The 288,358-nt window shown below is 42.7% G+C and overlaps 2 protein-coding genes across 3 annotated transcripts; both read right to left on the bottom strand.

Moving 5' to 3' along the window:
* Positions 1-24,487: 24,487 nt before the first annotated feature.
* TLR2 (toll like receptor 2) lies at positions 24,488-45,707 on the bottom strand. The gene is made up of 2 exons (XM_077477068.1): positions 45,501-45,707; positions 24,488-30,630 (listed from the first exon to the last, which is right to left on the bottom strand). Exons 1-2 carry the CDS (start codon positions 45,605-45,607, stop codon positions 28,254-28,256), a joined length of 2,484 nt encoding a protein of 827 aa, XP_077333194.1. The 5' UTR covers positions 45,608-45,707; the 3' UTR covers positions 24,488-28,253.
* An 86,346-nt stretch (positions 45,708-132,053) lies between these two features.
* TMEM131L (transmembrane 131 like) lies at positions 132,054-287,658 on the bottom strand. 2 transcript variants are annotated; one of them, XM_077477067.1, is made up of 35 exons: positions 287,449-287,658; positions 286,399-286,469; positions 258,634-258,677; positions 242,358-242,420; positions 241,508-241,631; positions 231,921-232,037; positions 230,930-231,040; positions 229,380-229,460; positions 229,145-229,286; positions 226,875-226,930; positions 224,528-224,633; positions 221,546-221,651; positions 212,001-212,154; positions 208,899-209,066; positions 207,728-207,797; positions 205,536-205,656; positions 204,764-204,884; positions 202,867-202,976; positions 202,645-202,717; positions 200,572-200,696; positions 197,269-197,411; positions 197,002-197,188; positions 194,444-194,629; positions 193,704-193,853; positions 184,641-185,269; positions 172,876-173,024; positions 169,407-169,531; positions 167,019-167,176; positions 163,069-163,251; positions 162,478-162,556; positions 155,599-155,681; positions 148,726-148,846; positions 147,439-147,527; positions 133,323-133,492; positions 132,054-132,480 (listed from the first exon to the last, which is right to left on the bottom strand). In XM_077477067.1, exons 1-35 carry the CDS (start codon positions 287,564-287,566, stop codon positions 132,205-132,207), a joined length of 4,809 nt encoding a protein of 1,602 aa, XP_077333193.1. In that variant the 5' UTR covers positions 287,567-287,658; the 3' UTR covers positions 132,054-132,204. The 2 variants fall into 2 exon arrangements, with proteins under 2 accessions (XP_077333193.1, XP_077333192.1); XM_077477066.1 differs by having other exon boundaries at positions 169,407-169,534; positions 287,449-287,657.
* Positions 287,659-288,358: the final 700 nt, after the last annotated feature.

Here is a 288,358-nt window from a genome sequence, read left to right as displayed (position 1 = left end):
AGACACAGTGCAATGTAGTCTATTCACAGACACCCCCAAAGCACACCTGTTTTGAAGCCTTGAAGGCACTGGCAGCCTCATGATTGGATCTGCTTGCTATTCCTGCTGCTAGACATCATCAGCTGAGCTCAGCTGCCTCTCTCTGCCCATTGCCTCCGCCGACCTCACACCCTCTCAGGTCTCACTCTCTGGGCCCTGGCTACTACTGGGTGGGGATCGGAGGAAAATGACTTTCCTGGGGAAAGCAAGAAGATAAGCAGGCAGGCGGCTGGCCGGGATTTGAGCCAAGGCAGAAGAACATGTGAGAAGTGCTGAATGGGCATGTGACCAGTACATCATCATCAGAAAGGGACACAAATAATGGAAAAAATACACCCTCTAAGCTAGTAGGGGCGGGGTGTGTAATTCAGATTATTTTTTTTATTATTCTGCACTGACTGTCTTTGAAAATTGCCCCAGCTCCTGTTGAAGACAAATCCGGGGACAGACTTGGTCCGGGGACAGTGTCCTCATTTCGGGGACTGTCCCCTGAAACCGAGGACATCTGGTCACCCTAATCTAAAAGAAAGGACAGCAGGTCAGTCATTGTGTTTTATTTAGGGCCAGGCTATACAGTATATCAATACATGTCAGACATCAAGTATATGCAAAATCAGACCACTTCTACCAATATAATCATTTATAAATGATTACTTGTGTTCAGGGAAAAGGGTATCAATGTCTCTGGATGACTTTTGTGTCCTGAAGCTCTAGTTATTTCTTATTACTATCATGTGATGGCAATTACCTTTCTTACTGGTACTTGTTTCTTCCCAGCCTTCTTTAAGTTTCAAATGTAGGTTCAGGAAGTCATGGTTGACAATTTTCTTTTAAAATATTTATGATTGTGAAGATTTTTTAGTGCCTCTTTCCACAATCTTTTTTTTTTTTTTCCAATGCTTTTTTTCCAATGCCTGCTATCATAATAAATGCCACAAGAGGGAAGCATAGCCCTTTGTATTTTGTATTTATACAATCATGTAACTCTTTTATTAAAAACTCTATAACAAGTAATTATATCTCATGTGCAGTCCAGATTGAAAAAAAATGTGAATTCTTCTAAACAGTATGGGAAATAGGCTTCCTGTTATGCTACGTACACACGATCGGACTTTCTGGCAGACTAGGTCCTACAGTCTTCCCGATGGACTTTCGGCAGAGTTCCGACAGACTTCCGAACGAACGGACTTGGCCACACACGAACGAAAGTCCGTTAGTTTTGAACGTGATGACGTAGGATGGGATTAAAAAAGGAAGTTCAATAGTAGCCAATAGCTTCCCTTGCGTTGTATTTGGTCCGTCGGACTAGCATACAGACAAACGGTTTTCCCGATAGGAATTGAGTCCTTTTACAGATTTGAAACATGTTCTATTTCTAGGTCTGTCTGATTTTTTAAATGAAAAACGATCGGATTAGCCCATACACGATCGTAATGTCTGACAGACTGATTGCATTGGACCTAGTCTGCCAGAAAGTCTGGTCGTGTGTACCCGGCATTACTTCTGTATTTATGTAAATATAAACTTTACTCAGAAATGACAATTAAGTCCTGAAATGCATTGGCTCCCACCATCCCCTGCTGAGTGCACTTTTGTTGCTTTGTTGACCTGAAACTCTGAAAAACACATTTTGTCTATTTAAACACTACTCAAGGTTGAACTTACCTCTCACGTCACGCCCATCCACTATGGCTGGTTGCTGCTACGGTTTGTTTTGCCAGCAAATAAATACCAAATTTATAAAGAATTTATCACACATTTAACACACTGCGTTCACCTCTAACGTGCAGATCTACATATGATCTGATTAATAGCAGCATAAAATTACTAAAATATAACAGATTTATGCTATCACCCACCTACCTACCTGAAGTACTCTCACTGAGGAGATGGCAGTGGTCAGGAGTATGTAAATTCATTGTTTAATACATACTCCTGAATGCTATATTTTATATACTGTGCTTTATGTAACATACCCCTGCCTGTAATACTCCATAGCACTCTGCTGTATGGTAAACATTTCTGCTGCACTCTACACATTACATAGTCCTGACTCCTGCACACCTGTTCCTGATCAATGCACTCCTATATGGTACTTGACATACTCCTGATTATGTGTTTGTTGTCTTACCAGGTACTAGTTGCTAAATTGTAATAGTATTTTTTTCAACTTTCCATCGATTAAATCCTCTGCCCTTGTTGTTTTAACTTTAGATAGTAAAACATTTTTTTTTTCTGCCAGTAAATACCTTATACAGCCCACTTCCTGTTTCTTGTCTGGTAAAAAGTCTAGGCTTATGACATTATGAACTGCTCTCTCTCTCTCTAACTTTCATAAGAGTTAGCCAGGAAGGGAGGGGGGTGAGTCATACGAGGGTCAATGAGAGCTGCAGAGCTGGAGGTGTGTGTCTATGTAAATCCAGTAAGTGAACAGGCAGCAGCTTCAGCTGCCCACAGTTAAAATGGATGCAGCCAGACTTAGTGGAGGGAGATTTCTACAGCATATTTGGCAAGTACAGAATCACAAAAAAGATCTGAACAAATCACAAAAAGATCTGAACGAATTAATGGGGTGGGCAACTACATGGCAAATGGGGTTCAATGTAGAAAAATGTAAAATAATGCATTTGGGTGGCAAAAAATATGAATGCAATCTATACAGTGGGGGGTAGAACCTCTGGGGGAATCTAGGACGGAAAAGGACCTGGGGGTCCTAGTAGATGATTGGCTCAGCAATGGCATGCAATGCCAAGCTGCTGCTAACAAAGCAACAGAATATTGGCATGCATTAAAAAGGGGATCAACTCCAGAGATGGGGGATACCTGCGATCGTCTCACAGGGAGGGAGAATGGGGAGATGCCGATGTAAACAGCATCCCCCCGTTCTGCCTAGCAACAAGTGACACTGATCTCTGCTCCCTGTGATTGGAGCAGAGATCAGTGATCTGTAAATCACAGCCATGCCCCCCACAGTTAGAAACACGCCCCTAGGACACACTTAACCCCTACACTGCCACCTCCTGGTTAACCCCTTCACTGCCAGTGTCATTTACACAGGAATCAGTGCATTTGTATAGCACTGATTGCTGTATAATGACAATGGTCCCAAAAATGTGTCAAAAATGTCTGATGTGTCTGCCATAATGTCGCAGTCACAAAAAAAATCGCTGATCGCCGCCATTACTAGTAAAAAAAAAAAATCATAAAAATGCCATAAATCTATCCCCTATTTTGTAAACGCTATAACTTTTGCAGCAACCAATCAATAATCGCTTATTGTGATTTTTTTTTACCAAAAATAGTTAGAAGAATACGTATTGGCCTAAACTGAGGAAAAAAATGTTTTTATATATTTTTTGGGGATATTTATTATAGCAAAAAGTAAAAAATAATGTGTTTTTTTCAAAATTGGTGCTCTTTTTTTGTTTATGGCGCAAAAAAAAAAAAACGCAGAGGTGATCAAATACCACCAAAAGAAAGCTCTATTTGTGGGGAAAAAAGGATGTTAATTTTGTTTGGGAGCCACAGCATATGACCGTGCAATTGTCAGTTAAAGCAGTGTAGTGCCGAATCACAAAAAAATGCTCTGGTCTTAAGCCAGCAAAATGGTCCGGGGCTTAAGTGGTTAATGAAGTTCTGCTTCAACACTTGACCTCTGGAAGATTTACCCTACTTCATGACCGGGCCATTTTTTTTATACGGCATCTTTTTATTTTAACTGACAATTACACAGTCATACAGCGCTGTACCTGAATGAAATGTATGTCATTTTATTCCTCACAAATAGTGCTTTCTTTTGGTGGTATATGATGACCTCTGGGTTTTTTATTTTTTTAAACTTAAAAAAAAAGATTGAAAATTTTGAAAACATTTTTTTTTACTTTCTGCTATAAAACATATCCAATAAAAAAAAAAAAATAATCATTAATTTCTTCATAAATTTAGGTCAGTATGTATTCATATTTTAGGTAATAAAAAAAAATTCCTAAAAAGCATATATTGATTGGTTTGTGCAAAGGTTATAGGGTCTACAAACTCTGGTATATATACTGGAATTTTTATTCATGTCATTTTTTTTTTATTATTAATAATGGCAACGATCAGTGACTTAAAGGGGGACTGCGATATTGTGGCAGACAATCTAACACTGACACTTTGTGGAAACCAGTGACACTAATACAGTGATCAGTGCTAAAAATATGCACTGGTACTGTTCTAATAACTGGTTAGGAAGGGATTAAACATCTAGGGCGATCAAAGGGTTAACTGTGTGCCTAACCAGTGTTTTGTGTTTACTTTCAGGTGCTTTTACTAAGGGATCTGCTGCGTTTTATTGGCTGCTTTGCAGGGAAACAAAATCCAGCACATCCCACTGACAGGACAGGGCTCTGCATTGTTTATGTTTTCATATACAGAGCACCGTCCAGTGTGTCTCCTCACCAATCAACAGGTGCCAGCGGTCAGCCATTGGCCAGCACCCGCTGATCGGCTTCAGCTGTGACTAATCACAGCAGAAAAGGCGCGCCGCGCGCACACCCTATTTGGAACTGCAGAATCACATATATATATTTGTGATTCTGCACAGAGCTGCTGCCCTGTAGTAGTAAAGCCATTATAGGCTGGTTGGCAACTGGTTAATGTATGCTCTGACATGATGTTAGTGTTATATATTTTTTTTTAATGTGTGCTGAGGTTTGTGTGTCTGTGAGTGTCACTTGTGGCACTGTAAGAAATGTATATTTTAGGAGCCAAAAGACCGTGGCATATAAGTGCCATGTCCACATCGAGTAGGCTCAGATTTGTTTAAATAATGCCCCATTAAGCCCCACACACTGTTAGCACAATGTAGCCACTGCCACTATTGACATCATTCACACCATTATGCTCAAATATTTCCAGCCTTTGTGTGTGTCTAAATGCAGTCATGGACTAACAATACCTTACTCTACATGCTCTGAAGGTTAGTGATATATTAACCTAGCACATATTTGTTTAGGGTTTATCCAAAAGGGAACACTGTTGCAATGAATCCAGTGAAAGATTTATCCTCAGCTTTCCACACATTTTCAGTAAAAAGGTGAAAGGAAAGTGTTGTATAATAGCCACATAAACATGTAATGTTTCTGTAGGCCCTCGAATGCCAGATCATCAAGAATGATGCCAATTTAGCTATGATTTTATATTGTATTTATGACTAGCTAACCTTGCACAGGAGCATGGTAAAATATTGTGGTTTGCAGTGAAATAAAGAAGCAGTCAGTGTAACAGTGGCGGCTGGTAGGTTTTTGTTTGCCCCCCCATCTGCTGGTCCACCAGCATTTACCCCATCGGTGGTGGGGATCAGCAGGCACCTCGGGGATCGGCGGGCACATCAGGCAGGGGGACAGCCTGCGGCAGGCATCTGCCAGCGTCTTCTGTGTCCTCTTCCCTTCTAAGTTCACGCGGCTTCTGTCGTGCGTCTCCTCCCCTCCTCCTAGGCATCCAATAGGATCGCTTTACCTTTCAGCCAATCGGGAAAAAAGGGGTAAGAGACCCGCGCTTCCTGATTAGCAGAAAGGCGATTCAGTGTTAGAAAAGCAAATATTAATTTGCTTTTCTAAAAACATCTGGGTGGGCTCCAAGCGCAATGCTCTGTGCTCCGAGTCCAGCCTATTTTGAAGCCTATTAGAGCCTGTGGCTCTAATCAGGTGCTTCTAAAAAACACCCCTGCCCCTGTAATTCATGCACCTAGCATTCTGCAAGGGGCCAGAAGCATGAATAGGGTATGGTCGCGGCAGTTTGCATGAATCTATCCATTAACCATATGGGGGGGTGGAGTGATGGAGGGAGCGGCACCCATGCGCCCTTAATGGACGGGCAGCATAAGACTGTAATCCTAACAGTACAAGGGGGGGGGGGGGGTTTACTGAAACTGGAGCACCCAGAATCTGCTGCAGCTCTGCATGATCAATCAGCTTCTAACTTTAGCTTGTTCAATTAAGCTTTGACAATAAAACCTGGAAGCTGATTGGTTTCTATGCAGAGCTGCACCAGATTTTGCACCAGTTTTAGTAAATCAACCCTAAATTGTTCTGCATTGTCCTATACTGTGTTTAAGAGCTAGGCCATTCACAAATCATGACTGGAACATGCCTCCTTCGCCGCATCATTATTTGTACATTTAAAGGAATTTCTCACAATTATATGCACTGTGCCACAGATTTTAACACCTCTAATTGCTTTCCAGGTACAGATAAAAACTTAAGTGGGTATACACTAATAAAAATGTGTCTGGTTCAGCAAGGACTGGCTGTATTTCCATCTGAGTGTAGCCCTCCCAGTTTGACAGAAGGCAATGGTTAGATTGGCTTCTGTTGAACAGGACTGCTGGTCCCCGTCTCCGTTGTCATATGGGTGGGTGCAGCGTGGTGTGATAGCAATAGCACACACTCAAGTCAAGATGCAATTGAGATAACTTGTATTGAAATAAAGACAAAACAGTTCACAAGAAGCCCGGCAGAAGGGAGCCCAACCGGGAACACTCAAAGATAACAACAGCATGTAGCGGAGCAGGTCTTAGCCGAGCTGACAGCATCTGCCTGGAGGGGAGGAATGTGGCCTGGCCAATCCGAGCCCAAGTGAGGAGGTTTCCAGGAATAGAAGCAGATCCACTTACTTTACCTACTCGTCTGGAACCTTTCCCTGACGCTGACACTGTTCCTGACAGATGGGTGATCTGCCCCTACACTGTCCACACACTAAAAGCGCACCAAGCCCAGGAGCCAGGGTCTTAAGAAGACTCTGCCTGACCCAAGATGGCCGCTAGAGTCACATGGGTTGCCAGCATCCAGCTGGATCGCTGCCCCAGTGAGACAGAAAATCAGGTTTTTCTTGACTTCCTATCCCACTGCACTTCCACTGCAGTTGAGCACCACCTAGAGTGTAGAAAGCAAACTGCACCTGCCTATAGTCAGAATACAATGTTCCAGCAGGGGAGGGAGGGGATTCCTGAATCCACATTGTTTGTGTGGACGCAGGAATCTGTCAGGTTTTTCTTCGTTCAGCCCGCTGGCAAACCAAAAAAAGAACTGACAGTGTGTACCCAGCTTTACTGGTGTTATATACAGTACAGAACATTATAGATGTTATAATTATTTTTAATTAATCTTAACAAATAGAGGTAGAAACCAAAAATTCATAAAAGAGTTAGACCCCTTTCACACCGCCGAGCCTATAGTGTCAGGGCTTTCACACTGGAATGAATGGTGCAGCAATTTGAGGGAGGATTGCAGGCGCTATTTCTAACGCTATAGCACCTGCAAAACGCCCTCGGTGTGAAAGGGCTCTTATAGGGAAGATATCATTAGTTTTACTTACATATCAGGGTCTGTGCAACCATAAACATTATTTATTGCTACATATATTACATGTGAAAGTGCGAAGCAGGGCACTGACATGCATAGAAAACAGCCACCTGCTAATTTTTCTAGATCTTTCGAGCCATAACATATTTTAGCTGCCTCACACACCCTCCTGCATGCCTGTAAAAGAGCCACACCTGTATCAGATCTTTGTGAATTGTGGAAATACCAGTCTGTCAATGATATTATGATCTAATCACAGCACGGATCTTAGGACTCATGTCTATAATTCATATTTTACTTATATACTCAAAGGTCTGGTATTAGGTATAAAAAGCTAACAGCACTTTTACTAAAGATCTACCGATAAAGCAAAAACATCTTGCTCTCATTATTGCATTTCCTGCTACTTCCACTAAGTAGATGATCTTATTTAATAGACAAAACCCATGTGTAACACCAGAGTGGCATCATGGCAGTGATTTGACAAACAATACTGTGTATCATAAAAGGAGGAGGACAATCCAAAAAATGTGCATGGAACATTTTTTGTATTTGACTGCTCGCCCCAGAAAGGAAAGAGTAATACCCACTCAAATGCATGCAATTCTAATTCAAGTAAGCACCGATCAGCAAAAATATTATGACCATTGACCACTGACAGGTAAAGCGAATCTAGCCAAGCTCTGTACTACCACAGTATGGAGATAGAGTTTTGCTTATATTCTGCCCCCCTTTTGCAGAGATACTGAAATTATGCTGCACCATTCTTCCCCGATCAGTAGAGGGAGAACTAAAGCTAAGCAAACCAATAGACGTCCATGCAGGACACTGGGGATCTTGAGAGGTGTAGTCCAAAGCAACAGTCATGTAAAGGTGCGCGTGTGCCAGTCGGGACCCCCATGAGTCCAATCACCGCGGGGATACCCGCAATCGTCTCACTGGGAGGCTGAACGGGGAGATGCTGTTTACATCGGCATCTCCCCGTTCAGCCTCCCTGTGAGACGATCGCCTAGCAACAAGTGACACTGATCTCTGCTCCCTGTGATTGGAGCAGAGATCAGTGTTCACTAACACACAGCCCAGCCCCCCACAGTTAGTAACACGACCCTAGGGCACACTTAAAGCAGGGTTCCACCCTAAAGTAGAACTTCCGCTCATCGGAACCCTCTCCCCCTCCGGTGTCACATTTGACACCTTTCAGGGGGGAGGGGGGTGCAGATACCTGTCTAAGACAGGTATTTGCACCCACTTCCGGGCATAGACTCCCACAGGAGTCTATGCCTCTTCCTGTCCCTGCGCGCTGTCTGCTGGGACACACACGGATCCCAGAGACAGCGCAGACAATTCCTATTGTCCTGCCTGGGAGTGCTCCTGCAACTCTACCATTTCAACTTAGGGCCTCGAGAAGTTCCACTGATCGTCCAGACATCTAAGCTGAATTGACCCTTACAGTGCTGGTGGCAGCAGGTGGAATGCGATGATCATCTGAGGAACTGGTTGCAGGGTATGTGATCAAGGGAGCCCAGCAAGTTCCTGCAGTATCCCCAGTCTTTGGAGCTGGTTGGAGTGTGTGTATGTGTGCAAGCTGTCAAATCTGTTTTCAGTTTCAGTAAGCGCAACAACGAATTTTGCTGGTTGGAGAGAGGCTTAATTGGAGGCTTATGGCTGAGAATATCCAGGAGCTATTTAATATTTGATGTGCCTACATTTAACCATAGTTTTGGTAAGTGCATTACCATTGGGAGCATCACTGTGCACGGAGTTTTCACATTGGCAGTTTAGTGGATGGCTTGGAAATGGACTCCTTTCTCTTCCTCTGAATATTAATTGAAGCACTCTATCCACAATTTAAGACTCAGCACATCGGTCAAATTTATGAACTTTTTGACCTTCACTTTCTGATAGTCTCATTTTTATATTTTTATCTTCTTAGCACTGTCAATATAGTACACTCTGTGCTGCAATTTTCTTTGGAATAAGTGATACTATATATTTGTGTGTTATGCGATTTTCTGTTATGATAGCAGCTTAAAATTTAATTTAATATTTTCTTTAACATCTTCTTTAGAGCGCTGGGATCAGTGATATTTATTAGAAAATATTTATCAGTGATACTTGTACTTAAAAAAAAATTATTAATAAAAATGCCATAAAACCCCTATTTTGTAAACGCTATAAATTTTGCGCAAACCAATTAATAATCGCTTATTGAGTTTTTTTTTACCAAAAATATGTAGAAGAATACGTATTGGCCTAAACTGAGGAAAAAAAAATGTTTTTTTTATATATTTTTGGGGGATATTTATTATAGCAAAAAGTAAAAAATAATGCGTTTTTTTCAAAATTGTTGCTCTATTTTTGTTTATAGTGCAAAAAATAAAAACCGCAGGGGTGATAAAATACCACCAAAAAAAAAATTTCTATTTGTGGGAAAAAAAGGATGTCAATTTTGTTTGGGAGCCACGTCACATGACTGCACAATTGTTAATTAAAGCAACGCAGTGCCGAATCGCAAAAAGTGGACTGGTCTTAAGCCAGCAAAATGGTCCGGTCTGAAAGTGGTTAAAATTCATACCAGACCTGAAGGGCCTGGTATGGATTTTGGGGGGGGGCATGCCATTTTCTTCATATAGGCATGCGGTTGGCGTAGGGACCCTACGCCATTTAAAAAAAAAAAATTGGTGTGTTTTTTTTCGCTGTTTTTTTCAATTATTTTTTATGTATATTGCCGGGATCCGAGCAATTCTAAATGACATTTTTTTCCTTTAGAAATTTCATTTTTCGGACTGTTATGAACATGGGAAAGACTAATTTTAGCAGGATATTTAAAGGAATATTTCATTTTTATTGTTTCACTATAAGCATTATTAAAATCACTGCTCCTGAAAAAACTTCAATTTTTAAAACTTTTTTTTTGCATTGATACATGTCCCCTGGTGCAGTACCCGGGGCAATAATGTGCATATAAGTCTTTAAAATTAACACTTTTGATTTTTCACATTTTTAACCCATTCCTGACCTGGCCAATTTTCAGCTTTCAGCGCTGTCGCACGTTGAATGACAATTGCTTCGTCATGCAACACTGTACCCAAATTAAAATTTTATCACTTTTTTCCACACAAATAGAGCTAAATAAACGAAAAAATAACGAAAATTTTGAAAAAAATCAAAACGTTTTCTCCTTCACTGATGTGCGCTGATGAGGCTGCACTGACGAGCACTAATGGGCATTTATGGGAACTGAGAGGCTGCACTGATGGGCACTGGTGGGCACTGATAAGGCTGCACTGGTAGGCGGCACTGATGAGCACTGGTAGGTGGCACTGATAGGTGACACTGATGAGGAGGCATTGGTGGCCACTGATGGGCACACATTGGCAGCACTAGTGGGCACTGTTTGGACTGCACTGAAAATCAGGACACCGATTATCAGTGTTCATGATCCTTTTAGAGAAGCCGGTTATCTGCTCTTTTCTCCTCTCCTCATGCTGTCAGCATGAGGAAAGGAGTGCCAATAACTGCCTTCTATTTACTTCTGTGAACACCTGTGATTGGACACAGCTGATCACATGGTAAAGAGCTTCTGATTGGCTCTTTACCTCAATCTGTGATCAACAGTGTCATCTGGAAACTGTGTTTACAGAGCATGCCGCCCGCACCCATCATATGACAGCCTCCCAGAACCAATTGTCTACGCTGTAGCTGTCATTCGGCTATAGCGCGGTCAGAAAGTGTTTAACCACTTACGGACCGCCCGCTGCAGTTTTTACGTCAGCTGTTTGAAGTAGGATATCGTTGCTAGCTTCTGCCATAACCCCGGTATCCTCCTTTTCAGTGGGCGGTCCGCTACAAGATAAGAGTGGTCTCTGTGGCGGAGGGCACGGGATCACGTCCTCTCGCTGGCTTAGTATGGAGACGAGTGAGGGGAAGATGGCCCCCACCCATCTCCATACAATTGTTGGGTGGAAGCGATTTGTCAAAACGTCACTTCCGCCCACAACTCTTAAAGGGCCATTTTTTTTTTATATATTTTTTTTTTATATTACATTTTAGTCTAAATATGCGGTCTTGTTGACCCCAGATCTCATATTTAAGAGGTCCTATCATGCTTTTTTCTATTACAAGGGATGTTTACATTCCTTGTAATAGGAATAAAAGTGAAATTTTTTTTTTTTTTTAAACTGTGTAAAAATAAAAAAATAAAAGGTAAAATAAATAAGAAAAAAAATACACTCTTTTCAATCAAAAAATAAAACAACGGTAAAGTTTACAATTTTTTTTTATATTGTGAAAGTTAATGTTACGCCGAGTAAATTGATATCTAACATTTCACGTTTCAAAATTGCGTCTGCTCATGGAATGGCGACAAACTTCCCTTAAAAATCTCCATAGGCGATATTTAAAATTCTACAGGTCTAGTGCTATCGTTATTGCTCTCACTCTACCGATCGTGGCGATACCTCACATGTGTGGTTTGAACACTGTTTTCATATGCCGGCTCTACGCACATAGCATGGCTGCCATAAGTGCATGTTAGCATTAAATCCTCATTCACTTGCAGTTCAACTCTATTCGCTGCTCACTCCTGCAGTACGGGTGGTGTTGTTACTGTTTATGCTGATCTGGGGGTAAAATCCAAATGCTGCTTTATATTCTGCCAGTGATTACTCTGTATATCAGTCAATATCAATACTGTGTTCAATTTATTTTGTGTTTACCTAGTTTCCCTTTGACTTAATTCACAATACATTGAGTTACCTTTTACTATGTAATTTGGTGTTTATCTCTCTGATGAAACATCATTGCTATGTGTCAGGCACTGCCCCAGAGGGTTTTATGGCACTATACAGGCCTTCAGCCAACAGGTGAGTCAGATAGGCTGAGGTTCTGAGGAGGTCAAGGCCATAAATAAGAGGACCCGTGCTATTCAGTGGCTCTTAGCCCTTGTACACGCGGTCGAAGAATCCGTCGGAATGTGTCCTATCGGACCGTGTCGTCGGATAATCCGACTGTGTGTGGTATGCATCGGACTGATTCCGTCCGAATATCCATCGGACCCAATTTTCCAACATGTTGGAAATATTTCCCGACCAAGTGGTTCGATCTGACATACTCCGATCATGTGTATAGAATTTTGATCGGACCATGTGCCACGCATGCTCAGATCAAATTCCTACATCAAAGCTATTGGCTACTAGCCTGAATGTAGTCCCATCGTAACGAAATTACGTCATCACGTTCTGAAAGATCGGATTTTCCGCCAACTTTGTCTGACCGTGTGTATGCAACAGTTTCGGACAAGATCCGACGGACAAAAACCGATGGGCAAAATCCGACACATTTGGTTGTGGAAATCTCCGACCGTGTGTACAGGGGCTTACAGGGGTAGCTCTACATGACTAAAATGTATTATCTCATTATAAAAGCATCTGAAAGTGGGTAGAATATATTGGGCAAGAAGTGAACATATTTTCCCTGAAGTTGATGTGTTGAAAGCAGAAAAAATGGATAAACGTAAGGATTTGAGTGGCTTTCACAAGAGCCAACTTGTAACAGTTAGACAACTGAGTCAGACCATCTCCAAAACTGCAGCTATAGTGGGATGTTCCAGGTCTGCAGTGGTCAGGACCTACCAAAAATGGTCCAAGGAAGGAAAATATGCAAACTGGCAACAGGGTCATGGGCGACCAAGGCTCATTGATGCACGTAGGGAGCAAAGGTCTGGCTCGTGTAGTCCTATCCAATAAAAGAGCTATTAGAGCTCAAATTACTGAAAAAGGTAATGCTGGTTTCAATTGAAAGGTGCCAGAACACACAGTGCATTGCAGTTTGTTGCGTATTGGGCTGCCTAGCAGACCAGTTAGGGTGCCCATGCTGACCTGTGTCCACAGCCAAAAGCACCTACAAAGGGCACAAATCATCAGACCACAGGAGCAATGGTAGAAGGTGGCCTGGTCTGATGAATTCAAGAATGGTTTGAGGAACACAACAACAGATTTGAGGTGTTACTTTGGCCTCAAAATTCCCCAGATCCAAACAAGCATCTATGGGAGGTACTAGAAAATCTAGTTTGTAGCCATGCTGGAGTGATCCCTCACCCTCCTTACGTTTTTCTTTTTGTGGTATTCTTTCTTTTCCCTAAATACCCTCCTTGAATCTAATATCCAAGCTTCTGAGTATGGTCCCTTATGAAGTTTGGTTCCATGAACTTGCTCTATATCTTAAAGTGGAGGGCCACCCTAAAAATAAAAATAGCATTAATATTCTTAAAAAAAAATAAAAAATTAACTTACCAGAACCCCCCGTTGCTAGGCAGTCTTCCTAATCTGCCTCTTCCTATTCGCTGTGATTCCTCCTCTTCGGAGAGTGGCCCCTTTGCCTTCGGGGACATGTGTGTGTCCCAGAACACAACGGGGCCATTCACAAAGCTCTGCGCGGCTCGCGCATGCTCAGTAGGAAACGGGCAGTGAAGCTGCAAGGCCCCTCTGCCTGTTTCCCTTAGTGAGGATTGTGGCACTGGGACACGATACGAGGGACGTATTGGCCTCGGGGGGACCGACATCGCGGGTGCCCTGGACAGGTAAGTGTCCTTATTAAAAGTCAGCAGCTACAGTGTTTGTAGCTGTTGACTTTAAAAAATAAAAAATAAATTAAGGCGGGAACACACCTTTAAGATACCGAGAGATCCCTACAGCAATCTATTCCTTTTGGATAAATACTTGTTACACCACTTTATATTATATCTCTTCTCATAGTTGGAGCTAGACTCGAGAGAATTTACTAATTCACTCGTATGTGTGTTAAGTTACTATATGTTTCATTATTACTCCATCAGAACTAAAAACACAAAGTTTCAGTTTGAATACACTTTGGGGTTGATTTACTAAAGGCAAACAGACTGTGCACATTTCGCAGTTGCCCTCTGCAAGTGCAGTTGCTCCAGAGCTTAGTAAATAAGGTAAAGCTTAATCGTGAAAAGAATACCCAATCACGTGCAAAGGAAATTAAAAAAAACAGCATTTTTGCTAGCACACGATTGGAGGATGGAAGTCAACAGAGTTACTGCTTATTTACTAAGCATCGCAGCAACTGCAACTGCTTTGCAAAGTGCACAGCTTATTTACCTTTAGTAAATCAACTCCTTTGTATATATATATATATATATATATATGCAAAATAATTGATTTATAAAAATATAAATCTTAACAGTATCCACATGTATTCCAATAACCAATCAAAAGGTATGTGCAAAATATTGTGATAACCAATCAAAGGTATGTGCTATCACACCATATAAAATATAGACAAAATTGCATAGCATACAGAAACTGCATTCATTTAAACCCTACCACTGAATAAGTAAATGCACCAGCCCTCCTATAGTACCACAAAATAAAATAGTTATGCCTGTGAACTGGCAAATTGCATATAATAAATACCAATAAAGTGCTTACACCGTGAATTCCTATCTAGGTGTATCAATCAAAATCAGTGTACAAATCTTAAATTAAATAACATTTACAAGTGAACCAAAAAAGTCCATATATATGTGATTCTTGTGACCGTTTTTTTTCCCCAAACAATCAATGGAAAACCTTCACCACATTATGGATATCACCCGGAAAGTGCTAAAAAAAACTGGGTGTCAGGTTACCAGATGAAGTTGACCTAATTAGTGAAAAAAAGGTCAAACAGTCTTTTGCAAGACAATCCTTGCTGTGTTGGAGAAATCTGTGGATCAGATACCCAGTACCCAGCATATGGAGCTCACAGATGGAATATGAAACAAAATGCAGAGGAACCAAAAATAGTGTAATCCCATTTATTTTAAAAGGTTAAAAACAAGAAAAATGCCAAATTCCGGGCCTTTGGATTGGTTATTGGAATACATGTGGATACTGTTAAGATTTATATTTTTATAAGTCAATTATTTTGCACACACATATATATATATATATATATATATATATATATATATATATATGATTAGTTTTAACAATTTATGTGGGTACTGTTAAGAATCACATCTATATGCATTTCATAAGTCAATTATAGTTTACCAGATATCCAACTTACCGTAGTTATAAAACCAGGCAGGCTGGTTGTCATAATATTTTTTGGTTTTAGCAATATATGTGGGTACTGTTAAAGCGGGAGTCCGCCGGGAGTCCGCGTTTTTTTTTTTTTTTAAAGCCAGCAGCTACAAATACTGCAGCTGCTGACTTTTAAAATAGTGACACTTACCTGTCCAGCGCTCCCACGATGTCGGCACCCGAAGCCGATCTCTCGATCGTTTCTCGGGTGCTGCCGCCGCCATCTTGGGTATGGGAATCAGGAAGTGGAGCCTTTCGGCTTCATTTCCCGGTTCCCTACTGCGCATGCGCGAGTTGTGCTGCGCAATAAGGATGGACCCGCTGCCTCTGGGATCTGTGTGTTTCCCAGCAGGCAGCGGGGGACTTTCGGAATGGGGCGTAATCTACGCCCCTTTCCGCAGAGAGCTATCCCGGAAGTGGGTGCAGATACCTGTACTGTACAGGTACCTGCACCCCCCTCCCCCCCTGAAAGGTGCCAATTGTGGCGCCGGAGGGGGGGAGGATTCCAATGAGAGGAAGGTCCACTTTAGGGTGGACCTCCGCTTTAAGATTCACATCTATATGCACTTTATAAGCCAATTATAGTTTACCAGATATCTAATTTAGTTGTAAAACCAGGCAGGCTGGTTGCCATAAAAAAAAAAAACATTTATAATTTTTTTTAGGTTTGTAAGGCACTGATGGTTATTGATGGGCAGCAGTGATGAGCATTAGTGATGGGCAGCACAGACTTGCACCGATTGCTGGCACTTGTGGGCACAGATTGGTGCCAGTTGTGGGCACTGGTTGGCATTGATTGCTGGCAGTGGCATTGCTGGTACTGGTGGGCATTTAATTAATCAAGGCACCGATGATCACTGATGAGCAGCCGCGGCTCTTTACACGTGAGGTCGGTCATTCTGGGAGGCCTGTCATATGACGTCCATCTAGAACAAGAGCCGCACCGCTCAGCCATCATTTTACGGTGGGTGGGCAGCAAGTGGTTACAGAACTAAAAATGTCGTTGAGGATCCACGCATTCTCCAGGGCATCTACAGTAAAACAAATTAATATTTACGTTAACTAGACCAAAACATTTTTTCCAAGAAAAAATCTACTCAATTTACTTCATGTTAAAAACAACTTATTAGCAAAGGAAGTAGGTAAACTGTCTCTTTCAGCCTCTCTGCCCTCAGCCCTTTTATTATTTAAACTACTAGTCCCATTAATGAATCATGTAATGGAGGCAAACAAAAGCAGACATGTTTGAGGTTCAGCCTGAGTGACAACTGCCCCTCCCTCGTTAGATACAGTGGTGGGAGTAGCCATCCAGGGACAGGAAGTGTATAATTCCAATGATGATTACCAGGTGAAAATGAAGTGGGGAAGGTTGAAAAAATGGAATGCAGCCACCGCATCAAAGGACTGATAAGCTGCAATATATTATATTTTATTTTTGGGTTTAGATATTAAACTCAAAGTCAGATATTTTTCTCCTCATTACTTATTTAGAAATCAATTGGATACCCCAACACACAGGCTTTGCTGTTCCCCACAATGTACAGATAAAAAGCATCCTTGTATTGTGGTGTGTTTTAAAAGAAGGCACATGTTTTTTTTTTTTTTGTGTGCATTATAGTACATTGCAATGCACCTAAAAGTGGTATTAAACACAAAGGCAAACATTTAGTAAATTGCAGATTACCAATTCTTAGATGTGATGGCTGCATTCGTTTTCTTTTTTAGGCTTTCTTTCATCTATTTTCATCTTTCATCAGCTCAGTAAGACCCCCTTCACATTTTATCACAGAAACAAAGAAAACTGCATTTTTTTTTCAAAATGTTCGGTCTTTTTTCATTTATAGTGCACAAAATAAAAAACCCAGAGGTGATCAAATACCACCAAAAGAAAGCGCTATTTGTGGGAAAAAAAGGACAAAAAATTCATTTGGGTACAGTGTTACGTGACTGTGTAATTGTCATTCAAAGTGTGAGAGCACTGAAAGCTGAAAATTGGTCCGGGCAGGAGAGGGGTTTAAGTGCCCAGTAGGCAAGTGGTTAAAGCGAGTAAGAAGCTTGTTATACAAGAAGATAACTGCACCATGGCAAACGCCAACTATATAGATCACTCAACTTTTTTTGAAACCACTTTTATTCTTTTTTTATTGAAAAAGAGTTTTTATTACTATTGAAAAGGGCATAAAGTAAAAACATCAATATTGAAAAAGACAAACATATGTTGTACATATTCAAAGGAATAGATCAGACAAGGTCTCTGCAATTTAGCACACACAGAAGGAATGTATTACATAAATAATTGGCAGGTAACCAAATTACTGAAGACAAATCAAATAATAATCACAGACGCTGGACTAAGCACAAAATGATACAACAAAGCTCATATAATTACAGTATTATACCCGAGAAACTAAAAAAAAAAAAAACAACAATGTTGTGTGCCATCTCAAATATAGGGATGTTTGTAACATAGTAATACCTTTATACATAACATATCACAAATGAATACCATTGTATTTGGCAATGCATCCCAAGTACATCGTGCCTAAGGGCACATTCACACTTTTTAGCCGTGAAATCGCAGAGAAGCCGCAGTGATTCAGCGCTCTAGCTTCTCTGTTTTTCCAGCTACCTAGGGGGCAGTATGGTGAGCAAATCAGTGCGTTACATTGTCCTTTTTTATTTATTTATTTTCTATTTTTTGCTTGTTTTATACTAGCTTTATTTGAAGTGTACAAAACGTACACTTAACCACTTAAGGACCGAGCCTCTTTCTAAAATTTGTTCTTTACAAGTTAGAAACAGGTTTTTTTTTGGTAGAAAATCACTTAGAACCCCCAAAAATGATACACATTTTTAACAAATAACAAAGTTGCAATACTTTCTGTCACACCGTATTTGTGCAGCGGTCTTATTTTGGGAAAAAATACACTTTTTTGAATTAGAAAATAAGACAACAGTAAAGTTAGCCCCATTTTTTTTTTTTATTGTGAAAGATAATGTTACACCGAGTAAGTTGATACCAAACATTTCACACTTCAAAATTGTGCCCGCTCGTGGAATGGCGACAAACTTTTACCCTTAAAAATCTCCATAGGCGACGTTTAAAAAAATTCTACAGGTTGCATGTTTTGAGTTGCAGAGGAGATCTAGAGCTAGAATTATTGCTATCGCTCTACCGACCGCAACAGGGAGCATTTAAAAAAATACACCGGAGAGTGGCAGGAGGGGGCTCTCTCCCGCCACTGATAAAAGTGATCTCGCAACAAATCTGAAGCAGAGACCACTTTTATCGGAAACCAGACCGCTCACTGAAGAAGAGGATGACGTATATGATCATGAGCGGTCCGGAGGTGGTTAAGTCACTGCAAGGTCGGGGGGTGCACTGTGCTGCCTGACATTGTCGTGTGATTTGGGCCGGTGCACTGCGATAAAATGTCTGCATTTTATCACAGCATGCTGCAGCGTAGTGCTAGGTTGTGTTGCAGTGTGAAAGGGACAGTTAGATGTTTTGAGTGTGTCCCTGCAATTAGACGTTTTGTGAGGTGCCGAGCTGCCTGACATTGCTGTGTAATTCGGGCTGGTGTGCTGCATTTTAGCGCATATCTGGGTTGTGCTGCAGTGTAAATGGGACACATAGGAACATTTTTTACATTTTTACCGCATATAGTGTGACTTGGCTTTTAACACATAATACCTACTGTTCAAAATCAAGTAGGAGCTGCACGCAATGGATAGAAATTAGAATATTTTGCTTGCCACATACCCCAATTTTTTTTACTTTCTATTGGGCAACCTCTGTGGTCATAGATCCATTGTATTGATCTCTGTTTTCCATTGTTGTAAGGTAGGCAACCCAGCTTGAAGTCACAACTTAAAGTGTTTGTAAAGGCAGAAGGTTTTTATCTTAATGCATTCAATGCATTAAGATAAAAAGCCTTCTGTGTGCAGCAGCCCCCCTCAGCCCCCCTAATACTTACCTGAGCCCCATCTCTGTCTAGCAACGTCCATGAGTGCCTCGGCTATCTGGTTGGCTGAGACACAGCAATGGCACCATTGGCTCTCGCTTCTGTCAAAGTCAGTCAGCCAATGAGGAGAGAGGAGCAGGGCCCAACTGCAACTCCGTGTCCAAATTGGCTTGGGTGCCCCCACAGCAAGCAGCTTGGGGTAGGGAGTTGACAGTAGGGAGTGGCCAGGAGCACCAAAGAGGAACCCGAGAAGAGGAGGATCTGTGCAAAAAACACTGTAAAGAGCAGGTAAGTATAAGCGAGACCTTACAATCAGTTTAAGCCTTGTACACAATACTCTTTTTTTTTACCGTTCAACTCAGCGGGTTGAAAAGCTGACATCTCTGGTCTGCGTCACTGTACTAACAATCTGATGTTAGTACAGTGATCTTCCCTGCTGAGTTATTGTGTTCTGACAGGGGGACATCCCCCTAACCAGAACACTCTGGTCAGCACTCTCAGCCATTGGCTGAAATTGCTGATCTGGAGTCGCTTGGCAGACCTTTTTCAGTCATGACCCTTCGACAGTAGCCTCCCGAACGGCCGGCATGATGCTGCCCAACATTTGGTCCGTGTGTACTAGGCTTTAGCTTTCAACTTCTTGTCAGTACAAACAATTTAATTCTTAGTTTTGAAAATATTACACAAAGAGCATTGATTCAGGTCATGTGGAGTAAAGATCTACTGTTTATATAAAATAAATGTAAAAATCGATATTTTTCCCATGAATTTACTTATACCAAATAAAATTCTATGCACTGGGATAAATGGGTCAAAACAGCTTATGGAGATATACCACAAGTCACACTCAACTGTAATGTTGAATATTTTTCTTAGCTTATTTAAGCCACTTTTTTGGTTCTAATGAATGGAAATACTTAAGCATTTACGGTATATCTACACAGGTAGCACAGATCCCTAGGCCAATTACCATAGACAGGTAGATGTTATTGTCAATTACAGGATGGGAGGTGTGAATTGTGGGGACCACTCTGTTCTAATGGTTAATTGGTTTCTGTCCAAAATGTTCCCTAGTATAAGAATGGGGACTTTGGATTGTGGGCTCCTTGAGGGTAGGGACTGATGTGAGTGTGCAACGTACAGGGATAGGGACAATTGTAGACACTCACTCTGGATGGACTGGTGTCTTTATTCAACCTTACTAACTATGTAAGTAAAGCACATCCTTTCTGAATTCCAGTTCTATTGTTCTACTCCAAATTATTAAAGGTTCAATTTAGCTTGAAACCAACTATGAATATTATATTTTTGCATTATATCATTTACAATTTGAGAAAATGAAACGTTACCAATAAGCATAATTTACTTCCATCTCTATGTAAATGTACTAACCTCTGCCTTTAAATAAAAAATAAAAAAAACTTTTGCTGTATCCTCAATATTTCTGTGTAGTTACATTTAACAAAATACTGCAGCATTGTCTTTTCTCCAGCATTTCTTCCACAGCACAGGCCATAGGCATGGCAGCACTTCGCCTCAACTCTTTGTATTGTTGCAATGGTGAGGCCGTGCAATACCTTCATCCTAGCAGAGAATGGGGCCTGGGATTTTATGTCTGTGACACAATTATGTCACCGGAAATGTTGTGACTTCACCCTGCCCACTGTACTAGCAATAGGAGAGGAAACTGTATTTTTTTTAGAGTTAGAGCAGAAGCTGCCAGCACAGTGGTGCAGTGCAATTTTTACAATACACCTTTATACTTGCCTTATCTAGTCTTACTGTGCACAAAGTACAGCTAAAGGCTCCTGTATGACAGTCTAAATTTCAGTTAGTATGGAATGCCTTAAGCCAACAACAAACCTAATTTGCCTTCCCTAACTGAGCCAAATCCTTTTTTTTTTATCTGTGTCTCAAATGCTTCCCTCCAAGACACTGCAGCTCACAGTGGGAGGGTTTCCTGAAAAAGAAGGAAATGCCGTTAATCCAGAAAGCAGTGGACAGGACTAGGTGTGGCCAGCTGCTGATTGACAAGCTACATCTTTATCAGTAATAATGCTGATGGCCATACCCCTGCAAAATTTTCTCATACTGTAGTGCGTGTAGGCACTATAAGGGGGGCCGCTCTGTTCTGAATTTAGGAGCAGTGCAGGATTGTTGTTACACCATTACAGGAAGCTGTACTGGGTGGACTCCACTGGCAGAATCATTATTGCACAGATCCCAACTGTTCCAGATTTCGAGGGACTGTCCCTGATTTGGAGCAATGTCCGTCTGTCCCTCATTCCTGCTCATTTGTACCTCATTTTGTCCCTCTATATCCTTATATAAAATGTGCTTTTTATCTATCAAAAAGTGTTCTCCAGCACTAAACCTTTCATCTGAAATTGGGAGGTATGTTATTGATATGCTGCGCATGTCAGCAATATAAAGTAGCTACTACCTCATACCTCACTTTGAATACTAGTCACCCCAAGCAATTATGACTCAGGGGTTAAGGATACAAATTCAAGAGTCAAGAGTACCACTCACCTCAATTAATTTAAGAGGAAGTAAACTTCCATCTTTAAATTCTACCTATAGGTAAGCCTTTAATAAGGCTTACCTATGGGTTGTGTAAATATCTCCTAAACATGCACCGTTTAGATGGACATTCAGCCAAATGCCGCGTACACACGATCGGAATTCTTGTCGGAAGAAGCACTGATGGTTTTCCCGACAGAATTCCTGACAGAATTCCGCTCAAGCTGTCTTGCCTACACACGGTCACACCAAATTCCGATCGTTTAGAACGCGGTGACGTACAACACGTACAACGGGACTAGAAAAAGGAAGTTCAATAGCCAGAAGCCAATAGCTTCTGTCTCATAGTTGAATCTGAGCATGTGTGATTTTTGGCATGTCGGAATTGCATACACACGATCGGAGTTTCCGATAGAAAGTTTTTCCGTCTGGAAAATTGAGAACATGCTATCAATTTTTGGCTGGCGGAAATTCAGACAGCTAAATTCCGATGGAGCATACACACGGTCGCATTTTCCGATAAAAAGCTCTCATCGGTCCTTTCCTGGCCAGAATTCCGATCGTGTGTACATGGCAAGAGAAATCACTGGTGCATGCACTCTGAAGGAACGGCTGCCCGTGCAATTTCATCAGAGCCCTGTGCCATGACTGGCACGTTATTGCAGCTCTGGCCAGTTACAGAGCCGGAGTCCGAGAACCCGGAAGCAAGACGGGTGAAGATGGAAGCTGTCTCCAGCGATGACATTGCATCACTGGAAGGCTTTGTTATGAGATAAAGCCTCGTACACACGATCAGATTTTCGGACGACCGTTTGTCCATTTTTTGTTGCATGCTACTCATGTCGAAAGTGAAGAGGTCACTCACCATATGAAAATTCTTCTATGACAGTATTCAACTTTGGAAGTGATGTCATGTGTTTTATATATTTTTTTTCATTGCTGAGCATGAGTAGTCTTGCTCTTATGATTTTTTTTGGACGAAAAGCGTACTAGAAAATCGGATGTTGTGTTCACGTACAAATAACATTTTATAATCTGCACATCCAGCTTTTGTCGTACAAAAAATCCGAATCAGCTGTCGAAAGCTCCATACTAACGATCCGAAAATCGGCAGATCGTTCGTCTGAGAAAATTTTACTTTCGATTTTCGTATTGTGTGTACAGGGCTTAAATTTCACATAATGTGCTAGTATTAATGCATACGATGCATACTAGCACATTATGCCTTTGCCTTGCAGGTAAAAAAAAAAAAAAAACGCTTTAAGTGAGAGTAAAAAGTAGTAATCACGAGCTGAGCAACTGTTTTGTTAGATTATGCTATGTAATCTTATGTTTTATTTTCTTATTGTTGTTTTGTTTGCCAGGTATGCCCAGAGGCTGTGACTTGTATCTTAGCAAAACTAATAAAAAAAAATTTTAAAAAGAAGAAAAGTCGTTATCACAAAGTGTGTTCAATTTTTTTTTTAAAGTGGCGGTGTAGATATGGTATAACTTTTTTTCTACTGGGCAAAAAAGAAAACATGGACTTTGCCTCAATAGCCATTTAATAGTTTAAGTGTAAAGCAGACATCATAAGACGAGTGAATCTAATCCTCTGCCATACCAGTCTGCCAATGAAATCCTAGGTAATAGCTGGTACTTCTGGGTATGAGATTCCCTGCCTCTCCAAAATGCTGTGTTCAGGGCTTAAACAGCCACCAGGCCCGAGCATTGCCATTTGAGGCAGGGAGGAACTTTCAGAACCCTCAACACTTGCAAGACTTCTCCCATTGCTCTGGTAGTAGATCATATGGAAAGGGAAGTACAGAGAAGGTAAGTACTGTCACCATATGGCCCTTGTAATGAAGCAAACCTGTTACTTTATGGGGAAAATACAGGTTGTATGTAAGGCCATAGATGTAATGTGGCCCCTTACTGCCTTATGCCATTCATTTTGGATCCTGAGGTTTATCTGTTTTAGTTCCTCCTGCGTTCTGTGCTGTATTTCATACTACAAACACAAGCCTTTGTTACAAAAAATGAAAGCTCTATATACAAATAGTAGTTGTAAAAATGTCAAGACTATACAATGGTAACATCACCATCATCAAAATACTACATCCTGTTAACATTTTCAATGCCACTAGCAAAACTGATTTTAGTGCATCTGGTTACCACATCGGTTCACATTTTAGAGCTGTCCTCAATATAATTCAGGAAAAATTTGCAATCATAAATAATATTAGCATAATGTAGAAATCAGTATTATTGGATTTCACATGCTCATTGCTTACATAAGAAAGTAAATCTGGCAGTGCTTTGTATTTTCATTACCCCATATCTCCCAACTTTTTGAGATGGGAATGAAAGACACCTATCAGCAAAAGTATGGAGGCATAGGACACACTTCTGGCCACGCTACCCCTTAAAGGAGAAATGTATAAAAAAACAAGATTGGTTAAACCCACAAGTGCTTTTTTTACCACTACTATTCCTTTATATTGACTTTTGGAATCTACAAATGCAGCAATTTAGAAATCAGATGAAAGGTTTAAACTTTTTAATAGATACAAAGTGCATTTTATATACATATATAGATCAGACCAGAATGAGGGACAAATTGGGGCGTAATGAGGGACAGAGGGACATTGCTCCAAATCAGGGACAGTCCCCCAAAATGAGGGACAGTTGGGAGCTATGCTTACCCTGGTCCGTGTATGTGAGGAGTTAACAATATATTGTTTATAGCACAGACTTGAAGGAATTGTGGCAAGAAACCATTAACCTACAATATTCTGAATGTTAAATTACTGTATATTGTGTATAAACTTTTATTTGAGATTTAAACAATTCACTGTATGTTACATTTGTTTCTCCTCTCACCATGACATCCGATAATATACATTTCCTTTGAGATTTAGATAAAATAATAAAACCAGTATATTTTGGGTTGCGGGAGGAAAGTGTAAGCCAAGTGAACACCATGAAAACATAGAAACTCTACATAGATAATGGGGTTGATTTACTAAAACTGGAGCACTCAGAATCTGGTGCATCTGTGCATGGTAGCCAATCAGCTTCTAACTTCAGCTTGGTCAATTAAGCTTTGACAAAAAACCTGGAAGCTAATTGGTTTCTATGCAGAGCTGCACCAGATTTTACACTCTGGTTTTAGTAAATCCCAGAAAATGTTTATGGTGGGAATTTAATCCAGGACCTTGGTGCTACAAACTTAATCTTAGGGGAAAGGGGCAGATTAGAACAGGGTGGGAGCAGTTTGGCTCTATTAACTCTTCTGCTTTAGTGCCTAAAAGGCAAGGTCCAAGGCAAGTATAACTTCTTGTACCATTCAGTAAAGTGGTTGTAAACCCTCACATATACCCAGTGAAGTGAATAGCCTCAGATGACATAAGTTTTACTTGTTTAACTGCAGTCTTCTCTAGAACCCTTCAAAGTGATCAAATCCTTATGCATCTGTGAATAGTATAGAGAAGGAAGTAGAGACCTGCAGTTGCAGCTCTGAGACTCTGTGTGAGAGCTGATTGAAGGAAAGGGACACCCCCACCCTTCACATAGGCAGAGGAACAAAGGAACATGCAGAGCTGTATTCTGAATAGACACGCTGTGTGCTTATCCCCCCCCCATCACAAATTTTAGCTCATGTTATCTCATGTGTCGGAAAAACTTCTCAGAAGTGACTCATGCTGATAACAGAGGAAAGAAGCAGCAGAGTGAAACGACACTTAGAGCTTTGGAGAAAGACAAGTAAACACTACAGATATACAGTATGTGCTTAGTTCAGATTTCATGACCGGGGTTTACAACCACTTTAAAGAAGATCTCATGAAAAAGTAAATGCCAGCTTATACATTTATGTTTAAATAAGTTTCTATGTCCTATCCTGTGTTAATGGCAATGTATTTTAAACACATGTTTGGTGGATATATAGCCCTTAACAATGTAATAACGTCAATGTAATTGACGGTGCCACGTTCAGTGCGCCTGCGCGCTGCTGTCTACGGCGCATGCGCCGTAGACAGCGGTGCCTGTCTTCGGGCAAATATCTCCTAAACCGTATAGGTTTAGGAGATATTTCTTGGACCTACAGGTAAGCCTTAATCTAGGCTTACCTGTAGGTCAAAGTGTGTTGTAAGGGTTTACAACCACTTTAAGGCTGTTGTATGAAGAAATAAATATTCAGTTCCTGATGAGACAAAAGTACATAAATTACTTTGTCTGATCTTACTAGATGTCTTGTAACCCTAGCTGCGATGTTGGGCAGGGCGCCCCCCACCTTGGTGCACAACCACCCCACACCTTACCTAGCAAGAAGGCTGATTCTCTGGCGGGGGCCTATCTCTGACTTCCAACACTTGCTTGAGGAAAGTAATGGCAAGAGAAATGCAGAGGTAGGTGAAATGTGACATCTTCCCACCCTTCTGCATTCCTCTTTTTAGCACTTGCCTTCTGGCCATACACCAAGGGGGGTGCCCTGTCCAACATTGCAATTTGTGTTACAGGGAACCTAGGAAAATGGAACAAAGTACTGCATGCACTTTGTTCCATCTGGAACTGGATATTGTGAAAAAATGTGTGATAATTCTTCTTTACGGGAAAAATGCCACTAAATATTATCTAGAACAGCCACAGACTATAGAAACATAATGTTGTAATAAGCTGTGTCCCCTCTATCTGCTGAGTGCATTTGTATAAATTTGAATATCTTCTACTAAGCGTGTGCACACCATCTCCTCATTATGCGAAGGCTCAGTAGTAGTACAAAATAAAAAAAAAACACAGAGAAAAATAAATAAATTCCACTACCATTATGGAATGGTAACTATACAGTTTTTGCTCTTTGTAAGCTGAGTCAGTAAGTAGCATGAGTGGAATAGCCATATTTAACAGAAATATTCTTCAGGGTCATTTTTCAGACGTTGCCAACCAAACCAAAGATTTCAAATGGCACCCCAGTTTTGATTTGAGCTAAACATACATACTAAACACAGTTATAGCATTTCCCATTTTCTTCTTTTTTTTTTGCAAAATTTTTATTTTCATCTTCAAGTTTTAAAACAAAATAACATCACAATAAGACAACATAAATGGGGGGTATATAGGAAGGTGGAGGGAGGGTAGTGGGGGAGGGGGGCAAGGAGAGAGGTATACATTCAACTTAGTTTGAGTGCAAACGGACAACCATGTCAACAGGGAGGCATTTCTACTCATGTTGTCCAGACTAACACCCCTCCTGTTCCAGACATTCGGTCCACATGGACAGGCCCTTCCTCCATATTGGAGGGGGGTGGAGTGTTCTTCGTCATAGTTTAAAATTTCTTGTACAAATGTCTCCCTCCTTATATATAGCAAAGGTGAACTCGGAGTACCTGGGTTGGTCTAAAATCTGGTGACCAACCGGGTGGCACAAAAAGCGGATATTGGGTATCCTCAAGCTATATCATGAAAAATAAAACAGAAACAAAACAAAACATGTAACCAATAGAATAGAAAGAGTGGTGAAAGGGGAACAAAAGAAGGAAAAGGTTAGGAAGGGAGGAGGAAACATATGCAGTGTGTCTCACCGGATTCACTGATGTCTACTTTTGAGCAGAGCCTGTAGTTGTTGACAGAAGTTTCGCCTGGACCAGTCTCCCAAATGATGGATCCGCTAAAGCAAGAAGTACAACGTCTAGACTAGACAATGCCATAGTTGTGTCCTGTACGTGGGTTTTCCCAGCTGTCCATGTGAGCTCGAATTTTCCCCGGGTATCTCTACAGGTGGCTAGCCAACTCTCTGCCCCATTTTCTTTTTTAAATAAAAAAAAATGCATATGGCAAGAATTGAACTCTACCAGAAGTGTGTAATAGTTTCTGCACTTTCCACAGTGAAATGATTAAGGCAATCACTGTCAATTATTATATTACAACTTTCAGCTCTAAAATTTTAATATATTGACTTACTGTATATACTCATTAATTATGTTCACAAGTACAGTGTGATATTACGTTGTACATAGCACAGTGAAGTATACACAAGTCCATTTTAGTTGCTGCATGCAAAAAATGTATTGACCTACAGACAGAGAATCAGTGATCTGTAAACCATAATCTGTTTTTTTTTTGGTTTATCATAACTGCCATTCTTTTTAGCAATGGCAGCCAATGAGAGCTGAAGATTGCAACTGTAAGAGCAAATAACACGTGTGCTTAATTAATTAAACCTAGTGTCTTCAATTGGTGTTTAATGCCAGATACTGGTTTAACAGCATGCTTTTGTTGTTGTTTTTTTCAGTTGTCCAGTTGTCACAACATTATGGCTGATAGTGGTCCTCTGGCTGGAGAGCTTCCCTCAGGTTGGTCCAGAAGACTTCTTGTTCCTCTTCCTCTGTTGGCCACTTGAGGTAGGTTTTTGTGTTCATGAGTTTGCGCAGTTTGGCAAATCTTTTTGGGACAGTTGACCTTTCAATAGGTTCCAGGATAACCAAAATGGCTGTATCATTATTTTCATCAAAAAGACGAAAGTGTGAGAATTCTAGCTCATATTTGCACCATTCGCTTTGAACAAAGTGCTCAGACAAGATAAACAGGGTTTTGTAGCTTGTTTCCATGGCATCAATTATGTTATCGATGATCGTTTTGCCAGGCACAAAGTCTCGCTTATGAAAGCATATCCTGAATGGAGGATCACCATTTTCCAATAATGGCAACATCATATTTTCCACCCATTCCGAATCTCTTTCGCTATATGATACATATGCATCATAACAGATTTCTCTGTCCAGTACTTTCAATGGTCTTCTCTTTGCTTTCAGCCAGGCACAGGTCATCTTCACATACCATACAATGTGAAAATAATAGCAGAGCAACAAAATTAAGGTTATGCCTAATATCAAGATGATGCATGTTAGTGTCACAACTAATGTTTTGTGGCACATTAAGAGAGGAAGGTTTGCTTTGTCGATTTGATTGTCTCTGACAGATGATGGAGAGTCACAAACGTAATCTTGTGGCCAACCAATGAGTAGATTATGATTTTTGATAACAAAATCCACAAACTGACAGGAGCAGAAGTAACTATTATTTCTTCCATCTAGTCCTGTTAAATTTGGAAAGAAGTTCAAGTCAGACTGAAAAAAGTCAATGAACCGGTTTTCTCGGATTATAAGCAGATTTAAACTAGGCAGGTAGGCATCCGCTGGCAGTTTAGTTAATCTGTTTTCTGATATGTAAAGCTCTTTTAAATCTGGCAAAGAAAATCCAAATTTTTCAATATTATTGAAACTCACATCCAAATGCTCCAAAGTTACAGGAATGCAGTCACTGATATATCTGATCTGGCAATTTGAGATATTTAAGGATTTGAGGTTTACAGGCCATGTACATGAAGAGGAACTTGAACCACCAAAATTGTTTTGACTGAGATCAATGCTAGTTAAAGAGGATACATGTGATAATGTTTCAGCAACTTTTGGTAATGAAAGCAATCGATTTCTGCTCACATTTAAAGTTTTCAGTGAAGGCCAAGCACCAAATCCATCATAAAAACAAGATGCACCTTGCAAAAGCAGGTCCGTCAGGAGATTGCCACTCAAGTCAAGGTACTCCATCATCATAAAGGATCTGGAAAAATTGCAAGGCATCAAAAACACTTTGCTATCAACACAGGTAACGCTTTTAATTCTCCGCACTACCTTATATACAAAGCTTAAGTCTGAAAAAACATAAAAATTGGGTATGTACAGATTCTTGATCACTACTGTGGTAAGAGATGAGTTTTCATCCTTCAGAAATGGAGCACCATGCCCTGTCCCTTTTAGTGTACAATCAAGCAGATCAAAGTCTGTAACATTTTTGTAAGTGTGAATAATTTCTATAAGTCGTGCTGCACTGTTGTCAGTTAGCAGACATTCCCTATACATTAAAACTTTCACCGTTGTGTCAGTCAGAGCTGTGAAGGATTCTACATCTTCATGCATTGTGAAGGACATGTTTCTGATTTCTAATACAATAGCAGACAGTGAAAGATCTGTCAATATGTATGGTAATAGGGTTATATTTGTAGTAATGGTAACATGCCTGATAGATGTTATTGTCTTTAGGGTACCATTTGCATATTGCCTGAGATTTGAAATATTTAAGTATAGGTTATCTAAGCTCAACACTCCATCAAAGTCATGCCTATGAAAAGCTTCAAAGTTACCATTTCCAATCTTCAAATCCTTCAGTGAGGACAGAGCAGAAAAAAGGGAGCTTTCACCAAGTGATGTATATTGGTTACCAAGTAGGTTTAACCGTTTCAAGCTTTGAAGGTGTCTAAACCAAGCAGGCAACATGCTGGTAAGTTTATTATAAGATATATCCAGCTCTTCAAGATTCACCAGTGACTGAAAAGCATTTTGGCTAATGGAATGGATGTCATTGTTGTTCACGAGCAGCACTTCCAGCTCCTTGTATGGCTGTAGATCTGTGTCTGTAATCTCTTGAATTAAGTTATTAGATATGTCCAGCCGCTGCAGTTGTTTTGGCAGGTTGGGAGGGATAGCAGGCAAATGTCTAGAGGAGCAATTACAGAAATTCATGCCATCACAAAAACAGGCATCAGCTTCATATAAAGAATGTGTTAAAGCCACCAATGAACAGATCAAGTAACAACTGCACATGTATGCAACCATCCTGATGTTGAGGGACCTAAAAAAACAAAAATAAGTACAGATTAGATAGGTTAGTAGACAGATTCACAGTCGACTAAAGGCTGACATCAATCGATTTCCCAAACCATGCTAACAACCTGAATGAAGGGATTTCCACTTCTGGCTAATGTATTCAGGTAGCTGCAGTACCCATAGGGGCCTGATTACAATGGTGGTGCTTCACAGTTACTGCATCTGATAGGATTTTGACCAATAATTTTCTTGCTGGCTCAGTTCATTTTTAAATTGACTGTTTTCAAATTGGACATTAAGGAAGCAATGCAAAGAGAACAGGATACATTCTCATACAAGTACATGCTGCAGCAGGCACATATCAGGAATATGAAGTGTTGGGGTAACAAACGCTTTAAATTCCTATCAAGGGCACACTCTGACTGCAAACATTCAATGGCATCTTACAGATGTTTACCTATTATTAAAAGGATAGATATATGCAGTGCTAAAAGCATGAAATTATAAAGTAAGAGTCCATTGTGTTGAAACAAAGTCCTTGTTCAGGTTAAAAAACTGCAACCACCCACGGTGTACACAGGGACACAATAAGGTGAATATGAGGTATATATCCTCCACCAAACACCAACACACCAGGCCTCTTACCAAAGAGAATGGACCACTGAATTACAGGTGGTCAGACAGTCAGCTACCCTATCACTCTTATACATATCAAATAGAACTAATTAGTGTAAGTAGCACATACAAAATGCTTAACAGAGACAGCTTGTGGATAATTAGAAGATGACAATAATGTTAATAATGAATTGAACACCATCAAATTGAAAAATATATATAAAAAATACACACACACACACACATATATATATAAATACATATATAAATTGCCTGATTCAAGAAACCCAAAGTGACTTAAAAACTCAATAAAATTACCATTAAAGCTCAATACAATTACAATAGTTTACCTTGAATAGATAGTATCTGGCTTTGGGCTTGTATGCAAAAAAGTTTTTTTTTTTTTTTTTGTTTTTTTTTACAATAAATCATTATAAAAATAAAAAATAATATAAAAAATTATTTATAAATAAATTTAGCTATTACAGTAAAACCTTGGTTTGAGAGTAACTCACTAGAGTTTAAGCCCCTGTACACACGGTCGGAGATTTTGACAACCAAATCCGTCGGATCTTGTCCGTCGGATTTTGCCTGTCGGATCTTGTCCGAAACTGTTGCATACACACGGTCGGACTAAGTTGTCGAAAAATCCGATCATTCAGAAAGTGATGACGTAATTTTGTTACGATGGGACTACGTTCAGGCTAGTAGCCAATAGCTTTGATGTAGGAATTTGATCTGAGCATGCGTGGCACTTGGTCCGATCAAAATTCTCTACACATGATCGGAGTATGTCCGATCGAACCAGTTGGTCGGAAAATATTTCCAACAAGTTGGAAAATTGGGTCCAACGGATATTCCGATGGAATCAGTCCGATGCATACCACACACAGTCGGATTATCCGACAACACGGTCCGATAGGACACATTCCGACGGATTCTCTGACCGTGTGTACAAGAGCTAAGCCCTTGTACACACGGTCGGACATTTCGACAACCAAATCCGTCGGATTCTGTCCGTCGGATCTTGTCCGAAACTGTTGCATACACACGGTCGGACTAAGTTGTCGAAAAATTCGATCATTCAGAACGTGATGACGTAATTTTATTACGATGGGACTACGTTCAGGCTAGGAGCCAATAGCTTTGATGTAGGAATTTGATCTGAGCATGCGTGGCACTTGGTCCGATCAAAATTCTCTACACATGATCGGAGTATGTCCGATCGAACCAGTTGGTGGGAAAATATTTCCAACAAGTTGGAAAATTGGGTCCGACGGATATTCCGACGGAATCAGTCTGATGCATACCACACACAGTCGGATTATCCGACAACGCGGTCCGATAGGACACATTCCGACGGATTCTCCGACCGTGTGTACAAGGGCTAAGGGTGTTTTGCAAGACAAGCAAAATCTTTAATAAATTTTGACTTGATCAGCGATGTCTTGATATACAAGTAGCGTCAGGTCACAATTGAGTATAAAAGAGAAGAGAGGTACCTCTAAGTGTAGCAATGCAGCTACATTTAATGAAGGTACAACATTTACAAACAAACATGGTTGATGATTAAAACAGGCACATCCAAGTATGCAGGCATCCGGGGTAAAGCTGTCCACATAGACCGTCCTCCGCACTGATATTGACGTTGTCCCTTCGGCGCTGCACCTCAAGTCTCGCTTTCAGATTGCTCTACTGCAGAGTAGTCTTCCCGGTAGTCTTCCCAGTCATGATTGTAGTCTGACAGCAGTGAGAGCCAGCTGTGCGGGGATGGTCTACGTTGACAGCTTTACCCCAGATGCCTGCATACTTAGATGTGCCTCTTTTAATCATTAGTGAGTTGCTAATTTTATACTCTAGCTCCTGCTGGATTTTGCTTCTAATCCCTTTGTGGAGGCTTCAATTTGTGAATGGACATTTGAGTTTCCATTATTTCTTATGGGGATATTCGCTTTGTTATACAAGTGTTTTGGATTACAGGCATGTTTCTGGAACAAATTATGCTCGCAATCCAAGGTTTTACTGTATTAATAAAACAATTGATGTCCCAATCGTTTAAGCTGAATGGGACATAAGTTTTGAGCTGATAAATCCATCTGGTTTCAAGTCGAGAGATCTCCCTCTAATGTTACTACCCCTCCAGTGGTGAGAATATTTATCAATGGCCATGAAAAGTGTGCCTGCAGGGTTCTTACGGTGGCACCTGGTGAAATGTTTAGGTACACTGTGATTAGAAAACCCAGACCTAATATTGGTGATGAATTGGTGATGTGCTCCTCTGGTCTCCAATATCCTCACTGCATGCCCTACATATTGATACCCACAAGATCATAGTATCAAATACACCACATTCTTAGTCGTGCATGTGAAAAATGAATTAATGTTGTATGTTAAACCCATTTCATAGGACTGAAAGCTAGTAAGTTTTCTCCCCTGAAAAGAATCCATTTGGCAAACAGCACACATCCTACAAGGAAAAAAACCCTTCAAGTCATGAAAGAAGAGTTCTTACAGCAGGGGGAAGTAACATTTCTCAAGGACGCTACTCCTCTATACCACCAAGGGACATTGAGGTAAGCAAGGGTCCAATATGACATCATTCTCTTAATATACTTAATCGCTCAATGTTGTTCCGAGTATGAGGTAATGAAAAAATAATTAAAGAGATCAGGTTCCTATTCCTAGATAGCAATAGTTCTCTATTATTACCCGACACTTCCACAATATTGTCATCCACAGCTCGGTTTCAAGACATGTGCCTGTAAGTAGTAATCATCCACCATGGTACAGTTCAGTCTAAACCTCAACAATTGGTTTTTAGAAACCCCTTTTAGCCATGATGGGTGATAACAACTGGTGTTTTCTCTATATGAATTTTTATTACTCATTGAAATAGGCGATGTTAGAAAGAGAGCCATTGGTTACCCTAATGTCTAAATCCTGAAAGTGCACCCCCTTGGTGTTAGCCTCAGACTGTAATGTAATGATACCCCTATCATTATTATTGAGATGGGTGATACATTTTAGTAGCCTATCCATACTACCATTTCATAGGAGGAGGATGTCATCAATGAGCCTACCACAAAAAAAAACAATTTAGAGCATCTGCTGTCATGGATGAAATCTTCTTCCCACTTGCCCAAATAAACAGGCCATACTTGGTGCCAATTTGGCACCTATTGCCACGCCACAACCTTGTAGGTAATATTTCCCCCAAACCAGAAATAATTATGGAAAAATTAAAGTGATTGTAAGGGTTAATTTAAAAAACAATAACAAACATATCATACTTACCTCCACTGTGCAGCTCGTTTTGCACAGAGTTGCCCCGAACCTCGTCTTCTGGGGTCCCCCGGTGGCTTTCGCGGCTCCTCCCCATATCAGATAATCCCCTAGGAGAAGCGCTTTCCCGGGGGGGTTACCTTGTTGGCGCGCTCCCTTCCGAGTCCGACATTCAGCGTCCATAGCTGACAAATTTATGTCTCAATAGCTGACGAATGTATGACTCAGCCCCGCCCCCCGACACCTGCATCATTGAATTTGATTGACAGCAGCGGGAGCCAATGGCTGTGCTGCTGTAAATCTATCCAGTCAAGAGCCAAGAACCTGGGCAGAGAGACAGCTCATCCCCGCCGGGTCAAGTTCCAGGGCTCAGGTAAGCAAAACAGAGGGGCTGAGGGGGGGGGGGGGGCAGTCACTGCCAGGTGTTTTTTCATCTTAATGTATAAGATGCATTAAGGTGAAAAAGCACAAAGGTTTACAACCCCTTTAAGCAAGTCCAGAATGAACTGAGTGTAGGTCACCACTAGATCATTAGCCCTTTCCAGAAAGTGTCTCATCGCTTACAAACCATGCCTATGTGAGATGACAGTATACAAAGATGTGGCATCAGCTGTTGCCAAACTGTACCCACTCAATTGTTCTAAGTAAATTGATAACATAAGTAGAATCCCTCAAGTAAGAAGGGTCTAAATGCACAGCATTATATATTCAGGGACACTGGTATCACAGTGGTGTTATATTGTAATATATTGTTTTTGTTTTATAGTGTCAAACACATTCCTTCATAGTTGATTCTGTACACATAGTAAGTAGAGCAGGGGATCTTAGAATAAAGATCACGATTCTCGGCTTAACATCATCTTTCACATTATACAAAAAATTGGGCTAACTTTGCAGTTTTTTATTTATTTATTTATTTTTTAAATAAAGTGTATTTTTTACCAAACAATTGCGTTTGAAAGACCGCTAGGCAAATATTGTGTGAAATAAAATATTGCAACTACCACCATTTTATTCTCTAGGGTCTCTGCTAAAAAAATATATATATATATATATATATATATATATATATATATAATGTTTGGGGTTCTAAGTAATTTTCTAGCAAAAAATACAGATTTTTAACTTGTAAGCAAAAAGTGTCAGAAAAAGTCTTATGCCCCGTACACACGATCAGACTTTCCGACAACAAAACCTTGGATTATTGTTTGAAGGGTGTTGGCTCCAACTTGTCTTGCATACACACGTCACCCAAATGTTGGCCAACAATTACGAACATAGTGACGTACAAGACTTACGTGATATCTCCATTACAAATTCCAGTTTTACAAGACCGAGCGCTTCCGGCTGGTACTTGATTATGAGCATGAATGGGCTTTTGTGCGTCTGACTTGTGTACACACCATCAGAAAGTCCAAAAATTTGAGAACCTGCTAGCCAACATTTATTGGCAGGAAGTCCGACAACAAAATGTTCGATGGAGCATACATACGGTCTGACTTTCCGCCAACAAGCTCACATGCAACATTTGTTGTCAGAAAATCCGATCATGTGTATGCAGCATTAGTCTTTAAGTAGTTAAATTTACCTAATTTGCAGAACAAAGTTCATCCCTTTGGACTCAATCACACTGCAGTTGCTGATTTTACAGGCATTTGAGCTTTTATTTCAGCTTGAAGAAGCTTGTTCTTTTTTGTGCTCTTGTGCACGTTTTTATTCAGCTTCTTCAAGCTGCATTTTCTTTTTTTCTTTGAGCTCTTTGGAGCTCAAAGAAAAAAACATTTCCTGTTAACATTCTCTTTTTGTTATTATTTATACAAAACATATTTATTACCCCATTTCTCCCCCGCCCCTTTAATCTGTTGATCCTTTCAAATCCACATTATATTGTTTCCACCATTACCTGAAAGTAAGTTTCAGTCCTTTTAAACATTCTCCACTTTTCCCATATTGCCCAATACCTATGCATTCAATCTTTCTCCATGTTGCTTAAATATTCCATATTATTAATATACTCAACTCTCAATAGCCATTCTCTAATACTAGGTTTTTTGGTATCTAACCATTTTTTAGGGATGAGGACTTTTGCTGCGTTAAGCAAAAATGGTATTAAGGTTTGTTTATATTGATTCTTTGTTTTCTTTGTACCATGGAATAAGCAGGCCCAGGGGCAGTATGGTATCCTATCTCCTGTTATTATCTCTATATAGTCTAATATATTTGTTTTATCAGTATTGTTTTATCTCTGGACATTCCCACCATATGTGAAATGTTGTTCCCGGTAATTTACAATTTCTCCAACACTGAGGAGATTTCAAGGGATATATTCTATGTATCTTTTCCGGGGTCAAATGCCACCTTATCAGACACTTATAGTTTACTTCTATGGACATTATATCCGATGCATAGTTGTGAACAGCATTTATAATTTGTGTCTCATCAAGCTTAATACCCATATCCTGTTTCCTATTTTACTATAGCAGGTATCGCCCCCTGCCCCTCTATTTCTGTGAGAATCCCATATATCCGAGATATACCATCTTTTACAGTATTGTTTGAGTTACAAAGCTTCTCTAATGGGGCCTGGAATTGAGTTTATGAAATGTTGAATCTGTAAGTATTCCCAGTCCTTCAAGTTTTGCCACCCATATTTCTTTATTATATCTTGTTTTGTCATTATTTCTTCCCGTGAAGTGATATCTTTTACTTGTATATCTAACATTTGTTTCCCTAGCTGTGTACCGTTACCTTACTCTAGAACTGAGTAGGGATGGTCCTGATGTTCGAATCGAACATAAGTTTGACTCGAACATCGGGTGTTTGCAAACTAACCGAACATATGGGGGGTTTGCGGCACATTCGAGGGCCGCGGAGTGCCCCATAATGCACTGCGAGATCCCAGAGCATTGAGGGCTCCTGAGTGGCCAAAGCATGCACCTGACCTGCATGCTTTGGCCAATCACAGCGCGATCTGCTGTGAGAGCCATGATTGGTCAAAGACAGGGTGCCTTTGGCCAATCATGGCTCAGGAAGCCAAGTCCACGCCCCACACGGCCATATGTAGTGTGATACGTGGAGGAGACTGTATACACAGTGCATTCAGTGTAGACTATATATACAGTGCATTCATTGTAAACTATATATACAGTGCAGGCAGTCTAGTTTGTGTGTGTGTGTGTGTATATATAGTGCAGTCAGTTTAGAGTATATAATACAGTGCATTGAAGTGGTTAAGGGGAACCCTATGACAAAATTAAGAAAAAAAATGTCTGGTCCGGGTCTGGTATAGATTATTAAGGGAAACTCCACATCAAAATTTATTTAAAAAACAGCGTGAGGTCCCCCAAAATCCTTTAGGTCTGGTATAGATTTTAAGGGGAACTCTACGCTGAATTTTTTTAATAAATTGGTGTGGGGTCCCCCCAAAATCCATACCATACCCTTATCTGAGCAAGCAGCCTGGCAGGCATGTAAAGGGGGGGTGAGTGAGAAGCCCCCCCCCCCCAAACCAAATCAGGCCACTTACGAAATCACCCAGACCCCCACATCGCAGCCATTTCAATGCAGGTATGGAAACCTGCATTGAGAATATCTAATCCAATATCAGATAAGTGGACCCCGTCAGGCCTATATAGCCCAGGGAGACCACCCTCCAATTCGGTGTGGCGGCATGAAAACCTTGAAAATGGACAAAAATATTTTCCACTGATCTATTTAACCTCCTTCTAACCTTTCTGAGTGGGCGTAGAGAAGCATAGTTCAACCACTTCAGTCTAGGAATTATTACTGAGAAGACTAAAATTGTATTATGGAAGGACAAATGAAATCTCACAATATCATTATGCATAGAAAAAATGAACTCAAGAGATTTGACCTTGCCCAAATCATTACCACCTAAGTGTAAAAGCAAAATGTCTGGTGGAGGCCAACTCTGGTATAATTTACCCAAAACTACAAATAGATCTGCCCAAATCATACCCTGCTTCCCATGCAAAAATACTCTAAATTTATCATGCTCTAAACCCAGGTTCTCAGTGTAGATTCAGTGACCTGCTCTCTGCTTGGCCCAATGGATGAAGGAGTGTCTGACAATCTGCACTATTTTCTGTAAACCTGCAATAATTTAGATAAGTGTTAGGGCAAACATATAAGCAGAAACTGTCTGACTTCCATCTACCTATATTTTTTTATTAAACCTTTGGAAAGACTTACTCTAGCTGCTTCTGTGGGAAGCCCCTATTCTGATTGAGTGTGAGGTAATGTGTGAATTACTTAAATTTAACCTCCCTATGCATTTGTTGAGAACACCAATGAATTTAAATTTACTCAGAGGTGTTCCATCAGAATGCAGAAAGAGATGTCCTGTACTATCCGGCCTCACCTTAATATAAGATCGTAACAATGCCACTGGGCATATTGACTTCTGTTTACATGCTTTTAAGACAATCCAAGCTCCTTCCCCTCTCTGTTCTGCTTTTGACTGTTTCAATAAAATATTTACTTCCCCATCACTAACAGTACATTCAACATCTGAATGCTATCAAGTTGCTTTTTTGTGAGCAAAACTAGTTCAGAGGACAGTGAAAAAAAAAGCCACTGAAAATGTTGCCTTGAACAACCTTGCCTCAAAATCTAACCAGCAGACAGATTCTGTAACCTTGCAAAGATTATTTATTTATTTTTATCCAGAATTTCTGGAGTGATTGGAGTCTTTAACCTTTCTAATTTTCCAATACCCTTTTAATGCTTGTTTTACAGTGAAAAAACTCAGTAGAGATAGGAAATGGAACTAGACAGGGATGTCCCCTGTCCCCCTCCTCTTTGCCTTATCCTTAGAGCCATTTCTCTGCACAATAAGGCTAAATCCAGATATAACAGGAATTCAAATGGGTAACTCACAGTGTAAGATATTAGCATATGCTGATGACTTACTATTTACTTTAACAAACCCTAAAATCTGTCTGCCAAACCTCTTCAGAGAATTCAAAATATTCAGGAAAATCTCACATCTAAAGATAAACTTTTCCAAGTCAGAAGCGATGGACGTTGCTATCCCTCCCCATACTTTACTCGACTTACAAACTAACTTTAACCTCACATGGACTACCACGGCTTTAAAATACCTTGGTACAAACATCCCACCGGATATCACAAGCACATTCAACTTAAATTTTCCCCATTACTTTCTAAGACCGGCACCTTGCTAGAGAAATGGCACACAGGCTTCCACTTGTGGTTTGGGAGATGCAACCTTATTAAAATGAGTATACTGCCCAAATTCATATACCTCCTCCAAGCCCTACTGATACAGATCCCACCATCCTACTTTAAACAGATACAGGCCCTCTTCACCCGAATTTGCTTGGTCCCAAAAAAAAAAAAACAAGTGCAAATGATGCTATCCAAGCGCTATGGAGGACTAGCACTGCCTGACATAAGACAGTACTACCTAGCTGCCCACTTAGGGCGCATACTTGACTGGAGACACAACAGGATATCCAAACTCTGGGTACAAATTGAACAGTCCCAGACTCGCATACCTTTGAAAGGTGCTCTCTGGTGCTACGGTGTTCTGCTCCCAGGCCTGAAATTATACCTGCTTGTGGGCACAACACTGGGATATGGCCACTTGGCCACCAACCAAACGCCCCTTACATCCAAAACCTCCTCACTACTCCCAATTAGAGATGGATGAACTTCCGACGGGACGTTTTGCGAACGTGAACCGCGAACAAGGCCAAAAGTTCACGAACCGCAAAGTTCACAGTGGGCCCCATTGACTTTAATGGCAGACGAACCTTAAAAACCTACAGGTCCTATTTTTAGCCACAAAATACTTAATAGCTGTGCACACATAGTCCCACCACATGGACACTGACATAACAAAAGTATTAAGTGAATCTGGGATCGACAACGACAAGCATTCTTTTTTTATCTGTGAAATTTTGACAATTCAGGAGCGCATGAAGGCAATGGAGGAGAGGAAAGGTCAGGGCAGGCTATGAAGAGGGTGCAGGAGATGATCCCCAGCACCGTGATAGAGAGCACTGACACCAGCACCGAGTTAGAGAGCACTGACACCACACCAGCATCGTGATAGAGAGCACTGAGACCACACCAGCACCGAGATAGAGAGCACTGACACCAGCACCGAGATAGAGAGCACTGACACCATTACCAAGATAGAGAGCACTGACACTAGCACCGTGATAGAGAGCGCTGACACCAGCACCGAGATAGAGAGCACTGACACCAGAACCGAGATCTTGTGGGCACCCACGTGACATCACTAGACACGTCATCATCTACGTCACCTTCCCCACCACTATAATTAGAGATCGCGGAGTAGGCAGCAACACCGGGGACCAACCTCCTCCTTGGGTGATCTGGGTACTGTCGTCAGACTGCTGAGTGGCGGTTGTTGCTACCTCCTCTTCCTGATCCAATGCCAAGAGTGGCTGCGCATCGGCAATGTCTTGTGATGGATCGGAAAATAATTCCTGTGACTCAAGCGGAAGGTATATGGTGGTGGTGGTGTTGGTGGTAGTGGCTTTTGGGGGTGCACACAGCAGAGAGTGAAGAAGAGGGTGCAGTTCGAGAGGATGAGGAGGGTGCAGAAGAGTAAGGCTGAGTGAGCCACTCAACCAAGTCTGATGCGTCCTTTGACGTAATCGCACGCACCTTCTGCAATTTGCCACTTTGGCTCAAGTCTGTTGATCCTGCCCTACCCCTACCACCCCTGCGGAAGGGCCTGCCTCATCCTCTGCCTGTCATTTTTTAAATGACCCTGTGACAAAAGTCTCTAGAGAAGTGCAGCATGTATGTGGAAGAAGGTATATAACACCCCGCTTCAATCTGTCGTTTTTGGGGGCCACTGGTCTATCACACCAGTTATAATAATGTTTTTTGATTGCGTTTGTCACTCTTTGTAGTATCGCTGCAGAACCACTCAGCAGTCACAATACTGCAAAGTGGAAATGCACTATACTATGCTTTCTATATGTGCAAGTATTTAATACGTGTATTACACCCCTATATACTGCACACCAAATAGTACACCTATACCAGTCCTTAAAAGGACCTTTGTGGACCTAATAGTAGCTAGTGATTTGCAGACTGTCCCCCAGTCCCTACACTGATAAAAGACAGCAGTCAAGTATAATATTCTTTCTATATTTGAAAGAAAGTAGATTATACGTGTACAACCCTATATATTGTACACCTATACCAGTCCTTGAAAGAACCTTTGTTGGACCTAATAGTAATAGCTAGTGCTTAAACTGACTGTCCCTGCTCCACACAGCATCCTGTCCCTACACTGACAAAAGACAGCTGCAGAATCAGTCAGCAGTGCACTCAGCAATCACCAGCACAGCAGTGCACTGAACCCTATATACTGTACTACACCTATACCAGTCCTTAAAAGGACTTTTGTGGACCTAATAGCTAGCGATTTGTGTCACTACAGTCTCTCCCTGCTCCACACAGCGTCCTGTCCCTACACTGACATAAGACAGAATGTAAAATGGCCGCCAGATCCGGTCTATTTATAAGGTAGGGGGAATGTCCAATAGTCCATGTGCTGAAATGTCTCAATTGGCTGTCCTGTACCCCATGATGGATGTGTCATCATGGGTCAAAGTTCTTTCACAATGTAAACGCATATGCCCACCGGGCGAACAGCGCCAGAAGTCCGCCAGTTTGGCGAATCGCGGACACGCAAAATTCGCCACAAACCAACCACCGGGCGAACCACAAGGCCATCTCTACTCCCAATCCTTGGACACCCGAAATTCGAGCCGGGCCTACACTCCGCGCAATATGCCAGTCTCAGAGACTCCAATCACGACCACGCCGCTAAATTTGTTACCCATGGGAAATGGCCAACTATATAACAACTGTCTGATCCTACAGCAATTTTCCATATCCCCTTTTGGAAAGCTGCACAACTACATCCCTTCCTGCATTCCATCCCCAACCCCCAGGACTTTGTGCGACAGCTGATGCCATTCGAAGACCTATGCTCAGGTGTGGACTCAATTTCCCACACCCTCTCCCAAATGTATGCCCAATGAATACACCAAATGATCAGCCAGAGAGAGGAGGAAGGTACACTGATTCACATTTTCTGGTCATGCCCTGAGTTGAAAGACTTCTGGAGTAATGTTAGCTGCATTGCCCAGGAATTTACTGATTATCCTGTCCCAGACGAGACAGCGTTCTTTTTATTACACCATTCAAATATCCCTACCAAAATATAGAAAATGTCTCTAATACGACACTGAATGCAGCAAAGGCGTGCATACCCCTCTGCTGGAAGCAATGCTTGCCCCGTACATTTCACACTGGTTGCGGAAAGTAGAGGAGGTGAGGAAAATGGAGGATTTCATTCTCACGGCAGCACAAGATAGGCAAGAGACCTATAAGAAGACCTGGGACAAATGGCTTGTTTTCCTCTATTCTGCTGAGGGATAATGACTTCTAGGGACACAGAACACCTCGCCAGCCGTACCAAATCCATGACCTGGAATCTCCATCAAGATTTCTCCCCCCCCCCCCCCCCATCCTTACTTTAGCATCCATAAGGGAATGCAAGGTGGAGGATATAGTTCCAAATAAGAACTGATACCTGGATTGCTATCTCATGTGATTATGTGAATATGCATCCCGCAGCATATTCTATCAGTAATAGCCATAAATGTTATATTTGGATTGTATAACCACGATATTGGACCCTCCTTTATCTGTATTGTGGGGTCCTTTTCCCCTTCCTCCTTGGTGTTGAATAAAGTTTATATTTCAAAAAACTCAGTAGAGATGGGAGATAGTTTCATTTCATGAAGAATGAAATGCCCAAAACTATTTTATTAATGTGTGCCCATGAATGACCTTTGCTAAACAATGAGTCTAGAAATAACACCAAGCCAGAAACCAAACTGCAGTCAAAACCATACATATTTAGAAAAGAAGTCCATAATCACTAGGCTGACTTATACTCCACCATGGTGGAGGAGGCAATTGCATTTTTTACATTTATCAACACCTGTGTCAAATGAGCTTCCATAAACTTTCCAGACAGGCAATCTGCATTTGGAAAAAGGCAGTTGAAATGCTCCATCTGAAAACAAGACATTTGCTTTGCCAGGGATATACCTAGCCTTAACCCAAATCAAGTATCTTAGCAAAGCAATAACTAGCGGAGACCTTGAAGTTAGACAGTTTAAAGCATACATTACACCTTTATTATCCATGCTGAACAGAATACGTTCATTTTTAAAATTACCCCTCACATTTCAATAGCAACCACTATTGGGAATAATTATAAAATAACACTATTCTTTAAATAACCTTTATATTTTCATGCCAGGTCCCAGCGTTCCACACACCAATGTGTTTTCCATATGGCAGCGAAACCTAGGGACCCTGCCGCATCTATTTTAAGGCAAAAATCCTGATCATATATGAAGTCTTGCTGCCAAACCGTACTGCCATTAAAGTATTCTAGAAATCTCAGCCAAACCAATAAACCAGATGGGGACTGGGGTACTTTACACTTGGTCCATCTCACCAAATCCAGACGGACCCCCTTTGGAGGATCTGCTGAAACAGACCCACCCAAGTACTTGGTGGGACTCCTCCGAAGGGAGACCCCATGAGAGAGGGCGAGCTAAGCCAAAAGGCCATGTCCACCCCCTTCCAAGACTTTCAGGGCAGGCCCGAGGACCTACACCCTAATAGTCACACGTGCAAAAACGTGTACAAACATAAAAATACAAAGTGACAAAGGGCTTAAATAAAAGAAAGTGGGGGAGAAGGAAGTGGAGAGGAGAGTGAAAAGTGGTCATTGTGTATAACAATGGCCAGACCCTCTGGCCAGGAATCAAAAATTCCTCCAGTCCCAGTCAAAAGGGCTGGCCCAGGAGGCAGATGGACAAAAAAAGTGTGATATGGCACAATGACTGTGGTGCCACAGTTATATTACGGCACCCCTGGACTGCCACTCCAGGGGCACATACACCATGGGCTTCTTTACAGGCCCAACTCTCAGCCGGACCAGTGGAGCCCTCCACCCCTGTCAGATAGAGAGCCCTTCCAGGTTTTCTTGGGGAGAACTGCCGACAGCAAAACAGCCTCCATGAGGACTAGCCCTTCCAGGCCCCCATCAACCTGGCGGGTTTGCATAGCACCGGAAACCCTTTTTATTTCAAATTCTTCCTGCTCTTTTTCCAAACTGCCTGGATACTAGATCACCTGACCTACCTAGGAAAAGGTGACCAATAGAGAACCTTCCCTCTCTTTTCTCAAACTGCCTGGATACTAGGTGACCTGACCTATTCAAGGGAGGTGACCAATAGCACACCTTCCCGCAATTTCTAAGTTAAGGGGACACTTGAAACTCCACTGCCGCAATCCCATGAGGGAAGGGGGGTTAGAATTTTTTTTCCCTTCATTCTGACAGCAGGACTCGGTGCTTCCAAAATACACTTTTGTGAAGCTGTAACTGCTGATCGACAAAAGTTTTCTAATTTGTCTGTTTGACGGTCTAATTCTGTTGAGCGGAAACGGCCACAGCAGATCCAAATTAATTTGCTCACTGCCGACCCTGCCAAATTTCAGTCCATACATGGCCAGTAATACCAGTCCTCAGAAATATAAGTAAGGTTTACTTTGTTAATTTATTTATCAATCTGTTTATCAGTCTATAACTCTACGATCTTGGCTCGCATGTGACTGGTTGATATGGACTATATACATATTTTTTCTTTGATCTGGATTTCTCAGATAAGCCCAAAATTGAATAAGATCTTGTTGTCAAAATGAAAGTGATAGTATCAGAACTAGGATCTCCCAGAGAGGGCGGCATTACTCAGCTGTCTTATCCCTTCCATCAAATAAGTTAATGTTTATAGAACAGACATTCTTTGTGTTAGCTGAGCCCGGATAGCGCAGACACTTCTGTTTCAGGTACAAAAAGAGTGTAAAACATAGAAAACCAACCTGCAGACTCGTGTTTTCTGTATACGTGTCTCCCTTGGCGACTGTGCATCGAAGTAAGATGACGGAAAGAAGTTAGGCCTGGCAGCAATACAAGTTGCTGGTGACATACAGGATCTGGTTGCACGGCTGAGAAGCAATTCTCAGTTGTGGGCGGAGAGACAGGCAGTGTGGATTTGTTTTGATGAGGAAATTCCAAGCTTGTACAAAAGCCCCAGTCTTCTAGAAGAGGATGTTATGTTAGTTCTGTGTACGGTAATGCATAGTTTCACTGCTAGGCATGTGAAGGTGAAATCATGATAACAGCTAGAAAATCTTTTACTGTTTATGGTATGAGCTGATTGACTTTCTCCTTGTAAGTTCAGAAACAGAACGATTTGCATGCTGGTAATGCTTGTGACTGTGTGAGTTGGCCAGCAAAGTATGTATTGTAGTCATTGAAATTGAGACTGCCTGTCCGAACAATCTCCTACCTCTCAAATTTCTGAGATGAGAAAGGGGGACGCCTTCCAGTATAAAAGATTAGGTCAAAGGTGGCATCCCTTTCAGAGACCATGAAGGGCAAAAAAGAAAGGAAAAAAATATCAGTTAAACCCACTTATATTTCCACGCTACATTTCCTTAAAATGACACTAAACTGTTTTTAAAAAAATTCTACTCAAGTATATTTTCTTAAAGTGTTAGTTCACCTTTAATGGGAAAATATTCAGTGCAGTCCATGAACACTATCCCATCATTCTAAACCAATCTGTTGGCAGGTGCAGTATACTTTCTCCAATGTAGGTGGCACTAGCCCATAGCGGCGCTGCAGTTGAAGAGGAAGTCAATATCTTTGTATTAACCGCTTCAGCCCCATACCATTTGGCTGGCCAAAGACCAGAGCGCTTTTTGCGATTCGCCACTGTCGCTTGGCTCCCAAACAAAATTGACGTCCTTTTTTTCCCACAAATAGAGCTTTCTTTTGGTGGTATTTGATCATCTCCGCAGGTTTATTTTTTGCGCTATAAACAAATAATGAGTGACAATTTTGAAAAAAAACACAATAGCAAATTTTTTTCTCACTTTATGCCGATATGTATTCTTCTACATATTTTTGGTAATAAAAATTGCAATAAGCGTATATTAATTTGTTTGCGCAAAAGCTATAGCATCTACAAAATAGGGCAAAGATTTATGGCATTTTTATTATAATTTTTTTTCCTAGTAATGGCAGCGATCTGCAATTTTTATCATGACTGCGACTTTATGGTGGACACATTGGACACTTTTGACACATTTTTGGCACAATTGATAATTATACAGCGATCAGTGCTAAAAAAAAGTGGACTGATTACTGTATAAAGGAAGGGGTTAACACTAGGGGGCGATCAAGGGGTTAACTGTGTTCCCTGACTGTGTTCTAACTGTAGGGGGAGGGGACTGACTATAGGAGATAGGAGATTAGGAACTCACAATCTCCATCTCCTTCCCTCACAGAACAGGGATTTGTGTGTTTACACACACACGTCCCTGTTCTGCCTCTCGTGCCCGCGAGCGCTTGTGGCCGGCGGTCATCACGACCACCGGTCACGAGCATCGGTACCCCCGCAGTGCAACGGTCGCACCCCGCACGGCATGCACACGCCTGATATACCACTTAAAGTAGCCGACGTACAGCTACGATGGTTCGCGGGATCGTGCCGACCTGCCGCAGTATAATGACGCCGGCTGCTTGGCAAGTGGTCAAGGTAATTTACTATACTTTCAAAAACTGTACTCAAGCAAGTGGCTTAATAGACAAATTACTGAAGTTTGAATTTATAACTTCCAACCAGTAATTTCACAGTAAATAGATAAATAATAAATTATTATCTTATAACATATAGCATAATAATATATGATTTAGCTGGTACCTTTTCAGCAGCAGCAGATTCTCATTCTCCCTCTTAAAACAGAGATCTGCTGATTTTTTTTTTTTAAGTCAGCAGCTACAAATACTTCAGCTGCTGACTTTTAAAATAAGGACACTTACCTGTCCAGGGCGCCCGCGATGTCGGCACCCTAGCCGATCTGTCCCTCGGCTGTCAAGTGCTGCCGCTGCCATCTTCGGTAAGGGAATCAGGAAGTGAAGCGACTTCACTCCCTGGTTCCCTACTGCGCATGCGCGACTCACGCTGTGCTATCCCACTGGTCCCTGCTGTCTTCTGGGACCTGTGTGTCTCCCAGAAGGCAGCGGGGGTGGAGAAAGCGCCGGAAGTGGCGTAGATACCTGCAGGTGGCTCCGGTATCTATGCCCGCAAGTGGGAGCAAAATACCTGTATTAGACAGGTATCTGCTCCCCCCTCCCCCCTGAAAGGTGCCAAATGTGACACCGGAGGAGGGGAGGAACCAGAAAAGTGGAAGTTCCATTTTTTGGGTGGAACTCCTCTTTAACCGTGTGAGAAAAACATGGGATTGTGGATAAATCTTATACCCATAAACACATGTTTTTTCCTTGTAGTTAAGAGGGCTGGGGTGGAAGGGAGCATTTGTCTTTTAGACACATACCCCCTTGTATGACACTGCAGTGAGAGGCGGGCTTCCACTGCAGCATTTTTAGTGGACAGCTTGGGCTAATGGTACTTTACCATTGGTTCAAGTCTCCAAGCAGTCCATTGAGTTCAGTGCCTCTGACAAGAAGTGAGAGGCACTGTGAGCTCATCCTCTCAGTCTGCAGCAAATAGAGTGTGTCAGCTTGTATTTAAACTGGCCGCTCTGTATGTAGCTTCTGACAGGCTGCACAAGGAGCTTCGTATCTCTGGAACAATAGGTCATAGGAGCCCCAGTGGTGGGGTAGGACTTCAGCTACCTACCCCCAGATTTGGAGTCTCTGTGACCCCAGATTGCCAAGAATTGGCCCTCAAAGTTTTATGTATGTAGCACCCTGATGTTTAGGCAGGGTTGCTATCAAATTTAGTTGCCGGGCTATAGTTGCCTTGGCCAATTGTTAGGTGATCAATTGATTCCTCTCTAAATCTGGGCTTGTTGCACCAGGGGCTTTGCAAGCTCAGACATGAATGGATGGGGTGTCTCAGTCAATGGGCAGGGATGTTCTTTGGTCCCTTGGCCTGCTGGGAGAGCCCATTTATTTGGGTGGAGTCAGGTGATCGGGGCTCTGCGCCACCTGGATGGCTGTCTGGGTGGACGCATGTTGTACTGCCCCGGGATGCTAGGCCTGAGGCCTATCCCAGGGACATCTGGCTGCTAGGCTGTCTGAGGCCTATCCAGAAGCAGGAGAGCAGCATAGGGTTGGGACTGCTGGCTTGCAGTTCAACCAGAAGTTCAGCTGGACAGGGAACCAGCTGTGGTCGGAAGTGGAAGGGAAAGCTATCGCCACTAAGGGACCATCCACCTTGTTACCAGAGACCACCGTGAGAAAACTGAAGTCAGTACCAGAGCAGTCTTCTCACCAGCCGGGGACGTGAAGGAATGGGAAAGCTTCAGTGACTGCCAAGCCAGGGACCCAGCGGGAAAGCAGAAGTGACACTTGCGGAGCTTCAGTGCCAAGCCAGGGGACCCAGTGGGTCAGCAGGAGTGACACTTGAAGAGTATCTGTGAGTGCCAAGCCAGAGACCCAGCAGGGAATCGGGGGCTGACGCTTGAGGAAGGTACTGAGTGCTAAAAGTGGAAGAGCTTAAGGGATCCAGTGGCTATTGGATCCGAGGTCTAGTGAAAGACTGGGAGTTCGTGGAGTGGAGATCCAGAGTGAGCGATTGTGGAGTAAACAGAGAACTGTTTGTGATGCCAATAGTTGACTATACTACCATTAGTAACTACTACAAGACTGTTGCCGTAGGAGACAGCGATCCTACCTATACAGAAGTAGTATCCGACTGGATGCCTTCCACTGTATAGCTGTCTACCTATAGAAGTCTCGGAGTCTGCCAGTTATCATTGCATTCACTTAACAACTTAAGCCCCGGACCATTTGGCTGGCCAAAGACCAGATCACTTTTTGCGATTCGGCACTGCGTCGCTTTAACTGACAATTGCGCGGTCATGCGACGTGACTCCCAAACAAAATTTATGTCTTTTTTTCCCACAAATAGAGCTTTCTTTTGGTGGTATTTGATCACTTCTGCATTTTTTTTTTTTCGCGCTTTAAACAAAAAAAGCGACAATTTTGAAAAAAAACGCATTATTTTTAACTTTTTACTATAATAAATATCCCCCAAAAATATATATATAAAAAAAAAAATTTCCTCAGTTTAAGCTGATACGTATTCTTCTACATATTTTTGGTAAAAAAAATCGCAATAAGTGTATATTGAAAGTTATAGCGTCTACAAAATAGGGGATAGTTTTATGGCATTTTTATTCATATTTTTTTTTTTTACTAGTAATGGAGGCGATCAGCGATTTTTATCATGACTGCGACATTATGGCGGACACGTCGGACAATTTTGACACATTTTTGGGACCATTCATACTCTGTATAACCAGACAATCTGTCAGTTCACTGCTCAGAGAACTGGAAACTGTGTGTTTACACACACAGCTCCCGGTTCTCCGTGTGCTCCGAGCGAGAGTGGGAGCGCGGCGGAGATAGAGACCGCCGGGCACTCGCATCAGCTCGGGGAGCAAGCCTGGGGAGAGCGCGCGCGCCCCCTAGTGGCGTTTATGCTAGCGACATAGCATAACGGCAATTTGCACAGCCGAGCCATGCTGCCGCAGAACAACTGCAGCGGCTGGTCGGCATGCTGTTAAGTATGTCCTGGCCCTAACCCACTCTCCCACCGTTCTGTTAAGAGACAATAAATCACTTTTGAATTCAAAAAGTGTCTTGCGCCCATCACTCCATCTTGCATCACACCCACCATACCTTGTAACTCACTCTACAAATACGGATGTCAGCTATCCCTGACTCTGGAGGTCACCATTAAGCTTTTGTAGGTCCAGGACCTTGCTACATGTTCGTGGCAGGTGAGGCTCTACCTCACCTGCCTCCCCTCACTGCAGGTCCCTGGTGTTTATGCAGTATAAACAGATTTTTTAATGAGTTTTTACCAAGTGTATGAGAGTACCACAGCAACAATATCTGTCAAATTTTACCTTGCAGTGGGTCCTCCATTCACTCTGTCAAGAATGCTAATGTAGACTCATCCACACTACTAACCACTCATTGTCCGCCATCCCTCTGAGCCAATCTTTTCACTGGCTTCTGCTTGCCCAATTAATAAAATGCAAAATACAACATACAAATTCATCCACAACTTTATCCTGATCTACATCACTAACCTGGTCTCTAAAGATCAGCCAGACTGTAACTCTGTTCCTCCTATCATGCTCACCTTCAGGATTTCTCCAGCCTCTGAAGCTCCCTACACCAAACTGCCCAGCTATGCTCTGTCTTGAGGTGAGACCTGAAATTTATCTTTTCAGGAAAGCCTATGAGAATAGTCCAAGTCAAGTCGGCAATAAATAGATGGTTGTATGTTCAGTTCCTAAAGGGCTCAGTCTTTCTAGCAGCAACTAGTAAATCCCCACAGCAGCAGCTCACCAATCCCAGCAATACTGCAGCTCACCATCCAGTCACACACAGCAATTAGTTCAATCTCCGCTCTTCACCCAGGTGACTCTGTCCCTTGGCACCCCCCATGCTGCTCAGGCTACCAATATGCAGGAGTGGTTGTGCACCATGGACAGAAATCTGCACTCTCTAGTGCCCCTCAAAGCAAAAAAAAGCTGTGTCCTGTACAGCTGGGGAAAATGACGCTCTTTCCCCTCCTCGCCCTCCCCCCAGCAATAATCTTTCTTGGGAATGTAGTTCAAAATCTTGTAATCACCATAGCATAGTCTCTTCTCCAGACTACAGTTCTCACAATGTCTTGCTGCCTGATTCAGTCTATTGAACCCCCAGTGCTGCTGACAGGACGCCCAATTTTTTACTGACATGTCAAAAAAGTACATAAAATGGCTGTTTTAAAGTGGTTGTATACTTGATTTTTAAACTTTTACCTACAGGAAAGCCTATAATAAGGCTTACCTGTAGGTAAAAAAAATATCTCCTAAACCTGTACGGTTTAGGAGATATCCCCCTCGGTATGCGCCGCTGATTGCAGCGGCGCATGCGCACAAGGGGATTCTCGGCCTGAAAATCCGGCAGTGGAATGAAATCTCCCGCGCGCATGCGGCCGGAGCCGCGATACACGGAAGAAACGCAGAGGGAGCATGTCAGCTCCCTCGGCGTGGATCGAGCCAGATGTCGGGGCCTCGTTCTAAGGTAAGTATTTCATAATGAGCTAGTATGTGGTGCATACTAGCTCATTATGCCTTTTGCTTTGCAGGTTTAAAAAAAGAATAAAAAATGTGCGGGTTTACTACCGCTTTAAGTGTTTTAATCTAAAAACATGTAGCCAGTGCTTTAACAATATGTTTAAGTTATAAGAAAAGTCCAAAAAACATATTTCTCCATTTAGGTTAATATAAGCCAGCCAACACAGAGTTCTACCTTACAGTGCAAGTGGAACTCTGATGTAAAGGGGAATGCTGCAGACTTTGGTGTAAAGGAAAACTCTGATATACGGTGGTCAATGGTCACCCCTTTATATCAAGAGTCCCCCCTTTACATCAGATTTTGTACTTACATCAGGCTCTGCAGCACTGCCCTTTACATCAGAGTTCCCCTTTACATCAGGGTCTGCAGAGTCCCCCCTGGCACTGTAAGGGGGAATCTTGAAGACACTGATGTAAGGGGGGACACTGGGAACTCTAGTGAGGGGGGGGGATAATTCTGGTGACCACAGACCCAGGGCTCAATCCTGTGGGAACGCATGGGAACGGAGTTCCTGTACTTTTTCCACAACAGGACCTCAGTTCCCATTAGCAGCCGCGTCCTGCATGTGCCTGAGTAACTGTTTGCTAGGCAGAGCAGCGCCTCCGAGAGAGAGCAGCCAGCCACAGACACCACACCAGACAGAGCCACACTTACTGCTGCTGTCCCCCACTCCCCCTCTGTTCTGCTGCTGTCCCCCACTCCTCCTCCGTTCTGCTGCTGTCCCCCACTCCCCCTCCATTCTGTTGCTGTCCCCCACTCCCCCTCTGTTCTGCTGCTGCCCCCCACTCCTCCTCCGTTCTGCTGCTGTCCCCCACTCCCCCTCCATTCTGTTGCTGTCCCCCACTCCCCCTCCGTTCTGCTGCTGCCCCCCACTCCCCCTCCATTCCGCTGCTGTCCCCCACTCCCCCTCAGTTCTGCTGCTGTCCCCCACTCCTCCTCCGTTCTGCTGCTGTCCCCCTACTCCCCCTCCGTTCTGCTGCTGTCCCCCACTCCCCCTCAGTTCTGCTGCTGTCTCCCACTCCTTCTCCGTTCTGCTGCTGTCCCCCACTCCCCCTCAGTTCTGCTGCTGTCCTCCACTCCTCCTCCGTTCTGCTGCTGTCCCCCTACTCCCCCTCCGTTCTGCTGCTGTCCCCCACTCCCCCTCAGTTCTGCTGCTGTCCCCCACTCCTTCTCCGTTCTGCTGCTGTCCCCCACTCCCCCTCAGTTCTGCTGCTGTCCTCCACTCCTCCTCCGTTCTGCTGCTGTCCCCCACTCCCCCTCCGTTCTTTTTTTTTTTTTTTTTTTGCTACATCAGCGAATTTATCTGCGAGGGCAAATCAACTTAACGTTCATTTTGTTTTCCTCGTCTTCACATCATTGTAGCTCATCTTTTAAATGAACATTACCAACAATAGTCTTTATTCGTTTATATATATAAAAAATAGAGCCCAATTATCCTATACTATCCCTAGTATTTAGCCCATACCCACCCTCGCTCTGCTTCTTCCCATTATTTTACCCCCCCCCCCGATCCCCCCCCCACCCTCTTTTATTTCCTATGCGAATAGAAGAAAGGAAAAGGAAGCCCAGAGCACGCAACAAGACACTAAACGTCAAGCCTCAATCAGGCCTCCTCCCTTTATCCCTTTATATTCTAACCTGCTCAACGTAGCTCCAGGTTTTTTTTAAACTTTTTCCACTTCTGCCAACTATCTATTGCCAGGTCTTTATCCTCATATCCATCCCTACGTCTGACCATTTGGTAAGTTTCTTCTACCGCATCAATCCATTCCCAAATTGGTGGACTTTCCTCTTTTTGCCAGTTCTTAGGGATCACTCTTTTAGCAGCGTTCAAAAGATGCGGTACTAATGACTCTTGATATTTTTTTATTTCCCCTTTAGTGCCGTGGAATAAAACGATCCATGGATCCTCCGGGATTATGATATTCGTAATTTCTTTTACATAGTTTAAAATCTTCTTCCAATATGTGTTAATTTTTGGACAACTCCACCACAAGTGAGTCATCGTCCCTGCCTCTTTACACCCTCGCCAACAGTCCCCTGACCTGCTCGGTTGGAATTTATGGATTTTATCTGGTGTAACATACCATCTTGAAATGCATTTATAATTCATTTCTGCAGTATAGCTATCTGCTGCTGATCTATGGACCAGTTTAAATTTTTTTCCCAATGTGCCTTTATCACATAGTGAACCTAGTTCCCTTTCCCATTTTTGTATATACGGGGGGCTCTCCAGCCCCTCCCCCTCGGTCAGGAGCTCGTACAGCCTGGAGACGATCCTCTTTGGGTTATCTGTTAAACACAGCCTCTCCAGTGGAGAGAGCTCGTTTTCCCTTTTCAATGGCTGCGGTAAGCTCCCCACAAAGTGGGCCAGCTGGAGATACCTCCACTCATCTACTTTCCCTATTTCCCCTTTATATTTTAACTCATAAAGTGACCTCATCCTTCCATTTTTTGTGATATCTTTTACACACACCTTCCCCTTATTTAACCAATTCCCACTATTAATTTTTAATCCAGGAGGAAAATATTCATTCTCAGTCAACTCAATAAGTGGCGAGTTATACTGACCATTTAATTTCTTGTATGCCCCATTCCAAACCTTCAGTGCATTTAGTGTTAAAACATTAATATTTACATCTAGTGTCCTGTACTTTGGTGGATTCCACACTATTTTATTCAACTGTGCCCTACTGAAAGTGTTCTCTATATCTATCCATCTTTTCTCCTTATTATTCCCCCTAACCCACTCCACGACTCTTGACAGCACGATAGCTTTGTAGTATTTCTGAATATCTGGAACCGCTAAACCCCCTTTTCCTTTACTTCGTTTTAATGTAGTGAAGGGTATTCTTGGTTTCTTATTATTCCAGATAAAATCCATTATTAAGGATTTCATCTTAGTGAAATAATACTTTGGGATTGCTAAGGGGATCATCTGTAGTTTATATAATATTTTTGGCGCAATATACATCTTCAATGCGCAGATACGTCCTAACCAGGATAGTGATCTGTTAGCTAATCTTTTACTTTCTTTCTTAATTTCTTCTAATAAGGGAAGATAGTTTAATTTATACATCTTCTCTATAGTGGTCGCTAATTTTATTCCGAGATAGTTCAATTCCTTCCGCCAGGGGGACTCGAACTTTTTTTTGGAGCTTCTCTTTATCTAATTTACCCATGTTTAAATTCAAGATCTCTGATTTTGCCTGATTGATTTTAAAATTCGAGAGTTGACCATATTGTACTATTACTTCCATTAGTTTAGGCATGGAGACACCAGGGTTGTTGATGTAAAATAAAATATCGTCTGCGAAAGCAGCCAATTTGTGTTCTTCCTTCCCTATTTTGATTCCCCTAATCTGTGGGTCGTTACGGATCGTGGAAAGCAGTGGTTCCAGGGATAATACAAATAACATAGGTGACAACGGGCATCCCTGCCTCGTTCCGTTTTTTAACTCAAAAGGTAAGGACATCATACCATTAACCCTGACCCTCGCGGTAGGGTGTCTATATAGTGTCCCTATTCTCTTGATCATTTTGGGGCCTGCCCCCATCATACTCAACGTCTGGAGCATAAAGCCCCAGCTCACCCTGTCGAAAGCCTTCTGGGCATCAATCGACCAGAGTAGACTCCCCCCCCAATTCCCTGGGAGAGAAGGAGCACCGTTCGCACCCCATTGTCCTTTCCTTCCCGCCCTGGTATAAAGCCCACCTGGTCTGGGTGAATCAATGTGCCCATCATGGCCTTCATTCTTCCCGCCAGCACCTTAGCAAAAAGCTTAATATCAGCGTTAAGTAACGAAATAGGCCTATAATTAGGGCACCTTGTCTCATCCTTCCCCTCCTTCCGAATTATAGTTATATTAGCAGAAGCTGCCTCTTTACTCAACTCATAATCCATACCCAGTCCATTCATATAACTACATAAATGCAGAATTAATATTTCTTTATATTTTTTATAGTAGTATACCGTAAACCCATCCGGGCCTGGGCTTTTCCCCGAGACTGATTCCATAAGTGCCCTTTTTAATTCCTCCTCTGTTATGGGTTTATCCAAATCTTCCTTGTCTATTTCCGTAATTTTTGTTAACTGGGCCTTTTCCAGGAACTCTTCTCTTTGTGCCTCCCTATCCTCCCCCGCAAGTCCCTCTAGCTGCTCTACTGAGTATACGTTCTCGTAATAGTTTTTAAATGTTTCTGCTATCTCAGATGATCTAAAAACCATTTCACCCTTTCCTGAATGAATCTTTTCTATGAAGTTCCTAGATTTTTCCTTTTGTAACTTTCTTGCAAGGTATTTGGTGGGTTTATTCCCGCCATAATACCTGTCCCTGGTTCTCTGACTGAGGGTTTTTTGAGTTTCTTGTTCCATTAAAATTTTCAGTTCTTCCCTCTTGGCTATTAATTTTGGGAGGATCCTTTTGTCTTGAATCCCTTTTTGTTTATGTTGTTTTTCTATTATATGTATTTCCTCCATTATGGTTCTTATTTTACCTAGTCGCTCTTTTTTCTTCCTAGCTCCCTGGGATATCAGGATACCCCTGATATAGACTTTGTGGGCCTCCCATAAATTTTGCCTTGATATCTCTTCCGTATTATTTATAGCAAAATACTGTTTTATTTCTTTCTCAATCTCTTTTCCTACCTCCTCATCTTGGAGTAAACCCTCATTCAGACGCCATGAGAAAGGTATCCTTTCCTCTCCCCTTACTACCATCTTCATTCCCACCGGGGCATGGTCTGAAATAGTAGTTGTCTCGATCCTGGTCTCTATAATCCTTTCCAGAATTCTATGTTCAACATATATATAATCGATCCGGGAGTACGTCCCATGCACAGGGGAGTAAAACGTATAGTCTTTTTCATTTTGGTGTTGTACCCGCCATGCATCCACTAATTGGGATGCATGTAGTTTTTGTTTAGTTCTTTTAAGTTGAATCCTACTAGTCCCCTGTGCACAGGACGTACTATCCAAACTTGGTTCCATGCTAAAATTCATATCTCCCATCAAGATCACAGGGCCTTTCTTAAATTCCATCAATTTACCCAGAAAGTTGACCAAATATTTTGCGGAGTCGCGATTAGGTGCATATAGATTAGCTAAGGTACACTCCATTTCTCCCAGTTTCCCCTTTAATACTAAGTACCTTCCCTCGGGATCAACTAGTCTATCCTCCAACTTGAACTGCACCTTCCCTGCAAACCCTATAGCCACTCCCCTACTCTTATTTGTTATAGCATCGCCATAGTACCAAACTGGGAATTCTTTGGAATATAGTTTAGTGTTCGCTTCATGGGAAAAATGGGTTTCCTGTAGACTAATCACATCTACTTTATAGTAATTGAGCTCTTTTAGGATCTTATGCCTCTTACTTGGGGTGTTCAGCCCTTTGACGTTATACGTCATAAAATTTATGACCGACATCTAGTGTCTCCCTTTTGATCCTGTCGCTTCTCCCTCCTCCTCTGAACCTCCGTCCCCCCCTTCCCCCGCATAGGTTTTTTTCCCCCTCCCCCCCTCCCATCCCATCCTCCCCCTCCCCCATCCCCCTTCCCCCCTCCCTCCCCCCATCCCCGGCCCAATGTCGGCCTTAACTCGCCGATGGCTCTATGGTACTTAACCATCCTTGAGTCTCCTCTCCAGGGTAACCCTGCATGCCTGCCCCGTCCTCCCTTCCGGCCCCCAACATACGAGGGGGGGACCGGGAGGGAGGACCGTAGCCCCCTAACTTTCCTACAATCCACTCCATCCCCCCCCTCCCCTTCCCCCCATCCGGGAAGGTCTGGGACCCGCAAATCCAATTTTTTACAGAAGTCCTCTAATTCCTCCGGGAATCTCAGTCTAGCTGACACCCCGTCCCCAAAGCCAATTAAACATGAGGGGAAACCCCAGTTATATTTAATATTTTTCTTCTTCATTTCTTCCAACAATGGTTTTAATAATCTTCTCCTGGTCAACGTCTCGGGGGCCAAGTCCATGAATATTTGTAACTCTGTGTCCATATATAAGGGGGCCACCCCTCTCCTCAACTTCACCCCGATATCTTCTTTGTCCTTATAGAACCTGAATCTCACAATAATATCCCGGGGTCTACTAGCCCCGTTATTTCTCCATTGACCAATCCGGTGTACTCTCTCAATTGCTGGAAATTCCTCCTTCTCTTCTTCCAGGAATGGGCCGAATATTATTTTGATGATTTTATTTAAATCTTCCCCTCTAGATTCTGGCACTGATCGGATTCGCATATTTTTCCTTCTGTTGCGGTTTTCCTGGTCTTCTAATCTATATAGAAGTCCCCTCTGATTTTGCTGGGAGAGTTTAACCTTTTCCTTCAACTTTATGACCTCCTGGGCCAGATTCTCTACCCTTTCCTCCGTCACCTCCACTCTTTTTAACAGATGACCCAAGTCAACACGCAACAGGTTTATATCTGCTTTAATTGACTTTTCCATTCGTGTAAACATTTCCATCAGATCGTCTTTTGTTAGTATTTGGTCCTCCGTTCTTCCTTCCTCCAGTTTACTTATTTCTGTGTCACTCCCATTTCCTAATTCTTCTAAGGACTGATCTGGGGTCTCCCCGAGTTTATCTTCCCGCCCCTTTCTCTTCACCGTCTTAGGGTGTTGGTGTCTGGTACTTTCCTGGCCTCTGGGGCTCGAACCCTGTGTCATGAACTGTCTTATTGAACTCTCGTTCCCTCTATCTTTTGGAGTTTTCAAGGGACCTCCCTTTGTTTTGCTTGTCAACTTACTCATTGTTGCTTCCTTTCCTTTTCTTATTCGCTTCCCCAGTTTCCTCTCAAGTGGGCTTCTATCCCCTTCTAGGACCAGTTTATTATTGTTGGGGAGATATTATCCAAGATCTTCCAATTTCCCCTCTAGTCACCAGTTACTGGGCCTCCAGGTTTGTTTGCTACCAGGTAATCTGCTTATAAATTCACCTTCTATGATCCGTGAACTTCTTGTTGAACAGAATATTTAGGCTTTTATTACCTGGTTCTTTAATTATAAGTCCATACGCAGTTATTTTTAAATGTTTAGCTCGTATAGAAATCTTGGAAGTCTGGTTCTTTAAAGCCCTTCCAATATAGCAAACTCATATAAATGAAAAAAGATACTAATTCCATATTATTCCATACCTCTATTGAGGGGTCCAGGGAGGTGGGCTTAATCACCAACCTTTAGGATTTTATCCAGTTATTAGCACCAACTTCCAGTGGACCTCTTTAGAGTTCTCCCGTTTTCACAACAATTCTCCCTGTCGCCCCTGTTTCCTTCTCCTCCTCAAGTCGCATTCTATGTGAAAGGGGTTTTATGTAAACCACATAAGCTCTCAGTTCGCCCAATAGGGGGTAAAATTGCCACTGCACACCTCCACCATTTAATTAGTAATTATCGCTTAATATTTCTCCAAGTTCATATTTCTTTCATGCTTCCCTGCCATTATGCACATAGGGGAAAGCGCACAGCCCAAATGGTATAAGACAGCGCTTGTATACCTCTAACTTCTCCTTTAAGGGAGCTACTCCACTCGCCCTCTTATACTGATTTGAGGATATCAAAAAGAAAAAAAAAGGAACATTTGTTTGTTTTATATCGAAGAAGGAAAAAAAGAGTCTTACCAGTCTTTCCAATTTTAAGCAATAGCCAACAAGTCTCTCAGGTCCCCCTGACATTTACTCATACCTTGGTGTACTGCTTTTCATCCAGGAGGAAAACTTTATCTTGACCCGGTTTATTTCCCTCTCCAGTCGCCTGATCCCCAGGCGTACATTTGTCCTCAGCCTCTGTAACATAAGGGCAGACCGGCAGATGGAGAGAGGGGGGGGGGGAGGGAGGAGAGAGACACACGGGTCAGCAGCCACCTCACCGCTCCGATGGTGAACCTCCGCTCTTTTCCTTCTCCAGAGCGCGGGGTCCGTCCCCGCGTCTCTTCCGACGGTGCTAGCGGTGACTTCGCCGTCCGGTCCGTGTCCCGCTCGGAGCCTCTCATGCTCCGATGTCCACAGACCTCCGTGTTCCTTCCCTCTCGGGCTTCCGCGCACGCATGCCGGCTCCTCCCCCCTGGTCAGAGGTCACGGCGTCAGCTCGTCATGACGCTCTCCCCCATGAATGATCTCCCCCTCCGTTCTGCTGCTGTCCCCCTTCAGTTTTCCTCCATGTCCCCCTCCGTTCTGCTGCCCCCCTTCATTCTGCTACTGTCCCCCTCCAGTTTTCCTCCATGTCCCCCTCCGTTCTGCTGTCCCCCTCCATTCTTGTGGTGATTATTCTGTTAGTTTGACAAGTTAACTTATTTTGTTTTTGTAAACTGGCACTTTACAATAAATGTTGCACAGTACTTTCTGTGAAATATATATGCATGTGAGCGTATCATTTATTTATTTATTTTTGGTGGGGGAGTAGATCTTGGGTGGGAGTTCCCACACTTTTTTCCCCAGGACTTGACCCCTGCACAGACCACCCTTCACAGAGTAAATACACTAATGTAAGGGGGGAGGTTATACTAATATAAGGGGGAACCTTTATATCAGTGCCCTCCTTACTTTTCTGTATTCACTCCCCCTTTAAATCAGTGACCCCCTCAGACTGGCCTGGTGGCGCTGTCACTGATCCCCTCTCTGTGCAGGGCTCAGTCAGATAATCCTCTCCAGGCTCCAGCTAGGTGGCTCTGGTTTCATCCTATATTCTCCTCTCCACACACAACTGACTCCTCCCATAACCCCAGTCCAGGCAGCGCTCCTGCTCTTCTCCTCTCCAGGCTCCCTCTCGGAGACTGCAGACATGATACAAGAGATGGTGAGAGACTACAGACATGATACAAGAGAGAGTCAGAGACTGAAGACCTGATACAGGAGATGGTCAGAGACTGCAGACATGATACAAGAGATAATCAGAGACTGTGAATATGATACAAAAGACAGTCAGAGATTGTGGACATAATATAAGAGATGGTCAGAGACTACTGACATAATACAGGAGATGGTCAGAGACTGCACACATACTTCAGGAGATAATTACAGACTGCAGACATACTACAGGAGATGGTCAGAGACTGCGGACATGATACAGGAGATGGTCAGAGACTGCAGACATGTTACAGGAGATGGTCAGAGACTGTGTACAGGATACAAGAGATGGTCAGAAACTGTGGACAGGATAAAAGAGATGGTCAGAGACTGTGGACAGGATACAAGAGATGGTCAGAGACTATGCACATGACACAAGAGATGGTCAGAGACTGTGGACAGGATACAAGAAAGGGTCAGAGACTACGGACAGGATACAAGAGATGGTCAGTGACTGCGGACGGGATACAAGAGATGCTCAGCGACTGTGGACATGATACAGGAGACAGTCAGAGACTGCGGACATACTACAGGAGATAGTTAGAGACTGCGGACATGATACACGAGATGGTCAGAGACTGTAGACAGGATACAGGGGATGGTCAGAGACTGCGGACAGGAAATGGTGAGAGACTGCAGACATGATACAGGAGATGGTCAGAGACGGCAAACATACTACAGGAGATAGTCAGAGATTGCGGGCATAATACAGGGGATTGCCAGCGATTTCAGACATGATACAAAAAATGATCAGAGACTGCAGACATGATAAGAGATGATCCGAGTCCAGATTACAGACAGACATGATACAGGAGATTGTCAGAGACTGCCAGGTGGGATCCTGTATGGCATCCACAGCTGCTAGGCAGAGGGAGAGTAGGGGCCAGAAAAGTGCTCCTTGATGGTACTAGGGGGTTTGGGCTTAGTAAAGGAAGATCTTTTCGGGGTGACAATGGACTCACCCTAAGATGTCTTCTTCTGCTGGCGGTTTGGGTGCAGTGTGCCCAATTTTCATTATGGCAGGTAAGAGGGGATGGCCTCAGGATGCTGCGATTGGTAGCAGGAAGTAGATCAGGTATGTTGTGTCAGCAGAATCAGAGAAAAGGATCAACTGTCAGGTCACCGGAGGCCAGGTGACATATGCACATCGTTGGGGTCAGTAGTGCACTGATAAGGCAGTGGACCCTATGGCTGACTGCTGCAGATGGAGCTCTGGGTGGTTCAGAAATGCAGATCCTCTGGAGCACCAACACGGAACACACTGGGAGCTAAAGCATTCGATTCCCGAGGGTGAGGAGTCTTGGAGCCAGGGCCCCTAATGGTGCGAAGAGGTCATGGTAAATGTAAGCGCAGATACACAAGTGAATGCAATACTTGGGGGTGTTAGATAGCTAGGCATTTAGTCCAGAGCATTAAATATAGCAGTTCAAGGGTTAAGCAGGTATCTGACAGTTCTTTATTTATTTTTTTTATTTTTTTTATTGTTTATTTCTTTATTTGACATATTACAAGTTATAACAGACCAAGTTACAATATCAGTATATATTTTACAGTTTTGTTTCCTTATACCGCTAATACATCATATTCTCGTTTTACTATTTATTTCAATTGATCCGTGCAAAACAACTTTTTATATTTTTATCTTATTCTTACTTGCCACTATCATATATACTACCTAACCATCCTTTAGACACAAGTATTTACAAACATACACACAGACATAAACACAAAAAAAACTAAAAAAATAAATAAATAAAAAAATATAAAAAACACACGCACTCTCCGGGCGAAAAATCCATAGCGTAGTTTCCATAGTGAGTTATATATCACAAGCTAACAAAGGAGGAGAATGTTTATAGCCACATCTTCCTTTGAATACTGCTTTTACTGTCCCACTCAAACAGAAAAAGAAAAACGATACTAACCACTCAATACAGACTCCCCCATTACTAATGAGGGTGGAGCTACCCGTGGATCCGATATCCATCGTTTCCATATTTTAATCCAGTTATTGGATTCTCCCCTATTGCAACCAATTTGTTGTTCTTTCAAGATGTTTTCATTTACCTGAAGACGCCAGTCCTCAAGTGAATGAATGAATGAATGAATGAAATACTTATATAGCGCACAATGCGAACTGAATCGCCTCTAGGCGCTGTGGCGAGCTTTGATCATCTGCTAAAAGAGGAAGGTCTTGAGTTTTTTCCTAAAAGCCAGGTGATTTTCTTCCAGGCGGATGTTGATTGGTAGAGCATTCCATAGCCGAGGCCCTTGGACAGCGAATCTCCGATCCCCCTTGGATTTATACCGGGCTTTGGGCACGAGGAGGAGGTTTTTGTTGGCTGATCGAAGACTGCGGTTTGGTGTGTAATGATTTATTTTCTCCATTAGGTATTGCGGAGCTTCTCTATGCACGCATTTGTGGGTGAGGCAAAGGGTCTTGAACGTGATCCGATTTTTCACGGTTAGCCAATGTAAGCTCCTCAGTGAAGGAGAAATGGATTCCCAGGGTTTTTTTCCTGTTATCAGCCTTGCCGCCGTGTTTTGGATCAGTTGTAATCGCGCAAGTTGATATTGTGGTAATCCTATGTAAAGCGAGTTTGCGTAGTCCAGTCGTGAATTAATGATTGTTCCAACTACCACTGCTTTGTCATTCTTTGGGATAAAAGGGATGAGTCTGCGAAGCATGCGCAGCAGATGGTGAGATCGACTGACTACTGCAAGTAAAGGTGCATTCGAAGATATCCACCTTAGAGCAATTAACTTACGTGCAATAAACAATAGTCTGGTAACTAATATCATCACCTCCCTGGGAAAGAAACCTTCCTCGTCCAAATATCCCAGTAGACATGTCATAGGGGTCCTGTCGATATGCGTATTACATGTAGCATTGATTGTATTAACCACCTCTCGCCAATATCTAGCCACTTTTGGACAATTCCACATCATGTGTATTAAATCCGCTGGAGACTTTTGACATCTAGGACACTCTGGAGAATCGCGTCTGCCCCACTTAAATAATTTAACTGGTGTTCTATATACCCTATATATTATAAATAGTTGCGTCAGGCAATGAGCCGGTGATAATGATACTAGGGGTACCCTTCTCAAAATAATTTGCCAGTTTTCATCTGAGATGTCCCCTATGTCTCTCTCCCAGCCTGTTCTACCAGGGCTGACAACTTTATCCTGATATAGTCTCATCAATTGACCATATAAAGACGAGATCAAGCCCTTTTTTTCCTCCCCCCTTGCTAATGATGTTATAAGTGGGGTAGGTTTTATCACTATCTTTTCCCTTCTAAACTGAGTTTGAATCGCATGCCGTAATTGTAAATATTTATAGAAGTGACTAGAAGGCAGTTGAAAGGATTCTTGCAGGTCCTGAAAGGAGCGCAGAACGTTATGTGTAAACATCTGTTCTATATATTGAAGCCCCTTAGAGTGCCAGCTTTCGAATCCCTCCAATTTATATAATTCTTTATATTGCTTATTCCCCCAAAGCGGGGAGTATTTTGAGACTCCTTCAAATTTCATTATACTCCTCATTTCCTTCCAGACTCTATTCATACTGTAAGTGTCGTTGTTAGACCCCTACCGGTGTTACCCAGGGCTCCGGATTCCAACTGAGCCACAAGATTATATCGAAAACTGTTATTTAACAGTAAAACCTGTATGGGGTCTTCCCAATTACTTTCCCCCCAGCCTGCAAAATGCTGAAGCTGGGAGGCTATGAAGTAGAGTCTTGGCTGTGGTACCGCTAATCCACCCCAATCCCTTGCCCTCTGGAGAATTGATAACTTAATTCTCGGGGTTTTTCCTTTCCACAATAGCCTACGAAATATTGATTCTGTTTTTTTGAACCATTTTAAAGTTATCCATATCGGTGAATTATGGAGTATATATAACAATTGAGGGGTCCAGATCATTTTTATGAGATTTGCACGGCCTACCACCGATAATGGCAATTTGGTCCATGCCATGCTCTTAAGTTGAAATTTGTTAAGAATAGGTGACAAGTTATCCATTAAATAGTTTTCTATTCTAGAGTTTATAATTATTCCCAAGTATTTAAATGAGGACACTATTTTAACTTGAGGGGCCTCTTTTAACCTGGACAGACTAGGATTGTCTAAGGGAAGTAGTACGGATTTATCCCAATTAATAATGTAACCAGAAAACGATCCAAATTGTTTTATTAGTGACATTAAGGAGCTTAAAGAAGCTTCTATATCCCCAAGAAACAGTAATGCATCATCAGCATACAAGGAGATTTTTTCAATCCTCGTTCCTCTAATAAATCTGCAAATAGATTCTGCCTGTCGGACGGCCTCCGCCAGTGGCACAAGGGCCAGTGCGAATAGTAAAGGAGACAGGGGACACCCCTGTCTTGTTCCTCTGTATAATGGGAAAAATTCTGAAACCGTGCCATTTATTTGCATACATGCCCTCGGAGTGGCATACAGCATCCTGATCCACCTTATAAACTTGTCCCCCAGGCCAAACAAACCCAACACCTCCCACAGATATGTCCACTCGACACTGTCGAAAGCTTTCGCAGCGTCGAGTGACAAAATCGCTCTTGTCCCAATATTATCAGTTGGTATTTGCATATTCAAATAAAGCCTCCTTATAATAATATCTGTAGACCTTGTTGGGATAAAGCCACATTGGTCACGATGAATCAATCCCTGCATATGTCTACTTAGTCTTTTAGCCAGGACCCTGGCTAAAATCTTAGCGTCCGAGTTCAACAATGATATCGGGCAGGTAGGATTCCGGAGCCAAAGGGTCCTTTCCCGGCTTTGCTAATACAATAATACAAGCATCCCTCATAGATTCAGGAAGCCTGAATGATTCCAAAGCCTGGTTAAGGACCTTCAATAATTCTGGAAGCAAAACCTCACCATATTGTTTATATACTTCTGAGGGTAACCCATCAATACCCGGGGCTTTATCATTTGTACTTTCTTCCACTGCCTTAATCAATTCCTCCAATGTCAGAGGAGCACCCAGTTCTTGTTTATCATTTTCAGAAAGAGAGGGGAGTTTTAAAGGTTCTAAAAATTCTCTAAGTCTTGTCTCGGAACAATTAACTTTATTTTGATATAAATTACTATAAAAATGAACAAAGGATCGCATTATTTCCTTCTGGTCATAAGTAATATCTCCCTCCACTGTACGAATAGCAGAAATAATTTTACTATCTTCTTGGGATTTAGCTATTACTGATAGCATTCTGCCTGATTTTTCCCCTTCTTCAAATCTGCGACATCTAGACAAAAAGTCAGACCGCGCAGCCTTTTTCATAGAAGTTTGTTTATATAATAATTGTGCATCCTTCCACACCCTACGATTAGAGGTAGTAGGACTCTGAATATACTGAACTTCTTTCTGCTGCGCCTCTGCTGCTAACAGCGATTCCCGTTCTCTACATGCTTTTTTGTAGACGCTTATGGCCTTAACCAATAATCCTCTCAAAAATGCCTTCATGGTGTCCCATACTACCTGAGGTGATGTTGAGTTATTATTAATTTGAAAAAATTCAACTAAGGCCAACCTCATTTCATCCCCCTGATGGGGAACTTTAAACCAGAAAGCAGGAACTCTCCAGTTAGACCTAATTTTAGGCTTTATTTTATCTACTGTTACTACTAACGGTGAATGATCTGATAAATCTCTCGTTAAATAATAAACATCAGAAACCCAAACAATAGCTGAGTCTGTTCCCAAGAACATATCTAACCTTGATAGGGTCTGAAAAGTACCAGAGCAACAAGAATATTCTTTAGAAGATGGATTCCTAAGCCGCCATATGTCATACAGTCCAAGCTCCTGAATATAATTGTAGAATGTAGTATTCACATTAGGGCCTGCTGGATATCTGTCCATGCTGGGATTACATACATTATTGAAATCCCCCATAATAAACATGGGGGTCCCTGGATTATCAGCCAATATCATCCCTATCTGTCGCATTACTTCACTGTTATATGGAAGAGGGATATAAATAGACCCCAAAATACATTGCGTAGAAAACAGTGTACATACCAGCAAAACAAACCTACCCTGTGGATCTATCCTTGCTTGCTTGCAGGCAGGGGCGGACTGACAACTAATGGGGCCCCCGGGCAATAGAAGCTCATGGGGCCCCCTTGGGCGCCACACCTTGCCAGGGAGACAAGGGGGGAGCACACAGGGGGAAACTGGAGGGAGAACGCACACGCACTCACACAAACACAGGGAGACACACACACACACACAGGTGGACACTCACACACCACACACAGGGGGACACACTCTCACACAGGGAGACACACACACACACACCACACACGGGGGGGGGACACACACGAGGATACACTCACGCACACACACAGGGGGACACGCACACTCACACAGGGGGGGGGAGGACACACTCTCACACACACACAGGGGGACACACTCTCACACACACACAAGGGGATACACTCTCTCACACACACACACACACACACACACACAGGGGGGAGACACACTCACACACCACACACAAGCGGACACACTCTCTCAAACACACACACAGACACACACAGGGGGATACACACACACACACACACAAACACACAGGGGGATACACACACACACACAAACACACAGGGGGATACACACACACGGGGATACACACACACACACACACACACTCACACACATATACGGGGACACTCACACACACACACATATACGGGGATACACACACACACACATATACGGGGACACACACACACACACACACACAGGGACACACACACATATACGGGGACACACACACACACAGGGACACACACACGGACACACACACACACGGGGACACTCACACACACATACGGGGACACACACACGGACACTCACACACACACATACGGGGACACACACGGACACTCACACACACACACACATACGGGGACACTCACACACATATGGGGACACTCACACACACACACACATACGGGGACACTCACTCATACACATATGGGGACACTCTCACACTCACTCACACACATACGGGGACACTCACACACTCACTCACACACATACGGGGACACTCACACACATACGGGGACACACACACAGGGGAGGACACACAGGGGAGGACACACACACACGGGACACACACACATATGCGGGGACACACACACACACACACGGGGACACTCACACACACACACAAACGGGGACACACACACACACGGACACTCACACACACACAAACGGGGACACACACACACACACATACACGGACACTCACACACACACATACGGGGACACTCACTCATACACATATGGGGACACTCTCACATTCACTCACACACATACGGGGACACACACACACAGGGGAGGACACACAGGGGAGGACACACACACGGGACACACACACATATACGGGGACACTCACACACACACATACACATATACGGGGACACTCACACACACACACATACGGGGACACTCTCATACACACACATACGGGGACACACACACACACAGGGACACACACACACAGGGACACACACACACAGGGACACTCACACACACACATACGGGGACACACGGACACTCACACACATACGGGGACACACACACACACACACTCACACACATACGGGGACACACACACACATACACATATGGGGACACTCTCACACTCACTCACACACATACGGGGACACTCACACATACGGGGACACACACACACAGGGGAGGACACACACACGGGGAGGACACACACACGGGGAGGACACACACAGGGGGGACACTGGGTTGGGGGGATGCAGGGCCCCATGCATCTGTACCGCCACCCCCCCCAGAACTTGTAGCAGACCCAGGCTTTACTTACCGGCGGATGCCGATAATACTTTTAACGGCGCAGCTCCCCGCCGGCCCCGGCACTCTTCTGCTGTGCCCGTATCTCATGCCGATTACAATACGGCTAACTCCGCGCTGCTCCCCGCCGGCCCCTCCTTCCCTCCCCTCCGTCCCAGGTGCTTGTACTGTATGCGTTGTGACATCACCTGGGACGGAGGGGAGGGAAGGAGGGGCCGGCGGGGAGCAGCGCGCCGTATTGTAATCGGCATGATCGCGGCATGTGATACGGGCACAGCCGCTTCAAGTGGCCTCTCATGTGGCCGAGACCGGGCCCCCAATGACCTCGGGCCCTCGGGCGGCGCCCGAGTGACCGACTGGTCAGTCCGCCCCTGCTTGCAGGAAAACTGGACCTTTGAGGAAATTAATATACTTGTTCCTCTTGCGTAAGCTGAATATACTGAATGGTATTGAGTGGTGTACTTTTTGTTCTGTAATAAGCTAACAGTATCTTTAGTTAAATGTGTTTCCTGCAAGCAAACAATCAACGGGTCATGCTGGACCAGTTTATTGAACATAGCACGCTTTTTAATAGGGTTCTTAATCCCTCTAATATTCCATGACCATATTCTGATCTTATTATCCATTAATAATTATATATACACACACATGACATGGTGCCCATATTGTCCACATGATCCCCAAAATACGGTAAACCATACAACAGTAAGTCATTATACGGTCTTCCTCCATTTGAAGAGTTACAGACCTGACCAGCCCAACATTCAGTTGATCTCTTAAGCGTATCGTACTGTAATAGACATAAACAAAATAATACAACAGCATCAAGCAGTAACATGTAAATTGTCGCCCATACACACACACATACACCCATACACACACAAAAAACAAAAAAAAAAATCTGACAGTTCTAGAGTTAAACAGGTAAGTATTGTGGCTGGGTAAAAAGACGGCTGCTGTCCTCAGAGAGCTGGCTCTGTAGTAGGCAAGAGAAGGTAGAAAAAGGAAGTACCACCTAAGTGCAGTATTAGAGGATACTTTAATGACACAATAAAAGGTCACACTTACAGGTAACAAAGGGTTAAAAAGGTTCATCTGCATTAAGAAGGTGGTCCATGGTGTGGTCCTCAGTTCAAGGTCCGGTGGTACTCTGTCTGATGGCGCTGCAGAGATGTTTCTTGGCCCTAGAAACGTCCTGTGGCCATCAGGAAGAGCTTTTCCTGATGGCCACAGGACATTTACGGAAGGTCTATAAATCGGTTGAAATTTACAAATTGTCTGTAAATTTACAGACAGTTGGAAACCCTGCTCCCTCTTGCTGAAACAGCTGTTAACCAATTCAGCGCTGCAGCCAGTGTTTCTCTCTTTCTCTCTCCATTTTTAGCCAAGCATCTGGCTACACACACAACTTCTCCAAAATTCTTGGAGTGAAATCAGACTTGTAAGACAAGCACAATAGCTTGGAAACTATTCCAAAGGCAAACCTGAAGCAGTTATCTTCACTCTGCTGTAATTTTCTTGAATTATTCTGAGAGGGGTATGTTATGGAAGAGCCCTGGGGCCATCAAAAAAAATTAAATACAGAATGATGTCTTTGAAAAAAAAATTCAAAATTTTGAGTTTGAAAGTCAGAATTCTGAGATTAAAAGACAGAATTCTGAGCTTCAAAGTCATAATTGTAAGTTTAAAAAAAAACATTTTTTTTTACAGAATTCTGAGATTCAAAGTCAGAATTCTGAGATTCAAAGTCAGAATTCTGAGTTTCAAAGTCACAATTCTGAGTTTCAAAGTCACAATTCTGAGATTAAAAATCAGAATTCTGAGTTTGAAAGTCAGAATTCTGAGATTAAAAGTCAGAATTCTGAGTTTCAAAGTCAGAATTCTGAGATTCAAAGTCAGAATTCTGAGTTTATAAATATAGTAGTCTCTATTAAGAAGATTTTAGGACCAATGAGCCATAAAGAAGTAACACCCACAGACCATCATTCTGCAGACATACATGTCTTCTGCTCTATATATGGATATCCAAATCTATCTTAGTTACAGCACACAGTATAGAGAAGCAGGCAGTGCTGGGTTCTATGGTTCCTCTACTGTATTAATAGTTTCCTCTTTTTGATGTCTTATCCTTCTTCTCTGTCATCTGCTCCAACAAGAAGAGCCATGCTGAAAACGTGTGTATTGTGTGTGAGTGGGGGGACACAGCTTCCATAGATAACAAAACACAATGGCCAGTACAGCTCTGCACCCCAACTTGTAGGAAACATTGCACTATTGTCCCTACATGAGGGAATTGTGAATGGCTAGAAGGCAGCAGGACAATGTGTTTTATTGTCATAACGGATTGATAATGGCAATTACTTGTCTGAACTAACGGAGTTGCTTCACAAACAATTAACCTGATAATGGCAATTACTTGTCTGAACTAACGGAGTGGTTCACAAACAATTAACTTCATATTAAACATAAAAGCACACTTGACCACCTGTGAGTTAGTATAGTTGTTAGAGTAGCAGGCTTATGTAGGTGAAGCTAAGGGTTCTAATCCAGGTGATAGGGCTTAAATTGTATTTTATTAATATATCCAAATTGATTTCAAGGTATATTAACAAAGACACACTGATATATTGAGCACACAAAGTTGTAGTATATGCTGGCTACTATAAATTAGAGAGTAGAGATTTAGGAGAAAAAACGGTGTATATATTAGGGTGATCAGATAGGAGCATTAGGGTGTCATCTTCAGTTTCCCTGGGGGAGGTTCACAATTTCAGGAGACTGGTCATAACAGATCGATCATAGCAATTGTTTATATAGACTAGTACAGTCCTTTCACTAAGAATTAATCTCATATTAAACATAAAAAGCACTACATAAGAGTCTTTAAGTGATAGCATAGTGGTTGGAATGCAAGGCTTATAGTGTTTAAGTTGTGGGTTCTAGTCCAGTTCAGAACATATAATATATATTGATTTTATATTAAACTTATTTTAAAGTATAAGTTAGTGAGGGCTTAAATTGTATTTTATTGATATATCCAAATTGATTTCAAGGTATATTAACAAATACATATTGATAAAATTGTTGTATATGCTGACTATTATAAGACCCCTTTCACACTGGGGCACTTTGCAGGCGCTACAGCGCTAAAAATAGCGACTGCAAAGCACCCTGAAAGAGCCGCTGCTGTGTCTCTAATATGAAAGCCCCGAGGGCTTTCACACTGGAGTGGTGCGCTGGCAGTCCACTACAAAAAGTTCTGATAGCAGCATCTTTGGAGCGGTGTATACATAATAGCGCCACAAAATTGGCAGTAAAGTGCCGCTAAAAATAGCAGTGCTTTACCGCCAACACACCCACCGCCCCAGTGTGAAAGGGGCTTAAATTAGAGAGTAGGGATTTTTTTACAAATCTGTGTATATATTAGGATGATTTTTATTGACATGGGGCCAGTTCTCAATTTCAGGAGACTGGAAGCTGCATGATAACCATCATGTCTCACAACTCACCCCTGGGCTCTGCACTATAAGGTAATCTGTATGTGTGTACTACAATGTACATGCACGCGCCAATATCTCCCCTTCACTGATTGGCTGTAGTTTATCCCCACTGACACTGAGGCAGCGCCAGTGACACCACCGATGCAGGGTAATTTTTTCCATCCAGTGACACCGCCGATGCAGGCTCATTATCACACAGCTGCTGCTCACCTTCCACTGGCTTCCCTGGCTTCCTAAATTTCTCTGAGCTGGACTGGCAGAGGGCGGGCGCTCAGTGATTGGGGGAGCTGGGAGGTTACGAGAGGAGGGCAGAGTAACAGTCTGGGACACATGGGAAGTCACCGTGCTGCACCTGCTTTCATACAATCAATCCCAATAGTGATGCCGCTGCCACCCCTGGCACGGAGGAGGGGGTGGCTTGGGCTGCTGCAGTTGGCAGCCGGGATATCATGCTGCACTCGCGAGTATTCGTCAGCCTGCTGTCAAATGCGGGAGACTTGGGATGTCTGCATTTCCATCATATAATGCTGATTGAACAGAAATGCTATAACACACTGCTCACTGCCCTGTCCCTACATTGTGTTTAATGACTGCCCTCACACTGCCAGTACATACAGCTCATGGCCTGCTCTGCACTGCCACTGCCATGGCTGTCTCTACTATTCATTGGACCCTGGGCAAACATTTTCTTCGGCCCCCCACCTAAGAAATACAATGGATAGCAGCTAGACCACTGATTAAATGGTTTCTAGAGGTTACTGCACATCATTCCTGCTTGCTGTGTGGTTGCTAGAGGTTACTGCACATCCTTAATGCACACTGATTGGTTGCTAGAGATTACTGCACATCATTATTGCTCACTGACGGGTTGCTAGAGATTACAGCAGATCATTACTAAATAAACACAAATGTATAAAAACAGATTCAAGCAGCGCTAATTACAAATAACTGCCACAATAAAGCAATTATTTTAACATCAGTCCCTTTTTTGTAATCCATGCTCTGTGTAGCTAAACATATAGTCCATATATCAGATCATGGGAATCACTATCAGACGCTGTATAAAAAAGTCTATTGCAGATTCATAAAGCGGAATGAATGCAGAATGCTGACACCAACAGACACCACCTTCACACGTGCACAGGTAGAAACAGGGGGGGCGTGTGGAAGAGACCCCCCTTGATACAACCCTTACCAGAAAAACGTTCAGTCTGGCGTATAAATATACAATCAAAAAGTGGCAGCAATCTTCGTTTTCTTATTCACCTCTGCGCTCATCCCCCTCAAAATTCAGTGAAAGAGAAGAACAGCGGACATAGTAATCCCATTTAAAACACAGATCACGTTAAAGGGCCAATCGCAGCGGCCCTTTACCGTGTGATCAGCTGATCACATATAAACAGACTTGCTGGTTATCGGCAGTACTTTCCTCCCACGCTGTGTCTGTGTGAGGAAAGGAGAGCCGTTAAGTGGCAAGACTGTCAGTAGCTTATTTACACAAAAAATCAGGGCACTGATCATCAATGCTCTGATTATCAGTGCATCCCCATTAGTGTTCCTCGCCTATCAATGCTGCCTATCAGTGCCCATCAATGCCACAATTCAGCGTCCATCAGTGCAGCCTATCAGTGCCACCTTTCACTGCTCATCAATGCCACCTATCAGTGCTCCTCAATGCCGCCTATCAGTGCCGCCTATCAGTGCTTATCAATGCTGCCTATCAGTGCTCATCAACACCCCTTATCAGTGCCCATCAGTGACACTTATCAGTGCTCATCAATGCCACCTATCAGTGTTCCTCAATGCCGCCTATCAGTGCCACCTGTCAGTGCTCATCAATGCCATCTATCAGTGCCACCTATCGGTGCTTCTCAATGCTGCCTAACTACATACACTAGTTACTGTGCATGGCCCTGTACATCTTTACTACTAAAACTCACTGCATGTCACTAATTGCCTCCCCAGTTGCACAATCTCTGCATACTGTTCTGCATGGAGACTAAATATCGTGGCTGCATAACACACACATTAGCACCTACAGTAACACTGAGCGGGGAAGGGTGGTTGTTAGGTACATGACATGGGAACCTATGATTTTGAAAGACAGCTCTGTCTCTAGCAATGACCAATATAGTTCTCAGTGACTCTGGCAGTGATCATTGTAATGGCAATGTATCCGTGAGGATGACTATAGCCTACTGTCACCTCATTCTCCCCAGCCGAGATAGGACAAGGTCATCCAGTACCCAACTGTGCCTGCTCCCCCCTCTCAGGTGGGGATTTTGGGAAAATAGTGGCATGCAAAGCAAAATACTGTACCTGTATATGCATATACTGTATATTTGCAATATGTAAGAGTTTAAAACTGGTGTACACATAAGGGGCTAACAGTAGTAAAGAAGAAAAATAACCCTGCATTGGTGGTGTCACAGGATGAAAAAAATGACCCTGTATCAGTGGTGTCATTAGCTGGAAAAAGTTTCCCCGTGTCAACGGTGTAGCTAAGAGGAAAATGGCGCTGCATCAGTGTCAGTGGGGATAAACTACAGCCAATCAGTGAAAGGGAGATATCGGTGCGTGCATGTACATTGTAGTACACACATACAGATTACCTTATAGTGCAGAGCCCAGGGCTGAGTTGTGAGACATGGTGGTTATCATGCAGCTTCCAGGGACAGCCTCCTGAAATTGAGAACTGGCCCCATGTCACCAAAATCATCCTAATATATACACAGATTTGTAAAAAAATCCCTACTCTCTAATTTAGGCCCCTTTCACACTGGGGCGGTGGGTGTGTCGGCAGTAAAACCCTGCTATTCTTAGCGGCGCTTTACCGCCAATTTCGTGATGCTATTCGGCCGCTAGCAATGCGCTTTTACCCCCTAGAGGCCGAGGAAGGGTTAAAACCACCACAAAGTGCTGCAGCGCTTTGCCGGCAGTATAGCTGTGCTGCCCCATTGAATTCAATGGGCAGGAGCAGTGTATACACCACTCCAAAGATGCTGCTAGCAGGACTTTTTGTAGCGTCCTGCCAGCGCACCACTATATTTAATATGAGATTAATTCTCAGTGAAAGGACTGTACTAGTCCAGATAAGCAATTGCTATGATCGATCTGTTATGACCAGTCTCCTGAAATTGTGAACCGCCCCCGGGGAAACTGAAGATGACACCCTAATGCTCCTATCTGATCACCCTAATATATACACCGTTTTTTCTCCTAAATCTCTACTCTCTAATTTATAGTAGCCAGCATATACTACAACTTTGTGTGCGCAATATATCAGTGTGTCTTTGTTAATATACCTTGAAATCAATTTGGATATATTGATTAAATACAATTTAAGCCCTATCACCTGGATTAGAACCCCCTAACTTCACCTATATAAGCCTGCTGCTCTAACAGCTATACTAACTCACAGTTGGCTGAGTGTGCTTTTATGTTTAATAAGAGGTTAATTGTTTGTGAAGCAACTCCGTTAGCTCAGACAAGTAATTGCCATTATCAATCCGTTATGACAATAAAACACATTGTCCTGCTGCCTTCTAGCCATTCACAATTCCCTAATGTAGGGACAATGGTGCAATGTTTATTACAAGTTGGGGTGCAGAGCTGTACTGGCCATTGTGTTTTGTTATCTATAGAAGCTGTGTCCCCCCCACTCACACACAATACACACGTTTTCAGCATGGCTCTTCTTGTTGGAGCAGATGACAGACTCAAACTCAGAATTCTGACTTTCAAACTCAGAATTCTGACTTTCAAACTCAGAATTCTGACTTTCAAACTCAGAATTCTGACTTTCAAACTCAGAATTATGAATTTTAATCTCAGAATTCTGACTTTCAAACTCAGAATTCTGACTTTGAATCTCAGAATTCTGACTTTAAATCTCAGAATTCTGACTTTGAATCTCAGAATTCTGACTTTCAAACTCAGAATTCTGTACATTTTTTTTCACAAACATAATTCTGTATTTTTTTTATGGCCCCAGGGCTCTTCCAATTTATCAGAAGCATGGATAATCTCCTGTTTTTTTTTTCCTTTGACAGCTCCCTGTGCACATGTCCTGAAAGGGAGCAGTAGGCAAATACAATATCATTTAAGGCTGATGGGGATTTCCTTTTGATTCTTCCTTGTACCCCAAAAAATCTGTAGTAATCAGTGACAAACACGTATGCGGTAGAGACTACATTATCTCTTTAGGCCACAAAGCACATTAGGAGACATTGCTTTAACTTCAGAGTCAAGACATTTAACATCACAAGGAACCAACAGGGCTACACGTCTCAGTGTGCTCAAGTTGACATGCAGCACTCAAGGGCTCTCTGAGCCAAGGATTTAACCTAAATGCCACCTACATGATGGACCAGCATTCACTCTTCAGTTTCTAGACTCAGTCTGGGAGGTCACCCGCATACTTCTTAAGATCCATTACCTTCAGAATCCTGTAACTACATGGCAGCACCTAGAGTCAGGAAGACACATCAACCTTTCTGGTGCAACCACCGTTATGTGGTTGTTGCACACCTCACCCTTTTCTGTCAATACACATAATCCCCAAACTCCCCTCTCCCCAGCTTTCACTACTAAGCTTCCTTGCTGGAGTAACTGGACACACTCCTTGTCTGGATTTAATAAAGCTTATACTGAAACACTAGGAATGCATCAACATAACAGGACTTGATCAACAGGTTATGTATGTTCTAAGACTCACAAAACTTGGCATGCACAACCAGCACTCTGCCACCACATCCAGCAGCCAGGTGCTCTCCCACTTGGTCTCAGTAAGCTGGTTATAGCCTCGCTCTCCCTTTCTGTATTTGAAAAAGCTAAGCTGTCCCCGGAGGGAACATCAGTGCCATCTCTGGGGACCAGCACACAACATCACTCTTTCTCTCACATGGTTTGATTTTGTGGGACCCAGACAAGACAGTACTGGTAGAAGCAGCAGGCTGATCTTCCAGTTTTAGGTAGTGATGCTCTGCATCAATATGAAAGCCCTTTGATCCCATTGGGAAAGAGAGCCTTGACTGCAGGGAGCATGGCTCTGTTACAGGGCATGGACAGGATTATGAACATGAGCGTTCTGAGATGATTGACTATTTGGCTATTTGGACACGGGGTGAGGGGGTGGAGTCTGAACTCTATAAAGGTCTACTCTGAAGTAAATTCCTCACTCACCAGTTAAAGAGCAAGGAAGAAGAGTTGCCTGCCCACCCAACCCTTTCAATTCAGGTTGGTTGTCCCAGCTTCCTTTGGCGGTTTGGACCTTGCCAGCTTTAAATGTTTCCTTTAATGGGCTATGCCCTTGAGTGAAATTCAGTCAGTCCAATGTCTATCCAGAACTTTTGGTAAGGACAGGCCTTTTAGACTAAGTCAAATGAAGGTTCAAGCGTGCTCACAGTACAGCTGTGGCTCGCACTTGCTCAAATGTTTATGTTGGAATATTGATATGCTGAAAATCAAATAAAGCTGTGGCATTGCCCTTTCCAACTTAACCTATCTTGTGTCATTTATTGGGCAAGGTTTTTGGTCGATATGGTTGATTTATGCCTTCAAACCTATGTTCCTCAGCAGTTAAGGCTGCAACAGTCTGTTTTAATTTTGGAGTGACTGGCAAGCTCACTCCAGCAACTTGAATTTAGTATCAGACAAGAGTTTCCACAGCTGAATGCAAGAAGCAGCCAAGCCCACTGGCAGATCTGGCACTGAATTTGCAAGGGAAGGCACGGTATCACAGTTGTGGCCTCTGTAGTCAGGGTCAGAGACAACCTCTGCAGTCTGTGACAAAAAGTCATGCATTATTGTACTACAAACCTCCTCAGAGGGCAGCAACATTCAATGGTGCCTGAGAAGACTCCAAGGACTAACACTACTACAGGCAACACACTGCATGTGTGCAGACAGACCCCAACCTGCTAGTGGACAGTGTGCCAGGGACATCCAGAACAGTGAGACTGACGGGGGATTGCAGCTGTAAGTGCAGTAAGCAATGTACAGGCTTAAGGTAGGAGGTTCGTTTTGAGTACTCATGGGAAACTGGAGGGTCGAGCAGCGTGAGGTGACAAACTGTGACTGTAGGCAGGAAGTACGAATGAATTTGGGTTCACATTTTCTCAATACTCTCGTAGCAAAAGTAGCAATAAGAATATGCTTTTTCAACACTGTCTGGTATTGCTAGCCTCATTACCAGTGGAGTTCCCACAGTATGCCAGGAAGCTGCAAGAAAGTGAAGAGACCTCCTGCAGCTACATGGAGCTAATTCTTGATTGAAGAGAAAAAAGTTGCTAAAAAATAGGTTAAAGTAGGCACGTTAAAAAGCATACCTCCGCTCCCTCGTCACAGGATTTCATTTACAGCACCAGGAGCCAATGGCTGCCACTGCTATCAGTCTGCCTTCTAATGAGGATTAGAGGATTAGAGCAGAAAGAGCCTCTGCTCTTTGGCACAGCGCTGGATTGAGATCGGGCTCAGGTAAGTTTCAGATAGGGTTGGGGGTACCCTGGACACAGAAGGCTTAAGGCCTTTTGCCAAAGAAATTGAGAGTACCGATTCTTTAACAAAAAAATGTCAACTTCACACTCTCTATCACGAAAATGATTTTTTATAAAGCAAATGCTGTAAACTACTTGAATAGTAGTGAGAAATGAACATCCTGCACTCACTTCTCAGATCAGCCTCGATTCCTGCAACTCCACATTTCAGATCAGCCCCAGTTCATGCACCTTCACACCTCAGATCACTGTCCCCCCTGCAAATGCGTTTCACCACTCTACCCCCCTGCTCATCTGTCCCACCACTGTAACCCACTGGACATTAGCCCCACCACTGTAACCCTCAGCACATCTGCCCCACCACTGTACCACCCTGTGCATCTGCCCCACTTCTGTACCCCCTGCTCTTCTGTCCCACCACTGTAACCCCCTGTACATCTGCCCCACCAGTGTTCCTCCTTTCTCATCTGCCCCACCACTGTACCTCCCTGCACATCTGCTCCACTGCTATACCCGCATGCTCTTCTGTCTCACCACTGAACCATCTTCTCATCTGTCCTAGCTCTGAACTTATCGGCTCATCTGAAATCCAAAAATAAGAATGAAAATCCAAAAATTCAAAAAAATTAAAATAAGAACGAAAATTCAAAAACTTGAAAACTCAAAAATCTGAAATAAAAACTAACTAATAATAACTTAACTTTCTGGATTTTCGTTCTTTCTAATTTTCAGAATTTATGGGACACATAGACACATTACATTTCAGGAGAATAATAAATAACACTGTAATACCCACGGAATGGATGAAGAGAGGGGACACACAATGCTTAATACCTTCTTTCTTCTCTTCCTTCTTTTCTCCTATGTTTTTTTCATTTCACATGCATTAATTTATATATGTATTAAAGTACTATCAATGTTTGTTTAAATTGTATTCAGGTTTCCCTGTTACAAAGACATAAAGAATGGTCTCACAATACTGAAATAAACCGAGGAATGGGTGTATGCTTATGGTCAGGAAACCTTTTCTCACACTTCTTTACAACATGCAACATGCAAAAGCATATATGTCATATTTTGTACATGAACCTTTGTTTTCAAATCAATAAAAAATTATTGAAAAAGAAAAAAATTGCATTCTAAGGCAACATAATGCAAGTGCCATGTTAGCAACTGTCTACATCACTAATCAAAAATAGTTATACTGTAATTATAGGAAAAAAAGTTCTCTGCTCCAAGGCTGTCTTCACTTCCTTCAATCAACTGACCACTCTACTGCACTTCCTCCAAAATACTCTGTGGTTGCAGTTTGCATCCACTGTAGACTTTAGGACTATGGTGTAATGTGGTGCTGTTTGTTGTCATCAGCGAGGCACTTCCTCTTCTAAATTGAGCAGCCATTACCTCCGTGATCCCAGCCTGCATACAACTATCAGAAATGCTCGACTTGCACAAAATGACGAGAAATGTGGTTTCCCTAATTATTCATACAACCAATTTATTTGTCCTGGAACTTTAGATGAGGCACAACACATACGACCAATGAATAACTAGTTTCCAACATTGTTGTTTAATAAATAAATAAATAAATAAATATTGCATAAAAAAAAGGATAAAATGCAGTGGTATTGCACATATTGGTCCCTTAACTCCGCTCCCTTCTCACAGGTTGTGACTGACAGCAGCTTGAGCCTTTATGTGGATTGCTGACAGGGATAGCAAGTGCTTCTCTGCCCACAGGAGGATTTCCATTGCCAGAGCTTGTAAGGATCTGCTCCTTGTGCCCCCCTGTCTGTTTAGATAAGCCACAGCTGTGGCGCTGTCCGTTCGTTAACACTTGAACGTGATGAAACTGGAGATCCTGCATGAATACTACCAGAGATAAAGCAATCGCCTTCAGTTCTTTCCAATTTAAGCACCTTGTTGCTTCCTCCTTGGACCAATTTCCTTTAGTGAAGTCCTTCACTAGGTGGGCCCCCATCCCCAGGAGCTGGCATCTGTCGTTAGTCTTCTTTCGACTGGAAAGGCCCAATCTAGACCCCTTGATAGGATTTCCTGACCCTTCCACGAACATAGTGACCTCTTCACCCTGGTTGGAATCTTCACCTCCGTGTCCAGAGATCTTAAGCTGTCGTCACATGACCTCAGGAGAAAAGATTGTAGACACCTGAAGTGCAGTCTTGCCCACTGAATAGCTGGCATTGTTGAGGTCAGTACCCCTAGTGCTGACATAACTTGTCTTATTGTTATTGGCTGGTTGGTCTGCAGCATTGACACAGTGCGCTAGACCTTGTCCTTTTTCTCTGGGGGGGGGGGATCTTCTGTTCTATTGAGTTGATTTGATAGCCTGAAAAGCAAATCTCTTGTAATGGATTTAGGGAGGATTTCTGAAGATTTAAAATCCATCCTAGAGATTCCAGATGGTTGCGTGATTTGGTTAAGTTGTGCTGCGACCTCTCCTCTGAATAGGGAATCACTGTGATTCCCCGAAGATGAAGGGAGCTAGAGCTTCTGCCAGCACCTTGGTAAAGATCCGAGGTGAGGATGACAGCCGGAATGGCAAGGCCCTGAACTGCAGATGATGAATCACATCTTCCCTCTTTACCGCCAACCTGAGATACTTCTGGGACTGGAGTGAGATTGGGATATGTGGGTATGCATCCCTTAAAGCTATTAACGTCATGTAACATTCTTGGGACAGCAGATTTCTAACTGAAAAAATTAAGTCCGTCTTGAACTTTCTGTACTTGACGGATTTGTTCAGAGGTTTTAGATTGAGAATCAATCAGATTTTCCTGTTGGCTTTCTTACCAAACAAATTTGAGAACAAAAACCCTGTTGCAGCTCTTCTGGTGGCACTTGGATCACTGCACCCTGCTACATTAGTTTTCTTAATGAGGACTTCATGCCCAGGGCTTTTACTGGATCCTTTGGGGTATTTGTCACAAGAAATCTTTTTTTTTTTGGGGGGGGGGGGGGGTTGTGTAAACTCTATTGTGTAGCCCTGAGAAAGAGTGTTCAGTATAAACTGATTTGATGTTATGCCTGACCACTATGGAAGTAAAATTTTGCAGCCTTCCACCCACTCACAGGGTCGAGTCATTGGGATTTTTGTTGGCTTTGTAGGAGGATAGAAAAGGATTCCGCCTTTGCCTTTAGTTTTTTGTGCAGACCAATTCTTCCTCCTCCCCTGGGACTTGCTGTCCTGCTCCTGAACTCTGAGATTGAAAAAAGTGCTTTGGGGGTTGTTTCTTCTTCTTTAACGGGAAGGACTTCTTCCTATCGGCAGTCCTGTCTAGCATGGTATCTAAATCAGGACCAAAGAGGAGGTCACCTGAAAAAAGAATCCCACAGAGCTTGCTCTTCGATGTCGCATCATCTGGCCAAGTCTTCAGGCATAATGCTCTTCTTGCCGAATTTGTTAGGGCTAGCCAACATTTTAATTGCTTAAATCTCCTGTTTGGTGAATCTGCTACTATATGAGATTTTATCTGGTTAACCCAATACTCCAGGTTCCTGGCTACGTATGTCATGGCCATAGCTGGCTTTAACTTGCTCATGACCGATTGCCAAGATCTCTTGAGCAAAAGATCCATACACTTATCGCAATGGATCCCTTAGGACACCCATGTCTTTAAAGGTCAGGTCGGGGGATCTAGAGACCTGGGAGAAGACATTATTTTTTTATGGAGTCTGAAATTACAAAATGAACTGGAAATATCATAACCTTAGGCTCACCTAGACCCGCATACATGCGGTCGTGTAGCGTCAGTTCCTTTTTTTCTTCATTTAGGCAGAGGGTAACATGTATGGCTCTAAGAAGCCCATCAACTTCTTCCAGGAATAGTTTAAACTTGGAGGGGGCCACTACCCCTTCACCCTCCTCCTCCACATCATCAATGGATGGTGCAGGGGATTGTTTTTCCCTGGTAGAAGAACCTTCTGACAGAGGCAGTGAACCCTGAGAAGACTCTAAAGTGGAGGGCCGACTAGCAGCTGGACTAATGAGTTACAGAATGTCTGAATCAGAGCATATAGTTCCTTCTTAACTGAGGCAACCAAATCATCACAAATGGAAGCAGATTCCTCTTTAACTAAAGAAGTGATGCAAGTACTGCATAGGGCTTTTTTCCGATTTTCACTCATCTTGGCCTTGCATGAGGGACATCTCTTTTTCACTGGATCAGAGCTTTTGGTCTAAGAGAGAAAAAGACAAAAAGGGGAAAAAAAACAGGGAACCTTAGTGAGACCCAGTCTCTGCTTGAACAACAAGGTGCACTAGGGGAAAAATATAGCCTCCAGTGCCCAGACAGGCCCTCCCCACCAGGGGGAAAAGAAAAGAGAGACTAGAAACCCCTGGTAAAGGAAATGGGCAGACTTAATCCACTGCCCCCTACCTGAGCCTTGCTGGTGCCTGTGCCTGTCCCCAGCACTGCAGACGTTGCGTCCTCCATAGCGGGTGTTTAGTGCTCCGCTTCCCGACTCCCATAGTGCCACTGCACCGAACTGGAAGCCGAAATGGGCGCCAGCTTCTGACCTGCCTACACCCCCTGCATCTGCCACCAGAAATTAGGTCAGGCACTGACCGCCTGACCTGCCATTAGGAAATGTCACTTTTGGCGCGGCAGAGAATTCCTCTTGGCCAATGCAAAATGGTGGCGGTGCACGTGCAGCCGCAGCTCCCAGGACACTGGATCGGGCCACTGGATCTACTGCGGCTGTTCCCGAGCACCTAGGGGTAAGAGGAGCCTTAACCTACCGCTGCCAAAGCCCTGGAAAGACAGGAGGGCTGAAGGTCTCTTAAAAAGGAGGAAAAAAAATAAGATAGGAGACCTTGTCTCTCAGGAGCACTCAAGATATCCTGCCTCCCCTCCAAAAGATGTTCCCTCCCGGCAGGAGGAAAAACTGAGGTGTGGTAGGGCGGTGCCTCCCTTTAAAGTTCTGGAGGATGAAGGTGTTTCCTGTGGTCTGGTGGGAGGAGTCCCTATCTCTCAGGTGCTGTCCTGAAAGACGCCTTGGGAAATTTCAATGTTTTGTTCCCCAAGCCACTTAGTTCTCACTTTTGCCTTATGGCAAGGTGCTCCATCATGCTGGAAAAGGCATTGTTCATCACCAAATTGTTCTTGGATGGATGGGAGAAGTTGCTCTTGGATGATGGTTATGTACCATTCTTTATTTATGGCTGTGTTCTTAGGCAAAATTGTGAGTGAGCCCACTCCCTTAGCTGACAAGCAACCCCATACATGAATTGTCTCAGGATGCTTTATGGTCTCATGGTAGCACTTTTCTTTTCTTCTTCTTCTACAAGGCTTTTTCTGGATGCGCCAAACAATCGGAAACAGGGCCGTCTTTAAGGCAGGGCAAAAGGGGCAGCTGTCCTGGGCCCTGTCATTGTTATGGGGCCCAATGCAGCTGCCTCATACTTTCCAACTATCCCAGTTTAAATTCCCTTGTCCCTTGAAGTTTTAGTCCTGTGCTGTGTCCCGATATCTCAGTGTGAAATGCTGCCCATCTCTGCCCTATTGTTGTGTATAGATGACTCATCTGCAGGCCCTGTGTTTACATGTAAATAACCGGCATTCATATGTAAATAGCGGCAGCATTAATAATAAATAGCTGCGGCCGGTGGCATTGATATGTAAATAAAGGTGGCAGTCATATGTGTATCATGCTCCCCTGCAGTGAGGAGATGATGTACTGTAACCTCTAGCAACCAACCAGTGAGCATTATTACTATACAGTAATTTCTAGATACCAATTAACAAGCAGAAATCATTTGCTGCAACCTCTAGCAACTAATCAGTGAGCCGTAATGTGTGCTGTAGCCTCTAGCAAGCAGTCATTGAGCAGTAATGATATGCTGTAACCACTGGCAACCAATCACAATTGCTGCCTGATCTGATACAGTAAACTGATTTTAAGTCTAGCTGCTATTGTATGTCTCAGAGCAGGTAGAAATTGCATGGGAGGGGGGCCCCAAGAAAATTTTTGCCCAGGGTCCAATCAATATTAAAGATGGCCCTGATCGGAAAGGAGATCATCAGAGAAAATGACTTAACCCCAGTCCTCAGCAGTCCAATCCCTGTACCTTTTGCAGAATATCAATCTGTCCCTGACGAGAAGTGGCTTCTTTGCTTCCCTTCTTGACACCAGGCCATCCTCCAAAAGTCTTCACCTCACTGTGCGTGCAGATGCCATCACACCTGCCTGCTGCTAAATCAGCTGTAGGTGACAGTCCTGGCACTTGCTGGACTTTCTTGGACACACTGAAGCCTTTTTTTATTTATTTTTTATTTTATTTTTTTACAAATGTAGTGGAAATTTTTTTTTTATGGGATTCATTCATTTATGGGATTCATTTCATTGTCACGGCAAAGAGGGACTTTGCAATTAATTTCAATTCATCTGATCACTTCCTCATAACATACTGGAGTATATGCAAATTGCCATAATAAAAACCAAGGCAGTAGACTTTGTGAAAATGTATATTTGTGTCATTCTCAAAACTTTTGGCCATGGCTGTACAGTTAAGTCTTTTTTGTCTAACATAAGCAGTGACACACAGTGCAGCCACCTAACAAGTAACAGGAAACTAGCTAGTTTCTGTGCATCTGGTTCCTCCTGTGCCATGTTTGTTGTTAATTATAGCTTAGTGTGCTTTATGAAAAATTCAGCACCAATATGTATTTCAGCTTATGCTGCGTACACACGACCAGACTTTCTGGCAGACTAGGTCCGACGGTATCAGTCCGTCAGACAATCCGTGGGCTAGTCCGATCATTTTTCGGGGAAAAAATCAGACGGACCTAGAAATAAAACATGTTTCAAATCTTTCCGATGGACTCGAGTCTGGTCGAAAAATCTGTTTTTCTGTATGCTAGTCCGATGGACCAAATACAATGCAAGGACAGCTATTGGCTACTGTCTATTGAACTTCCTTGTTTAGTCCCGTCTTACGTCATCATGTTCACACTGAACGGACTTTCGAACGGACTTAGTCCGTTCGTGTGTGGCCAAGCCTGTTCATTCGGAAAGTCCGTCGGACCTCCACTGAAAGTCCAGCGGGAGACCATCGGACCTAGTCCGTCGAAAAGTCCGGTCGTGTGTACACGGCATTAGTCAAAAATGTGTCCCTTGCAGATGCTAGGATAGACTTCTTTTTAGGAAGAAAATCATCAAATCAAGTAATCTGACTAGGAGCAGTAAGGCATCATCTAAATTATGTATACACAATGATGCTACAGTTGGTAAGATCGAATATACATAGATAGAATACATGACGAACATTCCCTAGTTAGGGTTGCAGCAGTTACTACCTCCAACAACCTAGGAAAATTTAGAAAATAGTTAAGTGAACCACTTTCACTTTGAAACTTATCTTGGGTTTTTTCCTTGCAAACAGCACATAATTTAACTTTGTATTTCATAATCAAGGAATGATTACAATAGCAGTAATTCAGGCTGCATTGGATCCAGGTTTAAGAGCTTTAGGACCCCCCAACTGTTGGAAGTGCAACAGCATGTACTATGCACTCTGAACTGTAGATGGAGGTTTAGTGATGTATTTTTGTCTCTGAGTTTTCATGATAAAAGCCTGTATTTGTTGATATTCCCTGGTGTGTAGAGATATTTGTCCTAATTATTTTTGTAAATCTGATTGAGACTTGATTTTGTTGTTCTTTAAGCAGTGTACGACTAGAAGCGGTATGTTTCTGTTGCTAAGGGATTGGATATAGCCATCCATTCCCAGGGGGGAAATCAGGATTTGTTGTCAGTGGGGTTAGTGGCCCTAGTGAGGAGGGGAGTGAGTGTCTCTGAGTAATTGTTTGTAGGTTTTTTAGTGTTGCCCCTATGAGGGGATGTTGTTTCAATTGTTTCGGGCACAGATTCCAAGGTATCCATGGAGTATGAGAAAAGTAGTTTTCCAATCCCACCCAATCCTTGTTTTCTTTGTGGTAAGTCCAGTCTATGATTCTAGTTAGGTGTGTAGCTAGATAATAGTTTTTAAAATTAAGGAAACCCATGACTCCGTTTTGTTTATTCATGGTAAGTAGGTTAGGCTGATTCTAGGTTTTTTGGAGGCCCAAAGAAATGTTCTTAACATAGTGTGTAGGGATCTAAAGAAGCTTGAGGGTAGTAGTATGGGTACTGTTTGGAAGACGTATAATATTCTGGGCAAAATTTACATTTTAATTATAGCTGCGATGCCAAACCATGAGAAATACTTCAGTGTCCACTTCTCTAGGTCTTTGGTAATATTTTATAAAAGTGGTTGAAAGTTGGCTTGATACATTGACTCTAACTTTGGTGTTAATTGTACTCCCAAGTATGTGAGGGATGTTGTTTCCCGTTTGAATTTACAGTTGTTTCTTGTATTGTTTAATGTGGTTTCTCGAAGTGTCAGATTCAGTGCTTCGGATTTTTTGTAATTCATTTTGAAGTTTGATATATAGCTATATTGAGAAAATATGTTACATAGATTGGGCATGGTGATGTGTGGTTGGGAAATGAAAAATAGTAAATTGTCAGCGTATACTGCGCATTTTTATTTTATGTTTTTGACATTGAAACCATGAATGTCAGGTAGTTTATTTACAATGTGAATTAGTGGTTCCAGGGTAAGAATGAATAGTAGGGGTGACAATCGGCATCCCTGTCTTGTCCCATTTTGAATCCTTACTTTGTCAGATAATGTTCCATTTATTTTAATTTGGGCTGTCGGGTTGTAATAAAAGGCCTTTATCCAAGTTAGCATGTGTGTTTTTAGTCCGATATGGGAGCATGTGGCAAATAAAAAGTCCCACGACATGCGCTCGAAGGCCTTCTCCACATCGGTTCATAATAGCATGCCTTTGTGTTTATCTATGTGTGTCTTATGTATGAGATTCATGGCTTTTATCACATTGTCTTTGGCCTCTCTGCCAGGCATGAATCCCACCTGTTCTGGTCCTATTATTTGATTCAGTAATGGTCTTAGTCGATTTGCTAGTATTTTTGCATGTTATTTGAATGCCTCAAGGGAGCAACGGTTTTCACAAAGCTTGATTTGAGAGGGGCATACAATCTCATCAGGATTAAGGAGGGCGACGAGTGGAAAACTGCGTTTAATACCAGATCAGGTCATTATGAGTATCTTGTAATGCTTTTTGAGCTTTGTAACACTCCGGCAGTTTTACAGGAGTTCATTAACAATTTCCTCTGAGATTTGTTGCAGTTATGTGTGGTGGTTTATCTCGACAATATCCTTATATTTTCCAAGTCCCTGGAGAGCCACCACACAGATGTGTGTCATGTGCTTCAGAGACTACGAGAGAACAATCTCTATTGTAAATTGGAAATGTGCGAATTCCATTGAGAACAGGTGAAATTCCTGGGCTATGTCGTTTCCACTGCTGTTTTTCGATGGACCCAGAGAAACTTTCAGCGGCCCTACAGTGGCCTCGATCCATAGGTTTACATCCTCTGCAGGGCTTTCTTGGCTTTGTCAACTAATATCTGAAGTTTATTCGTAACTTCTCATCTCTGGTCAAGCCCCTGACTGATATGACCAGGAAAGTCAGCAACCCACAGAGTTGGTCTCCGGAGTCCATTAAGGCCTTTGAGAGTCTCAAAGTTGCCTTTGTTTCTGCTCCTGTGTTGGCACACCCTGATCCTATGTTGCCTTTTATACTAGAAGTTGATGCTTCCGAGACTGGAGTTGGCGACCCTTCTGTATCAACGAATTAACTCTAAATGCACTATGCATCAGTGTGGCTACTTTTCCAAGAAATTGTCACCGGTGGAGTGCAATTACGACACCAATTGTTGGGCCATTTCCCAACAATTCTGGTGGCCTAGTCTATGTCCTGATGTAACTGCCTTCGTAGCTGCCTGTTCCATGTGTGCTCAGAGTAAGACTCCACGACACCTTCCAGTGGGCCTACTACAACCCCTGGCCCTGATGGCATCCACCCACGGATCCTAAAAGAATTGAGCTCTGTAATTTCAGAGCCATTGTATCTAATTTTTAGGGACTCATTAATGACGGGAATAGTCCCACTGGATTGGCGCAGGGCGAACGTGGTGCCTATATTTAAAAAGGGATCAAAGTCTTTACCAAGTAACTATAGACCTGTTAGCTTAACTTCTATAGCTGGGAAGATACTGGAGCGTTTAATAAAAGACCACATCGACGAGTTCTTGCTGAACAAAAACACTTTAAGCAATAGACAGCATGGATTCATGAAAGACAGAAGTTGACAGACAAATCTGATTTATTTTTATGAGGAGGTAAGTAAAACCTTGGACAGAGGGGTGGCGGTGGACGTGGTATACTTGGATTTTGCAAAAGCGTTCGATACAGTTCCGCACACACGGCTCATGTGTAAGGTAAAGTCTACAGGTTTGGAAATATCAGTTTGTAAATGGATAGAAAATTGGCTAAAAGACAGAATTCAGAGAGTAGTGGTTAATGATTCTTACTCTGAATGGTCTAAGGTTATCAGTGGTGTACCCCAAGGTTCAGTGCTGGGACCCTTACTTTTTAACATCTTTATAAATGATATTGGGTCTGGGATCAAAAGTAACATTTCTGTCTTTGCAGATGACACCAAGATATGCAGTGGAATAACGTCCTTACAGGATGTCTCCAATTTACAAGCCGACCTTAATACACTGTCTAATTGGGCGACTATGTGGCAGATGAGGTTTAATGTTGATGAATGTAAAGTTATGCACTTGGGGGCTAAGAATATGCATGTATCATACATACTAGGGGGAGTACAACTGGGGGAATCCATAGTGGAGAAGGATCTGGGGGTTTTGGTAGACCATAAGCTCAATAACAACATGCAATGCCAAGCTGCTGTTTCCAAAGCGAGCAAAGTCCTTTCTTGTATTAAGAGAGGTATGGACTCCAGAGAGAGAGATATAATTTTGCCCCTGTTCAAATCATTAGTAAGACCTCACCTGGAATATGCAGTTCAGTTTTGGGCACCAGTTCTCAAAAAGGATATCGGGGAACTGGAGAAAGTGCAGAGAAGGGCAACCAAACTGATAAGAGGCATGGAGGAGCTCAGCTATGAGGAGAGATTAGAGGAACTAAATTGATTCACTCTTGAGAACAGGAGAATAAGGGGGGATATGATCAACATGTTCAAATATATTAGGGGTCCATATAGTGAACTTGGTGTTGAGTTGTTCTCTGTACGGTCAACCCAGAGGACACGGGGGCACTCTTTACGTCTAGAGGAAAAGAGATTTCATCTTCAAGTACGGAAAGGTTTCTTCACAGTTAGAGCTGTGAAAATGTAGAATAGACTCCCGCCAGAGGTGGTTCTGGCCAGCTCAGTAGATTGCTTTAAGAAAGGCCTGGACACTTTCCTGATGGTACATAATATAACTAGGTACTAACATAGGTAAAGTTGATCCAGGGAAAATCTGATCGCCTCTTGGGGGATCAGGAAGGAATTTTTTTCCCCTGCTGTAGCAAATTGGAGCATGCTCTGCTGGGGGTTTTTTTCGCCTTCCTCTGGATCAATTGTGGGCATAAAATTGGGTATTTGGATTGTACGATTATTTTTTTATTTTATTTATTTGTTTTTAAGGTTGAACTGGATGGACTTGTGTCTTTTTTCAACCTGACTAACTATGTAACTATGTAACCAATACCAAATGAAGAGAGGCCCTGGACTCACCTGTCTATGGATTTCATTGTGGAGTTACCCAACTCCCAGGTCAACACTGTTATCCTTATGGTGGTTGACTGGTTCTCAAAATTGTTGCATTGTATTCCACTCAAGAAGTTGCTTACTTCTAAGGAACTGGCTTCTATTTTTTGCTCAGGAGATGTTCCGCTTACATGGGCTACCCACCGTGATTGTCTCAGACAGGGGTAGTCAGTTTGTGTCCCGGTTCTGGCGAGCCTTTTGTGCACAGTTGGGTATTCAGCTTGCTTTCTCCTCTGCGTAGCACCCATAGTCTAATGGGGCTGCAGAACGATCCAATCAGTCTTGGAGCAATTCCTACATTGCTATATTTCTGACTATCATAACAACTGGTCAGACCTCTTACCGAGGGCGGAGTTTGCTCACAATAGTGCCTTGAATTCAGCTTCCCATTTGTCCCCGTTTATGGTGAACTATGGTTTATAACCTTCCATGTTGCCTGCCTTGTTTGTTCCGCAGAGTATTCTTAGAGGAGCATCTCCGTGGTCTTATTTCCACTTGGGCACAAGTCCAGGAGGCTTTGCGATATGCTAACGATAGGTACAGACTCCATACTGACCGCAGACGCCTGCCTGCGCCTTCCTACCAGGTTGGGGACAGAGTCTGGCTGTCGTCTCGCAACGTCCGACTTCGTGTTCCTTCTTTGAAGTTCGCACCTTGGCTTATTGGACCTTTCTGTATCCTTCGCAGGATTAACCCAGTGGCTTACGCGTTGGACCTTCCTCCTAGTATGCGCATCTCTGATGTGTTTCATGTCTCCTTATTGAAACCTTGGGTCTGCAACCGCTTTACCACCTCGGTGCCATGTCCTCATCCTATACAGGTTGAGAACCATGAGGAGTATGAAGTACAATCCATTGTTGACTCCCGTAGGTTCCGTGGACACATACAGTACCTGGTGCATTGGAAGTGGTACGGTCCGGAGAAAAGCTTTGGGTCTTATCCTCGGACATACATGCCCCTGTCCTCCTCCATGATTTCCATAGACATTTTCCCCTCAAGCCCGGTGGTCCTCTGAGGGGGAGGGGTCGTTGAAGAGGGGGTATTGTCTGGGCTGGACTCAGCCCTTCCTTCTCTGAGCTGGCCACTCAGCTGTCGGCTAATTGCCAGTTCCTTTTTCTCCAAAGTGACTCAGCTGTTGTTGATCTGCTCGTCAGTCCTGCCTACTTAAAGCCGTCGAGCTCACTTCATCTCTCCCTTTGCCTTTGGTCACATCTCAGAGACTTTTCTCCTGCGCTCCTGTTGAAGACTTGCTTGGCTGACGTCCCTTCTGGCGCCTGATCCTGCTTGCTGTACTACTACGTTAATCTCTGGCTCTCTGACATTGGCATTGGCTGACTACCTGATCTGGTTACTGAACTCTGGCTATGTATTGACTATGCGACTATGCTTACTCTGTTTAACTTTTTATTATTATTAAACAAGTGTGATTAACTGTACTTCTGTCTCGGTCTGGTTCATGGTTTCTGACATCTAGGCCAATTCAGCAGGAACCAACCAAGATTCGAACCATGTATGAGAAGACTGAATGTACCCAAGTAACCAGCCTGCCGGATTTTGCATGTGATTATAGCAAATGGCTGCTAGAGGCTGGAAAACACAATGGCTCTTCAGGCAGGAAATCTCTCCGTCTATGGCTGGCTTTACTCTACTCCACTCTTTTGGGGCTTTACTCTATACATTATTACAAGAAAAAAAAGTGTGTTTTGCGCTCTGCCCCAATAAAGAGATTTTTTAACACCCAGTATAGCCACATACAGCAATTAAAACATTTGTTAGTGGAGTAAGGGATGGCTAAGACTCATGTCTGCTTCTATTGCTGTCTGTGTCTCCAGTGGATATTTTCTCTTATTATATCCTGAAGTCGGAGAGGAGGGGCTGATGATGATGAAGACCAAGCAAGGCTCTTTAAAGGGACCTGCAGCACAAGGATTAAGTGCGGCCTTATGTGTGGGCATTAAACACAAACATTCTATGAGAGTATTGGTCTATAATGAAGGTAAGCGGTCACTCTGCACAAAGGTGAAGCTCAATTGCACGGTGTGATTAACACAATAAGGTGAACTGGCACACTGCATCACTTATATTGTTTGCATCTATGACTAATATGGATCATGGAACATCTTCCATATCGATTTGTGGACAAATTTTATATTCACATTATATTTGCATCAAATGAATTATATGTTTCTTTACTTAAAGCAGTGGCACTTTATTTAATGGGATATTAATGGGGCTGCGAAACTTTGTAGCTAGTTATCTATTCAGATGTTGGCAGCAGCTCACATTTTTCTCCAAGGTATTAAAGAGTTGGCAGCGCAAAAGTATTGTTTGCTTTGTATACATAAAGTCACACACCTCTCCCTACCTGGAAGTACTGGGTATTTATACTGCCAAAAGTTAAGAGAGCGTCTATAAAACAAAGGAAAGCCAAGCTGCTTGCTCTACAAAGTTTTGCTTTCCGCATACTAAATACTAAACAAGTCAGTCATGGGCGTCCGTAGAACTTTTTTCAGGGGGGGGGGGGGCATCATCTCAGGGCTACCCATGAGCCGTCCCTTTTTGACAGTGTCATTATCACATTATCATGGTCAGAGACTACAGACGTAGTCCAGTCCCTAGGATAAGTAATGGATAATGGCCGACCGGCCCTCTTACCAGACCCAGTGAGACTAGAGCAGTGATCCCTCTGGCTGGATGATCACTCACTCTGGGTTTCCCTGGGGCGACTCTGGTCAGTAGTGTAGCATGTCTGTACCCTGCCAGTGTCTTTGCCTTTCTCTCTCTGGTGGCACTAGGCAGCATGTCTCCCTCTCTGGTGGCACTTGGTAGTGTGGCACTCTCTCTGGTGGAGCTGGGCAGCGTGGCTCACTCTCTGGTGGAGCTGGGCAGCGTAGCTCACTCTCTGGTGGAGCTGGGCAGCGTGGCTCACTCTCTGGTGGAGCTGGGCAGCGTGGCTCACTCTCTGGTGGAGCTGGGCAGCGTGGCTCACTCTCTGGTGGAGCTGGGCAGCGTGGCTCACTCTCTGGTGGAGCTGGGCAGCGTGGCTCACCCTCTGGTGGAGCTGGGCAGCGTGGCTCACCCTCTGGTGGAGCTGGGCAGCGTGGCTCACCCTCTGGTGGAGCTGGGCAGCGTGGCTCACCCTCTGGTGGAGTTGGGCAGCGTGGCTCACTCACTGGTGGAGCTGGGCAGCGTGGCTCACTCACTGGTGGAGCTGGGCAGCGTGGCTCACTCACTGGTGGCACTGAACAGTGTGTTTCTCTGGTGGCGTGGGCAGGGTGACTCTCTCTCTCTGGCTTCTGCCAAGCACACTCCTCATTCTTTGTCCTGTAGCACTCTCTCCCTCAGCTTTTTTCCAGACAATCTCTCTCTTGATCAAGTGGTAGCCTCCGCCCTGTGGAAAATGGGGCAACAAATCTTTGGGATTACATGTCCCATGATGCTGTCCTCTCCTCGTCTCCTTTGATTGGCCCTCAGTTATGGCCAGTGGGGAAGGAACGGAGGGGGCAGGAAGCTGGGTGGGGAACCTAGTGAGAGCCACTGTCTCTTCTCCTTAACTGGAGAAAGGGGGTGAGCGGGGGAAACCTGACAGCCCGCAGCTCGCCTTTCTCCTGTCACAGCACCGCTGAGTTCTCTGCTGGACTGAGCAGGGAAAAGAGACTGCAGTCACACTACACTGATCGGGGGCTTGACAGCACCTTGATGGTGTCACCTGACTGGCAGGTGGGACCCGGGTGTGGGCTGCCCAGACCCATATAGCGACGCCACTGTGCTGAATTAAACAGTGCTGATCCGATCCCTGATTCCAGGGGGCAGAGTTGCCAACCCTCCGAGGCAAAATTTACTGGCAAGATGCCAACAATTTACAAACGGCACCAATTTTTTACTGGCACTGCAAAAAGGTACCTAAAATTACAGTTTTCAGTGCCAAACAGTGCAAATATCAATATTTAAACAATAAACATATATCTAGTTCTATTAGCAATATGTTTAAGTTTAACAAAAGTAAAACAACGTATATTTCTGCATTGACATGAAGGTCAGGTTACTATAACCCAGCTAGCACAGAGTTCCCCCATATATCAGAGTCTGCACGAAACTTATGTAAAGGGGAACGCTGAAAATCATGATCTAAGGGGGAACTCTGATGTAGAGGGGGGCTCTGGTGACCAGAGACCACCTTATATCAGAGTCCACTGTGTTCTCTTTACATCAGAGATCCCAACTGCATCAGAGTCCGCAGATTGAGTTACCTCTTGCACTGTAAGGGGGAATCCTGCAAACTCTGATGTAAAGGGGAATGCCAGGAACTCTGATGTGGGGGCTGGGGGGACTCTGGTAACTAGAGACCACCTTCCGTACAGTAAATACACTAAAGTAAGGGGGGTTACTAATATAGGGGGGAAACCTTTATATCAGTACCCCCTTACATCAGTGGCTCCCCCTCAGTTTGGCCTGGCGGCACTGTCACTGACCTCCTCTCAGGTGCACTGTGCAAAGCTCAATCAAATGGCTCCAGCTTGGTGGCTCTGGGTTTTATCCTACAGGAGACGGTCAGAGGCTGCGGATATGCTACAGGAGACGGTCAGAGGCTGCGGATATGCTACAGGAGACGGTCAGAGGCTGCGGATATGCTACAGGAGACGGTCAGAGGCTGCGGATATGCTACAGGAGACGGTCAGAGGCTGCGGATATGCTACAGGAGACGGTCAGAGGCTGCGGATATGCTACAGGAGACGGTCAGAGGCTGCGGATATGCTACAGGAGACGGTCAGAGGCTGCGGATATGCTACAGGAGACGGTCAGAGGCTGCGGATATGCTACAGGAGACGGTCAGGGGCTGCGGATATGCTACAGGAGACGGTCAGGGGCTGCGGATATGCTACAGGAGACGATCAGGGGCTGCGGATATGCTACAGGAGACGGTCAAGGGCTGCGTATATGCTACAGGAGACGGTCAGGGGCTGCGTATATGCTACAGGAGACGGTCAGGGGCTGCGGCTATGCTACAGGAGACGGTCAAGGGCTGCGGATATGCTACAGGAGATGGTCAGGGGCTGCGTATATGCTACAGGAGACGATCAGGGGCTGCGGATATGCTACAGGAGACGGTCAAGGGCTGCGGATATGCTACAGGAGACGGTCAGAGGCTGGGGATATGCTACAGGAGACGGTCAGAGGCTGGGGATATGCTACAGGAGACGGTCAGAGGCTGTGGATATGCTACAGGAGACGGTCAGAGGCTGCGGATATGCTACAGGAGACGGTCAGAGGCTGCGGATATGCTACAGGGGACGGTCAGAGGCTGCGGATATGCTACAGGAGACGGTCAGAGGCTGCGGATATGCTACAGGAGACGGTCAGAGGCTGCGGATATGCTACAGGAGACGGTCAGAGGCTGCGGATATGCTACAGGAGACGGTCAGAGGCTGCGGATATGCTACAGGAGACGGTCAGGGGCTGCGGATATGCTACAGGAGACGGTCAGAGGCTGCGGATATGCTACAGGAGACGATCAGGGGCTGCGTATATGCTACAGGAGACGGTCAGGGGCTGCGGATATGCTACAGGAGACGATCAGGGGCTGCGGATATGCTACAGGAGACGGTCAAGGGCTGCGGATATGCTACAGGAGACGGTCAGAGGCTGCGGATATGCTACAGGAGACGATCAGGGGCTGCGTATATGCTACAGGAGACGATCAGGGGCTGCGGATATGCTACAGGAGACGATCAGGGGCTGCGGATATGCTACAGGAGACGGTCAAGGGCTGCGGATATGCTACAGGAGACGGTCAGGGGCTGCGGATATGCTACAGGAGACGGTCAGGGGCTGCGGATATGCTACAGGAGACGGTCAGAGGCTGCGGATATGCTACAGGAGACGGTCAGAGGCTGCGGATATGCTACAGGAGACAGTCAAGGGCTGCGGATATGCTACAGGAGACGGTCAGAGGCTGCGGATATGCTACAGGAGACGATCAGGGGCTGCGTATATGCTACAGGAGACGGTCAGGGGCTGCGTATATGCTACAGGAGACGGTCAGAGGCTGCGGATATGCTACAGGAGACAGTCAGGGGCTGCGGATATGCTACAGGAGACGGTCAGAGGCTGCGGATATGCTACAGGAGACGATCAGGGGCTGCGTATATGCTACAGGAGACGGTCAGGGGCTGCGTATATGCTACAGGAGACGATCAGGGGCTGCGAATATGCTACAGGAGACAGTCAAGGGCTGCGGATATGCTACAGGAGACGGTCAGAGGCTGCGGATATGCTACAGGAGACGATCAGGGGCTGCGTATATGCTACAGGAGACGATCAGGGGCTGCGGATATGCTACAGGAGACGATCAGGGGCTGCGGATATGCTACAGGAGACGGTCAAGGGCTGCGGATATGCTACAGGAGACGGTCAGGGGCTGCGGATATGCTACAGGAGACGGTCAGGGGCTGCGGATATGCTACAGGAGACGGTCAAGGGCTGCGGATATGCTACAGGAGACGGTCAGGGGCTGCATATATGCTACAGGAGACGATCAGGGGCTGCGGATATGCTACAGGAGACGATCAGGGGCTGCGGATATGCTACAGGAGACGGTCAAGGGCTGCGGATATGCTACAGGAGACGGTCAGGGGCTGCGGATATGCTACAGGAGACGGTCAGGGGCTGCGGATATGCTACAGGAGACGATCAGGGGCTGCGGATATGCTACAGGAGACGGTCAAGGGCTGCGGATATGCTACAGGAGACGGTCAAGGGCTGCGGATATGCTACAGGAGACGGTCAGGGGCTGCGGATATGCTACAGGAGACGGTCAAGGGCTGCGGATATGCTACAGGAGACGGTCAGGGGCTGCGGATATGCTACAGGAGACGGTCAGGGGCTGCGGATATGCTACAGGAGACGGTCAGGGGCTGCGGATATGCTACAGGAGACGGTCAGGGGCTGCGGATATGCTACAGGAGACGATCAGGGGCTGCGGATATGCTACAGGAGACGGTCAAGGGCTGCGGATATGCTACAGGAGACGGTCAGGGGCTGCGGATATGCTACAGGAGACGGTCAGGGGCTGCGGATATGCTACAGGAGACGGTCAGGGGCTGCGGATATGCTACAGGAGACGATCAGGGGCTGCGGATATGCTACAGGAGACGGTCAAGGGCTGCGGATATGCTACAGGAGACGGTCAGGGGCTGCGGATATGCTACAGGAGACGATCAGGGGCTGCGGATATGCTACAGGAGACGGTCAAGGGCTGCGGATATGCTACAGGAGACGGTCAGGGGCTGCGGATATGCTACAGGAGACGGTCAGAGGCTGCGGATATGCTACAGGAGACAGTCAGGGGCTGCGGATATGCTACAGGAGACGGTAGGAGAGTGCGGACATTATACAGGAGACCAAAATGTGCTCACTACTACTTATTCAGATAAAAATATATGAATAAACACCTCAAGACCATCAAGCACAATACATAATCAATTATATTATGAGCAAACAGTACACACAAACTATACAGACACAATATACAGCAGCACTTTTCATCAGAAAATCAGCCAAATCATATTGCTGCTGCCTCCCCTCTCATGACATGCTGGGACTTGGAGTGCCCCAGACACATGAGGTGGTAACTCTGGAGAGGACTCAGGAGGCTGTGCCTGGACTGGACTGGTGAGCACTGCAGGCAATGGTTAGATGGGAGATCTCAGAAAACTTCCTTCCTAGTCAGTTTAGAAGCAAATAGCAATGCAGATCTGACACAAAAAAAACGATGTACTGACTGTACACAACAAGCCTGCTACACAGCCCATTCTCTGCCCCCCTCCTCCTGCCTACTAAGACAAGGCAATGAGAGACATTTAACTAATCATTGCTTACCCTCCTCTGCTAGGCTGAAGACAGTCCGTCTGGCTCCACTGCAGGCTGACTCCTCCCCTCCTCCTTCCAGCATCTCCTGTGCACAAATCGAATAAGGCGCGCTGTGGAAGGAAGGGGGGGGGAACAAGACTAGTAGCAGGCGCAGCAGTGTCAGAAAGATCATCGGGATGCATCGGAGACTCTCTGCATGCTTCGGAACTGCACATGCGCAGTTCCGAGCCGGGACCGTCAGATTTTTTTATTCACTGATTTTAGGCTGCCCCTAAGTACACGGATGGTTGGGAACACTGCCAGGGGGGGGGGGGGGCAGTTGACCCCCCTTGCCCCTATCTGCGGACGCCCATGAAGTCAGTATTAAACTAAAAATAATTTACCGCATGTAAACCTATTTTGTGGTAAAATCAGTTTTACATGCTTATAGATGATATGTTTCAGTATCTGTGCTTCTTACTGCTTATACAACCAAATGTTCTGCATAAGATGGTGAAATTATAGCACTTATAAAATGACAAGGCTATGACACACAAAGTGTGTTTTTCCTTCAGCAAATTGAACGGGTACAGGAACAGTTCCTTCCTGTACATCTGTTTTATTGTGGTCTTATGAACCATGAAAACACTTCCTCATCTGAAATCTCAGTAGAAAACCAAACTCTTATTTGCATTAATTGTATAATTTGTATGTACACTCCAGGTAAACCTATTACAAAGAGGTTATGTGTGGGAATTTCTCTTCACATGGAGGGTATTGCTAGGGCGTGGGGGTGTCAGGCTGAGTTATGGCCTTAATGAGGTCATAGGACTGCTTTATTAGAAAAATGGAAATGTATAAAGCACAGTTATTATTCACAAAAGTGCTTTGGGAGGAAGTAGGCAAATCTCTCAGTTTGGGGGAGAAAAAAAAAACTAGGAGCCCTGTCATGTGACCAGCTCTTCCCCCAATCATTGAGTTCTTGCTGCTTCAAGCAGAGAAAACTCCATAGGCTACGGTCAGCTCAATACCATTGCCTGTGTTCTGTCAGAATTGGCAAACCGTCAAATTAGGCAATGCATGCGTCCACTGCTACCAGCTTGGCTAATCTGACAGAACACCTGCAGTCAGAAGAAGCAGCAGCAGACATCTTACTACACCCAGCTACATCTTGAATTTCACAGTAATTTTAGCAATAAAGTGAGCGTATATATATATATATATATATATATATATATATATATATATATATATATATATATATACATGCAGTGGGGCAAAAAAGTATTTAGTCAGCCACCAATGGTGCAAGTTCTTCCACTTAAAAAGAATAGAGAGGCCTGTAATTGTCATCATAGGTATACCTCAACTATGAGAGACAAAATGTAGAAACAAATCCAGACAATCACATTGTCTGATTTTTGAAAGAATTTATTTGCAAATTATGAAGGAAAATACGTATTTGGTCAATATCAAAAGTTCATCTCAATACATTGTTATATATCCTTTGTTGGCAATGACAGAGGTCAAACGTTTTCTGTAGGGCTTCACAAGGTTGTCACACACTGTTGCTGGTATGTTGGGCCATTCCTCCATGCAGATCTCCTCTAGACCAGTGATGTTTTGGAGCCTTTGCTGGGCAACACGGACTTTCAACTCCCTCCAAAGGTTTTCCATGGGGTTGAGATCTGGAGACTGGCTAGGCCACTCCAGGACCATGAAATGCTTCTTACGAAGCCACTCCTTCATTGCCCGGGCAGTGTGTTTGGGATCATTGTCATGCTGAAAGACCCAGCCACGTTTCATCTTCAATGCCCTTGCTGATGGGAGGAGGTTTGCACTCAAAATGTCACGATTCTCACGATCTGAGTCCCTGATGGCGTAGTGTGTTACTGATGATAGCCTTTGTTAAGTTGGTCCCAGTTCTCTGCAGGTCATTCACTAGGTCCCCCGTGTGGTTCTGGGATTTTTGCTCACCGTTCTTGTGATTATTTTGACCCCCGGGAAGAGATCTTGCATGGAGATCCAGATTGAGGGAGATTATCAGTGGTCTTGTATGTCTTCCATTTTCTAATTATTGCTCCCATAGTTGATTTCTTCACACCAAGCTGCTTGCCTATTGCAGTCTTCCCAGCCTGGTGCAGGTCTACACTTTTGTTTCTGGTGTCCTTCGACAGCTCTTTGGTCTTCGCCATAGTGGAGTTTGAAGTGTGACTGTTTGAGATTGTGGACAGGTGTCTTTTATACTGATAACAAGTTCAAACTGGTGCCATTAATACAGGTAATGAGTGGAGGACAGAGGAGCCTCTTAAAGAAGATGATACAGGTCTGTGAGAGCCAGAAATCTTGCTTATTTGTAGGTGACCAAATACTTATTTTCCACCATAATTTTCAAATAACTTCTTTCAAAAATCGGACAATGTGATTGTCTGGATTTGTTTCCACATTTTGTCTCTCATAGTTGAGGTATACCTATGATGACAATTACAGGCCTCTCTCATCTTTTTAAGTGGGAGAACTTTCACAATTGGTAGCTGACTAAATACTTTTTTGCCCCACTGTATTTTTATATATAGGAAGGTGGCGGAGGCCATGCTGCTACACCCCACATTGCTCAGTGTTAAATCTTTAGGTTTACAAAATGAAACATCTAAACAGCATCACAGATATTAATATACTGTATCAATTTATATACACTCACTTTATTGTTAAAATTACTCTGCAATTCAAGATGTAGATGGGTGTAGTAAGATGTCCGCTGGCTTCTTCTGAGTGCAGGTGTTCTATCAGATTAGCAAACCTGGAAAAGGTCGAACGCACACACAGCTGACAGAACGTCACTTCCGCTACCTAAACTGATGGGTTGCCAATTGTGACCGAACACCTGCCTTTTATGAAAGGGGTGCAAAATGTAGGCTGTGGTATGGAAGAGTACTGCAGAGTTTAAAAGAGAGTGCCCCTCCTGCATGTCTTGGACATCCATGGCAGATAGTTACATAGTTAGTCAGGTTGAAAAAAGAAACAAGTCTATTAAGTTCAACCAAAAAAAATCCCATATACACAAACCTACACCCACAGTTGATCCAGAGGAAGGCAAAAAAAAAAAAAAAACAACAAAGCATGACCAGTTTGCTACAGCAGTAGAAAAAATTCATTCCTGATCCCCCGAGAGGCGATTGGATTTTCCCTGGATCAACTTTACCTATAAATGTACATTTTCACAGCTCCTACTGTGAAGAAACCTTTCCGTATTTGGAGATGAAATCTTTTTTTTCCTCTAGACGTAAAGAGTGCCCCCTAGTCCTCTGTAATGACCTTAAAGTTCATGATATGGACCACCTATGTATTTGTACATGTTGATCATATACCCCCTTAATCTCCTCTTCTCAAGAGGGAATAGATTCAGTTCCTCCATGCTTCTTATCAGTTTGGTTGCCCATCTCTGCACTTTCTCTAGTTCCCCCGATATCCTTTTTGAGAACTAGTGCCCAAAACTGAACTGCATATTCCAGATGAGGTCTTACTAATGATTTGTACAAGGGCAAAATTATATCTTTCTCTCTGGAGTCCATACCTCTCTTAATACAAGAAAGACTTCGGAAACTGCAGCTTGGCATTGCATGCTATTATATGATCTACCAAAAACCCCAGATCCTTCTCCACTATTGATTCCCTCAGCTGTGCTCCCCCAGTATGTATGATGAATGCATATTCTTAGCATAAATTTACATTTATCAACATTAAACCTCATTGGCCACTTATTTGCCCAATATTTGCATTATAAATTGGAGACATCCTGTAAGGACATTATTACATTGCATAGCCTTGTGTCATCTGCAATGACAAAATATATTACAAAGTAAGGGTCCCATTACTGAACCTTGGGGTACACCACTGATATCCTTAGACCAGAGTACAAGTCATTAACCACTACACGCTGAATTCTGTCAGTTAGCCAGTTTTCTATCCATTTACAAATTGATCTTTCCAAGCCTATAGACTTTACCTTACACATTAGCCATGTGTGGGGAACTATGCCAAACGCTTTTGCAAAAGCAAATAATACCACATCCACAGCCACCCCTCTATCCATGGTTTTACTTACCGCCTCATAAAAAGAAATGAGGTTTGTTTGACAACTTCTGTCTTTCATGAATCCATGTTGCTTAAAATATTTTTTTCCAACAAGAACTCATCTATGTGGTCTTTTACTTAACTCCCCAGTATCTTCCCAAATATAGAAGTTAAACTAACAGGTCTGTAGTTACTTGTTAAAGACTTTGATCCATTTTTAAATATGGGCACCACATTGGTCCTGCACCAATCCAGTGGTACCATTCCAGTTATTAACAAATCCCTAAAAATTAAAAACAATGGCCTTGAGATGACAAAGCTCAATGTCAGAATGGAGAGCGATGGGTGATCAGCGAATGCCCATTTGCTGATTTTCCCTGTGAATAATTACCCCAGAAACTACTCAGCTCTTTGGGTTCAGAGCTATGACCCTTCATCCTCCTTGGGCAGGGAAGAAGCTGGTCAAGCAGTCTGTGCATGGTCAGCTTCAAAAGAGTGAAGAGGTGACATTAGATATCTAGTAGATCTTTACATTCTCCTTAATGAGAACCTGTCCTCTGCATTTTGCCTTCACTGGAAGCCTCTGATCTCTCCTGTGAAGACAACCTGGAAGTCCCCATCTCTCAGCACTTTTGGGTTCCGAAAAGGTTAACTCCAGCCTCCCTGGCCAGGAAACAAGCTGATTGAGCATGGTTTTTGCAGAGTCAGGTTCAAAAGAGAGCAGGGGGATATTAGGGGTCAAATGAGAAGAACACTAAAGAGAACCAGCCAGCTGCAATATACTATTACCTAGGCAGCATATGAGCCCTCTAGTTAATAAATTTAAAAGCAACAACTTAAAACTAAAGTTAAATAAAAATTATTTATTTTTTCATTTTAAAAGCCCACCACTCCCACATACATAGACAGGAAAGTCTGTGTGTTGTCTGCATATGCCTTTGAAAACGATTACTGTGTAAAACATATATGTTGTAGGGTTGTGTACGTCATATTTAAAACAATATTTCTAGAGCTATAATTCACTGTTACTGCTAAAGTCTTTTAAAGCATTGCCTATGAACAATTTTAGATACTGTTTTTTGTTTTCTTTTGCCAGTTCAGGGGCACTCGTAGTTTAAAGTCTTAATTTATTTGGTATCTATTTACTTGACGGAACCTTGTCTTTTACATGTGCACTAAAATTAAGTGTATTTTTTTTTTTTTTACTGGAAAAGGCCATGTGTTTTCTGTCCCTCAGGCACTCAATCTTCTAGGACCATCAAAAAAGGTTCTTGGACGGTGCCTGCATTTCCCTTATTCTGCAAGCTAACATAATCGCCAACAAAAATACAGATTTTAGCCTTCAAAATCTCAAAGAAGCTTCTGGAAAGGTTCAAAGGGAGAATCTATGATAGCTCTTAGGACTAGCGGACTAGCGACAAATCCCAAATAGGAGACTTCCTCTCCTTGATTGGTCTTTTCCTGGATAAAACTTTACAAAATCTGGAAACAAGAGCATCCTCATGGAGAGGCCTTTGCAGAAATACAATAAGGGTTGCTATCAAGACATTAAGCGTGCTCAAAGACAGCTCTTTGTCTGCCCTATCTGTGTAAAATCCAGGCTGGAGATCATATCAAATTGACAGCTTCCCATTTCCAGATATCCAGGAATTAAACTTCTTCCATATTTACTGATAAATAGCTCTTGTAACTAGCTTGTGACTGCAGGAGTGTACCTACTACTTTCCCCAATAACACTTTAGCCCTCAGGATGTTTTTCTTTAACCAGTCAGCTAATTTCAGTGTCTATAAATGAGGATGCAACACTAGACCTTTAGACATCAGATCCCATCTGGCAGGAAGAATGTACAGCAGGGCCATGGCAAGAGAGTAGTGCAGAGAAAGCCATGCATTCTTCAACCAGTATGGGGTAATCAATTGTGGAGACGTTTGTTTCTGAAGAAACGTTTGCGAAACACTTGGAATTAGATGGATTGGAGGGAGTGGGGTGTGGAGTGGGGTGTGGCATGAACAGACACACTGACTAAGCGTGCTTCTCAGTGATCCCTAGGCTCCAGGAAGATAGGCTGTGGTGTTCAGCAGGCTCCAGACCAGCTAAAGCATGTCCACATGCCACCGTACAGCTGCACTTCCGCCTGGTTAGCCAGGCTAACGGGCTTAGAGCTTACCTCTTTGCGGAGAGTGTGGCTCCTGGGAGCGCAATTAAAAGAACCCCGGTTCAGGAGGGAAGGAAGTTTGGCTCCCCTTATATGAGGGGGGGGCGGAACGGAGAGGGCCAGATGGAGTAATAGGCTTTGAAAGGGGTGTTGCAGCACATGGCAATGGCCAAATACCTCTGAGCCCAATGCAGAGCTGTACAAACCTGGAAAGGGATCTCCCAGGAGAAGGGAGAGACACACCTTGGTTTATGCAGGTGGAACCAGGGCTGGACTGGGACAAAAATTTGGCCCTGGACTTCATCCAGACTGGCCCACTTTAATTTTGCAAACACGCAAAAAACAGTATATAAACTGTACGCAATTGCTCAAAAAAGCCCCCCTTACATCAGGGTCCCCAGAGAACTCCTCCTTACATCTGGGTCCCCAGAGAGCACTCCACTTACATCAGGATCCCCAGAGAGCCTCCCCTTACATCAGGGTCCCCAGAGAGCCCCTCCTTACATCTGGGTCCCCAGAGAGCACCCCACTTACATCAGGATCCCCAGAGAGCCTCCCCTTACATCAGGGTCCCCATATAGCCTTCCCCTTACATCAGGGCCCCCAGAGAGCCCCTCTTACATCAGAGTCCCCAGAGATCATCTACTTTACATCAGGGTCCCTAGAGAACCAACCCCTTACATCCGGGTCCCCACAGAGCCCCCCCTTACATCCGGGTCCACAGAGAGCCCCTCCTTACATCAGGGTCACCAGAAAGAGGGCAGGTAGTGGGCCGGGACCCTGTGGTTGGGGACTCCTGGACTGACTCGGGGCTATGGGCCCAAGATTCGGGGCTATAGCCCCAAAAGTCCCCCCCCCCAGCGATGCCACTGTCTGTTACTGAAACCGGCCCACTGAGCCATCGGCCCACCGGGAAACTCCCTATAGTCCCTATGGCCAGTACCTGCCTGGGTGGAACGGAGGGGACCTGAGTCTTCAGGAGGAGGAAGGAATCCCTGGAAGTTGAAAGTCGTGATACTACAAAACCCAGCAGTGAATCAGCAAAGTCCTTGTGATGAATACAAAGACAGCCTCTACAGGGCAGGTGCAATATGTTAATAGAGAAAGAGACGGCGCCCTCTAAGTGCAGCAATAAAGTTGCTCAAATTTATTAAAAATTGTTAAAAAACACTCACATTAAATTAGTGGTGTACAGGCACATCAGGGATGTAACGTTTCATCCGTATGTCCATGGGGGCGACTCGCAGGGCTGTAAGGCAAGGTTTCAGGCATCTGACTTTTTGACCGATGGTTGGTGTTTTGGTCTATTCCATGTATTTCCTCGGAATGGTCAGAGCAGTCGGGGTAGTGCTGGTAGCTGTGGTGCCTTTGGTCCGATGTTCAAGAAGTCGGTGTCCTCAGGAGACGGGCTGGGCAAAGCGGCGCTTCGGAGCATGCATGCTCCTTCATCAGGCAATATGTTAACACTTTGTATGGTGATCTTAATAATGAACTGAAGTGCATCTCAATCAGAGTTAATAGTGGATTGGAACTTAAGAGAACATTTGAGAGCACTTCCTACAAAGAAAGACATTCAATTACTTATAACCGCTGTTGACTCATCCTGCAAACAGGCTGTGGAGGGCTTAAGGGAGGATATAGGGGCACTGGGGCATAGAGTAGAGGAAATGCAGATGGGCCCGGATGATATTAGACAAGGAGTGGCTGATACCCAAGATATGACAAAACATCATGAGGAAGTGTTGAATTCTCTGTTAGATCAAATGGATAATCAAGAAAATAGAGATCGTAGGCAAAATATACATGTAAAGGGCCTGCCTGAAATAAAGCAACATTTTGACTTGCTTCCAAATGTGATCAGTCTGTTCCAGTTAATTCATCGTGCCCTCGCCCTTACCCCCCAAAATGCAGAAAAACCAAGAGATGTAATTTGTAAACTACATAGATATCCATTGAAAGAAGCCATTATGAAAGCAGCCCGCAATAAATCCACGGTTGATTTTGAAGGTGCACAAATAGCCTTATTTCCAGATTTATCATATAGAACTCTTATACAACAAATAATGATTAAACCCTTGTTGGGAGTTCTACAAACATCTGATGTTAAATATCGCTGGGGATATCCCTTTAAGGTTGTAGCAACCTGGAATGGGAAACCAGCAACACTTAAAACGAAAGATGACTTGCAGCACTTCATAGAGGTGCCGGAACTCCCCCTGGTGGACTTTCCGGATTGGAGCTTGAATAACTACAGCGACCAGAACGATGGCAACAAGTGTCAGTTAAAGGTTTATGGAAAATTGATGTGGATGTGGATAAGACAGGACTAATCCTGTTATAAAAAGATATGAGTGAGTGGTGGTGTAAAGTGAAAAAGGCTAAGACGATAGGAGCAGATTGCCTAGAGTTGACTGGGGGGGGGTGTTTTGGGTGGGGGAGGGGGGAGAGGTTGTTCTTTCCCCTCCTTTTTTTTAAATCCCTTTTATTACCCCCTTTTCGGGGGGGGGGGGAGATGTTGTTTTTCCCTCTGTCCTCTCTTAGTCCCCCAGCACCCTCCCCCTTCCCCCCCCTAAATTTTTTTTGTTCTCTCCCCTTTGGTGGGAATTTTTGAGGCAATATGCTAAAATACCGCAAAAAAAATGATATGAAAATATAAATGGAAGCCCGGGGTTCACGAGGTACCCAGTTCATGTTTTTATGCATCTTTTCCCCATAGGTCGGTCCCGAGACAAGGGACTTGTTTTCTGACAAAAGGCTAACGTTGGGTGATCCCCATCTCACTCTGGCAAGGTAAGCCCACTACCCCCTAGAACTAAGGGAATGAGAAGAGGTCTCTCCCTGGACAGGCTACAGAGGGAAGACATGGGGGACATGGCGCCAGAGGCGTACCTAGGGTCTCCAGCGCCCTTGGCGAGAATCTGTATCGGCGCCCCCCCATTATACATTGTCACCCCCTTATTTCTGAATATGTTCAGATGTTTTTAACTAGCCTTGCAGGATAAATGTCATTTTTGCATTACACTACACACTGACCACTGCACTACACACTGACCAGAGCACACTACACACTGACCTGACCACTACACACTGACCTGACCACCACACACTGACCCGACCACCACACACTGACCCCACCACCACACACAGACCCCACCACCACACACTGACCCCACCACCACACTACACACTGACCACCACACACGGACCTGACCACCACACACTGACCCCACCACCACACTACACACTGACCACCACACACTGACCTGACCACCACACACTGACCTGACCACCACACACTGACCCCACCACCACACTACACACTGACCACCACACACTGACCCCACCACCACACTACACACTGACCACCACACACTGACCTTACCACCACACTACACACTGACCACCACACACTGACCTTACCACCACACACTGTCCACACCACCACACTACACACTGACTACCACACACTGACCTGACCACCACACCACCACACTACACACTTACCTGACCACCACACACTGACCACACTACCACACTACACACTGACCACCACACACTGACCTGACCACCACACTAAACACTGACCTGAACACTACGCACTGACCACCACACTGCACACTGACCACCACACTACACACTGACCTCAACACCGCACACTGACCTGAGCACCGCACACTGACCAGACTTACTGACTGCTCCCTCTCCACAGACCATGTCCAATCCTCTGGGTCAGCAACACGACTCCCAATACATGGTGGCCAAAGCGCAGGGACACAGATCAAAATTAGGAGGACGGAGCCGGGTGGAGACACTCACTGGTGCGGAATGTCGCCCCCTGCAAAAGTTGTGTCTGGCCCCACAGCCCCCCTCACTACGCCAATGAGCAGGGCAACCATCAGAAATTTTAGCATGATCAGCAGGTGAAAAGAAAACCTAAAAAAAAAAAACACAAGTGCGGCCGCCACATCTAAAATTTGTAAAGCTGCAATAAAATAAATGTTTGCTTTGGAGGTGGGGGCAGAGACAGAGTGAGAGAGAAAGAGGGGGAGAGAGAGAGAGCGAGAGGGAGAGAGAGAGGGAGAGGGAGAGAGAGGGGGAGAGGGAAAGAGAGGGGGAGAGGGAGGGGGAGAGGGAGAGAGAGGGGGAGAGGGAGAGAGAGGGGGAGAGGGAGGGGGAGAGAGAGGGAGAGAGAGAGGGCAAACAGAGAGAGACCGGAGTCAGGGTCTGGTCACTCGCTTCGATGGTCCCCGGGAGCTCTCATTCACTGTCGGCTTGTTTAATCTTCCCGCCCCCACATTCCTACAGATGCAGCACACGGAGAGGGAGGGAGGCGGGCGGGAGAAGAAGGAAGCAGACAAGCTCTGGCATACTGCGTCTGCAACTGGAGGTGGAAAGAGCCCTGTGAGGATCATCTTCTTCCAGGACAGGACAGCCACATCTCTTGAGCCGCCTGTCACCGCACTGTCTGCACACCAGGGACAAGACGGGGGGCGGGAGAAGAGGAGCAGGTGGATGGAACCACTGGTGTTCTGGAGGGGGCAGCATGGCACTAATTTCTGCACCCCTCCAGCGCTCCAGCTACCCCTGCATTACGCCACTGGCTGAGAGTTAGGAGCCAGTGGTGCGGGCGGCCTCTGGGGGAGTTGGGACTAGTGTGGCACCAGTAGAACACTGCCCACTTGCGCCCCCCCGCCTGCGCCCCCGGCATGCGCCGGTCTCGCCAACCCCTTGGTATGGCCCTGCATGGCGCACACAGCAGGGGAGGGAGAGCCCTCCCTGAAACAGATTATGGAGGCCATATGCACGTGTCAGGCCACACTTACTGAACATATCGATGGTATAAGGGCTGAAATGTATTTTTTAAAGAATGATGTGCAGAACATTAGAGAAAGGGCCACTGAAGCTGAACAGAGAATCAGTGACCTGGAAGATGTAGTCCGCCCACTGGAACATAAGGTGCAGAATATTCACAATGAAGTGAATGCTCACACAGACAAGCTGGGAGTGTCACAGATCAGCTGCGGAGCTGATCTGTGTCTCACCTTTACTGCAGTGGGTCGGCTGGCATCTGTTGTCCACTCTCAGGTGTTCAGCTCTGTGCACTCTGCAGCTATGGGCGTCGACGCCCTTCACCTGTTGCCTGATATATGTTTCCTTCCTGCTACTTCCTGTCCAGCCCCTCATGTACTTCTCTATTTAAATCCCTTCCTAACTTGCTACCATTGCTTGAGCAACGTTTGTTTCTGAAGCTCCCCTGTGTAACCTGTTTTACCTGACTTCTTGTGAACTGATCTTCTGTGTACCGACCCAGCTTGTTCTGATTACGTTGTCTGCAGCCCGCCCTGACCTTGGCTCACTACCTGGCTTTCCTTGCTTCATCCATCCATCCTTGTCTACAGTGTCTTCTGGTACTTCCCTAGCGAGCAGGGTGAACCCGGGGTTATGACCTGGGGTCAGCACGCAGCTAAGCTTGGTGACAAGAGTGGCCGTTTACTAGCCTTTTTGGCGAGACCTTTGTATGCTCCAATATCTGTATTGAACCTAAGACGCCCAGACGGTGACTTAGTGAGTGACTCACGAGTTATCCTGAACACGTTCTTAGACTTACCATAACCTATATCAGTCCCAATCCAACTGTACTGACCAAGAACTCTCCTCCTATTTGGAGGGTCTGACTCTCCTATCACTGACCTTAGAGAATAGTGCTAACTTAGAACACTCTATTACCTTTAGGCCGGGTAAGTCACCTGTACTGGACGGTTTTCCAGCGGAATGGTATCAGCTACATACAGAGAGCTTAGTCCCATGCCTTCTAAAAGTTTTTGTAGCTGCGGAAAAAGAGGGCGTATTACCAGAATCCATGCATGCATATTACCAGAATCCATGCGTGAAGCTTTGATAGTTGTGAGCCCGGAAAGGACCCGCAAGAATGTTAATCGTACAGACCAATCTCTTTGATCAATACCAACGTCAAAATATTGGTCCTTAAATTGATCAATTCCGATCAAACAGGTTTTATCCCAGGCCGTTGTACCCAAATGAACCTTAGAAGGCTCTATGTGAATATGCAGATCTCCCATACAAATACAGGTAATCCAGTAATAGCCCCCCCCCCCCCTATACAAAAAAAAGCATTTGATTCAGTTGAATGGAACTATTTGTTCTCCCTACTTGATAAACTGGGTTTTGGACCGAGGTTTGTAAACTGGGTTAAACTACTCTATAATGACCCCCGAGCATGTATCAGAGTGAATGGGCATATCTCAAACACTTTTCAGATCGGCAGAGGGACGAGACAGGGATGTCCCCTGTCCCTGCTCCTCTTTGCTCTGGCCATAGAGCCCCTGGCAGCTAAACTTAGGAGTCAGGATGACATTAAGGGATTTTTGGTGGGGGATCTGGAAGAACGAGTATCATTATACTCAGACGATATGCTGCTATATTTGGGGGATCCGGACCTATCACTGTCTAATGCATTCAGGTTGATCCAGGAATTCGGAGACGTCTCCAGGTTTCGGATTAATTGGTCCAAATCAACACTGTTTCCCCTGGACCTGCAGCCAAATTTAATACCTCCTTCCCAATGCCCTCTGACAGTTACAACCCAATTTAAATATTTAGGAATGCATATCCAGTTGCCTATCGAATCATTCACTGAGGTGAATCTTTGGCCAGTAATTAGAGCTTTTAGGGACAGAATACAAAAATGGAAGGAACTCCCGCTCACATTATTGGGCAGAGCTAATCTGTTTAAAATGATTTATCTCCCAAAATTTCTATACATACTCTCTAATGCCCCACATTTCATCCCTAAGACGTTTAGATATATTGACTCCTTGTTAACCTCCTTTCTGTGGGGTGACAAGGCAGCTCGAGTATCGCTGACCATTTTGCAGCTACCGGTGGGGAGAGGGGGCCTGGCAATTCCCAATCTTTGCATGTACTACTTGGCATCACAACTAGTTCAGGCCCACTGGCGTATGTTCCCGTAGCTGAACAACACTGCTACGGCAGTGGAGGCAGCTGTTGTCACTTCCTGTGAGACACTTTTAAATTTTTTATTTAGAGGGGAGGTACCAATGGAAAGTGGCATGACTGTACTTAACCACTTCAGCCCCGGAACATTTTGCTGGCCAAAGACCAGACCACTTTTTGCGATTCGGCACTGCGTCGCTTTAACTGACAATTGCGCAGTCATGCGACATGACTCCCAAACAAAATTGACGTCCTTTTTTTCACACAAATAGAGCTTACTTTTGGTGGTATTTTATCACCCCTGCGGTTTTTATTTTTTGCGCTATAAACAAAAATAGAGCGACAATTTTGAAAAAACGCATTATTTTTTACTTTTTGTTATAATAAAAATCCCCCAAAAATATATAAAAAAACCTTTTTTTTCCCTCAGTTTATGCCGATACGTATTCTTCTACATATTTTTGGTAAAAAAATCACAATAAGCAATTATTGATTGGTTTGCGCAAAAGTTATAGCATTTACAAAATAGGGGATAGTTTTATGGCATTTTTATTAATAATTTTTTTTTTTACTAGTAATGCCGGCGATCAGCGATTTTTATTGTGACTGCGACATTATGGCGGACACATCTAAATTTTTGACACATTTTTGGGACCATTGTCATTTATACAGCAATCACTGCTATACAAATGCAGTGATTCCTGTGTAAATGACACTGGCAGTGAAGGGGTTAACCAGTGGGGGGCAGTGTAGGGGTTAAGTGTTCCTAGGGGTGTGTTACTAACTCTTGGGGGCTGATCTTTCTTTTAGTGAACACTGATCTCTGCTCCAATCACATGGAGTGTCACTTGTTGCTAGGCAGAACGGGGAGATGCTGTTTACAACGGCATCTCCCAGTTCAGCTGCCCCGTGAGACGATCGCGGGTATGCCCGCGGTGATCGAGTCCATGGGACCCGCGGCTGGACTCACGGGGGTCCCGATCAGCACGCGAGCGCACCGCCGGCAGCACGATCGCGATGGCAGGGCGGCATTTCAGATTGGACGTACCTGTCCGCCAATATGCCTGCCTGTGTCATTCTGCCGACGTACATCGGGGTGCGCTGGTCGGGAAGTGGTTAAATCAGCTAAACGAGTACTTGAGACCTGTGTGAAACATATACAGGAAGCACCCTCTCATCTGTTGCCAAACGCCCCTTTATGGTTCAACCCTTGCTTAAAGATTTTTTCCTCCTGGGAGATGGACATAAATGGGCAAAATTTGGTCTTACCTATATGCATCAACTATTTGACAATGGGGATCTTAAAACATTTGCACAATTGAAGAGAGAGTTGGGTATCCCTGATTCATGGGCATTCCAATATACCAGATTGAAGCATGCAGCTCATGCTCAATTTGGATCTGGGCCAATGCTTTTAGAAAACACAAAAATAGAAACAAAGCTTGCAGAGCCGGACCACACAAAATGAATATCTACCTACTATGCGGTTCTCATGGAAAAAAAGCAGCCGAGAGAGGAAAAAATGAGGGCTAGATGGGCTACAGTGGCTCGGGAATTGACTGAGGCTCAGTGGGAGGAAGTTTTAACCTCCTACGTGCCCACAGTCATCTCTGCTAGGGACAAACTTATGCAGCTACGATACCTTCACCAAATGTATTATACCCCACACACATTATATAGGATGGGCAGAAGAGACGACCCTATTTGCCACAAGTGCCAGGTGGCGGATGGTACTTTTATTCACATGGTATGGGAGTGTAATAAGGTACGACCTTTATGGTCACAAGTGTCCCAGTTTATCGCGGATACATTTGATCTCCTGAACATATGTAGCCCACTGTTAGGACTCATGGGTGTGATAGAGGATGAGGTGATGAACAACAATACAAGACAGTTCTTGAGATTATTTTATTACTATTTCAGAAAGCTGATTGTCCTGAACTGGATAAAGAGAGATATTCTTATCTTATCCGCATGGAAAGGGCTGGTTAATTCAAATATTATATTGTACAGAATGACTTATGAAGCAAGAGGTAGTAAGAAAAATTTTACTAAAATATGGGGAAGATGGATAAATTCAAAGGAAACTACGCCATGTGACGTCTAACCTGGAATTTCCACAGTTGAATAGTATATAGTGTAGGATGCTGCGGGGAGAGCGTATCTCGGGGGTGGGGGGGGGGGGGGGCAACGGCACATGGCACAACTAGATGCGGGGGTATCAACCTCCATGGTTTTGTTTTATAAATAGTAATTTTTTAGTTTTTATTTTGTTTTACCATACCATAGGTTAATGGAAAATATGTAACATAATTATTACAGGCAACTGGTAAATTGCAGAAAAAAATGCTATCTGTACTAACATATCATTGCTTATAAGTAGTACAGCCTGGAAAACCTTATATAATACCGGTATTTTGATGAATATGACTGAGAATGTACTTTGTATGTGACAATTTTTTTTTTTTGTATCTACACTTGGCAAATAATAACCGTAAAAAAAAAAGAAAAAAGAGAGACAGAAGGAAATGGTCAGGCTCTTAGAGGAAATACATAAACCCATTTAAAACCTGGGGACGTGCAGACTGGAGAAACTGCGGGCAGACTTAAAGCAGCTTCTGGATCGAAAAGTTCAAAATAAACGTAGATACTCTGCCCACCGATTCTATGAATGGGGGAATAAGGGTGGGAAACTATTGGCTAGACAACTAAAGAAACAACAGGATTCACGCCATGTTCACACTATAAAGACAGGCGATAAGCAGATAGTGGACTCCCAAGCAATAACAACTGAGTTTCATTGCTTTTATGCATCCCTATATAACATAGACTCAATTCCTGTGCGGGCGGATGAGGGTGGACGTTTGGATAGAATACAGGGCTACATGCCATTCCATCTGTGGCCTTAGAGGAAATGGAAAAACCAATCTCCATTGAAGAACTGGGCGGAGCGATAGCGGGTTTACCATTAGGTAAAAGCCCGGGACCTGATGGTTTCACAAATATGTAAAGTTTTCCTCAATCCTGTTGGTTCTTCTTTGCAGATACTTTAACTCTATCTCTGTCTCTAACCTATTGCCTCCACAGGCACTGTTGACTTATGCGACAGTTCTCCTGAAGGTAGGGAAAGACCCTCAGTGCTGTGCCAGCTACAGACCCATCTCCCTCCTTAACTCTGCCACTAAGCTCCTGGCTAAAATTCTGGACCTAAGGTTACAAGAACATATAGTAAAATTGTTTCACCCAGATCAAACGGGGGTTATGAAGGGCCGAGAGGCTAGAGATAATAGGATTTTTATAACAGCTTACCTGTAAAATCCTTTTCTTTGATGTACATCAGGGGACACAGAGCCATAGTAAGAACTATGTGGTGTATCAGGTGCTGGACACTGACACGCCCCTTAAGGCGTGTACTTTCCCCATATAACCCCTCCCATTACTGGGAGTCCTCGGTTTTGTAGCCAAGCAATACAAGTGTATAAGAAGAAGAAAGGAGGGACCTCTGTGTCCCCTGATGTACATCAAAGAAAAGGATTTTACAGGTAAACTGCTATAAAAATCTTATTTTCTTTTCTTACATGAGGGGACACAGAGCCATAGTAATAACTATGTGGGATGTCCCATAGCAATGGCAACTGAAAGGGGGGACAGAACAAGGAAACAGGAGGCCAGAGGACTCATACTGAAGCCTGCAGTGTATGCTGTGCCCAAAGGCAATATCCTCATGACCCTTAATATCGATTTGATAAAATCGGATAAACGTATGAACCCAAGAACAAGTCGCGGCCTTACAGATCCGAGCCAAAGAGGTCCGATGATGCACCATCCAAGAGGCACTAATCGCCCTAGATGAGTGTGCTCTTAATATGAGAAGGAAGAATTTTCTTCTTTAAGCTGAAGCTTGAACAAACACTTGACAAATCCATTTGGAAAATAGTGGATCTTGATGCTACCTGTCCATATCTTGGACCCTCTGGCAGTACAAACAAAACCTGTGTTTTGCGAACCTGAGTGGTCGCCTTTAAATAGACTCTGATCGCTCTTACTACATCAAGAGAACGTAGTGCTTTCTCTTCCCCAGATAAGGCTCTGGGGAAAAAGAAGGAAGAATAATATCTTGGTTTAAATGAAAATCTGTTACCACTTTTGGTAAGAATTCAGGATGAGGACATAAAACCACCTCATGCTTATGCATGATGAAATATGGCTCTTACAAGACAGAGCCGTTAGTTGCAATACTCTTCTAACAGAAGAAATGGCAAGCAGAAAAGATTATCTTTCCTGTCAAAGAACCAAGGGAACTTCTTGTAAGGTTCAAACGGCTGATTTAACAAAGCCGATAAGACCAATTTTAAATCCTAAGGATTTAGAGGTGCCTTGATAGGGGGAATAAACCTTGTTACCCCCTGAATAAGCTACGCACCAAGAGTGGGAAGCAAGAGGTCATAGGAACAAACACTGACAAAGGCCTGGGTCTGGCTTCTAATAGAATTCAAGGCCAGCTTCATTTCAGATCCCATATGCAGGAATCAGGAATCCTGCCTATTGACATACTTCCTGGGGTGCCAACCCCCTGATCCACACCAAGAAACCTATGCCTTCCCGACTCTAAAGTAAGTGATTCTGGAAGCCGGCTTCCTGGCATTAGACTCTACTGAAGGAGATCACCCACGATCTTTCATAGAGTGGGATTCAACAGTCAAACCTGTTAAACATTTTGTCCGTAAGGTAGGATGAAATACCGGACCTTGTGGAAGAAGGTCTGGCTATAATGGCAGAGTCCAAAAGAATTCCTACTGTCATCTTTATAATCTCGGTAAATTAAGATCTTTTGGGACCTGCTGGGGTCGCCAGAATCACTTCCTTTTGTTCCTGTTTAATCTTGCGGAGAAGGCGCGGAATAGCAGAACTAGAGGAAATGCATAGATCAGTGAAAACTGATCCCATGGCAAGACTAATGCATCTGTTCCGCCTGCTAGCAGACCCCCTTTATTCAACATAAAGTTGTCGACCTTGTTAATGAATCTGGACACGAATAGGTCCATGTCCGGAGTACCCCATCTGACATATTGCTAAGGAAAATGGCGGGGTGAAGAGATCATTCTCCTGGAAATAATTGTTGGCGTCTCAAGTAGTACGCCTGAAAAATTTGAATTGCCGATCGGCAAGGAGTGTTGTGTTCTGACAAAGCTAGAACATTATTCACCTCTTTTTGGGCTGCATGACTTCTCGTGCCTCCCCTGGTGATCGATGTAAGGCACCGCCTTGGCCCTGTCAGACTGAATCCTGTCAGGACAGTCCAGTAGTCTGACCGCCAAGATTCTATGGCCAGATGTACTGCCTGAAACTTCCAGGGCTGCTCCCCAGCCTAGAAGGCTGGCATCTGTTGTTAACACCTTCCAGGATAAAGATTTTTCCTCCTGCTGGATAACAACCACCAATTTAGGCTCTGACCTATGTCGGGAGCCAAGCGTCGTGGAAACAAACAAGGCCTGAATCCTCTTTATTCCAGACCGACAGGATGGTGTCCTGAAGCAGTCCTTGAATAAATCTGCGCGTAAGGAGGCTACCATTTCCCCTAAAAATCTCCTGCAGCCGAATTAAGGAATTTTCCTTTGTCCTGATAAGTTGAATTAGTCCTACAATGGAACTGAGTCTTGTCTGGGGTAAGAATACCTTCTTCTGTATGGTATCCCTAACCAGCCCCCAAGTGACCTCCTTGATGGTTTTAAGGAGAATCTTCCTAGGCTGAGAATCCAACCTAGAGATTTCAGCTATCTACAGCTGAGATCAGACTCTGGTTTTAGACCTGATCCGGAATGATCTATTAAAAATAGATCTTATAATAGGCTAGGACCATTATGCCTTGAGCCCTTAACCTGGCTAAAGGAGGTGCCAGAATCTTTCAGAACACTCGTGGTGCTGTGGCTAAACCAAATGGCAGTGCCACAACTGAAAAAATAATTTTATATTTCAAACCGCAGCGTTTTCTGGTAAGCGGGAAACTCTGGCACATGGAGGTATGCAACTCCTCTCCTTGCAGGATGGACACAGCCGATCGAATTATGAAAGGATCGGATGTTTAAGTGCTTATTCAGATCTCTGAGATCTAGAATGGGTCTTACCTCTCTGTTTGGCTCTGGGACCTTAAAATGTTTTAGCCAAAAAAACCCTGTTCCACTAAGAGAATCTCTGATATCACCGACTGGGATAACAGCTGATCGAGAGGCCAGAAAGAAAGACATCTCTCTTTTTTTTTCTTGGAACCTTAGGAGCATTAGGACACACTTGCATAAAGACTGTCACATCAGCAGCCCCAAGGACCCCACAGGCAGCATCCAAACAGGACCCAAACCCTGGACCCTCAGATCGAAAGCCGACTGAGCCATCCGGGCTCTTGAAACACTAGATGTAACCTAGAGAAAAAAAATCGCAGAAATCCCTCTGCTCTTAACATTATTCCTGCCAGACTTTGAGAATCATAGGACCTTTCCCCTCACCCAAATGAGTGGGGGTTCTCCTTCATGAGAAGGCCTTAGCATTCTGCTTTATGGGCTTTCTGCCCCCAAGATCCTGGTGCTGCCCTTGGGAACTTTCTCCTGAACCTGACAATTGAGACCGTCGATACTGCCTAAAGACAGATGCCCCAGGCATAGGAGAGGCTGCACGATTAAAGGAGAACTGTTTGAACCTCCTTTTACTGGTAAAGAGAGCTTTACCCCTTTTGGATGTACTTATCCACTCTAAATAGTCATACCCCAGGAAGGGACACAGACTGGCTAAGGGTTTTCACCTGGTGCTTCGGCTGATCAATAAGCCATAAGGCTATCGAGTCTTTCATAAGATCTGTGAGACAAATACACCAGCCCCCTGCCGGGCCTGCTGATCAGGCAGTATTTTCAGGTATCTCACACCTGTTCCTTAACCCCTTGGAGTCCACATTTTCCAATGCATTGGTGTGACTCAAAATCCACTGGATATGTGAGTCTCTACTCACTGAGGTGATTGAAGCATTAATAGCTGGAACCCCCCATTTCTTCATAGAAATGTTGCCATTCCGAATACATAGCTATGCATGAATAGGAAAAAAACATCCCCAGGTGGGGGGGTTTCAAATTAACCTTATTAGAGGTACCTCAAGACAAAAGGGTTAAGTAAGGGAGTAGACAAACACCTGACTTGTGAGGCTACTCCCTCCCTGTTAGGATCCTCCAAAGAGGAAATATAAGTATCTACCATATTTTTATATATATATATTTTTTTTACCTGTGTTTCTATTGTTCTTACACGCTGTGACGTGCACGGTAATAGTCCCCTTGCTCCCCCTCTGTTTTTCTTTGAGAGTTCTGATTGGGGATCAGATTTTCCAAAGATTTATTCTACATTTAATTGAGATGATGGTGCATGATGTAATGGTTTATCTGTAATTATATTCTTTGTATTGTGAGGCCACTGAGTATTTCCAAAGAGGAAATATCAGTATCTTCCAATATTTGGGAAGATCTACCTGATCCCCAGCCTCCTGCACCTCAAAAAAAGGGCCCAGAGGACTAGATAGGAATCTGCTATGTTTAGTCCTACTATGGAGAGACATCATAGCAATAATATTTTAAATGGTAGAAGAAAAAACCTGTTTGTATGAAATACACAGGGACAGAAGTGTTCTACCCTTGATGGCTCCCCTGACTGGCCGTCTATCTCTCAGGGGAGGATAACATTCTTTTGGAAGGGGTTTTAGTTTGTTGTATACCATTAACCCCTTAGAACCCTTAGAGGAGTTCCTGGTCCTTTTGTCACTCATAGCTTACAGTACAAAGCAGAGGCAGTACCAGCAAAAGAATGTTTCACTTGCTAGGCTATAGTACAGTACAATAACTGCTATTAATCCTAGCTATACATTACATTGTTGTCAAAAGGGAAATGCCTGTGTCACCAAACCTGACCAACAACCACTTTGCTCTGTCCCTGCACCGCCAGGCAGCAGCTTCTCTCACAGGGCTTTAAAAGACCTCCTACACATGTGGCCGGCGTCTGATGCCATTTAGCCACGCCCCCACATGGAATACAGGGCCACCTCTCCCTCTTTTCAAACAAGGAAGTTGAATCTCCCGTGCGAGTGCCGCCATCATGGCGGGGGGGGGGGGTTAAATCCTCCGCTCAGTGAGCGGCCGTGGTTTGCCAAAACTTTTTTTTTTCATGAAAGAAAAAAGGCAGCTGGCTGGCATTAATTCAGACAAAAATCGCCAATCTGGGGGCCCAGGAAGTGATCAGACCCCCCTTTCTCTTACCTGAGGGTCTGAGCTGGCTTAGACGGAGAGGAGAATGGAGCTTCTGCTGTTTCCAGTGTCAGAATGGTGAGTGCTCAATACAGCCCCCAGTGGTGACACATAGACATGACATGACAACACAATACATGGAAAGAGAGATTCCTGAGAAAATACCTTATCTCTGCAGCAGGGTTTTATCAGAGATGAAAACCCAATCTTTGCCCTTCACGATAGGTTCCGAAACCTTAAAAGGAAACCTCCAGGAACCGGGGACCCACAATCCTGGACCTGAGACAGCACCCTGCCGGTAAACTTATTGGCCTTACTACCAAAAAGTACTGGATTCCAGGGCCCAGCTCTCAAAGCATTCACAAACAAAACCTTGTGTCTTCGGATTACGAGGCCCGGGTACCATTCATTTAGTCCATTATGGAGACATCAGAACGGATCCAGTCATGATGGCTGGCTCTCATCAAGGATTACTGCCCGTGGAGCTCAGTACAGCACATCCTTACACGTGCCCAACACCTTAGACACTGGTGAAAAAACTGAGGACTCCCAGTAATGGGAGGGGTTATATAGGGGAAGTACACTCCCTAAGGGGCGTGCCAGTGTCCAGCACCTGATACGCCACATAGTTATTACTATGGCTCTGTGTCCCCTGATGTAAGAAAAGAAAAAAACTATTCAGGCCCTGCGTGTATTGTATTGGATGCATTATGGACCGAACCAGACCCCAAGTGTAGTCATTTCAATGGATGCTGAAAAAGCTTTCGATAGGCCCGGGGTGGGAGTTTATAGTTGGAGTTTTGAGGGAGATGGGTCAGAGAGAGCGGATGGGTGATGATGAGATGGGTGACAGCACTGTATGCAGATGCTAGAGCAAGGGTTAAAGTTAATGGTAGACTATGAAATTTTGAGATACGGAATGGGACTAGGCAGTGATGCCCACTGTCCCTATTGTTATTTGCTATGGTGCTAGAGTCCTTCCTGCGCACGATTAGGGGAAATAGGAAGATCAAGGGGATTTGTATTGGATCAACGGAACATAAGATCTCAGCTTACACAGATGATCTACTGTTGTACCTCTCCTCTCATCAAGGGTCTTTGATGGAACGGATGTTGGAAATAGACAGGTTTGGCCTTATATCTAATCTTAAAATAAATATTGAGAAATCAGTGTTGATACCGAGCCACCAAGACCACCTTGCAACAATCTTTTCCTTTTGTTTGGCGCCTTGATTCTATATTCTATTTAGGGATCTATACCTCTTCAGATATAAAGTGCCTATATGATTTAAACTATGGACCCTTGATGGTATCCATAAAAAGACTTGCAAAAGTGGAGAAGTCATACTCTGACATGGTTTGGCAAAGTAAACGCGCATAAAATTAATGTAATTCCCAGTCTTATTTACAATTACATACCGTACCCATAACACTCACACAGACATTCTTCAAACAAATATGAAGGGCTTTTATGATCTTTGTGTGGGGAGATAAATCCCCTATAACAGTGGTCATCAACCCTGTCCTCAGGTCCCACTAACAAGCCAGGTTTGCAACATAACTGAAATACATCACAGGTGATATCATTTGCTGCTCAGCGATTGCAGTATTCCAGTTTGTATCTCTCCAAGGTAATACATAAAACCTGGCCTGTTAGTGGGCCCTGAGGACAGGGTTGATGACCACTGTCCTATAATACCATTAGAAGGATTTCCCTGGTTTTCCCTGGGGGGAGAGAAAGGGAGTTTAGATAACTGGGGAATGGACGGGAAGGGTAATTGGCTGGCGTGGCCCCACAGGGTAAATTGCTTCCATTGATGGCTTTGGTTCAAATACTGGGGGAAGTACCAATGGCTCTATGGAAATACCATCAACTGACATACTTGTTCAAAAAGTGGAAGCACCAGATTAGGCCAGCGAACCTGCTTACTACTTTTGAGGAATGGTGTGTTAACTTTTCAGAGCCGGGTCATATGTTGTCTCAAATGTAGCCTATACTGGTTCTGAGCGCCCAAAATATGACACCTCCCTATTTCATTTGAGAATGGGAAAGAGAACTGGGCTATAATTTTACATCAGAGCAAATTAAAAGCTGATGGGAGTGACACACTATACTTCAATAAGTTCCCGTATACAGGAGATGTGTTATATATTCCTGACAAGATGGTATCGTACAGCGGTTCGATTGGATATATCCGAGCCATCGGTGGATGTTAACTGCTGTAAGGGATGTAACCAAAGAGGTTCATTTCTGCATTTATGGTGGCATTGCTCAAAGATTAAAGTTTTCTGGGAGGAGATGGCCCCTTGGGTTAAGAAAATGACACTTGACCTATAGAATTCTCTCCATTACATTTTCACTTTTATGGGATGCCATCATCTGCTAGGTTTTATAAGAGAAGCGTTACTCTCCATTTGCTAAATGCAGCCAAAATATTGATACCTAGATTTTGGAAACAGTCTGGATGTCCCACTATAATGGATTGTAAAAGAGAGGTAGAAAAAATAATTGAAGCAGAAAGATGGATACATATGGTCAAAGACCAACAAAATAAAATTTAAAGATACATGGGCAGGATTGGCTGTATTACTCCTCAGAAATAGGGGTGGATTAGGTTACGGATTGGATAGTCTGTGAGATGCATCTGGTGGGGGGAAATTGGGAGGAGGTGGGTTTTCTTTTCTTTTTTTGTGTGGTTTCTTTTTTCCACCTCTGTGAGGCACAGTGGAAAGATGATTAAAGGAGTTGTATGCATGAAGGTGAAAAAACACCTTGCACTCTCCGGCCCCCCCGAGCCCCAGTTTTACTTACCTGAGCCCCGAATCTCCATGGGCGCGATCCCGTGTTGCATTCCCTGAAGCTCCTGTGGGCTCTTTATTGGATGATTGATAGCAGCACAGCCATTGGCTCCCGCTGCTGTCAATCAAATCAATGACGTGGCGAGCTGGGGCCAAGTGATACACTCGGCGGCTATGGCCGCCGAGTGTATCACACGGGAGCGTGCCCGCAAGCTAACCCCCTTGAGAGAGCGCTTCCCGGGGGGGGGTTAGCTTTTGCGGGGAGGAGCCAAGACAGCCAGCGAGGGAACCCCAGAAGACGAGGATCAGGGCCACTCTGTGCAAAACAAACTGAACAGTGGAGGTATGACATGTTTGTTATTTTTAGAAAAAAAAAACAAAAAAACAAACCTATACAACCCCTTTAATGTCATAAGAGGATAAGTTATAATAGAAAATTAGGCACGGGGTTGGGCAACACGTAATGGAATCACATAAAGAAGGGTAGGTTGAATTGAAAGGTGGAGGTATAAAAATGAAATAGTAGAGTGAGATTATATTGAATTAAAACACTAAACATAATAGAATACAAAAATAGTAATTCAAAATTATACTTTTTATTTTTAGCATAGTGGAGTGCGAGTGAAACAGTAGCCGCAGCCCCATTGGATACCTATGTGGAAGTGCTTTATTTCCTTTTTAAATGTAAGTGTTTACTATTGCTTAATAAACCCGTTTTAATACTACTTCATGGGAGCAAATCTGTTTTAATTAAGAAAAGGTGGAGGAAAAAAATTACACAAACACATACAAGTTCCACCAGCACAGCATAACCCAGTGAGGAGGTAGGAAGATAGGAGGCTGATCAGCTGAGGAGCCATGAATTGAAACCCAGCAAGGGATGGCGATTTTAGACCTGTAAACAGGTCTAAATTGGAGGTGAGCGCAGTAGAGAACAGTGGTGGGAGTAACTGCACATAATATTTATAAAGCCCAAAAAGGGTGAAGAACTATAAGGCCGCGTACACACGCGCGGACTGTTCGCCCAACTTTGTCCGTCCAACAGTTTCAGCAAACAGTCCGCTCAAAATTAGCATGGACGGACATGCCCACACACGACCGTGCGCGATGACGTGAACAGCACGTACGACGGGACGAAAAATACGACGTCCTATACACTGCATTATAGCTTTCGGCGTGAAAATCCTTTCTGAGCATGCGCGCAACTTTGTTTGACGAACAAGCCTACACACGAGCGGGCTGTTCGCTGAAACAAGGTTTCAGCAGACAGTTTTTCGGAATTTCCGAAAAACCTTGTCCGTCCAACTGTCCGCTGAAACTGTCCGCTGAAAGCCCACACACGAGCGGACTGTCCGCCCAAACACTGTTCAGCGGACAAAGTTGGGCGAACAGTCCGCCCGTGTGTACGCGGCCTAAGGAGAACATCTACAAAGAAATATACACATAGAAGAAAGAAAATCGTATATATTTTCTGAGAAAATGTACATTATAATTTAATTATATCACTATATTTTATTTTGATCGTTTATCACTTGAAGAATTATGTCGCTGAATGTTCACAATAAGATGCTTATGAATTGATATCATTTATTGTTAGGTGCAGACAATTTGCACGCCTGATTCACTTTTCAGTTGTGGGAATACAATTTTTTGGTTTGCAGCCTATTGTTTAGCACAGAGAAATGTTAGGAATAGATTATGGAGCGTGGGATAACCTACACCAGTTTTTGTTACGGACTTTGAATCTGAGGGATCCATCTCTGGCAGTGGACCCACCTCTGGGAGAAGTCCCTCCAGAACCAGACAATACAGGATCCTAGATGCTGTGGATGATTGACTGGCTTATTTAGCTCCCTTTGTTAGAAGGGAGAGAAAGATATGAAAAGCGCAAGCCATTTTCCCTCTGAAGCCAGGAACTTGGAACACACTGCCACTGATTCTTCCTTCAGCAACCCTTTAATACAGGCACGGCAAATAGGCTTGGAGTAACATGAGGCGAATTTCACTGAACAACCAGGGCATTTTTTTTCTTGGGAGCAGCTATTTTGTCTGTCTGGGGTCTAAGGTGTCTGTTTATGAAGCAGTGATCAGCGGTGATCCAGAGGATCGCCGCTGATCACAGCCCATAAACAGTTTATGAACCAGAGATAATCGGGGGAGAAGTGTTTGAATATGTTCTCCCGCCGATTATCTCCGCACACTGAGAATTCTTATAGACTGACACAGTAACGACCAGTTTATAAAACTGCGATCTGAGTGCTTCACGGCAATCTGTGTCAGAATTCACCCTACCCGATTCACCAACTCAGAGGTGGAGAGAAGAGAGAATCTGGGGGGATCTGAGGAGGAAAGGGGAAGATTTTTAAACTTCCTCATACCTCGTTCAGACCCCCTAACACTGAAACCATATCCCTCTATCATATTTATGTGTATACATATATATAGTTTGTGTATATGTATATATATATATATATAATGTAGGGGGGCTCTTTATTTTACTAGCATTAACCATGCCGTCTGTCAGTGTACTGGGCAGTGATAGTTTATCACTGCTTAATAAACTGACATCTTGGTGTTTCTGTGATTTTCTAGTACTGTAATCTTGTAAGGTCTCACAAGATTCCAGTATTAGGGGGCGTTCTCCAGCGTTGGAAGCGTTTGTAGATCTCTTCACTCCTCCAAAGGTGAAGCGATCTACTCGGCTTCATAAACAGGCACACAGAGGAGAAAGATCTCCCCTGTGAATGCCGGAGGATGAAGCAGTGAATAGATTTAACTGCTTCATAAACAGACACCTTTACCTGAAACCGACAATGATAAAAAAGACACTCAGGATCCAAGTTAACCAACACCAATCAAGCCACCCAGCCAGCGATGAATACCATCAACAGTCTTCACAGTGAAAGCTCAGCTTTAACCCACACCAAGGGGTCCCAGGTAAACCTACCGACTACAACTTGTACCTGGAAAAGCACACGGTATTCAGCAGAGAATGGCAAGGTGCCTAACCTGTGTGGTGCTGGTGATTGCATTTCCCAGAGCATGCATCTAAGAGGAAGCCTCCATGCCCATGTCTCCTCTTTACCTTTTCCGAGAGGTCCTGCAGCCTGTGCTGTGGTGCCTGGAAATTACACCAGTAGGGCCCCCCGTGCTTCCTGTCTGTGCAGCCCAAGGCCAGAACTGATGCCTCTGACACCTGACAGGAAGAAAAGCACTCCTCCCTCTCTGCACAGCCACACAAATCTCCTGGCATGGCAGCCTGGACTGAGCTCCTGTCATAGGAATGCCAGGCTTATCCGCTGGGGGCTGAAGAGCCTTCTGAAGGTCTTCCCCCAGGGAGGGATCCCACTGGCTGCAACATAATAGAAGGCATTGTGGAAACCCACTGGTTAAACAACTTCTGAGAGATGGATTCTCTCACAAAAGATGGTTCTACTTGGCAACATGTCTCCTCCGGATGTAGAAAATACAAAAACCTGACTATGTCCCTAAGGGACTACTTTTTAAAGGATCTGGGCAATGCGTTTCCTGTTCTGGTGGAAGGAGCTTCATCTTCCTAGGGCTGAAGTGTCGATTTCACAAACAGTAGTACAAAAGCCTTTGTCCTCTGTGTATAAACTGACAAAAAGCTGGGCATAGAAGGGTCAGAATCCGGCCAGTTCAGCATGGACCAGATAAATTTCGATCCATATGTGGCAGCTGCCACTCAACAAAAGTCGATCTAAAGATTGACTCCTGATGAATGGACCTGTTGGAAAAAAGCCTCTCGGATCAGTGGCTGCACTGCTATGTGTATTCTGACAATAGAGAATTCCTCCCTCCTTTGATTGTGTAGATGGGGGGGTCAGTTCAGTTGTTTTCCATATAGCCATTAATCAATTTTTTAATCTATAGACTACATGTAACTGAAAAAGTGGACACCACGGCTGAAGCATTTTCATTGTTTATTACTTTCTGTTTATCTGTTAATATGTTTATTCTTTATTGAATGACCCTATATCTACTGCAATGGACATGTGGCGTAGGACACTTGTCTTGAATTTATCCCCCTCTTCTCAACCATCCACTTTGAGACTTTGTAAGGGGCATTGCTGTATCCAGCATTATAGAACAGATGGAAAGGCTTCATAAAAGGTACTATATACTGTGCACTCATATTTTTGTGGTAATGTCACAGAATCACCCTTTACATTTCCCCAAGATGGTAAATGTCCACCCTTGTCCCATACTAATTACTTTCAACTACCTTTCATTGGGTTGCCCTGGCCTTTCCTCTTCTGTTGCATAGCTAGGGACTAGCTAGCTTCTGCCTGGAGTTCATTCCTCTTCGTATCTGATCCTGGACTAGGGATTGATCTATCATTAGTGATGTTTCAAGACTTGGCCTTGCTAGGATGCCATTCTGGTCAGCCAAGATATTCCGAAGTTTATATAAAGGTGTTCACTTTTTCATTGACCTCTCTCCTTTTTAACGTTTCTCTTCCCCATTCTCTGTCGCACTCAACCCATACACCCATCAATTTGAAACTTGTACACCAAGCGTCTCCAAACTTTCTAAAGGGCCGATTTACTGCCCTTCAGACTTTATGTAGGCCAGTGGGAATAGAAAATGCCCAAGCATCAGTAGAAGTAAACAATGCTCCATCCTTGGTTTTAGTGGAAAGAATAGTGCCCTATTATTAGTACCAGTGGGATGAATAATGCCATCATTAGTGTCAGTTGTGGAAGGAACAGTGCCCCAAGGGCCAGATAGAGGCAGGCAAAGGGCCAAATCTGGCCCCAGGGCCACAGTTTGGAGACCACTGTTGTACACTATTTCCCATCCTTTTTCATCATGGCTCTTAACTAGTTGCCTGTAAATATACAGATCCTGAACAGGACTAAAGCTTTTAAATGTCTATGCACAAAGGTCAAATGTTGCAGGTCTCCAGGGGCCTCAGCCCTCCTCCATTGCTACCCTCCACTATTTTGACTGCCCAATATATGAAAATCTTTCAGGCAAATGCCCCAGTAAAAAGTGTGGAACACTGACATTTTCTTTTTGTGCCATAAAATTATGGCTGACCCCCAAGGCCGTTATATGCTGCTTCAAGGTTCCCTCCAAAACACAGATGTCATTATTTGCACCTATTATGCCACAAACACGAAAAACAAATCATTTTCATATTATATTAAAATTCTCACTGGGAAGAGAGGGATTTTCAACCTCTCTAAATACTACATTCACATTACTCCATCTCCTAGATTGACCATGTCTTGGTTCACCGACAATTTCTCCCACAATTAACATTCTCTATCCTCCAAATCCCCTGGTCTGACCACAAGTCTATTTTAGTAACCTACAAATCGATATTTTATAAGCCACATACCTCTTCTTGGAGCCTGAATGACTACGGACTGTATTTTTCTTATATTCTCAGCAACTTGGAACCTAAATCTATGGATTTTCAAATTAACAAGCAATCGGTTCAATTTGGCACGACATTCTATGAAGCCTATAAGGCTAACATTTGAGGTCACATGATCCAACGTGCCTAACATTTTAAAAAGGTACAAATGTCTCATATTAAACACCTGCATGTAGAATATAAGGCCACAGGACTTTTAAAATGCAATCCTTCAACTTACAAACCGCAGAGCGCCTTCATACTGATCTAAATTTGTTTAACTGATAAGGCGCAACGGCATTTCATACTGACAGAACAAATTCTTTACTAATGGGGACAAAATTATTACCATGTTAGAAAATAAACTGTACTCCTACATTCTTTCCTAAAACTAGGTACTCTCTTAAAATCCTCTATGAATTCCAGCATTACCTGGTGAAAAATTCCACCTCTGCTGAAAAACTACTAACTGATCCCCACACTTTTAGACATGGCTTCTCTATGGAAATGTTATGTCGCCCAACAGATCAAGCTAGGAGCAGATAGAACGGTTCCAGAAATCCTGCAAGTTATTCAACAACTCACAATACATAAAAGTTCAGGCCCTGATGGTTTTTCACCACTGTTCTATAAAACGTTATCCAACATCATGGTCCCACTCCTCACAAACATGTTTACCAAATTAAACAATATGGTAACCATTTACTGGCCATGCTAAAGCCCAGCCCTAAAATTTTCCACTCGCCTACTTGCATTTTCGAGTGAAAAGTGAGGGCTGGCAAGAGTGGGCTGCCTGGGAGTGGGGGGTGAGCACCGCCGGCATGCAGGGTTGAGTGGAAGCCATTCTCCCAGTGATCGTAGAGGGGAAGAGAGGAGAGCAGTCGGCCGGATTATCAGAGAGCAGAGACATTGCTGTAACCGCTTACATTTGAACTGCCGTTCGTTCCCGCAGCTCCCAGTCACATACAGCCCTGTCGCCTGGCCCCAGTACTTTGATAGACAGATCACCCGTCCAATCCCGGGACGTGTGACATATATCAAATCACCGTGCCAGGAGGCAGAGCTGTATGTGACGGTGAGAACCAACAGCAACTGAAATTTAAGTTGTTACAGCGATGTCCCTGCTCTCTGATAATCCGGCCGCCTGCTCTCCTCTCTCTTCCCCTGCACAGGTAGGCCACATTGATGGACACAGGACGGCGGCATTGTTGGGGACAGGGAGGCGGCATTGTTGGGCATCGGTGAAGCAGCATTGGTGGATACAGGTAGGCTGCAACGTAATTCTGAATAAAAAATTGCTCATTTCATGAGAAAATTTATGAGGGCGTGTTTAGGGAAGGGACAACTGGTGGCGAGCAATCCTTGAGGCCTAGTAGTTCAGGACTTGAAATTTTGAGCCTGGGTAAAGCCAATATAGTCATGCTCCCACAACAAGCTAACTTTAACCCTCATTGTTGACGATTAAAATATTAACCAAACTCCTGTCTAAACAACTGAACTGCTTGCTCATTCACAGAGGCCAGGTAGTCTTTATTCCTCATCATCAGGCAGCTTATAAAATTGGACATGTTTCCTCTCAACTTAGCCAAGCAGAGATCATAGCAGATGAAGCAACTTGGATATGCTTAAAACATTCAATACTTTGTCATAGACATATCTGCACACTGCTTTAAACCAATGGGGCCTCAGTAATGCTTTCCTGAAGTGGATCAACACTATAATCGACACCCCATCAAATATCATGGAGTTGCACCTCCTCCTTTTCCAATTTGTTGTTAGATATGCCACTTTTCTATTCTTGCATAAAGAGCCACTGGTCACACATACAGCCATGGGCAAAAATATTGGCACTGTCGGATAATGCACCATTTCGCCCAGAAAATTGTTGCAATTACAAATGTTTATTTCTTTTCTTTGTATTGGTATGACACAAAAAAGTGGAGACACAAAAAGCCAAATCTCATACATTCCAAGCAAAAATCCACAAATGGACAAAATTATTGGCAACCTCAAATTTAGTATGTGATAGCACACACTTGGAAATCAATAGTTTCCTGTAACAATCAATGAGTTTCTTACACCCCATCTATTGGAATTTTCAACCACTCTTCTTTCACCAACTGCTCCAGCCATCTCAGATTGGAAGGGTTCCTTTTCCCAACTGCTGTTTTGAGATCTCTCCACAGGTGCTCTATGGGATTTAGATCTGGACTCTTTTCAGGCCAGTTCAGTACTTTCCAGCGCTTTGTCTTAAACCATTTCTAGGTGCTTTTTGTCTTCTGGTTTGGAGGACCCACAACGCTAATCGCTGATAAAGCTTGCATGCCTTTGTGATGGTCTACTTTCTTTTAGACATACAAGGAACCTACTACAACCCACTGTAGGCGAGAGGGCTTCTCATCATACATCCAGTCCCTGAAGATTTGAAGGGACTTTTTACCTGGGATTTGATGACATACCTGTGATTTAAATTCACTTGTGATTATTTTAATTAAAATGTCAGAAGGTGTTGCACTAGGCTGATGCTTTGCGGCCACAGCAGGAAGTATACCACATTGTATTTATTGGCACTACCAACCACAAAATGCGACCCAATTGTATGTGGTTGTGGCACAGTGGTGAGCATTTAGGGGTTAAAATAGGCAGTAGGAGGGCAACATATTGCCTTCGCACTGTCTGTTAAATGCCTCTGAAAAGCAATCCACGCTTCCCTTGACACTAGTGTAAACATGCCCTGAAAATACAGTGCCTGCTAGCTTAGAAAAGCAGTTCTGATCAAACAAGAGTGTAGGGGTCAGGGTTAACCCCTTTACGGCCCCCTAACACATGTATGTGGTGTCCAGGAAGTGGGCTTTAGACCGGACTGCTGCATATGCGTTTGTGTCGAAAGCTTGCTTGAGTCCGTTAAGAAAAACAAAAACAAAAAAAACATTAACTAGTTCAATGCTTTGCCTAACTTAGTGAGTGCCAATGTCACTGTCAGTATAAATATCAGTTATTGGCAGTGTGTCAGTGTAATTGTGTTAGTGTGATTTAGGTAAGAAAAAAAGGTTTTATATGTAGTTTCACTGGGAGTGTTTGTGTCAGTGTGTATAGGTAGGACAAAAAATGAATAAAAAAATATGTATTGTACCATTTCCTGGCCTTACTACACAAAGAACAAATCATACACACATGTGGTATCGTCACGAGTAAAAATTATTTTGAAGGTTTTTTGGTGGCGGTACATGCTAATGGATTTTAAATATTAAGCTAAATAAAAAAAAATAAAAAAAAATAAGAAGTTTTTCTAACATGTCAAAGTTACAAAACTGGGCTTGGGTGTTCAGATTTGTTTTGACCATGGTCAAGAAGGGGTTAAATTTAACACACACAGTATAAACATATAATCACACCCACATACATATAGCCTTTAAAAAGAAAAACAAAAAAAAAAAACACAGATTTACTTGGCTTTACTGGCTGATCCAGATCCCTTCTCCACTTGACTGCCTTTGCCTTTTAATTTCACATTTAGCACCCGCATTACCAAATGACATGTTTGTTTATACATGGCTGCATGCTAGAGAGAGGTGGAGCATGTCATGACTCAGGAAGAAGCCTCCCCCATTCACTACTCTGTACATTACTGATTCCCTGATTCGAGCTTCCACTCTGCTGACATACAGTTCATTACTTCTCTGCCATTTTCTAACCATTAGAGTGGAGGCAAGCATCAAAATGTATATCTGCAGAGTGGAAGCTTGATCAGAGCAACAGTATGCCTTTCTCAACCAGGATGCTGCAGTACCTCTGATGAACTCAGACGGCACCCTCAGTTGAGAAAGGCTAGGCCAGTGGTGGTGAAGGCACCCCAGATTTTTGGAACTACATTTCCCACGGTGATCATGCACTCAGCAGTGTAGTTGAGCATCATGGGAAATGTAGCTCCAAAACATCTGCGGTGCCAAGGTTTGCCATCACTGGGCTAGGCTATTTGTAGAAGAGTTAAAATCCTGAGTATAGTTAGTTTTAGCCTCCCTAGTATATTCAGAGTAGCGCGGCTATAAGCCATCAGTATTTTTATTAGAGGTATTTTATGAATCAAATGATCAGAGCACTTTAAGGTACTAGCAGACACATCATACCTTCTGGAGAGCGTGCTTTTTTTTCTAGTTTCCAACTTTGTTAATTCTTATAGCTCTAGTATCAAGCTTTTTGTTGTCGAGGTCCATTTACACTTCAGTGGTCTGTTTCAGTGTGCTAATATGCATTGCATTATGATAACCCATTTATTATAATGATGTGGTATACAGTTTCAGAAATACAAAAAAACAAGAGACACATGGGTCGGTAAAAAAAAAAAAAAAAAAAATTTATTATCCATATAAAAAGTGCCAAAATATTCACCAACATTGTATCCTATTCCAATGACTTGCTCACTCTAGTGACCAAAAACCGCACATACAACTAATCACATTGCTTTGCACGCATATCCTGTTCACATATTCCCACAGTAGCCAGAGTCTCTTGACACTGGATATGTTGCATTTCTGTTAGCAGATGTCCAAATGTCCAGATTCATATAGGCATGGAAAGGATTGAATCTTGAAGAATACTCCTGCTTGCACATCATGGAGTGACTTCCAATATGGTCAGAATGTGGAGGGGAGCCGCTAACAGGGCAGAATCCATCAAATACGTCATTCTGTGGAGCCCAGATGGATCCAAACAATCCAGACATTGGAGACAAACTTCTAGTGCTGGAGAGGTATGGCTGTAAATACACAACAAATATCAAAATCTAAGCCAGAGTAGACCTTTGCTGGTTAAAAAAAACAAAAACAAAAAAATGTCCGACATTCTGCCTGTGCGTTTGTCGGCCTGTCCAAGTCGGACATGCATGCTGGAAAGCCAGCAACCGACCAACTCCCAATCAGCGCTCTCACCCTCTGTCAGAACACAACAGCTCAGCAGGGGGGTGATCACTGAACTAACCTCACATGGTTAAAAAAAAAAAAAGAAAACTGTAGTGTGCACCCGGCTTAGGGTTAAGCCTGGTACACAATGCTGACAGATCGCCATACATCCACACAAGAGATGTTGATGCAGTGATTCCAATGCCCCCACCCGTGCCTTTGTATTCTGACAGTGCCACTCTCCCCCTCCCTGATTGGATGCTTGTTTTCCAGCATGTCCTTCGACAAAAGCTAGACATTAGAGCGGCTTCTGTCAGACAAACAGCTGTACATACTGACTGAATGTTTTGGGCCCCTATTTACCCAGCTTTAGCCTGCGTCTCTTAAACCCAGGCACACACTTGTTATCTAGTTTTTATAAAATCTGAGAATGTTTTAATTGCATTTCTATTGATACAAAATGACTGTTGCTGACTTCTATTGTAACAGACCATTTTCCTCTTAAAATAAAGAACAAAAAAGAAAAACAAACTTGCAAAAATGAACACAGGTATTTGTTACTAAAATGTTGTCAGTGACAACAAAAAAAATGTTAATATCCTGTAGTTAAATTACAAATTAATAAAAAATAAAATGTTACATAAGGGGTTCACATACAAGGTAAACAGAATAAAACTGTATTCTAGTGGCATTTACTTACAGAAGTGCTAACATAACTTGCTGGTTCCCAGGAGTTTGGCATGGAAGGTGCAGGTGGAGGGGGTGGTGGAGCTTCTGGTGGGTTTATGTTCCAGGTAGACTGACAATGATTAATGAAAGCTGGATTCTGGACTTCAGGACATGAAAAGCCATTGTGATAGTTCATGTTTTCTGGAAGAAAAGCACAGTATTGTTATTCAAATACTCTGAATATTTTAAAGTTAAAAAAGTGGATTGTACGAAACTGAGATAAAAGAATAATAGCTCAGACAGCACAATGGCAAAATTAACCTACAATTACTCAAAGATCTTACAAGGCAATGCATTTTGGCTAAAATTGTATTAACCTTTTAATGGATTACTTAAGAGCTAGGATTCAACAATCTGTAGATAGAGATTTGCAAGCATGGGTCTCAAAATTGACAGCCATCAGCATACTCTGTAGTCAGCTGCCAGACTGGGCTATGGTTCCCAATCATATGATTACCATGGCAGCTATGATAGCTATTTGATAGTAAAGCAAACCTCTCCAAACTACTGTTATCACTGTAATTCCTTCTGTGTGCACAGAAAAAGTGCTGTTGATAACCTTTACACATTGCTATATATGTTCCATAGTTGGGAGCTCAGACAGCTTAGAGTTGGAGACCAAACTTTATATGAGGCTTGACATGCATTTACAAATGTAAGCTACAATAAATAGGATTTTTTTTTTTACTCTGCAGAAAACATCCTGTGCTTGGAGTCCATTTAAGTTGTAAACCCTTACATATACCCGGCAAAGTGGTTGCCTTCAGATGATATACAGAGATGAAACAGATTCACCTACACAAGTTGTACCTGTTTGTCTCAAGTATTCTCTTCTCTATTTGAGATCAAAGTCCAGAATTTATAAAGCTCGGCTGAGAGGTCAGAAAAACGTGGGCAGAGGGCTGAAGAGTTCAGTGAGGAGAGTGCTGAGCACCAATTGGAGGCAAGAAACACAACCCCCTTCACACAAGGCACACAGCTGAGGCTGCAATTCTGCTGGAGATCCCTTCTCTGTCACCATTTTTCATTTGGTATCAGGCCAACTTGTCAGAAGCAACTCATGCAGATAGCAGGGGGACGAGAAGGCAGACAGAAAAGACATTTAGTGATCTTAATAAAGACAAGTACACACTACAGAGGGATATGCTTAGTTCATTTCCATGTCTGAGGTTTACAACCACTTTAAGGGACCACTGAAATCTTTATGCTTTTCGGTTATACTGCGCCCTACAGGAGAAATGGACAGTGGCAAAAAAACAAAAACACACCACCAAAACTTTTAGCCAGCACAGAATAACCCCACCTACTACCAGCATAAGTGTTTTCTTGCCATGTAGTACTGAGAGCATGAACATAAATACAAGCTAGGACTTGAGTGCCTCAACAAACGCCAAGAAGGGGGCTTTACACTGAACACAAAACTTCATTCTCATCCATAGAGGGACACAGCAATTCTTTGACATCCAAAAGTAGTCCAACACAGCAAAAAGCTAAGATGCCAATGACAGAAAATTGAGGAGTTGACTGAAGCAGACATCAGATGCCCAAGACGTCTATCTGGTAAAGCTTGGAGAACATGTGAACAGCAGGTCACGTGATATTCTTCCAATCAGGGAAACACAGTTTGATGCCTAAAAGCGCTTACAGGTCTAGTAGGGTAGAACCTAATCCTGGAAACCATAAATGATGGTTTGCCTCAGCCAGTTTTCTGGCAGAAGAAACTAAAAGCTCCCTTCCAGAGTCCCTCTGGTATGACAAAAAGAGAATCAGTCTTTTGAAAGAAGCAGTAGCTGAGATAGTGACCGTCACAGACCAGTGCACATCAAGACAATGGAAGGCATTTGCTTTTTGGTGAACTGGAACCAGAAGGATGCAAGAACAATGTCCTGGTTGAGGTGAAAGGCATGACCTACCTTAGGCAAGAAGGAAGTCCTGGGCCTCAAAAACCACCTAGTCTCTACGCAAGCAACGTTTAAAAACTAGTTTTAGAAAGGTGCACATCACACTGATAAGAGCTAAAATGTTCTTAATTTGAAAGTAATAGAACTTAAGTCCTCAAGGGTAAGTTCATCAGTCCAGGACTGGGTCAATTCAGTCTTTGCACGCAATGACGCTGAAGCTTCCAAAGTCTGTGAGTGAATCAGATAAAGAATCTGTAGTGCAAGGCACAGGAACCTGCTTGTGTCTTCTACAATCACAGTCAGCAAATAATTAGGAAATTTGGGTCAAAGACTTGGACGACTGTAGTTAAAACCTCAGCTGAAAAAGGTCAAGAAACAGGGCACACCCAACGGAGCTAAAGAGGACCCGTAGCCATTAATAGAATGAGAGCTGGGGGCATCTGGTACAGTATCAGAATCAGACATGTAGCTGTAAAGCAACATAAGGCTTAGGGTATGATGCAAGGCATGGCCTCAGGCGCTCACAAAACCCATATAGCTGCTAGCAGATGAAGGTGAGATAGCCGCAAGTGACCAAAGTCACTAGTTGGGCAGCAGGAACAACTTGAAGTTCTATGTGGCTCTTCACAAGAAGGAACACAATTGAGAAGATCCTTCAAGGCTATACGAAGAAAAAGCATGGGGTGCACACAACACTCCTTCCAGCTGATGGACTTTAGCACTCAGTCCCACAGTGTAAACCCCCTTCTGGGGTGGAAAATGCTACTCAATAAGTGAGTCTTCAGAGGCAGGACAAGCACTGTAGAAATGTTAGTGGCTGTGGACCTGGAAAAAGCACTGAAGATCAGATGCAGAACTCCACAAGGCAGGCAGGGGACAGCTGCACCACAAAAATTATAGGGAGGAAAGGGGCAGGCAAAAAAATGTTAGCCTTTACAGCAGCACAAGACACTAGGAAAAAGAAAAAGTAAAAAAAACCCTGAGGAATGCTGGTAGAAGAGGTCATCAGGGATGGCCTACATTTTTTTTGTTGATTGGCAGTATCCAAACCCCCTGTAGGCAGCTGTATAATCTGAAGGTTAAAGACTTCCTCTATACTTCATTGGACAAGAAAGAAAGTCCCTTTTTTTATGATGAAGTGATTCCATCAGCAATTTGATCCACAGAAAGTTTTTTCATTAACACCCCTCTTGAGTCTCAAAGCATATAGGTGGTCTCAGTTCCATTCGTTCTACCTTTTAGCACTTGAAGCCTACCCCCAACGTTTTTACCACTTTTTTCGGGACAGATGAGGCCTGAACTTGGTAGCAAATTTGGATACATATATTCTATTTCCTTGTTTCTCATTAGTAAAAAATAAGAAAAAGCATTTTCCTGCAATTTTTCCCAAAACAACATTTACATAATTTGTGCAACCCCACATTTTTACAACAAACTATAAATCAACAAACTCTACCAATTACATTTTGCCTTTTGATTCTATGCTGTGGCACATGCAGGAAGGAAAAAAACTATATCTATAAATTGATACTCTAACATTAGCATAAGGTTAAGGCCCCATACACACTATTCGATTTTCTGCTGATTTTTGTCTTCAGATTTACCAAAACCATGTAGTGCAATGCCTGACTGCATACAAATTGAAACTCTTAAGGTTTGACCTCATATCATATGGTTTTGGCAAATCTGAAGACAAAAAAATGCAGAAAATCTAATAGTGTGTATGGGATTTTAGTGTGGTTGACAAGGATACTAATTAGTATAAAGGCTACTTTTTCTCAAACGTGTGACCATCGCTAAAAATTTGAATGACACTGTTTACTTATGTGAGTATTTGAAGGTCATGCAGTGATACAAATGCCATCCAGATCATTTGGCATCATTGTTGGGACCTGAGGCTTAAAGTATAACTAGAGTTAAAGTGAAAAAACAAAATCTAATTTTGGGCTGTCCGCAGAAGACTCCCCTAACTTCCTGTTTTGGCTATGGGAGAGGAAGTGAAGGGAAATCTTCCTAATGGGACACAGATAGCAAAAATAGCACAAAAAAATGATAGGGGTTATAAAACTCTCTTACTTTAAGATGGCCCATAAATGCCTCTATGCTGGTATTGGAAATAAGCATTGGATGGCCAATAGCCGATTGTTTCAGCTTTTGGGCTTAGGCTTTATAGCTACACTAACGGCTGTCACGCCTCTGAAAAGTGATCCGCTGAGGTGTTTGACAGGTGGGGAGGAGGCAATATGTCAACTATTCACAGCCTGTTTCAATCTTGTAAATGCTGCAGCACAACCACATGCATTGCAGCCATCTGCAGTGTGGCCCCACTCACTTGAATAGTCAACGTTTTTGAATGTAGCAGGGGTTTTAATTCTTGCCACAAAGCATTGCGGCCAGAACATGTGAATATCAGAGTGGTTGGATAGCAGTAAAAGTTCTGGCTCAACCATGTGTTTTTACCACCCTCAACGGCAAGTGTAAACCAGCCTTTAGTGCAGGATGCCAGCTGTCAAGGACAGCTGATGGTTCTAGTCTGCACTCCCACGGAGACCAGGCTCCATTTTAACTGCTTGCTGACCAGCCACCTCAGTTTTACTGCGGCAGAATGGCACAGCTGGGGGAAACATCGTTGACTTGTGTCGCTTCGCCTTTTGGCCACTGGGGCGCGCATGCACCCGGCAGGCATGATGACCTCTGGGCTCCCGCGATCGCTCGTGACAGAGCGAGAACCGGGATCTGTGTGTGAACACACAGATCCTGGTTCTTTCAGGGGAGAGGAGACAGATAGTGTGCTCATACTATGTATGAACACCGATCTCTCTCTCCTCCTAGACAGTCCCACCCCCCCAGTTAGAAACACACAGTTAACCCCTTGATCACCCCCTAGAGTTAACCCCTTCCCTGCCAGTGACATTTACACAGTATTCAGTGCATTTTTATAGCACTGATAGCTGTATAATTGTCAATTGTTTAAAAAATGTGTCAAAAGTGTCCGATGGGTCAAAAGTGTCTGATGTGTCCATCATAAGGTCACAGTCACGATAAAAATCACAGAGCGATGCCATTACTAGAAAAAATAAAAATAATAATAAAAACGCCATAAATCTCGCCCCTATTTTGTAGACGCTATAACTTTTGCGCAAACCAATTAATATACCCTTATTGCGATTTTTTTTTACCAAAAATATGTAGAATACATATCGACCTAAACTGAGGAAAAATGTGTTTTTTTTTTGATAAAAAAAATGTGGGATATTATAGCAAAAAATAAAATGTTTTTTTTTTTTCAAAATTGTCGCTCTTCTTTTGTTTATAGTGCAAAAAATAAATGCAGAGGCGACCAAATACCACCAAAAGAAAGCTATTTGTGGGAAAAATAAAAATAAGAGCGTCAGTCTGGGTACAGCATCGCACGGCCGTGCAATTGTCAGGTAAAGCGACAGTGCCGAATCGCAAAAAATGGCCTGGTCATTGTGCAGCCATATCTTCCAGGGCTGAATTGGTTAAAACAGAACTGGGACAACTATCCGTTATCCCAGTGCTGTTTTAAATGACACTGGGGACTCAAGTGGTTAACATACAGAAGGAACAGCCAGACAATAAATATCTAATGCTTGCTCCTCTGCCACAAACCCTTTAACCATAAGGCTCGGTTCACACAGGGGGCGACAAAACTTGCCGCGCCGCGACCTGACAAGTCGCCCCCGTTCTGTACTACGGAACCGTTCTAAGAGGAGCGACTCGAGTCGCTCCGACTTAGAAAAAAGGTTCCTGTACTACTTTTGGGCGACTTGCATTGACTTCTATACAGAAGTCGTTTGCAAGTCGCCGCTGAGGTCGCGGCACGGCAAGTCGTGTCGCCCCCTGTGTGAACCAAGCCTAACGAAAACCCATTCATTTTCTAAACAAGTATTTCAAAATCATGTTTAAAAAAAAAAATCAAGCATGAACAACCAGCCAACATTAACTGTGGAACTGCTGCCCTGAATGCCATGCAAACGTAGTTCTACTTCTTGTGAAATAGGAGGAAGGCAACAGTTTCACTTCTCAATCCAGTTTGTTTGTTAGAGGGAAAGTTTAGTATAGTTTCAGTAAACACATATTGTGAATATTACAGAACATTTACACTGTTTCATGATTGCTTAATTTTTCTGCTGTATTACACAGAAATGTGTAGATTAGCCACCTGAAGCTATGCATTCCACTACAATCCCTTTGCCTCCCTACTTAACAACTACTGATATATTATCAGCGGGGGCGCATTGTTTTTAATGAAATGGATGAATCACACATTTGTATTGGCATATGGCTTTCTCCATGTACAGTGAGGGGAAAAAAGTATTTGGTTTTGTACATTTTGTACATTTGCCCACTGACAAAGAAATGATCAGTCTATAACTTTAATGGTAGGTTTATTTTAACAGTGAGAGACAGAACAACAAAAATATCCAGAAAAACACATTTCAAAAGTTATAAATTGATTTGCATTTTAAATGAGTGAAATACGTATTTGATCCCCTATCAATCAGCAAGATTTCTGTCTCCCAGGTGTTTTCTTCTATACAGGAAACAAGCTGAGATTAGGAGCACTCTCTTAAAGGGAGTGCTCCTAATCTCAGCTTGTTACCTGTATAAAATACACCTGTCCACAGAAGCAAATCAATCAGATTCCAAATTCTCCATCATGGCCAAGACCAAAGAGCTGTCCAGGGATATTAGGGACAATATTGTAGACCTACACAAGGCTGGAATAGGCTATAAGACCACCGCCAAGCACCAGGTGGTGCCATTACTCGCAAATGGAAGAAACACAAAATAACCGTCAATGTCCCTACGTCTGGGGCTCCATGCACCATCTCACCTCCTAGTTTCAATAATCATGAGAACGGTGAGGACTCAGCCCAGAACTACATGGGAAAATCTTGTCAATGATCTCGAGGCAGCTGGGACCAGAGTCACCAAGAAAACAATTGGTAACACACTACGCCATGAAGTACTGAAATCCTGTAGGGTCTGCAAAATTCCCCTGCTCAAGAAAACACATATACAGGCCCATTTAAAGTTTGCTAATGAACATCTGAATGATTCAGAGGAGAACTGCGTGAGAGTGTTGTGGTCAGATGAGACCAAAACTGAGCTCTTTAGCATCAACGCAACTCGCAGTGTTTGGAAGAGGAGGAGGAATGCTGCCTATGACCCCAAGAACACCATCCCCACGCCAAACATGGAGATGGAAACATTGAAACATTATGCTTTGGGGGGGGGGGGGGTTCTGTTAAGGGGACATGACAACCTCACCGCAAAGGATGAGGCCAGAGCATTGAATATAGGTCGTGGATGGGTATTCCAGCTTTGACAGTGACCCAAAACACACGGCCAAGGCAACAAGAAGCAGCACATTAAGATCCTGGAGTGGCTTAGCCAGTCTACAGACCATAATCCCATGGAAAATATGTATAGGGAGCTGAAGGTTCAAGTTACCATACGTCAGCCTTGAAACCTTAATGACTTGGATAGGATATGCAAAGAGGAGTGGGACAAAATCCCTCCTGAGATATGTGCAAACCTGGTGGCCAACTACAAGAAACGTCTGACCTCTGGGATTGCCAACAAGGGTTTTGCCACCGAATACTAAGTCATGTTTTGCAAAAGGATCAAATATTTACTTTACTCATTAACCACTTGCCGCCCGCCCTATAGGCAATTGACGGTGGAAACGTGGTTGCATAATCCTGATCGGACGTCATATGATCGCGGCGATCGTTGTTGCGGGGTGTCAGTCTGACACCCGGCAACTACGATCTCGGTAAAGAGTCTCCGAAGGAGACTCTTCACCACGTGATCAGCCGTGTCCAATCACGGCTGATCACAGTGTAAATAGTAAGAGCCGGTGATCGGCTTTTCCTCACTCGCGTCTGTCAGACGCGAGTAGAGGAGAGCCGATTGGCTGCTCCTCTGACAGAGGGGGTCTGTGCTGATCGATTATCAGCACAGCCCCCCCCGAGGATGCCCACACTGGACCACCAGGGACACCACCAGGGATGCCCAGCAAAAGGTAATCCTCCCTAGACCACCAGGGATGCCAGTCAGTGCCACAATGGATGCCAATCAGTGCCCATAATGGATGCCAATCAGTACCCACAATGGGCATCACTGATTGGCATGCATTAGTTTGGCACTGATTGGCATCCATTAGTGCAGTATAACATAATACAATGCCGCCAATGAGTGCCCACCTGTGCCGCCTATCACTGCCCACCTGTGCCACCCATCAGTGGCCATCCGTGCCACCTATCTGCCCACCCATGCTCATCTGTGCCGCCTATCCATGCCCATCTTTGCCGCCTATCCATGCCCATCAGTGCCGCCCATCAGTGCCACATATCAGTGTCCATCAATGCCACCTCATCAGTGCCACATCATTTGTGCCACATCATTGGTGCCACATCATTGGTGCCCATCAGTGCCGCCTTATCAGTGCCCATCAGTGTAGCCCCATCAGTGAAGGAGAAAACGTACTTATTTACAAAGTTTTGAAACTGAAACAAAAAAAAACATTTTTTTTCAAAATTTTCGGTATTTTTTTTATTTGTAGCGCAAAAAATAAAAACCGTAGAGGTGATCGAATACCACCAAAAGAAATCTCTATTTGTGGGAAAAAAAATTATAAAAATGTCATTTGGGTACAGTGTAGCATGACCACGCAATTGTCATTCAAAGTGCGACAGCGCTGAAAGCTCAAAATTGGTCTGGGCAGGAAGGTGTTTAAGTGCCCGGTATTGAAGTGGTTAAAATGCGAATCAATTTATAACTTTTTTTGAAATGCAATTTTCTGGATTTTTTTTGTTATTCCGTCTCTTACTGTTAAAATATACCTACCATTAAAATTAAAGGCTTACAAAATCAGTAGGGGATCAAATACTTTTTTTCCCTCACTGTAGGATATATGGCATTGCAAGGGACATTAGGATTTTGGTTTACCTGTTAACTCATTTTCTTGGAGTACATCACAGGACTCAGTTCATATTCATGACTACTTGGAATATGCTGCCACCTTCAGGGGAATAGGCACTGGCCAAAGAAGCAGAAATCCTTGTTGAGGCATAACCCCTCCCAGTTTGGCTAAGCCTCAGTTTTGTAGCAAGCAATTTGCAAGACAGAAGAGGAGGGAACTCTGTGCCCTGTGATGTATTCCAAGAAAAAGATTTCACAGGAAAACCAAAATAAGTAATTTCTTAAATTGTACATCATAATGTCCCAAAGCCTTGAACTTGAAGGGTGGGCAACACAGCAACAAGACCAAGACATAAAACAGAAAATAGGGAAGCACACTAAAAGGCCATCTGCAAACCTACCATGCAAAACAGGAGTACGCAGAGGCATGAACATCTACCTGTTAATGCTTGGTAAACATGTGAAAAGATGACCAGGTAGCAGCCTTACAAACTTGAACAGAAGCTTGATGCTGCTAAAGCCCAGGAAGCACCAACACTTGGTTTAATGGGACTGAACATTAAAGTTTAGACCTGTGACCGCATGCTAACCGATTTAGAAGAGTCAATAGCTTGTCTGCCAAGAGATTTACAATGTCACCATAACACATTCTTCAATGTTATCCACCTTTATCCAGTGCAAGAGATGAGGAAAAAGCTGAAGTGGAGGAAAGTCAATAAGGGAAAAGTGATCCCAAGGAGTCATCACGGTATGGGACACAATCCTGTTCAGTTTGTTGGTGAATCTGAATGCCAAGAGATGCACAGATGGCATTACACAGCACAAACAAATCTCTGCAAACACCTCTAGGATGGAAGGCCCATTTTCACATTTAGCTGCTGATGGACTCCTTGGGAGTCAGATGCACTGGCAGAACTAAGGACTCCAGAGGTTGGCCCACAACAGAAAATTACGATGCAGGACCCGTAAAGAGTGTAAAGTGTCTCGCTCTCTCTTTTATTTTTATAACATGTTATATTTACCTGCTACGTGCAGTGGTTTTGCACAGAGCAGCCCAGATCCTCCTCTAATGCGTCCCTCTTTGGCGCTCCGGCCACCTCCCCCCTGTAGAGTGCCCCCACAGCAAGCAGCTTTCTATGGGGGCACCCGAACTGAGCTGCAGCTCTGTGTGTCCATTCAGACACGGAGCTGACGTTCAGCCCCTTCCCCTCTCTCTCCTGATTGGCCAACTGACTTTGATTGACAGCCACGGGAGCCAATGACGCCGTTGCTGTGTCTCAGCTAATCAGGAGGGAGAGTCCCGGACTACTGAGGGACTCATGGACATCGCTGGACAGAGATGGGGCTCAGGTAAGTATTAGGGGATGCTAGGGAGGCTGCTGCACACAGAAGGCTTTTTAGCTTAATGCATACAACGCATTAGGATAAAAAACCTTCTGCCTTTACAACTCCTTTAAGTGCAAATAGGCATGGGTAACTGCATCAAAGGTGGCTACCATCTTTCCTAGTACCTTCATACAGGTTCAAACCAAAAGGAGTTTCTAACAATCTCAGAAGAGTCTTAAACAGATGAAGCAGTACCTTAACCTATGCCGAGTTGAGTATTAAGCCTACATACTTCAGGCTCTGTGTCAGAACCAAGACCAACTTCTAAAGGTTCCGCACCCAGCTGAACCTCTCCAGGACTTGTACCTTCTTCCAGACATCTGACATTTTCTGAGCAGATATATCCCTGAGCAGCAGGTCATTACGGTACTCCAATAGGTCTTCAAAATACCAAAAACTGGAGCCAACACCTTGGTAAACACCTGGGGGGCTGTGCACAGTTGAAAAGGTAGCACCACAAACTGGTAGTGGCAATCCTCCCATGCGACTTGGAGAAATCGCTGTTGAGGCTAAAAAATTGGGATGTGTAGATAAACCACTGATACAAGGAAGTTCCCCGATGAAGCAAAGCAATCAATGACCAGGTGGACGACTTCTTGAATTTTTGTACCTTTAGACAATTGAGGTCCAGATTTGGCGGAATGTCTCCAATTGGCTGGAGAACCTGGAACAGGTTAAAACTAAAGCTGTAAGACCTCTTCTCTGCCAGCATAGGTGAAATTACTCCCTGGGAACAGCTGTCTTTACAGGGGCACAAAGAAAATCGCTTTGTGTGTGCATCTGAAGATAACCTTGAGTGCATAAAATGTGGAGGAGAAAAGAAGCAGTGAAAATACAGCTTGTAAAAAAAAAAAAAAAAAAAAAAACACCTCTGGCCCATAAGGGGTGTAACAAACAGGCCAGGATTTACAGGAATAATGCCCATGAATTATCTTCAGAGACACGGGGAGGCACATCCTTCATCTAAGGACACACGCTAAAAACCTTGGCTTAGCTTAGGGTTGTGCCAGGGTGGAGATTCCTGCCTTTTTTAGCCAATGTTCATTCACCTAAAGGTGGCTGCATAACCCAATTAGTCATGAATATGGACCCCTCTGTGTCCTGTGACATACAATTAAGACATAACTTTTGTAATAAACATTTTAATTAAGCATTAAGATAAAAAACCTTCTGTGTGTAGCAGCCCCCCTCATACTTACCCGAGTCCCTTCTCTCTGCGGTAATGTCCAATAATGTAATAGTGTCTTAACTGTCCCAGACACTCCTCCTGATTCACAGCCAATCAGGGGAGAGAGGGAGCGAGGGCCAGGTCGAAGCTCCATGTCTGAATGTATACACGGAGCTCTGACTTGGCTCATGTGCCCCCATAGAAATCTGCTGGCTGAGGGGGCACGCATCAGAGGGTGGAGCCAGGAGAGCAGAAGAGGGACCCAAGAAGAGGAGGATCCAGGCTGCTCTGTGCAAAACCAACTGCACAGAGGAGGTATTACATGCTTGTTATATGAAAAAATAAAAAAAACACAAGCCTTTAAAATCGCTTTAACTCTACAGTGCAAATTTATGTTGTGTTGATAGGTGTTTACTGTACTGGAAATATGTTCCTAATTACTGTAATATTTATACTTTTATTATGGCCAGGAAGTATAGATCTGCTATACTCCAGAACTGTGACACTCATATAGCTCACATAGCCACTCTCAGTTTACTTCTGTACCTCTTAACACTTAAAGTGGTTGTACAACTATTTTTACCTATAGCTAAGCCTATATTAAGGCTTACCTGTAGGTGCTTGAAATATCTCCTAAACCCCCAAGGTTTAGGAGATATTTACTAAAAAGCCGAGTGCCGATGACTATGATGCACAGTAACCCATAATGTGTTACCTTTGCAGGGAAATAAAGAGGAAGTAAAACCCACCAGGGTTTATTTCCTCTAACTTAAAATTACACTGCAGATACACTACGGATCACGTTCTTATGTAATTCAGGTGTGAACTGTCCCGAACTGCTGTGGTTACTGGGCTTTTCACAACCAACATTGCACTTTGAAATGCCTTCAATTCTTTGTGGTGTTTGTAGCATGTTCTATCCTTGTGACGTTTGTAGCCTTCTAAAACAAGTCAGTTGTTATGTTTTGCATTTTAACGTTGAAACTCCAAGCAAACAGCTAAATACTTAATAAAAAAAAAAAAACAGAAAAAAACAAAACACATACATCTTTACTGTTTTACCTCTCTAAGGCTGGCCATATATGGTCGAATTTCGAAAGAATCTTCTTTTGAAAATCAGAAAATTTGTGCATTTTGTGATCCAATGGTGCCACCAATGATTTCGAAATTCGGCCTTCAATTTCACCTCATGTTGCTACAGAAAAGAATTTCTGGCTGGACATCTCCTTTTCTTTCCGGTAATTTTCTTTTCTTGTACATGCGCATTTCTTTTTTTGATTACATTTCTCACACTATTCTCCCATCACTGATTAGAAAATAGTTTGTTTTTCCAAAAATGTCCGATAAATTTAATTGCTGCACGAAAATCGGCTGTTGCTGCAGCCCACTAATGGTGCGAAATATGAATGAAAATTCTTAGATAAGATTTTTTTAAAGAAAATTATTTTGAAATTCAATCCATGTATGGCCTGCCTAAGGCTTTCTAATTTTGGTCAGCTAATCTTATGATTTACATGTCTTTTCCACACTGCACAGCCAGACAAATGACACACTCTTATTTGCTGGTTCAGCATTGTAGTTCCCTGTCGCCTCTCCACCTGCAACCTGGTTATTCCAATCAGCATCATAATCTATGTGATGGAAGTTAAAAGATTAATGGTAAACCAGAAGTAGCATAGTAGTCTTCCTGATTGGCAGATGTATGCTTTAAGCAAAAATGGCTAACCAAAGTTCCAAATAATTGGCAGGTACAACGATAAAACATATGTATCTGAATTTAGCGCTCTACTTGAGCTCTACATAAATAATACATTACCGTATTTTCCGGCGTATAAGACAACCTTTTACACCTAAATTACACAGCCAAAAAGTGGGGGTCATCTTATACGCTGGGTATGAAGTGGCCGCAATGGATTTCAGCCCGCCGAGTGCTCGGTAATAATGTATACATACAGTATGCACCGCTCAGCCAATCCCAGTGGCCGATGCACTCTGTTGATGAATACAGCCTTGCTAAGCCTGGTCTAATTGGAGTAACAACATCTGCCAATCCAAGCAGGATACAGTACAATGAGTCAGAGCGGCGCGGGCTGATGTCACAGCCTCTGCCAATCCGAACAGGCTTTGTATAATCAACAGATTAGTATAATACATTGCCTACCATGATTGACTTAGCGGTGCACATTGTATGCACACTATATTCTGCAGTGTTCCTGGCCCTACTGTACTAAAACAGCATCATATACTGTGTACCTGGCGCTCTACATATTAAAGCATCCTGTACTGCACATCCAGCTCCAGATCTCCCCAAAAATACAGGTATGATTTATGGTGCTTTGGAGGAGAGGATTCATTGTTGCTGCCTGCCAATTGTGGGATCTCTGGGACTTGTAGTTCACAAGTTTTTTCTGATGTTAAGTCGTGTTTTTTTTTTTTTTTACGTTTCTGATGTTTTTTTTTTTTAAATGGTGTTGCCTCCGAAGGGGGGTAGTCTTATATGGTGAGTTTAGCCCAAAACCTAAGTTTTCACTGGCAAATTAGGGGGTCGTCTTATACGCCCAGTCATCTTATACGCCGGAAAATACGGTACTTTTCCAGTATAACAAAAAAAATTAAAAACACACAAGCAAATCTTCCATTGTACATAGCATTGCTGACATAGGACATAGAGGCATTACCTTCACTATAAGAGTTAAACTCATTTAACTCCAGGGAACCATACATGCCAGAAAACTGACCATCACGTGTTGAATTCCAATTGATGAAGCTGAAACACACAAAATAGTTACATTTAAACAGGAACTTATTACGCAGAAGATCAAATAAGCAAAGGGACACTTTTAGAAACGTAGCAAACAAAAATGATCAGGTGTAATTCATTCTGGGATTCCAACCCCATCCATACCAATATCTGTTGATTTGCTTACTAATTTCTAAACTTACTAGATTAAGTAACTTTATGCCAGGGCTACTGTATACTTTCTAGTCACCAAGCATTATATTGTCAGATAATCTATGTTGGGGGTTGGCAACCTTTTCCACATTGAGGCTTGGTTCACATATATGCAGGTCCAGTTTCGGTGCAGCGTCCGGGGTAGTTTCTATTCAGGTGTAATTCAGGACATGCACGGGACATTTTTTATTTATTTTTTTTTAAATACGCACCGCAGCTGACCCACATATATGTGAACTGGCTCCATTGGAAGCTGGTTCACATGTTATGTGAACCGGATGCTGTTCAAAACCCAGCAGGTTGAACAAAAAAACAAACAAACAAAACACGAGTGGTGGCCTTAATGGCACTAAAATAGTGCCTGAGAAAGGCTCTCCTCTCACTCCAGTGTGAAAGCCCGAGTGCTTTCACACTGGAGCAGTGCGCTTGCAGGACGGTAAAAAAAAAAAAAAAGAGTCCTACAAGCAGCATCTTTGCAGCACTGCTCCATTGAAAACAACGGGCAGTGCCACCAAAATGCATTAACCCTTTTTCGGCCACTAGCGGAGGTTAAGAACGTCCCGCTAGCGGCCCAATAGCGCTGCTAAAACAATGCATAAAGCACCGCTAAAAGTAGCGGCGCTTTACCGCTGACACCCCCAAAGCCCCAGTGTGAAAGCAGCCCAAGTGTTAAGTTGCGCATTAGAACACCAGCACACTAGTGAACAATAGCACACTGTAGACCTCAGATAAGCTGATTTCTAAGGTCTGATTGTAGAATGATTGACTCCTCACAAAACAAACAGGTTTTTCAATGATTGTAGCTTGTGTTCACAAATGAAAGGAGAAGACAATAAAGGCAGTTCATCTTTGAGAAATATACACAAGTCCCATTCATCACCTTTATAGCTATGTAAACTTATGCAATTAAAGGATTTACAACAAATGTCATCTTTTTTCCAGCCTAGAATAGCCCTTTGTTACTCTCAGGAAAAATGGGCAATAAATGATAAATACTAAGGATGACACCTACCTGTTCTGTACTGGTGGAGGATCCTGTGTTACACATGTTACTGTGTTCTCAAGATTGTAGTTGAGATCATTGGTTAGGCACACAGACTGTGCAGGCCATACATCTTCCTGCCTATATAAACCTACAGAGACAGGGGGTAGAGGAGGAAAGTATCAGCCAAAACTCATTAGAAGTCTGAAACAAATACTTTTTTGCAAATATTACCCTACAATTACACACAGGGTACCATTATTTAGACTTTGAACACATTAAATTACAAAATTAGTAAAGGATAGCATTCTATAAAGTGAAAAAAATCCATTCTGTAACATCTCTACAGCAAGTTGGGAGGAAAAAAAAAATAGTACGCAAGTTCTAAGTACTCATTTCATTTTCCTCCATATTAGACTGTGTCAATTAAGCCACCAGAAGATACAAGTGACGGTCAACCCCCTTTCTGAAAAAGGAATATTCTAAAGCTAGGAGGCTGCAAAAGGGGCAGGAATTGGGGAGTAAAACTTGCTGGGGAGGGGGGGGGGGGGGAGTAATTACTTAATGGGACGTCCCATAGCAATGCTGCTTGAGGGGAGGGGGGCACAAGCCGTGGGCCACCCCCAGACAAGAAGACTTATACTGCTATCTGCAGCACACTGTGCCCAAAGGCGATATCCTCATTCATTCTTACATCCACTTGATCCAATTTTGTGAATGTATGCACTGAAGACCAAGTTGCAGCCTTGCAGATCTGAGCCATGGAAGTCTGGTGACGCACTGCCCAAGAAGCACTAGCTGCTCTGGTAGAGTGCGCCTTGACTTGAAAAGGGGGAATCTTACCCTTTAAATCATAAGTTTGAATAATAACTTGCCAAAACCACTTAGCGACAGTGGATTTTGACATGAATCTGAGCAGTTGCCTTTAAATAGATTTTCACCGCTCTCACCACACCAAGACAATGTAGTGACTTTTCTTTCCTCGAACATGGTTTTGGAAATAATGATGGCAGGATATCTATTCAGGTGAAAACCTGAAACTTTTGGTAAAAAGCCTGGATGAGGGCGTAACACCACTCTGTTCTCATGAATAATCAAATATGGCTCTTTACAAGAAAGAGCAGCCAATTCCGAAAACCTCCTTGCTGAGGAGATAGCAACCAAAAATACCAGCTTCCTTGTCAAAAGGACTAAAGGAATATGCTGTATCTGTTCAAATGGCAGTTTTTGTAACAGACAAAACTAAATCCAAGTCCCAAGGGCTCAAGGGTGTTTTAACCAGCAGATTAATCCGCATCCCCAGGTCACCAACGCATCTGTTCCGCATTCGAATGGATCCCTTGTCCTGGACACAAAGTTGACTAACTTCATGTTGAATCTGGACGCTAGAAGATCTACGTCTGGAGTCCCCCATCTTTGGCAAACAGCCCAAAAGACATCGGGTTGAAGAGACCATTCCTCTGGGAATAACTGCTCGCGACTTAAATAGTCTGCCTGATAATGCTCTACTCCAGGGACGAAAACTGCTGAAAGGCATGGGATATTCCTTTCTGCCCAAGTTAGAATATGGTTCACCTCTCTCTGAGCTGAGAGACTCTTGGTGTCCCCTTGGTGATCGATATAGACCACAGCCGTGGCATTGTCGGATTGGATCCTGACAGGACAATTCTTTAACCTGGAGGCCCAGGTTTTCAAAGCCAGACACGCTGCCTGAATCTCTAGGATGTTGATGGGCAGAGTTCTTTTGGATCTCGACCACTGTCCCTGGACAGTTGTTTTCTCTAGTACCATTCCCTGGCTTGAGAGGCTGGCATCTGCCGTTACTACTTTCCACATAATTGGTCTGAAGGATTTTCCTTTCAGAAGATTCTGGGTTAGAAAGCACCAATTGAGTTTTTGGGACACCCTTGGGGACAGCTGCATTGGCAAGTCCAAAGCTTGGGTCGTTTTGTTCCAAGCAGACAGGATACTGTTTTGCAACAGTCTCGATTGGAGCTGTGCATAGGGAACTACTTTGAATGAAGCTACCAACTTTCTCAACAACCTCATGTAAAGGCGAATTGAAGATCTCTTTTTGACATGACCATCTACACCAGCTCTCGTATGGAGCTGATCTTTGCCAGAGGCAAGAACACCTTTTTTTGGGCTGTGTCTATGATCAGGCCCAAATAACCAAGCTTTCTTAGCGATTTTAAGGAAGACTTTTCTAGGTTGAGAATCCAACCCAGACTTTCCAGGTAACTGATTGTAATGCGTACACCACTTTGCTCCAAGCGAGCCACTGACTGGTCTATTAATAATAGCCTAGGTACGCCAAGATTGTTATGCCCTGTGCCCTTACCCTGGCTAGAGGTGGGGCCAGCACTTTTGTGAACACCCTGGGTGCTGTAGCTACGAACTAGAAGTGTTCCTGTTCTACTTTGAACTGCAGAAACTTCTGTTGAGCAGGGCATATAGGGACATGCAGACATGCATCTCTGATGTCGAAGGACACCAGAAGTTCTCCTCCTTGTAGGATGGAAACTACTGACTTGACTGATTCCATGTGAAAGGAGCAGATCTTGAGGAATGGATTTAGATTCCTTAGATCTAGAATGGGTTCGCCAGCCCCATTTAGTTTGGTACCATAAAACAGGTTTGAATAAAACCCCGAACCTTGCTCTTGTGTGGGAATCTGTATGATCACCCCCTGAGCCAATAACTGGTCTAGTGCTTGAAACTTTTCCCTGGATCTTTGGGAGCGTTTGATCTCAGAAAACGAGATGGTGGAAACTCCCGGAATTCTAGTTTGTGTGCTAGAGAGACTGTGGAGAGAACCCATCTGCCCTGAATTTCCCTTTGCCAGACTTCTGAGTATTTCAGAAGTCTTCCCCCCACCTTGGAGAGGTGGGGGGGGGGGGGTGGAAGCCTCTTCATGATGAGGCCTTAGTGTTCTGCTTTGCAGATTTGCAGTCCCAGGTCTTCTTTTGTACCTGGGACTGACCCTGAGATTTTCCTCTAGAGTCTGACGGGGAAGGCCGTCACCACTGCCTAGGAGGTGGATGCACTTGGCACAGGAGAAAAAGTCATTTTTAATGAAGGATGTTTATACTTTCCTTTGACTGGCAAGAGAGTACTCTTTCTACCAGAAATTGTCTGGATGTATTTATTCAAATCCTCGCCAAATAGTCGCTCCCCATGAAAAGGGAAAGTAGTCAGAAGCTTTTTACAAGGTGCTTCAGTTGCCCAATTCTTTAACCAAAGGGTTCTACGCATCTGTATTAGCACAAGTGCAAGGCGGGACGCCTGGTGAATAGAATCTTTCATAGCATCTATAGAAAAAAATAACGCCTTTGGTAGTTTGATCAACGCACGTGCCTGTTGAGCAGGGACCTCTTTAAGAGCATCAGTAAACTGGTCCTTTGAGGACTGACAGATGCCCATTGCGGCGACTGCAGGTTGAGTAACAGTCCCTGCCAAGGAAAAAGAGGATTTTACCAAGAATTCCAATGTTTTATCTGTTGGATGTTTAACCACTTGCTTACTGGGCACTTAAACCCCCCTCAGTCCCAGACCAATTTTCAGCTTTCAGCGCTGATGCACTTTGAATGACAATTGCGCGGGCATACAACACTGTACCCAAATGAAATTTTTATCATTTTTTTCCCACAAATAGAGCTTTCTTTTGGTGGTATTTAGTTACAGCTCGGAGTTTTATTTTTTGCTAAACAAACAAAAAAAGATGCAAAAAAAAAAATCATGTTTTAATAGTTTGTTATAAAATTTTGCAAACGGGTCATTTTTCTCCTTCATTGAAGTGCGCTGATTAGGCGGCACTGATAGGCTGCATTAGTGGGCACTGATGGGCTGCATTGGTGGGCACTGATGGGCTGCATTGGTGGGCACTGATGGGCTGCATTGGTGGGCACTGATGGGCTGCACTGGTGGGCACTGATAGGCATAGTTAAGGCGGCACTAATAGGCACAGATAAGGCGGCACCGATGGGCACAGATAAGGCAGCACTGATGGGCAAAGATGGGCACATATAAGATGGCACGGATGGGCACTGATAGGTACCACAGATAGATGGGACTGATGGGCACTGATAGGTGGCTCTGATAGGTGGCTCTGATAGGCGGCACTGCTGGGCACTGATGGGCGGCACTGGGGTGCAGCACCTTTGAGGCAGATTGTGGGCACTGTGGGTGGCACTGTGGGCACTGTGGGCACTGACGGGGGGCACTTACTTTTATTCAGGATGGCACTGCGGGAGGCAGGTGGGCACTGGCAGGTGGCAGGTGGTCCCTTGTATTGCTGGCCGTGATCGGGACTGATGTCCCGATCACGGCCGCCGGTGATCGGCTTTTTATTTTTTCTCCTCGCGCTGTCAGCGCGAGGAGGAATAATAGCCGATTACCGGCTCCGTTCTATCACATGATCAGCTGTCATTGGCTGACAGCTGATCACGTGATAAGGGGTCGGGACCGACCCCTTGCACGGATCGGTGATCAGGCGAGTCTCATGGACTCGCCGATCACAGAGCGCACCGCGCGCGCCCCTCAGGGGGCGCGCAGGCCGCTCGTACACGGGACGACGTCAATAGACGTAGTCCCGGAAATGTAGGTCCGCGCTAATGCCGTCATTTGGCAATAGCGCGGATCCCAAGTGGTTAAGCATTTGCGCATTGTCTACTGGACAAGTCAAACTTTTATTTACACTGAAAATCGCAGCATCAACTGCTGGAACTTTCCATCATTTGGTGAATGTTTCCTCCATGGGATAGAGTACTGAGAATCTCTTTGGTGGGAGAAAATGCTTATCCGGATGATCCCATTTGGCATAAATAAGCTTCTCTAGTAATGCGCGGACAGGAAACACATGCACAGGTTGGGAAGGTTTCAAAGAACCCAAGGAAGAAGCCAAAATTTAAGCTGGCTCGGTTAGGAGTTGCATGAAAGTGGAGCGAACCATCTCTGTAAGGATCTGTAACTCCGATTGTGAAGCTGAATCAACTGTTTCCTCCTCAGAGGAATGATCGTTTTGCGCTTTCTCTCGATCGTCTGAGGGTAATACCTCATCCTGTCTGCACTGTTCCCTTGGTAAAGGGTTTGAAGTGGGACAGTGGTATCTAGCAAGCTTCCTATCCCCCTGAATAGAGGATGTGATTAAAGCCGCTAATCATCCTTATAAGCCTTGCAAGGCAGAGACAAATGCATCTTCAGTCATGTATACAGGAGCTGAAGTGTTAAAAGCAGTTGCACCACCAATCGGTTCCAAAGACTCACCCTGGCTTGCCATGTCAGGTATCTCAGGTGAGGAGGCATGACTGGAGTTCCCAGCGCCTGGTGGTGGAATCTTTGGGGCCTTAGTAGTAACCTTGGAAGCCATAGTGCAAAGCACAAAAGCAGAGGCACTTTAAAAATACTACAATAGTAAGAAAAAAACATTGGCAGCCCCGATTAAACTAATGCTAAACAATACTGTCTTTTTCCTGTACTGACTGTGAAACAAATGACTGTGTACTCTCACATGCTCCAGCGCTCCTGTGGCAGCTCTCCTTCAGCTGCTCTCTAGACACAAAGTGGTAATCATCAGCTTTTTATCACCCCCCCCCCCCCTTCACGCATATCGTACGATACGGGTCTGACACGCCATGAGTCTATGAAAAAAAAACGTCTCTAAATAAAAAGCAATTACAAATGTTTATATAAAGTGGCCCGCACCTCTCGATGTTTGGGGGGCGGTAGATGAGGGGGGGTTCTTAGCAGTCAGGCTAAAATAAGATTGAAAGGGTATTGTAACTCCCTCTAGAGGAGACTTTAAGGCATTACAATGTAATATGAAAGAAAAGTCATAGGTGGACTTTGCCATTCCTAAGCTTTTCTCTTACCATTTCTTCGCTGCAGGATACCGCTGATTAAACAGACAGAGCCAAACTTCACCCATCACAGTGGGTAGCGTAGTTAAACCTTCAAAGACCGGGTCCTTTTTAATAGGGGTTCCACTCCTTTGGACCTGTATAGCACCCCTCAGGACAACTTTAGGTAATGTAGCAAGACCAAAAGGTCCCGATTCCTAGGGTCCAGCCCTCAAAGAGAAGCGTTAAAAACCTTGTTCTTGTATGCGAGACCCGGGTACCATCCTGTGGCCGCAGTTGCGTGGATGGATCCGATTGTGGACGTTTTTTAAATCCAGCATGGATCCCTCCTGGAGCACCTCAGAGCACATCTTCACTCGTGACCAACACCTTAGGCACTGGCGAATAACGGAGTTACTCCTGGAAGGAGGATGGGTTATATCGGGCAGTCAACTTCCTGTATTGGGTATACCAGTATCAACACCTGAAGGTGGCCCATGACTCATTAAGTAATTACTTAAGGCTCTGTGTCCCATGTACAATCAAAAAAAAAATCAGAATTTTTCTTGCTATACTCCTGTATCTACTAACCATTTTCACACCAATGTACTAGCAACAGAACTATAACTAAGGCAATTTTTTTCTTGTTTTGGAAAGAGTGGAAAGCGATGAGAACCGTTGGCAGGTTATTGTTGTTGTCTGTGCCCCTGTTAGGGAGATCCACCTTCTCTATTTTTCCTGTTTACTATTATCATCAAAAGTAAAATAAAATGCCAAAGTTTTTGACAAAGGAATTAAGGAGGAATCTTCCAATGGGGACATTAGTTATGGTGACCCTGGTAAAACCTTGGGATTCCCCCGCTTTGAAGGGATTACCTCAAATCTTCTGTTTTGGCTATGGGACAAGAAGTGAAGGAAAATCTCCCTTACGGGGCACAGATGGCAAAAAAAAAAATGGCAGGTGTTATAACCTTCCCTTGCCCTATCAAAAAGGAAAAAAAAAGTTTTGCTTTTCATTACACTTTAATAATAAAAAATAAATATACATTTACAAAGTACACTGTACCTTTAGTTTTTTCAGCATCTGAGGCCTCAGAAAAGGGTGAAGACAAGATATCTGGATAGTGGGAGATGGTGTTTATGTCTGAACTGCAATGATAAACACACAAGATGTTTCAAATCAATTATAAAGATCCGAGTTCTTCATTTTCTTTAGTTTACAAGTTAAAGTGGATGTAAACCCTCACAAACTGTATACCCAGTGAAGTGAACAGCCTCAGATGATACACAGGGATGAAACAAATCTCCTTACATAAGTTTTACATGTTTATCTGTTGTCTTCAGCTTTATATATTCTTTAGAAAGTTCACATTGTGCTACAGATTTTCTCTTCCTGTTCAACACTGAGTGTGAAGTCTAGGCCTGCAGCCAAGACAGTTTATTGGAGGAAAGGTACACACCCCCACTCCACATTGGCAAAGAAAGGAAGGTATGTGCAGAGCTGTGCTCTGACAAGTAAAGCGCCTGCTAATCTATTTATAACAACCTCCCACACACAAATTTCAAGCTGCTTTTATCGCCTGTGTTGCAGAACTTGTCAGAAGTTACCAGGCTGATAACAGAGCTACAGAGCAGGAGAAAGCCACAGGACACAGTGTTTTGAAGAGAGATAAGAAAACACTGCAGATATAAGTGCCCAGCTCAAGTTTCAGGAATCAGGTTTACATCCACTTTAACCACTTGCCGACCAGCTCACGCACATTTACGTTGGCAAGTTGGCTTGTTCCCATTAATTGATGTATGGGTACCTCGGCTCCTTTAAGAGACGCTTTTGTAGACGCTATAACTTTTGCGCAAACCAATATATGCTTATTGCGATTTTTTTTTACCAAAAATATGTAGAATATATAATCAGCCTAAACTGATGTAGAAATGTGTTTGTTTTTTTACTGTTTTTTTGGGATCTTTATTATAGCAAAAAGTATTGTTTTGTTTTTTTCAAAATTGTCGGTCTTTTTTCTTTAAATTTATAGTGCAAGAAAAAAAACAAAGAAAAAAAAACAAAGGTGATCAAATACCACCAAAAGAAAGCTCTATTTGTGGGGAAAAAAAGATATCAATTTTATTTGTCTACAGTATCGTATGACTGTGCAATTGTCAGTTAAAACGAGGCAGTGCCATATCGCAAAAAATTGCCTTTTTACAGGCCAAAGACCAGACCACTTTTTGCGATTCGGCACTGCGTCAATTTAAATGACAATTGCGCAGCCGTGCGACATGGCTCCCAAACAAAATCGTCCTTTTTTCCCCCCACAAATAGAGCTTTCTTGTGGTGGTATTTGATCACCCCTGCGGTTTTTATTTTTTGCGCTATAAACAAAAAAAAGAACGACAATTTTGAAAAAAAAAAAAGCATTATTTTTTACATTTTGCTATAATAAATATCCCCAAAAATATATAAAAAAAAAACATTTTTTTTCCTCAGTTTAGGCCGATACGCATTCTTGTACATATTTTTTGGTAAAAAAAAAAAAAAAAAAATCGCAATAAGCGATTCCTGATTGTTATAGCGTTTAAAATATGGGATAGTTTTATGGCATTTTTATTAATTTTGTTTTACTAGTAATGCCGGCGATCAGCAACTTTTAGTGTGACTGCGACATTATGGTGGACACAGCGGACATTTTTGGGACCATTGTCATTTATACAGCAATCAGTGCTATACAAATGCACCGTTTCCTGTGTAAATGACACTGGCAGTGAAGGGGTTAACCACTAGGTGGCAGTATAGGGGTTAAGTGAGCCCTGGGGAGTGTTTCTAACTGTGTGTGTGTGTGGGGGGGGGGGGGGGGGGCACCGGTTGGCAAGTACTTAAGGGGGAAAATATTCTGGGGCTGAAGTGGTTAAGGAGAAAGCGATGGCCACTGTATAAAATAGTTCAGCGACTCATTTAAATAGCACTTATGCCTAAAAACACCAATGCATTTTGCCAAAGAGCATAGGTCTTCTGTGCCAACTACAAATCTGCTTTTTCAAATCTTCTACACTAACAAGACATTCCTGGCCAACTGACTTCAGAAACATTTTTCACTCATGGTTAGTGTTTGGCTGAAACCATTTATTATCAATCAACTGTGGTTACTCTTTTTAAATCATAATGGTAACAAAAACTATCCAAACGACTGAGGATTTTGGCCTGATAACATGAACGTGTGTGTGTGTGTGTGTGTGTGTGTGTGTGTGTGTGTGTGTGTGTGTGTGTGTGTGTGTGTGTGTGTGTGTGTGTGTTCATTGAGTTTCTGGACTCCTGACAGACCCTTGCATCTTTCATCCATTGCTGCACTGACATTTCTGGATTTTGAGTTATGGGGAAAGCAAAAGAATTGTCAAAGGATCTGCGGGAAAAGCAGTTGACAGGAAAGGGATATAAAAAAAAAAAAAAAAAAAAAAGTATCCAAGGAATTGAGAATGCCAATCAGCAGTGTTCAAACTCTAATCTAGAAGTGGAAAATGAGGGGTTCTGTTGAAATCAAACCACGGTCAGGTAGACCAACTAAAATTTCAGCCACAACTGCCAGGAAAATTGGGGTGCAAAGAAGAACCCGCAAATAACTTCAGGTGAAACACAAGACCCTCTAAAAATCATGTGGTGTGGCTGTTTCAAGATGCACAATAAGGAGGCACTTGAAGAAATATGGGCTGCATGATCGAGTCACCAGAACAAAGCAATTACTATGCAAATGCCACAGAGTAGCCACTCACAATACGCCAAACAGCACAGAGACAAGCCTCAAACCTTCTGGCACAAAGCCATTTGGAGTGATGAGCAAAATGGAGCTTTTTGGGAACAACCATAAACGCTACATTTGGAGAGGCGCATCAACAAGGCCTATGATGACACCCTTTCTACTGTGAAACATGGAGGTGGATCGCTGATATTTTGGGGATGTGTGAGCTACAAAGGCAGAGGAAATTGGTCAAAATTGATGGCAAGATGAATGCACTAGGTCAGGGATCCTCAAACTACGGCCCTCCAGCTGTTGCGAAACTACACATCCCATGAGGCATTGTAAAACTGACATTCACAGACATGACTAGGAATGATGGGAATTGTAGTTCCTGAACAACTGGAGGGCCATAGTTTGAAGACCCATGCACTAGGTTATCAAAAAATACTGCAGGAATATTTGCCTTCATCAGAAAGCTGCACATGGGATGTACTTGGACATTCCAACATGACAATTTTGGAATGTCCTGTTCCAAACCTTCAACATGGTAGGAATGATCGAATTAGAACCTACCCTCTCTCTTTCAAAACACTGGCTCCAAAAGCCATTAAAAGTAAGGAATGGTAAAGTGGAATGGAGGAATCAAACCTCACAACATGTTTACAATGTCTGAGTACCAAGTTTTCCTGGGCTATGTGGATCAGAATCACCAGAAATCCTTCCACTGGAATCTTGTGACTCAGACAAGCCAGGAAGGCATAGACTAGGGCAAACTGGTGCCAAGGTGTCATCAGAGCATCCACTGCGAATGCTTGCCTGTGTCTTCCTATCCCATTCCACCAAGACATTGCATTGGAGGGTTCTGGAATGAAACTAGGCAAAAGGGCACTGCCTCAAAGGCTACCATCACTGTCACATGCTGGTATCCAGGGTCAGGCCTAAACATTTCAAACTCTGGGTTGGGATTAATGCCGACTTCTGGAAAGCCAGAACCCATCCAAACCTCTCCAGAGCCTGCACTGTGCGAGGCACATTGGACTACAGTAGCAATAAAGTGGATTACTCCCTCAGAAGTCATCCAGGTACCCTATAACATGGATCTCAGCGAACACACTGGGAGCTGTGGACAGATCAAACAGAGCCGCAAACGCGGTAAATTCGTGCTTGTCCACAACATGGTATGATCTCAGTGCAAGCTATTTAAGTTTATAGCAGCATTGGCCAAACACACCTGGAAAGCTTGCATTGATTAATTGACTTATAATTGATTATAAAACACTTAAGACAAACATAGTAAAAGCAATTAACTTAATTCAACATAAATATCCCTGGAGAAGAATCCCCAAACCATAATTACAACATCAAAAATAAAAATGTGAAAAAACTGAGAAAAAAAATCAACACTAACAAAATAAATACAAATATATTAAAAAAAATAAAAAGACAAGGCAAAGATGCATATTAAATCATCACCTTAAATACAGAGAGATCATGTGTTGAACTGTTGGGTGGTCACACATCATATATATCCATATAAATCAATATAGAAAATAAATAAAACTAAATTATGCGTATCCAGGCAGTTCAACATGAGAAGCGGCAGCTCTTTCATTTAGACCCAGTGTGTATCGTTTATTATCCAACAATATAAACACTAAACTTGGATACGAGTATCAAGGTTTAGTACCTCTGAAGGGACACAAACTCTAACGCCGCGTACACACGATCGGAATTCTTGTCGGAAAAAGCTCTGATGGTTTTCCCGACGGAATTCGGCTCAAGCTGTCTTGCCTACACACGGTCACATCAAATTCCGATCATTTATAACGCGGTGAAGTACAACACGTACGACGTGACTAGAAAAAGGAAGTTCAATTGCCAGTAGCCAATAGCTTCTGTCTCGTAGTTTAATCTGAGCATGCATGATTTTTGGCATGTCGGAATTGCATACACAGGATCGGAATTACCGATGAACATGCTATCAATTTTTGGCTGGCGGAAATTCGGACAGCTAAATTCCGATGGAGCATACACACAGTCGCATTTTCCGATGAAAAGCTCTCATCTGTCTTTTTCTGGCAGGAAATTCTGATAGTGTGTACGTGCCATAATACTCAAAACGTATTCATGAAAATGTGTCATGTCCCATTCAAATTAAGCCATAAGGCTTGCGTGTTTTAAAGTGAAAAATCCAAGAGACTTCTTTTGCAGGGTGTGTCCCCGTTACGATATTGATTAAAATGGCAGGCAACAATTGTAGATTGATTTTTCTCTTTACTGAATAAATGTTCATAGAACCTGTCCCTGAGGCGTCTAGTGGTACGTCAGTATATATACTGTATATTGCACAGTGTACATGTGATAATATAGATCACACATCTGGTGTTACAGTTATAAAATGACTGCAATTTATGTTCTTTATCAGTAGAGCAGGACTGTACATCATCACCTCCAATGATATGTTTACAACAGGTGCAAATATTTGCACCACAACTATAGTTGCTCCTAAAATGCAGCCAGGTGACCGACTGCTGTTTGACAGGATTAAACTTACGTGGAGACAGATAATTCCCCAAAGTAGGGGCCCTTCTGATATATATTGATTACATGTCTCAGACCAGCGTCTGATCCTCTGAGATATCTATGCACAATACTCCTGATATTATCAAACTCTAAATTATAAGGCGTGCTGAGCGGGAGCCGCTCTTTTACGGAAGCCTTTTTTATTTCTGATATGGACAGAATGCCCGGTACCCTTGACCAAGACACCTCTGTCCTTTGAATCTGCAATAGACACACTTACCTGACACAGGAGCCAGCGATCTCACCGCTGTCCCCTGTAGTCCGGAGCGTCCATCTTCTTCTGGGTATCGCTGCTCCGGTCACTCACAGTGCCGGAGCAGCGATGACGTCACTCCCGCGCATGTGCAAGGAAGCCGCCACTAACTGCATATCGCTGTTAGCAGCGGCATGCCGCTAACAGCGATAGTGCGCCTGCACGCAGCTGTGAGGGTCTTTTCGTAAATATCTCCTAAACTGTGTAGGTTTAGGAGATATTTCTTGGACCTACAAGTAAGCCTTAATCTAGGCTTACCTGTAGGTCAAAGTGGTTTGTAAGGGTTTACAAACACTTTAAAGAGGAAGTAAACTCTCTCACTCTGATGCTTCTTTTCATTTAGTCCATTATAATAATCAGACTATACTGTAATCCACTGTAATCCAGCCCAAATCGCATATTACTTACCGTTTAAAGAAAGTTTAAAAAACTTGTTTCCAGGGGTTAGGCAGCGCCATCTTAAGTATTGTTTTCTGAGTCCAGAGTGGAGTGTATTTCCACCCTTACATTGAGCACTTCCTGTACCATTAACCAAGCCTCCTTCTCAATCCAACGTTTCTATGGCAACCCTGCTTCCCTGTTCATAGCTTACTTGTTTATTTCATAGTATTTACTTGTCTAATGTTTGCCTTTGTTAGATTTATCAGCTTCAGCTGATAAGACTGCAGTAATGGCCAAGTTTCGACTGTATGTGATGTCACATGGTGTGTAGGAGGAAGCTCTGAGTGATTAGAGTTCAGTGTTGTGCCGTAGGAAGTCCTGATAACAGATAGATAAGCACATCGAGAGTGTGCCGTAAATCACGGGAGATCTGGGCATGCTCAGTGACTTCATTCTACAGAACAACAAGGATTACAACAATACTAAGCAAGTAGGGAGATATCTACAAGCAGTGTTCATTAGGGTTTTTATGCTGATTTACATGGTTGTGGGGGGGGGGGGGGGGGGGGGGGTTTACAACCACTTTAAGCCAAGGTTGGCTTCACACGTGCAACAAAAAAACAAAACAAAAAATAAAAAAATACCACAGAATTATTTTTTTTGACATAAACCTATTGGCTGATAACGTCTTGGGCGCCCTATCTGTTTGGACTATTATCTGTTAGAATGTTCTCAGCTATCACTGAGGGCTACTGAACCATGCCCCTCTATTTTAATAAAAGTGGGGTGGAGTACTGTAGTCCTTTCTAGCTTGTTTTGAGAGATACAGGGGGGGGGGGGGGGGGGTAAGTGTTGTCATTCTAGACTTCAAGTGTGTTATTGGAAGAATCGCCAAATGATAACAGTAAAAGCATTAAAAATATAAAACTAATGTCGCCACCAAATCTAAAGGCTAGTAAGGTACAACATATATCATTTTTGTTTTGTTGAAGAGTCTTACCTTGTGTTACAAATGTTGTGTGACAAATTTAAAGCAATAGGGCTCTCTGCAGGAAAACTACTGTGTGACATGTTCTCTCCTAAAAATAAAAAAAACAGTATAAGAAAGGTATGCAAAATAACCATATGCAATTTCCATGCTAACCACAAGCCCTGAAAATGAATTCATTTTTGAATAATGAATCCCTTTTCTTAGCCGCTAGAGTAGGATGTCTAATATTGGAACCAGTACAAAATTTAAAGTCCTAACTAAAGCCAGTTAGAGCTACAACTGGCAAGACAGACAAATCTGTACTTAATCTGATTAAATCAGAATTTGGATGAGTGGATCTAAAAAAAAAATTAAGACAAACCTAACCATATCAATCTAACCATAAACAGATCTACACACATTACTTTTCAGCTTCTTGGCTCGTTTATTTTTATTGTTATATATAACCTGGCTTTTTAGTAATGTAAGGCAATGTGGCTATAAATGACCAAATCAAAAGCACATTTATGTAGCAGAAGTATAGTACAATATATTTGTCATATTCAGACATGAAAAACTGATTCAATGTTTGACAGTGTTAAACTAGGAATAGTCACTTACTCTGTGGGAGGTAGAACCTGTTGGGAACGACAGTTTTCTTGTCCCCATCAGAACTACTAGCACTGCTCCAGCTTCCCCAGCTGCCTCGGCTAGCCCGCACACTGCCACGAGAACTGCCACATTCAGAGCTAGAGTCAGAAGAAAACTTCTCAACAGATTTCTTTTTGAGAATCTGAAAGCATTCTGAAAAGAGGTGTATATATACACGTCAGACATAAAATCGGAAGATAGCAGTATGCTGCAATAAACTGAAATTATTACTGTAAAAATTGTAACAGTCTAAAACCAAAAAAAAAAAAAAAAAAAAAAAAAAAAAAACTGTTTCAGGCAGTCATATGGTCCACTGCTAACTTACAGTTTCCTGGCACATTTGACATTTTTCTGCCGCCTAAACATTAACGTCACCAACCAGCAGTTTTTACAGATCACATATCACTGATTAGTGCTGAATTATAAACGTGGAGGAACCTATGGGTGAATCTGGCAATATAATAGAAGAGGGCACTGTGAATGGTAACCAAGTGAACATCTGGGTTAAGTCTGATCTTTATCCAGTCAATTCAAGGGGTAAAGTTACACGGTTCCATTGCCAGGGACAATTTGTCTCCCGGGGAACAGGAGTTCCTTATGAAGTAAAGATCCGGATATGGTTATAAAAGGTTCAGATAAGGTGGACTCAGTTGTTTAGGATGCCTTGGCATACAAAAAGGAAGCCCTGTGTCAACTGTACGACAATGTCCTTATGAAAAACTAAAAAGTAATCCAACAAAATGATATAAAGGAACATGGACAGCCTTAATAGAGAAAGGAGTTAAGGTTGGAGTTTTCAATAAGGAAGAAGGTGAGATCCTAGTACTCCAATTTCCTGTTATGGCGGTTTTCTACCACCTGTCTAAAACCCACAAAGGTCTTGATCCTCTAGTGCAGGGATATGCAATTAGCGGACCTCCAGCTGTTGCAGAACTACAAGTCCCATGAGGCATAGCAAGACTTTGATATCCACAAGCATAACACCCAGAGGCAGAGCATGATGGGTCTTGTAGTTTTGCAACAGCTGGAGGTCCGCTAATTGCATATCCTTGCTCTAGTGGATGGACCTAAAGTGTCTAGGTTTGGAGCCCTAAATGAGATTGGGCCAATGGGTGGATACTCAGTTACAACCCTGGTTTAGGGAGTTAGCCATTTTTTTTTTAAGGGACACTGAACAGTTACTAGGTACATTGTAAAATTGTAAAGGGGGGGGTCTATATCTGGGTGATGTGGCTAGCTTGTACTCATGCATTCACAATGCTTTAGGATTGGAGGCTAACACATTCTATTTATATACAGTGGTCTTACATGCGTCCAGAAATAATATCTTTTGAATCGTTTGGGTTAATTGCTTGCACATAATTTTTTCTCCAATTTGATGGAGAGTTATTTTGCCAGAGACGTGGAGCATCTATGGTTGCTAGCTTTTTTCCCTCTCACCAACCTAATTATGGGTTGGTGGGAGAGGGTGCATATTTATGGTGGAGGGAATCCTTTTAGGTCCCAGATAAAGTTTTGTCACTATATAGATGACTTGATCTTTGCGATTACTCATTAGAAGGATTTGTTGAGTATCTTAAGGACAATAGATTAAATTTACAGGTTGTAAATATGAGTAAACAATACCTTTTCTAGATGTACAATTAACACAGCAGGGTGGTAAAGTTGTAACCAATCTATATAGAAAACCGGGTAACACTGTTTTGAGAGCGGATTTAGACCAACCTAGACATTAAGGGGATCCCAGTAGGACAAATACTAAGGGTCCGCCGAATCTGTTTAGAAGGTGGATTTTACAAATGAATCTGAAGCAAAAGTATTACCGTTTCTCCCAAAGTGGTTACTCCCAACCAGTTTTACACAGAGCCCTAGATATAGCTAGAACTACACATAGATCCTCATTACTAGAAGAGAGAAAAATATAGGAGGATGACAAAACATACCAGTTTTCTCTACCCCCTTTGCAAAGGTTAGGAAAATAGTTGAACGTTACATCCCGATTCTATAGAGAGATGAAACCTATGCAAAAGTTCTAAAAAGGGGGTCAAAGTAGTATAGACAAGCTCCTTCTTTGGGCCAGTGACTCTCCACAAGCTACTTCTCCACTACAAGAGCCGGTCACACTCATTGGCTGTCTTTTAAAGGAAATTTTAAATGTGGGTCTGATGTTTGCCCATGTTGCTCTAGAATTATACAGCACAATAAGTTTAGATCTACAAATAGTGGTTTGGAATATCTAGTCATAAAAATGAGTAAAGTGCCACATGAAAATAGACACGTTCTGGAATTCTATGTTTTAAATGAAATATCCAGTGTACCTCATGTTTATATAACAACCTAAATACATCTCACCCTGTTTTGGGAGCAACTACTTTCTCTATTGCTTGCAAGCGAATGGCCATTGTGTCACCTCTGTGTATCTCAAAAAAAGTGTCTTGCTACACTGGTATCATGTCTCTTGATGTCATATATATGGTCCCTAAGACCGGCTTGTAGTCGTCGTGTGGTGCGTCCAACTTATTGTACCGCACACTCTGCACGTGTACTCAAATACACCACATTGTGTTTGATGCATTTATAAAATATAGATATACAGGTTTGCCATTGTGTAGGAGACATTACTGCTGAGCATCAGGATCGCTGCTCGCTCTGTCTGTGAGGGCTGTTCTGGGTCTATTGATGGATGCATGTCAGGAGACTGTGACCGGCTCTCAATGGAGTGGATTCACATAGCTCCGGAACGAACTGTACAGGAGTCCTGTGTCTTCTGGTCAGTTTCAGGTCCAAATTCAGCCAAACATTCAGACCTGAAACAGTGAACAGGGAAGCACCGGAACTCTGCTGTGAGACGCTCCGCACAGCAATGCGAACCCAGCCTCAAACTAGGATAGCGAACCCAGCCTCAAACTAGGATAGCACTTGGTGGGTTGTCAGTCCCTGTTTAAAGTGGATGAGATATTACATCTTTGTTGTACAACTTTATGAGGATATATAGAAGGGAAAATGTGTATCGGTTTTCCAGATTGACATGATCATGTTTTTATATATTTTTTTCACTATCCTTTTTATGTATAACATATATAAGCTGTATGTAAACCAGTGAGCTACCTACTAAACATACAGTCCTGGCTGCGACATGAATAAGGTGTCTACTATCTCCCAACATCTACCCTGCTGTTCTGTCCACTGGAAATACAGGTATAATTGACAGATGTAATTCTACAGATTGGATTATACTTTGTATGTGGAACTATGAGGTAGTATGTTAGGAAGTTTTATCAAACAGACACAGGATGATGAGATTGTACAATATATGTGGTTTTAGAACCAATCTACCCTATCGATTGGACACTCCCCATGCCCCTTTTTTGCATGGTATGGGAGACCTCTCATCAGGCAAAATCAGCCTCATTGTTATACAGATATTATATAATTGATATGTCCTGGGGATAGGAGGTTATGAGTAAGCACTAGCTGTAGCGTGAAACGCGTTAACCTTCAGCTGTGCCCCACATGGTCCGTGATGATTTTATTGTACATGCAATAAAGGTTGAAGTAGTGCAGTGGATTCCAGATCCTATTCTTCTCTTACAGATTATTTAGGACAGTGATGGCGAACCTTGGCACTCCAGATGTTTTGGAACTATATTTCCCGTGATGCTCATGCACTCTGCAGTGTAGTTGAGCATCAAGTGAAATATAGTTCCAAAACATCTGGGGTGCCAAGGTTCCCCATCACTGATATAGGAGATATAAAAGACTGCAGGTAACCTGTGTTAATGACAGGTGTTTAAAATACAGGCTGAGTTCAAAATCTCAGTTTGTATGCAAAGAAAATGAATAGCATATAAAAAGGCCCTTTACAGCTTTAAACCTCTGTGCAATATCCAATTGGTGTTCCTATTTAGCAGACAAGATACCTGTATCCCCACGTGGTGGCATTCGGCTGTTTTTTGATTCTATCCTGCAGACGTCACCATTTGGCAATGAACTCCAGGTTTTCCCTCTGTTTGTAGCTCTTGACTCTGGTCTGTCCACATCTTGATAGCTGTGTTTCAAAGTACTTTGTTCTGCAACTCTGGTAGTTTTAAAGAGAAAGACAATGCTTTGAAGTTATTTTTTTAAAGTCATAACATTTTCATCTTGAACCAGTTTGTAAGAACCTATTACTTCAACCTTGCCCAGCCACCGTTTGCCCACTTGCTTGTTATTTTACCTGCCTTTGTATAATGGTATGGTTATTCACTTTAAAGGAAGCCCTTCCATAGCACTTTACAGAAGGCTATATAAAATACATGCATACAGAGCCAATATAGAACATACCAGTAGCAGTATGACAGTCCTGCCCAATACAGCTTACTGCCCAAAGAAACAGTGAACGATATGTAAAAGACACATCATATAATATATACATGGTTTTAGTTTTAGATACAGTTCAGTTCATTTAAAATGTACCCCAAGAAAAAAAAATAAAAAATTGGTCTGCAATGCAAGTGGTAGAAGTCTGAGTGCAGAGTTAGGTCGGCCATAGACGGATTGAATCTCGACTGGTTCAGCAAGAAATGGCCACGATTCAAACCGTGTATGGACAGGCTGAATGTACCAAGCTGATAGATTGTTCAGCTTGGGTACAACCAGCCTGCCTGATTCACTTGCGTTTATAACTAGTATCTTCTCCCAGGGGGCATGGCTTCCGCCGCTGGGAGCAAATAATTACTCAAAAGGAGGGATTCCCCTGTCAGCACTGTCTGTGTCGACGGGGGAATTGTGTGAATTGTGCGAAATTCGCATTGCCTATGGCCTCCCTTAAAATGTTTCAATGAGTCTAGGAAGATACAGCTCTGCCTCCCTCTTTCACTAACCTAAACCAAAGTGCCCAAGTAAATGTATTAATAAACCTGCTGGATTATGAAGATCATTTGGCGGTGGACCATTTATACTGTATTAGTAAATGCGCTGCAGTCAGGAAAGACTTAGTCCTGGAAAGGGTGCTAGAGAGGAGAGGAGTCAGGCTGTTAAAATGCTTACCATTTGTTTAGTCACACAATGGATCCTGACTACCTCAAATGGAGAAAGTAAAGAGCAGCAGCTGACCACATGCTCTGACTTATCACCATGGTAAAACTGTCTTTAGATTTATCAATTACATTGTGAGGGGCTACTTAAAGGGGTTGTAAAGGTAAATGTTTTTTCACCTTAATGCATTCTATGCATTAAGGTGAAAAAACATCTGACAGTGCCTGCGCCCTCAACCCCCCGGTTTTACTTACCTCACCCCTCGAAAATCCCGCGCTCGCCCCCGTCATCCTTTCCACCATTCAGCCTGGCCGCTGATTGGCTGGAGTGGATGGATGGAAAGCAGCGCAGCCATTGGCTCGCGCTGCTGTCAATCACATCCACTGACGCGGAGCGCCGGGGGGAAGGGCCATGTGATACAGTGAGCGGCTATAGCCGCCAGCTGTATCACGGGAGCACGCCCGCAGGTGCTTCTCACCATGAGAGGGAGCTCGCATGAACGTGAGAAGCACCTGCGGGAGGAAGCCTAGACAGTCGCCGAGGGACCCCAGAAGAGCAGGTTCGGGGCCACTCTGTGCAAAACGAGCTGCATAGTGGAGGTAAGTATAACATGTTTGTTATTTAAAAAAAAAAAAAATTCACTTTACAATCCCTTTAAACAATCCTTTCAATTTATATCGAGGTTAGTAAATATAAAAGGAGATTGGACATAGACACTAAAAAGTGTGGCTAGCTGAAAGAATAAAAAAAAGTCCAGCAACACTAGAAATGTGTTAGCTGGAGGCTTGCTGACACAAACCCTATATATGAAGTTGTATCATTTGTACAGGTAGTATTATAGACTTAACACAGTAGGAGAAAGGACAAATATATAGCTTGCTTTAAAGGGAATCCATACAAAAACTGACACTCAGCAGCCGTTTTTAAAACTTTTTTTGCATTGATACATGTCCCCTGGGGCAGGACCTGGGTCCCCACTTTTTATGACAATAACTTGCATATAAGCCTTTAAAATGAACACTTGATTTTTCATGTTAATGTCCCATAGACTTTAACAGTGTTCCAGCAGCTTTTGAATTTGCCCCGAACACTGCGTAATGTTCGGCGTTCTGCAAAACACCCAAACTTATGTTCGGGCCGAACTGTTCGCCCATCCCTAGTGCTCAGATGCAGTGTAGATCCGCTTTAAAACCAATACAGTTTCCCTTTATATTTAATACTGGGAATGCCCTTGAGACCAGAAGGGAAAATCATTATGGAATAAAAATCTATGGATAGGAAGAAAGGGGTACCTTGCAGGGAAGACACTGTTCTTCTTTTTACTTTTTCTAGTGCACGTTCTGTTTTTATTCCAATTTAAATTTGCAAACACACCATCCCTTTTCTCTGATGGGTTTTTCCGCCGAAACGGCTCCTCCTGCTGGAAGATACAAAACACCCTCTATATAAATTGACAAAAAAAGTATACAGTAGTCATAACTAAAACAAAAAATTAATACTATACTGTATGCACTGTTCAGAGAAGGTTACTTGAAGTGGTTGGAAAGCCTTGCACCCAAATAGTCCCATGCAGTATAAAATTGATTTATGTGCCCCAAAATACAAAAATTGCTGCTTTTATACCTTTAATTTGGGTGATTTATTGCCTGTCCCAAGACCACAATCCTCCTCTCTTCTGGGCATGAGAGCAGGAAGGAGGTGCATACAGCATCATGGGAAGTTGCATAACAAAAAATAAAGAAAATTCTTTCCCTGGAGTATGTTCAGATCACAGAAAGGCATACTGCTGGCAAACACAAGGATTGGACAATGGCAAAAAAACAAAAACAAAACAAAAAACACCCCAAAAATAACCCATCTGTATCTAAAATGTCTCAGACAAGCAGTACCAAAAGCGGTTTCATAAACAAAAGAGGGGCAAGACCGGTGTCCCTCAATGGCCTGAAAAAAAAAAAAAAAAAGATATTCCAATTCTTTCTCGTACGGAGACACAGAAAGGCCTTTATTCTCAGGAAGTTAAACAAAACACAATTGGAGACTGCCTGCTGCCCAAAATACACCTGAAAGATAAGCACCTGAAACAAACATTGAATGAGGCTGAAGCTCCTGCCTGATATGGGAACCTAACACAACTAGAGTGAGGACACAGAAAATTAACCTAATGCCCCAGAACAAGAAAAAGGGGTCACAAAACAAGAGAGGAATGACCACGGAAGAAGCACCAATCCTTCAGTGAAAAGCTGACAACCTTAACCCACTAAAGGGTGGAACAATAACAAATTCCAGTGTAAAAAAAAAAAAAAAAGCCAACAAGGTTAACAAGGAAAGGAAACAAAGTCCCTGGTGGAAACAAGACATCGGACCTGAAAAAAAAAAATCCTTGTAAGGGCAAGACCAGCTGGCCTACCATTAAGACCCTAAGCCTTTACTCACCTGACCCTGTAAAAAAGGTCAAGAAACAAGAAGTCCATACCTCATGATATTGTCAGAACAAGATGAAAGGTGAAGATTAAAAAAAGAAATGAGCTAGAAACTACAGGTACTCCTCACTTAACGACCAGGTTCTGTTCCAATGTGTTTAACTGATGAATAGTGTGAACAAGAATTCTGAGTCCAGAAAAGAGAGATTCAATCTCATTCAAGTTGGAACAACTGATGGGGTAAGGTGCAACAGCAACACGCTAGGAGTAGGCAAAAGAAGAGCTGGAACCCAACCATAGATTAATGAGATGTGTTATAACCCTGATGAAGGAGAGGATGAGCAAGACAACCTCACAAGTACGCAAGAGGCATCTCTGGGGCAAGCCCTAATAAGGATCCTGCTGAAAGAATATCTCTTGTCTTTCCTAGACATTAAGAGTCAGCAATTTGGGAAGGGCTTGCTTCCCAAGGATTGCCCTTAGAGTGATCAGCTTGGGTAAGACTTTTACCTACAATATTATCCATAACAGGAATCAAAAAGTGTTGAAAGATAAGTGCTGTGCTACAAACAAACAATATACAGTACATAAAGAACTCAGCCCAACATATATGGTATTATGCTATCACAACCATGCATGTAAAACCATTTATTGTTTTTTAGGTTTATATTTCAGCATCTATATATACATTTTCGATCACTTACACACACGGATTGTGCTTGCAGCTGCAATAACTGAAGTTGTGCAAAGTATTATAACCAAGCAGCAGTGTGTAGTGGTGTCCCAACCAGGTGATCTGACCAAAGGAAGATCCGACAATGTAGAATGTACTACCTGTTTTGGAATTCTAGAATGTGGCCCCAAAGACAATGATTCTTTTAGGAGAAGAAAACCCCAAAGGAGGGGAGAGAAGTTTTTGTCAAACATCTAATGGGCAAGTTGAGTGATCAGGCCAGAAACTATCCAGTCCCTAGGAGTAGACACACATGCTTGTTCAGACCCCAACAGCAGAGTAACATACTGAGGTGGACAAAGAGGAGATAGAAGACAGGGGAGTGACTCAACAACCAAAAGAGGGTTGCCCCTCATTAACCAGTGCTTCAAAAGAGGCGAGATTGGTATATTCCTGTCTGATGACAAGAGGTCTGGGGGAACCATGTTGTGGGCTCCTCAATCAAGGAGCTATGCTAGTTACTGTCTCCTACGGGTGAAGGCAATTTCCAACACTGAAACCTGATATAGCAAGACTCTTCTGGATTTTGCGGGCGTATAGCCCCTGGAGAAACAGTCTGCCTGAGCTTGCTATGAATGCTCTCTTCACAGAGGTCGTCACCTTCCCACATGAGGGGATGCCAAGAAAAGAGACAAATGGGTGCCCACCAGGTGTGCAGGGGCCACAATGAGGATAAAAAAAAAAACAGTTAGGGTTGACGGCAGCCAAAGTTGGCCCTAGATGACTGGGCATGTCAGGGGTTTCTATGGTAAAAAGGACGGATGGACTCTGAGGTGTACAGTTATCACTCATGACCTTGCATGCCTTAAGTAAAAAGAATTTTTCAGGAGGGCAAGTGTGATAGCCAGGATGAGATATAGCATCAGAGATTGAATTAGCACAGAAAACAGGCAAAGCCTCTAGGTTGAGGAGGCCCCGAGGGGCAAAGGGAACAATCTGTGCAGTGGAGAAGAGCGCGAGTAGCTGAAGCTGCCAGGGGTAAGGGGCTATCCTTGCATCCTGAAGATGTGCTCTCTGCACCCAAATGCCTGAAGAAACCACTACCTATGGACCTGCAAGGATTAACAAACATCCCACAACTTCTTGCTTTTAGCCTTGTGAAATAGATGTGTCTAGATGCAGAAACAGAAGGATGAGATTGTCTCTTCCTTGGACTTCTCGTGCCAAGGCAGGTCAGTCCCTCTGTCAGAGTACAAAGTACACAGCGGGAGAGATCCCAGCATTATCGTCGCTTGTGTGGATGTGGGGATCTGTCAAGTTGTTTTTCTTTTTTTTTTTCAATCAACCCACTGGTTTAACAAAAAACCTAAAAACCAAAAAAACACAAATGGATTTCCCAGTTTTAGCATCTGCGGTCAGTATCTGTAAGGAATTGGGTGAATTTGGCCAAGTAGTGGCCCCTGGGAAGGCAGGGGACTCTGGCTTACCAAATAGAACTGGCCTGGATTCTAATGAGGTACACCCTATAAAAACAGAGTCACAGGATTACACTTTTGAGATATCACTTGAGGCTCATTTCTAATTTTGCACAGCAGATTTGGTTTTATCAGAGTTAAAGAGAATCTACAACTACAGGACAACATAAAAAACAAAAAAACAAACACATACCTTGATTGGAGACACATCTGGTTTACCACAGGTCTTCTCCCGTATACTGTTTTGAGGATTCTTTTCTGCAGAAGCTTTTCTGTCTGTTGACTTTTTGGGCGTTTCAACACATTCCTTGTGTGTTGTGGGGGAAATACGATGCTTGTTTCCTGTAAGAAGCCATAAAGTGGATAATGACACAAATTTATAAGATCTACAAACAGAATAATTAACCTAGGGTATAAAATCTCCATTAACACCAAAATTGTCTTTTTCTTACCACATAGAGCTTGAAGCCCAAATTCTTTTCAAGTGGCAATCGTAATCAAATTAAGGTGGCTAACCTAACCAGATTTCTTTTAATCTCAAGACCAAACAGAAGTCCACAGTAGGCGAAAGGTTGTAGCGATATCTGGTCGCATTCTAAGCTACTTTTGATTTAAAGCTGAACTCCAGACAAGTAGCTAAACACTGATGAAACACACATATAGAACTTGTTTTAAATATTTCTATTTCTGTTTATTGATTCTTGGGATATACACTGATATCACGAAACACAGTCTTTCTTACAACAGCAGACCGATGAGCTAAATTCTTTCACTCTGTTCTCTCCTACTGTCATTATGACCCCGGTTAGCACATCACTACTGTACACAGTAAAGAAAAAGGGGCCAATAAATTGAACCACAGCGTCTAGCAAGGAACCAAGCAACTAACACATCTGGCAGCAGGTCAGATAATAAAGGTTCTTCAGCCAACGTAGTTGAAGAGAAAGATAGATAGTGCAGGTGGCAGAATAGGCAAGTATTAAAGATGTATTAAACCTAAAATGTAATATTGCAGCTTACCAATGATTAGATGTTATAGCTGAATTTGTTTTCAGGCCTTTTTCCCCCCTCTGTTTTCAGCTGGTGATCTAGCCAGTAACACACCTCCTGTATTAAAGTGCCCCCACTCTGGATGAAGGAGCAACAAAGACACCTTTGGACTGCAGCAATGTCAGTCCGGGGCGAGGGACGTGTTAGATCTACTAGCAGATTTAGATTCACTAAACAAAGCCGAACTCCAGATAACACTTTATAAGCAGATACAGCAACTGTTTGTTGCTTTTGGGATACGATTTTTACATAAATAATAGCTGAGCATTGTAAACATCCATCAGTGGTAAATGATTTGTCTCAAACCTCTAACTGCTACGACGGCTGTTAAAAAAATAACAGACTTATCGGCTGGATCACCAAGCTGCAATATAATAAATCTTTGCTTTTGGGTTTAATACCACTTTAATGTTTCCTTCCAGGCAGTGTTTTTTTTTTTTTTTTAATTAGTGACAGAATCAATTTAAGTGGATTATAAACTAGTTACAAAAATATATCCTATTCTTAAACATTGAAGGTAATAAGCAATGGGTGTTTCTTAAAAAACAATCTGACCATGGAAAGATACTTTCTACATTTTCTACACACAGGCTGGTTAGAACATATTGAATAATTCTTACCTAAGCTGCGAACCAAAGCACCACATTCCTACTGTATCTGCAGAACAAGAAGGAATCAGGTGAAAATGTCTGATCCTGCAGTCTGGTAACCTTTGAACCTTATGTAAACCCCAACAATGAACTTCTCTTATTTGGTCTTTTGAAAATACCATTAAAATAGCTTTAATAGATCTGATTGATGGCTGCAAAAAAAATACCTGGTTGATACTGCCAGAAATCTTGTGAGCGGATAATTTCCTGCGCACTCTGCCTGTGCAGTTATCAGTGACAATGTTGTCAGCTATCTTTAAAGTGGTTGTAAACCCTTATGCCGTGTACACACAACCAGACTTTCTGGCAGATTAGGCCCAATGGTCTTCCCGACAGACTTTCCGAACTAACAGACTTGGCCACACACAATCACACCAAAGTCTGCCGGATTCAAACGCGATGACGTACGACTTGACTAGAATAAGGAAGCTCCTAGCCAGTAGCCAATAGCTGCCCTAGCGTTGGTTTTTGACTGTTGGACTAGCATACAGACCAATGGATTTTTCAACCAGACTCGAGTCCGTCAGAAAGATTTGAAACATGTTCTAAATCTAAAGTCTGTCTGATTTTTAGATAGCAAAGGTCCGATGAAGCCCCCACACACGATCGAATTGTACGGCGGATTCGTTCCGTCGGACCTTTGCTGTCAAAAAGTTTGGTCATGTGTAAACCGCATTACACACCAATTTTCCCTACAGGCAAGTCTATAATGAGGCTTACCTGTAGGTACTGGAAATATCGCCTAACCTGACTTCATTTGCAGGTAAGTGCAATATAATGGGCTAGTATGTGATGCATACTAGTCCATTATGCTTTTACTTTGCAGGGGGAAAAAAGGGTTTACTTCCTCTTTAAGAACTACAGATCTATGCCCGTCTATGTTAAGGGTGGGGTTCTGTAGTCCTGATACAGAAGGGTGGGTTAGTGGTGTCATTCCAGGCCTGGAAGTGTGTTAAGTGCAGAATCATCAGGCAAACATAAAAGGTGGGAAAAAAAGTATGAAGAAAACAAATGTGACCAAGACATTCAAGGACTGGGGAGCTGCAATTATGGGACTGTTGTACTTACCATAAAATCCACTGACAGACACTAGAATTCAGAGACTGTTGGGTTATACTGCTGCCTACAGAAGTACTGAACACTGGAAAACAAATTGAGGGCCAGTCCAGGATAATCTGTTCTACTTCCAGCATGCTCCTGTTATGTGTTATAGCAGTACACCAAGAGATCATAAACCTAGAGGGGTGTCCCTCAACGAGCAACAGAAACAAAACACTAACAGGTCCACAAAAACAGATCTGGGCATTGCCTGCATCTTAAAGTGCTATTAAAGTCTTCTTTTTGACTTGTACCTACGGGTATAATAAGGCTAACCTGTAGGTACAGTAAATATCTCCTAAACTTGCACTGCTTAAGAGATATTTACACTGCATGCAGCTGGTGACGTCCCTTCAGTGCTCCCATGGGCATTTGTGGGAGTGACGTAATCGCGGCTCAGCCAATCATATAGCCGGAACACACAAGCCCGGAAGGAAGACAGGGTGAAGATGAAAGCCCTGTCAGTGGTGACAGCCTGCCACCGTGATTTATTCTAAGGTAAGCATTTCATAATGTGCTAGTATGCGATGCATACTAGCACATTATGCCATTGGCTTGCAGGTTTTTTTAATTTTTATTAAAGGTGTGGTTTACTATCGCTTTAAAGAACAGCCTGAAGGAACCAACGCTTGAAGATGGCATTGGATGTGGTCTTAACATCCACCTGGTAAAACTTTGAGAGTATGTGCACAGAACACCACCAGGTGGCAGCCTTGCAAATCTCAGCAAAGGCTGCTTGATGCCTAAAAGCACAATAAGCATTCACAGATCTTGTAGAAAGCACCTGAACATGAAAGCAGAAACCAGATCATTAAGAACATAAGCTTAAATAATGGTTTGTCTGGGACATAGGGAAATGGTGAAACGAGAAGCAGCTTTCCCCTTGTGGGGACCACCAAGAATGACAAAGAGCCAGTCTTTGTAACAGAAACAGTGGATGTGAGGTAAACTTGCACAGCCTGAACTACATCCAAGCGATACGCTACTTCTGATAAACAGGAGCTGGACACAGGTTAGGAAGAACAATTTGTTGGTTGAAGGGAAAAGCCGAAGCGACCTTAGATAGAGGGCCCTGGGTATCAACTCCACCTTGTCCTTGTGACCAGAAAAAGCTCTTTACAGGATAAAGCCGCCAATTCAGACAGACACTTACCTCGCTAAGGTAATCACAAGAAATACAATCATGCAAATAGGAGTGGAAAGTTTTTAAAGCGCAGAGAAAAATCAGGTCCCAGAGTGTAACAGGGGATCCACATGGAAGATACCCTGCACAAAATTCTTAATCGAAGAATGGGAAGCCAGCAGTGTCTTAACTGGCTTGCAAGCACAGAGTCCTGAACCTTACCAAGGGTACTAAGAGCCAAATGCTGGTCCAGGTTCATCTGAAAAACATTGGATTCATTTGACTGGCAAATTCCTGGAATGAAAGTTTCTAGTCTCTTACCAAGTAAATTATGCCTTGTAGAAGTGTTGATAGACCTTACAGGGAGTACAATTCCTAGCTTTTAGCATTGTGGTGGGGGGGGGGGGGGGGGTCAAAGATTCAGAGATGCCACTGCCCCTTAGAACCTGGGCTTCAACAGTAATGCCATTTATGTCAACAACCATGAAGCAGGGTAGCAAGTAACAGACAGATCTGGACGATCTGAAAGAGCCTGCGGAGCACCTTCTAGGAGACTCAGAAGGGCAGTGTACTACATCTGCCTGAGCCATATATGAGGAATACCAGAACATCCTCAATATCATCTTAATGCTGCATAACATGAAACAAGACGAAGGATTCCTTGTGGAGGAAAAATGTAGATCAGGGAGTAATGATCTGACCGAGGCACCAGAGCATCCACACTGCTTCTGCTAGAGGATCCATGTACCTGGAGACAAACCTGTCCATTTTGATGTTGAACCTGGAAACAAGGTGGTCAACATCTAGCGTGCCCAATCTGTGACAAAGGTCCTGGAACACATCAGGGTGTACTTGCAAACCCAGTGCACAAACTGTAGCCAACTCATTTCAGGGCCAATGAATTCTCCTCCATCAGGGCTCAGGTTTGTTTGCGAGAGTACTAATATGGACTGCGATAAAACCCTACAGACACCAGCAACATTATTTATACAGCCACTGAGCTCTGCAAATTTGTGTTGAAGAAATCCATCCAGGAGATTTTCACACAGACCATAATAGACCTCTAGCAACAAAAGCCAAGCCCTGATGAAAGGGGGCTAATTGGATTCTAAAATACATTGACTACTGTATTCCACTGCCTGAGACAATCTATGGTGAAGGTTAAGGGTTACATATATATTCATTAAAAATGATCAGATGCAATTTTGAAAAAAAAATGGTGAGTCAAACCATACAAGTCCTGTGTTAACCTCCCACGTTCCATCACTGTCTATGGAGATGGTTTATGTATAGTTTCAAGTCCAGCACCTCTATTTTATTGCTTTACAAGCAATGAGTCTGTTCCAGTGCTGACTTCTGAAGATTTAGCACCCAGCAGAACCTCTGCAAGGTGTAATCAGTCAAGGATATATTGTCCGCCAGAACCTGCACCAATTGTTCCCACAGCAAGAGGTTGTCCAAACATCCCAAAAAAGGGAATGCACAGAGTGCAGTAAGGCTAGCAGAGGGGCCAGCACTTTGGTGAAGAACCACAGTGCAGAGAACAGGTTAAATGGCAGGACCACAAACTAAGTGTAGAGGTCCAGCAAAGCAGTAACTGCACATTGGTCAGAAAGTCTCCATGATGAAGGTAAGCTATAATAAGACTGAGTGGATTCTATTCAGAATTTTTGGACCTAAATACAGACATTTAAAGGCCTTGAGATCCAAGATGGGACAGCTATACCCTTCAGTTTTGGGAAGAAAAGGTTGGAGCAGAACCCCTGGAGTCATTTTTTCATAGGAACTGGGAGCAGCCACACCCTGCACCAGAAGGCCCACCAGGGAGATTTAAAGATCTGCTCTGCTGTGCAGTAACAGAAGCATGGTGGAAGCAAAACTCTTGCTTGTAATCCTGTGGAAACCACAACTCGCACCACAGCATCTCATGGTCTCTGTAGTCATGATCATTAATCAGTAGTGCTATGTAACTTAAGGTCCTGCATGCCTCCCGTGAAATCCTACCTGCATAGAGTGGAGAAAGTGGCCACAACCAATGGGGCCAAGGAAGACTCCAAAGACAGTACAAAGAGGAGAAATTCTAGGTCATTGGTGTCAGGTACTTCAAGGTGGACACTGAAGGCAGCCCTGGAACGATTAGTGGAGTGCAAGCTGAAGACACCCGGTACAGGTTCACTATGTGTCCAGAAACGGACATGGGGCACAGAAGGTCGAATGTGCTAGGGTAGAAGGCTAGGCCCCTCAGGTACTCCTGATCTAAGGTTCTTGTGCAGTAAATGTAGGGTCAGGCAGCAAAAGACCTAGACATCGTAGATGGGCAGCAGGCATGGAGGAAAGCGCCATGTGTCTCTTGCAGTAGGAGTAGCAACGTGAAGGTACTCCCTCAAGGCTGAACAGTGGGAAAAAGAGCACAGCACACCTGTGAAATTCTATATAGCTGACGAAATCAGCCCTGACTCACAAGGCAGGTGTTCCAAGGCAGGGTAATGGGTAACAAAGGTTCTGGACCTGGAAAGCTCTCTGCGTCTGACTTTTACCTGAACGCACAGGTATATAAAGTATCACAATGCAGGGTCCATTGCCCAAACGTCACTTTCCAAGCAAGCCCCTCAGAATACGGTCCAGTAGGATCTAGGAACAGCACTCCAAAGTCAGGTCAAGCTGAGAAAAGGCTGAACCAGACAGTTGCATATAGAAACCAGCCCAGCAGCAATGTTGCAGGAATCTTGATTTTAAGAAAAAAGGGTAGCTAGCAAAAAGCTTAGACCTTTCTCTGCAGAGGAGAAAAGATGTCCATCCTCCTTGGACACTAAGAAAACTGAGGTATGCTGGAAGTAGAAGTGAATATACTGGGCTGGACCAAAAATTTTTTTTTTTTTTTTTTTTTTAACAAGACAGCCTCTGTGTTCCTATGTCCCACAATGGATGAAAAACAAGATGTTACATTTTGAGAACAATGCCAACGACAAAGATTTAGATCTTAGGTAGCTTGTGTGCAATTTTAACAGCATTGCGCATGCTGTTGGATGGCATTAACATTTGTGCATTTTTTGAGCAAAGACTGCTGACAAGCTGAATGTAAGCAATAAAATGTTCATGTGATGACCGTTCTTTCAGCAAAGGAAAAGAAAAATCAAGAGACATTATATCCGCAAACCCGCTTGGCACTCGGGCATATATTAAAAGAACTAAATGTTCTAAAAGAACTTTAGGGTAGTTATTAATCATCCAAAAGTAAGCCAATATCTCAATGACTCTTTAAAGATGACTAAGGTATGGCAAATTTTTACGTAGTTATACTGGTCCAACTTGGAGCAATCTAATTATGTACTGTATAATTATTATACATTTCTATTGGCCCTGAAATCTGAAAATCATGGAAGTAGAAAATGTACTCCAATGGTCTCCATTCGCTTCAGCGTCCTGTGCTGAGTGGCTGGCCTGACGCATTCTGAACAAAGGAAGATGGCTGCTTAGCACAGGTGCCATTGAGAGGGTGCTTTTGATTTTCTGAATGAATGCAAAGACTTGTCCGATTGGACAAGGTGGAGAGGCAGAGTGGTGCTGTTATGCTTTCCACCTTGTCAATCAGGCAACACTTTGCATTCATTCATAAAATGCAAAGCATCCTCTCAATAGCGCCTGTGCTGAGCTGCCATCTTCCTGTGTTCAGAATGCATCAGGTCAGCCACTCAGCAGATGACCCGGAAGCAAGTGGAGATCACTGGAGTAGAGGTGTCTATTTCAGTGCATTTCCAGCTTCCAGGCATTTGGCCAGGAATAGTATATAAGGTACATAGTTCCATTATTGTGTATATAAAATTACATTGCTGTAACATTTAGAATATCAGGGGGTATTCTAATACAGCAGTGGGGCTGGCCTCTTTAGAATCACCTGGAGCAGACAGAGATAGATGTAAGTATAATCTCTCAATCTATACACAAACAGTATCTCACAAAAGTGAGTACACCCCTCACATTTTTGTAAATGTTTTATTATAGCTTTTCATGTAACACTGAAGAAATTACACTTTGCTACAGTGTAAAGTGTACAGCTTGTATAACAGTGTAAATTTGCTGTCCCCTCAAAATAATTTAACAGCCATTAATGTCTAAATCACTGGCAACAAAAGTAAATATACCCCTAAATGAAAAAGTCCATATTGGGTCCAATTAACCATTTTCCCTCCACGGTGTCATGTGACTCGTTAGTGTTACAAGGTCTCAGGTGTGAATGGGGAGCAGGTGTGTTAAATTTAGTGTCATCACTCTCAATCTGTCATACTGGTCACTGGAAGTTCAACATGGCACCTCATGGCAAAGGATTCTCTGAGGATCTGAAAAAAATAATTGTTGCTCTACATACAAAGATGGTCTAGGCTATAAGAAGCTTGCCAAGGCCCTGAAACTGAGCTGCAGCACAGTGGCCAAGACCATACAATGGTTTAACAGGATAGGTTCCAGATATGATGCCTCGCCATGGTCGACCAAAGAAGTTGAGTGCACGTGCTCATCATCATATCCAGAGGTTGTCTTTGGGAAATTGACATAGTAGTAGGGATGCACGGAAAAATGCCCTTTTCGGCAATTTGCAGAAAGAGAAAATACAGCCGATAACCCCCCCCCCCCGTACAGCCCATCATGGGGGTGTCCTATAGCGCAGGAGAGCTGCCTCCGCCGCCTGTTTGATCACAGCACCGGGAACAACACAGCTTTCATTTCAATAGCTGTGTGTTCCCGGCCACGCGCTGTCACATAAGCCCCCTGTGTCTGGGGAGCTTTGAGAGACAGATCACCCGTCCCAAGATTGGATGGTGATCTGTCTATCAAAGTGCCCGGATAAGGGGGAGGGGCTGTATGTGACGGCATGTGGCCGGGAACACACAGCTATTGAAATGAAAGCTGTGATGTTCCCGGTGCAGTGATCAAACAGGCTCTCCTCTTCTCTTCACAGGCTGCCTGCAATAGGGGACACTCACTCTGGCTTCACTGGGGGGAACGCTTGCTGGCTGTACTGGGCGGAGGGAGTGCTGGCTGGCTGTACTGGGGGGGAGGGGGGCGCTGGCTGGCTGCAAGAGGGGACACTGGCTGGCTGCAAGAGGGGACACTGGCTGGCTGCAAGAGGGGACACTGGCTGGCTGCATCTGACGGGCACTGGTGAGGCTGCATTGATCTCCTGTACCATGTCCCCAGTCTCTGACCATCTCCTGTACCATTTCCCCAGTCTCTGACCATCTCCTGTACCATGTCCCCAGTCTCTGACCATCTCCTGTACCATGTCCCCAGTCTCTGACCATCTCCTGTACCATGTACCCAGTCCCTGACCATCTCCTGTACCATGTCCCCAGTCCCTGACCATCTCCTGCACCATGTCCCCAGTCCCTGACCATCTCCTGCACCATGTCCCCAGTCCCTGACCATCTCCTGCACCATGTCCCCAGTCCCTGACCATCTCCTGTACCATGTCCCCAGTCTCTGTCCATCTCCTGTACCATGTCCCCAGTCTCTGTCCATCTCCTGTACCATGTCCCCAGTCTCTGTCCATCTCCTGTACCATGTCCCCAGTCTCTGACCATCTCCTGTATAAAAATTTTTTTTAACAATGTTTCAGTGCTGTTTCGGTATCGGTACCAAAAAAAAACATTTGGTGCACCCCTACATATGAGTGTTGCCAGCATTGCTGTAGAGGTTTAAAGGGGTGAGGGGGGGGTCAGCCTGTCAGCGCTCAGACCATACGACGCATGCTGCATCTAATTGGTCTGCATGGTTGTTGTCCCAGAAGGAAACCTCTTCTAAAGATGATGCACAAGAAAGCCTGCAGCTTGCTGAATACAAGCAGACTAAATACATGGATTACTGGAACCATGCCCTGTGGTCTGATGAAACCAAGATAAACTTATTTGGTTCAGATGGTGTCAAAATATTGACACTTTGGCCCCAATCTGGACATTTTCACTTAGGGGTGTACTCACTTTTGTTGCCAGCAGTTTAGACATTAATGGCTGTGTTGAGCTATTTTGAGGGGACAGAAAATTTACACTGTTATACAAGCTGTACATTCACTACTTTACATTATAGCAAAGTGTCATTTCTTCAGTGTTGTCAGATGGAAAGATATAATAATATATTTACAAAAATGTGAGGGGTGTACTCACCTTTGTGAGGGGAGATTTTATATATATATATATACACACACACACATACACACACACACACACACACAGTTGTGCTCATAATTTTACATTTTATGATCACAATTTATGATTTCTTGGCCATTTTTCAGAGACTATGAATAATACAAAAACATTTAACTCGTGGTGAGTGTTTGGCTGCAGCCATTTATTATCAATCAACTTTGTTTACTCTTTTTAAATCATAATCACAACAGAAACTACCCAAATGACCCTGATCAAATGTTTAAATACCCTGGTGATTTTTGGTCTGATAACATGCACACAAGTTGACACAAAGAGGTTGTAACGGCTGTTAAAAGGTAACCATCCCCACCTGTGATCTGTTTGCTTGTAATTAGTGTGTGTGTGTATAAAAGGTCAATGAGTTTATTTATGGACTCCTGAGAGACCCTTGCAACTTTCATCCAGTGCTGTACTGACGTTTCTGGATTATGGGGAAAGCAAAGGATCTGTGGGAAAAAGCAGTTGAACTGTATAAAACAGAAAAGTGATATAAAAAGATATCCAAGGAATTGGGAATGCCAATCAGCAGTGTTCAAACTATAATTAAGAAGTGGAAAATGAGGGGTTCTGTTGAAACCAAACCACGGTCAGGTAAACCAACTAAAATTTCAGTCACAAATGCCAGAAAAATTGTTCGGGATGCAAAGAAAAACCCACAAATAACTTCAGGTGAAATACAGGACTCTCTGAAAAAAATGTGGTGTGGCTGTTTCAAGATGCACAAAAAGGAGGCACTTGAAGAAATACGGGCTACATGGTCGAGTCACCAGAAGAAAGTCATTACTAAGTAAATGGCACAAAGTATACCGCTTACAATACGCCAAACAGCACAGAGACAAGCCTCAAACCTTCTGGCACAAAGTAATTCGGAGTGATGAGACCAAAATTTTGCTTTTTGGCCACAACCATAAAGGCTACATTTGGAGAGGAGTCAACAAGGCCTATGATGAAAGGTACATCATTCCTACTGTGAAACATGGAGGTGGATCACTGATGTTTTGGAGATATGTGAGCAACAAAGGCACAGGAAATTTGTTCAAAATTAATGGCAAGATGAATGCAGTACGTTATCAAAAAATACTGGAGGAACATTTGCATTCATCAGCCAGGAAGCTTCGCATGGGACGTACTTGGACATTCCAACATGACAATGATCCAAAACACAAGGCCAAGTCGACCTGTCATTGGCTACAGCAGAATAAAGTGAAGGTTCTGGAGTGGCCATCTCGGTCTCCTGACCTCAATATCATTGAGCCATTCTGGGGAAATATCAAAATGTGCAGTTCATGCAAGACAGCCCAAGAATTTACAACTGGAGGCTTTTTGCCAAGATGAATGGGCAGCTTTACCATCTGAGAAACTAAAGAGCCTCATCCACAAATACCACAAAAGACTTCAATCTGTCAATGATGTTAAAGGGCGCAATACACGGTAATAAGAACTGGGGTATGTAAACTTTTGATCAGGGTCATTTGGGTAGTTTCTGTTGCCATTATGATTTAAAAAGGAGTGAACACAGCAGATTGATAATAAATGGTTTCAGCCAAACACAAACTATGAGTGAAAAGAAAGTTTTTGTGTTATTCATATTCTCTGAAAAATGAAGAAATCAAATTCTGCCAGGGTATGTAAACTTATGAGCACAAGAGAGTGTGTGTTTTATATATATATATATATATATATATATATATATATATATATATTATTTTTTTTTATACACCCACACATAGTTACATTGATCCAGCTTGGAAAAAATAACATAGCTGATAATCCATCTTTAACAAGTGTTTTTTTTTTTTTTGTTCAATAACATTGGAGATAAGAATGCAAAACGAATTACCCTCCAACTTCCGAGGAACAATCTGTGGTTCAGTCTGTGACTTATGCAGACTTCTGGATATGAGGTCTTCAGGTATTTTACCGGATACAGAAGAAAAATCACAAAAGTTCTGTTTAGGCTCAGTCATGCTTTCTGAAGTTTTATAAGCCGTTTCCATAGGAAACATACTAATTATTGGCTCCTCCTTAAAAGTGCTTTCATATGCAGTTCTTTGTGGGAGAAGTGGGGGGGACAGCAGTGCAGATTGTTCTTTACCCAGACTGTTGTCTGAGCCAGTTAAGTGCTTTTGGTTACCCGTATCCATGCTTTCTAGAGAGTCCAAATCTGTCCATTTTTCAGCTAGAGCATCACTGTAAGTAGAGTCTTTTGGCGAAGGGGGTCTCATGTCTGAACTGATCTGTTGGCTTGCGTCACAAGCTGCTGTATTACTGGCTACACTTGATTTCTGTTTTATGCTGTAATACACCGAGCACTTGTGCTGCTTCTTCTGAGAGTGGCTGTAGGTAGCAGGACCCCTCTTGGATGCATTCTGGCTGCGGACCGGTACAGCAGCAGCAACAGCCAGGTAGCCCTTTCCTTTCCCCTTATCAGGAGGACTGCTGGAGTCAGTAAAACTTTTACAGCTGCCCCTGTAATGATGCAATCAAAAAGAAGTACATTATAAAACTTTACAGTAGAGTGAAAAATAGTGTAATCTGCAAAACGAAATGAAAATCTGGTTCTGGAGTAAATGAAAAAGCAGGGCTGACACAATCACATATGTATCAGAGTACACAAAGTCTACCTCTGAACACTGAGAGCAGAAAAGAACACACCCTTTTTTTCTCCGGTCTCTGGTCCTACTAATATCTAAACAAAAAAAATCTAACATTGTTTAGTTCTAAAGTGTTTGCTCAACACCCCCAAATAAAAGTTTTTTACAAAAAGTTTTTTACAAATATACATTTCGTTAATTTTGCTGCTAAAAAAACCCAGTTGGGATTGGGAACTTTTCCATGTTTTAATTTCTTTGGGGGTGCACAGCTCTTTTGACTCTCATCTATGTGTTTTTCTATGATATAGCTCACCTTCTCCCCAACCCCCCAAAATGCATTGCAACATTCCAAGCACATTATTCAGCTCCTGCAAAGAGCTCATTTGCCATTCCATACCTGCAGGCTGTACACGACCTGTTGACAAAAACTTTAAGTAGGCAGGATGTTACAATTGCGCACCCAGCATAGAAGGAACAAGTGCGCTGGCTAACAAACAGACTTCTGTCAAACAGACATGTAGAAACATTTTTGACCATCAGCAGGGGATGCCACTGTCAGGAAATATCCCAGGAGGGGCGCATTCCTCTATCCCACCTAAGTGCAGATTCCTTAAGGTGTCTAACATTCATTTTATCAACCAGAAAAGCAATTTATCATCAGGTGTATGGATGTATGGGTTAAGCCCTGCTAGGCTGCCATTCTTATTTCCAGTAAAAATGTGTTATCTATTACTGGTACATTTACTGAACAGCATGAAGGAGATGAGCGAGAGAAGCGAAGGTCCTGATAACGTGACTTCTGTCAAAGGGTTGGAAAATTTTTGGATGATCTGCAGTGAGTGCCCCTGTCAGAATCCAATATGCCGAGAGGGAGGATTCCTCCATTTACCTCATTTGTTTGGATGGAGGAATCTGTTTTTTCCCACCTCATTCAGCCATCTGGCTGAACAAAAAAAAAAAGGAAGAATTGTGCATGGCCAAATCTTAAACCTGCCTTCTATGAAATAAGTATTTAACGTGGATGTCTATCATTATTCAACATCACATTGGCTACTTTCAGACTGGGGTGTTGGCGGTAAAGCACCAGTGCTTTACCGTAATTTTTGCAAAAATTTTAACCCTTTTTCACATGCTAGCAGATGTTAAAAGCACCCCACTACCAGCAAGAAAAGGGTTAAAACTTCCCTGCAAATCACCGCTGCAGCAGCACTATGCCGGCAGTGCTACCCATTGATTTCAATGGGCAGGGACATTTTGGGAACGGTATATGCATCGCTTCTACAGCGCTGCAAAGATGCAGCTTGAAGGACTTTTTTGTGTCCTGCCAGCACACCACTCCAGTGTGAGCGCACTCGGGCTTTCACACTGGAGAGGAGAGGCTCTTTACAGGAGCTATTTTTAGCTCTATAGCGTCTGTAAAGAGCCTCGGTGTGAAAGCAGCCTAAATGAGGAATAAATCAGCAAAGGTTGATACAACTTTCTAACACTCCAAAGCACGGTCTGAGGTTTTAACATTTGGCTCCCAGATAGATCCTGAGAGGTGGATCTGACATTTCTCCTTTCTCTGCATCAAAAGATATTACACTTAGAGGTACCCTCGGCAATTGGTTTATTCTTTCGCTGTAGGAAAACTACAGAGAATTTTACTATCCATAAGTGCTACCAAAGTTCCACCCTGTCCATGGCGCACTGGATGTGACTGACCGTAGTGGGAACCAATGGCCCCTGCTATCTAAGCAAATGAGGAGAAAGACCTAGGAGAGCTGGATCGAGATGGGGCTCATGTATGTATGGGGGGGGTCTGGGAGGGCTGCTGCACACAGGTTTTTACCTTCATGCACAGAATTCTTGACGGTAGAAAAACCTTAAGTCTTTACAACCACTTTAATTTACACATGGCATTGAACACACTATATTTGTGTACTTTTAGTTCAATATCAATGTATTTTTTTTTTTTTTGACACATCAATTGCCAATGGCTCCTGCTGCTGTCTGTGCCTGTGAAAGAGAAACAGAAAACAAAAAAAAAATATGGAGGCAAGTATTTAACCGCTTCCCGACCAGTCGCCGCAGTTTTCCTAATGCAGAATGGCACAGGTGGGCGAAGCAACGTTGCCTTACGTCAAGACGGTCGGATTTGTTTTAGAACCGATCAGGTTCCAGCCCCAGACCAATGCTTTCGGGCCTGGACCTGCTGATCTGTACTGACAAATAAAATCCTCCCCTGCCTGTGTAAGTGTAAACACACAGGCAGGGGAAATGATGTCATCTCCCCTCGTGGAACTCTCTTCCGTTCCAGAGAGAGGACATCCAAACATGAGTTGCACCAACACTACACTGACACAGTACACATAGGTATACATTTCACCCCCCCCCCCCACACTTAACCCCTTCACTCCCTGTCACTGTGTCACCCAGTGCAGTTCTCAAATGTTTACTTGATCACTGTACTGGTGTCATTTGTGACACTAATCAGCATTAGGGTACTTATTAGTAGCCCCAAATATGTCTAGGAACCACCTCTAATAACCCCCCCAATAAAAGTTTATCCCCTTGATGACCCGTCACCAGTGATCACTGTATTAGTGTTACGGGGGACGCTGGTTAGCCATTTTTTTATAATGTCAGTGCACCCGCCATATATTACCCAATAAAGGTTTAACCCCCTGATCACCCGGCGGGCAGGGTCTGCGTCTCACCAGGCAAAGTCAGCTTAGTGCCAGTAGCCAACACCCATGCACCATACACCTCCCTTAGTAGTAGAGTGTCTGAACAAATCAATATCTTTGATCTGATGAGAACTATATTAGCGTCCCCAATAGTTTAGGGTTTCCAAAAACGCATTGTTAGCGGTATCAGCCCAGATACCTGCGTTTAGCCACTCTGCCCAGCCAACCCCACCGCAGTATCGATTGATCACTGACACTTACAAAACACATGACTGCAGCATTCGCAGAGTCAGGTCTGGTCCCTGTGAACACTAGTGGCTTTTTGAGTAGAATTTGAAGCTGTCGCTGGCAGTTAGGTGCTTTTTTTTCCTGCGCGTCTAACAAGTGCAACAGTAAATTTAGAGGCCAAAATGTCCAATCGAAGGTACACTAGTGAAAAGGTCTACACATTTCTGAGCATGACAGATGAGAGTAAAGAGGAACTCACCTATTTGTCAGATTCAGGCTCAGAATACGAACCTGTAGACAACAGCAGGACTTGGGCAGATAGGAATTCAGGTGGAAACAGTTGATTTTACCTCACTTGATTTTTTTAGTCGCTATTTTTCACAGAAGATCTCTATAGATCTATTGTGGACCAAAGCAATTTGTATGCTGGTCAATTCATCGTCGCTAATCCCCAGTTGATCCTTGCTAGAGATTGGAGACCTATTACGGTCTCCGAATTTAAGATCTTCCTGGGCTTATCCCTCCTCACGGGCATAATTTAAAAAAAAGTGAGTTGCGGTCATATTGGTCCACTGACCCAATTCACTATATGCCCTTGTTCTCTGCCTCCTTAACCAGAACATGATACGAGCTTGCGGTTCATGCATTTCAATGACAATGAACTCTGTCGTCCTCGGGGTGACCCTGAATATGATCGGCTCTACAAAACTCAGCCCCTCGTAAACCACTTCAACCAGCATTGTGCAGCCTTGTTTACTCTCAATCAAGTTGTCTGCGTTGATGAGTCCCCGATTACGTTTTCTGGCCACTTGTCATTCAAACATTATCTTTCCAGCAAGCATGCCAGACATGGGGTCAAGATGTATAAGCTCTGTGATAGGACAACAGGCTATACATATAGTTTTATGGTGCATGAGGGAAGAGATAGTTATGTAGAACCGGCGAACTGCCCAGACATGGAAGTGCTGGTAAGATTGTGTGGGACTTGGTGTCACTGTTATTTGGAAAGGGGTACACCACTAGTATGTGGACAATTATTACATGAGCATGACACTTTTTAGTCACTTGCTTGATCATCGAATTGGCGCATGTGGCACTGTGCGATCTAATCGTCGGGGCTCATCCCAGCGGCTTGTAAATTCCCGTCTTAGGCTGGGGGAGAGAGCACGTTTAAAGTTTAACATTTTGCTCGCTGTGAAGTGGAGGGGTAAAAAATGTTTTCGTTCTGTCCTCCCTTCACACAGACCCGACAGTCCCAATTTCTACAGCAACTGGTGTTGTGGAGAAACCCCTCTGTGTCCACGAATATAACCTTAATATAGGAGGGGTGGACCTCAACGACCAGTTGTTGGCACCGTACCTAATTGCCTGTAAGGCCAGACGTTGGTATAAAAAAAGGGTCTGTATATTTATTCCAATTGGCTCTGCTGAATGCTTATGTGCTATACAAAGCTTCAAGACGAACTGGATCCTTCCTTAAATTCCAGGAAGAGATCATCACAGCCCTTCTGTTTCCAGACAATGCTGTGACCCAACTTCCCAATCCAAATGCAGTAAGCCAGCTGCATGAGAGGCATTTTCCTTATGTCCTCCCTGGTACCCCTACCCAAAGAAATCCCCAGAAGAAGATGTGTCTGTTGAAAGCGTGGCTTTAGGTGTGACAATCGCTTTTATTATCCCTCCTGTCCTGACCAACCTGGTCTTTGCATTGGTGAATGTTTTGAATGCTACCACACACTAGTGGAGTATTAGCGTAAAGTACAGCATTGCACAGTCGTAGGGCACACTTACACAGGGTCTTGAAAGATGAAATGCCCATCACATTTTGAGAGACCCTAATCTGGAACGTTTACAGTTCATATAAAAGTCCAAAAAGATATAAATTTTTTTTAATAAAAACACAATAAAAATAAAAAAGCCAAAAATAGTTGTGGTTTTATTTTTCTCTCTCTTATGTTGGCTCTCTATTGTCCGCTCTATTGTTACTGTATTTTAGAACTGTAATGTTTTATTTTTACTATGTTTTATTGTATTTGCTTTGCGGGAATGGTATGTCTGTGGCTTGTTATACTGTTACTTTGTTTTACCGTTAACCATCATTTGCTTAGCAGGTAAGCCTGTCAGCTGCAGCACCAATTTATCGTGACAGCAACAGCGTTTGCTTTCATGATACGTAAAACAGCGACTCCAGTGCTGTAGGAGGCGATTTCACCATCACAGTTAAAACAAATGGTGCATGTATGCCCATCATTAGAAGCAGGTGGATGAAGGACAGTATTATAATGGTGGGCATACCCAATCTCTTTTTTTGGTTCAGCCCACAGGCTGCATGAAAAAAAAAGAACATTATATTGTGTGGTCATATCAGAATGAGTATTTGAGTGGTCATACCAGAACGATGCCTGCAGGTTTAGGTCGGCTTTCATTTAAAAGCAATCCTAGCAGCTAATTTGCCTCTAGACTGCTTTTACAAGCAGTGCGAAGGAATGTCCGTCCTTAACAACCCCCCCCCCCCCCCCTCCAACTGTCTTCCATGGTTTTCTTGGGCTCTCCTGTCCCAACAGGGAACCCGAGAATGCAGCCGGTGGTTCTGCCAGCTGACCATAGAGCTGATCGGAGACCAGGATGGCTCCAATCATCTCTACAGCCTAAGAAACCGGAAGCTACGAGCATTTCATGACTTAGGTTTCGCTGGATATAAACAGCGCCATTGGGAAAGCATTTTATAACACCGATCTTGGTGTGGTGTGGTCAGATGCTTTGAGGGCAGAGGAGAGCTCTAGGGTCTAGTAGACCGAATTTTTTTTTTTTTTTGCAAAAAAAAAAAATAATAATAAAAAAAAAAAAAAAAAAAAAAAAATGAAAGGAGCAGTATCCATGTACTCAGCATAAGATTATCTTTTTTTATTTCATCAAGCATTTGGGCAACATAGTGTGTTTTAGTGCATTACAATTAAAAAAAGTGTTTTTTCCCCCAAAAAATTGCGTTTGAAAAGTCGCTGTGCAAATACCGTGTTAAAGAAAACAATTGCAACACCCACCATTTTAATCTGTAGGGCCTTTGCTTTAAAAAAAAAATAATAATATTTAGGGGGGTTCAAAGTAATTTTCTAGCAAAAATGTTTTTTTTCATGTAAACAAAACGTGTCAAAAAGGGCTTTGTCTTTAAAGCGGAGGTCCACCCTCAAGTGGACCTTCCGCTCATTGGAATCCTCCCCCCCTCCGGCGCCACAATTGGCACCTTTCGGGGGGAGGGGGTGCAGGTACCTGTACAGTACAGGTAACTGCACCCACTTCCGGGATGGCTCTGTGCGGAAAGGGGCGTAGATTATGCCCCTTTCCAAAAGTCCCCCGCTGCCTGCTGGGAAACAAAGATCCCAGAGGCAGCGGGTCCATCCTTATTGCGCAGCGCGACTCGCGCATGCGCAGTAGGGAACCGGGAAATGAAGCCGAAAGGCTCCACTTCCAGATTCCCATACCAAAGATGGCGGTGGCAGCACCCGAGAGACGATCGAGAGATCGGCTTCGGGTGCCGACATCGCGGGCGCGCTGGACATGTAAGTGTCACTATTTTAAAAGTCAGCAGCTGCAGTATTTGTAGCTGCTGGCTTTAAAAAAAAAAAAAAAAAAACGCAGACTCCCTCTTTAAGTGGTTAGAAGAGTGGGTGATGTGTGACATAAGCTTCTAATATTGTGCATAAAATGCCAGGACAGTTCAATACCCTCCCCAAATGACCCTTTTTGGAAAGTAGACATCTCAAGCTATTTGCTGATACGCATGTTGAGTGTATGGAATGTTCTATATGTTGCCATAAGTTTCAAGGAAAATTACAAACTTTTTTTTGTTTTGCGCAAAGTTGTCACTAAATGATATATTGCTCAAAAATGCCATGGGGATATGTGAAATTACACCCCAAAAAACATTCTGCTGCTTCTCCTGAGTATGTGGATACCACATGTGTGAGACTTTTTGGGAGCCTAGCCGTGTACAGGACCCCAAATCCAAGCACTGCCTTCAGGCTCTCTAAATGCGTAAAATTGTGATTTTACTCCTCATTCACTACCTATCACAGTTACGGAGGCCACGAAATGTCCAGACAAATTCCCCCAAATGACTCCATTTTGGAAAGCAGCACCAAAAGAAAGATCTATTTGTGGTAAAAAAAAAGGACGCCAATTTTGTTTGGGAGCCACATTGCACGACCGCGCAATTATCAGTTAAAGCGATGCAGTGCCGAATCGCAAAAAGGGGCTTGGTCCTTTGGCTGCAAATTGGTCCAGGGATTAAGTGGTTAATCTACAAACTGTGCAACTGACTAAAGATGAATGATAACTTTGCTATAGGTGTAGGCCATTTATATACCTTCTAAAGCCTGACTGGAATACTCCCAGGACATAGCTAAGTACTCCCAGGACGTTGCTAAGTGAGGCCTAGTCGTCACTGCTCACCTCCACCATCACAAGAATGAGCTCTTCTCCAATTCAAACCTCCTTACATACTCTTTTTCTCCCCTGATGCAGTAACTCTGCGCTCCACATTTGAGAGCTCATTCCTTTGATGGAGGAGGATGACTAGATCTCACTTAGAAACGTCCTGGGAGTATTCCAGTAAGGTTTCATAGGGTATGTAAATAGATAACACCTATAGCAAGGGCGTTATTCAAGTTTAGTCAGAGCTGCAAAGTTTATTTTTATCTTTAGATGCCCTTTATCTGCATAGGCAGTTTGGTGGTAAAGGTGAACTATCCTTTTAAGGTAAAAAACCTCCCGCCTTTAGAACCACGTTAAGCTATGATCCTATCATTTATTCATTTTTTGGTCCAGCTATCCGTTTTCCACCAAAGTGAGAGCTCTAATATAATCAAATTTATCAGCTGGGTGTTTTTTTGCAATGAGCTACTGCAGCACTGAATAAAAAGAAAACTGTTTCAATGTGCCAAAAGACTAAAAGAATTTGGCGAAAGCAGATATGCACGAGTTGTCAGATATAGAATAAACCAGTTATAGTATAGTAAAGCTACCTTTGGGTTGGTTGGGATTAATAAAGTTCTTCCTGGAAAAAAAAAAAAATACACAGCTCTGGCTGCGAACTCACCTAAGTTTTGCCACTGTTCCCCCAGTAATTGTTTTGTGACACTAGATAGCCTCTTCAGATTTTAATGACACTGCACATTATTTAACATAGAAGACTGAGGACATCCTGTGAGCACAGGGCATTATGAACATGCCTCCTGCATTTACATACAATGATGTAGACAGCAGTATGAACACCATCACCTCAAAGCTGCTCATTGCATCATCAATGGTCCCAAGAGGGCCCTCAAGTGCAGAACTGGATTTTAAATGGGATACCGGTAAAACATGAGAAGTATAGTATTGCTAGACCAAAAAAATGTATTTCAAAAAACGTACCTGTAGGATTCGGAGGTGATTGTATCAACTGCACCAGAACATTGCTGGGGGGGCGAGCTGGGGTTGTTTCTTTGTCTTATCTTTAAAAAGTCTGAAAGAATATACTGTGCTTGCTGAAAGGCAATTAAAACAACTCCAACAAGAGACAAACTGTAAAACAAAAAACAAAAAAATTAATAAAGCAGTGGCTTACAAAAATATGGGTTGACTATAAATGGTTTATTGTTCTTTGTCACATTGCTGCTGTTAGAGTTAATGGTACTTAGCTGCCTAGCCAAAATAGTAGAGCCCCTTAGCAAAATGTATATTTCCTTTTATGCTCATCACTTTGAACTCTATTCAGGAAGAACAGAAAAAGATGGCAATACTTGGGGGCCTGCCTAAGGTGAAAGACTGGTCTGCAGCTCTACACATGCAAACATACTGTTCCTGACATCACAAAATTATATGAGCCTAGGTTTGAAGATGGACAGGATGTGCCATTGCATCCCTCAGTGATATCACACTATTCCACCAAATATTAGCCAGGGCTCGACCACACCTGTTCCTGCCATGCCCATTCTGTTCCTGGGCCCCATTGGTTGCTGACACTATATTTAGAAGTGTGGACACTTTAAGTCCTTGGTGGTTCTATTGTTAAACATCAACATAAGCAAAACAATTTGAAACCAACTGTCTGGTAGAAACAAACATACAGGAAGTCGCTTAGAAAGTTACTTAAAAAGACCATCTTCATCTACCTAACAAAGAGGACGGTAAGTCTCCAGAAAGACTCTTCCCAGCTGGGCCCGGGAACTCCATCAGCACACAGGGGTAACAGGTGATGGGGGAGAGTCACATTGAGGGTGAAGCGGAACTCCAGATTGGAAGCACTCACTAGTGTGAGCTCACGAATTACCCAGGATGATGTGAAGTCTGGAATGAACCTGTCCAGTGAAAGATGAAATATTGTTAGTTTTCGGTCTCCGTTTACAAATTATAACAAGATACAAAAACACACTATAATATTCTCATTTTACAACAAGTTCATAAAGTTGAAATCCCAGATCCACGTATTTAAGTAAGCGTCAGAAAAAGCAAGCAGGCATCAAGGTAAACATAAATTCACCTTTACAACTGAAAGACACTACTGTTCACTCCAAATTTATGAGGTCCACCAGCTATCAGACTATATTGTTTACAAAGACTGCAGGCAGCTGTTCCGCCTGAAAATCATTGTGTACTGAGAGGCCACTAGACATCTTGATACCCAGACACACTGTTCCTAATCAATGTGATTACCATTCACGTAGTCACAATGCAAAAAAGCCATTTGACACGGTACACTTCATAGAGAAATCTATAAAGTGTAAAATTAATGAATGGGCATGCATCAGCAGCTGCTCATCCTTTCATTTACATTAAAATAATTTGTATTTTATTTTTTCTTTAAGCCCTTTCACTGTCCCTTCTCTCCACTTTCTGCACCTACAAATCTCATCACCAGGGCCATCTCTTTAGTGATCTGTATATATTAACTATAGGTTAACCTTTTTTTTTTTGTTCTTAAACTTACTGTATGGTCAGTGTGAAAGGGGATTAGAACATGTGTTATGTGTTTGTCATTTGTGCACCCCATGGAGAGATACACCCTCTCTATTTGTCCTGTTTATGGTGATCACCAAAAAGTGAATGCCCCAAATGTTGGATTACCCCCAGAATAGGAATAGAGGGGTAATCTTCCAGTGGGGACACTAATTCTGGTGACCCTGATAACATCCAGGGATTCCCTCACTTAAGAAGGATTTCCTCTAACTTCCGATTTTGGCTATAGAACAGGAAGGGATAATTCCTCTATCCATAATTTAAAGAAAAAAAAAAAAAGTTTGCCTTTAATTCTACTTTAACCCTACACCTCCCTTATCATACACATTAACCCCTTCACCGCCTCCTGGATAATGTATTAGTGCACCATTATCAAAACTCCATATTTTAACCCCCAAATACAAGCATTTTCAAAACATTCTGGCAAAAACTGAGATCGCTTCAGGGAGCCTACTATCCAAAAAGGGGTAATATGGAGAGTTTTCATACTGTCCTAGCATTTTTATTTTAAGGCAAGGGGATTTTTATTATTTTTTTTTTTTTTTTTTTTAACAAAATGTTTGTCTATTTCCCCTTTTAAAGCAAACTATAAAAAACAAAACAAAAAAAACAAAAAACAGTGGTTATTAAATACCACCAAAAGAAAAATCAAGTGTACATGAAGCCTAAATGTTTGCATACAGCATTAATAATCATTCAACAATATTATTGCTGCAGCATAATTACCAGTATATTTAATGTGTTTTTATTAAAGCTGGAATTTAGGATATGCAAATTTTGCCTGAATACAAGAGGCATATATTGTTGGTGTGCTCTATGTATTTCTTCCAGATCTGTGCAATAATCTAGTGTGAAATGTTGCCTCTGTGCAGGAGCTTCTTATAGTGAATTGGGCCAGTTGGTTCCCTCCCATACCTCTGCTGCCTGCAAAGGCTATGTACAGCACAGTTATGATGTCACTGCTACTTTTCCATGGGAATATTTGGGTTTGTAAAAGCGTGGTGGACACAGATTGGATTTATACCCTTTGTAGCTCTGATGAGGTATAAACAGTATTTAAACAAATGTTTTGTGATGGAAACTCAGCTTTAAAAAAAGAGAAAACCATAGCTGCTCTTAGATTCCCATATGCATTGTACATGAAAGGAATACTTAATTGCCAATTTAGTTTGTGGTTAGCTTAGTAATTTCTTCATAACTCACAATACTGGTACTCCTATATTAGAGTGGGCCTGCATTTTTTGATGTGTAGCTTAGACCTATTAATTCAAATGTATGTTATTATGAACACTGCTTTTAGTTTAGAGTTAAAAATCAGGTTTTAAGCTTATGCCGCCACATCCCAACAGGCCTTTAAAGGGAATCTGAATGACAGAAGGCAGCGTTCCTGATCATGGGACGCACTGTGACTGGCTGTCACAGCGGTCCCATGATCAGGAGCACCTTCCACTGTCTCTCAATCAAACTGTGAAAGCTCAGTCGGTGTGTTGGCACTACACAGTGTGTGCAGAACAGCAGTGTGCAGCACATGGACGTTAAGACCCACCCTACTGCAGAACACATGTTAAGCAGTTGGCAAGATACTGTATATTAGGTACTTTTGCCATTTGGCAGAGCTAAGCACTGGTAAATCGTTTTTGATTGCAGGAATGAGCACATCAACAGATATGACATTTACTTTATGCCTGGCTGACAGACTAACATGGACACTTACACAATGTTGATTTCCCGTGAGGCATTCTGGCTAAGAGAAAACGTGTGACAGTCTAGAACTTCGAACCCAAAACCTTGGCAGTTGTATCCATTAATTTTCATGGCCACAATAGTCAAGGGCAGAGAACCAATGTTTTCAACCTTAAACATTTTTGTGATGGACAGAACATGCTTGCTATCCTTTAACTCTGCAGAAAAATAAACAAAGTTTTGTTAAGTTTTACACTCTTGTAAAACAATGAAAACCCATGTTAATAAAATTACTTACGTTGTCTACAATCCATTAGCGTGGATTCTGGGACTTTGAATCGAAGGGACCCGCCGACTCCTGGCAGTCTTCCTCCAACACGCAACATCTCTCTTGCTCCATGACCCTCAACGGTGATCATATCCAGAAAAGTCAAATTGTTACTGTCAAGAAAGGTGCACTTAATATTAAAGAGAAGCTTTAGTACGTACAGGGGATTGTAGAACAGCCTCTATTACAGCTGCTATTGTAAGTTTTTTGTTTTTTTTGTTACCTTAATTCAAAGAATGCATTGAGGCAAAAATAGGATTTTTATAATAGCTTACCTGTAAAATCCTTTTCTTGGAGTACATCACGGGACACAGAGTACCATAGTAATTACTGTGTGGTTATAGGCCACCTTCAGGTGATGGACACTGGCACACCCTAAACAGGAAGTTGCCTCCCTATATAACCCCTCCCATACCAGAAACACCTCAGTTTTTGTAGCAAAGCAATATACATATACACCAGAAGAAGAGGGGCGGGACCCTCTGTGTCTCATGATGTACTCCAAAAAAAGGATTTTACAGGTAAGCCATTATAAAAATCCTATTTTCTTTATCGTACATCACGGGACGCAGAGCATCATAGTAATTACTATGTGGGATGTCCCATAGCAATGCTATTTGAAGGGATTGAGACACAACCCGTAAGGCACCAACAGAATTGAGGACTTATACTGCTGCCTGCAGCACACTGCGCCCAAAGACGATATCCTCATGCCCTTTTTTACATCCACTTGATAAAATCTGGTAAATGTATGGACTACAGACCAAGCGGCATTGCAGATCTGAGCCATTGTGGCTTGTGATGCACTGCCCCAGAAGCACTAACTGCTCTAATAGAGCACTCCTTGATATGAAAAGGTGAAATGTTACCTTTTAACCATTAGGTCTGAATTATAACTTGCTGAATCCACTTAGCAATAGTGGATTTTCAACGCTGCCTGTCCCTACTTAGGACCCTCTGGCAGCATAATAAAACAGCAATCTTTCAGATCTGAGTAGTCTTTAAATAGACCTTGACCGCTCTCACTACCTTAAGACAACGGTAGTGAGTTCTCTACCCTAGACCCTGGTTTTGGAAAAAAAAAAAAAAAAAAAAAAGACGGTAGGACAATATCTTGGTTTAGGTGAAAACCTAAAACCACCTTAATAATTAAGTATGGCTTCTTTACAGGAAAGAGCTGCCAACTCCAATTTATGTTTTTCTGAGGTTCTTGTTCACAGAGGATATAGCAGCGTCAATAGCTGGAATCCCCAATTTCTTATTAAACTCTTCCTCCATAGGATAAAGTGTTGAAAACTTTTTTGGAGGAAAAAACTGTTTATCTGGGTGCTCCCACTCAGAATACATAAGCTTTTTTAGCCATGAATGGATAGGAAAAGCATGAACAGTTTGGGGAGGCTTTAGTGAACCCAAACCAGAAGTGGGCTCATCGACTGACTCCGCTACTGGCAGCAGAAATGTGGAGAGAACCAATTCAGTGAGAGATTAAACCAACAATCTTTCTTGTGAACCTGATCCTTCTTGTATTAGGTTCTACGGAAGAGGAGTCACCAGCCTCTTCCTGGTCCTCTGAGAAAAAAAATTGTCATCTCTCGCCCCTTGTTCCTCAGCATGAGAGTCTGGAGCAATGGACGGGGACCTGTTACGCTTAGACCCACTCTGGGATGCGATTAAAGCGTACATTTTTTGCTCCAAGCCTAAAATGGTTGAAGAAAAAAACCTCCTTAGTAATATATACAAGGGCTACAGTGTTAAACGCAGCCGCAACACTTGTTACTCCTGATGGCTCACTCTGATCAGTCATATTACTCTCAGGGGAGGATTCCATCTTTTTCGAGAAGGTTCCAGGCTTTCTGTGGGACTGTAGAAGACTTTCTAGAGCCTTTAACCCCCCCCCCCCCCCCCCACCATAGCCGATGCATAAAGCAGACAGCGGCGCGCAGGCGCACTGAGCGCGCTGCGGCCAACGGCGATATGCCGCGAGTGGCGGCTCCCGTGCGTATGCACAGGAGTGACATCATCGCGGCTTCGCTGAATGACAGTGGCGGAGCAGCGAGACCCACCGAGAAGATGGATGCACCGGACGACAGGGGACAGTGGTGACTTCGCTGGCTCCTGTGTCAGGTAAGTGACACATAATGGACTACTATGCGATGCATAGTAGTCCATTATGCTTTACCTTTGTAGGGAATGAAAGAGGAAGTAAACTCATCAGGGTTTACTTCCTCTTTAAGAAGTTGGAGGCGAAACGTGTCATGTGAAGACTTTCGGTGATGATATTTTCAACAGTAGATACGCACGCTGAGGCGGCGATCCAATATTGTATGCTCATATCCCAGTCACATTTTGCAAGCGCATTTTCTTTTAATGTTTTAATAAAAGTTAAAAAAAAATTATGCTACAGAGATCTTTCTATAATCCTTTTTTATAGTATGAATATATTGCATTGAATATGGCCATTACATCGGATGAGTGGAGGAGAACAAAAGGAGAAAGGCCAACCAGAATACATCAGGACGATAATATGCCATTTTGACTCTAAAAGTCAACAACCATCGGTGAGTGGGAAAACACAGGAGGAGAGCACAGCACTGTGCATCCTGCACAGAGAAAGGAGTTTCTGCACTATGGCACGTTGAATTGCACTTATCACTTTCATATGTGCATGTGTGTATTTTTAGTCTTTATTAGTTGTGGTTTGCAATATTACACTATGTAAGCATGAGGGAATTTAGCAGTGCTGTGTTTTTTGAAGATGGTTTTAATAAGCTTTTTACAACCCACACAACAAGCAGCAGCTCAATTACCATGAATTTTAGATGGTTAGCACTGTTAGAAAATTACTACAGGACCATAGTGCGGGTATATTACCAAAATATAAGCATTAAGCTTTGTCATATACAAAAGAACAAGCTTTTCTTCTGAAAGTCAAATTGGTCCGTAAATCTCTACTTCAAGAGTTCGTTACTCGTTTTTCTGTTTTGGAAAACAGCTGTCTGCATGATCTGTCAGTTACTTCCTGCACAATAATGTGACTGTTGATGCAGGTGGGGTGACCAGAATATGCTAGGGACTCTGCTGGTGTTACCGCTGATGCTGGGGGCCCACAAAGTAATGAAAAACCACCGTTATCAGTAGTTATTGCTGAGAGAGACCCCCGCATAGCCAGAATTTACCTAAAATAAAATATAACAAATTACATGCAAGATGGAATATCTGGGTTCATGTGCAAACATGTTGGTGACATTTTTAGCAGTCATAAAAAATACATACCGGACAATTATAAGCGAGGTAACTTTTCGGTAATCCAGAGGTGCAAAGACTATTCCAACTTTCTGACACCCCCAAGGTGATAAATGTAATTCAAGTACTTCACCATTGCATTTCTGAGATTTTTCCTGTAGGATAGGAAGAAGGCATTGTCTTTTTAAAGTTTTGATATGTAAACGTTTCTCAAACTTTTATTTCCATCACCAACTTTTGTGACCTAGATGCCTCCAAGTACAACACACCAAGATTTTTTTTTGTTTTTCAACCCAGAGGGATGAAACTGTACTAACGATCTCTCCCACTGAGCTGCTGCGTTCTGACCCCCCTGCCCCATACCCCCCCCAGAATACTCTGTTTCTCCAGCATGCTCATCTGGCAGAAGCCAGCCAAATGGACAGTTTGTCAGACTGGTTGCTATACACATGGGTCATATGTCAGCCGTTTTTTTTATTGAACTGGCCAACGTCACCGGCATTCAGCCCGTGTGTACGGGGCTTTATATCTGTTCTGCATATTAATGCTACTGCCAAAAACAGTAGTAGCCCCCCCCCAAAAAAATACTTCCCTTAGCCCAAACTCCATCCAGCACTGTGCCTGAGAGTAGCAGCGCTGCTCTCTCCCTCCTCTTCCTCATATATGCGTGTCATACATCTCTCTTCTCGGACTCATATATGCGTGTCACCGCACAAAGCGGCTTACTATGGCGGCACACAGAGAAGAGGATGACCAAAAGTGCCGATGGAGGGACCCCAGAAGAGGAGGATTGGGGCAACTTTCTGCAAAAGCATTGCATAGAGTAAGCAAGTAAAATATGTTTATTATTTTTTATGTGACTTTTCTGAACCTTTCTATTTACTCTTTTCTCTTGCATTTGAAATTGCTGAACATCCTCTGCTACTACAAACTACAGCATTCAATTGGTTTTCCGAACACTGCCCTGTCATGGCTTCTTTCATACTTAACAGAGCACTCTTGCTCTCCTCTGCAGCGTTGTCACACCCCCATTAAGGTCTTCAAAAGTTTGGTCTTCAGTTTTTCCTGTATTCATAATACCGCGCTTTCCAAATAATTTCTTCCTTTGTCCTTCAAAACCACATGTACCCAGACTGCATACAGACCTATTATTCACTTCTAATGTATTCTTGCCTGTCTCTCCAGCCTTCACATTCCAAAACTCTTTCTAGAAAAATTTCTAAGTGTAATTGGTACCGTTTACCTCTCTCACGAGTGAGTGTCACCAAAGAAGAAGTCAGCATCATCTATCATCATATTCATAGCACATCCAAGTCCCTCACTTTTATTTCCATCTTTAAAGCAAACCTTTCCACAATTTAAAAGAGAAGTTTGGGATTTTTTTGTTTAATTGTAGAATCATACTTACCAAGGTGGATGCATCATTGCCCCAACGTTGCATCTGTCCCCTGTCTGATTGCTCAGTTCTCAGAGCGCCCTGAACAGAGACCTGGTGATTGTCTTCTCTGCCCCTCCAGTGCTCACTGGAGTGTTAGGCTGTGGAGGGGGCGGGAGTGGCAGGCACAAGTTTTCAGAGGCTCACTGAGAGGCTGAGCCGATCCAGGCATGTGGGCGGATCCCGACGATATGGTTGCAATCTCTCTCAAGCTTGGACCGGCTCTGTGACTTCAGCCCCCTGTCTGCTGAAAACGGGTTACAGGAGTGCAGAACAAGCTGCACTCCTGTGTTCTACAGGAAAAATACAGCCAAATGAGCTTTGGCTGTACTTCTCTTTTAAAAGATCAAAGTCCAAACCTTCATAAACACTCAACCTTGCCTTGCATACTATCACAAACACCACAGCGTGAATCCTTCCTTCCTACTACTTTTCTTCTGCTGCTCCTCTATATACTTCTCTTTACTTTCATATCATCAACCCAAGAACAAAACCTTACCACACAACAAAAACAAAAGCTTGACGCCGCCCTCCTCAATTATATATATATCAATTAAATGCGATTCAATATGCATAGATATAGCCTTCCATTTCAAAGTAAAACTGATGCTGTGTTATGTTGATATTTAACAAACCTACGGTTTTATGTAAAAACCTACATACATTACCTGCATGTCACATTGTTTTTGAAGCCTGAATTCGCCTGTTGTGAAGTCAACGTCCTGCTCAATTGCACCATACCTAAAAAGCAAACAGAATTTTAAAATTTAATAAAAAAACAAACAAAAAAAAACTGGACAAACAAAACTAATATGTTGGGGTGCTGTGATGAAAATCAAAATAAAAACACAAGGGCCAATTACATGCAATAATTAGGCTAATGTACATACCATTTGCCAAGAAGGCTGAGAGCAGCTTGAGGGTTGGGGTAATGTGAGAGAGGTAGTAGTTGCACGGTTACTGGAAAGGGAGATGGGTTCTTCAGCATAACATATTTCACCTAAAACAAAAACACCAAAAAGCATGAAACTAACTTGCAAAGATATAGTACCTTGAAAAAGTATTCATACCCCTTGACATTTTCCACATTTGTAATGTTACAACCAAAAACGTCAATGTATTTTATTGTGATTTTAGGTGATAGATCAACACAAAGTGGCACATAATTGTGAAGTGGAAGGAAAACGCTAAATGGTTTAAATTTTTTTTTTTTTACAAATAAATATGTGAAAAGTGTAGCGTGCAATTGTATTCACCCCCCTGAATACTTTGTAGAACCACCTTTCACTGCAATTACAGCTGCAAGTCTTTTTGGGGATGTTTCCACCAGCTTTGCATATCTAGAGTGATATTTTTGCCTATTCTTCTTTGCAAAATAGCTCAAGCTCTGTCAGATTGGATGGAGAGTGTCTGATCAGCAATTTTCAAGTCTTGCCACAGAATCCCAATTGGATTTAGATGTGGACTTTGAGTGGGCCATTCTAACACATGAATATGCTTTAATATAAACCATATTATTGTAGCTCTGGCTGCATGTTTTGGGTCATTGTCCTGCTGGAAGGTGAACCTCTGCCCCAGTCTCAAGTCTTTTGCAGGTTTTCTTCTAAGATTGCCCTGTATTTGGCTCTATCCATCTTCCCATCAACTCTGACCAGCTTCCCTGTCCCTGCTGAAGAAAAGCATCCCACAACATGATGCTACCACCACCACCATGTTTCATGGTGGGAATGGTGTGTTCAGGTTGATGTGCAATGTTAGTTTTTTGCCACACACAGCGTTTTGCTTTAGACCAAAAAGTTACATTTCTGTCTCATCTGACCAGAGCACCTTCTTCCACATGCTTGCTGTGTCCCCCACATGGCTTCTCGCAAACTGCAACTGGGACTTCTTATGGCTTTCTTTCAACAATGAGTTTCTTCTTGCCACTCTTCCAAAAATGCCAGATTTGTGGAGTCCACGACTAATATTTGTCCTGTGGACAAATTCTCCCACCCGGGCTGAGGATCTCTGAAGCTCCTCCAGAGTTACCATGGGCCGCTTGGCTGCTCATCTGCTTAATGCCCTCCTTGCCCAGCCTGTCAGTTTAGGTGGATGGCCATGTCTTGGTAGGTTTGCAGTTGTGCCATACTCTTTCCATTTTTAGATGATGGACTGAACAGTGCTCCGTCAGATGTTCAAAGCTTGGGATATTTTTTTACAGCCTAATCCTGCTGTAAACTTTTCCACAACTTTATCCCCAACCTGTTTGGCATGTTCCTTGGCCTCCATGATGCTGTTTGATCACCAAGGTTCTCCAACAAACCTCTGAGGGCTTCACAGAACAGCTGTATTTATACCGAGATTAAATTACACACAAGTGGACTCTTAACTAATTAGGTAACTTATGAAGGCAATTGGTTCCGCTAGATTTTAGCTATGAATATCAGAGTAAAGGGGACTGAATACAAATGCACATCATACTTTTCACATATTTAAAAAAAAATGTTGAAAACCATTTATCGTTTTCCTTCCACTTGACAATTATATGCCATTTTCTGTTGGTCTATCACATAAAATACCAATAAAATACATTTACGTTTTTAGTTGTAACAGGATAAAAAGGGAAAATTTCAAGGGGTATGAATACCTTTTCAAGGCACTGTAGGCATTAACCCCAAAATATAAATCAAATATACTATTTTACATATAAAAATCTGAACATGATTTTTTACGAAAGTCATGTTGGCGTATATAGACTCCAAACGATAGTAGCAATAGTAAAGTTATGACAAAGTGCAGTTTAATTACCGAGTTGTTACTTAGTGCAGTTGCAGTGAAATTCACAACAAGATCAGGCTCAGCAATCAACTGGGGTAGAAAAATATCTTTCTTCTGTTGGGTACTGCTGCCATTCTCTACATTCTTCCTCCTGCACACACCAACAAAAAAAAAAATACACACACATCACCTTGAGTTTTAACTGCTGAACAGCTTCTAGGGATGTTTAAAAGGAACACTAAAACAATTGAATTATCCTTATTCTTCAAATATAAGTTATACACTTATACACTATGTCACCCTTTTTGTTTTTTTCATGAAATCTTTTCTTACTGTGTTTTTCTGCCTCCTTGCAACATCCTCTTTGAGAGCTCCCAAACCTCTCATTTCCCCCGTTATTTCTGTTTGTCTGCAACAAGCAGTGCAGATTAGTTGAGATTGTGTGCACTGCTATAAGCACACAAAATATTACATAGTCCATAGGCCCTAGTCCAACTCAGGAGTGAGCAAGAGAGGGTGGCAATAATCCTACATGCAGTGGGACCATGGAGAACAAACCCTTTAACACCAAGTTGGATCATAGAAGTAAAAGAAAGGGATTTGAAGGAGGCTGGGCGCAATAGAAGGTTATTTTTTGCATTCATACCTACTGGAACTTTTTTTCTTTCAATCAGAGCTCAGTGTTACTTTAAATCTTCTTTACTTACTGATAAACATACAATTCAATGCACAGTAGTCAGTGGATCAAACTTAATTTCTAAAGTGAAATAAACTAAAACAGCAGCACATATGTGACTCCTACCTGCATGTATCAGCATCATGCATCTTCTGAAATTTTGCATAGAGTTCAGACCCCAACTCATAGTCTATACTCCAGGCAGACATCCCAAGGGAGAGGCTATGATGCCAACGCGCACTTTCTTCTATAAAAAAAAAAAACAAAAAAACAAATTATTGTCTGGGCAGGATAGCAACTTAAAGAAATGATATGGTCAACGCATAAACTTTCATTTATAACATCAGCATTGTAAAAGCAAAATTATAGGTATTTTTGAGAGTTCAATGTAAGCTTTCATGTGACCACCATCTGTCTGCTGACCATCTCTTTCCACAACTTCCTGATTTCCCTGCTTTGTTTGTAGCTTCTGGTCTGCTGTTAACCTTTGATTTCTAAAGACTAAATACCTAATGGTACCTTGCTCCCTGCAAGCTGTAATTTATGTAGTTCAGAAGGCAGGCTCTGTGGATTCTGTGACACAGCAGTGCCTACTATAGGGCATAGTGTATACATCTGTCATGGAATTCCAGGAAGTAAATGTGTGGGGATCTTTACCAACTTCAAGATCATTCAAATTAATAATACACACAAAAGAAAAAACTAGCAGGTGCGTTGACCAAATGTATGGTATAGCCCTCCAGCTAGCTATTGGTGACATTTCGAAAAAGTCAAAAAAGGTGGTGCTGTTCTCTATGGATCCTCTGGGTGACAGTGACAGTGACAATGATGGTCAGTGCTTGATCTAGCTAATGTGAACGGATTTCATATCTTGCTTTCCTCATATTCTGAGTAGAAGGATAATAGGTTTACAGGCTTCCCATTCATGTGATCACTGTGATCACATAATCGTAGCCAGTTCTCATGCCTCCCAATCACTAATCCAAAACCCAATATAGGCACTGATGTGGCCAGCCCAGTCTCTTTGCTGGGGGCACGCGCCTAGCCTGAATACATTTAAGTGTATATGAAGCCCCATGAATAAACATCCACTTTCATGAGGCTGCAAATATGCATAAACTCAGCAAGAAGGGTTTACATTTTGTTATGTTATAAACAATTGAAAATTAAATGTTTGTACTAGATACAGTAAACCAACAATGTGCATTACAGTAGGGCTGCAACTAACGATTATTTTCATAATCGATTCGTTGGCCGATTACTGTTTGTGTCAATCGGTTTATAACCTTAAAAGTGTGGTCTATAATTTAGTTAATATGTAAAGTTTAAAAAAAATATATTTATTCTTAAATATCTATATGCAGTGGTAAATATAAATAACGAACTATATAATTAGAGAGCAAAATCTCTAATCCACTCTGAGAATAACAGCCAGAAGAGATATATCGTATATACTATTAGAGGTTGAATCTGGTAAATATCATCAGACTCAGATTTTTTTTTTTTTTTTATTTAAATAAGAGTTAGACTGTTTTGTAGATTTTCAAACAGAATTGTAAAATATTATATGCTGGCCATAAAAAAAACAATGTCTTCCTTCAAAAACAATGTCATTTTAAGAACGTTTGTTCGATTTTAGAATAATTAGTGGGGTCAAATCGACGGTCGTTTTCAACCACAGTGACAGGAAAATTTAGAAATAACAGAAAACTTCTCGGTCAAAGGAATTTTCAGACAGTGCATGTGATTTTCGTTCAGAAATGACATTCATTTTAAAACAGAATGTTAAAAGCAATTGAAAATTTCATACAACATTCTTTCAAATTCTTTTAAACGTACAAACATTTTTCATATAAATATTCTCATCTGAAAATGTATCCACGTGACCAGTCTAAGGCTTGGTACAAACCTATGCAGTTTGCTTTTGATCTGTTTTAGTGGCCCTATAGCAAGGTAAAGAAAACTTCTGCCTTTAGAACCACTCACTTCCTGCCCAGGACTACATGTCCCATGAGGCACTGCTCCTCACACATTCACATGTTCTCAGGCACTTACTGACATGTATGGACAGTGTACTGAGCTGTATGTGTGCTGTACTATATTTCCTGATAAGTAAACAAATAATGCATTCTGTATGCAGGCCAACTAATCGGCTGGCCGATCGATTATGAAAATAGCAATCGATTAATTTCATAATCGATTAGTTGACGATTGTTTCAGCCCTACATTACAGTTGCTTGTAACTAGGTAAAGCTAGTATTCTGATGCAATTATTTAGAGATGTGTATTTTAAGAAAGTATAAAATTAAGTTGTTTACCAGAAGATAAGTGCCTGATAATGGGATGAACTCCACACTGTGCAAAGGTTTTAAGATGTTGGTTTTCAGACTGAAATTGAATTGGAGAAAAATTGAAAACAGAATTATTTAAGCAAAATGCTAGAAACATACAGAAGAGACCACCAGCGAAAATGATATATAGGATTGGTCTATCAAAGAATACCATTTTAAAATGAGCCACTGTTTAAATCTTTAAATACAGCCATTATTGCTGTTGTTAACAGCACCCTGGTGGATACAGCACAGCAAGGGTGCACGAAAAAGGATTCAGACTTCAGTCCACTTTTCTTTTTTTTCTTTTTACATAATACTGCATAGATAATTATCGCAAATGCTGAAAACGATTTATCAATTTTTTTATCCTAATGTGCAGAAGTTAGAAGAATATAATTTATTCTACACATTATCACAATTGCTTATCAAAATCTTCCAGACCAGTCCTGTGTATAAGCTCTGCACTCCCTTTTTTAAAAAAAAATCTTATGGGGAGTTTGTACTCAGCCACAGAACAAAGCACAAACCCCTCAAATGAATAAATGGACAGTGCAAAGTGAATGTGTGGCCCAGCCCCCCAGTACACGGGGAATCACTCACTAGTTATATAAAATATTGATCTCTGCACCATTCTGTGCAGTGGCATCCAGAAGGATAGAGGCTCAAATATCCATTACATAACTAACATGAACCCATGAAAAAAAGTAATACCATCATAAACATGAGTATAGTGTATAAGCGCATGAAAGTACACTTTTGTAGCATACTACGGTGGACAGCCATTCATGTCCATGAAAAGTTGTATGCTGCACCTGAACTGCCTTGGCAGAGTAAAGATGCTGGCATTTACGTTGAATGGACTCAGCCGTTTGTGTGCAAGGATCCCGAAGGCCCAGCTTTTGGTCAGATAGTAAAGTATTTAAAAGTAGAAATTATTTTATTTTCTATACCAAGGGAAATTCATTTTTATTTACATTCGGTATGTGCGCCATTATATTTAAGAACAAGTTTGGAAGCAAAGTAGCAAGGTGAGAACTACAACACACTTTGCCTGAATACAAGCTTATGTATACTTTACCCCAACGCTGCTACTAGCCCTACACCTTTATAAAAAAAAAAGCACAGTTCTGAAGTTCATGACAGGAAAAATACTCACAGGGCCAGCATAGTGGATCAGCACAGGAATCTCAAATGTAACACCTAATGAGGTAACTATCTTGATGTTGGTCAACAAATTCAATGGAAAGTCTTTGGCTTGGATCTTCCATATAAATATGTTCCAGCAGCCAGGAGGTATAGTAAACAAGTGAGTGAAATTAAGTATCTGTAATTAGAAAAGAAAGCAATAGTAGGTAAAGTTTCAGCCTAATTATATGGGGAAAAAAATAAAATAAAACTCAAAATTCAATATTTTACCGCTACTCTCAACAAGCACAAGTAAACAATAAAGAGCGGCCTCAGCCTACATGTCTCCTTCAAACCATACACCCTGATGTATTTTGCCCTACCCACCATGGCTCATATATACATACACACACATACACGCACAAACTGAATGGATCGTTTTACAGGGTGAGGGTTTACAATTACTTTAACTTTAAAAATTGTTCATTTAGACTAAGCTGGCCCAAACTATTTACTTCACCAACCATGGCAGTAGCTGAGTGCTCTGTAAAATTGTATGCAGCCTCAGCTACATACAGTATACCGCACTGTGTTTCAGCAGAGGGATTAGAACATCCTGCTCCGCTCTTGGAACAAAACAAAGTCAGACTGAGCGCTCCTCAGCCATTCAGAGGACGGTTTGTATGTTCTGATTTGATGCAATGCTTCCTCTGATTGGCTGATACAGAGTTCATGGCACCATCCTCCCACCTTTCCGAAAAATAACTCAATTCAATAAGACAAGTGAGATGAGTGATTTTTTTTTTCCAAACCCATAATGTTTTGTTTTAGCATCATCTGAAATAACTGCTTTTCTTGCTCTCCTAATTAACCACTTAACAACCGGCCCATAGCCTAATGACGGCTACAGGACGGTTGTTTAACTCTGGGCGCGCACTCGAGAGCATTACGGATCACGGTAAACAGCTGCTCATCGTGGCCGTTTACCAAGTGATCACTCCGTCAAATGATGGAGTGATCACTTGTAAACAAACTGGCGTCATGTTATGACGCTGGTTCCTCCCTCCCCTCTCTGTACCGATCGGTACAGCGGAGGGGGAAGAGATCGGTGTCAGCAGCACTGTGGGCTGGATCTGCAGTGCCCAAAGTGCTGCTCACCGAAAATTAACCCCTCAATTCCCTGCCAATACCCCGACAATACCCTGCCATTTTTTTATTTTATTTTTTATTTCAGGCTTTCCAGCCTAGAGGTGAGATGCGGGGTCTTATTGACCCCATATCTCACTGTAAAGAGGACCTTTCATGCCATATTCCTATTACAAGGGATGTTTACATTCCTTGTAATAGGAATAAAAGTGATCAAAAAATTTTATTTTTGGGGGAAAAAAATATCAAACTAAAATAAATAAAGTAAAATGAACAATATAACGGTGTTCAAACCAGACATGCGAGGTATCAATGCGAACGTTAGAGCGAGAGCAATAATTTTGGCCCTAGACCTCCTCTGTAACTCAAAAAATTTAACCAGTAAAAAAAAATTTCATGCGTCGCCTATGGGGATTTTTAAGTAGCGACGTTTGGCGCCATTCCACGAGCATGTGCAATTTTGAAGGGTGACATGTTAGGTATCTATTTACTCGGCGTAACTTCATCTTTCACATTATGCAAAAACATTGGGCTAACTTTACCGTTTTGTTTTTAAGCACAAAACAGTTTTTTTTCCAAAAAAAAAAAAAAAACGCGTTTGAAAAATTTCTGCGCAAATACCGTACATGATAAAAAGTTGCAACGACCACCATTGTATTCTCTAGGGTCTTTGCTAAAAAAACATATATAATGTTTTGGAGTTCTATGTAATTTTCTAGCAAATAAATGATGATTTTTACATGTAGGAGAGAAATGTCAGAATTGTCCTGGGCCTCTGTATGTGGCCACGCTGTGTAAAAGTCTCACATATGTGGTATCGCCATACTTGGGAGTAATAGCAGAATGTGTTTTGGGGTGTAATTTGTTGTATGCATATGCTGTGTGTGAGAAATAACCTGATAATATGACAATTTTGTGAAAAAAAAAAAGTCAAAAAAATATTGATTTTACAAAGAATTGTAGGAAAAAATGACAACTTCAAAAAACTCATCATGCCTCTTACTAAATACCTTGGAATGTCTTCTTTCCAAAAAGGGGTCATTGGGGGGTATTTGTACTTTTATGGCATGTTAGGGTCTCAAGAAATGAGATAGGCCTTCAGTACTTCAGGTGTGATCAATTTTCAGATATTGGCACCATAGCTTGTGGACTCTATAACTTTCACAAAGACCAAATAATATCCACCAATTTGTACTTATTTTTACCAAAGATATGTAGTAGTATACATTTTGGCCAAAATTTATGAGGAAAAATGATTAATCTGCTAAATTTTATAACGGAAGCAAAAAAATTCTTTTTTTTTATTTATTTATTTTATTTTTTTACAGAATTTTCTGTCTTTTTTCTTTTATAGCACAAAAAATTATAAACCCAGCGGAGATTAAATACCACCAAAAGAAAGCTCTATTTGTGTGAAAAAAAAGGACAAAAATTTCATATGGGTACAGTGTTGCATGACTGAGTAATTGTCATTCAAAATGTGAGAGCACCGAAAGCTGAACATTGGTCTGGCTATTAAGGGTGTTTAAGTGCCCAGTGGTCAAGTGGTTAAACAAGTCACTGAAGCTAAGCAAACCACCTCCATGATGCCAAATATATTATGAGGAGTGATAACCCTTATAACATTCTTTCATTCAAAACAACTAACAAATTGAAAAAGTACTATAAAGTGTGAGAAACTAAATTGTGGTATGTGGACATTTTGTATTTAGTGTGAAAGTAACACATGGTAATAAACATGAAGAAAGGCAGTGAAAAATACAGAAGCTATCAGACTTTTAGTGACCTCTGACCCTCTGCCTCATTAACAGCAGTCGCCATATTTCTATCCTGGCAGATTCCTAGTAGTTTGGCTCTCAGGAATAAACAAACACTCTTGAGGCTAATTATGCCAAGTACTGAATTATAATACTAAAGAAATTGGTCACCTGGAGTAAGACTGGGATTTTGATTTAGAAAAAAATAAATAAAAATAAAACCACAATACCTTGAAAATTCCCCTGACTTGCTCTGGCACAAACACATCACTGAGACGGATATGAAAGTTCAGACGACTTTCTAGCCACATGGACCATAATCCAACAGGGTCATGAAGTTGCTGCATGTAAAATGATATTTTTGAAGTATCAAAATTAAGGTACCTGAGGAAAGAATTACAGCTGATGAGACAACATGTCACACAATACCAGGCATAGAAAAGAATACGAAAATGAAGGGAAAAAATAAATACTCGGGTAAAAAGACATTTCAAAATGCAACAGAAACTTTTCACAAGCAGCGTACGTTATTTTAGCAAGGTATCTCTAAGCTGCTCTAAATATTTTTTTCAATAAGAAGACATTTCTGGAACTTACAGCTTAAAAAAAAAAAAAAAGAAAAAAAAAAGAATTCTGACTTGCCTGTAAATTCCATATCTTAAAGTCCAATACGGGCGTCAGGGTGGATGCTCAAACCATGGGTTATAGGCCCTACATTCAGGTGATTGGACACGCGTACCCCTATAACCCTACCCACTTAGTGAGATCTCCTTTTTTTAGGGGATGGTGGTCGAGCATAGCCAAAGTCCAGTAACCATAATAATATAATTTATTTCAAGATTTGGAATTTACAGGCAAATCAAAATCCCTTCTATTTTAACCAAACAGTACAGAACACAGGCAGTAAAATTTAAAGACCCTAGGATATCCCCAAGCAAAGAATCAGAAGGGTGGGCAACAAAACAAAAGTGCGTTGAAGAACCCAGAGACCAAAAGTTGCTCATGCAGATACCAGGACATCGACCTGGTAGAACTTGGTGTGAGTGTTAACTGAAGTGGGAGCCTTAAACCTGATACACACAGTTTTTTTTCAGGGGGACCCATTGGCTATTAGCATCAATCAGCAAATATTTTCCTGCCATGCCTGTTCTACAGATGTCGGACATTCAGGCTGCCATACAGAAATCTGTTTCTGTTGAACCGGCCGCTATTCGGCAAGGCTTAAAGCAGAGCAACAGGCTCCCGATGACAGAATGACCAGGAAAACCCGACTAATATTTTGAAATCAGCACATATTGGAGGTACTATATCCTTTAGGAGGATAGGCTCTAACAAAAAGAGCCACCTGGTTGACTTGGAGGCAATGTGTCCATTTCAAGACTATTAGCAGAACAAAAAGGACATCTAAAACTGTAATAAAAGACCACATAGACAAGTTCTTGCTGGAAAAAAAATAATTTAAATAATTTAAGCAACAGATAGCATGTATTCATGAAAGACAGAAGTTGTCTTTTTATGAGGAGGCAAGTAAAACCTTGGACAGAGGGGTGGCTGTGGACGTGGTATACTTGGATTTTGCAAAAACGTATAAAACAGTTCCCCACACACGGTTAATGTGTAAGATAAAGTCTACAGGCTCGGAAAGATCAATTTGTAAATGGATAGAAAACAAAAAAAAATTAAAAATTGAGAGAGTAGTGGTTAATGATTCTTACACTGAATGGTCTAAGGTTATCAGTGGTGTACCCCAAGGTTCAGTGTTGGGATCCTTACTTTTTAATATCTTTATAAACGATATAGGTATAGGGGCTGGGATTAAAAGTAAAATTTCTGTCTTTGTAGATGACACCAAGCTAAGGAGTGGAATAACATTCTTACAGGATGTCTCCAATTTACAAGCCAACCTCAATGCTCTGTCTAATTGGGCAACTAAGTGGCAAATGAGGTATAATGTTGATAAATGTAAAGTTATGCACTTGGGGGCTAAGAATATGCATGCATCATACATACAATCATTAGTAAGACCTCATCTGGAATATGCAGATAAGAGGCATGGAGGAGCTCAGCTATGAGGAAAGATTAGAGGAACTGAATTTATTCTCTCGAGAAGAGGAGATTAAGGGAGGATATGATCAACATGTACAAACACATAAGTGGTTCATATAGTGAACTTGGTGTTGAGTTATTCACTTTAAGGTCATCACAGAGGACAAGGGGCACTCTTTACATCTAGAGGAAAAGAGATTTCATCTCCAAATACAGAAAGGTTTCTTCACAGTAAGAGCTGTGAAAATGTGGAATAGACTTCCTCCAGAGGTGGTTCTGGCAAGCTCAGTAGACTGCTTTAAAAAAAGGCCTGGATTCTTTCCTAAATGTACATAATCTAGAACTGGGTACTGACATTTATAGGTAAAGTTGATCCAGGGAAAATGCGTTTTCCTCCCGGGGGATCAGGAAGAAATTTTTTCCCCTTGTTTCTGTCAGGGCTGGCTCAGCCCTTCCTTCTCTGGGCTGGCCGCTCAGCTGTTGGCTAATTGACAGCTCTCTTCTCTCTCCACAGTTACCAGCTGTTCCTGATGATGCTCGTCTGACCTGCCCACTTAAAGCCTTCCAGCTCACTTCACCTATGCCTTCGCCTTGGTCACATCACTAGAAACCATCTCCTGCGGTTTGTTTAAAGACTGGCTTGCTGACATCCTTTCTGGCTCCTTATCCTGCTTGCTGTTGCTCTACTTGGATCCCTGACTTCTGGCCTGGCTGACTACCCGTTCTGGTTACTGGACTTTGGCTATGCTCGACTACGCTTTTTCTATTTACCTTTTTATTTTTATTAATAAACAAGTGTGATTTAATTGTACTTCTGTCTCAGTCTGATTCATGGTTTCTGACAGTTTCCTTATGAGTTTATGTGAAATCTCCATTAATAGTTGTAAAATATTGTAATTATGAATACATTTAATTTAGCTTTGCGTCAATGTGCGTGTTTTCGATAGCGTCACAGAAGCCTCTGTTATACAGACGAGTCAGTGCTTAACCTTGTGTATCTAAACAATGGGACCCAAACCTCTTTGTTCTACAAATATTCACATCAAAGGATCACTTCTTTAGATATGCAATGAGGGTCAAGGCCAGCCCATCATGAATACTTAATTTCCCTGAAAATGTCTACTTACAAGGTTAAATCTCACGCTCAACAAGTCTGTGCCAAAGATTTGCATTAAAGGGGACTCACTTATGCAAAGTATATGGACTGCAGTAGTAGCCAATCCTTAAACAGGAATAGGAAGGCCCACCAATTGGAGCCACACCATGCCAACCAATGAGGCATCAGCCTGTAATGAAATACACAGACTAGATGGAAAGGGGAGAACACACACTATAGTAGAGAAGCCACTAGCATGGAACCTTAGTGGGAATGGTAACTATGGGAAAGGTCTGCATTGCACCTGTAACTAAATATGTTTGTCTTATGTCTTTTCTGCCTTACTATTTGTAGATTATTGTTTTTAAGGAATATACTCTGTATTCCTTCATGTAATCCATGATCTTTACCCTTTTTCTGTACAAATAGATTGCTGTGTATTAGTTTACACTTTCTACTACTCACCAATATATTTGGTTATTGTGTTAAAGCTTTCACTTGTGGTCAAAGCTCTCTCATTTAACCCACATCATATCTGAGAGATATCAAATCTCAAATATAATAAACGGGTAACACACTGATGTAGCAAATTGGATCATGTTTTGCTGGGGCTTTTCGCCTTCCTCTGGATCAACTGTGGTTTAAGTATTGTGTATATGGGATTGTATTTATTTATTTTTTTAACTAGATGGATTTGTGTTTTTTCAACTTGACTATGTAACTATGTCTGTTTTTTGTATACAGCTAGTGTTTTTCAGATAGACACGGACAACCTCAGGTACATCCAAACAATGGAGAGCAATTTCCTTGGGCTATGTGAGGTGAACACAAGGAAGGTAACACAATGTCTTCATTAAAGTGGAAGGCTGACACCACCTTAGGGAGAAAGGAGGGTTTGGGGTGCAAGATTTTCTCCATAAGACACCTTAAAAGAGAGAGATGCTAGCTCTGAGACATGTCTGACAGACATGACAATCACCAAGAAGGCCACTTTGTAGGAGAGATCACCCAAGGGGAATTCCTTAATATAACCCCAATGCCAAAAAAAGTTGGGATGTTGGGATAAATCTACATAAAAACCGAATGCAGTGATCTGCAAATTTCAGAAACCCATATTTTAAATCACAATAAATAGAAAACATATAAAATGTTTAAACTGAGAAAATGAACCATTTGAAGAAAAAAGAAAGATCATTTTGAAATTTATAACAGCAACGCATCTCAAAAAAGTTGGGACAGGGCAAAAAAATCTAGCAAAGTAATTAGTACTAAAAAGGAAGAGCTGGAAGAACATTTTGTAACCAATTAGGTTAATTGACTCTGGGCACAAATGTATTTCTTTAAATATATTCCTCTATAGCAGTGATGGCGAACCTTGGCACCCCAGATGTTTTGGAACTACATTTCCCATGACGCTCCACTACACTGCAGAGTGCATGAGCATCATGGGAAATGTAGTTCCAAAACATCTGGAGTGCCAAGGTTCGCCATCACTGCTCTATAGCCACAAAGCATACAAACCTATGCTTGGTGCATATCTTTGCAAACCCAGATATTAGCTTGTAAAAGTAGTTATTACTGGGCTGCATATAGTAGGTGTACAGAGCAGAGCTGTTGAAAGGATCCCAGTATGGACATTCTGGCCTCAGTGCTGCCCTCCACCATGCCCTCTAGCAACCAATTTATGTACCAGTTTCCAAAAGGTACATGACTGTCGCAGACGCAAAACATTTGTGGTAAGGAAGCAAGCCAGAATTTGAGAGTGTATGTGGTTTTCGTTTAGAAAACTGCAGTCGTTCCAAAGTTTTATGTTAAAAGCAAACAAAAGGTTTAAGTACTTTGCAACCACATTTGTCCAGCATTATTAACCACTTTAGCCCCGGACCAATTTTCAGCCTAAGGACCAGAGGTCTTTTTACAATTTCGCACTGCACTGCTTTAACTGGTAATTGCGCGGTCATGCAATGTTGTACCCAAACGAAATTTGCGTCCTTTTCTTCCCACAAATAGAGATTTCTTTTGATGGTATTTGATTGCCTCTGCGATTTAAATTTTTTGCGATATTAATGGAAAAAGACCGAAAATGTTGAGAAAAAAATATATATTTTCTACTTTTTGTTATAAGAAAAATCGAATAAACTCAATTTTAGTCATACATTTAGGGCAAAATGTATTCAGCCACATGTCTTTAGTAAAAAAAATGTCAATAAGCGTATATTTATTGGTTTGCGCAAAAGTCATAGCGTCTACAAACTAGAGTACATTTTCTGGAATTTACACAGCTTTTAATTTATGACTGCCTATCTCATTTCTTGAGGTGCTAAAATGGCAGGGCAGTACAACCCCCCCCCCCCCCCCAAATGACCCCATTTTGGGAAGTAGACACCCCAAGGAAATTGCTGAGGGGCATGTTGAGCCCATTGAATATTTTTTTTTGTCCCAAGTGATTGAATAATGACACAAAAAAAAAAAAAAGTTTACAAAAAGTTGTCACTAAATTACCGTATTTTCCGGCGTATAAGACGACTTTTTAACCCATTAAAATCTTCTCAAAAGTCCGGGGTCGTCTTATAGGAAACGTCTGCGATCGCCGTGGAGGGAGCTCCAAAATACCGCAGCCGCCGTGACATCCGCCCTGTATGCAAGCTACAAGCTGCAGGCGTGTGGGATGCCGAAAAAAAAAAAAAAAAAGACATACAGCGGCAAAACAAGCCTCTTTCACCCGTCTGGCCCGCCCTCCTATCCTATTACCATACCTCTTCTCTGACGAGCTTTCGCTCCTGAGGACTGGAGCGAAGAGGAGCAGGCGCGCATGTGCTAGTTCTGAGAGGCAGATGTACGGTAATAGGATACAAGGGCGGGCCAGACAAGTGAAAGGGGCGTGTTTTACATTAGTCTTGGAGACAGGGAGGGCTGGGCAGGCAGGGAGAGCTTACCGGACTATGATTTGTTTAAAGCAACCAGCAAATCGCTGGTAAGGTGGCTGTTATACCACATACAGTACTAGTAAAATATCTACCGGTATACCAGTACAGCAGTATCTACAGTACAGTACCAGAGGGGTAGTCTTATACGGAGAGTATATCCCAAACACTACATTTTAACTGGAAATGTTGGGGGTCGTCTTATACGCCGGCAAATACGGTATATATTGCTCACACATGCCATAGTTATATGTGGAATTGCACCCCAAAATATATTCTGCTGCTTCTCCTGAGTACGGGGATACCACATATGTGGGACTTTTTGGGAGTCTAGCCGCGTACGGCACCCCGAAAACCAATCACTGCCTTCAGGATTTCTAAGGGTGCAAATTGTTGATTTCACTCCTCACTACCTATCACAGTTTCGAAGGCCATAAAATGCCAAAATAGCACAAACCCCCCCAAATGACCCCATTTTGGAAAGTAGACACCCCAAGCTATTTACCGAGAGGCATGTTGAGTCCATGAAATATTTTATATTTTGCCACAAGTTGCAGGAATATTACAATTTTTTTTATTTTTTTGCACAAAGTTGTCACTAAATGATATATTGCTCACGCATGCCATGGGCATATGTGAAATGACACCCCAAAATAAATTCTGATGCTTCTCCCGAGTACGGGGATACCACATGTGGGGGACTTTTTGGGAGCCTAGCCACGTACGGGACCCCGAAAACCAAGCACTGCCTTCCGAAATTAAATATAAAACGCTACCAAAAAAAAACTGTTAGCGATCGCAGGGATCAGGCCTGACTCTGCGATCGCTGTAGTTATGTGTTTAGTAAGTGACAGTGATCGATTGATACTGCACTTGGGTGGGCTGGGCGGAGGGGCAAAACGCAGGTGCTAGCAGGTATCTGGGCTGATCCTGCTAACAATGCGTTTTTTTGGAACCCTAAACTGCTGGGGACGCTAGTATAGAGCTGATCAGATCAGATATTGATCTGTTCAGATTCTATACCACTACGGGAGGTTTATGCTTTGCGCGTGGGTGTTAGCGGTACCGGCACTAGCCTAGCGCTATCTGGGGCGACTCAGACCCTGACCCTAAAACCTAATTGACATCACCCGCCGGGTGATCAGGGGGTTAAACCTTTATTGGGTAATAAATGGTGGGTGCCCTGATGCTATAAAAAGCAAACTAACTAACCAGTCACCCGTAACACTTATACGGTGATCACTGGTGAAAGGGTTAACTAGGGGCAATCAGGGGGTTCAAATTTTTATTAGGTAGTATATGGGGGTCCCTGGCGCTATATAAAAACCTGACGGGGAACCTAAATAACTAACTGGCTAACCAGCGTCACCAGTGACACTTATACGGTGATCGCTGGTGAAAGGGTTAACTAGGGGCAATCAGGGGGTTAAAACCATTATTGGGTAGTATATCGGGGTACCTAGTGTATAAAAACCTGGCGGTGAACCTAAAAAAATAACTAGCTACTTAGCGGCACCAGTGACACTAATGCAGCGATCAGAAAAACGATCGCTTAGTGACACTGGCAAAAGGGGGTGAAAGGGTTAATTCTAAGGGCAATCAGGGGGTTAAACCTTTATTGGGGGGGGGGGGGGGTAGGGGGCTACCCTGGACCTAACACTAACTACCCTGACACTTTTTAATTTTACAACTGACACTGAATGCAGTGGTCAGTAAATAAATGATCACTGCAATCAGTGACACTGTGACTGGGAGGGGGGGGGGGGGGGGGTCGGGGGGGCAATCGGGGTGGGGTTTGTGTGCCTATGTGTGCCTACATGTCAGTGTAGTGTTGGTGCACACTTACTTTTAGTCTTCTCCTCGTAGTCCGGTCAAAAAGACCACCCCGAGGAGAATGACATCACTTCCTCCCTGCCTGTGTTTACTATACACAGCGGGAGGAAGCTTCTCATTCGCCAGGAGCGATCGAGAGGGGATGGCCAGAAACCATGCCGGATCGCTCCTGAAGCGAAACGGACCGCCGCATCCAGCGGGAGGGGGTCCGATCGGACCCCCCCACCCGATGGAAGGCAAGCACGTACATGTATGTGCTTGTGTCTGTACATGCCATTGTGATGACGTACATTGGCATGCGGCAGTCCTTAAGTGGTTAAATGTGCTGGCGAGTTTTTGTACAAATGTTTGTATGAAAATCTATCAGTGTATGGCCAGCTTTAAGGCTTCAGACTTGTTATACTTGCCTGTTCTTTGCAATGGTTTTGGACATAGAAGTCCTGCTAATGCTCCTCTTCTGGGGTCCTCCGCCAGCACTCCTGGCTCCACCTCTTCAGTGAATGTCCCCAGAGGAAGTTGCTTCTTATGGGAGCACTTGTGTGGGCTTGATCTCAAACCACTGTGTCTGCATCTATAGCCACAGACAGTGTGGCTCAGTACCGCGCTCTATCCCCTCATCAGAAAATTTGACTGTCACTGCTATCAATCTGCCCAGTGAGGAGGGTCAGATCAGAGAGTGATGGATCAAGATTGGGCTCAGGTAAGTAGAACTGGAGGCTGGGGCGGGTTCCTGGACACAGGAGTTTGAATTAAGTTTGGTTAAGCAGGGACCAGCTGAGATTCAAACCAAGTATAGGCAAGGCTGATTGTACCCAAGTTGATCAAATCAAACTTGGATACCACCAGCATGTCGGATATTTCATGCGGCTATAACTGCTAGCAATAATCACTGAGTGCTCTCCCAGCAGGGAACACAATATCTCCGCAAGAGGAATTCCCCATCAACACTGACTGTGTTGATTTGGGAAAAAAGCGATTTTTTTTTTCCCTGCAACCACGGGTTGCAGGAAATAAAATCACATCATCTATTGCCATTTTTATGCAGAGAAAGCATTAAAGTCATTGTAGGAAAGGAAAAAACATAAAAAAAAAACAAATGTCATACTTACCTGCTCTGTGCAGTGGTTTTGCATATAGAGAAAAAAGCTTCAGACTTTACAACCACTTTAAAAGGAAAAAAAACTAAAGCCTTTAGAACCACTGCCCTGTATTGACCATCCACCTGTAAACATTCTGCTACTGATCTAAAGACAAATAAAACATTTAAAGCCGTTTATACTTTAAGATGAAGCAACGCGCTTCCTTGTGTTCCCAACGTCCAAAGTAAACATTGACTAAACAGTTAAATATGGAGGTATAATGTGAAGTACATGTTACCGATACACATTTCTATAATCATTACCATTGAATGAAATGAATGAAAGGGTTAATATGAAATGGATTTGGGGGAGCTGCATTAAATGAATTAGAAAACCATGGTCTCAAGTCAGGAAACAGCACCAAGCTTGCAGCAATTTTATGCTACAATTCAGACCGCTGGTGAAGAACACTACAGAAACAAATGTGCTACTTCCAAGCCCAAGTATGTCAACGATTGTGCACCCAATTCATTCTTTCCCCACACACAAACACCCAAATCCCATAATATAAAGACATGCTACAAGTAGAACTTTTCTATACCTACAATAAATTCTACCATTTAATTACAAGCATGCATGTCCCCTTTAGGGTTTACTAGCAGGCCACAAGAATGCAGTAATAGCATATCACTAAACAGAAATCTGACATGTACCGAAGCCAAGCTATGAAGTGAAGCTTCGTGTTGTGACCAAGCGGTAAACTCCTGACTCACGCTGTAGAGTAAATAGAAACATACCCTTCTGTTATGTTGTGAGAACTACACAAGGATGGCGGGGGAGCAGCTTGTACAACACTCAGCTTTTTTTCCTTGGAGCAGACGAACTCCAATTCTTGTGAGGCTCCTGTAAACAAAACAGACAGCTGCTATAAAAATGCTTATAAACTTATTTCACGCATGTATTTATAAATTACCCATAAATACAGACGATGAATCCATTGCATACTCTGGCAAGTAGTAAAAATTTTACATTTAAACCCCCGTACACACAGGCAGAATGTTGGAAAACACTTGCCAGGATAAGAAATAGTGGCTGACATTCTGCCCGTGTGTATGCCGCTCTCTGTTTGGCCACTTCTGTCAAATGTGCCGAGTGTGCAGATCAGAGTGTTCTGGTGGAGGGGCGTCCCCCTGTCAGGATACAACAGCTCAGCAGGGGAGATCACTGGACTAAGCTTGCATGGTTAGTTAGTGGCTTCCGACTGGAGCCACCAGTTTTTTATTCATGCACCCCGCGAGCTTGCACGCAAATTTTTTATTTTTTTTGAAAAATTAAATAAATAAAAAAATGTAGTGTGTACCTGGCTTTAGGCTAACCATACATTATACAATCTTCCTTGAGATCCATCAAAACCATATAACTTATTTTGTATGCAATCAGGCAGGCCCTTGCACTACATCATTGAAGGCAAATCTAAAGGAAATTGTATAATGTATGGCCAGCTGAAGTTATCAGTAAAAGCTATAAAAAGCACTAAAAATGCTCAAATTTCCCCCCAGGCCAGCATGGCCCACTGAGTTCCTGCTAATTTCAGAGCCAGGGGTATTGATTAAAATATCATGGCTGCTCAACCTGTACCCCTTCAGCTGTTGCTGAACTAGAAGTTCCATGAAGCATTGCAAGGCTGACAGTTACAATACCCATAAGAAAAACTGTTATGTCCTCATTGGAGTAAAGTCCCCAAATGGGGTAAACAAGCAGTTAATGAAAGGTGGAAATAGGCTTGTCATAAATGGCTAAAAGCATGTGTTTATTGTATCAAAAACTATCATAAAAAAAAACAAGTAAATTAAACAAAATGACTCATGTGAATTGTACAGTATACCAAAAACCGTGCCCCATCACCCAGTACAATATTAAAAACAATTTCACTGTAGTAACGTCCAGATGTCAATATCTATGTGAATTACAAACATCAGTGTGGTAATCCCCGCATATCAATAATAACCAATGATAATTATGCCGATATGTGTAGCCCACATAAGACCCAGGGCTCTACACTATAACCTCCACTGGCTGACTGCAAAAGGACAGTAGCGTAGTCTACAAGACATTTTCAGTGTGGCCAACAGTTAACAGCACACTAATAGGCCAACACGCATGTTATAACTGACAGTGCTGGATGGCCTTTCTTTAATTGCTTGGTTATCCCATTTGGGGGCTTTATCCCCAATGAGGATGTAGCTTTTTCTTGTGTGTATGCCCTTTTTGGAAACTAACCAAACACCTAACGGGTGATTAGGCATCTAAATTGTGGTGAACTATACATATCCCCTGATCTCTTGGTTTTGACAGTTGCAAGCATGACTCTCAAAGGCAGAGGCATGATGTGACTTGTATGAAAAGACAGAACAAAAAGCGCCTCTAAGTTCTAAGTGTAGCATTTATTTGACATGGCAAAGATAACAACAAACACTTGCAGGAGGGAGATACAATTCCAGCTCACCTTTTAGATGGAACAGTCTCAATGAGGGGTACATCGCGCCACTCCAGGGGAGCCAAGACTGGGGTGTCACAGGGAAGGAGCTGGAATCATATCTCCATCCTGTGAGTTTTTATTGTCATCTTTGCCAGGTCAACTAAATGCTGCACTTGGATGCGCTTTTTATTCTCTCTTTTCATGCATCCACTACAGAGTCAACTCTACTCCTAAGAAAAGCCTTAGCCCCGAGTATACCAGCATTACAGACTTCCATCTATGGCCCAGCCCTTTTACATGGGTCCAGCACTACTGTTTAATTGAACTTCTCATGGATCTTGTTGGATATTACATCACCTTTTTTACAGAACCTTATAAGTACTTGGACTAGTTCTTACACAGCACTGTATAGGGGTCTACCCTGAGCGCATATCATATACTGTATGTCTTATGATGGTATTAGTAGTTCCACAGCAGCTGGGGGGCTACAGGTTGAGCACCCATGGATTAAATGTTATTGCCACAAGCATGCTTGGTTCCTTGGCCATCTGGTTCTTCGTTTTTTTAAATTTTTAATAAAGGGTTGCAACCTGGGGAAGGGGGTGCAGGGAAACTTCCTAGGTAAATTTTGATAATAAAATGAAATACCAGGCAAATAGCTAAATACATAGCCAAAATGGCTTTACTGTAGGTCTAATGTTTGAAAATCTGGCCTATCAGTGTTGTGGTTTACATACCTGTTGCACTAAAATTTATATATATATATATATATATATATATATATATATATATATATATATATATATATATATATATATATATATATATATATATACATATACACATATATACACACACACACACACACACATACATACATATACACACACACACACACACATACATATTGATGACACTTTTTTTCCCCCATGTTCAGCAGTTCAGTTTTCTTAGGTCACCCCTCTCGATGCAGTCTGATTATTGCTCAAAAAAAAACCATCAACTTAATACAGTAGAGGAAACTGCTTTAGGAAGCTACAAAGCTGAACTATTAATGGCAACTATGAATCAGAAATAGCAAAATGACCATTCTGACTGGCAGAGATGTATAAACATTGCTGATCAAAATTACAAAGGTTTGATGGGTAAAACTGTATAAAAGCATATGTATTTAACGGTCTATTTTGGGGTTTGCCAGTTAGGCTGAATATACAAATTTGATGTGCTTGGACCTAGGAGGAGTGTAAACACAACATATTTGGAACAATTTGAAAGTGAAAACCTTAAACTTGCCAAGTACCTGAGCAAACAATGGTCGCTGCTTTTGTAAAACTTATGGAAGAGCTTAAAAGCATCACAGGCTCAAAATGGATAGAAAGTGCATCACCTAAAAAATGATGGACATCCTGCAGAGAGAGAACACAGTATGGATTTTATGCATGTACATTGACCATTATCAACACATTAACAAAAAGTCTACAACTCATTGGTAACATGAGAGAGAGGAGAGAGGGGAGAGGGGAGAGGGAGAGAGAGAGAGAGCGCACGCACGAGACACAGACACACACAGTGCACCCAGAGCCTACACAGGCCAAACTGAGCAACTTTTTATCCAGATGGCTGAGCTATTCTTATTTGTGCGGAGAAAGGTTGAAAGTCCAAATAAACCAAATTTTAGCCAGAGTCCTGTGCGATGCCGAGAACCCCTGTGTGGGAAACCTGTTGTAGAACTCTTGTTGAAGTGTAAGTCCCTAAACACAATTTGGCAAATTAACTAAATGTTTGCAGCTCTACCCATGACTAAATCTTTGCAATTGGTTGAAGATGAATGGTCAGATGGGAGTTCCTTTGCTTGCTGTCGGCTGATCCTATATAAAACAAAATTTTTGATAATGTGTAGTGGCCCTGCAAGAGTTGAATTTCAGAAAAACCCTTACAAAGGGACAGTGCACCATTTTGCTGGAACTGTGAGGGCCCATTCACACCAGATGCAATTGGATTTTTTTTTGACTGCATTCCCACTGCATAGATGGTCCAAATCCAAGTTGTCCTATAGGCATAGCTCACACAATTGCAGTACAGTAAAAAAAAAAAAAAAAAAAAAAAAAAAAAAAACAAGCTGCCTTTTCTGCACAGCAAACATGCACAAGCATATGTAAATGCATGCAACTGCACCACATCGAAGTGTGCATAAAAGCCCAAATTAAGGGAGGAGACGTGACCTCAAAGGACAAACTGAAGAGAAAAACAGCATGTAAACATGCATTAAAATGCAAATGTGTCGCCTTGGGACCATGATGGAGTGATCTTTGTCCCCTATCTCTATGCCCTCTCTTATATGCCCTTGATCTTTCTTTTTTCTTTCCTGTATATTTCCATACATCCCTAGAAATCCATCTAGCTAATGTACCATGGCTTCGGCTTATTTGTTGTTTCTGCATCAATGTAAGAACCCCACGTAATGGTTTTCTTTAGATTGCTATATAATTTCGTCTGTTGCTCTGCACGGGGGTCAGCCTTGCTCCCCCTGGCTGAGCGGAAGGCGAGGGGTTCTTTAGCTTATATGCTTTATCCATTTTAGTCTATATGTTTGTATGTATGTATATTTCTATATATACATGTTTTTTCCTTCTCTTTGCCCCCTCTTCCCCCCAAACAAGGATTGTTATCATTGAAGGTTTCCTGTTAGGCTTGCTATGCATGCTTTCAATCCTTTTATCTGCACCATGGACATGTTTTTGTTAAGACACATACGATACATATTGTTGGTGTATCTTGTTATTGTTTGTGCTGTTTAATTTCTCTTTCTCAACCTTTCTCCTGAATAAAATTAAGATTGAATTAAAATGCAAATGTGCATGCAAAAGCATTTTTGGTGTGAATGGGCCCTGAAAGTTGCTGGGAACTTTGTATGAGGTGTGCCTGCAATATAGGGCACTAAAAAAAGAAAAGATGGTGCTAAAATTAAAGAATTCTGTAACTGAAGGGAATTTTACCCACATGTGTCCATGTGGAGGCAGGAAAGATAAAATATAAGAGGCTGGTTTATGACACAGCAGAAAGATCTAGTTAATGCCTGATTTCAGTGGTAAAAAACAAGTTTGCAACTGGGGTGAGTCCTGGAAGCTCTACCCTTGCTGCTAAATCAAAAAAAAATGTTGTATCCAAAGCTAGAAATTTTTTTGGCTATACACACACACTTTAATTACCCATACGCTATGCAGGATCTAGTGCCCATATTTCCATGGAATGGGTCTGGGTGCAGCTCCCAAGTTTTACCAAGGTTGCACCAATCTGGATGCTCTGCTTCTTTGTTGTATTAGAGGATAGTAAAGAGTTAATTGAAGAATCCAACAATGAAATAATACCATAGTTAAGCTAAGAGTGATTTCTTCATAAGAGAGAATAGGTCCTTCACCTTAGGACATTAGCAAAAAACCGAGGACTCTCAGGGTGGGATAGGGTTATACAGAAGGCGCCCACAGGACTCATTCTCAAAATCTTTGCCAACATCCAATCAAGAAGGTAAGAGCCTATAACCCATGGTCTATGAATGCTTAGCCTGTGTCCTGTACTGTATGCTCAAGATAAAAAGTTCTGGCTATACTTTGCATTTTATTTTCTATTGTTAATTAAAGTGTAATTACCTGCATGTGAACCAGGCCACTCCCAGAGTTTAATACATACATAGCCATTGAATCATCTGCATAAAAGAATGGATGAGTGTCATTTGACAAACATAAAACAGACATATTCTTCTCACTACTGTAATACATCTACATTCAGCAATTTCTATCAATTTAATCAGCCCACCAAAACGAATACTTTGTTTTTGGTAGAAGTTGTAGACACATTTTTTTTCCCCTCAGGTGATGTATATTCAAAGTCTTAAAGAGTAATTTCACCTTTAGGCCTCTTTCACATGGCTGATCAGCTCAGGTCCGCCTGTCAGTTTTTCAGGCGGACCTGAACGGATGCTCCATAGAGGTCTATGGCGTGTCGGATGTCAGCGGTGACAAGTCCGCTGACATCCGACCTGATCCGAAAAAGTGCGACGGAGGAAAAACTTTTCCATCCGTCATCGGATCGGATAACGACAGACACTACGGTCCATCATCACACGATCTCCCATAGAGGAGAGCGGCACTCTGACAGGTCCGTCACTGCGCAGTGTGCAGAGACGGACCTATCATCTCCCTGCTCAGCGGGGATCGACGGAGCGATTCCCGGTGAGCAAGTGGATATCATCACTGATCCGCCCCGTGTGAAAGAGGCCTTACAAAAAAAACGGCATATGCAGAAAAGGGACGTTTGTTATAAAAAAAATAAAAATAAATAATAATAAAAAAAATAATAATAATAAAAAAAAAAAACTTTGCAGCTTTGACCAAAGTAGAATAATGCCCTTGCTATAGGCGTAGCAACGCTTAGCAACATCCTAGCAAAACATTTTGGGAGTTTTAGACCCCTTTCACGCTGTGCCACTCATAGCGTCGGCAGTAAAACACCAATATTTTTAGCGGCGTTTTACCAGATTTGCCGTGCATTCCAGCTGCTAGCGGGGTGCTTTTAACCCCCACTAGTAGCCAAGAAAGGGTTAAAACCTCCCGCAAAAGCGGCGTTTTGACGGCTGTATAGCCGCGCTGCCCCATTGATTTCAATTGGGGAGCAGTGGTGGAGGAGCTGTAAACACACCGCTCCTTCACCACTCCAAAGAAGCTGCTGGCAGGACTTTTCCTGACGTCCTGCCAGCACACCACTCCAGTGTGAAAGCCCTCAGGTTTTCACACGGGAGACAATGGAGCAGCTGTTTGAGGGCAGATTGCATGCACTATTTTTAACGTTGTAGCACCTGCAAAATGCCTTCAGCGTGAAAGGGGTCTTAAGGTCAGGCTTCGTGTGGTACATAAACAGCCTACAAAACTCAAAAGCTGCTGCTCTTAAAGGGGACCCACCCAGTCCTCCCCTCTCATCCAATGAGAAATATCAATGCATAGTGTATATACTGCACGCAACATGATCTCAGAATGGGCTAGAGAATCTTGTTATTCATCCGGCTCTCCCTCATTCAGAGATTATGTTACATGCAGTGTACATTATGTGCAGACATTTTTTCCATGAATGAAAGGGGAGCGAAGCCTGGAGACCCATACCTATAATACTTGAAGTTTAACGTCAAAAAGAGGACTGGGCAGCCCACAAAGTAAATTTCTACAGGATCCAGCAGCCTGAATCTTGTGGGACATACTTTATTACATGCAAGTTAGGCCACTTTAAAGTTGTGTTTTTTAGTAAGCAATAACCAACATGTTATACTTACCTGCATTGTGCAGTGATTTTGCCCAGATCCTCCTCTTCTTAGGTCCCTCTTCAGTGCTCCTAGCCCCTCCCTCCTGTTGAGTGCTGAGATGCGGCCTGGCCCCACCCCTTTCTTTCCTCATTGGTTAACTGGCTTTGATTGACAGCAGCGGGAGCCAATGGCGCCAAGCTGCTGTCTCAGCCAATGAGGAGGGGAGTCCCCAGGCAGCCGAGTCCCTGGAGCAACAATAACTTAATCTAGATCAGGCTGCAGCACACAGAAGGCATTTTTACCTTAGATCTTAAGATAAAAAACCTTTTGCCTTTACAACTACTTTAAGCTATGGGGAAAATATGTAAATAAACTTTAGCTTTAAATGTAATTCTTCTTTGAAACCTCTTCACTTTCCAGCATTTTTTCTTTTCTACAAGCGTCATTTTTTTTTTTTTTTTTTTTATAGTACTGTACATTTAGCAGCCTCCAAGCCTTGTCACTACAAGTTCTGGGCTGACAACTAACCAGACTTCTTATATCTGAGAAGTCAATTTAAGGGAAAAGTCCCCTTTACCAGGCTATAGTACACACAAGAACCAGATTAGTTATATCACAATGTCTCACCATTTTGGTCAGATGTTACAAAGATCATAAAAATGTTCTCTAAAATGTATTTCCTGAGTGTCTCCAAGTCATGTTGGCCTCCTTCCAATCTGACTGCAAAGTAGACCTGTAGCAGTAGTGACTGCCCAGACAGGAAGCAGCTCTGCAAGTCACAAAAGAAAAGGTCCAGGTGGTCAGAAGACAAGCAAACGGGGGGGTCAACATAAAAACCATCCTCTGGGTGGATGTCACCTACCCTGCAATTCCGATGCTGCTGAAGGGGAACACTGCACTTCAGACGAACCTGCCATACACTGGAGGAGTTTATGGCTTCTGCCTACATAAGGAAATGCATATAAAGCAATGACGTCAGCTTAACTCAAAACACAAAATCCATTATAGCAAGATAGAATGCAATCTCAAACGGACAGTATAAAAACACACAATCCCACAAGGTCTAAATATAAAAACCTGCCTAAATATTGATATGTATACACGTGCTTGTAACTCTTAGCCAATATTTGGGGAAAAAGTAAAAGTTTTAGGAAATATAATCATTTCCCTAAGAGCTAAAGACCGTACCCTCCGTGCACCCAATTCTTAGTGAAGATTGTAGGCTAATAGATACATTTTTCCAAATTTAACATGCAAAGTGAGTAAACCCCTTTAGCGAACACATTGCAATGTTGGAGTTTCTAATATATTAATTTATATTGTAAAGAGCTATAAAAACTGTTGGCGCTATATAAATCCTGTATTGTAATAATATTAAAAGGGATCCAAAGGACAAAGATATGGCAAAAGTGTGTGTTAATCAGTTCCTCCGCTGGATGAGGCTTCCAGTTTAATCTGTATTCTTATGAAAAGCTCACAGGTGGTTTTTCTCCTTCATGATGAAAGGTAACAAATCCTAACGTCTGGAGACAATTTTGCAACTTTGACATGCATTAGTAAAGCTGTACATATCATTACAACTACTTTGTGTATCCAGGTGAACTATAGCTTGTTTTTCTCAGGACAAATTGGGCATATGTTTAGGGGTAAATGGTGATATCTCCTGTTTTTTTTTGTTTTCAGAGAACAACCCAAAATAAATCCCCCTGCTCCTGACAATCACAACAGCAATTTTTACATTGCTGTGATCACCAGAAGCAGGGGAATTTACGATACTTCTTTCACTCAATTCAAGAGGGGAAAACACACAAGGGCGGGCTGTATAGTGACTGATCCACAGGTAAACGAGAACAGAACCTTCATTCGTACAACACGAGGCTCTCATGGGAGCACATTGTGCAGCAAGCTCCCAGCACAAACACTCGTACGCATATATACAGTCTCACGAAAGACAACCCAATTCAGAGAGGCAGCATATGTATTCAGTTGGTGGCTAAGAGCTAAACTAATAACAGACTGCAAATAAGCTATGCAACCACAGAATACTTTCCCTTGTCTTTCAGAGAATGCAAACATCTGAAAGGTAGGTACCACCATCTTGAAAAGTAGAATAGTATAATTATGAAAATTAAAGAGGAACTAAAAGGCGAAACTTTTTTCCCCATTTTGGATTGAGTAAGGGAGTATTATAACCCCTGTAAGGTTTATTTTGCCCTATATGTCCCAAAGGGGAGATTTACCTTCACTTCCTGTCCCATAGCCAAAACAAGAAGTGGGAAGAAATCACGGCAAATTAAGGGAATTTCTTGGGTACCCCCAGGTCACCAGAGTTGGTATCCCACGTTAAAATGGAGCTGCTCTTTAATAAAGCAACTTTTTTAGTTACTAAAACTAAATGAGGAAAACTCATACCTGTGATTGTGAAAGATGGATATTTGCAATCCGTGGAAACATGACTGCTGTGTTTTGAAGTGAGTGCTTAGAGTCATCAGGGACGGCAGGAAGTACACCTTGCCCAAAGACCTATAACAGAACAAGGTTATTTAGAATAAACTTTGCCAATACTTTATTCAATAAATCTGTTAGGGAATGTAGTATATCTAAAGTAGGATTTCAGATTTAGTCAAGCTACTTGACCTATATATTCAAGACAGGAAGGACGAGAACAAACTTGCCTGCTCTTGAAGGATCAGACTTCACTTGCCAGGTTATTTTTTTTTATAAGACAGGAAAATTTCTGTGCACAACAGCTAACACTTAAAGTGAGAGTAAAGGCAAAACCCAACTAACCTTATACCTACTCTCGGCCACATTCTAAGCCTAAACTATCTAGTACTGCAAGGAAAAAAAATAATCGCTATTCTTACCCGTTCTGCTAAGCGGTCAGTGGTGGCTTCAGGGTGTAGGAGAGGCAGCCAACAATGGAAGCCCCATAGTAAGTCTATGGGTGACATCAGTTCCCTTGCATTTCCCAGCCTTGTTGGCTTTCTCCTGCACACAGAGGGCACCAATGAAGACCGCACCAGAGCTTCTGCAGAACAGGCAAGTATAGAAATTTTTCTTTACAGGGTTAGATAGATTCTGGTTAGAATGTGGCTGAGAGCAGGTTTCCAGTTAGTAAGGTTTTGCCTTTACTTCCAAGTCAGAAGCACTCTTGATCTCCAGCAATGCAAGTAGATTGCCTGGGGAAACCCTTACCTTTACTTTATACCAAATTTTAAGAAAAAATATAGCAATAGCAACTTATTTAATAATTAACATAAAAAAAAAAAAAAAAAAGTTATTTAAGCTCTTTCTGAACACATCAAAAGATAAAAAAAAATAAAAAAAAAAGTCCTTAAAACATTTTAAGGACTTTGCAAACTGGAATTTTGTTAGCATGAAAAGGCTTCATTCAGCTCACCTGATAGGACAGAATCCCATTTGTAGTAGTATTTATAAATAAAGAGCCCTCAAAACTTCCTTCTTCATCTGGCAGAAACATGACTGTGAACAATGATTTCCCTCTGGCTGGGATGACCTAACAACCAAGAAAATCAAAACAAAAAAAAAAACTTACACTCATATAAAAATGGATTTTGGTAACCATTTAATACCAATTTAAGAAGTTAAAAAGTAAGGCCTATACAGCAGTGGTCTACAAATTGTGGCCTTTTCCTTGTATTTTTCTTCCACTGACACTAACAATGGGGCATAATTCCTGCTACTAACATCAGCAACGATGGGACACCATTCCTCCCACTGACCCCAACGATGGGGGATCTATTTCTCCCACTGACCCCAACGATGGGGGATCTATTCCTCCCACTGGCCCCAACAATGGGGGGGGGGGGGTCTATTCCTCCCACTGACCCCAACGATGGGGGATCTATTCCTCCCACTGACCCCAACGATGGGGGATCTATTCCTCCCACTGGCCCCAACAATGGGGGGGGGGGTCTATTCCTCCCACTGACACCAACGATGGGGCAGTATTCCTCCAGTGGACACAAACAATGGGGCACCATTCCTCCCACTGACACCAGCAATGGGGCACCATTCCTCCCACTGACACCAGCAATGGGGCACCATTCCTCCCACTGACACCAGCAATGGGGCACCATTCCTCCCACTGACACCAGCAATGGGGCACCATTCCTCCCACTGACACCAGCAATGGGGCACCATTCCTCCCACTGACACCAGCAATGGGGCACCATTCCTCCCACTGACACCAGCAATGGGGCACCATTCCTCCCACTGACACCAGCAATGGGGCACCATTCCTCCCACTGACACCAGCAATGGGGCACCATTCCTCCCACTGACACCAGCAATGGGGCACCATTCCTCCCACTGACACCAGCAATGGGGCACCATTCCTCCCACTGACACCAGCAATGGGGCACCATTCCTCCCACTGACACCAGCAATGGGGCACCATTCCTCCCACTGACACCAGCAATGGGGCACCATTCCTCCCACTGACACCAGCAATGGGGCACCATTCCTCCCACTGACACCAGCAATGGGGCACCATTCCTCCCACTGACACCAGCAATGGGGCACCATTCCTCCCACTGACACCAGCAATGGGGCACCATTCCTCCCACTGACACCAGCAATGGGGCACCATTCCTCCCACTGACACCAGCAATGGGGCACCATTCCTCCCACCGACACCAGCAATGGGGCACCATTCCTCCCACTGACACCAGCAATGGGGCACCATTCCTCCCACTGACACCAGCAATGGGGCACCATTCCTCCCACTGACACCAGCAATGGGGCACCATTCCTCCCACTGACACCAGCAATGGGGCACCAATTCCTCCCACTGACACCAGCAATGGGGCACCAATTCCTCCCACTGACACCAGCAATGGGGCACCAATTCCTCCCACTGACACCAGCAATGGGGCACCAATTCCTCCCACTGACACCAGCAATGGGGCACCAATTCCTCCCACTGACACCAGCAATGGGGCACCAATTCCTCCCACTGACACCAGCAATGGGGCACCATTCCTCCCACTGACACCAGCAATGGGGCACCATTCCTCCCACTGACACCAGCAATGGGGCACCATTCCTCCCACTGACACCAGCAATGGGGCACCATTCCTCCCACTGACACCAGCAATGGGGCACCATTCCTCTCACTGACACCAGCAATGGGGCACCATTCCTCCCACTGACACCAGCAATGGGGCACCATTCCTCCCACTGACACCAGCAATGGGGCACCATTCCTCCCACTGACACCAGCAATGGGGCACCATTCCTCCCACTGACACCAGCAATGGGGCACCATTCCTCTCACTGACGCTAATGATGAGACACTATTGCTCCCAGGAATACCAATGATGGGACACCATTCCTCCCACTGATAATGATAGGGCGATATTTCTCCTACTGACACCAATGATGAGGCGCTATTCTTCTAACAGATAACAAATTATGGGGCACTATTCCTTCTAACACCAAAGATGCATTGTTTACTCCCACTGACGCCAGGACAATTTCTACTTCCAGTGGCCACAGTCCAGCCCTGCTAAAGTCTGAAGGGCAGTGTACTGGCCCTTTGTTTAGAAAGTTTGGAGACAAACTCCAAAGAAATTGGTTAAGTAAATCATATAAGAATTATAGCTCATACCCCACTGGAGGTGTTAATCTCATGCCTCCTAAAAACCACACAAGCATCTATGGCCACAAATTTAAATAAAAAAACATATCTTTTTACAAAAAAGAAATACATTTCCTGTGGTCATTAAGCACTGGACGTTTATGGCACAAATAATTTAGGCATTTAAATTATGCTTTGGGATGTCTTGAACACAGCAAAAATAAATTCCGCTGCAAGGCAAATATCAGACGTGAGAAAGTCTTGCAGGGAATGGTATGGGAGTAAAACAGAAGGGTGTGTCACCAAGGACACTGCATTTCAAAACAACCCTGCAAATGCTTTTACAACCCTCACGTTAAAACTCACACATAACACACGTATGACTCTTAAAAAGGTTTAATTACAGCACCCAAACTCATACCTGCATTGTTCTATTTCAAATTATTAGTATGTCGCTAGAAAGAAAAACTGTCATTCCCAGGGCACCCACACCTTGGAAAGCATGAGAATTTAACTGGAGACAAATTTACAGAACAGCAGACTACTTTATTTTCACATTAGAGTCTTTTCACTCCTTACTTACATAAACGCATCAAAAATGCATGTGTGTTGTGCATTTAACATGCATATTCATGAGCTTTCATGTCATCTGTTGTAAAGTGACAGATCCATGGAAGTCACAGATCAATGGAATACTTGCAAGTTATTTATTTACTTTTGGCTACATTGCCTTTACATGCATTCATGTATGCTGTGTTAAAATGTAGACGACAGGTTGCATGTACATGTACAAAGCACTTGTGGTTTAAACACAGCACACAGAAAACCATTGTTTTCTATGTGCCCCGGCAGTGACCCACATTGATCTGATGTGGATTAGGGCCCTGCAGATGTGAAGGAGCCCACAAAGTACAACTACATGACAATTTATACAAGCAGCAAATCCAGTGGCGCACAAGGCTCAAAGTAATCAAATATATATTTTCACCTTCCCTGACCGAGCCAAATCAGATTTCATTTTGACCTCACATTGGAAGGATTTCAGCAACATGCAGGGCTGCCAATCCAGAGGGCAGGACTGGGTGCTGAATGATAAGCTACAGGCTTGTCAGTCAGGAGTGATAATGCCATCAAGCCAAGCACCCTGCATTTATTATTTCATCCCCTGTAGTACAAGCAGGCAGACTACATGGGTGTGTCAACTCTGCTCTGAAGAGTTAGAAGCTGTGCCGCATTGTTGCCATACCATCACAGGAATGCCAACTTCACTGGCAAGATCAACAGATACAGTGCCTTGAAAAGTATTCATACCCCTTGAGATTTTCCATATTTTTTCATGTTACAACCAAAAACATACATTTATTTTTTTAGGTATTTTATGTGATAGACCAACACAAAATGGCACATAATTGTGATGAGGAAGGAAAATTAAATGGTTTTAAATGTTGTTTACAAATAAATATGTGTAAAATGTGTGTAAAAAGTGCGGCGTGCATATGTATTCAGCCCCTCTTCCATAAAGGCCAGATTTGTGGAGTGCACGACTAATAGTTGTCTTGTGGACACATTCTCCCACCTGAGCTGTGGATCTCTGCAGCTCCTCCAGAGTTACCATGGGTCTCTTGGCTGCTCCTCTGATTAATGCTCTCCTTGCCCGGCCTGTCAGTTTAGGTGGAGGGCCGTGTCTGGGTAGGTTTGCAGTTGTGCCATACTCTTTCCATTTTCGGATGAGGGATGGAACAGTGCTCCGTGAGATGCTCAAAGCTTAGGGAATGTTTTTATAACCTAACCCTGCTTTAAACTTCTACACAACTTTATCCCTGACCTGTCTGGTGTGTTCCTTGGCCTTCATGATGCTCTTTGTTCACTAAGGTTCTCTAACAAACCTCGAAGGGCTCCAAAGAACAGCTGTATTTATAACAAGACTAAATTACACACAAATGGACTCCATTTACTAATTAGGTGACTTCTGAAGGCAATTGGTTCCACTAAATTTTAGTTAGGGGTATCAGAGTAAAAGGGAGCTGAATACAAATGCACACTATACTTTTCAGATATTTGTAAAAAAATCCTGAAAACCATTTATCATTTTCCTTCCACTTCACAATTATGTGCCACTTTGTGTTGGTCTATCACATAAAATACCAATAACATACATTTACATTTTTGGTTGTAACATGACAAAACATGGAAAATTTCAAGGGGTGTGAATACTTTTTCAAGGCACTTTATTTGTGGGACTTTGCCGAGGGGACTAAGAAAATTGTACACACAGGTGCATTTATAATTAGGCTTATACTTGTATGTAATGGGAGGCTATTGGTCTACTTTAAAGCCAAACTCCAGGCAAAACAAATGTGTTAATGTTGATGCATTTCTAAAACCAAGAACATATACTGCAGCTCACCATTGCTTAGATGTAGTGTCTTGCACTAGTTTTTTTGTTTTTCAGGCTTATCCTTTATTTTTACTGAGTGATCCTGCCAAGGAGGAAAACTCTCACTAGGGGGGAACCGTATCAGAGGAGAAGCAACACTGATCTAAGATGGGAAGTATATTACAGCTGCATCTTCTTCTACATAACATAAGGGAACGTCTTCTGCAGTGCACAGACAGACTTGAGAACAGATGATATCAGCCAGCAGAGGGCACAGGAATTAAATCAGCCCACAATATTGCTGGCAGAATTACCAGGCTTTTTTTTTTGCACTTACTGAAACGATAGAGCAGGTTTCAATGGTATATTTAACAGACCAAATATCAGAAGTCTCTAATGACAGGTTACCTTTAATAGCCAGTTACTGTGCAACAAAACTGGGGAAACCGTGCAACGGTTATGAGAGTAAACTGTTCAGAGTCACATTTTAAAACCGCGTAGAACCACGTTCTTTACATAGTTTGTCAAAACTATCTGGTCTCCAAATAAGTAGTGCCCATCTGCTCTCCTCTTCACCATGCAGCGCCTTTTTTTTGCCATCTGTGTTGTGAAGGAAATTCCTTAGTTGTCACTAGAACTAGTGCTCCCATTGGAAGATTTCTCTACATGCCTGTTTTTGTGACTGCCCAGAATTTGGGATTTTCTTACACTTTCAGTGTTCACAGTCATCAGGACAAAATTAGGGAGGATGGATTTCCCTAGCGAGGACACAGATGGCAATAAAAACCTAGCAGGTGTTGGTCAATCCCTCTCCACTCTATATAAAAAAAAAAAAAAAAGCTCTAAAAATACACTCAAGCAGCACCATCCTGCTCTGGCAGCCCTACCCACTAGAAGCACAAGCCAACACTGCCCTTGAGCAGAGCTGGTATGAGATTTAACCCTCAGATCACTACGCCCAACCTTTCTTGCAGTAGAACAAGGACAACTCCCATTAGTTAGGGTTGCGTAAAATGGTTTGGTAATGGTAAGCACAGAGTTACTACATTCTGTATACGGTATATGCCATTCTGTGTGCATAGAAAAACAATGTTCATATACAGTAGCAAGAAAATGTATGTGAACCCCTTGGAGTAGTTATGTTTTCTGCCATATGAATTGTGTGGTCATGCAAGATTGCACCCACGTTAACCACTTAATTCCTGGCATATAGTCGAATGACGTTCGCAGATGGGATCTCTCTTCCTGGGAGGGTGTCATATGATGTTCTCCGCCTCCCGCCGGTATAGGGGGCGTGCACGCGTGTCCTCCGCGTCACTGAGGACCCGCAATCACTCCTGACAGAGCAGGAACACGGATCTGTGTGTGTAAACACACAAAGCCACATTCTGTCAGGGGAGGGGAGACAGGTCATGTGTTCCTAGTATATAGGAACACTGATCGGTCTCCTTCCCAGTCAGTCCCACCCCTGTTAGAACACACAGTGAGGGAACACATTTAACCCCTTGATCGTACCATAGTGTTAACCCTTTCCCTTCCAGTGACATTTATACAGTAATTAGTGGCTATTTATAGCACTGATCGCTCTATAAATGTCAATATTTTCAAATAAAAAAGTGTCCGATTTGTCCTCCGCAATTGCGAAAAAGATCGCCGCTATTACTAGTAAAAAATAAATAAATAATAATAATGCCAGAAACCAATATTTTGTAGGCGCTATAACTTTTGGCATAAACCAATCAATATACGCTTGTTGCAATATTTTTTACCAAAAATATGTAGAAGAATATATATCGGCCTAAGCTGAGGAAAAAAAAATATTTTTTTTTTTAAATTGGGGATATTTATTATAGCAAAAGTAAGAATTTTTGTTTTGTTTTTCAAAATTGTCACTCTTTTGTTTATAGCGCAAAAAATAAAAACCAAAGAGGTGATCAAATACCACCAAAAGTTCTATTTGTGGAAAAAAAAGGACATCAATTTTGTTTGGGTACATCGTTGCACGATTGCGCAATTTTCAGTTAAAAGGGACACATATTGTTAGCAGAATTTATTAGGGAATAAGGAAAGGCTGCTCTACAGGCTGAGGTCTGTGTTATGTAACATGGGCCCTGGCTATCGCCTCCAACATTCCTGTACTCCAGAACCTCCTGAAATTACCATGTTACATTTCTATTCACCGCAGAATAGAAAAATGATATAGAAGCAAACAAACTGTACCAGTCATGCAGAAAAGAGTTTATAATAAGAACAGTGTCTTTATTTTTAAATATATTTGCTAAAACAAAAAAGTAAAAAAGAATGCAGACAAAAATAAAGCCTCAGTAATGATGGAAGCCTGGTCCGCCTGGCAAGCAATATTTCCACCATCAGCACTTTCTTACACAGGGCCTTCTGTTTTACTACTTAATGTCATATTACCGTTTTAAAACTTTTTTAAAAATGTCACCTTGTTTTTCAGGTTAAAAAAATAAAAAAATCGAACTCCCGCATGCACTAGGCTATATATTTTGACGACTATGCAGTGATTTAGGTTACAGGAATGCATATGTCTTGTTTTTCAGTTTCAGCCTCCAAATCACTGTATTCCTAGAAGCACATCTGCAGCACATTAATGGCTACAAAACAAGGGGAGCAATGTTCTCGCTTTGGATTTCAGGCACATGGAATAACCATGTTGAAAACTGACCTCACGTGGCCTACTGGTATCTTGCACGCACCCAAACTACAGCTGATTAAAGGAACAAAGAAAAAAAAAATATCTAGGACTGTCACCATAATAGCATCACACAAATTTTACCCACACATAATACCTTAGTTACAATACAGCAGACTACTGCTGTTGCTTAATATGGTAGAAAAAAAGTTGGGTATGACATAATCCGTGGCTGCAAACAAAGCCTCTAATTAGGGCTCTTAAAGTGATTGTAGCCTTGTAAAACAACCCATTCAGTTTAAAATTTAAATGAAAGTCAAAACACATTTGTTTTATAGCAATAAAAAGAGAACAGGATACTTTCTCATACAAGCAGCAGGCACATATCAGGAATAGGAAACACTGGTTGGAGAACTCCTACTGCTGAAGTCTCCAGAAGATATAAGAAACCAGCGGGAGACTGTGAAAATCCACATGCAACAGTGTTAGATTTTAGGTGGCTTGGTCTTAACCCCTTTTCGATCAGCCGCTGCAGGTGTACTGCAGCAGGTTGGCTCCCCTGGGCAAACTGACGCAACTGTATATTGGTTCGCCTTTTGACCACTAGGGGGCGTGCGCACGCACGTACCCATGGAGCGATGCCAGAGCTGATGACGACTACAGGTTGCAGGAAAGAAATTTGCACGATTCCCTCATCAACACAGACCGGGCTGACAGGGAATCCCTCCTGCCGGGCAATTGTCTTCCATTTTCTTGCATTCAAAACTCACCATCATGGACAAGACCAAAGGGCTGTCAAAGGACGACAGGGACAAGATTATAGACCTGCACAAGGCTGGAGCAGAAAAAAAAAGTGTTGGAGTGACTATTTGCAAATGGAAGAAACACAAAATAACCATCAACTGCCCTTGGTCTGGAGCGCCATGCGAGATTTCACCTCATGAGATAAGGATGATCATGAGGGATCAGCCCAGAACTAGACGGGAAAAGCTTGTGAATGATCTCAAGGCAGTTGGGACAACAGTCACCAAACAATCCATAGGTAACACTATACGTCGCCATGGATTGAAATCCTGCAGTGCCCGCAAGTTCCTCCTCCCCAAGAAGGCACATGTACAGGCCCATCTGAAGTTTGCCAATGAACATTAAATGATTCCAAGAAGGATTAATAGAAAGTGTTTTGGTCAGATGAGACCAAAATTGAGGTCTTTGGCATTAACTTTAATCAATGTGTTCGGAAAAATTATGACTATGGCCCGAGAACATCATTCCTACAATCAAGCACGGAGGTGGAAACATTATGCTTTGGGGCCGTTTCTCTGCTAAAAGGTACAGGCTGACTTTTCTGCATTGAGGGGCCAATGGACGGGGACATGTATTGTAAAATTTTTGATGAGAACCCTCTTCCGTCAGCCAGAACACCGACGATGGGTCGTGGGTGGGACTTCCAGCATGACAATGACCCAAAACATACCACCAAGACAACAAAAAGTGCCTATAGAAGAAGCACATCAAGGTTATGGAGTGGCCTAGCCAGTCTCCAGGCCTTAATCCTATAGAAAATGTATGGAGAGCTGAAACTTCAAGTTGTCAAGCGACGGCCAAGAAACCTTATGGATTTAAAGATCTGTAAAGAGTGGACCAAAATCCCTCCTGTGATATGTGCAAACCTGGTAACCAACTACAGGAAATGTCCTACCTATATGTGTTGCCAACTAAGGGTTTTTCCAACCAAGTACTAAGTTGTGTTTTGTTTGGGGATCGAATACTTATTCTACTCACTGAACTGTAACTCAATTTATAACATTTGTATCATATGTTTGTTCTGGGTTTTTGGTTGATATTCTGTCTCTATCATTAAAAATACACCTATAATAATTAGACTCTTTGTAAGTGGGAAAAATTTACAAAATCTGCAGGGGATAAAATGATTATTTTCCCCACTGTACAAGCTACCAACCATTAAAGATAATGTAAAAAGTAATTTAGCCAGACTGTGCACCAATCCTCTGGCTGTTATAACTGATTATATACAGCATTTACCTTCTTAAAAATAACATCACTGCTAACATTAAGTCAATGAGTATTCATGTAGTCAGATGCTTTTGAAACATACATTGTCTTTTTAAACATTGCTAACCCTGGTAACCGCGTTGTGCAGACAAAAAAACAATAAATAAAAAAAATAAAAAATAAAAACAACCCAAAAACCCACAACAAAACAAGAAAAAAAAGAAATGAACTGCATGTTGGGAAAAAAGGGTCTTGCCAGAGGCTGGATAACTGTGCCAAGAAAAGCTAGATGTTTTGGGCATCATCCAGGACAGTTTCCAAGAGCACATCAACACTTACCCTGCTATGTATGGGAGACACATGGAAATTTCTACCGCTTGTAAACACTGAATCCACTTCAATATTAGTGTCCCTGCTAGGGTTGAAAGCACAGAATGACTGAGCTTTAGGGAGCCCCACTGACCTAAAAAGAAAAAAACAGAAAAATAAAAACACGTATGCTGCATCACAATAGAAAAGCATCAGATTAACACCATAAAAAAAAGTTACAGAAGCATATAAACACAGTGATTGAGGACTACTGACTGAGCAGGGAATTAGTAGAAGCCTAGCAATATTTTCACCTTGTCCCTTTGGGGACATTTCTCTTAACCACTTAAGGACTGCATAACGCCCATATTTGTCAGCAGAATGGCACGGCATTGAGAGCGTGCGCCCGGCGCAAGCTCTGCGAGTGCGACCGCGGGTCCCGCGGACTCTATGTCCGCCGGGATTCCCGCGATCGTCTCACGGAGTGGAAGAATGTGGAAATACTGATGTAAACAAGCATTCCCTGCCTAGTGACAGTACACTGTCACGTGTAACCCATCCCCCCCACAGTTAGAACACATCCCTAGGACACACTTAACCCCTTCATCGCCCCCTACTGGTTAAGCCCTTCACTGCCATTTTTACAGTAATCAGTGCAATGAATAGCACTGATCGCTTTATAAATGACAATGGTCCCAAAATGATGTCAAAAGTGTTCGATGAGTCTGCTATAATGTTGCAGTCATGAAAAAAAAAAAAAAAAAAAAACGCTGATCGCCATTACTAGTAAAAAAAAAAATACTTTTCTATTTTTTTGTATGAAAATTCTTAACATATTTAAAAAAATAAAGAAGAAGGATAAAAATAAAGAAATACTTACTGAGTTCCAAAATCTAGTACAGAAGGCAGTAAGTGTAGGGCCCTCCCACTAGGCCTTGCTATACTGAAAGAAATCAAAAAGCAGCAATGGTCAGATTTGAGGCAAACAGCTGCACGGCATACTACATTGACATATTACAAAGTTACAACACTTGTGCTGCGTCAGCCTATTACAGTGAAGAACAACATTTACCAAACCATATACTCTCCCTATAGTGGCATGCATTATTATTCTAGGAGACTATCCACCACATATCCGTTTAATAGGGCGTGCCAATGGTGAAAAAACGTAAATCAAGGAATGGGCTCGTCAAGCTAGTATTTTAGTATTGTGCAGCTGGATGTTAGAAAACACATAAAAGCCTGGAGAGTCAGGCTACCAATATCTATAAACCATAAAACATTTTATAGCTTCTTAGCGCAGCCATTTTGCCCTTTAAAGATGGAAGAACTGCTGCAATTATGCTCCAGTAGGGGGAAAAACATGTCTAAGAGAGGCTCAGGGTGGAGTTTCCTCAACCATGCTGGAACAATAAAGTTGCCATTCTTTTACATGGTGGAAACTGTTAAGCCGCGTACACACGACCGCACTTTGAAAGCAAAGATACGACAGAACGAATCCGGCGGACAATTCAATCGTGTGTGGGCTCCATCGGACCTTTGCTGTCCAAAAATCTTTAGAAACTTTAGAAACAGAACATGTTTCAAATTTTTTCGCCGGAACTCCGCCGGACCCAGTTGCTAACGAGAAATCCACTCGTCTGTATGCTAGTCCGACAGACAAAAACCGACGCTAGAGCAGCTATTGGCTACAAACTTCCTTATTCTAGTCTGGTCGTACATCATCACGTTCAAATTCGTCAGACTTTGGTGTGATTGTGTGTGGACAAGTCCGTTCATTCGGAAAGTCCGTCGGAAGTCCTCCAAAAGTCCGTCGGACCTAGTCCGTCAAAAAGTCCACTCGTATGTACGCGGCATTAGGTGTCAAGAAAACCCTATACATGTATACAGATTTTTTGTGTTTTACCATATTAACTTCTTGTGCTTTTTTATGCCACACTTAAATTGTGCTAAGCAAAAGAGTACTTTAGTAAAGTTACATTTTGTACCCAAAGATGACAAAATTTCCTAGTGTAGGTGATAAAAAGATGGTTTTGTTTAAATTTGCATGGTTCAGCATGAAAAGCACAGTTCAGGAAGCACATAGGTTCATACACCAAGACCACAAATTCTGTAGTCGCCCTTCCACTTCCTATATGAATTCTCTAACTAACTTTCACTACAGAAAAAAATACATTCAAAACTTTTACAAGAACTTATTTTTTTGTACTTAAAATATACTGTTATGTCTGCCAAGTACAATTTACGCTTGTACCATTCAGTACTGTAAAATGCATTGACCACAATGTATACATCGCTATTGCTCACCACTCTTCTGAGAATGCCAGGTGATTGGATATCATGCAGTTTCTGTGGCTTCCAAGAATTGAGTCAATGCCAAAGTATGCAGCATCCAGTTGAGTCCTGGTTCACACTTATGCGATGTGGAAGACGCAGCAAATCCAGTGCATTTCCCACACTGCCTTGCAATCAATCACAGAGTACAGATTAACGACACCCTGAAACAGCTCACAAAATGCAGTTCAAATGCCAGAATCAGATCGCATGGGTATTAACATCCATGTGCACGAAAAAAAAAAAAAATCAAAAAAGGGACCTGCACCATTTTGGTGCAGATGCAATTTGAGCCATACACAACACAATGTGGTGCGATTCCTGTGCAAATCACATGCGGTGTCTCGCAATGCACAAGTGTGAACCCAGGCTGAATCCTATTTGTATTAAAGTCATTGGATCGACAAGACACCCAAGTAACCAGAATTTTCGAGAGTGAGATTCAGGAAAGAACTTTTGATTACTCACATACATTATAGGAGACAATACTCTGAAAGGCAGACATTTATATTTCTTCATACTATATCAAGAAAGCAGAAGGCTATTAAAAGGATAAGTCCACCCTGACACTAAAATAGCTACATCTATAAACATCAACGATCTAAACACCAACCTACAGCCGACAACGACTGTGAAATAAATGGGATGCAACATCACCCATAGAGATACTATGGGGCTTCTATTGTGTCCTCTTTGCACCTAAATCCACAGCGAAGCCACAGCTGACAGCTCAGCGTGAGATCAGCTTCAGTCAGTCACCTTTAATGTGCCCTATAAACTGCACAACTCGAATTTTTTTTTTTTTTGGAACTAAAATAATATGGTTGCACAAGTGTGCACACCCTTAAACTAATACTTTGTTGAAGCACCTTTTGATTTTATTACAGCACTCAGTCTTTTTGGGTATGAGTCTAACAGCATGGCACATCTTGACGTGGCAATATTTGCCCAGTCTTCTTCGCAAAAACACTCCAAATCTGTCAGATTGTGAGGGCATCTCCTGTGCACAGCCCTCTTCAGATCACCCCACAGATTTTCAAACAGATTCAGGTCTGGGCATTCCAAAACTTTATAACAAATATTGCCAGGTCAAGATGTGCCATGCTGATAGACTCATACCCAAAAAGACTGAGTGCTGTAATAAAATCAAAAAGGTGCTTCAACAAAGTATTAGTTTAAGGGTGTGTACACTTATGCAACCATATTATTATTTTATTTTTACTTCCTTCCACCTAAATTATTTCAGTTTGTTGTTCAACTGAGTTGTACAGTTTATAGGTCACAAAGTTGGAAAAAGTTCTGAAATGATTTATCTTTATCTCATTTTTTTTACATCACAGAAACCTGACATTTTAACAGCGGTGTGTAGACTTTTTTATATCCACTGTATCTAGCCCTGTAAAGAAATCCGTATACATACCTTTTCTGAAGCCAATCCGACCCGCTGAGCTCTCAGCTGAGGCTTCGCTGTGGAAGCGGGTGTAGAGGACACAGCCGACAACAGAAGCCCCATAGTAACTGTATGGGTGATGCTATATATCCTATTTCACAGATGTCAGCTGTGTTCTCTGCAGAGCTTCTGCTGTTGGAGACAGGACCGGAGCGGCTTCAAAAAAGGTATGTATACTAATTTAATTCTTTTCAGGTCTAGATAGGTTAGTGTTAGATTGTGGATATCTATAGATCGTGGATGTCTGTAGCGATTTTAGTTTTAGGGTGGACTTGCACTTTAAGGCCAATGTGTACAAACACACTCAAACTGACCACAATTGGAGAAGAAGGTGCAGTTACTAAGTCCTAAGCATACAACTGTAGGGTATGTATGTGGTAGAAGAGGCCACAGCAGCCAATACTTATCAGCCAATAAGAAAAAGATCAGTTCCGGGAAAGGCAGTAATAAAGAAAACCAGTCAGGATTCTGAGAAACCTTCAGTTTGGATAGTTGAATACACCGGGTTTAAATATCAATGTGATTGATTTTCAACTGAGCCTCTCAGCTTCCACAATAAGCCAAAATCATACCAGGATATTCTGTATGTAAAGTGCCCATAGTAAAGCTGGCAATACACTAGTAGATGTTTGAATCAATAGCCATGCGCAAAATCTCATTTGATAACAAAACAAAAAAAATAGTGCAATGCCTTTAAAGTAGAACTCTAGGGAAAACGTACATCTGTGAAATGAATGGGATAAAGTATAGGAGGGTTATAGTTCCTGTCAGATTATTTTGCCATCTATGTCCCATTGTGGAGATTTCCCTTTACTTCATGTCCGATAGCTAAACAGGAAGTGAGAGGAAATCCCTGCCAGAAGTCCAGGAAAAGCTAACGCTGTAAAAACCTTAATCTAACTCTGTAAAGCAAAAATCACTGTACTTACCCATCCTGCAGCCGATCCGGTCTGGTTCCAGCATCATCTCTCAGCGGAGGCTTTGCTGTGTAGGTGGGTGCAGGAGGGGCATCCGACAACGGAAGCCCTATAGTAAATCTATGGGGGACATCACTTGCCATTCATTTCACAGCTGTTGTCCTGCAGACATCTGCCACTGGAGACCAACCCGGATCGGGTGCAGAATAGGCAAGTACAGAGAGATTTGCTTTACAGGGTTATACAGATTAGGTTTAGAATGTGGCACAGAGCAGGTTTAGCGTAAGTTAGGTTTTGCCTGGTCCTTTGGGGATCCCCAGGTCACCAGAAGTAGTGTCCCCATTGAAAGATTTCCCCTCCAAAACTTTTTTGGGGACAACTCAAAATTTGTGATTTTCTTTTACTTTCAATTTCAATGATAATAGTAAACGGGACAAACCGAGGGTGAATCTTCATAAGAAAGGCAAAGACCGCAATAAAAATCTACAGGGGTTCTAATCCAACTCCACTCTATCCAGCACTAAACAAAATAAAAATTGCCTTTAGTTGTACTTTAAGTAAAGCATTAAATCCTTGCACATCAATGTAACAAATGATTCTGCAATAGTACAGACAAAGAGTTTAGTGATCCTGTTCCTAGTGGTTTTCTGCTGGTTTGCCACGGCCCTAACATAGTTAAACATAATTGCTTCCACAATTATGCATTTTATTTTCACAGAACGTTGCTGAGAGGAGTGAAATTGGGATTCCTCTGAATGCACTGAATCCACCGATACATATTCCTAATAGGTTGATGAAAGGTTTTTTCATTCAGCCTGTGTCCAATGAAACACATACTGTACCTTTCCAAGGCAGGAGAAACCATGGTATGAAATAAGTGCTATAGGCAATGTAAATACAAGGGACAGAAAATCTTATCTGTTCGTTTGGTCTCTTATCACATTAGTATTACTGCCAATTACGTTTCTATAAAATTAAAAATGTGAGTGCCTGTCATTTTACAGGCCTTAAATCGGAGTTCCGCCTAAAAAAATAAAAGTCAGCAGCTACAAATACTGCCGACACATCCCTTGGCTCCAGGTGGAGGCCCCCGGCATCTTCAGTAAGGGAATCAGGAATCACAGCCTTGTTCTCTACTGCGCATGCACAAGTTGCACTGTACGTTCTGAGTGGTCCCCCCCCCCCCCCCCCCAGGTATCTGTCCGTCCGTCCCCCCCCCCCTTTAAAAGGTGCCAAATGTGACACTGGATGGACCGGATCTGCAGAAGTTCCAATTTCGGGTGGAACTCTGCTTTAATGCCAGCATACGACAGTTAAAATGTCCGATAGCTACAGGCCCATTATAAATGTATATCCTCACTACGCCTTTTAAATAGTTCCCCCCCCCCACCAGAGTTTAATTGATATTTATAGGAGAACTTGGCAATAAGCCTTATTGGGAACATGAAGAAGGAACGCAGTATAAAGGCCAAACGACATTCCACAGTGTTTCATTTTACTGAGACAATGTATTCTTCATTTTAATAATGTACAATATAAACAACAATTTCAAAGTAACAAGCAACAGAGTGAAATATTCAGGTCCTTAGTGAAGACTTCTGATGCTTGTAAGCTGCAAAGGGTGGAAAAGGCTTGCCCAAACAAGACCTGAGCAGTGTCATGTCTTTCTGCATAGGAACCCTACACATTATCCCTGCTTTATAGGCCTTCACAGTATGGAAAGTTAGCAGCTTATCCAAATGCTTTTTCAAAAAGAAACAGTTATTACTGATCTTGGGAAAGTGCTTAGGAGTAGGACACAGACACTTTCTATCTTGAGTTTTGATCCAGGTGAGATTACAGGCATGTATAAATTTATAATAAGCACCAAAAACTGCAATATACAGTTTAAGGTTACTTTATCCTCATATTAACAAATGTTTTCAGAGTGAAATGCATATCTAACTGCATAGACAGATAACATTTGTGTGCAGAACACTGACATTTTTTTTTATTTCACCCACACTAAGCAACTAAGAGGTTTGCTTCATCTTAAAGTGGATTGAATAGCCTCAGATGATACACACAGATGAAACAAATCCTCCTACATAGGTTTTAATTGTATATCTGCAGTCTTCTCATCTCTACACCCTTTCAAAAGGGCAGAATCATATTAAAATCCTTCTCCCTCTGTTAGCATCTCAGAAGATGGGGCAGAGAGCTGCAGTTACAGTGTGTGAGAGATGATTGGAAGAACCCCCCTCCACAGGAAGGAAAGATGGATACAAAGCAGTGTTCTGAATAGACAAGCTGTGTGCTGAGCTCCCTCCGGCCACAAATTTATCTTGTGTCTTGGGAAAACTTCTCAGAAGTTACTCATGCGGATAACAGAGGAAGGACGCACCAGAGAGAAATGTCACTTAAGCTCTATTCACACTTGTGCAACTTGTGTCGCATGACAAGTCGTTCCCAAGGTTTTCCAATGATAACCATTCGTATATATGCACCTTTTTGCAGCAACGTCAAAGTAGGTAATGCACTAATTTGGTCAATTTTTTATGCAACTTGAGGGCCATAAACCTCAACATTAACCCTCAAAAGTTCCCTCAAAAGTTGTGCAAAAATCATACCAAGCAGTGTAGAATGAGCGGCACTACATACTCAGGGAATATGCAATAATACACAATCTCAACTCAAATGTATCCAATAAAGTATACACAACATAAATAACATTGATTGTTACCACTTTAAGCTATAATACCTTCACCCTGTGAAGTGAATAGTTACAATAAATTCTATGAATTAATAAAGTGTCCAGTTTTTAAACATAAAGAGTCCAACGTTCATTAGATAGTGACCAGTGAATCAATTATAATTCATAAAGACTTCCAGAAACACTCCTCCACCACACCGCAGTGACTGACTTCAAACCCCTTATTTGCACACACTCACCGGCTGATTATGCTTCACACGGCCGTGTTTGGCTATAGACGCTTAAACCATCTTTTCACAGGGATGAAGAGTGACAGATCTTCAGGTGTCAGTCAGAGGCCAATGCACAGCTCCCAATTAAGCCTCTTTGCACACTCCACACAAATGAAAAAAAACCCACAGCCTCCGATAGTGTAAAACCTTCACACACTTTAATCTCATAAAATTTCACTGCATTGCACTCACATGTGGAATATCAAAGGCACACCATAAACAAATTGCACAGCACTCCAAGACCAAAGTAGCTGGATAATGGATGGCCACAGCAGACCCAGGGCTTAACGATTAAGTCAATTCTATGACAAAACATGTCGGGGGTGTGGCTACAGAGCGATCATTGAGGTAGACACGGAACGCTGACCAACATACACCGAGTGGCTACTGACGGGGGCTGGGACGAGGTGTGATGAGCCTTACAGCTATCTTGCTATCTTTATTTAGAGTGGCAGCAAGTGTTTTGTTGTTTTGTTTGATTTTTCTTTTTTTTTTTGTTTTGTTTTATCTTTTAGTGTAAGCACAGTGGTGATACACAGGTGTGAGGGCGGAAGTGTGTATTATTGTTTTTGAACCCTCAAACGTTGCATGAAAGTCGTACAATGCAACAGTTGTCCATTTAAACTGGTCAAAGCCAAAGGCCTATCCAAGTTGCACCTATCCAAAGTTGCACTCCAAAGTTAGCACAACTTTGGAGTCATACAAGTGTGAATTGAACCCTACAGCTTCGGAGAGAGTTAAGTAAACACTACAGATACATGTGCTTTGCTCATATTTCATGAAGGCCGTTTACAACCACTTTAAGTTATCATAGGTGCCTGTGCTTACCCTGCAAGCACCACACTGCCACCGATTTAATGCCATTATGTCCTGAACTTCCCGATGCATCTTGAACTTTCAGAAATTGTATAGCACAGGGCACAACAAGCTACACCTTGGCCCCATGTGAAAAAGCATACCAAATTGGCACTCTCAGGGTCCTAGTGGAGGCAGGGAAATTGTCATATACTCCCATATACAGCTGCAGTAACAGTTTTAACAGGTAGGGTTGCCATTCAGCAAAAATTCCTTATGTGAAATATGCTATGATCACTAGGCGTACATGTTCCATTGTGAACCCAGGAGCACTGCAGAGCAAAATGGGAATGGAGGGGGAGATCTTTGAGCTGCTGTTCGATGATCCCCTCAAGGCTGAATTAATTCTGCAGCTTTAGGCTTCATTCACACAGGTGCGATTTCAAATGTGACTTGAGTTGTACAGAATCACATGACAATGGACATCATATCGTTTTCAATGGTGCCTGTTCACCTCAGTAAAACTCAGCATGACACGGTCTTGAAAAAAGGTTCCTGTACTACTTGTGTGATTCCTGCATGATTATGGACCCATAGAAAACGCAAACCATATTCATGTTGCAATACATAAATCGCTTTGAAAGTCGGATCAAAATCATATCACAGGGGTTCACATATATAAAAAAAAAAATTTGACCACCAGAAAAAAAAAAAAATAATTCTAGGAAAAACAGACTGAGTATTGGTCAGAGCAAAGAGTGTGAGAAAAGCAAGTAAAACAACTTTTAGCACCTCTTAGAAAGCAAAAAAACAAACATGTTACTTTGGGCAAAGAACTTTTGTATTAAAACTACATTTGTGTTATTATCCTACTTTTAAGCAGCATTTTTGGGGTTCATTCACAGGGAAAATATAATTTCAATGAGCTGTTAAAGCGGGATTCCGCTCTTTTTTTTTTTTTTTCTTACCTGTGTCACAGGTGGGCGAGTGCTACCTTCGATTGGCATCCACGTCCGGCGTTTATTTGACCCCCGGCGCGACAAATCTTTTCCTCAGGATGACTTATAAAAACCTGCTCTGGCGTTTTCCATTTTAACTGTGGGCGTCTGAAGCCCACAGGCATTTACTTCCTGGTATATGATGACGTCTGGCTCCCAGCATGCTCCGCTCCATCTTGCACATGCTCAGTGTGCAATAGTGGTAATGGCAGATACAGCTGCCTGCCCACTTTAAAAATGGCAAATTCGTACACGCCCTCGTCACGTGACCGGCGTCCTAACGAAATCTCGCGAGACTTCGCAATTTCATTGTCCCCCATGGATTCTTGGGAAATAGCTTACAAATTTCCCAGGGACCATTGCGAGGACGATAGCCACGCCTACTCCCACGGGAGGACAACCCGGAAGTCAGCTGAAACATCAGAAATAAAAGGTAAGTAAATAATATTTTTTTTTTTCAGGGTTCGTTTAGGTAAGTATGCTATCTGTTGATTTTAATAACATGAAGTTTCATTTTCAGGTACCAAACCACTTTAAGTACCATGGCAGGAACAAGTTACAGTCAATGGGTAAAACTTGCCACACCTTTCTTAAAACAGTGCCACTCCCTATTGTTTACTGCGTTTTCAGAGTACTTTGACCTCAATATTGACTGAACAAGCCCAAAAGGGTATGTGTATGGTAAACTGTACAAGCGTTGCCAACCACATTGTGTAGCAGCACACAAATGTATGTAATTTACCATTCAAGCTGCAAGAAACAACTACCTCCACAATTTGGGTGCTGAGACTAAGTGATTTTAAACTTCTAGTCAAGAGTCCTGCATACTAAAAAGGCCATTAGACTGCCCATTAAAGCAGAGTTCCAACCACATATAGGATTTGTTTTTGTTTTTTTAAATCATTCTTTTTCTATTTTTTTATGTTAAATTAACACTCCTTATTTTTGTAAATAGCACCACTTTCATTACTATTTTAGAATAAAAGTTACCTTATATTATTTGATCTTGGGCATTCCCATCTTAGGTGTGAGCAGATGAAGCCTACAAGCATACACTTCCTTGGTTACGGTGCTACTGTAATTCCAGCATGCACCATATTTCTCATGCATTAACCGTACACGTCTGACGTTGCCATCACAATGGGCATCATCGTCGGGAGTGCCCGCCCCCGTTGTGGCGACAACGAAGCCCTCGGCGCGTGCACTAGCGAGTGCCACGGGAAGTGACGTCAGGCGCCTTGGAGAGGTAGGGGCAGATCACGAGGGACCCCCTAGCAACAGACCTGAAAAGGTGAGTAAAAAAACCAAAAGGTTGTTCTTTCTATTGAATGCAGCTGAATAATGATTTTTTTTTCTGACTGGAACTCCGCTTTAAGAAGTATCTTGCCAATGTTGCTAGGTGCCTGGCATGAAAGCCAAGCCCAAACAATGGAGATCCACCATCCCCTTTGACTGCACTTATTGGTGTAGTCATGAAAGTCAGGCTCAGTCATAAAATTAAAATCGGTTTAAGCCATCGTTCACATTGGAGGCAGGTTTGATATTGTGTGAGTGCAAATGAACTCGCACGATTTCAAACAGCATTTCATTGTGAGTTTGGGGGTGATTTGAAAGACATCTGTGCAGGTTCACGCACATATGTCTATTGAAATCGCCCCTAAAGTCACCAAAATCAGTTCAGGAACTAGTTTTGGAAATCGGTGTAGCACTGCAAAGGTGGCGTCGCCCTGATTCGGACAGGGCCGTTGCCGGCAATTGACTCAGATTTGGCATGTCGAATCAGCCCGATTTGAACGGGGGCTAAAAGACAACTATATCTTTAAGTTGTACTTTAATTCCCCTAACCCCTCCTTGAGTGCAGTCTACTCCGTAACGCACTATCCTTCCACCAGAAAACAGCCTTGAGCCACAAAGCTTTGAAAAAAAATAAAAAAATAAAAAATAAAAAAATTTGAAAAATAACCAAAAAACCTGCAGCAAAAATCTTGACACTGCGCATATGCGCTGCAGCCCCATTCAGTTCAATGCAATAACCACACTCATGGAGCCTGCAGTGGTCCTGTGGCATACAGCAGCCCCAAAAGAATGAATAGGACAGCAGCGTGCATTTGCAGTATAAAGTGGGGCATGCAGCCTGCCTACAAGTGCACTCTTTGCTTTTTAGATCTGTTTGGAATGATTCTGAGATCCGGGGTGTTTCTGACCTGCTCCAAAGCAACATCAAGCTGTATGAGGTAAAAACCATTCTGGTGAAAATGCCTTTGTACATAAGTCCTAAATTAAGGGCATAGAAAAAAAGTCAACAGACATCCTGTGGTGCCTACAAACTTTTAGGCAGTACATTTCCTTCCAAACGTTTACCATGGGTGATAGGTTTTAGAATAACCTCATATTTGGTGAAAATTGTCCTGTAAGGCATGTCTCCAGCCCACAAAGTGCTGCTCACCTAGAGAAATATTTATCTTCATCCTCAATCCACCCATCTTCACTATATGGCCCTACTCAGAACAGCATTGCTTCAGAAAGTTTCCAGGTTGGGTCCATTTCATCCAGTGCATGCATGCTGTAGTTCCTCTGCCGTAATCCTGAACTGCAAGTGGTGTCCTCTCTGGCCGTACTGTGTATATTGCAGGACGTATGGACAGAAATACAAATCCTTTGGCAATAGACAGCTCACATATGTATTTCAGGAGCCTCTAGCTGCTTGCCTGGTGTTCAACTTTAATGCTTCATATGCTGAATCGCACAACATTTTTCTTTAGGAAGTCAAATAAGGTTCATGCTGAGGCAAATATGTAACAGCTATGGCTCCTAATGGACATTTTACGTTTTAGACATAATCCCATCCTATACACACTTCATGGTTACAGGTGCAGAAGCACAGACCATTCATATTTAGGACAAACAGCTGCACTCATTGCTAGAACTGTAATCAGAAACACGTTGTGTAAACACGCTGAGACTGCTCCTACATAACAGATTGGGTGCCAGATTTATGAGATGATTCACTTAATGGCACACAGACTGCAGCAAATTCAGCCTGAGAGCCAAAGCAGAGCAGCTTCACATGTTATGTTATATAAACAAAGCAAATCAGTAAATATCAGAGTTTCCACCGATTCATATTGCAGATCATAATCTAATAGCTGCACAGTTCTTCCATCTGAGATTATATATATATATATATATATATATATATATATATATAGAACTGCACTTTAGTAAACAGTCACATGGAACACCTATGGGTTTGAGTAACTAGTGACAGTAAGCAGTCACATCCAATTGTTTTTATTCATTACATAGGATAAAAAAAAAAAATACAATCAAATAAAAAGCAAATAGGAGTCCCTTGCAATGAAGTGTAAAAGGACTGCAAAATCTAGTTCTCATCAGTGATAATGACTGCCATCCCTGAGCTTGGGCCATTCTACATCTGTATCAGATGGCACACAATTACTGTATTTATTTGCATATAACGCGCACTTTTCCACCCTGAAAACAGGGGACAAACAGTGCCTGTGTGTTATATGCCAATACTATGTTTTACCCACAGGGGGCGGAGATTAGGCGGTCCACCCCAGGAGGCACCCATTGGGGGGCGTCAGGCCAGCTGCCCCGCCTCTCCTGGCCCTGGGACAGCGCTGCCTGCCTAGTCTAAAGTTGATTAAAAAAAAAATCCCTTGCCAGTCCCTTGTCCTACACCGCTCCTCCAGTGTTTTAAAACGAACTTGTAATTATCTCAATAGCTCAGTTTTGTCTGGCTGCTCTCTTCCCGCTCCTCCTAGCTTTAGCTTTGAGGAGGAGAGCGGTCACATGACCATCTATGTAATGTCAGAGAGCAGTCATGTGACCAGATCAGTGGAAAAAAAACAGAGCCCTTGAGGTACGGTATATGGAAGCTTCATTTTGCAATATGAGTGACACAGGAGGAGCAACATGGAAGGGGCCGGCAGTGAATGTTTTTCTTAACTGTAGAGAACGCTGGCAGCGCTGTCTCAGGAGACTGGGGATCTCCTGGGAGTGCAGGGGGAGGGGGGCTGTGTACTGGATGGGGGGGGCTGTATACTGGGGAGAGGGGCTATGTACTGTGCAGGGGAAGGGGGACTGTGTACTGTAAAGGGGGCTTTTAAAAAAAATGTGCTTTCCGAGGCTCCAGCGCTACAGCTAAAAATGCCAGACACCAGTAAAAGGTGTTAAACGCGATTTAGCGGGGCTTAACGCTGTATACACAGCGTTGTGTACCGTTACGCGTTTCTCTGTCTCTAGTCAAAGTCTCTCCAGAAGTCGGATCAAGATGATCCAACTTGCAGTTCGACTTGTGTGCTGAGAATCTTGAAGGGGAACCCCGATAAAATTTTGCGCGAGGTTCCCCTCAAGATCCATACCAGACCCTTATCCGAGCATGCAGTCCAGTAGGTCAGGAAATGGAGGGGGGACAAGCGAGCAACCCCCCCCCACCCTAAGAACATACCAAGCCACTTGCCCTCAACATGAGGGGTGGGTGCTTTGGAGCAGAGGGGGCCCCTGCAACCCCCCCCACACCAAAGCACCTTGTCCCCATGTTGATGAGGACAAGGGCCTCTTCCCGACAACCCTTTCCCGGTGGTTGTCGGGGGTCTGCGGGCAGGGACTTATCGTGATCTGGAAGCCCCCTTTAACAAGAGGGGCCCCCACCCTAGGTGAATAAATTTGAGGTACATTATACCCCTACCCATTCACCTAAATAAAGGTCTCCCATGGGCATATGGCTTGGTATGGTCTGGGGGGGGGGGGGGGGGGGGCATCGCTCACTCGTCCACCCCCTTTCCTGACCTGCCAGGCTGCATGCTCGAATAAAGTTCTGGTTTGGATCTTGTGGGGAACCTCATGCAATTTTTTTTTTTTACATTTTGGTGGGGTTCCCCTTCAAGATTCTCAGTACACAAGTCGCACCGCAAGTCAGATCATCCTGATCTGACTTCTGGTGAGACTTCTATTCAAATCAATGGGCTTCCATAGGGAACCAGTGATTTTGAATACAGACAGAGAAACGCGTCTGAAAGCAACAGCAGTGTGGCTAAACGGCAATTGACGACAATGCAAAACACACACACACACACACACACAAAAAAAAAGCGTTTTTAACGCTGCTTTTTTCCTGGCGTCGGTACTAGCTTTGCAGCTTGTTTTTTAAAAATGTCTGTGGGCATGTAGCCTCAAAGTGTTGTCCTACTCTAATCTATAAGATCACCAACACAGGAACACAGATGGCTGTCAAGACACTGAGCACTAAATATATTGCTATGCTCATAGATTAGAGGATGACATATATTTGCAAACGATGCTATTCAGACCTCTATTTTAATAAACTGATGAACCGTTTTTAATCAACTAGTCAGTGCTAATGAAGCTTAATGCCTGGGAATTTCAATAGTACACTTAGCTTTGAAATGGATCACACATTTTGCAATAGCTAGTACAGTCCTGAACACACACCACAATTCATGTACTGCAGGAAAGCCTGTTAACTTAATAAAAGGTTTGCTTTTTTTTTTTTTTTCTGTAAAATAATAAACATGTAATACCTACCTGCTCTGTGCAATGATTTTGCACAGAAGAGAGCAGATCCTCTTCTTCTGGGGTCCCCCCACTGGCACTCATGGCTCCTCCTCCTCTTTGGTTAGTGCCCCTTATAGGATGCCACTTCCTATTGGAGCACACGTGCAGTCGCTGATCTTGGCTCCTCCTCTTCTTCTTAGTGTGTCCCCATAGCAAGCCTTTTGCTATGGGGCACAGGGTGTCTCCTCTCTCCCGGGAAGTGTGTTTATGGAGCCACGCTTCATAAACACAAAAAAACAGTGGGACTTGGCCCTGCCCCCCATGTCCTACTTACTGCATTTGATTGACAGCAGCATGAGCTGCCCCAATGGCTCCTGCTGCTGCTCGAGTCCTGTGTGAAGAGGAAGAGATGGTAGAATAGATGCAGCCGTGCACAGCGCTGGATTTATTCTCCCCTCTCTTCCCCCTCACACATGGAAGGGGGAGAACCGAGAAATAGAAAACATTTTTTACCTTGATGCAAGGAATGCATTGAAGGTAAAGAAAACTTTTTTAGCTTTAGCATCACTTTATGTTAAAATAACCCAAAGCCCTATGTTCTTCCATAGAACTGACTCCTCTGTTTCTGACACTTGGTGGTGTTTATGGGCTCCTGGCACCATGACCCACATCCGGGGTACATGCCTGAAAATTTTCCCATACTGGGATAAAATTTTACACCTGTTTGATTGACTCTGAGATATAAAACTTCCAACAAACCACAGATCATGGTATTATCCATGTTGCCAGGCTCCTGTAAACTAAGAAAATTATGATTAGGTATTTCATCACCGCTGCTCGCTCTGTAATAGCAAGACGCTGGTGACAGGTTGATGCGCCAATCACTGGCCAAATGAGCTTGCAGAATGGATAAAATTGACCATTTGGAAGGTATGATTGCATGGGAGGAGGATAAAGCCGAATCCTACAAGCTTATGGACCATTTCAGATACTCTTCGGAGTCTGACCCATTCATCACTTCGAAAGTGTGAAACCACAACTTCTCACTGGCTTCCCTTCCCCCTTTTTTTTTACCCGTCTTTTGCGCCCCCCCCCCCCACTTTCTCACTTTGCTTTAGCATCCTTCCTGTAGGTCTTGGCTAGAGGCTTTACCTTATTATGTATTACCAACAAGACCATATATTATGTCACGTAGGTTGGGCCGGTAGACCCCTTATTTTTTTTTTAATACCTTTTCCTGTTCAGTTGACAAGGTATCGGAAGTTGTTTATTTGCTATAAACCACCTGAAAAGGTTTTGATAATATACCTTCTATATACATGCGTCACTACTGGTATGCAATATTCTCTTTCAGTTTGCATCACACGTTGTGTGTCGTAAGTCAGAAATTCAGAGTTGACAAACTGTGAGCATACTTGTCTTAATACGATCTGTTTCTGTTTTGTAGGTATACATGGTAAACACTTTGCTAATCAAACTTGATTAAATAAAAAATAACCAAAAGCTTTCCAACCACTTTAAAGAAAGCGGAGATCTAAAGTAAAATCTTAACTTTTTAGAACCCTTCAAAATTGCAGATAAATAGTAAGCCTCAGGTTTTTATTTACTGAACTTTGTATTCTGCCCATTGCTCATGAAAAAAAAAAAAAAAAAAAAAAAAAAGGGTAGCGTTGGATATAAAATCTTCAACATTATAAGCTGAACAGGAAAATTTAGGCTGTTGTGCGACACGTAAATCTGAAATAAAGAAATATGCATGGAAAATGTACACAAACTTATATACAGTATGTGGGTGAGCTCCATTAGAGATTATTAGGCCTTGGTTTGGATATAAGTGTACCCACAAGTGTATGTCTCAGTAAAAGTTAATTAAATCCAAAAAACGATGGAATCCAGTGCCATCCATGGAACTATAATGAATGTATCCTGGAGACTAAGAGGGCGAGCCAGAGAATGAATATCAAAGCTCTGGAAACAATTCAAAAAAGTAACACCCAAGGTTTGGAGGCTCCATGAATGTTTTGAAATAAGTTGGAGGAAAGGTTAGGAGCACTGGGTGCCTTCTATCGGGAATGAACACAACCATGTATTCAAACTGGAAGACAGATGTAACAAACGTAATGCGTTATTTAATCAAAAAAAGACATGACCACTTACTTTTGCTCTTGCAAATGGTCCCCTGCGTTCTGACTGGAATCAGTCTAAAGAAGAACAAACACAAAGACATAAGAAAAACACAAAAACAGAGAAGTGCTAAACAGAATCTCAAAAAAATAAAAAAAATAAAAAAGGACTACACTACACCTCTCGCCTTTTCCATACCTTAGGAGGGAGGTGTTCTCTAGTCCAAAGTAAGAACTTGGAAGAAAAGCTAACCGATAACAGGGAAGCACACTCATACTCAGAGCACAGGACATTATTACCACACAAGAGTTCTGGCATGATAAACTGGTATTTGTATTAACTTATCACACAGGTATACGATAACAAACTGGTTTCAATGATCTATTTAAAGTGGTTGTAAACCCTTACAAACCACTTTGACCTACAGGTAAGCCTAGATTAAGGCTTACCTGTAGGTCCAAGAAATATCTCCTAAACCTATACGGTTTAGGAGATATTTACCTGAAGACAGCCACCGCTGTCTATGGCGCATGCGTCGTAGACAGCGGCGCGCAGGCGCACTGGGTAAGCCGCAGATCGCGGCGATATGCAGCGAGTGTCGGCTCCCGTGCACCTGCGCGGGAGTGACGTCATCGCTGCTCCGGCGAATCACAGCGCCGGAGCAGCGAGACCCACCAAGAAGATGGACGCTCGGAACTACAGGGGACAGCGGTGACTTCGCTGGCTCCTGTGTCAGGTAAGTGACACATAATGGACTACTATGCGATGCATAGTAGCCCATTATGCTTTACCTTTGCAGGGAATGAAAGAGGAAGTAAAGCCATCAGGGTTTACTTCCTCTTTAACTGAGCAAAAGTAAGTAAATAAGAAAAGGTAATTAGTAGGGTTCACAAAGACCAAGTATTTTTTTTTTACCTTTCAAAAGCACCTCCAAACCTTTCCATAAACCTCAAAATAGTGTGACACTAACAATTCCTATGGTGGTGCCTGTAGTTATGTACAGTAAAAACCAGCTATCTGGAGGAGTATTAATAGGCATGTGTAGTAGAAGCTGGAGATGCGACCAAGACTTTTATACAAGGCTGAGAGATACCAAGCAGGGCCGTGTAGTGAAGATTCCAAAAGTGTGGCTGAAGGCAAGTATAGTGCCTTGAAAAAATAGTCATACCCCTTGAAATATTCCACTTTGTCATATTACAACCAAAAATGTAAATGTATTTTATTGTGAGATTATGCGGCACATAATTGTGAAGTGGAAGGAAAATGATAAATGCTTTTCATTTTTTTTTTTTTTTTTTTTTTACAAATAAATATTTTAAACGGGTGGCGTACATTTTCATTCAGTCCCCTTGTGTCTGATACCCCTAACTAAAATCTAATGGAACCAACTGCCTTCAGAATTCACCTAAATTAGTAAATCGAGTCCACCCGTGTGTAATGTAATCTCAGTATAATTACAGCTGTTCTGCAAAGCCCTCAGAGGTTTGTTGGAGAACCTTAGTGAACAAACAGCACCATACAGGCCAAGGATAACGTTTTAGAGAAGTTTAAAGCAGGGTTAAGTTAAGAAAAATATTGCAAGCTTTGAAAATGTCACGGAGCAGTACTCAATCCATCATCTGAAAATGGAAAGAGCACAACTGCAAAAATACCAAGACATGGCTGTCCAGCTAAACTGCCAGGCAGGGCATTAATCGGAGAAGCGGCCAAGAGGTCCATGGTAATTCTGGAGGAGCTGCAGAGATCCACAGTTCAGGTGGGAGAATCTGTCCACAGAACAACGATTAGTCGTGTACGCCACAAATCTGACCTTTATGGAAGAGTGGCAAGAAGAAAGCCATTGTTGAAAGAATTTATAGTAAAACAGTGCTGCACAATTCATAAATGTCCATAATATATTATAACATGCGTATATAAACTAAAAGTCCCAAACAGTGCATGTGGAGACAGCATAAATCACTGATTGGTGCAGTGAAAAAACACAAAAAAAGGACGATAGATCTAGTGACTGTGATCCCTCCACCACAAATAAAGATGGCCTCTCACCTCAAAAATCGACCTGAAACAGTTCACAGAGCAATAAGCAGATCACCAGGCAGACAAATCCCCACTCTAGATGCCATCCTCAGATCCACACTCAATAAGATATTCAATCGCATGTATAAAAAGAACAAAACGATCTAATGCTCTCTGCTTGTAATGTTTATTAATAAAAAGTACAGAAGTGCACTTACATTCAGTCGCACTCAGATCCGAATGCCGGCGCATAATCGTGTAGTGTTATTCAACCAACAAGATGGCTGCAGGAGGCGGGAGACGTCATACGTGACTCCTGACCCCTCTTACACGCAACTCGTACCATCCAAATAACACCATTCCTACAGTAATGCAGTACAGTAAAGGTGATAATGTCCTGTTATGGGGGGTATTTCTCTGCAGCAGGGACTGTCAGGATAGAAGGAAAAATGGATCGGCAAAATACCATCAAATTCTTAAGGAACATCTGCTGCCCTGTGCCAAAAAGTGGTCAATGGGAAGAAGGTTCACCCTTCCAACATGGCAATGACCTTGGCACACAGTAAAAATGACAACAGTGGTTGAAGGAGAAAAAGTTGAATGTCCTTGCATGGCCTAGTCAGAGCCCAGACTTAAACCCCATTAGACCCTTTTCTCACCGGGGGTTTTTATCGTGGGCTTTTGGGCCAAAAAATAGCGCCTAAAAAACGGCTCCCCTGCAGTCTCAGTGTGAAAGCTTGAGTGCTTTCACACTGAGGTGATATGCTGGCCAGACGTTAAAAAAAAAAAGAAAAATGCAGCATCTTTGGAGCATCTTTTCCAGCATCTTTGGCGTATACACTGCTCCTAAAGCGCGCCTGCCCATTGGCGCTTTGCGTGTTGTTTCTAACCCTTTTTCGCCAAAACCCCCCCGCAAAAACGACAGTAAAGCGCCGCTAAAAATAATGGCGCTTTACCACCAATGATGCCCCAGTGTGAAAGCAGCCTTAAAAATCTGTGGAATGACTTGAAGACTGCAGTCAACCAACTGTCACCATCAAATTTAACTGAACTTGAGCAGTTCTGCAAAGAAGAGTGGGCAGATATTGCAAAGTCTAGATGTACAAAGTTAGTAGAGACATATCCCAACAGACTAAAGGCCGGAATTAAAGCAAAAGGTTCAACAAAAAGAAATACAAGGGGTGATCTTTTTCCCAACTCAGCGATTATGTTTTTGATTTTTTTCTGACATGCTGTTACATCTTTCACTTGGATGTTATAAGTTGCACTAAGTGAATAAAGCTGGAATAATGTAATTATTTTAAAAAGGGTGGGGGGGGGGGGGGATTCTTTGTGATACCCAGTGTGCTGCCCCAACAGGGCATAGAATTTACATAGATTGTTTTCCTTAACCATTTTCTATGGACGTTTATATTTAGTTTACATGCTGCCATCTAGTGATCTTTTGTGGTAATGCACTTGTTTTCTCAAGTTTATTTTCCCTTATGTTATGACACACTTCCTTTGTATGTAATGCTCCACCCTTCTTCCTGTGTTATGGATGCAGCAACAAGATACATGTAGCAAGGCACATGTATTCTGCATTGTAAGCTACAGACAGTATCTTTTGACCGCATAAATATTACAACCTATTCATCTGTTTGTATCCTGTCATCTGCTGTAACCTGATGTTCAGAATAAAAGCATCTTGTGGATGGAATTAGTATTTGGCGAGTTCAAACTATCTGATGAGGACTGTCCTCAGCGATTATATCTTATACAGGCCAGGCATAGAGGTCTCACAAGGGATAGTCACGTCACAACAATCGGAGTCAGAATACCCACTGTATATGAAAGATCCTGCCTGGCTGGCAAACATGGCTACTGCCATACAGTAGAAACAATAGAGGAGCAAATGTAGGCAAGAAGGGGCAGGAGGTGCGTTATTCCCTGGATTACCAAGTGAACATAAAAGGGATCAAAGCCCGCAAAAAAATAAAAATAAAAGAACGAAAAGGTCCTTTCATACGAGCGGTCTGCCTGGTGGACTCTGCTTTAGTCAGCGAGGGATTGCTCCACTGAGCAGGCGGATGACAAGTCCATCTCCGCTCACTGTGCTAAGATGAACCTGTTAGAGCCCCGCTCTCCTCTATGGGGAGATCAGATCTGTCAGTTTTCATCTGATCCCATTCTCCAGACAGATGGAAAATAGAGTCACCATCTGTCTGGATTTCACGGACAGGATCGAATTGGATAGTAGCAGGTGTCAGGTGACATGTCACCACTGACAACCGCAGCTCCATAGGAGTGAATGGAGGCTCTGATCAGGTCCGCATGGAAAACTGACCCGATTGGAAAGCCTGTGTGAAAGGAGCCTAATGCAGCTTTTAACACATTTCTGTCACCAGCAGAGAAAAATACAATTTACTGCATTATACCACAACCCGTGGGTTGCAGGAAAGAAATTTGCTTTGTGTATGGTCAGAGAGCCATTTCCCTTCTTAACCAGCTGTCCCTATTGGGCAAATTCATGCCCACCTCTTGTTCTAGGGACAATTTTACAATTTTGGATTCCCCTCACTTTCCCAGTGACAACGGTCTCCAGTACAAAGGTACATCTCCCCAATGGGGACAAAGAAAGCAATTCAAAGGGTCTAAATCTTTCCAACACTATAAAAAGAAAAAAGAAAAGGGGGTTATAAAAATACACTTTAATTTTCATCTCTGAAAGGAATGTTACTAGAAAAAAAGATGCATGAACCATTTCAAGGCATCAGTCTGCTCAGTAATGGAAATAAAGTTATGTAACTTAATGTAAATGGAGATGTACACATCAGCCAAAAATTTCAACTATTTAGTCTGAACCCTAAACTGCCAGTGTGACAAACCATCTACACAACTATCTGCAAAGTTTAGAGGAAACACATGGGTGTTATAGATTCAAGCTATATTTCACAATGTTGCTAAGATAGCACAATAAAACAACATCATGAACCAAATTGCTCTTGTGCTATTAAGCCCACATTGTGTCATGAAAGAAATCTCTGAAAGCTATTTTAAGAGGTGAAATCGGCAGCAGTCCACATAAAGGGTAATGTTTTGAGCTTTGCATTATGTTCCTGCCATGTCTTAACAAAACACTGAAGTGATGGAAACCATACACGTTTTCCTATAGGGAGTCTACATAGGATGGAATGTTAAAAAGAATGGCTTCCAACATTGGAAAATCTCCACACAGACTTTAATACTCCTTTTAATACACATATACCTAGTGCTTTGATTGGTATCTGCAGGTCCATGGCCATATTTTTCATAGATTTACCTTTCTGCAAGTTGTGAGAAAGACACTGTAAACTGTGAATGTGGCAGAGGCGGTTAAAGAGGTTGTAAACCTCTGAAAAAAAAAAAACGCTACAATACATTGAAGCATTGGAGAGCATTATGAAATAATTGCCTTAGAACAATGCCCTGTGGTACCACCCACACTCCGCTCCCGTGGCCAACATCTTTCCCGGAGTCACTCCCGGGTTCGCGGGCTCTGGCACTGCGATTGGTCAGAGCCGCTATGCTATCATAAAAAAAATCCAATACATTGCAGCTTACAAGCCTTAGATGTGGTGATTGCATTTGATTTTTTTTTAAGCTAAGAATATATTCAGCAAAAACAGAAAATACCTGGTTTATAATGTGATTAATACATTTTCACTTCCTGTGAGCTACACCAAGGAACATATTTTGTCATAGCCAGTTCTGTAAACTAGCAATTGCCGCACCCCCCCATGTAAAAGGACATGAAGAAGATACAGACATGTTTGTAGTCCATATAAGGAAAGCAGTCTAGGGTGACGACCAAACTCTATAGATACTATAGTTGCAGGGGTAGGCAATCTTATAGGAGAAGTTCACTTTTAAAAAAACAAAACAAATAATAAATGCAGGCCTCCTGCAGATCGGTCAGTGTATTGGCTTATTTGTACCTCTTACGAGGAAGCTGATACATTCTGACATGAGGACTCAATAAACTACCACAGCGCTCATAGCTCCATAGTAGTTCATTGAAAGCTACAAGCCGAGAGCCGCAAAGGATGGCGGACCTTGTAGATCTCCATTCACAGAGTGTTGTTAATGAGTGAGGCAGCCGGGTGGGCGGAGCCCCGCTCAGCCACATCTTTTTTTAATTCTTAAATCAGACACAGGGAGAAGATCCGGGGGGGGGGTGCCAGGGGCTGGTTCATTCATAACATGTTTACACCCATATTCAGGGTGTAACATGTTTTGAAAGGTGAACTTATCCTTTTTTAAAGAAGTGGAGATCTCCTGAACATGGGAGGAGTCAAAGATCACTGGGTACAGTGTTGCCTCCTCATACCCGATTTAAACCTGTAATTGTAGTACTACTGTTTTGCAATCGTGTGCATTGCATGGCAATTATGGGTTTAAATCAGGTGGTGAAGAGGCAACATTTCGCCTCCTCACCGCCTGTCAGACACACTCAGAACACTTTTCAGAGGAGCAGCCGTACCTGCTGTACTTGTGAACGAGCCCTTAGTTGCTATTCGCAGTGGCACCCTTAGGACTTGTTCACACGTAAAGTTGGGGGGTGGTAAAATCCTGCGGTTGCATTTACCGCCCCAAATCCCTACCCCCTCTTGCTGCCGAGACAGCAGCCAAAGGTGTAAACATGCTACAGCAGGAACTAAGCCCTCCCTTGCTTTTGGTGGGTGCTACCGCCTGCCAACTGTGACCCACTCAAGTAAATGGGGCCACTCTGTAAGCCCCTCCCAACTGCATGCTTCTGCGGGGTCCAAGGGTTTAAAGCAGGTGATGAGAAAGTAACGCAACACAATACTGCCTGCTTTAACCCCTTTGATTGCTGTACTGCACAAGGTTGCAGGGAACATGCAGAGTTGCCTCATTCACTTGAATGGGTCATCTTTGGCAGGTGCTACACCCACTAACCATGACAGGGCATATAACTCTGGCTGCGACATGTGTACACCACTGGCCACTGCAGATAAAGAGGGTGCGGTTGGGGCAGGGGGTAAAAACACATCTTAACCACTTCCCACCCGGCCAATGCATATATACGGCCGGGTGGGAGCCGTCTACTCCTGATAGGACGTTCAGGAACGTCATTCAGGAGTAGCGGGATCGCGCGCGTGCCCGCGCAGCGGCGCGATCCCGATGTGCTCGTGTCACCCGGACATGGCACATCTCAGATCGGCAGGAGGGCTCTGTGATTGGCCCTCCTGATCACATGACGGCCGTGTCCAATCACGGCCGTCATGTGATGTAAACAAACAGCCGGTTGCTAGGCAATCGGCTCTCCTCTCCTCACACGGAAGTCACCGCTGAGGAGAGGAGAGCAGAACGCTGCAGCCGGCTGATGATCAGTGAGTATGGGCTGCTTTTTACAGCTTTTTACTCACTGATCATCAGTGTAGTGTAAACACACAACACACCACACAGTACAAACACAGTCCCCACATATGTCCCCAAAACACACATGTCCCCAAAATATACATGTCCCCCACATATGTCCCACTAAAATCACATGTCCCAATGATTATCTGCACACATATGTCCGTGATCACACAAACCAATTATTATACACTTAACGGAATTTTTTTTACCAAAAACATGTAGCAGAATACATTTTGGCTTAAATTTATGACAAAATTTGATTTTATTGGATTTCTTTTCAAATAGAAAAAAGAAAATATTGTTTTTTTTCCAAATTTCCGCTTTTTTTGCGCTTATATCGCAAAAAAAAAAAAAACGGAGTCGTGAATAAATAACACCAAAATAAAGCTCTATTTGTGCGAACAAAATGATAACAATTTCATTTGGGTACAGTGTAGCATGACCGCGCAATTGTCACTGAAAGCGCTAGAGCGCTGAAAGCTGAAAATTGGGCTGGGAAGGAAGGGGGTGAAAGTGCCCTGTATTGTAGTGGTTAACTAAGGGGTTTTATCACCCCCACAATGTAAATGGCCTTTATTGTTCTGAGCCCCCTAGAAGGCTGCTTTCACACCGATGTGCTGCGGTTTACCTATGTGGGGTGCAGTGCATGTGCGATTTTCCTGGGTTAGCTGCACTTTGTCATAGACTTGTATGATATCCTACAGGTGTGGTGCACTTTCTAAAAGCGCACCAAAATGTCTGCATTCAGAAAGTGCACCAAACCCGCAGGATATAATGGCTAAACGCAACAAAGCTGCAGGTTCACTGCACCCATGTGGGTAACCAGCTCAGTTTGAAAGCAGCTCTATACAAATTATGCACGGTGTATTGCTTCACACTGACCTGAAGATCTCTTCTTTCCTGCTGCTGACACCACTCTGGAGACCGCTAGTAGGGATAAGAGGTGGAGTACAGTTGGTATCACTCCGCATAGTACAGGAGTCAGAACAGGAGGAGGGGTCAGCTTATGTTGCTTTTGCACCCTACTACAGCTCCAACTTTACAAGTAGTCCCTCTGCCTTGCACTCTGTTTGATGCTCTGGGATGGTGGGTCAGCAAGCTAAGACCACCATCTACAGGTTGCTGCCCCCCACTATAATGGATCTCTATAGTGGAGTAGTGTCTTAGCCACCCAAGGAAAGAAAGTGTGTTATTTACAGTACAGTCCGGTGCAGGAAAAATTAAGCATGTTCTACTTTTTTTCTGGAACTGGAACGTACTGGAACTGCAAGCATTGGTGTGAACTATGGTACTAAAATCCATATACCCTACTTTCCATGCATTTTTGATGCAGAAAAAAACTGCACTGGACTGCATGTGGTGTGAATTGGCCCTTACTGCTCTTCCCATCCCCAAGACCTAAAGAAGTATTTAGGCTGGGTTCACAATATTGCCGCTTTCGGCTCACAGCAGGGGTCTGGTGCATCCTCACTCACCGTTTCAGGATGCTTTCAATCACCATTGGTCGCAAACTAGACAGATATATTACTCGAAGAGGTTTTATCGGGGTGATGCATGCAACTGCAGGCATCACCCCAGTACCATTCTTTAGAGCGGACGGTCGGGTTTATTGTAATTGATGCAGCTCAGCAGCCGCTCGCTGTTATTACAAACAGCAGGAGGGAACATGACAACACCCCCCCAGGCTCTTCTGTCCTACCGGAAGAACCAAGCAACCAGCCAGCATGTCCACCGGCTGGCCGAAGACCCAAACACAGCTGATGCTTTGAGTCTCAGCTCTAGAAACCCGAAAGTGATGTCATGTCCTCAATGCCTGGATTACTGCCATCTTAAAGGCACCCGTTTTAAAAAATAGAAAGTATTCAAAAATGCAGATCTTGATGTTTTGAATACTTTTAAGTGCAGAGGAGGGGTTTGGACTCCAGATCCCTACATAAAGAGTACCTATCACTGTCACAAGGGATGTTTGCATTCCTAGTGACAGCAATAAGTGTCATAAAAATGTAAAAAAAAAAAAAAAAGATATCGGTCGATCCCTACTAGTAACGTCTCCCTCCACCCACTAACATAAGTCTAGTACACAAGGCAGAAAGGCGGGCAACATCGGTCGTTCAATAAAAAAAACTGTTGAAAAATTTGACCTGTGTGTATGGCAGCCGGCCCGCCAGAAGACGATTCGGTTGGCTTCGGTCGGAAAATGTATGCTGGTAAACAGGGTTGGGGGGCACCCCCTGTCAGAACACAATAGTTCAGTGGGGTGGGGGGGTTTCACTGTATGAACATTGGATGGTTAGTCTAGCGGCTCTGACCGAAGCTGTCAGTTTTTTGCCAGACCTGTTAATTCAAGAAATCACATAAATAGAAGCTGTCTGACAGAGTGAAGCACGCTAACAGATCACAAAAAGCCACACATCATGCCACAATCTAAACAAAACTCAAGAACAGATTAGAAACAAAAGGATTGTACACGTATCGGTCTAGGAAGGGTTTCAAAGCCATGTCTAAGTCTTTGGAACTCCAGTGAACCACAGGAAGAGCCATTATCCACAAATGGAGATAACTTGGAACAGTGGTGAATCTTCCCAGAGTGGCCAGCCTAGAAAAATTACTCCAAGAGCATGATGAGGACTCATCCAGGTCATAAAAGAACTCAGAACAACATCTAATAGAACTGCAGGCCTCACTTGACTCAGGTAAGATCAGTGTTCACGATTCAACAATAAGAAAGACTGGGCAAAAATGGCATCCATGGGAGAGTTCCAAGGCCAAAGCCACTGTTGACCAAAAAGAGCACAAAGGCTCATCTCACATTTACCAAAACACATCTTGATTATTCCAAAGACCTTTAGGCAAATATTCTGTGGACTGAGACAAAAATGTAACTTTTTGGAAGGTGTGCGGTCCCGTTACAGCTGGCATAAAACTAATACAGCATTTCATAACAAGAACATCTTACCAACAGTCAGATATGGTGGTGGTAGCATGATGGTCTGGTGCTGCGTTGCAGCTTCAGGACCTGGACAACCTAAAACTACAAAACTACATTTTGTATTTACTCGGGTTATCTTTGAGTAATAATAAATTTGCTTGATGATCCGAGTCATTTAAGTGTGACAAATATGCAAAAATAAATAAAAATAATCACGAAAGGTAACAAATACTTTTTCACACAACTGTATGATAACAAATAGGCCCCGAGTGAGGTTAACAATTACGGATATGTCCCGGTTACTGTTCAGTGTATGTAGATGCTGCTGGGGGTGGGAAGAGAGTTAAGAGAACTACACATAGGAATATAGGTCTGCTCTGTTTTCAGGGAGATTGTAGACCTTGCCATGAAGGCACACCAATAGTGGTGCTGCATGTCCATATATGTGTATACGTGACGTGTGTATTCTTTCATACAGCATTCATTTAAAGCAGCAAAGTACAATCTTAACCAAGAGTGCTTACCATCCACTCAGACACAGGAAGTGGCTTTACATTTAAAACATACGCATGAACGCAAGTTCTATAATTGGCTTTCCACTGAGAGTATTCTCATACCAGTCTTGCTGACAAGTAAAGACTTTAACTGAACGTATGCAATACATTGTTTTACACGGTCAGTTCTTAACTTTTATAAGTCCTACATGTCAAAAGAAACAGAACAGGGACAGAGAATATACTTTTTTTTTTTATAGGTCTATCTTATAAACCAGACAAAATCAACATGCTATAAAGAACTATAGGTGTTCATGCATTGCTATAATGTTATTCTGTTTCTATATCAAATTTAACATTTCATATGTATATGGGGCAACCATATTTGCTCATTGCATATAAAGGCTGTTTTCAAGTCACAGAAAACAATACATTCCCCATGTGTGGTTATCCAATTTTCAGTTAACAGTGTGAATAACACTGCACTAAGTCAACAAGGACCTACCTCTAGTGCAGTGCCCCCAAACTGTGGCCCTTTGCTTGCCTGGCTCTTTGAGCACCATTCCTCCCCACGGACACCCATAACAGGGAGATATTCCTAAAACGATGCCTATTCCTTCCACTGTTATCCAGACTAGGGTATCATTCTTCCCCCCACTGACTTCAGACGCTAGGTAGATTTTAGCTCTAACCGACCACCAACCTTGTGACATTTTTTACTCCCACACAGCACTGAAACCGAGTTTCCCATTACTATTGATCACAGGGCCTATATTTACTGTCAACTATTGACAGTCTTGCCCCCTAAAGGAAAGTGAACTGAAAACATTTTAAGAACCCCTGTTTTAGATGTTACAATGCAAATTTTTAAAATTAAAAGTGGTTGTAAACTTCAGACATGAAATATGAACAAAGCATATCGCTCTATAGTGTGTAGGTGTCTCAAGAAAGAGCACCAAGTGTCATTTCTGTCTGCTGCTTCATTCCTCTGCTAGCGGCACGAGTCAACTCTGATTAATTTTCCTGACACCAAGATAAAAATAGTAACAGGGGAGGGATCTTCCACTGATTGACCGCCTCAGCTCTGTTCCTGTGTGAATGGGGCCTGTGTATTCCCTCCAATCAGCTCTCAGAGCTCTCCTCACAGAGCTCTGCAGAGTAACTTTAGCTCTATTTGTGGGGGAGAGATAAATTTTATTTGGGTGCATGACAATTGTCAGTTAAAATAACAGTGCCGTATTGCAGAAAATGGCCTGGTTATGAAGGGGGGTAAATCTTCTTGAGGTGAAGTGGATAACATACTTCTGGGTGTATTGGATGTCTTGTACTGCTAAGTGCTCTATATCACCACTGTGTCCTATACAGATGTAGGGCAGGTAGAAGGAACCTCAGAGGTGACCAGGTATTCCAGTGGCCCAGGAGTTTTAGATGCAGGGAAATTTATAACCACTGTAGCGCTGAAAAAGAGCAAAGCCTAGTACCTTGGAAAGCGGACAGGTAAGCCTCTCTACAGGCAGCATTTCTTTCTTCCAAGAGCCTTTTAAGGCCAGGATCACACGATTAAAGCTCGGTAAGCGCATGGTACTTCACTATACATACATTGAGGTGTCATTTCTGTTGAATGGCATCCCAATACAGCTGTGCTTCATTCCACCTTATATATGTTGCTGTCCTCTGCGTTACAAATAAGGGTCAGGGTTGGCATCATTGGCAGCCTATTAAAATGAATGGTCTGTCTTTACTTAACACACGTTAGTGTACTGTGAAACTTTGAAGCTGGCCTAAGTTTTTGGCTAGGTCATTCACACAATTTAATACCAAATTTGAGCTTTATTGAGTTTAATGTATAAATATAGCATATTTTCAGTAAGTAAACATTATGGGTTACTATAGTAACATTTACCTAAAATGATTTTTTGACAAGTTATTTTAAATTTCTTTCTAACTTGAAGCTCCTTATTGTGCTGATCATTCTTCATATACAGATTTGCAGTTGCTCTTTTCTCCAATGATCATGTTTCTATTTTGGGGTATAGGATCAGTATGTGCTGTAATGACTGGGGACATTTGTGCAGGCTTTTGTCCTTCACAAAAGGGGCAGAGGTAGGTAGGCTTTTATAAGGCTGGCCATACACAAAAACTAAAATGATTCCTCTTTACACTATACAGCACGCATGTACACATTTCCCACTGTGGCTCTTGTACTGCAAGCAGGCGCTGTTTGGGTGAAAATTTTCAAGCAGGTTTTTGTTGAATAAAGCCAGGACCAACAGAGCCACCTACTGAGTGCAATTTGGCTATGTCTTTAGGAACCAGATGTAGGGGACTGTCTACTGCAAGGGCCGATTGAATGCTGGTTTTCCATCAAGACTGGCTTCTGTTGTACCAAAAATCGTCAAGTTCTTGCTAAACCAGCCAACTTTCATTAGATATGTACCAGGCTTAAAGTGATTGTAAACTCTTGTTATACTTACCTCTGTGCAGTTGGTTTTGCAGAGCAGCCTGGATCCTCCTTTCTCGGGTCCCTCTTTGCTGCTCCTATCAAGTGCCCCCACAGTCAGCAGCTTCCTATGGGGGGCACTGGAGGCGAGCCACAGGTCTGCGTGTCCATTCAGACACTGAGCTCCGACCCGGCCTCCTCTCTCCCCTAATTGGCTGACTGACAGCTGCAGGAGCCAATGGAGCCGCTGTTATGTCTCAGCCATCAGGAGGAGTGTCCTGGATGGCGTAGACATTCACGGACATCGCTGGAGAGAGATGGGGCTCAGGTAAGGAAATAGGGGGGTGCTGGGGTGGCTGGTACACACAAAAGGTTTTTATCTTAATGCATAGAATCATGAAGTTAAAAAAAAAAAACTCTGCCTTTACAATTCCTTTAAATCTACATGTACAGTATGTCTAGGGTGAACGTCCACGTTAAAGTGCAACTGCACTTTTGCTGAGAAAATTTAAAAAAATATTCCCCTCTGGATGAACATTGTACATTTTAACAAACTTTGTTGCAGATTCTTACCTTTTGCTATTCTGAAGATATAGTTGTTCTTCCATGGTTTTGGATACTGATTCTTTATGGGAGCGACTTTTACATTAGTGATCAGCTGCTGCATTTGCAGAACTCTGACAAAAGTGTCAGGGTCTGCATCTCTTTAGCCGTAATACAGTCCATTTCATTTGGTGATGGGATGTGATCATAATTGGAATATTTGCAGCCAATTCAGATTTGACAGTGGGAGGACTGTCTTTTGTACACTAGGATGAACTTTAGTGCCTTTGTTTGCACTTGAGCAAAGCTTTTTATTAGTATTTATTAATATGACTTATGCACTTAATGGTTGTTTTAGTCACTTTATTATTTACACCTAACACCGTGTGTGGTTTCCTGGGTGATTAGACACTTTAATGAGCGTTTTGATTTTAGGTGACGCTGCAAGTACTTACCTTTGTTAGACCTTTTAGGATTTGAATGCTGATCCATTATTTTTCTGGCAGCCTATTTACACCATAACATGGACTTTCCTCATTATTACTAAGGGGGGTCATTGATGGATTACAGATCTATCTAAGGTCTCATACTCTGAACGCCTTTTCTCCTGGCAGGAAAAAAGTGACCTTAAAAAACCTGGTAAAATCTATGTATTACACAAGCATTTGTGCACCTAGTGTTTATATGCGGTCCACTTTTTGTTTGCCCAAAGCTTCTCTCCTGAAGGCTTTGTCGTGTTTTTTTTTTTTTTCTGCCTGTAAATGCTCCTCTTCTATTACGCCTGTGTGTCGAATGCATGTGCAGTTATTGGGCATCACCATTAAAATCAATGGAAGCGGCATGCTGGTTAATTTTTGAAAAGACAATGCTTCTGCTCCGGTGTAAACAGCACTGTGTGGTACCATTATAATATTGACAGGCAGTTATGAGGCATTAGAAAAGCGGTATAAACACATGGTATGGCCACGTGTGAATCACCCCTTTAAAGTTGTAGTAAACCGCAGCTGGTGAAGCAAAAAAATAAATAAAAAAATCCCCTGCAAAGCAATGTCATAATGTGCTAGTATGCATCGCATACTAGCACATTATGAGAAACTTGCCTCAGAACGAAGACCTCCAGTGCTGCACTGTCACCGCTGACAGGGCTTCTATCTTCACCCAGTCATTTTTCCGGGTTCATAGCCTCTGGCTACATGAATGGCTGGCTGTGCGATAACCCCATGCACACGGGAGCTGCCATTTACAGCAGGGGCTCCGAGGACCTTCGAAGAGCATGCGCCAGTGATGTCACCAGCTGCGTGCACTCTGAATATCTCCATAACTGTGCCAGTTTAGGAGATATTCACACTACCTACAGGTAAACCTTATTATAGGCTTACCTGTAGGTATAAGTGGTGTAACAGAGTTTACTACCAATTTAAGTGGCATTTTTTAGAAGTCCCAAGGCAATAGCATCAGCAGGCACCAACTGGCTGACTGGTCTAAGTGAGGAATATGTCCATCTGAAAGATTAGAAAACCTTGTCTGTTGTGAGTGGGGTCAAAGCTACATTAACCGGTGATGAGAAAATCTGAATTACAAGAAAAGATATTCGAGCACACTAAAGTGGACCTTTCATCAAACTTTCTACCATTCCCTAGGTTTTGGCTTGCATGTTCTGCATTTGGTAAATACAGTTTTAGTTGGATTCCTTCTTGGTTTTCTTAAGTTTCACAAGATCAGTAAAGGGTCAGGAGATTTCTCACCTAATTCTAGAATGCTATGGCTTGTTTAATGGTTGCCATAGGTGAATTACTTGACCCAACACCGATATCAACCTGAAGATCAAAGGACAGCCATCTGAATATCTAAGTGCACATGAATGAGATCTAGCAGCTCGTCACCAAGAAAAGTCAGGAGGTAACTGCTGGCTCCCGACTATCCTGGATCCAAGATGGGGGCATGAAAGCAAGCATGGGGAAAGGTTAACAAGACAGACATCACTGGACTCCAAGGACAACCAAGTGTGTTTTTTTTTTTATATATAAACTATGTCAGTGGCTCAATTTAATATTTGACATGTACAGTTGATGGACACAAACAACCAGATGACAGAGTAGTGGAACAGTTCATAAACCTCCCAAGCAAGCCCTCCAGAATGACAATATTTAACAGCATTAGGTCTTTAACCACTTGCTTACTGGGCACTTAAACCCCCCCCCATCCAGACCAATTTTCAGCGCTGTCGCACTTTGAATGACAATTGCACGGTCATACAACACTGTACCCAAATGACATTTTTATCATTTTTTTCCCCTCAAATAGCTTTCTTTTGGTGGTATTTGATCACCTCTGCAATTTTTATTTTTTGTTAAGAAATATAAAAAGACCAATTTGTTTTTTTTAAACTTTTTTTTATTTTGTTATAAAATTTTAAAAGGGGTAATTTTTGTCTGTCATTGATGTACGCCGATGAGGCGGAACTGATAGGTGGCAGTGATGGGCACTGAACGGTTACACTGATTGGCATCACTTGTGGGCATAGATAGGTGGCACTTGAGGAGGAAAAAAAAAAAAAAAACGATCACTGAACTTTTGTTTTGATCATGTGATCAGCTGTCATTGGAAGATGTCGGGTGGTTAAAGGATAAGTTCACCTTTCGGAACATGTTCCACCTGTATTTAGAGTGAAACATGTAACATATTCCAGCAACTGCAGCCGAGCGAGGCATATTTTCTGGGCGCCTGCTGTCTTTCCTTGAAAAAGACCTGGCCCTGTGGGGCTCTGCCTACCTGGCCATGTTATGGATTTACAGGCCTCTGTGGATGGGAAATTACAAGGCCCAAGAGCCCCCAGTGCAAACACAAATATAAACAGGTGAGCAAAACTAAATCTAAACACCCAATATGGATGAAGACCTAACAGAGGAAATAATGTGCTTCATCTATATTGTGTGTTTAGATTTATTTCTACCCACTTAATACATTCATATTTTTGTGTGTTAGTGCCTTAGCCCTTGTACACACGGTCGGAGAATCCGTCGGAATGTGTCCTATCGGACCGTGTTGTCGGATAATCCGACTGTGTGTGGTATGTATCGGACTGATTCTGTCGGACCCAATTTTCCAACATGTTGGAAATATTTCCCGACCAACTGGTTCGATCGGACATACTCCGATCATGTGTATAGAATTTTGATCGGACCAAGTGCCACGCATGCTCAGATCAAATTCCTACATCAAAGCTATTGGCTACTAGCCTGAATGTAGTCCCATCGTAACGAAATTACGTCATCACGTTCTGAATGATCGGATTTTTCGACAACTTAGTCCAACAGTGTGTATGCAACAGTTTCGGACAAAATCCGACGGATTTGGTTGTCGAAATCTCCGACCCTGTGTACAGGGGCTAAGTAGGGTGTTTATTTTCATTCCTAAGGCTTCATCTACACAAGACATTTTTACAACCTCTCCTGAACAATTTGACTTGACAGATAGTAACCAACGTTTAAAATGTCAGTTTTGCTGCGTTTACATGACACGTTTTGTGTTTAGAAGCATTTCTGAAGAAAACATTTTTTAAATGGGCAAAAATGAAAAACACCTATAAACGAAACGCAGAAATCTTCGGCGTCTGAAAAAAAATCGCCCAACTGCCTCTGAACGTACGTTTAACAGCATCCTGCGTACATGGAGCCTTATTTAGGAACCTTATTTGTGTTTTTTTTCTCTCTGTTAATTTTGATGGTCACTGTAGGTTATATTGTTTATACATTCAAGTCCTGTGTTAGTGCAGCACCACACCACTTTCTTCCAATTTTAGTTTTCTAAATGTGGGGATGCATTGAGGTGTTGGCAGCAGCAGTTTTCCTCCTTTTTCTCTATATTGGTGGAAGCACAGGAGGGTTATATTTTTATTTTTTACCATTTAAAGCAGAACTCCAGCCAAAAGTTGAAATATAAAAATGAATGGTCCATTAAAAGATAATACAACAAAATCAGTTTTTGTTGCAATATTCACCATCATTTCAGAGATTTTCCCCTATAGTACTTTTGTCTACCACTAGATGTCCTTAGTCTGATGGCCAGCATCATTCAACCAACTTCCACTGAGCCCAGGATGTCCGTGAGCAGCAAATGAAAAGGAGAAGCAGCACACTAATGAGCTTATTTAATCAGCATACTTGTCAGCAGAGAACTGAATTCTTACTTAGGCTGGCCATACTCTACAATTCTCTTATTCAATTTCATTTAGATTTATTATTTATTTCAGTTACTTATATAGCTCCATCAATTTACGCAGCGCTTTACATATACATTGTACATTCACATCAGTCCCTACACTCAAGGAGCTTACAATCTAAGGACCCTAACTCGCATTCATACATACTAGGGACAATTTAGACAGGATCCAATTAACCTACCGGCATGTACCCGGTTCCCTTCAACTTTGTAGTGCAAGGGCCTGCCGGATTGCATACAAATTGAAAGGGTTTAGGTTTGACCTCATATTATACGGTTTTGGTAAATCTAAAGTTTAACAAGAAAATTGTATAGTGTATGGCCAGCCTTAGGCCCCTTTCACATTTGTGCAAGTTTTCCTGGGACTTGGGACTGCAATGTCGCATAAGTCATTCCCCATGATTTCCAATGATAACCATTCATATATGTGTGACATCAAGTCATGCTGACTTCAAAGTAGTCCCTGTACTACTTTGGTCTGACTTTCATGCAAGTTGAGGTCCATAGACCTCAAGTTTACACAGGCATGCCCTGAAATTGCATCAAAAATCGTGGTTAAAAAAAAAAAAACACACAACTTAAGTCAGTGTGAAAGGGGCCTTATACTGCTTCTTCCCATCACACTTCCTGTTGTACAGGGACTGCAAGCTACTGATACCAGTTCAATTCCAGGTACTTCTACTGCTTGCATTTGCAAAAAAAAAAAAAAAAAACACATTTAATGATGTATTGAAAGATTACAGCAATGCATTAATTTGCATCTTTCATAGCTGGCAAGAGTTCAGCTGTACATGACACTGATCTTTTACAACCCCTAACCTTAGAGTAAAATACCTGCATAAAACCTAACAGCTCGGGTAACCGGCTATGGCTTGCCATACATTACAATCTGTTCAAACAATCTCTGTAAATCAACTTTAGATCCACCAAAACTATGCCATAGGGCAGGGATATGCAATTAGCAGACCCCCACCTGTTGCAGAACCACAAAAAGACTATGAAGGCATAGCAAGATTCTGACAGCCACAAGCATGACACCCAGAAACAGAGGCATGGTGTGAATTTGCAACAGCAGGAGGTCCGCTAATTGCATATCCCTGCCATAGGAGGACCTAGCTACCTAAACTATCCAATCAACCTGTATACAATTCAGGACGGGCCTTCCACTTGTTGGTAGTTATGAGATTGTACAATCAGATTGCAATGTGTGTAGCAAGCTTAACATTTACTGTTCCAGAAGTAAAAACTAAAAGCTCACAAAAAAAAAAAAAAAATGCGTTTAGCTCCTCTTTCTTCAAAGCAGAACATTTCCTTTAATACTACAGGTTACACAAGCCAGTTTGTCTGAAAAAACAAAGAAACTCGCCAACAAAAACGTGCAGATTTTCTTCCCAAACAAAGAAAGCACATGTAGAGAGCTTCCTTTGTGAAAGAGCCATTATCCCCATGGGCTGCGAAAATATAAAATCCACTAATGGTTGGACTAGAAATGACATCTTACCCAGTGGGGAAAACACGTTCAATTCTAGGGAAAGTGACAAATAGATTGGTTAGATAGAGCCAGTTCTAATATTTAATGTCAGTGCCCTGCATTTGTAAAAGATTGATAGAATGTATGAGATGTCTCTAATATACGCAGGTGGAGCTTACACCCTTTTGTTCACCCTCGTAGCAGCAATACAGAACAAAGAATTCAAGGCTCACTCCTTGCGATGGCATTTAGGAAGTACACGAAGGATTCAGCATCTGCTCAGCCCTTCCCCTTTGCTCTGGGAGTGCTTGTGTCTTTGTGTGACAGCTCGGTCACAATTACAAAAGACGGCAATGACAGGGATGTTAGTTCCAGCCACTGTACATACACCATCGCCACTCAGGCAATCTGCTCACACACACGCGTCTCCCCACCAAAATAATAATAATAATAATAATAATAATAATAATAATAATAAGTCCAGGTTTTCAGATTTTGGACGGCGTTCAGCACATCACAGTTTGGGTGAGAGCTTTTTTTTTTAGGGCCGTTCTGAGAACAATGGAATTCCTCAGCAGACTTCTCTCATTAAAATGTAGCAAGCATGTATGGAATACTACAGGTCCATTTCACTTGTGAGCGATCTGTATCAATGACCGGAAGAAAAGTATTACTAGAGCTTATAGTAATTATAACTGTATTAGCACAAAGGGCAACTAATTGGAATCAAGGAAAAAACACAAATCTAGGATTACCACCATGAAACCAGCTAGAGATACTAAGCCCCTTTCATGTAGGATGGAGGCAAAAAAATAAAAGCAGCAGTGCGAAGCTTCTGAGCTTCTAGATGACTCCAAATGTATTCCTATGCTTTGTGTTTATGATCTGAATCAAGACAAACATCTTTTTTTTTCCAAATCATGAAAACAAAAACCTTGCTTAGAAGTTGCTGATTAAACTACCCAGCGCCGCCTGTCAAGGAACAAAAATCCATGAACAAACAGCCCTCCATCGGATCCAATGGACAGAACGAAGATCATTCTTCAGCGGCGCACACAGTGAAAGCGGCTGCACACAATAAAAGTAGATGCACAAAAGAACATCTGCTCTTGATGGAAAGAGAAAACATATTCTCAAGACTACCAATGCTCAAAAAGCTGCTGGAGTTTAGCCCCCAAAAATTTCTGCTAAAGACACATTGTATGCCTAAGGAAAAAAAAATACATGCAGATACCAGTTTAGTAAAACAGGCCTCCCCACCCTCCCATATCTTATCTGACAGGGCAAGGGAGCTGTAAGCTGTCTGGGCCACAGCGGCATTGCCCTACTTCTAAAACACAGTACAACAGCATGTAGATAAAAGTAGCTTCCCTAGTCTGATGTTATAGAATCATAGTAAAGTATACAAATACTTTCCGGCTGTGGAACTTTAATCAGAAAATTAAGTCCTGCTATATCTCTTCAGGCTGGGCCCTATTGCAGGTATAGCTATGTAAAACACTACAGATAAGTGCCTAGACCAGTGATTCTCAAACAGGGTTCCTCCAAAGGTTGCTAAGGGTTCCTTCAGCATTGGGCAATTTCTGCCTCCGATAAGTTCCCACTGGCTCCATTGATCTTTTTAGCTATCTGTAAGGAGGTAATTCTTCCCATTGACCACAAGTGTAAGGACCATTCCTCTCACTGACCATCACACATCACAAATTTCTCATTTTTAGCAGGGGTTCCCCGAGACAGGAGAACTATTTCAAGAGTTCCTCGGTGTTGAAAAGGTTGAGAAAGCCTGGCCTAGACTATTTAAAATCCAGTAATACACTGTCTTACCCTGCTCTGCACATGCTCAGTTGCTCTCCATTTTAGGCACTGACAAATTTGTGAAGGACAATTTGCTGACAGCCTTAAAGTGGTTGTATACCCTATAATAACGCTTACCTGTAGGTAAAATGAATATCTCCTAAACATGTACTGTCTGGGAGATATTCACTTTGCATGCAACCGCTGACGTCAGCGGCATATGCGCTGTAAATGCCCGGCTCAAGGTCTGACAGACGCTGCAGGACCTTGCCGGGAAGACGACTCCAGCGTGGGAGTGATGTCACTGCAGCTCCAGCCACTGACAGTGCCAGAGCAGTGCAGAATATCAGCTCCCTCAGCGTGGATCGGGCTGCAATACAGGGATCTCGTACTAGCTCATTATGCAGGGTTCCCCCCCCTTTTGACACGTGCGGGTATACAACCGCTTTAAAGAGGAATTGAACCATCCTATCCTTTTCAGCCAAGAAAGCTGCTTCCGTTTGATCTGCAACTGCCATGATGTTGCAAATGTAGAACATGTAAAACAAAACAAATGTGACAAATCTGCAACCCCAGATTTCCAGCAATGTTACTGTTAAATCAATGGGTTTAGTTCCCCTTTATGGATTTACTTATGCTCAGGGGCTATGGGCTTCAGCAAAATGGCAGCCTCCAGCAAGAAGGCAATTTACAGCACACACTAATTTAGGTGCCATAATTAATAATGTAGAATGGGATGTTCCTTGCCAAGGAACATTATTTTTTATTAGGTTCTTATGGGTAAAGTTCTGCTTTAATGTGGAAGCTTAGTCAAAAAATGAAGTCCTGCTGGATCAGGCTGACCCCTTTTGCAGGTATAGCTATGTAAAACATTACAAATAAGTGCCTATACTGTTTAAAATCCAGCAATGCACTGTCTCACCTTTCTCTGCACATGCTCAGTTGCCCTCTATTCTTAGGCACAGTATCGAAAATGTAGAGGCTGATCTGCTGATGGGCTAAAGATAAACTGCTCTTCAGGGGTTCTCGGCTTCAGCAAAAGCCTCCAGCAAGGAGGCACAGGAAAAATGCTGGAGGCAATTTGCAGCACACACTAATGTTGGTAGCATAATTATTGTTGTGGAATTTATGTTCCTTGCTAAAGAACATTATTTTTTATCAAGTTGTTATCAATAAAGTTATTTTTCTTCTTTAAGCCGGCCATACACTAGCAGATTTTCAAATGCATATTTGTACAAACATTTTTACTGGAACATTAGATGACTTGACGAATGTTCTTCAAAGTATTTCAAAAAGATTCCTGCTGCGAACATTCTTTTCTAGAGTGAATGGACTTTCACAAATGAAAACCACCATTTTCAGAGGTGGTTGGCCTGGTGATTCAGCCCGAGTGTCACCTCCAGGGTCTCCCGTCCCGCAGACGATGTAATCATCAGCAGGGCAGGGGTGGGAGGAGCTGAAGATATGGATCATATTAACAAGCAGGTGATTACCCGCATGTCAATATGAAAAGACGAATGCTCTCTGTGCAGATCTCCAGCTCCTCCTGCCCCCTGCTCTGCCAATAGGATGACGTTGCTGAGGGGAGAAACAGGCATAGTGGGAGGTGAGCGACAACCACCATCTGTGTTAGCCCTGTCCAGACTGCTGCCGCTTACCTCACGCTGTGCGGCCCAGTCATCAATAGACTACTGCCCAGTAAGGATGAGCTTAGGCATGTTTGCACACCCGACGTGCAGAGCCCGCCAGGAAGTTGGCACTGCACTAATCACAAGCAGTGAGCTCACTGCCTGTGATTAGCACAGTGCTGACTTCCTGGCGGGCTCTGCGAGCACGCCAGAGCTCATCCTTACTGCCCAGAATGCCCCTATGGCCACTCTGGGCCTGCTGCTTAACATCTTTGTGGTCCATCCAGCGGTGTCCTTTCCTGAAGTTTCCTCCATGGTGGAATGGTGATTTCCTTCCCTGGGGACCAGCCACAGTGCAACGCTTGTTATCTATTCCACAGCAATGAGTCCTGCATCTTCACAGGATGACAAGCTGGACCAATGTATGTAGGCAATACAAATAAATTCATGAAGTTCACATTGAAAGGACATGACCTCGACTCGGTGTCATTATAAATTCACACGAAAACATTGTATGTATCACTGCAGAGTTTAGATTTCAGAGATTTTATCAACAGACCACACAAAGCTCATGTATGAGGTCACTATACAAAAGTAATCGTTCTGCCTATAAAAGACAATTAACGGTCATTTCTTAAGTACAGGTTTTAAACTAACCAATTAATCTGATCGTTTACCATATGAAAAATGTTGTTTGAAAACATGGACCTCATGTATGAAAAGAACAGATTATAGTTCTGAGGGGGGGGAAAAAAAAAAAAAAAAAAAAAAAAAAAAACACACAACCAGACAAAATTTTCTAATCTTTCACATGGACCAGTCTGCCAGTTTGCGTTTTCTTGTGCTTTAGACATAGAAGAAACAGATGTACTATTAAAAATGGAATTATCCCATCAGGGACAATATTTTCTCATGAATGGAAAGTTTTATTTAAAGGTGGAAGTAGATCCTACAAATACTCTACGAACATTAAACAGCCATAACACATGTACTTTGATCAATGCAGAGCTCTCGGTTGGTTTACTTTTATCCAGCAATTCGTACTGGAAACTGCCAGCCATTTACAGGTGACATGAAGCAGCTCATGGGGTCACTCAGTCTCTAGTGCTATCCCAGTAGGCTCTGCAATAAGAGGACAGCACAGTAATGAAGTGGTTAGCACTTATACCTAGTAGCATTAGCATTGTCGCCTCAAATCCCAACCGCAGAACTTCCTACCTGGAGTTTTCATGTTCTCCCTGTACTTGCGTGGGATTCCTCCCACCCTCCAAAAGACATGCCGATAGATTACATGGCTCCTATCTAAGTTGGTGCTAGTTTGTGTATGTATGAATTGGAGTTAGAGACCTAAGATTGTAAGCTCCCTGAGGTCAGAAGACAGATGCTATTGTAAATTGCTGCCTAGATTGATGGCACTATAGAAGTACCTGTAATAAATAAATCACAAGACAATGAAAACACGAGGATGGGAGCAACACCATGAGTTGCATTATTGTCATACTAGACACCAGCATTTTCCAATGTGTACACCAAATGAAAACACAGCGTTACATTTCATCAGGATACATGGTTTATGTGACGGTTTAATGTTCATTGAGTAATTCCAAAGTGAGCTTCCACTTTAATAAAGCAAGTCACTGACAGCAACTTAGTAAACAATTGTAATTACATAATCATGTTTTAGTACACAGTAAGCAGAAAATGAATAGTATACTTTGTATGAATTATTTATAAAACGTAGACGCCTGTAACACATTAATAATGATTACAGCATTCACTCACTATGAGCCACACAGTGCAGTGAGGTATCTAAGCCTGAACAGCTTTGAACATCTTATAAGCACATATAAAACTGTAGATCAGAGTGTCATCGCTCAAGTATTAAACCCAAAAGTTTACCAGATGGCAGCTTACCGATCATTAGATGTGGTGGCTGCATTTGTTCATTTTATTTTTCCCTGGGAATCTAGCCACCTCCTGCATTAGTGTGCCTCCACTCTGGATGAAGGAGCACAGGAGGCAGATGTGGACAGCAGCATTGTCAATCTGGGGGGAGGGGAGTGTCAGATGCACTACCACAGGGATCTCCAAACTACGGCCCTCCAGCTGTTGCAGAACTAGAAGTCCCATGAGGCATTGTAAAACTGACATTTGCAGACATGACTAGGCATGATGGGAACACTAGTTCCTGAACAACTGGAGGGCCGTAGTTTGGAGACCCCTGCACTAGCAGATCTAGATACATTAACAAACTGAGGCTGAACTCCGGCTAATACTTTAAAAGCCGTTAAAGCAACAGTTTTGTTCCTTTTTGGGACAAAGGTTTTACACAAATAAAGTCATCATTGTAAGCACCCGTCAGCGGTAAATGGTTTTTCTCAACTGTTATATCTGCAGGACAATTTGTTCTTTTGAAAAACAATGGACACACACTATAAGAAAATCAGACGATCGGACGGTTTTCCTCTGTTTCACAGCAAGTTGGAAATGACAATAGACATTACGTACGAACATTCTCGTACGACAAAGGCTTTTATTTAAAAAAAAAAAATGTATTTGTCATTTCTGATCATGCGCATTCTTTCGTATCTGATATTTCTCGCAGGAAAATTGTATACATGAAAAATATTTGAGTCTTTCCCTTGGGAAATTTTCATTCAGAAGGTTGGAATCGGCTGTCGAAAGTTGTGTATACACTATCAGAAAATTGTACGACCGTTCCTCGGATGGAAACGTTTACCCAATTTTCTTATAGCGAGTACGGACGGGGCATTACTGACCAGATCACCAGATGAAAATAGAAAAAAAAGGCAAAAAAATTAAAAAAAAAAAAAAACTACTAAAGCCATCACATCCAATAGTAAGCTGCAATATAACAAATGTTTGCTTTTGGGTTTATTAGCACTTGAAATCAGCTGCTGGAGATACACACTGTGTACAGAGGTCTACAAAGAAATGAGTGGAAGCTTCCCTGAGACACATTCCACAGCACAGACGTTGCTGCTGCTGCTCCAGCACACGTAGCCCTATTGTAGTACCGCAAGCAGATCCCGCTTGTTTACAGAGAAAGCATCCTGGAAGTTCTGTATTACCTCATATGGGATGTATGATATTCTCCAAGGGCCTTACTGAACCCCTCCATACACACATAATCAGACACACTTTTACACAATAGTACACCGACAGATGTCAATTCCATTCATCGCTTTTTTTTTGTTTTTAAGCACTTGTTACCAACACAATTTCTGTGTCACTGATGCGTTTTTACATTTTTGGTGTGTATTTAATACATTTCACTGCAATTTTTTGACACATGTAAATGCAACACAATGCACATTATCCTGAATGAAAATAAAGATGTTTCAAGTGTTTTTGATGCTTTCTGGGAGCAAATAAAAATGAAGCAGGTTGTACTTTTGTTGAAAGCACTGGAATTGACTGTACAGGTGTAATCTAATGCCATTGGAGTACATGGCAAGCACTCTACATGCATTCTGGATGTGGATTAAAAACGCACCAGAAAGCATCTGATGAGAAAACCAGCTCTTAAAGTGGTATTAAACCCAAAAATGTAATATTTTGCAGTTTACCAATCATTAGATACGGTGGCTGTAATAGTTTTCTTTTTTTAGACTTTTTGCTGCCTGTTCTCACCTGGTGATCTGGCCATTAACACACCTCCTGTATTAGAGTGCCCCCACTCTGAATAAGGAAGCATAGGGGAGCACAGCAGACAGCAGTGTTGTTAGTATGGGGGAAAGAGTGTTAGCTACACTAACAAATTGAAGCCAAACACCTACTGACGCTGTAGCTACACAAGTAGTTAAAGCAACAGCTTTGTTTATTTTGGTATAAAGGTTTTAAATAAATAAAAGCTGATCAATGTGAGCACTGCTGTCAGTGTTAAATGGTTTGTTTTAACCCTGTAACTGGTTCGTCTACAGGAGAGCTTGTTCTGTTGAAAAACAACAGACTTAAGCCTCGTTCGTACACACGGTACGATTGTTGGCAGGTGATTGTTGACAGATAGTTGTCCTAAAATCTTACTATTAGTACGCTCCTTTTGACAATTGCTGTCCAACTTTCAGCCAACAAACGTTGGATGGCAGGCCAGTAAATTTTTGGCGGACAGCAGTTTGATGTCAGATTTTTGTATCGTCAGTACACAAATCAGTCAAATAAAAGCAAACATGTATGCTCGGAATCTGTGCTCACCAAACACAAAATTAGCAAAAGGGAGGGGGCGCAAAGGGTGGCACTCAAGAGCTGAAATTCCTCGTAGTACGTCACTACGTTCGTGTTTGTTGCACGACAATTGTGTACTGTTAGTATGCAAGATAAGACCCTGGCACACACCTTTTAACAAAAATCAGACGTTTGGATGGCCAACAATTGTACCATGTGTACGAGGCTTTACTGGCCGGACCACCATAGAGGAAAGTAAGCCCAACAAAATAAAACTAATATAGCCACCACATCTAAGGATTGTTATGCTGCAATATATTAAAATGTTTTTGGCTTTCAATATCGCTTTAAATCAGTAAATGTACCCGACTCCAAATACAAAATAAATTACAGATCTCTGCGGAGGGGGATCTAAAAGCAGAAGGGGAGGCCCTCTCTAGATCCAAAAGCAGAAGGTGGGGACCCTCTCTAGATCCAAAAGCAGAATGTGGGGGCCCTCTCTAGATCCAAAAGCAGAAAGGGGGGTGCTCCCTAGATCTAAAAGTGGGGGGAGGCTCTGTAGATCTAAAAGCAGAGGGAGATCCCTGTGGAAGGGACCGAACTGATCCCTGTGGAAGGGATATAAAAGCAGGTGGTGATTGCTTTGGAAAGGATAGAAAAACGTGATCTCTCACCTGAGAGGACAGCATAAGTTCAGCATCTTCAGCTTGCCACAACTCTACCATGCTGGGGACTGGCTCAATCACTAGAGATTGTACAAAAACAAGACAAAAGAGCCCATGTAATTGAAGTGATGGCAGCAGGATGAAGAGATCAGACAGGAGGAGATGCGTGCACATACATGATCAGACAGGAGGAGATGCGTACACATACATGATCAGACAGGAGGAGATGCGTACACATACATGATCAGACAGGAGGAGATGCGTACACATACATGATCAGACAGGAGGAGATGCGTACACATACATGATCAGACAGGGAGGAGATGCGTACACATACATGATCAGACAGGGAGGAGATGCGTACACATACATGATCAGACAGTAGATGCGTACACATACATGATCAGACAGTAGATGCGTACACATACATGATCAGACAGTAGATGCGTACACATACATGATCAGACAGTAGATGCGTACACATACATGATCAGACAGGAGATGCGTACACATACATGATCAGACAGGAGATGCGTACACATACATGATCAGACAGTAGATGCGTACACATACATGATCAGGCAGGAGATGCGTACACATACATGATCAGACAGGAGATGCGTATACATATATGATCAGACAGGAGATGCGTATACATATATGTTCAGACAGGAGATGCGTATACATATATGATCAGACAGGAGATGTGTATACATATACATGATCAGACAGTAGATGTGTATACATATATGATCAGACAGGAGATGTGTATAGAGAGATGATCAGACAGGAGATGTGTTGGTGAATGCAGGCAGCCCATGTGGCAGCGATGCTGGGTACACATGGTCACAAGGAGCTGTCACAATGTGCAGACAAAGCCCCCATGTGTCAGCACACACACAGCCCACAACAATGGGCAGCCAATGGGTTCCCTGAGCCGCCTGCACCGCTCCTAGTCTGCAGGCCCATTTCCTCTCCTCCTCCTGCAGGCAGCCCGGAGCACAAGCCGCACAGCAGCCCGGGCTCTCTATTGTCTATGCACGCTCCGCTCCTCCTCACCTTGCCCTCCTCCTTGCCGAAAGCAGGGCAGCAGGACGTGGAAGACCCCCAGCATGAGATTGACGGCCGTGGCAGTACAGCAGCGGCTGCCCCTGTGAGGGAGAAGCAGCCCCGCCATGCTGCTACTATATGTCGGGTTCTCTCTGTGCTCGCTCGGGTGTCACAACAGCAGCGGAGCGGGGCGGGCCCGCCGTGCACACGTGGGGCAGTGTATGTGAACGCGCCCTGGGAGTGTGTGCGCTGTCACTGCTTGCGTGCGACGCTGGGCGGGGCCAAACCCTCACAAACAAAGAGCCCGGGGCCAGGGCCCGCCCACTACAGTGCCAGACAAAAGTAGACGGTCTCATGGCACGTGGTGTGTGCTGGCAGGCTGTGTGCCAGGGCCCTGGCTTCTCAGGGGGCTCTCTATGGCATAAGGTAGTCATATAATGTACTCCTACTTGTGCAGGCCGATTTGGATTACACATAAAAAAAACAAATACAATTTTCAGATTATCTTTTGTAGATGCTCTATCCAGAAAGACTAAATCCTAGGTCTCCTCTCCTGAGTGTACCCCCAGATCAAGCTGGATATATGGATCTGACTGACAGCAACACAAGCCAATGGCTCGCCCATTCAAGAAAAGGCAAGAAAGAGCTGCGGTAGATGGGCACAGCATTGAATAGACTCATGTAAGTTCTTAAAGCAAGAGTTCCACCCGCTTTAAGGACTCCTCACCTCATTCTATGCCACATTCGGCATGTTGGTTTTTTTTTTTTTTTGGGGGGAGGAGTGGGTATCTAGTTTTGACAGGTACCCATGTCTGCCCAGCCTGCCTATGCGACTCAAGCAGAAGTTCTCCTCCCCCCCCTCCTTCCCTGCAATCTTCTGGGACACATCCAGGATTGGCACCTGTCCGAGTTTCAAGGA

The sequence above is a fragment of the Lithobates pipiens genome, unplaced genomic scaffold (genome assembly GCF_037356315.1).
Source record: "Lithobates pipiens isolate NorthernLeopardFrog02 unplaced genomic scaffold, aLitPip1_a1.2 Scaffold_13, whole genome shotgun sequence".
NCBI lineage: Eukaryota > Metazoa > Chordata > Amphibia > Anura > Ranidae > Lithobates > Lithobates pipiens.
The sequence above is the reverse complement of the archived record's forward strand: the minus strand, read 5'-3'. Positions and strand labels throughout refer to the sequence as shown.

Excerpts from the sequence above, each read along its gene's own strand:
- TLR2 (XM_077477068.1), bottom strand. The coding sequence starts at position 45,607 with ATGTCACCAGCAACTTGTATTGCTGCCAGGCCTAACTTCTTTCCGTCA. Across the intron at positions 30,631-45,500 it reads CAGAAAACACGAGTCTGCAG|GTCCCTCAACATCAGGATGG; the intron begins GTTGGTTTTCTA and ends TTGTTTTTTTAG.
- TMEM131L (XM_077477066.1), bottom strand. The coding sequence starts at position 287,566 with ATGGCGGGGCTGCTTCTCCCTCACAGGGGCAGCCGCTGCTGTACTGCC. Across the intron at positions 202,977-204,763 it reads CTGCACTAAGTAACAACTCG|GTGAAATATGTTATGCTGAA; the intron begins GTAATTAAACTG and ends TTTTTGTTTTAG. Across the intron at positions 132,481-133,322 it reads CAAGTTATGTTAGCACTTCT|CCATACCTCTCCAGCACTAG; the intron begins GTAAGTAAATGC and ends GTGTATTTACAG.